The sequence below is a fragment of the Sciurus carolinensis genome, chromosome 15 (assembly GCF_902686445.1).
Source record: "Sciurus carolinensis chromosome 15, mSciCar1.2, whole genome shotgun sequence".
NCBI classification, from domain to species: domain Eukaryota; kingdom Metazoa; phylum Chordata; class Mammalia; order Rodentia; family Sciuridae; genus Sciurus; species Sciurus carolinensis.
In genome coordinates, this window is record NC_062227.1 from 28,912,780 (window position 1) to 29,201,137 (window position 288,358).

The 288,358-nt window shown below is 37.8% G+C and overlaps 1 non-coding gene and 2 pseudogenes across 1 annotated transcript; 2 read left to right on the top strand and 1 right to left on the bottom strand.

Annotated features, from left to right (window-relative positions):
* Positions 1–35,491: 35,491 nt before the first annotated feature.
* On the top strand, positions 35,492–137,909 carry LOC124965350 (peptidyl-prolyl cis-trans isomerase D-like; annotated as a pseudogene).
* Positions 52,654–52,762, top strand: LOC124965898 (U6 spliceosomal RNA). Its single transcript, XR_007105281.1, has one exon. It is a non-coding gene; the product is annotated as a U6 spliceosomal RNA (small nuclear RNA).
* Positions 137,910–157,205: 19,296 nt separating the features above from the next.
* On the bottom strand, positions 157,206–158,761 carry LOC124965351 (alpha-1,3-mannosyl-glycoprotein 2-beta-N-acetylglucosaminyltransferase-like; annotated as a pseudogene).
* Between the last annotated feature and the right edge of the window lie 129,597 nt (positions 158,762–288,358).

The following is a 288,358-nucleotide window of genomic DNA, read 5'->3' on the forward strand; positions in this document are numbered from 1 at the left end:
ACTCAATAGAATATCACAGGAAGAGAACTTCCACTTAAAACTTCCTTGTCTGCAAATCTTCTGTTAGCTCTTCTTTCTTTTTCTTTCTTTATGGCAAAACACTTGAAAAATCACTCATACCCATTTCCATCCTCATCTTTCATTTTCTCTTCCACTTATTGTAGTCTTGTTACTAGTCTCATTACGCTTACATTCATATTTGCTGGGCACTGTGCTAACAAGTTATGTGTATTATCATTTCAAGCCTCATAGTATCTATGAATAGATGTTGGGAATTTCATTTTTCTTATACTGAAGTTGCTCCAGAAGTCACTTCATTAATCTGAAATGTTTAGTGATAATAGGGAAACAAACTGCCTTAAATAAAGCTAGCGTTTTGGGTCATGAATCTGAAAACTGCAGGATTTATGTTTGTTTGAGGCAGGTCTGTGATGTGTTGACATTGACTCCATGGAAGTGTTATAGGCCAGGCTGTTTGGGCAATGACTAAACCGACTCCATTTTACCCTGAAACTCCACATCATATAGGAAATGCTTGCTTGTCCTGTGGGAACACCCTGCCTCTGTACCCATCAGCAGTTGCTTAGCGTAGCATGTTTGGCAATGCAAAATGGTAATTCTTATATAGTGTAAAATTGTTCTCTTTTTGGTTCCTAATTTTCTTGGACAATGTACCACGTCAGCAATGATTGTCTAGATGTTAGTAACCATTCTTGTACCCAACTAAGGTTGTTTTGGCCCATGTCCCCCTTCTGCTTATGAATTTAGACCTCATGATGTTAGTTTGTAGTTTTGAATCATAGCAATGCACACTTATGATTGATGTACCGACTTATGGTATAAAAATTCCTGCAACCCGACGGTCAGGGCTCTTCTCCCAATAGCCATTTTGGGTGTTGTGTGAGATAGTCAGCTGGCTGGTTAATAAAGACTCAAATTTGGACTTCTCAGTGGTGATCGGTCTGTTCTAAAGTTGTGCCCTACAACAGTGTAGATTTCCTCCTTTCCCTCTCTTGCCTGCTCTTAATGTGTGTCTTCTTCACAGACAGGAACTCTCCAAGCAGGAACAGAGATGGCCAGTATTAAATCTGGACTTGCATTTTGCTAATTTCAATGAAAAGAGAGTGTCTAGATCCCAGAGAAGCATCCAGATCTAACTTTTTTGGCCAGGCTTGCATTATGTACTTAACTATGGCCATATAGGTAAAATGCTTTGTGGCATTGGGCTAATCCAAATTCCTTTAATAATATATCCAAAACATTACCCACAAGGGCAAAAATGTACTAATTGGAGATTTTGCTCTTTATTATTCCTGCATTCATTCAGCATTTGACATTGATGACAATTCCTACTTTTTGTGACTTTTTCCTTTTATCTTATCATTTCAATTAAGAACAATCTTAAGCACTGTATCAGATGCTGAGTAGACAGTAAGTGTTATGACCCATTCCCATCTACACTCTGATAGTCAATTAAAATGTTTTAATCATTTTGAATAAAAAATGCTATAGAGGATATAGAGAAAAGGAATACTTTTAAACTGTTGATGGAATTATAAATTAGTACAACCACTGTGGAAGTCAGTACAGAGTTTCCTCAAAAGACTAGGAATGGACACAATAGCCTCAAAAAAATTCGAGAATTGATCTAACAAAAGAGGTGAAAAACCTCTGTAATGAAAACTACAGAACATTAAAGAAAGTAATTGAAGAAAACCTTCGAAGATGGAAAGATCTCTCATGTTCTTGGATGGGCAGAATTAACATTGTCAAAATGGCCATTCTACCAAAGGCACTATACAGATTCAATGCAATTCCAATTAAAATCCCAATGACATTCTTCATAGAAATAGAGAAAGCAATCATGAACTTCATCTGGAAGAACAAGAGATCTCAAATAGCCAAAACAATCCTGAGTAGAAAAAGTGAAACAGGAGGTATCACAATACCAGACATTAAATTATACTACAGAGCAATAGTAACAAAAACAGCATGGTATTGGCACCAAAATAGATAGGCAGACCAATGGTATGGAATAGAAGACACAGAGACAAAACCACATAAATATAGTTACTTCATACTAGACAAAGGAGCAAAAAACATACAATGGAGAAAAGAGAGCCTGTTCAACAAACGGTGCTGGCGAAACTGGAAATTCATATGCGGTAAAATGAAATTAAACCTCTATCTCTCACCCTGCACAAAACTCAACTCAAAATGGATCAAGGATACAGGAATTAGACCAGAGATCCTGCACCTAATAGAAGACAAAGTAGGCCCTAATCTTTATCATGTTGGCTTAGGATCAGACTTCCTCAACAAGACCCCCAAAGCACAAGAAATCAAAGCAAGAATCAATAAATGGGATGGACTCAAACTAAAAAGCTTTTTATCAGCAAAGGATACAATCAAGAATGTGAAGAGAGAGCCTACAGAGTGGGAGAAAATCTTTTCCACATGCACTTCAGATAGTGCACTTATCTCCAAAATTTATAAAGAACTTACAAAACTTTACACCAAAAATACAAAGAACCCAATCAATAAATGGGCCAAGGAACTGGACAGACACTTTACAGAAGAAGACACACAGGCAATTAATAAATACATGAAAAAGTGTTCAACATCTCTAGTAATTAGAGAAATGCAAATTAAAACAACTCTAAGATTTCATCTTACTCCAATAAGAATGGCTATTATCAAGAACACAAACAATAATAGATGTTGGCGTGGATGTGGGGAAAAAGGCACACTTTTAGATTGCTGGTGGAATTGCAAATTTGGTGCAGCCACTTTGGAAAGCAGTGTGGAGAATCCTCAGAAATCTTGGAATGGACCCACTTTTGACCTAGTTATCCCACTCCTCGGTCTATACCCAAAGGACTTAAAATCAGCATACTACAGTAACGCAGCCACATCAATGTTTATAGCAGCTCAGTTCACAATAGGTAGATTGTGGAACCAACCTAGATGCCCTTCAACAAATGAATGGATAAAGAAACTGTGGTATGTATACACAATGGAATATTATTCAGCCATAAAGAAGAAAAATATTATGGAATTTGCAAATAAATGGATGGAATTGGAAAATATCATGCTAAGTGCAATAAGTCAGTCCCCAAAAACCAAAGGCTGAATGTTTTCCCTGATAAGTGGAGAATGATATATAATGGGGGTGGGGATGTGAGGAGTGAGAAAGAATGGGGAAACTTTAGATTACATAGAAGGAAATGAGAGGGAGGGGATTATGAAAAATGGTGGAATGAGACAGACATCATTACCCTAGGTACATGTGTGATTCCATGAATGGTGTGAATCTGCATCGCGTACAACCCTAGAAATGAAATGATGTACCCCATTTGTGTACCATGAATCAAAATGCAGTCTGTAAAAAATTAAAAGATAAATAAATAATTAAAACAAATGACTAGGAATGGAACCACCATATACCATTCCTTGGTATTTATCCTAAAGAATTAGCAATACATGCATACCCATGTTTATAGCAGCACAATTCACAATAGCTATGGAACCATGCTGGGGTCCATCAATGGATGAATGGATCAAGGAAATGGAATTTTATTCAGTCATAAAGAAAAATGAAACTATGTCATTTGCAGGAAAGCAGATGGAACTTGAGAACATTATGTTAAAGGAAGTAAGCCAAACTCAGAAAGTCAAGGATTGTATGTTTTTTCTCTTATATGGAAGCTAGAGAAGAAAAGAAAAGAAAGGGGGGAGGGGATCATGAATATCACAGGGAGATCAGAAGAGTAGAGGAAATAGACCAGGGGAGGGGGGAAGGGAAGAGAAAAGGGAAATACTGGAGAACGATACTGGCCAGATGATATTGCTATGTTCTGTGCCTGTACAAATATGTAACAACAAATCCCACTGCTATGTACAACTATAATGCACTAATTAAAAAATATGAAAGTAAATGAGCCATTCTGATAGTTATACAGTCATTTCCCATTGTGTTCTTAATTTACTTTTCCCTAGTGACTGATGACATGGAGCATCTTTTCATATGTTTCTATGACATTCACATATCTTCTTTGGTGAAATATCTATTTGAATCTTTTCCCCATTTAAAAATATGTTTATTTGTTTCTTATTGAGTTTTGAGAGTTCTTTATGTATATTCTAGATATAACTTGTTTATCATATATGTGATTTGCAGATGTATTATTCCAGTCTGTTACTTATCTTTTTTTCCCTTAAAAATTTTTTTTTAAAAAACATTTTATTTTAATTGACAAATAAGCATTATGTGTTTTTATGGTATACAACTTATCTTTTTATTAGCAGTGCTGTTGCAAGTTCTATACTTTTAGCTCTTATTTTTAGGTCTGTAATTCATTTTGGGTTATTTTTTGCACATGGTGCAATGTATGGATTGAAGTTCTCTTTTTCTGCTCTTTGACCATGGATAACCAATAGGTCCAGCATTATTTGTTGAAAAAGACTATTCTTTCTTCATGGACTTCCTTCGCAACTTTGGAAAAAATGATCATGATATGAATTGAATCGTATCTGCTCAGTATTCATTTGAACTGGTTTTGGAGATAAGTTTTTTAAAGGAGGAAATTAAAGTTAAATAAGATCATAAGGGTGGGGCACTAATCTGATAGGACCAGTGTCCTTAGAAGAAGAGGACACTGATTAAAGTCAGAAAAAATGGAAAATTTGATAGAAGGCTTTTGGGTTACATACTGAATGTGAGGAAGAGTTGACTTGGGAAAAGAAGGTATTTGGTAAGTTCCAAAGACTTGGCAGCAATAGTTTGTAGACCTTCCCTCTGAAGTGCCTGTCACTGGGGAGACTCAGTTCCAGCAATTCCCAGGTTCTTCATCTCTGGGTTCCTAAGTTAAAATACCGGGCCACAGAACATGATTGACTACTGTGGTCAGAACTCTATCCTGAAACAATCACCTGCATCTCAGGAAACAGAATCACACAGAACAGCTGTGCATCTCGATGACCTACTTCTGGAAATTTATTCCTCAAGAGGGAACTCACTGTAAGCCAGACAGTCATGCCCCAAGTTGTCAGAGCAAGAGACTTGAAGAAGATAATAACTGGTCCAAGGTTACACTGCTCCTTCTGCCCTGAAAGGGTGAGCTTGGCCACATGCTTAGCCTCCTCTGTGATGATCACCTCCTAGGGTAGGTCTTGAGCTGTCCACTTGTCATCTCAGAACATTTTATCACAGTTTTAGAACCTTCATGTTGTGTATTAACTTATAACTGGCAAAGTTCTATTTTATTCTTTTTCTTATTCAATCTTCATATAATTCTGAGGTACATATTTTACTCCTTAGTTCTTTTTTAATCATGAGAAAACTAAGACTCTGAGAAAATCACAGAGCTAGTGAATGGCACAGTCCGATCAATCTGATGCCTAGTTCTGAGCTTGGAAATGAAAGTCAGGCTTGTAAAGGGAAGAAAAAGGGCCATAAGATAAATTTTTTAGTGAATTTCAGTGGACATATAATAAGGAGAAGTGCATATTTTTATTATTTAGTAATGATAAATGCCATTTTTTTTTTGTCCCTTAAAGTGTTGTAGAAGTGAATACTGAAATGACCATTTTTGATAATGGATACTTGCTTTTCTGAAGGCAAAAAGTATAGATCCATAAAATATCTTGAGCTATCTTCTGGCTTGATTTCTATGTTTTGAATGTAGCAAAGAGTGTTGAAAGTCTGTATAAATAAAACAAGAGATGGATGCTTAAGGGCTGGTTGTAGGGAAGAGGGGGATAAAAAGGAAATTGAAGCTTCATAGAACTGTCTATACTTTTAAGTCTGTATTTCAGAATTTATTTTGTAATATTTCAAATTTCCAGTGGGGTTTGATGTAAGTTCAGCCCAAGGTTCCTACATGCCTGTTTTATCTCCACAGTAAGGAGACAAAAAATAACAATGAAGACAAGTGAACAAGGCCCACTAAGAAAGTCCGGGATGTTTAGGTGAAGAGGGAATGACACAGGAATAAGAAAAACTCTTCTTTCAATGAAGCACCTTTATTTTGCTGTAACCCCCAAAACTCAGTGTTTGGAATAGGGGAGATGATCTGTGCACCTGAAAAATTCTCTGATTTTTTAAACTCTTTTCTACAGGTCTGACCTTGAAAGCTAACATTAAGGAATAACTTCTGGCAGAATAAATACCAAATCTTTCAGTTATAATATCTCCCACACAAAGGCTCTTATCCTCCTTTATCCTGTTGTATTTTTATCTTTCATTTCTCATTACAGTGGGTATTTGGAATCTCTCTTTTTAATTTATACTACTGACTAATTAATTTAGAATTCCCATTGGGTGCATAGTGGTGAACATAAGGATCTTTGGGTAAAATTCAAGGGAGTCTCTGAAAATTTGTTTCTATGAAGAGGTGGTGGAGGGAGTAATAATGCACCTGCTACTACCACTCAGTTGCCATCTATAATTTTCTATAGCCTTATTGACCATGAGGATGTTTTTCTTTTTCTTTCGTTACTGCATTATAGTTATACATAATAGTTGGGTTTATTTAGACAAAATCATACATGCATGGACTCCCCTCCTGCCTCCCCCTCTTCTCCTTTCTATATTAGTCTTCCTTCCATTCATTTACTTATCTTTGATTGATGCTTTATAGATATTCAGAAAGGCAGAATTCATTGTTTGCAGTTAGTGTGATTTTGTTAAATTCATTCTTCACCTCCTCCCCTTTCCATTTCCTCTTTCTTCTCTCTCCATCTCCTCCTACTCCACTGATCTCCACTGTATGTTTGTGATATTTGACCACCTCCACCCTTTCCCCTTATTTTTCTCTAGCTTCTCCCATGAGGAGGTTTTTAAGACAGGAAACTGCCACCTTCCTCCACCACCCTCCTCCATTTCTATCAAGTCAGTGACAGGCAAGATAACATTAACATTTTTTTTTTTTTATTTTTGGTACTGGGGATTGAACCCAGGGATGCTTAACCATGAAATATGGCTCAGTAGTTTCCATCCCCTTTTTATATTTTATTTAGAGATAAGGTCTCGCTGAATTGCTTAGGGCCTCACCAAGGTGCTGAGGCTGGCTTTGAACTCGAGATCCTCCTGCTTTAGTTTCCCAAATTGCTGGAATTACAGTGCGCATTATCATGCCCAGCAAGATTATGTCTCTCTCTCTTTGTCCCTCTCTCCCTCTCTCTCCATTATACTCTTTGTAAGGATTCTTAAAACAAGCAAAAGTTTAGGACTACATATTTCACAATTGCATCTGTATGCTACATTATATTAAATATTTTTGACTTTTGAATAAATTGTGACTTAAGTTGATCATTTAAGTTATTACCGTAGATGTGAATTTCATTCTTTAAGATACTTCTAAGGTGTAGACATTACATAGCTTCTAATTTGGGGTAGAACTTTATCTTTTTAAGAATGAGATTGGTCTTCCAGTTTTAAAAATGTTCTCATCAGAAATGTCATCTTTGGATGAATGCTATATGTACAAGGAAGTAGAACTCAAAAACTCAGTGACAGGAGAAAATACGGGTAAGCTGGAAGGCTCCTCCTGAAGTCATTCTGTTCAGTGGCAGCAATTGAAGTAGCTCCTCTGGTGGTCAGTTTTATACTAAGGGTCATTAGTTCTCGGTAGAAAATGTAGATCAGAGCTGCTCAATGTCCATGAACTCTTGTCACAGAAAAAACAAAAGCAAAAACAAACAAGCAAACATCGAAAACCAAAAAGCAACAAAACAAATAACAAAAACAAACTCAAAAGCTCCCCCCAAAACCAAAAGATGACATTTGGAAAATTCTGTAGAAATTTGACATGGCCACGACGTTTGACTTGGGATCAGTTGCCTTGTCGCATTGATTGGGTATAGATCAGTTGGTGTGTTATCGTCGCTGTATCAGACACGTATAGTGGAACCACATCTAGATCTGGGATAGACCTGAAACACTAATAATAATATAAACACTGATCCGTCCCCACTAGGAGTTGGAGAGCAGTGATGTATATGATACTGTCTCTGCTTTGCAGGATAAACCAAAGCCTCACAAACTTTCAGGAACCTACACAGCAAGTTAGTCGTTTGTACAATGTCTCCGAAGGAACATGTCCACAAATTTTGTCGATAAACTAGTATGCAGAGAGAGTACTCTGGTGCTCAGGGAATTTCCAGAAAAGAGGAAATGAGGAGATCTGACTCTGCCATCTGTCATCTGAAAGAGACAATAACCTGAAGGAGAAGAATTACAAAGTTCTCTCCCTAACTATGAAATTTATTTTTTATTTTATTTTTTGGTACTAAAGATTGAACCCAGGGTACTAAAACCCTGAGCCACATCCTCAGCTTTTCTTATTATTTATTTTGACACAGGGTCTCACCAAGTTGCTTAGAGTCTTGCTTAGTTACAAAGGCTGGCCTCAAATTTGTGATCCTCCTACCTCAGCCTCCTGCCATCACTCCCAGCTAACTATGGCATTTTGTGAATGTTATTTAGTTACCATTTCATATTACAAAGTACATTGAAATTAACACAGAAAGCACCATACAAAATGAAATCCAAGGCCTTGAAGCTGGAGAGGCAGCAGCAGAGTATTTGTGTGACTCTCTCCAGAGTTGGCTAGCAGAAGAGAGCAATCTAGGGTAATAGATTGATACTTTGTGGTAGAGTTAAATGTTTTTTTTTTTCTTGTTTTCTGAACTGTTCGACATTCCCTTACTAACAAATCCTACTCTGTGGAGATCTTATGAGTTGTCTGCAGAAATTGTTTCTGGTTGCAGCTTTGTTTGGAGACCCTGAAAACAAGCATCTTTTTCTGAAAAAATGGCATCGGAGAAAACATCCCACTGAAAAATGATTGAAACAGTTTTGACACTCTTATTAACCAAACTGGAACAATGCAGTACAATCATTTCTGCGTATGCGAGGGGTTGGTTCAGGACTCCCTGGCAGATACCAAAATGCTAAATAATCGTTACACTGTATTGATCAGGAGGTATTTTTTTTCTGAATATATATATTTTGAAGGAGGATAAGTTTATTTGGGCCTCACGGTTTCAGAGGTCTCAATTCATAGATGGCTGGCTCCATTGCTGTGGACCTGAGATGACAGAATGTCATGGCAGAAGAGTGTGGTGGAGGAAAGCAGATCAGGACATGAACTGGGAAGCTGAGAAGGAATCCCGTCTCCCTTACCACAGACAAAGGCCTGCACCAGTGACCCACCTCCGTTAGCCTCACCCTACCTGCCAGTAGGTACCCCCCAGTTCATCCCTATCAAGGGATGAATTCACTGATTAGGTCAAGGTTCTCACAACCCAATTATGTTGCCTCTGAATGTTCTTGTATCATCTCACAGGTGAGATTTTAGGAGACACCTTATATATAAACCATAGTCTACTTGGTAGTATTTCCCTGTATCTCTTGATCCACAGTTGGCTGAATCCATGGTTGTGGAACTTGTAACTATGGAGGGTCAACTATAATTGCCTCTCTAGTAAACCAGGAGAAAACTTGTACTTCTCCAGGTCCTGCTTAATTGCTTCATCCCTGATGAACCTATACTGGTTATGAATCTTGAAGCTGTTGTCTGTATTTTCTTTCTAATATTTCTGTTACTCAGCACTAGAGTGTGCTCCTCATGACAGAGGTTGTATATTTGACCTTTTTTCATAATTATTAATGCACACTGATTATAAAAGTTTTCACTGTGACATTTCCAAACGTACGTATTGTGCTCCGAACATGTCTACCCCTTCATTCTACTCTCTTGTCCTTCTGCCTCTTTTCCTTCTACTTCCCTGAGAGTCCCTCCTCTATTTTTAGAGGCTTTTCTTCTCCTTTAGTTTTCATACTTGAGAGAAAACATGCAGTACTTGTCTTTCTGTTTGGGTTTATTTACCTAACTCGAGTTCTGTCCATCTGTTTTCCTGCAAATGACATGATGTCATTCTTCCATATATCTGAATAATACTCCATTGTGTACATACACCACATTTTCTTTATCTACTCATCTGTAGATGGGTACCTGGGCTGATTCCATATCCTGGCTATTATGAAAAGTACTGCAATAAGCATGGGTGTACAGATCTGTCTGTCTGTCTGTCTCTCCTCTTCATTTCCTTGGGATAAATACCCAGGAGTTGTAGAGTTGGGTCATATGATCATATAGTAGTTCTATTTTTAATTTTTTGAGGAACCTCCATACTGTTTTCCATAATGGCTGTACTAATTTACATTCCCTCCAACACTATGTAAAGGTTCCCTTCTCTTTACAACCTTGCCAGCATTTGTTGTTTATTTCATTTAACTTTTTGGCATTTGCTGGTAAATGGGTGGAATTAGAGAATATCATGCTAAGTGAAATAAGCCAAACCCCCCAAATCGAAGTTTTCTCTGATATGCAGAAGCTAATTCGCAATAAGGGGGAGGCTAGGGAAGAACAGAGTTACTTTATATTAGGTATAGGGGAGTGAAGGGAGGGGAAGGGGTATGGGGGTAGGAATGATAGTAGAGTGAAACAGGCATTACTACCTCATGTACATGCATGACTGCATGACCCATGTGATCTTGCAATATGTATAATCAGAAAAATGAGAGATTATACTCTATGTATGATCTATCAAATTGTATAAATGCATTCTACTCTCAGGTACAACTAATTAGAACAAATAAAATAAAATTAAAAAAAAAAAAAAGCCTTCCTGGCTGGGGTGAGATGGAATCTCAGTGAAGTTTCGTTTTGCATATCCTTGATGGCTACATATATCAAGCATTTTTTTTCGTATACTTATTGGCCATTTTTGTTTCTTCTTTTGAGAAGTATGTGTTCAGATCATTTGCCTAATTTTGATTGGATTATTATTCTTTTGCTAAGTTTTTTAAGCTCTTTATGTATTCTGGATATTAATCCTCTGTCAGATGAATAGCTAGCCACGTTTTTCTCCCATTCTGCAGACTTTCTCTTCACTCTGTTGAATGCTGTGAAGAACTTTTTAATTTGATGTGATCTCACTTGTCAATTCTTACTTTTGTTTCCTGAGTTATGGGAGTCCTACTCAGGAAATCATTGCTAGTGCCAATATCTCAAAGTGTTTCCCTATGTTTTCTTATAGTAGTGTCCAGATTCAGGCCTTACATTAAACTCTTTGGCTATTTTGAGCTAATTTTTGTACAGGGTGAGAGAAACGGGTCGAGTTGTAATCATATGCATGCAGATATCCAGTTTGCAAGCACCATTTGTTGAAGTGGCTTTTTTTCCAGCATACGTGTGAGGCAGTCTGTTGGTTGTAGATGTGTTGGTATATTTCTGGGTCCTCTAGTCCGTTGGTCAATGTATCTGTTTTTACGTCAATAATGTGTATTTCGTTACTATGACTGTACTGTGTTTTGAAGTCAAGTATTGTGATGCTTCCAGCATTGCTCTTTTTATTCAGAACTATTTTGGATATTTGGGGGTTTTGTGGTTCCATATGAATTTTAGGATTGAATTTTTCAGTTTTGTGAAGAATGTCATTGATATTTTGATGGGAATTGCATTGCCTCTGTAGATCAAGTTTGGTAATATGGCCATTTCAACCATATTGATTCTCCCAACATGGGAGGTCTTTCCATCTTCTTATGTCTCCTTCAGTGTTTCAATTTATTTTTTTAACTTTTAAAAGTTTGTTTAATTTTAATTCTGAAAAGTACACGATGTAGTATACTCACAAAGTTGTACAACCAACACCACTATCCAATTCCAGAATATTTCAGTATCCCAAGAGGAAATTCCTCACCTATCACAGTCTTCCCAAGACTTTCCTTACTTCAGTCCATAGCTACTATTAATCTACTTTCTATTTATGGATTGCCAAGGTCTTTTACCCACTTGGTTATTTGTAAATGGGATTGTTTTCCTGATTTCTTTCTCTGCAAGTTCATTATTGGTGTATAGAAAATCTATAGTTTTTATATGTTAAATTTGTAATCTGCTACTTTACTGAATTTATCAGTTCCCAGAGTCTTTTGGTGGAGTCTTTAGGGTTTTCTAAGTGTAGGATCATATTATCAGCAAATAGAGGCAATTTGATTTATTCCTTCTGTGTTCCTATCCCTTTTATTGTTTTTTCTTGCTGATTGCTCTGGTTCAAGTTTCCAGTACTTTATTGAATAAGAGTGGTAAGAGATGACACCCTTGTCTTATTCCTGGTTTTAGAGGAAATACTTTTACTTTTCTCCCATTCAGTATGTTGTTGGCTAATGAGCAAGTCAGACTTGATTATGTTGAAATGCTATCTTTCTATACCTAATTTATTCAGGGCTTTTATCATGAAAAATGGTAAATTTTCTCAAAGGCTTTTTCTGCATCCATTAATATGACTGTGATTTTACCTTTATTCTATTTATGTGCTGTATTGTATTTGTTGATTTGCATAAATCAAACCATCCTTGCATCCCTGGAGTTAAGCCAACTGGATTGTGTTGTATAATCCTTTTAACGTGCTGCTAAATTCAATTTGCAAGCATTCCATTAGAGGAATTTTGCACCTCTTTTCCTCCAGGATATTGGTCTATTGTTTTCTTGTTCTTCGTATGTCCCTATCAGGTTTTGGTAGCAGGGTAATACTGGCTTCTTGGAATGAGTTTGGAAGGGTCCCTTCCTTTTCTATTTTATGGAATAGTCTGAGGAACATTGATATTAGTTCTTGTTTGAAAGTCTTGTAAAATTTAGCAGTGAATCTGTCCAGTCCTGGGTTATTCTTCATTGGTGTACTTTAAATTATTGCTTCAATTTTATTGTTTGTCATTGATATATTTGCTTTTTGGAAATATCCTATTTGTTCAATTTTGGAAGATCATATGTATCCAGAAATTTGTCCATTTCTTCCAGATTTCTCAGTGTTTTGGCAAAAAGTTTTTCAAAATGATTGTTAATGATCCTTTGAGCTTACATGGTATTTGTTATAAGTTTCCCTTTTTTATTTCTAATTTCATTTTGGTCTTCTTTCTCTTTCCTTTTTTTTTAATTGATTCTTTTTAGTTATAGATAACATTAGGATACATTTTGACATAATTACAAAAGCATGGAATATAATTTGCTCTAATTCTGTCCCCAGCATTTCCCCCTCCTCTCTTCCCCGTCCCCGTGCTTCCCTCTCTGTACTCTACAGATTTTTCTGCAATTTATTTAGAGTACTTTTTAAAAAAATTAGTGTCTTATGGATATACTTGATGTTGGGATTCACTGTGCTATATTCATATATGCACATACGTAAGTTTGGTCACAGAGACCTGTGCCTACTAGAAGAAAAAGTAGGCCCAAATATCCATCATGTCTGCTTTAGGAACCGAATTCCTCAGCAAGCCTCCTAAAGTGCAAGAAGTAAAATCAAGAATCAATCAATGGGATTTTATCAAACTAAAAAGCTTCTTTACAGCAAAGGAAACAAGAGTGTGAAGAGAGAGCCTACAGAATGGGAGAAAGTCTTCGCCACCTGCACCTCAGATAAAGCATTAACCTCCAGGATATATAATAAACTCAAAAAACTCAACACTAAAAAAGCAAATAACCCAATCAATAAATGGGCAAAGGAACTGAACAGATGCTTCACACAAGAAGAAATATGAATGGTCAACAAATATATGAAAAAATGTTCAGCATCACTAGCAATTAGAGAAATGCAAATCAAAACTATGCTGAGGTTTCATCTCGCTCCAGTCACAATGGCAATTATCAAGAACACAAGTAATAATAAAAGTAGGCAAGGATGTGGGGGAAAAAGGCACACTCACACATTGCTGGTGGGACTGCAAATTGGTGCAACTACACTGGAAAGCAGTATGGAAATTCTTAGAAAACTTGGAACGGAACCACCATTTGACCCAGTTATCCCACTTCTCAGCATATACCCAAGGACTTAAAATCAGCATACTATCGTGACACGACCACATCAATATTCATAGCAGTTTAATTCACAATAACTAAGCTATGGAACTAATGTATGTGCCCTTCAACAGAAGAATGAATAAAGAAAATGTGTTACATATACACAATGGAATACAAAGACTAGAGGAAGACAACTCCCTTTGTCTACTCCACTGATCTTTCTTCTATTTTGGTAAAATTCCTTTCCCTTTTTTTCCCTTTCTCTCTCTCTTTCTCCCTATTCCTTTTATTTTGGATTAATTTCTGCATATCAGAGAAAACCTTTCAACCTTTGACTTTTGTGACTGGCTTATTTCACTTAACATTATAGTCTTCAGTTCTATCCATTTACTGGCAAATGCAGTAATTTCATTCTTCTTTATGGCTGATTAATACTCCATTGCATATACATACCACATTTTCTTTGTCTATTTGTCTGTTGAAGGGCACCTAGTTTAGAACCAAAGCTTGGCTACTGTGAATTGTGCTGCTACAAACATTGATGTGTCTTCCAACATTTATTATTAGTATTATTAATTATTATGTTAGTTTAGTAAAAGGTTTATTAATTTTTTTTTCTAAGAATCAACTCTTTGCTTCCTCTCTTCTTTGTATTATTCTTTTAGTCTCTATTTCCCTTATTTCTGCTCTGATCTTTATTATTATTTTTCTTCTGTTGATTTTGGGTTTAATTTGTTCTTGTTTTTTAAAACCATGAGATACAACATTAGGTCATTCATTTAAGATCTGTTTTTCTAATGTAGGCACTTAAAGTTATAAACTTTCCTCTTATAATTGCCTTTGTTCTGTCCCTTAGGTTCTGGTAAATTGTGCTTTAATTTTCATTTGATTCTAGGAATTTTTAAATTTCTTTTTTGATTTTGTCAATTACCCATTTAAAAGCATATTTCAATTAGCATATATTTTTTCAATTATCATATATTTGTATAATTTATGTAGTTTCTCTTGCTGTTGATTCTGTTGCGATCTCATAAGATACAAGAAACTATTTTAATTTTTTAAAACTATGGTCTAACATAGGATCTATTTCTGGAAAAAGTTTTATATGCTATGAAAAGAATGTGCATTCTGCAGCTGTTTGATAGAATATTCTATAGATGTCTGTTAAGTCCATTTGATGTGCAGGATAATTAAACTAATACTTCTTTATTGAATTTTGACTTGATGATCAACCTGTGGGAGAACATGAGGTACTGAATTCATTACTATTTTGTGGGGGACTATGACTGCTGGTGAGGTGAATTTATTGCAGGTTGCAAATTGTTGGATCTTGTTTTTTAATCCAATCAGTCATTTTGCTTTTTTTTTTTTTTTTTTTTGTAGAATTAAGATCATTTCCATTCAGGGTCATAATGGAAAGGTGTGGATTTGTTCCTGTTATTTCATTGCTTTTCTTCTGGTTGTTTTGAGTATTCTGTTATTGATCTTAGATGTTTGATGGTTTTGTGTATCACTAATATTTGACTCTTTCCTCATTTTCATTTGCTTATTTACTTTTCTAGTGAGACTTATTTTTCACATGCTTTTATATTTTAATTTTTTCAATTTGTTCTAATTAGGTATATATGACAGTAGACTGCATTTCAATAAATCATACATATCCCATGCTCTTATGATTGATTTTGTCCTTCTTCCTCTTCTGGGTGTAGAATTCCTTTAAGTATCTTTGGGAATGCTGGCTTAGAGGTCATAAATTCCCTTAGATTATGATTGTCATGGAAGGTTTTCACTTTTTTTTTTTTTTTTAAATTCTGAAGGATAACTTTGCTGGGCATAGAAATCTAGGTTGGTAGTTATTTTCTTTCAGGACTTGAAATACTTTATTCCATGCCCTCCTGGCCTTTAGAGTTTCCATTGAGAAATACTCTGTTATTCTGATGAGTTTGCCTTTAAATGTGACTTCATGCTTCTCTGTTGCAACATTGAATATTCCTTCTTTGTTTTGTACTTTTGGCAGTTTAACTATAATATAATATGGAAAGTTTTTGTATCTGGTAATTTCTATTTGGGTTCTAAATGTCCCTGGAATGTGGAAGTCCATGTTTTCTCCAAGATTTGGGGAAATTTCTGCTATTATTTCATTGAGTAGTTTTTCAATACCTTGAGCCTGTAACTCTGCTCCCTCATTGTTACAGGGCACAACTTGAGAACAGACCGGTCACCACTGAGAAGTCCAAATTTGGGAGTCTTTATTAAGTCAGTTGGCTGACTGTCTCACACAATGCCCCAAAAAATGGTTATTGGGAGAATAGCCCTGACCATGGGGTTGCAGGGCTTTTTATACCATAAATCAGTACATCAATCATAAGTGTCTGTTGCTCTGATTCAAAATTACAAACTAACATCATGGGATCTGAAATCATTAGCAGAGGGGGAAGTGGGTCAAAATGATCTTACTTAGGTACAAACTAAAGAATGGTTACTAACATCTAGACGATCACTGTTGATATCACTCTTAACATGGTACATTCAGTAAAGTAGTGGGATATAAGATCAATGCACATAAATCTAAGGCATTTTTATACATAAGCGATGAATCTTCAGAAAGAGAAATTAGGAAAACTACCCCATTCACAATAGCTTTGAAAAAAATAAAATACTTGGGAATCAATCTCACAAAAGAGGTGAAAGACCTCTACAATGAAAACTACAGAACACTAGAGAAAGATATTAAAGAAAACCTTAGAAGATGGAAAGATCTCCCATGTTCTTGGATAGGAAGAATTAATATTGTCAAAATGGCCATACTACCAAAAGTTCTATATAGATTCAATGCAATTCCAATTAAAATCCCAATGAAGTACCTTACAGAAATAGAGCAAGCAATTATGAAATTCATCTGGAAGAATAAAAAGCCCAGAATAGCTAAAGCAATCTGGGCAGAAAGAGTGAAGCAGGGGGTATCGCAATACCAGATCTTCAACTCTACTACAAAGCAATAGTAACAAAAACGGCATGGTATTGGTACCAAAATAGAAAGGTGGATCAATGGTACAGAATAGAGGACACGGACACAAACCCAAATAAATACAATTTTCTCATACTAGACAAAAGGGCCAAAAATATGCAATGGAGAAAAGATAGCCTCTTCAACAAATGGTGCTGGGAGAATTGGAAATCCATATGCAACAGAATGAAACTAAACCCATATCTCTCACCATGCACAAAACTCAACTCAAAATGGATTAAGGATCTCGGAATCAGACCAGAGACCTTGCATCTTATAGAAGAAAAAGTAGGTCCAGAGCTTCAACATGTCGGCTTAGGACCAGACTTCCTCAACAGGACTCCAATAGCACAAGAAATAAAAGCAAGAATTAATAACTGGGATAGATTCAAACTAAAAAGCTTTCTCTCAGCAAAGGAAACTATCAGCAATGTGAAGAAAGAGCCTACAGAGTGGGAGAAAATCTTTGCCAATCATACTTCAGATAGAGCACTAATCTCCAGAATCTATAAAGAACTCAAAAAACTCTACACCAAGAATGCAAATAATCCAATCGACAAATGGGCTAAGGAAATCAGTAGACACTTCACAGAAGAAGATCTACAAGCAATCAACAAACACATGGAAAAATGTTCAACATCTCGAGTAATAAGAGAAATGCAAATCAAAACCACCCTAAGATTCCATCTCACCCCAATTAGAATGGCGATTATCAAGAATACAAGCAACAACAGGTGTTGGCGAGGATGTGGGGAGAAAGGTACACTCATACATTGCTGGTGGGGCTGCAAATTAGTGCAGCCACTCTGGAAAGCAGTGTGGAGACTCCTTAGAAAACTTGGAATGGAACCACCATTTGACCCAGCTATCCCACTCCTTGGCCTATACCCAAAGGACTTAAAATCAGCATATTACAGAGATACAGCCACATCAATGTTCATAGCTGCTCAATTCACAATAGCCAGATTGTGGAACCAACCTAGATGTCCTTCAATTGATGTATGGATAAAGAAAATGTGGTATATATATATACAATGGAATATTACTCAGCCATAAAGAATGATAAAATTATGGCATTTGCAGGCAAATGGACGAAACTGGAGAATATCATGCTAAGTGAGATAAGCCAATCTCAAAAAACCAAAGGACGAATAATATTGCTAGTAAGTGGATGATGACACATATTGGGGGTGGGAGGGGTTAGTGTTAGGGTTAGAGTTAGGGTTAGGGAGGAGGGCAAGAATGGAGGAAGGAAGGACTGTATAGAGGGAAAAGAGGGGTGGGAGGTGTGGGGGGGAAGGGGAAAAATAACAGAATGAATCAAACAGCATTACCCTATGTAAATTTATGATTACACAAATGGTATGCCTCTACGCCATGAACAAACAGAGAAACAACATGTATCCCATTTGTTTACAATTAAAAAAAAACATGGTACATTGTTTAGAAAACTAGGAATCAAAAAGAGAACAATTTTTCATGGGAGAAGCATTTCCTACATAACATGGAGTCTCCAGGTAAAATGGAGTCTGTTTAGTCATTGCCCATATAGCCTGGCTTATAACATTTCCATGGAACCAAATCTGTCAGTGTGTCACACTTGTATATTCTAATTGTTCTTATTTTTGATCTTTTAATGGTGCTCTATAGATCTTTTATGTTCTGCTCATTCTTTCTTATTATTTTTTTTACTAATGACTGAATATGATAATTCATCAGTCTTTTCTTAAACCCTAATATTCTTTCTTCAACTTGATGTAATATACTGGTGAGACTTTCAACTGATTTTTTAAAAAAATCTTATCCCACTTTTTATTTCCAAAATATTTGTTTGATTCTCTTAAAAAAATCTCTATCTCTTTATTGAATTTTTCATTCATGTCTTGCATTATTTTCTTTAGTTCACTCAATTGTTTTTCTTTATTCTCTTGGAATTCATTCATCGTTTAAAAATATTTCTCTTGCATTTTTCATCACTTTGATATCTTTGGGATCCATTACTATAGAAGTAGGAACTTTAAGAGGTTTCATATTGCCTTTTTTTTTTCTTTATTTTTTTTTATTATTGTACACAAATGGGATACATGTCGTTTCTCTATTTGTACATGGCGTAAAGGCATACCATTTGTGTAATCATAAATTTACATATGGTAATGTTGTTTGATTCATTCTGTTATTTTTTCCCCTTCTCCCCACCCTTCCATCCCTCTTTTCCCTCTATACAGTCCTTCCTTCCCCCATTCTTGCCCCCCTCCCTAACCCTAACTCTAACCCTAACACTAACCCCTCCCACGCCCCATTATGTATCATCATCCACTTATCAGTGAGATCATTCTTCCTTTGGTTTTTTGAGATTGGCTTATCTCACTTAGCATGATATTCTCCAATTTCGTCCATTTGCCTGCAAAGCCATAATTTTATCATTCTTTATGGCTGAGTAATATTCCATTGTATATATATGCCACAGTTTCTTTATCCATTCATCAACTGAAGGGCATCTAGGTTGGTTCCACAATCTGGCTATTGTGAATTGAGCAGCTATGAACATTGATGTGGCTGTATCTCTGTAATATGCTGATTTTAAGTCCTTTGGGTATAGGCCAAGGAGTGGGATAGCTGGGTCAAATGGTGGTTCCATTCCAAGTTTTCTAAGGAGTCTCCACACTGCTTTCCAGAGTGGCTGCACTAATTTGGAGCCCCACCAGCAATGTATGAGTGTACCTTTCTCCCCACATCCTCGCCAACACCTGTTGTTGCTTGTATTCTTGATAATCGCCATTCTAATTGGGGTGAGATGGAATCTTAGGGTGGTTTTGATTTGCATTTCTCTTATTACTAGAGATGTTGAACATTTTTCCATATGTTTGTTGATTGCTTGTAGATCTTCTTCTGTGAAGTGTCTATTCATTTCTTTAGCCCATTTGTCAATTGGATTATTTACATTCTTGGTGTAGAGTTTTTTGAGTTCTTTTTAGATTCTGGAGATTAGCGCTCTATCTGAAGTATGATTGGCAAAGATTTTCTCCCACTCTGTAGGCTCTTTCTTCGCATTGCTGATAGTTTCCTTTGCTGAGAGAAAGCTTTTTAGTTTGAATCTATCCCAGTTATTAATTCTTGCTTTTATTTCTTGTGCTATTGGAGTCCTGTTGAGGAAGTCTGGTCCTAAGCCGACATGTTGAAGCTCTGGACCTACTTTTTCTTCTATAAGATGCAAGGTCTCTGGTCTGATTCCGAGATCCTTAATCCATTTTGAGTTGAGTTTTGTGCATGGTGAGAGATATGGGTTTAGTTTCATTCTGTTGCATATGGATTTCCAATTCTCCCAGCACCATTTGTTGAAGAGGCTATCTTTTCTCCATTGCATATTTTTGGCCCCTTTGTCTAGTATGAGAAAATTATATTTATTTGGGTTTGTGTCCATGTCCTCTACTCTGTACCATTGATCCACCTTTCTATTTTGGTACCAATACCATGCCGTTTTTGTTACTATTGCTTTGTAGTAGAGTTGAAGATCTGGTATTGCGATACCCCCCTGCTTCACTCTTTCTGCCCAGATTGCTTTAGCTATTCTGGGCTTTTTATTCTTCCAGATGAATTTCATAATTGCTTGCTCTATTTCTGTAAGGTACATGATTGGGATTTTAATTGGAATTGCATTGAATCTGTATAACACTTTTGGTAGTATGGCCATTTTGACAATATTAATTCTTCCTATCCAAGAACATGGGAGATCTTTCCATCTTCTGAGGTTTTCTTTAATATCTTTCTCTAGTGTTCTGTAGTCCTCATTGTAGAGGTCTTTCACCTCTTTTGTGAGATTGATTCCCAAGTATTTTATTTTTTTCGAAGCTATTGTGAATGGGGTAGTTTTCCTAATTTCTCTTTCTGAAGATTCATCGCTTATGTATAGAAATGCCTTAGATTTATGTGCATTGATCTTATATCCCGCTACTTTACTGAATTCATTTTTGAGATCTAACAGTTTTCTGGTGGAATTTCCTGGTTCCTCTAAGTATACCATCATATCATCAGCAAATAGGGATAGTTTGAGTTCTTCTTTTCCTATGCGTATCCCTTTAATTTCTTTGGTCTGTCTAATTGCTCTGGCTAGAGTTTCAAGGACGATATTGAATAGAAGTGGTGAAAGAGGGCATCCCTGCCTTGTTCCAGTTTTTAGAGGGAATGCTTTCAGTTTTTCACCATTTAGGATAATTTTACCCATGGGCTTAGCGTAGATGGCCTTTACAATGTTAAGGAATGTTCCCACTATCCCTATTTTTTCTAGTGTTTTGAGCATGAAGGGATGCTGTATTTTATCGAATGCTTTTTCTGCATCTATTGAAATAATCATGTGATTCTTGACTTTAAGTCTATTGATATGGTGAATGACATTTATTGATTTCCTGATGTTGAACCAACCTTGCATCCCTGGGATGAAACCCACTTGATCATGGTGCACTATCTTTTTAATATGTTTTTGTATGCGATTTGCTAAAATTTTTTTGAGAATTTTTGCGTCGATGTTCATTAAGGATATTGGTCTGAAATTTTCTTTCCTCGATGTGTCTCTGTCTGGTTTACGTATCAGGGTAATATTGGCTTCATAGAATGAGTTTGGGAGGGTTCCCTCCTCTTCTATTTTCTGGAATACTTTGAGGAGTATTGGAATGAGCTCTTCTTTAAAAGTTTTGTAGAACTCGGCTGAGAACCCATCTGGTCCTGGACTTTTCTTTGTTGGTAGGCTTTTGATGACTTCTTCTATTTCATTACTTGAAATTGGTCTATTTAAATTGTGTATGTCCTCCTCGTTTAGTTTAGGCAATTCATATGTCTCTAGAAACTTGTTGATGTCTTTGAAATTTTCTATTTTGTTGGAGTATAGATTTTCAAAATAGCTTCTAATTATGTTTTGTGTTTCAGTCGTGTCTGTTGTGATATTTCCTTGTTCATTCCGAATTTTAGTGATTTGGGTTTTCTCTTGTCTTCTCTTTGTTAGTGTGGCTAAAGGTTTATCAATTTTGTTTATTTTTTCGAAGAACCAACTATTTATTTTGTCAATTTTTTGTATTGTTTCTTTTCTTTCAATTTCGTTGATTTCAACTCTGAGTTTGACTATTTCCTGTCTTCTACTACTTTTGGTGTTGGTCTGTTCTTCTTTTTCTAGGGCTTTGAGCTGTAGTGTTAGGTCGTTTATTTTTTGAGTTTTACTTCTTTTATTAAATGCGCTCCATGAAATAAATCTTCCTCTAAGTACTGCTTTCATAGTGTCCCAGAGATTTTGATATGATGTTTCTTTGTTCTCGTTTACCTCTAAGAATTTTTTAATTTCCTTCCTAATAACTTTTGTTATCCATTCATCATATAGTAGCATATTGTTTAATCTCCAGGTGTTGGAGTTGTTTCTGTTTTAACTCTTTCATTTATTTCTAACTTCAATCCATTATGATCTGATAGAATACAAGGTAGTGTCTCTATCGTCTTGTATTTGCTGACATTAGCTTTGTGGCATAATACATGGTCTATTTTAGAGAAGGATCCATGTGCTGCTGAGAAGAAAATGTATTCGCTCTTGGTTGGATGGTATATTCTACAAATGTCTGTTAAGTCTAAATTATTGATTGTGTTATTGAGATCTATGGTTTCTTTGTTCAATTTTTGTTTGGAAGATCTGTCCAGTGGTGAGAGAGGCGTGTTAAAATCACCTAGTATTATTGTGTTATGGTCTATTTGGTTTCTAAAATTGAGAAGGATTTATTTAACATACATGGATGAGCCAGTGTTTGGGGCATAGATGTTTATGATTGTTATATCTTGCTGATCTATGCTTCCCTTAAACAGTATGAAATGTCCTTCCTTATCCCTTCTGACTAACATTGCCTTGAAGTCCACATTATCTGAAATGAGGATGGATACTCCAGCTTTTTTGCTGAGTCCATGTGCATGGTATGTTTTTCCCCATCCTTTCACCTTTAGTCTATGGGTATCTCTTTCTATGAGGTGAGTCTCTTGCAGGCAACATATTGTTGGATCTTTCTTTTTAATCCAATCCGCCAGTCTATGTCTTTTGATTGATGAATTCAGGCCATTAACATTCAGGGTTATTATTGGATATGATTTGTATTCCTGGTCATTTGGTTCATATTTAAAATTTTATTTATTTATTCATTTCTTTTTTGTCACATCTTGGTTCCTCCTTTATTTGACAGTTCCTTTAGGATAATTCCTCCCTTTGCTGATTTGCTTCTTTGTTTTTTATTTCTTCCTCATGGAATATTTTGCCGAGAATGTTCTGTAATGCTGGCTTTCTTTTTGTAAATTCTTTTAGCTTTTGTTTATCATGGAAAGATTTTATTTCATCGTCAATTTTGAAGGTAAGCTTTGCTGGGTATAAGATTCTTGGTTGGCATCCATTTTCTTTCAGAGCTTGAAAAATGTTGTTCCAGGCCCTTCTAGCTTTTAGGGTCTGGATTGAATATCTGCTGATATCCGTATTGGTTTCCCCCTGAATGTCATTTGGTTCTTTTCTCTCACAGCCTTTAAAATTCTGTCTTTATTTTGTATGTTCGGTATTTTCATTATAATGTGCCTTGGTGTGGGTTTGTTGTAATTTTGTGTATTTGGAGTCCTATAAGCCTCTTGAACTTGATTTTCCATTTCATTCTTCAGATTTGGGAAATTTTCTGATATTATTTCATTGAATAGATTGTTCATTCCTTTGGTTTGTTTCTCTAAGCCTTCCTCAATCCCAATAATTCTCAAATTTGGCCTTTTCATGATATCCCATAGTTCTTGCAGATTCTGTTCATGATTTCTTACCATCTTCTCTGTTTGTTCAACTTTGTTTTCGAGGTTAAATATTTTGTCTTCAATATCTGAAGTTCTGTCTTCCAGCTGTTCTATCCTATTGGTTATGCTTTCTATGGAGTTCTTAATTTGGTTTATTGTTTCCTTTATTTCAAGGATTTCTGTTTGTTTTTTTTTCAATATCTCTAACTCTTTATTGAAATGATCTTTTGCTTCCTGAATTTGCTCTGTTAACTGTCGATTGGTGCGATCATTCAATGCCTGCATTTGCTCTTTCATCTCATCGTTTGCTTCCCTAATCATTTTAATTATGTACATTCCGAACTCCCTTTCTGTCATTTTTTCTGCCATGCTGTCGTTGGATTCTATTGATGTAACATCTAGATTTTTTTGGGGCATTTTCTTCCCTTGTTTTCTCATATTGTTCAGGAATCAGTGGGTCATTAAGATATTGCAGATTTCCTCTATTGACTTATAATGTCCCTGAAGATTGCTAGTATATCCCCTCTTATCCTTCAGTAGCCTGAAGTCTTGGAGGAAGTTGATAATGCGGAGCTCCACGAAGAAGCTGCCTCTCTCTAGGGTGGTGACCCTCAGGTGGAGTATATTCCCTGCTAGTGGTCAGAGGTGTCTCCACTTGTTGACCAATGGTCATCTAACGGGGAACTAGGCTGCGGGCTGAGGCAAGTCCTGTTTGTGCCTGTGTCTCTGGTTTTACCGTCCGTGTGGAAAAACCTCTCCCGGTAGGCAAGACTCACTCGGTGGGAACGTCTTGCTGGTCAGTTCCCCTCCTAGAGGTTCCCCTCAATCTACAACTACCACCTGGGCTGGGCTGTCTTCCTCTGCAACGTTCCCAGGGGCCCGGACCTACCTCCTGGGCCTGGGAGCCTCACCCTTCGCAGGCGAGTCTCCTTAGGCTGTGTCTCCCAGATAATCTGCCCGCAGTCCTGGAAACTTTGCTTCACCCCTAGGCGTGTCTCTGTGCGGCTCTTCCAGCAAAAAGCCACCTAGCTCCTGGGACCCTGCTCTGCACCTAATCACCTGGCTATGCGGCCCCTCCTCTGAGCCGCCACCTGGAGTCCCGTACAATAGCTCTGATACCCAGAGACCCGCCACACACCTCCTCCACCGTACAGCAGCCCGGTTTCCGACGCAGTGACTAGGAGTCCAAGCAACTCACTTCGCGTCTCCTCCTCCCGCCAACCTCCCGTAGCCCTAGGCAGTCACTCCAAGCCCAAGTGACCCGCCCTGTTCCTCCTCCTCCTCCTCGGGGTAGCCCCCCGGGTGTTCAGGGGCGGTGGCTCCGAGACCAAGTGACCCACCGCTCCTCCTCCAGGCAGTCCACCGGTGTTCAGGAGCGGTCGCTTTTAGTCCAATCAACTCACCACTCGCCTCCTCCTCTGGCAACCGCCTGTGGCTCTGATGCAGTCACTCCTAGACCAAGCGACCCACCGCGCTTCTCCTCTTCCTCCGGGCAACCCCCCGGGTGTTCAGAAGCGGTTGTTCTGAGTCCAAACAGCTCGCCATGGAGCTCCTCCTCTGGAAACCGCCTGTGGCTCTGATGCAGTCACTCCTAGACCAAGTGACCCGCCGCGCTTCTCCTCTTCCTCTGGGCAGCCCTCCGGTGTTCAGAAGCGGTCGTTCTGGGTCTAAACAGCTCGCCACGCAGCTCCTCCTCAGGCAGCCGCCCGGAGCCCCAGTGGTTGCTGCGAGTCCAAGCGCTGTGCTGAGCCGCCTCCTCTACGATGATCCCAGTTGTCCCTCTTTACTGCTCCAGTGGGGGGAGGGGCGTCTCGCCGAGCCTCTCCACTTCACAAATTCCCTGCGTTCCAGGGCTACCGCCCTATCTGGGACGCCTCCCCAATGGGAGAGACTCACCCGGCGGCTTTGAGTTGGTCCCAAGTCTCTCACTATCTCCTCTTTTGAATCCTGCGTCCTGGAGCAACGTGAAATGCAGCCGCCCTCTAGGCCGCCATCTTGAAACTCCTCATATTGCCTTTTAAAAAAAATATTTCCTGTGTTTCTGTGCTGAGATTTGTGCACAAATATGTTGGGGCAAATATCTCTTTCACTTTCATGTGAGGGCCTTCTTACTGAGTGGTTTTCTCTTGTTGATGCACCTTGGGGTATCAGTTGGTTGTATAGTATTGAGTTTAATCCCAGTTTGGCTTCCTAGTATAATCTCCTCGTGGTTTCTTTAGGGGTTATTCCTGGGTTTTCACACAGTGATCAGTGTATCAGAGTTTGGGGGACTTGCTTTCTCTGTAGGTCTCACAAGAGTGAGGACCCTCTGGTCATTCATGCTGATGTGACAATCAGAGTAGATGGGGGTTCACCTTCTGTGGTTACTCCTAAATGGAAGTGAAAACCCCCATTGGGTTGTTTCCATTGTTGAAATTGGCTCTGTTACTTGAAATTGATTCTGATAATGACTGTTCCAATCATGGTCTTCAATGGTTGGGAACCTATGTCCCCACCTTTATTTAAGTAGAAGTGTCTTTGAGGGTTATTCTGGAGTTAGTTTCTGACTGGAGTTTGGGCTTTCTTCTTCTCATCTGAGTCATAATTGTAGCTCAGAGGCAGAACACCTGCCTGTGTGAGTGAAGCCCTGGATTTAATCCCCAGGACCAGAAAAAGGGAGAAGGAGAGAGAGAGAAATAATAAAAAAGAATTAAAATAAAAGGAGAACAAAGAGGGAGAAATAATATTTATAGAAGTAAAAGTGGGAAAAGGAAAACAAATCAGAAAAGAGGAAAAAACTCCTATGAAAGAATAGGAGAAAATAAGGTAGTGGTAAGACAAAAAATGACAAAAAATAGTAAAAGAACAGATGGAGGAAAAAGAGTGTCAAAAATTTATCTAGCTGAGGTCCTTGGAAACACTTCTATCTGGGTCTGATTGGAATCTGCCAGGTAAGGGGTGGGTAGTGGGTCACAGCTGCTGTTTGTTGTAATTCCTCTCGGGTGTCACCAAATGAGTTGGGGTGGAAAGTAGGTTGTGTCCCACCTTTTTTACCAAACAGGTTAAGGGAATGTTGACCATGCCAGAGGTACAGTCTTCCCTAGAGTGTTTTAGATCGTGACCAGGACTGTGCTGAATGTCAGAGCCACAGTGAGTCCTTACTACCTACTGAATCTTGTCAGAGTGTGGACTGCTCCAGAGGTTTCTGGATTGTGTACCCAGGAGTGTAGCAAACGTCCAAGACATGGCGGATTCCTAGAGTGCCTCAAAGCATGGAAAGAGCGGTTGAATCAGTGAATTCTGAGTGGGTTCCAGGAATGAAGTGATTTACTATCCTCAGTCCTGATGCCTTTGATCTGGCTTCCATGTGGAACAATATATGACTGGTGTCGCTTCTTGGCTCAGATGGAAGGTCTCTGAACTGCTGTTCACTCCACACCCTTCCCGGCTGCAGCCTGTGTTCCCTGCAGAAGTACCTCTAAGCGTGCTTGTGTTGGAGACACTCCCTGAGTCCCACTGCCTTGTGTAGCTGCTGCCTGCCCAGTCAATGCAGCAAAGTGTCCTTGAGGACCCCAAGGTGTGATTATGCTGAGTTTTCTGATGTCCAGAGCAATTTAGTCCCTAACAATAGGACCCTTTGCACGAAGGCTCCCAGCTATAGTACTCTGAGGGTCTTCTGAGAGAAGCGGTGAACCCCTTCTCTGAGCTCACCTGTTACCGAGAGTCACCTATGTGTTTAACGTCTGTGTCTGAAGGCGCAGCCGTGGGCACCACACTGTTACTCTCTCTCACCTTTACCCTCTTGGAGGAGAGAAGCCTCTTCTCTAACCCAAGTGTCAGGGCCCTGGAGCTGAAGCATCCACTCTTCTTGCTTTGTTATTCTCCCCAGTCTCTGGAATCTACCAGGTTTCATGTTCTGTGCCACTGAATTCCGGTGCACGCTCATAGCCCCTCACCTGCGTGAGCAATTGGACGCCTGTTGCTTTATTTCCATCTTCCAACTGGTGCAGAGGTCTCTCTTCTACCATCTTGAGAATGTGTATTTTACTTCTTGTATTTCTTGCTTAGAAAAAAACCACATGCTGGGCATGGTGGTGCATGTCTGTAATCTCAGCCACTTGGGAACCTGACGGGGATCTCTCTTGAGTTCAAAGCCAGCCTCAGCATCGGCAAAGCAACTCAGTGAGACCTTGTCTCTAAATAAAAGGCAAAATGGGGCTGGGGATGTGGCTCAGTGGTTGAGTGTCCCTGAGTTCAATCCCTGGTACCAAATACAACAACAACAATAACAACAAAAACCCTCCAAAGCCCACACTACTTACTATTTACTAGGCACTTAGTAATTGCAGGTGTAGAAAAATGTGACTTTGGTAGTTCTTAATCTCCTCTGGACTTTGATTTTCTCTCTTATGTTAATATGATAATCCCTGCCCTGTTTAACAAAGGATTGCTTGAAGAGTTAAGTTCCTTGATATTAAAATGGGTTTACATTATGAAATATTGTAAGTATTAAGGAATAAAAGTATGGGCAGAAAATTCATAATTTCAGAGTGCTCTATCTGAAACAAGTTAAAACATTCAATTTTAAATGAACCAGAGCTAACATTTGAGTGTAACTGATAAAAGCAAATACAAACCAAAAACCAAAACAGCAATGATTTATATAACCTTTGCTAAAGCTCCTTATTTTAGGGCTCAATTTTCTCAGGAGGTATATTTTGATTTGATGATGTATTGTAAAACTTTTCAGTATAAATGTAATGAGAAGACCCCTCACCTTGGGTCATGGTGGGATTAAATATAATCAACACTCAATAGAAAAGCACTGAAATAGAAAGGAATAAACATAAACACATATATATTTTGGACAGACTGGAATAAAATTCTTTGTAGTGTAAATAAAGCCCCTATCTCAAAAGGGAGCTAGAAGATGAAAAGATAAACCTCAGGGTTTATGAACTAGTCTGTGTTCCCCTAGGAAGAGGGTCTTTGTTTAGCAAGACTGTAATGACAGTACATAACTTTTTGTAGCGTAATTTTGGTTAAAAATTTGAACTTTGGTGTAGTTTACATAGGAATACAGAAGAAATCATCAAAGTGACTTTTTAAAAATTCCTACTTCTATCTTGTAAAACTTTACCACTTCAAGGTAAGACAGATATTTACATGGTGCTTTACATATGGTGGTGTTAATCAAATATAAAAGCAGAAGTTTACATTTCACTAAGGAACATGCAGAAATTCTTTCAGATACAACTTTTTATTTTGATGTCTAAAGATGAGGAAATGTGGTTTCTGTGGAAATAAGATGATTCATATTTAAAAAATGAAAACCCATAAAAAGCAGTATAATAAAAATTATGTGGCAGACAGTAGGATCATTATAGGAAATGGGAATTACCTTTTATTCCTATCACTTTCCATAACACTAAAATGAGCTCATTTTGAGCATGTTCTTATTTTAGTATCTGCAGTCTTGGAAAATGATGGAGTCTTTCCTACAACAAAAGTTCTAGCTATTAAAAAACTTAGTAACATCCTACTTCAAGTAGAACACAGTAGCAACATTATCCCTCGAATTTGGGAATGGGATATTCTTAGTAGTAGACATTTTTGGTTCAGTAAATTCCAAATTTTGGGCAAAGAAGGTTAGTTGCGCATTTCTGAGAGAAGAAAAGAAAGATGGAGGAAGGAAGCAAAAAATGAGGAAGACCTAACACTTTGCATGATGTTAAACTTTCAGCAGCTTCTGTTTGACTCTCTGGCTTATTTTCCAACATACCCAAGTTAGGTCATATTGAAAGCTATTGCTTCTGCATTTATTCTTCTCTTGTTGTTTTAGTGGGCCTTGATTCCCCTCTATTCTATGACTGATTTTTTTAAATAAAAAAGAATATGAATGTGTGGACCAGATGAGAAGAATGTAATATAACCTGAGACAAAATCTTGGTGCCATATAGAACTTAGAGGAATATTTATTATTGGATTTATTTATTTATTTAATAATATTTATTATTAGATTGGCCCTGTGACTCAGTGGTAGAGCACTTGCCTCACGTGCCTGAGATCCCGGGTTTGATCACCAGCACTGAAAACAAAAGCCATCAAGTTTTCATTTTCAGTTCTGTATTTTAGTATCATAGGATCACTTCCTTAAACAAAACAGCACCTGACACATACTAATTTCCTCCTACAATGATGTAATAAGATGACAAAAATATGAACTTCAGTGAGATGGAACAAGTATTAGGTCATGGAAAGTAAAAACATTTCAATGGTTCAAAGTAAATCCCTAAGGCGAACAAACAACAAAAACAAAATTTAAAAAAATTTTTTGAAAAAAATCTTTCAGCCCAATGCATTGAGAATTCGTGGGCAATGAAAACAATTATTAAAAAAATCTTTGAAGCTTAATAAAGGTAAGAGAACAGTATATAAGCAAGCGATAATGCAGTAGTGGGGAGGATTTTAGAGGTATCTTAGAATAATCTCTTGAGGTCTCATTAGTGTTTAAAGAGGCTGAAATTCTTCTTAGTATACAGAAATATGTAATGAACTGTGAAACAGCATAACTGTATTTCTACAATATTTTTGTAGAAAAGCATTGAAATGTTGTGTGCACTTACTTAGACCCAAAGGAGTCCTTGCCACCTAAGTGGTCTTTTCTGTACGAAGAATGACCCAAAGAGTTTGTCCTGATTTCAAAATCATTGCATGTCACAAATATCTTCTGCATGCTAAATATTGTTACCTTTGTTACCAAAAGGGATCACCATGGGATATGTAGGTGTTTTGAGAAAGGCAGGTAAGAATTCACCTGTGGAATGGAGGTGGGAGTCCCTCTGTTTGGAGTGGGAAATCTCAGGCTTTGAGAAAAGAGAGGCTTTATCTGGTATGTGTGTATCAGCAGAAAGGCTTGAACTGGGAGGGGTGATATTTTGAAGCTCAACAGGTATATATCTGAAACAGTACATTTTTTTGGGAGTGTGTGTGGCTAATGCTTTCCTGTTATTTCATGCCGAACCACGAAATCCTTGTTGGGAGAATTCTTTTCTCAAATGTATGGGTTTTGGTAGAAGCCAAGAATATTTCCAGACTTTCTGGCAGTCAGGATGCAAAGAAGAAAACTGAGTTCTCCTGACAAGCCTGGAGAGGAGAGTTAAACTATTAAATAGCAACTCTGAGTCTTTGAAACTAATTTCTATCTGAAGGGTTGAATAGAGTCATAAACACTTTTTCTTCCTTAGTGTTTCTGTGTCATCTAATGTTACCTTCAGAATCAAGTTATATTAATTTATAATCTGGTATAGCACTAAACACTATTTTTTTTTGTAAAAAAATCCTTGTTTAAACTTTATAAAATTGTAGACTAGAAAAAATAAAAGTAGCGTTGTACATTTTTGAGCACGTCTGTTTCATTTTTAGGTTTTGTGATAGTACGTACTCTAAAATTTTTCAAGTATTATTAGTTCTGATCTCAAGGCTTCTGCTGCATGATTTTATGTTGGCTGAAAAGAGAAAATAGGGACATTGTTTCCTTATTCATTTTTTTTTCTTTTTGGAGGCAGACACATATTCAATATGTAATGTCCTTATGATGACATATGAAAAATCAGTCACACATTCATTCAATATTGTCATAAATCTGCTATTAAATGTTTGATGATTCAAATGTCTTAATATTCTGTACAGTCAAGAAAAGAATAACCACGCATGTGACTTGTGCTATCCTCCCCCACTTCTTTGCTTTCCAATTTGATGTTCGCCTTCCTCCACTTCTGATTCAATTTCCTTTAGGGTTTTGTAGCCTTTGGTAGGAAATTGCTTTAAGTGTTTCTATGTGGGAATAAAATACTTTTAAAATAACACTTAGGTTCCAATTTAAAGGTGATCTATTCCTATAACTTTGAAAAAAAAAAAACCGAAAACTTTAAAGAAGAAAGTTATAAACTTGCCAACCATGTCTCTTCTACTACCTAGAGATAATCCTTACTAGTATTTTGCTTCTAGCCTTTTTAATCTGTGTGTACAGACTTTTCTTCTTATCATTATGTCCTAAACAGTGCAGTGTAACAACTATTTACAGAGCACTTGTGTTTCACTAGGTATTATAAGCAATGTAGAGATGATTTGAATTATATGAGAGAATTGCATAGGTTATATACAAAATCTTGGCAATTTTACATGTGTGTTTGTGTGTTGTGTGTGTGTGTGTGTGTGTGTGTGTGTGTGTATTATTTCTTTTAGTACTGGAGATTGAACCAAGGGGTGCTTTACCACTGAGCTATATCCCAACCCTTTTAATCTTTAAATTTTTATTTATTTATTTATTTTTTTATTGTAAACAAATGGGATACATGTTGTTTCTCTGTTTGTACATGGAGTCAAGGCATACCATTTGTGTAATCATAAATTTACATAGGGTAATGTTGTTTGATTCATTCTGTTATTTTTTCCCTTCTCCCCCCACCCCTCCCACCCCTCTTTTCCCTCTATACAGTCCTTCCTTCCTCCATTCTTGTCACCCTCCTTAACCCTAACCCTAAACCTAACCCTAACCCTAATGCTAACCCCTCCCACCCCCCATTGTATGTCCTCATCCGCTTATCAGCGAGATCATTCGTCCTTTGCTTTTTTGAGATTTGCTTATCTCACTTAGCATGATATTCTCCAATTTCATCCATTTGCCTGCAAATGCCATAATTTTATCATTCTTTATGGCAGAGTAATATTCCATTGTATATATATACCACAGTTTCTTTATCCATTCATCAATTGAAGGACATCTAGGTTGGTTCCACAACTGGCTATTGTGAACTGAACAGCTATGAACATTGATGTGGCTGTATCTCTGTAGTATGCTGATTTTAAGTCCCTTGGGTATAGACCGAGGAGTGGGATAGCTGGGTCAAATGGTGGTTCCATTCCAGGTTTTCTGAGGAATCTCCATACTGCTTTCCAGAGTGGCTGCACTAATTTGCAGCCCCACCAGCAATGTAAGAGTGTACCTTTCTCCCCACATCCTCGCCAACACCTATTGTTACTTGTGTTCTTGATAATCGCCATTCTAATTGGGGTGAGATGGAATCTTAGGGTAGTTTTGATTTGCATTTCTCTTATTACTGGAGATATTGAACATTTTTTCATATATCTGTTGATTGCTTATAGATCTTCTTCTGTGAAGTGTCTGTTCATTTCCTTAGCCCATTTGTTGATTGAATTATTTGCATTCTTGGTGTAGAGTTTTTTGAGTTCTTTATATATTCTGGAAATTAGTGCTCTATCTGAAGTATCAGTGGCAAAGATCTTTAAATTTTGAGAGAGGGAATTGCTGAGTTGCTTAGGGCCTTGCTAAGTTTCTGAGGCCAGTCTCAAACTTGGGATGTTCTTGTCTCAACCTCCCAAGTAACTGGGATGGTTGTGTGCCACCACGCCTGACTTGACAATTTTATAAGTGACTTGAGCATCTTCAGATTTTGGGATCTGTAGAGTTACTGGAACCAATTCCCCATGGATACTGAGGGACAACTGTATGCCTGTTTTTTTACTCATAGAGAGTATAAGATGCATATGATCATGTATATATTCCTTTTACGTTTGCTTAATTTTTTCTTGCTGGAATGGATTGAAATGGTCACAGACTCTTTGCCAGTCCTCCCACTGAGAGGTCCAGGCTGCCCATAGGATTTGTTCTTCCCAATAAAACAGGAGCAGAAGTAATGCTATAACTTCTGAGGCTAGACTTGAAGAGGTCCATAGCTTGAGCTTTTGCCGCTTGGAGCCTTTCTTCTTGGATTCCTATCCCAATTCCCTGAGGAAGTCTAAGGAACCCTACAGACAGGCTCCTGTGGAGAACACAGGACCGGGCAAATGAGGGAGTCCATTTGGACCTGTCATTTCTTCCTGAAACCTCACCAAATATTTGTGAATCTGGAGAACTGCAAAGTCAACCCACAGAACTAACCTTTGGGTTATATTATATTCGGAAATATCCTTTGATTGCCTAAGGACATCACATTTAGGACTAATTTGTTCTATAGCAACTGGATTGGAACAACTGTAAAAAATTTTATGCCATTAAAATCTTTATAGATGTAATTTCAATGGCTTCATAATATTGCATTAGGTAGGCACACTACAATTTACTATTTCCCTATTGTTTGACATTAGAGGAGTTCTTTTATGAATAATATTATGAAAGAATGTTTTATGCATAAATATGAGGATGAAATTATGACTATTTCCTTGGTCTGGTATTTCCTCTGCTCAACCTTTCTAAGACCATTGTACAAGGCTTCTAAATTGCTTTCCAGAACAGTTGGGCAAATTAACAACATCTTAACAGACTGCTAGAGTATGTCTTTCACTGGAATCTTATTAGCACCGAAAACAAGCATCAAAGAAACAAGAGAATAAACACAAAGTACAGTATTTTGTTTTAGATATTGCTTCTATCTTAGTGATACTAAACCATTTAAATATTTATTTACCCCCTTTAATTTCATCATTATTGAGCTGTATGTTATTATCATTTGTCATTAAAATAGTTATTAGTATTTTTCTTATAGGTTTGTGAGAGATCTTTGTTTTTGAGGATGTTAATATTTTAACATTTCTAGGATGCATTTTTTAAGAGGTTATTGTTTACCATTTAATTTTGTCTGTTGAGTTTTTGATTTATGTAAGTTTAATTAAACCCATCAACTTGCTTTTATGATGATTTTCCTTGCCTGTAAATGGTCTTTTTGCCACAGCATTTTAAATCGCTTAAGAAAATATAATTTACATTCCAAATATAAATTAAATGTTTTGAAACTTCTCTTAGTTCACTCTCTTTAATTTTCCCTTCTTTTTTTTTTTTTTTTTTTTTTTTTTTTTTTTTTTGTATTTCCTTCAGGAATCTGTCCTGTGATTTTGCGGTTTGAGCAGTAAATTGTTTTCTTTGTGGCCTAGTCAGGATCCATTTTTGTAAACGTTTGATTTATAGAAGCATTTTCTATTTCTGGGGTTACAAAGTTCAGTATATATTAATGTAACCTTGTTATGTAGTTCAATTCTTCTATGCCCTTCTTTATATTTTATTGCATTGATATGTCAAAGATGGATAGTGGTGTGTTAAAATATCTCATGATTTCATAACTGCCATTTCTGCTTTTATTTGTAATGGTTTTTACTTTATATAGTTTGATGTCATCTTATTTAGTACAAAAAGATTTATGTCTTCCTCTCGTTTCTTTGTTCATTCATTTAACATAGATAGAAAGACATGGTCATTACTTTCAAAGGACTCACAGAGTTGCAGGTAAATCCACCAGTAGAGATGATAACACCATTAGAAAGGGTTGCAAGAGGGGTGAGAGACTTGGGGAGAAATAATCCAAACTGAAAGGAGCAGGATCCCAGGGCCTCTCATTGGAACCATCATCCCTGTGGAAATAGGCCTTTTTATGAATTGCATCATTTAGCCAAAGTGATTCTCTGACTTATTTAATAATTTCATCCTGAATTCATAGTTCACCATCACTACCTTTCCATTCTTTTCTAAGCTGCATATATTGGAATTTTAAAGCTCAATGTGAAGGTCTAACTTTTAGTTAAGTAGATACTGAGTTCATTTAACAAACACGTGCTGAGTTCCTTCTCTGTGTCAGGCACTGGGCTAAGCCTGGGGATAAAATGGCAGACAGTCAACCCTGAAGGACATTGTGGTTCACTGCAGGAATGTCAAATAAATAAACCGACAAAGTGCAAAAGGACCCCCAGGGAGGAGTTACCAGTGTAGTTTTGAGCCCTTAAGGTTGGGTAGGAGTTACCTATTGGCAGACGAAGGCAAAGGTGGGAGTTTAAGGAAAGACACAGCATGTCCAATGACCAGGAGCTGAGAGACATGGTCATCCTGGGAAGTGTGATGTGGCAGACTGTGGGCTGTGGGGAAATGGGCATGAGAGTTGTGAGACAGAAGAAGAGATGAGGCAGATCATGATGGATCCCACAGAAGGTTCAGCTTCATTCAGAAGATTCTCAAGAGCCATTTTAAGTGAGTGATATGACTGGATTTAATTTTAAGAGGTTCTTTTCATAATGGGTCCTACTTTCCACTCTGATTACAGCTATTGGCAATGATTACCATTACTAGATACTGATTCATGAGACTGGTAGTTGTTGCTTACTTTTAATTTTGACTTGGCTTCAGCATAACCTCTCCATTTTTTTTTTTTTTAAGTCATGGGTCCTAGCTACTTGAATATTCTTGTAATTTAAAAATGCAGTACTGGAGGTCAATTCAGATTGTGTTCACTAGAACACAGTTCTTTTTTATTCACTAGGATATCTCATAGGGCACTGGACATTCTCACACATTCATGGCTTATTTATGTCCTGGCTCTCAGTTTCCAATCCCTTGTAAAAGCTGCTACTGGCTGTTTACTTCTGTGTTTATAACCTCTGTAGGGAATACAGTGGAAAGAACATTAGGGTATATGGGATCTCAGGGGATATTACTGAAAAATGTGTGAAGGTGGATGATAATATATAAATAGGTTATACTCAAATGTAAGCCTAAGGAAACTTTTAAAAAATTATGTTCCCATATCTATCTATCATGAGATAATCTTATCTCATGCTGTAATAGCCACTTTGTCATCTCTGTAAATCAAATTCCACAGAAAAACTGCTAACCACTGACAAAAGAGATAAGAGGTGAAGACTCTGAGGTTTGCTTTTTCAGAAATCACACACACACGCGCACGCGCACATACACACACACTCTGCCATCATTACATAAGCATTATTTCACCAACTTGAGCCATGAAATCCATGACATCACCAACTATTCTAAACTACTGAATTATCCAGGACCAACCATAACATATTACTCCTTATATGCCATATTGAAGAGCTCCAAAAATAGACATTTTATTTATCAGATAAGATCAAACTAAGTCATAATCGAGAGAACCTCAAAACACTACAGAGGAAAAATGCAAAATCAAATATAGATATTATAGCACACAAAGCTAGAAAAATATCATTAGAGAAATTAAAGAAGATTTCAATTAGTGGAATGGCATTCTATATTCTTGAATTAGCAGATTTAGTATTAGATGTAAATACTACCCAAGCACCTGTAGATTAAATGAAATTTCCAAAAAGTTTCCTTATATTTCTTATTTTTTCCAAAATAGAAAAAACTCCATCCTAAAGTTCATATGGAATCTCCAGGGACCTCAGGGAATAAAATCTTGGAGAAGAACAAAGTTGGGATTCTCATACTTTTATGATTTCAAAACTCACTACAAACAAATGTAATCAAATCAGTGTTTTACTAACATAAAAATAGACCTATAGACCCTTGGAATAGAATAAAAAGCCCAGAAATAAACCTTCACATGTGTGGTAAATCATTTTCAACAGGATTGCCAAAATCATTTACAAGAGTAAAGGGAATCTTTGTAAAAAATGGTATCTGATTCAGAAAATCCACTTCTGGAGATATATAATTGATGGAGATACATATATTCATCAATGTATATCCATCAATTATATATATATATATAATTGAAAATCCACTTCTGGATTTACATATATATATATATATGTATATATAATTGAAAGGAGACATCGAAAAGATATTTGTCCATCCACATTAATAGCAGGTATTTGTAATAGTAAAAGGATATAAACAATCAGGTAACCATTGACAATGTTTTTTTTTTTTTTTTTTTTGTACCAGGGATTGAGTCCAGCTATGCTTTACCATCAAGCCATATCCCCAGCCCTTTTTATTTTTTATTTTGAAACAGGGTCTCACTAATTTGCTTAGGACCTGGCTGAGTTGCACACACATGATCTGCTGGGAGCAAATCACATGTTCTGCCAAGGTCTATTCCTCGGCTGAAAGTATCACCTTATAAAGGGGGTCATATGTATCAGGAATCAAGATAGGTATGCAATGGAGGATAAGGTCTTTACTTGGAGGGAAGGAGTAGGAGTTTAAAAGATGTATTTTGAATCAAAACATACTCAGTCTAGACACATTAAAATATAGATAAGTGAGCACAGTAATAAGAAAAATTCACTCTAACTCTCAGTGCACGGAAAAGCCTTGGTTGTATACATCTGTTAAGGAATTTTCCCCTATTTTCATCCTAAAAATATCTTAGTGTACACTTTTAACTTTTAAAATACATAATAATAGGCAGTGGAGTTTGAGCTGCTGGTGGGGTGCCAGGTTTGTGGTCCCCACTTCTACACGTACTTGCAAATCCAGGTGTGTAGCCATCCTCACAAGCTAAGACTTCTAGTCCCAATAACCCATGAGTCTTCTTTGATGTGAATCTTGGAGAGGAGCAAGTTGGTTATATTGTATTAGAATCGTTTGCAGATATTGTACCAAAAACTGCAGAAAATTTTCATGCATTGTGTCCAAGAGAAAAAGCCATTGGACCCAGGACTGAGAAACCTCTATTTCAAAGGGTGTCCTTTTCATTGAATTATTAAGAAATTTATAATTTGGCGTGGAGACTTCTCAGATCAGAATGGGACAGGTGGAGAAAGCATTTATGGTGAAAAATTTGAAGATAAAATTTCTACTCTAAGCATGATGGGGAAGGTTTATTGAACATGGCAAATGCAGACATCAATGTGATTGGTTCTCAGTTCTTTATCACCACTGGTCTGACCCCTCATTTGGATGGGAAATGTGGTGTTTGGTCAAGTACTTAAAGGAAGAGATGTGGCAAGGATACTGGAAAATATAGAAGTGAAAGGTGAAAAACCCTTCAAAATATGTGTTATTGCAGAATGTGGAGAACTGAAATAAGGGGATGATTGGGGAATATTCCTAAAAGATGGCTCTGGCAAGAGTCATCCAGATTTCCCATGCAGATATAGACTGAAAAGATGTAGATAAAATTTTATTAATAATAAAACACTTAAAAATTTTGGAAATACTTTTTTTTTTCCAAATCCCAGAACGGAGAAATGGCTATTAAAAAATAAGCAAAGGTTTTAAGATACGTGGTTAGTTCAAAGGCTGTTACTGAGAAAGCAGGTAGGTCCGGGCTGCAATCTATAACCATAAGCTGTGTACTGAATATTGGTGCTTGTAAACTGAAAATGTCAAATTGCCAGGGAGCAATTGACAGTTGTTTAGAGGCTTTTGAAATGGGCCCATCAAAATCCAAAGCACTGTATCACTGTGCTCAAGGATGGCAAGGATTAAAAGAATATGATCAAGGCATCAGCTGATCTCAAGAAAGCTCTGGAGATAGCACCAGAAGATAAAGCCATCCAGGCAGAATTGCTGAAAGTCAAACAGAAGATAAAGGCAGAGAAAGTTAAAGAGAAGGCGGTATATATATATAAATAGTTTGCTTAGTAAGGATTCAATTTTTCTTAAATACTGTGCATTTATTGTATGAAGGCAAAAAGACAATGTAAAGAGTTTTTGTCTGTATATGATCACTAATGTGATTCCTTTGACTTTTCATTTCCTCATTGTTTACAATTTAGAAATGCCAATATAGGTTCCCTCTTAATAAAAAGTGTTACAAAATACAAAAAAATTAATACAGTTTGATTATCTTTCCAGGTTAGAGAATAAAACAATTCTTTTACATCACTACAATTGGTTTGTATAATGTCTCGTGACAAGGATGTACACAATTTATTTAATCAATTTACCATTTTCAGGTCTCTAATTTATCTAATCTTTCTCTAGCAACATAATCTGCTTTGCACCACAGAAAGATTATGCCAATGACTTGTGGTTGAATTTAACTCTTGCACTTCCTAACTCAGTTACCTTGGGCAAATTACTTACCTTTGCCCAGTCTCATTTTCATTATTGTAAAACAATAATAGTGGTAACTATAAAGCTAATGCGTATTGAAAACTTTCTATGCAGTAGGTACATTGTATCATTTAAACCTCCAACACATGAAGTAGGCACTACTATTATTACCATGCTACATACAGATAGGGACCCTGATTTAAGTGTCTTGCCGGAGGGCATACATCTACCATGTAAAAGAGTTAGAGTCTCTGTGAAGGTGAAAGGGGAAAATACCTGCAAATGCACTTTCAAAAGTGGTTGCTCTGGGCTGGGGAGATAGCTTAGTCAGTAGAGTGCTTGCCTTGTGTGCACAAGACTCTGGGTTCAATCCCCAGCACCGCCAAAAAAAAAAAAAAAAGTGATTGTTCTGTGAGTCCTTGCAAGGACTCCTGCAATTCTTACTTTGGAGGTTCATTTTTTTCTTTCCTCCTTCACTTCTTCTTCTTCCTCCTCCTCCTCCTTCTTTTTTTTTTTTTTTTTTTCGTAGAATAAGAACCAAATTCTGAAGCACAGTTCACATCACTGCTTTGCTTAAGTACTAAGCAGTAGCTCCCTGGGTTTGAAAGGATGAAACACAAACACCTCCTGGGAATTCTTAGGTCACCACTGAATGGCTGTGTTCCTGCTGCCTCCTCACCCATTCTTTTTTAAAATTATTTTTCATTTATTTATTTATTTATTTTTTTGCAGTGCTGGGGATTTGAACCCAGGGTCTATGTGCTTGCGAGGCAAGCACTCAACCAGCTGAGCTATATCCCCAGTCCTAAATTATCTTTTATTTTTACAGACTGCATTTTGGTTCATTGTACACAAATGGGATACAGTTTTTCGTTTCTATGGTTGTGCACGATGTGGATTCATACCATTCATGTAATTATACATGTACATAGGGTAATGATGTCTGTCTCATTCCATCATCTTTTATACCCTCCTCCTCCTCCCTCTCATTTCCCTCTACATAATATAAAGTTCCTCCATTCTTCTTTCACCTCCACCCTCCACCCCCATTATATATCAAATAGAAGACAAAGTAGGCCTGAATCATCATGTTGGCTTAGGATCAGACTTCCTTAACAAGATTCCTAGAGCACAAGAAATCAAAGCAAGAATCAATAAATGGGATGAACTCAAACTAAAAACTTTTCCTCATCCATTCTTTATGCCTTAGCCGAAGTCAATTCCATACACTTTTCTGAGTATACCAATCTTTCCTTCTTACTGTCTTTGCATATGTTTTTCCTTGTGTCTGGAATAACCTGCTCTATTGATAGCTCTCTCCCCTCAGGTGCCACATTTGTCAGGAAAAGCAATTCTGATATTTTCAAATGAATGCAAATGTTCACTAAATGGACACTCTCCTTGCTGTGCCTTTTATCATGAATATTTGTGTGCTTGTGCGTAGGCTTCTGAAGCCAGGTTTAATGTACCACCCATGTTTTGCATCTCTTTCAAACACTGAGATGTAAAGGATTAGAAGAAAGTCAATATGTAGAAGTGTGTTTGTGTGTATAGGTGGGAGTCCTGTGGGAGGGAATTCGTCACTTTGTTAATTTCTCGAGAAAAGGTGTAAGATGTGAGGACTCTAATGATGGATGTTTTAGAAGTCTCATATCTATTTTTTTTCTCTTAGTATTAATCTCACCAATTTGGGCTCTTACTATGATGTCACCAACTATTCCAGACTACCTAGGACTCACCACATTATCAAACAGGGTCAAACTAATTAATAGTCAAGAGGACCTCGAAACTATGGAGGAAAAAAGCAAAATCTGGTAAAAGATATTGGAGGACACTGAGCTAGAAAAATAAAAGCAAATCATTAGAGAAATTAAAGAAGATTCCAAGATTTCAACCAGTATCCAAGTGAATTATTGGACATTCTATCTTGTGAATTTTGGCTTGAGAATATTCTTTTTCTCTACTAGAGAAACAGAAACCTAAGTCAAATTGGGATGAGAAAGGTTACTGTCACTTAAATGTAATTAAATTCTAGCCCAGTCCAGCACGTACAACCAACACAGCCTAGTCAGGCAATCTGACTTTGTTTTTCACTGATTATCTTATCATTTTGTAACAGAAAGGGCCTTGTAACGAGAGGAAGATTTTTCAGGTTTATGTGTGTATCTGATTTGAATGGAAGGGTATAGGATCGACTCATTGTTAGTGCCACAGACAGTAACAAATTTCCTCCTCACCAACAGAGGGTGTATAAGGCTGCTTCCTCTTTAAGTCTCTAATATTGCTGAGTTAACTCCCCTTACCCTCATTCCCACTCGTCTGACCGTCTGACCTTTCTTCCTTATACCTGCTTACCTCAGACTCCTCTTCTGCAGGGAAAATTTCTTTGTGAATTATGATAATGTGACATCTTTTTTTTTTAAGCCTGAGATCATAAAATAGTTTTATAGCTCTGAAGTATGGAAAAAAATGAAGATAGATAAAGAAAAAAAAGAACGTCAAAAATTTCTGAACATGCACAGAAGTAATGCAAGAAAGAGTAGTATTAAGTGAAATTGGTTAGCCTTGGCCACATCTTCTTCCCTATGTGACTTTAATATATATATATTAAAATATAAATATATATATATACATATATATATACATATATATAAATATGTATATATATGTATATATATATGTATATATATATATATTAGTCTTACCTGCAGTTTCACTTTGTGTGATTTTAGTTACTGTGTCAACTGTGGTCCAAATATATATATTAGTCTTACCTGCAGTTTCACTTTGTGTGATTTTAGTTACTGTGTCAACTGTGGTCCAAAAACTATTAAATGGAAAATTCCAGAAATAAGCAATTCATAAATCTTGACTTGTTCACCACATGAGTAGCATGATGCAATCTGGATTGTCCTGCTCTGCCTCACCTGGGATGTGGGTTTTCCTCTTCCCAGTGAATCCTCACTGTATATGGTAGCAGCTTGTTAGTCATCTAGTAGTCATCTCACCAGATTGTAGGCTGGTGTTCAAGTAACCCTATTTTACTTAATAATGGCCCCAAGTCACGAAAGCAGCTTTTCTGGAAAATTGGAGATGCCAAAGACAAGCTGTAAATGTTTCCTTTAAATAAAGAGGAAAAGTTCTCAATAAGGAAAGAAAAAAAATCTTATGCTGAGGTTACTAAAATTTGTGGTAATATAAAATTTTCTAGCCATCAAATTACAAAGTAGGAAAAAAATTCTGCTAGTTTTGCTATCACTCCTCAAATTGCAAGTTACCACTGAAGTTTATGATAAGTGCTTAGTTAACATGGAAGGGGCATTACATTTATGTGTGTTTGTATAGGAAAAAGCATGATATTTATGGGGTTTGGTACTATCCACAGTCCCAGACAACTATGGAAAGTTTTGAAGTATTACATTTGGTATATATTTATATTAAAAATTATATGTAGGGGCTGTAGCTCAGTGGCAGAGCACTTGCCTAGTATGTGTGAGGCACTGGGTTCGATTCTCAGCACTGCATAAAATATGAATAAATAAAAAGTATTTTAAATATTATATGTAGTTTATTTAAAATTTAAGTTTAACTGGGTGTTCCATATTTTGTCTGTCATCCCTATGCTAGATGCCTGAGTCCTTGCTACAGGGCAGTTAGCTCCCCCAGAGTGAGTGATCCAAGGGAGGGAGAGAGAGCACCCAGGACAGGAGCCACAGTCTTTTTTATGACCCAATACCAGAAGTGATATAACATCATTCTGCCATATTCATTAGAAGTGAGTCACTAAATCCAGCACCACCCAAAGAGAAGAAGAGATTAAGTTCTTCCTTTTGGGAAGAGGCATATCAAAGAATTTGTAGATGTGACTTAAGACAGGGCAGTGGGAGAGCACACAGGAGGGAATGTTACTGTAGTGACTGGTTGCAAGGAGACATAGTGACTGGCCAGTGGTGAGCACATGACCTACTTGTGCTCACCAAGTACTTGTCAGGGATTAACATATAAACATAAAAAAAGGAGAATTTCTCTTTCTGTTTGATTTGGTTAAAGCTATGGTTTGATTCTGGAATGTTCCCCCAAAGCCCACGTGTTAAAGGTTTGGTTCCCAGGGCAGTACCACAGGAGGCAGTGGAAGGTTCTTAGGGCACACTGAGGATGTGTCCTTGAAGGTAACTGTGGGCCCAGCCTCTCCTCTCACTTTTCTTCCGGGTCATGTAGTGGGCAGTTTTGTTCTGCCATGTGCTTCCCACCTTTGCCATCTGAAACCCCATGAGAGGCCTAAAAACAATAGGTCTGCCTGATCAAGGACGGGTGTGGGGGGTTCTCCTGTCATGTCCAGCATGTACAAGGGAAAGGGTTTCTGATGGAGGATGGTGCTGGCTATTGATTAATCACTAAGAAACTTATCTAATGAAATAAACACAGAAGCCAATAATCTTTTTAAATGGGAGGGGATGTGACAGATTGGCCATGCCAAGATCTGGCCTCAAAAACAAGATGGAGGAGCCCACTTTCCCTTTGTTTATAGTTGCACAGATAAAGGCAGACTGGTAGGGGCTTCATCTGTGAGGAACAGGATGGGGTGGAGTTAGAGAAGCCATTTGCTTAGAGGATTAACATTTCCTCAGATGATGAGCCACCTCTGTACATAGTCACCTACCCCAGGCTATCTGAAATGGTCTCTCAGGACCGCCAGTTCCTGGGAGTAGACCTCTGCATCCCATGGCTCAGTCAAGGCTGATTCTGCTAAATATGGGTGGCTCCCCACAGACCAGAACTTCTAGGACCATGAACCAAAAGAAAACTTTTCTCTTTATAAGTAAATTATCTTTTTAATTTTGTTACAGTGATGAAAAGCTGACTAACATAGTACACTTGGATGATAGCAGCCTAAACTATTATGGGCCATCTTTTGCTACTGTAAGGAAGAAGCACATATTCAAAAGAGAACATGAAAAACCCACAGAGGCAAATACAGCATTGGGATGGAGAAAAATGAGCAAGATCTTGGTCACTATTATTTGAACACTGGAATATAATTGTCCCTGGACTCTGGAGTTACAAGTGCTGAAAAAGTCTCTATTGGCCAAAATCAGTTTGAATAGGTTTTTGTCAAGAAAGTTGACAAGTATAGATCTCACCTCTGTTCCCCCAGATTTGTAAATCCAATGAAATAATAGACATACAGCTGTGTTTTGGCAATCTCTCTATAGTAAGTACAATAAAAAATATAGTCATACAGAATGTGGTGCTGATAAAAACTACTGGAGACACAGAGGATCTGTGGAGCAGTAGACTGTGATTTGGCCCTTGAAATGTAGGTGGAATTTCAAAAGAGGAACGTGACTAAGATAAATCCACATGAAGAAATAGAAATGCCATGTGGACATAAATTATTACTCCATGTTTGAGTAATGGCAAGTAGTTTCATGGTGACAGTAGCATAGTATGAACAGTGTGGTAAGAGGCAAGAGGTCGAAGGAACTAAACATGATGGGACAGGTCAGGACCTAGTACATTATGCTCTCAGATATTTTCTCTTAAGTGATGATGTCTTTCAAAAAAAATTTTTTTTTTTTGTACAGGGGATTGAACCCAGGGGGCTCTTAACCAATGAGCCACATCACCAGCCCTTTTTATACTTCATTTAGAGGCAGGTCTTATTGAGTTGCTTAGGGCCTCGCTAAGTTGCTGAGGCTGGCTTTGAACTCACAATCCTCCTGCCTCACCCTCCTGAGCCACTGGGATTACAGGCATGAGCCACCAAGCCTGGTCATCTTTCAAAGTTTTAGGGAGGGCAGAGGAGGTCCTAGGGAAATGAAATTGACTAAATTTTGTTATGTGCATGTACAATATGTCATAATGAATTCGATTATTATGTATAATCACAATGTACCATTAAAACTAAAAATGAGTAAATAAAATGCATGGGACAAAGAAAAAAGACAGGAAATAGGTTTGAGAAAGTTAAATTTTGTGAATGACGAAGAGGATGGTTTGAAAGGGTAAGAAGTAGAATCTGCGAGACCTAATAGGAAGCTGCTGTAGTAGTCTAAGTCAGGGATGCACAAGCTTAGGCTATGTAGCACTGTGGAGAAAAGTAGACAGTTATAAAGGGTTTCCTATTCTCCATCTCTATTTTCATGCCACTGTCTTAGTTTGGGCCCCGTATTAGTATGTTTTCTGTTACTGTAACCGACTACTTGAGGTTGGGGACTTTATATAGAAAATTGGTTTATTTTAATCATAGTTCTGGAAGTTCAACAGGTCCTCACCTGTTGGCACTGGCATTGGTATAGCCCTGGTGAAGACCTCCTGGCAGATGGCAGGAGCAGCTGTGAGAAGGAAGATCACATGATGAGACAGGAAGGCACAGAGAGCCCCACAAGAACTATGTTAATCCTTTCTGAGAGCAGCATGTCCCTCCGTCCCTCCCCAGTAACTTAACAACATCTACTAGATTATCCCTCTTAAAGATCTGACCACCTCAAAACATGCTGAAGACCAGGCTTCCAAAACATAAATCTTGAGAGCACACACTTAAACCATATTCAAACTACCGCAGTCCCTGATTTTCTTTTCATCTACGGTGTTGCCATCACTTTCTAATTATAGTTCTATTTCTCTCCTCTGATGCTTCCTTTTCCCATAATTCTATTGCTACCAGAGAATTATTTCTAAACTACAAGACTGAACATGACATTCCACCTGTATAATGGTCCAAAGATGTTTTACCATCTTCAAGATAGAGTTGGTGGTCATTGTAGCATGCAAGCTCCTTTATTACATGACCTCCAGTTCCCGCTCTTGCCTCATTGATAGATATACTGAACCACTAGTAGTGCTGAACAGGGTCTTGCTTTGTGTCAAACTCTCCTGACTTCCTCCGGGCTCTTCCCTCTGCATGGAATGATGAGCCACCACCTGCTTTCCAATTAATGTGGACTTTGCCATCAAATCCCAACTCAATGTCTTCAGCTTTGAAAATAATCCTGAGATTCTCAATTTGATTTACATATCATTTACTACCCCAGCAAGGACTGAAATAATCACTTGACCCATCTGTGTATCCCTATAGGGTGTGAGATTCTTGAACTTAGAAACTCTAACTTGTTCCAAGTTCGTCCTGAATGCCTTGTTAAGGTGCAGTCACCAGTGGCTATGTACTTGATACTTATCAATTAAGGTATCACAAATACATTTTTAAAATTTCACGTCAAGAAAAATTGGGCAAGTGTGTTAGAATAAGTATGTTTTAGTTTTCAAATGCAGTGTTTTATTGTAGCTAATTTGCAGTTATTTTTAAAATGCTAATCCCTGACTGACTTGTTGATTCCCTGATTCCTTTGTTGTTCAATCCACGATGCAGATATTGTCTTTGCTGAGTGAGCCATCTTCTAACTGTCTGCTGGCACAAATGTTGGACATCTTGGAAACAGGAACCAATGCTATAAAAACACAGGATAAACGACCACACTGAGAAATCACCTTAATTACTTCTTATGATGTTGCAAAAGTAGTACAAAATGGCACTAAAGTGTTGCAAAGTGAATCTTTGGTTCCTTAACAAAAGATGATTTAGTAAATCCTGTTTTCTTTTCTACTTTGACATGGAAAGTTTCCATTTCTATTTAGTTATAGTTATTATATATATTTTAATATGCATTTTAAATATATTTATTTTTGGTACCAGGGATTGAACCTGGAGTGCTTAACCACTAAGCCACACCTCCAGCCCTTTATTCATTTTTTATTTGAGGCGAAGTCTTGCTAAGTTACTGAGACTGGCCTTGAACTTGTGACTTTCCTGCCTCAACCTCCAGGGCAGTTGGGGTTACAGGTGTGTGCCACCACACTTGGCTTATTCATGGTATATTTTAAATTAAGTAATTTGCACCAATTTGGAAAAGACTATGTGGAACAGCCCTGTTTGATTCTTGTACTTATCAGAAGAACTGAGAGAAGTCTATTCCTGAGTTATGACTTCTGTTTATTGGTGCGGTGAGCAAAATGAGACTTTGAGTCATGGTCATTTGAACCAGTGTTGCAGTGAATGGCATGTAAATAATATGTTTATAAATCATTGATTGAAGAGCCAATGAAGTGAAAATGGAAAGACAACAAGGACGGTATACCCTGAAAATGGAGAATTTTTGATTATTAGACTCCTGGTTTTGCCAGATAAATATATCTACTGAGTTTTCATGTAAAACGAATAAATACTTTAAATTAACTTCTCCTGTTTGAGTCACTAAATAATTCATATATCACTGGCAACAATGTATACATATATCCTTTCTCATTAAAAAATGAAAAATACATTGTTATCATTGTAATAGACAAAGAAAAATACTATAATGTTAATACTGTTTAGAATTTTAGATTTCTGGAGGAAGAATGGGATAAGGTAATTTTAAAATGAATAATATGCTCTGACTTGGGAACATAAGAAATGACTAATGTTTTACTCCACCATTGTAACTTGGACAATCTTTCAGACCTCAATCTTAGGTGGGTCATGTTTGGCCAAGTATTGATGTCTGCAATATTAAAATAGACTAAATAATTTTTCAACTCGATTTGATTGATGAAAAACTATTTGGTTAGTATTCAAATTAAAGAATATATATCACATTAAAAAAAGCATAAAATAGAGTTGATATTAATAGAAATATTGTTGTCTATAAACATGAATTCAAAGTACTATCCTAGAAACACAGGAAAAAAAATGGAGAAATTTGATAATTTTAAGATGAGATATAAAATGATAACTTGAATTCAGAAAATGAGCATTTATATCTCCTGGGATCATTATTCAACACTTATGACCTTTGCCTTAATTTTTTTTTCCCTTGAATAATTAAAGTCAATAGATACTTCAAATTAAATCTTGAATACATTATTAAAATAATATTCTACATGTTCTTGATCATTGACAAAAGTATTGTGCCCTAAAAAAACAAGAATTAAAGGCAAATTAAATAAAAGAAAGCAAATACTCATAATTTTATTAGCATAACGGGTGTGGATAGAATGGAGAGCAAGATAAATCAGATTTGATCTTTTTTTATTAAAAAAGATTGAGTAGTCCTTACATCTAAATAGGTTAGAGATGGCCAATAGCTTACATATTCTTTTGAAAGCTTCTTTAACTTATAATCATGACGTGTATCACAAATTGAACACAGGACTCTTATCACTGGACCTGATCTGGGCCTCAACCTTCTTCCTAGAACTCAAGGCATCACTATCAGTCAACTGGATTTGGCACTTGAGGAGAAGCTTCATTGTCGTCCCTGAAATGGACAATCCTTCCCTTTGAGAAAAGGGAACTGAAAGCTAGAGTACATGACTTGGCCCAAGTAGCATCACAACTCCATGACTACATCCCAGAGTGATACCTGTCAGACTGAGTCCTTACTTCCCAGTTTTTATACCCCATCACTATATTGGATTCTTCAGAGAGTTTAATATGGAATTCTACCCTTAGTATTCATTTAACAAATATTTTTGAATGTTAACCTCAATACTAGGGATAAAGTCATTTTATTAGAAACTAAATGAAGCATGATAACTATTGTAGAAATCATTAGCTCTTCTTTCTCTTACATTCTTTTAACCAAGGGCAGATTCTGAGATGCTGATTGCTCTGAGAAAAAAGAGTACTTTAGAGAGATGGAAAGGAGTACTTTAGCTTACTGAATTTTTTAAAGAAAAATTTTATTTGTTCTTTTTAGATATACATAACAGTAGAGTGTATTTGACATATTGTATATACTCAAAGTATAAATTCCCATTCTTCTGGTTGTACGTGATGTGGACTTAACACTGGTTGTGTATTCATATATCATAGGTTGCTGAATTTTGAGTGCTTACCTTTTACTTTTAGAGAGAGTGAAGCTGTGCAAATCTGGAAATTTTTTTTCTGTGAAGGGAAAGTCAAATGGGAAGTCAAGATAATGAAATTATATTCATTTATTCAACTGTGGGTCTATGAAAAAAGTAGGCAATCACTCTCATTGAATAGAAATATAATGGAAGGAAGAAAACAACTTGCTGAAATAAGCTGTTTTGTTACAGGGCAGATCAATATTTGTTGTGTGGACAATGTATTGATGAAGGGATGCAAAGTAGGTTAGTGATCAAGATGTGTTGGGTTTAGGGATATTTGTGCTTTGGAATAGAATTTTAGCTCTATAGTGATTATCTTGTTAGTTTTCAGATATTAAACCAGCCTTGAACCTTTGTGATAAGTCCCACTTGGTCATGGTGTACGATTCTTTCTATCTGTTGCTGTATTTTGTCTGTTAGCATTTTGTTGAGGGTTTTTGCATACACATTTATGGCTTTCTCCCTTTCTTTTGATGTCTGGTCTGGTTTTGGTATTAGAGAAATAATTCCTTCAGAAAACGAGTTGAGAAGTGTTTCCTCTTCTATTTTTGAAAAGTTCATGAAAAATTGATATTCAGTCTTTAAATGTTTAATATAATACCACAGTGAAGCCATCTGGGACTTGGTTTTTCTTTATGGGTAATCTTTTTGTTACTAATTCAATCTTTCACTCATTTTAACTTGATTCAGATTGCCTATTTCTTCTTGAGTTCATCTTGTTAGTTTGGGTCTTTCAGGGGATTTGTTCATTCCTTCTGAGTTATCTAATTTGTTTCCAGCCATCATTACTTTGTGTAGGGAACATTCCTTAAGCTTATCTGACAGCAGTCACTGACACCATGGTCTAAGTAAGCCAAACAGTCTGAACAGAGAAACTGAGGTAATGGTAAAGACTTGCCATGGAATGAAGGTCTTTGCAGTTGCTAAGACTGAGTTTGAGCTGAGGGGAGGCCTCGTTCTGTCATGCATCAAAGAAAGCTGTGATGTGAGTTCGCCCGTGCTGTCTTGTCTCATGCGGTGTGCAGGAGTTTGCCATTCCCCCAGTCCTTTGTCTCAGACCTGTTGCTGGGCAGAATTGCTTAGGCATGCTTGGTTTGTTTATACTACCTGGACCCTCGACATATAGTTCATCTATAGACTGACTCTGTTATACTTTAAACAAGTGAGTTAACCTGATTGGATAATGTGCCTATATATGTCCTGTGCAACCCTAAGTAAAATTAGATCCGTGCCTTCAGAGCTTGATCTCCAATGCCTGAGTAAGCTCGCTGGGTAAGTCTAGGTAGGGTAGGCATCATTCATCCTCACCCTCAGCAAACCCGTCTCTGAACATCTACAACTTTGAGTAAAATTTTCTGCTCATTTTTCTCTCTCTCCTCTCCTCCTGGAAATTGTATTATGTATATATTGTTGCATTCAATGGGTCCTACATCCCAGAGGCTCTGTTAATCAAAAAAATTTCCCCCTGATCTTTGACTTGTGAGGTCTCATTAATCTGTCTTCAAGTTTGTTAATTCTTTCTTCTTCTAGTTCCAATCTGGCGATGAGCCCTCTATTATTGTTTAAATTTCAGTTATGTCCCTCTGGATATTCAGAATTGTTTGCTCTTTTCTTATATTTTCTATGTTTATTAGTATTCTCTATTCAATGCAACATTGTCATTGTACTTTCCTTTACCTCTTTACTCCTGGTTTCTTTTTCTTTTGTGAATCTGTTTATAATAATTATTTTGAATTCATTTTCTAATCAACCTAATATCTTGTTCTTTTATGGGTAATTTCTATTAACTGCTATTTTTTTTTTCTGGTGTGTGAAGAATACTTTCAAGTCTCTTTGCACATAATTTAATTTTGCTAGAAATTGGAAATTTTTCATAACATACTACGGCAATTTGGTACTGGTCTCCCTGCCTCCATGGCATCCTTATTTATTGGTTTAATGATTGGCCAGATTATTGGAGTGAAGTCTGTCTCACCAAGCATTAAGTTCCTGATGTTGTTTCTTACATAGGTAAAACTGAGTAGTCCCTTAGTTACCATGGTATGATAGTGGTTTGGGTTGGGTGTGCTTCTTCTTTTTCTCTGACCACGACCAAATGTTAAAAGTCACTATTTGTAAGTAGATGGCTCTAATGTTTTCGTCAATGTCCTTGCATATAAGGTGCTCTAAAAACAATCAAATCACGTTCTATCTCCTTTGAAAGAGTAGTTTGTGAAGCCACTGCTTCCTATTTATTCTGAGTGGGGAGTTGTCTTATTCCTGATTCTCTGTTGGTCAACACTCCTAGCTGCATCTTCGTTAGATTCATAAATCTAGCCCTTTGCCTTTTACCGGGACCGCCATTGCTCTTACAAGTCCTCTTAGGCTTGACTTTATCCATGTTCTATCTGTTTTAGAGCTTAATTCTTCCCCTAGACAAAGCCTGAACTATAACTCTGGAGTTGTGAGTGTAACTGTGGCAAGCTTCTCTTTCATGACTTCTCTGCTAAAGGGGCTGAAGGGGTTGGGGGAGCGGGTGGGAATTGGCCTGATGTTCTCTCAGTTTGTCTCCCTTGGAGTGCAACACATGAGCCAGGTGGCAGTTATCACAGTGCTGTGCCCAAGAAAAAGCCTCTGTTCTATGAGCTGGTTATTTTTTTTTTTTCAGTAAATTTGGGAAGTTTCCAGTCATTATTTGTTTGGTTAATTTTTCTGCTCGTTTATTTCTCTGTTGTCCTCTTGATAATCCTGTTGTAGGTGTTGATGGTTAACAGTGCTCTACATCAGAAAGAAGGGAGCTGCCATCTTTGAGTTATGTTTTCCTGGGCTTTGTCACAACAATAGGTATCTGGTGGCAGAATGAGGAACACTGATGTTCTGTTCCTGCTGGGAGAACAGGCCTCTAACTGGGACCTGGAAGGAGGTGGAGAGCTCATAAAAATTTCAAATATGCAGAAAACACAGGGGGATTTAACATGTATTAACATTTTGCCATATTGTCTTCTGAATTATTTTTCATAAGGAAATAAAATGTCACACAAAAAGTTAAAGTTAAGGATTTCTTTGCATTTATAGAGGATACATTTAAAATATGTGAGAAACCAAGGAGGGGATACAATATCAGAGATTTTTCTAACATCTGAACTCGTTGTAGCTCAAACCATAAATTAATCCAGCTTTTAAAATCAATCAACAATTCCAACAATTAGAACCACTTCCAGCTGCTCTAGCTAAATTTACTGAATCCAGGATCTTTATTAAGTTCACCTCTATCAGTAAGTTGAGCTCTATCTAAAATTACTTTCCATCCTTCTTGTTCATCCATACTCTCACTCTGTTCACTGAGAAACCAACAGTCTGTCAACTGGCTTTGAGTGCACAGATGGTAAAATTGGAACAATATAGAGAAGATTAGCAAGGCCCCTGTGCAAAGAAGATATGCAAATTCACATAGCATTCTGTGTTTTTTGATACATATGTACCTATGTTTATAAGAGCACAATTTACTATAACCAATTATGGAACCAAACTATGAATCCTGTGATTATGTAAAACTACAATGTACCAATATAAATCAAAACAAGGTTTGGGAAGAGATGTTCCTACATCTTCAAAAATCTCTGGACTACTTCTCCATAGGGCAAGAATACTTGGAAGAAGTGCTACAGTTGAAATGAGTTCCATGGTTTCAAGGAGATATGGAATATTAGGGTGGCAGAGGTTGAGCATGTAAAAGGACTTTAGTAGCTGGCATAGTTATCTGTGTTATCCAGCTTTCTGTTACTAAAACAATAACCTGTGATAACTAAATTACAAAAGGAAGAGGCTTATTTTGACCCCATTGCTTTGAGACCTGTGGCAAAGTAGCAAATCGTAGCAGGAGCACCTGGCAGAGAAAAATTGCTCACTTTGTGGCTGGGAAGAGAGAAAGAGAAAAAGGTGGGGCCATTCCCCCTGAGGGCACACCCCCAATGACTTAAAGACCTCCCACGAGGCCCCACCTCTTGAAGCTTCCACCACCTCCCCATAGCACCAACCTTAGGATCATGTCTTTACACATGGACCTTTAGGGGACATATTTAAGGTTGAAAATACAGCATTATCAAAATAGGCATCAGAGGTAAACAGAATGTTCTGACCTGCATCAATCTTTATGGTTAACTGACCAAAGGATAAAAAGAGTAGGCTTCCCATTCAGGTTCTATGAAATATTTATGAAAAAAAATCTATCCATCTAGAGTGTAAGAACCTTACTTGGTAAACAGTGATAGAAACTTAGCTTCTCAGCCAATTTTCAGAGATGGGTCAATTGACACCCACGGACCTCCTGAATAAAGAATGGGTCCTGCACCTGGAATAAGTATCTTACTTTATTATCAGAAGTTTCTTCTTAGCCCTTCCCAAAAAAAGTCCATGGCCATTTCTATGAAAATGAAAATTTCCAGGCATTTCAGTCTATAGAATTGAACATATCCCCCAGGAAAGCAGAATGTTATGGACCACCGGTCAGATTGTGTCTGTGGGATCAGGTAACAAATGGAATCTCAATGGGAGTCTAGAGTAAACTCAAATTCACCTTGTTGTTATGTTCTTGGCTTGTGAGTATGACTGGAATATACGCCAGAAAAATCTCCAGACTTGTCCTCAGGACTCACTCACTGTGGGCTGACTGTTTATATAGAAAGTTAAATGGAAGTCTCTGGAGCTTCTGTGTCTCCCCAGATAGTAAACACTAGCCATGCTATAATGTTGAGGGAAATTTCAGTCGGAGATACTGTTATCAATGAATTGAAAAGAGACTCATGACATCTCATTTTTTTGGCTTATTTAAAAGATAGATGGGGTTTTGGAGGAAAAAAATGGATTATCATAACCTTATTCAAATACGTTAATGGCAGTTGTTGTTCTAGAGGTTTTTATTTTTTTTAATTTCCTTGAAGGAATCAGCATTGGATTCTTGGACCCTGATACAAATCTAAAGATCTCACAAATGGAATTCTGTATCACCAGCTAGAACAACACAAATTGTTTCTTCTTTCTTTGGGAAGAGAAGGCAGGATACCTCTACCAATTGCTCTCAGGGATTACATTAATGCTATGATTCTGTGTCACATTTTAGTTCTTGAGAACCTTAATAATCTTACTTTTCTAATAAGGCTTCATACAGGCTCACTGCATTGATGCCATCCTGTTTATAGTACCTGTTTTAGTCAGGTTTCATGTTGCTGTCACCAAAATATCTGACAAGAACAACTTAGAGAAGGGAAAGTTTATCTTGGGTTCATGGTTTCAGAGGTCTCAGTCCATAGATGGCTGACTCCATGGCTCTGGGCCTGAGGGGAGGTGGCACCTCATGGGGGAAGAGGCTGGTGGAGGAATAATGCTTCGCTCGTGGTGGGGTCAGGAATCAGAGAGAGAGGGAGTGGGAAGGGGCCGCAGGGAAGATGCACCCATCCGGGCATCCCCTAGTGACCCCCCTCCTCTAGTCACATTCCACCTGCCGACAGTCACCACCCAGTCAATCCATTCAAACTAGGATGGACTTATTAGGTTTTAGGTCTCATAATCTAGTCATTTTATCTCTAAATATTCCTGGATTGACAGGGGCTTTTGTGGAACATCTCATACCCCCACTATTTTTTTCCTTTTTTAAAAATTATTGTAAACAAAAGGGTACAACTTGTTTCTCTGTTTGTACATGAAATAGAGGTGTACCATTTGTGTAATCATACATTTACATAGGGTAATGCTGTTTGATTTATTCTGTTATTTTTTCCTACCCCTGCCCTTCCCACCCTTCCCACTCCTCTTTTCCCTCTATACAGTCCCTCCTTCCTCCATTCTTGCCTCCCTTTATATATCATCATTATATATCACCCCCCATTATATATCATTATCCACTTATTGGCGAGATCATTTGCCTTTTGGTTTTTTGAGAATGGCTTATCTCACTTAGCGTGATATTCTCCAATTTCATCCATTTGCCTGCAAATGCCATAATTTTATTATTCTTTATGACTGAGTAATATTCAATTGTGTATATATATATATATATATATATATATATATATATATATATCACAGTTTGTTTATCCATTCATCAACTGAAGGGCATCTAGGTTGGTTCCACAGTCTGGCTATTGTGAATTGAGCAACTATGAACATTGATGTGGCTGTATCTCTGTAGTATGCTGATTTTAAGTCCTTTGGGTATAGGCCAAGGAGTGGGATAGCTGGGTAAAATGGTAGGACCATTCCAAGCTTTCTGAGGAATCTCCACACTGCTTTCCAGAGTGGCTGCACTAATTTGCAACCCCACCAACAATGTCATACCTCCACTATTACAGCACCTGAAAAACAGGAAATGAAGTTATCTAACTTTCAAGGCATATTTCTGTCATAAAATAAAAGATAATTCCCACTCACGTGGTTGGGCTGCCCCACCAATGAAATTTCCGGAATTGCATTCTTCTTTTGGATTTTCTTCCAATGGCCCCTGTAGATTTAAGATTTAAGAGATGGACGTCTGTAGATCTATCTATCTATCTATCTATCTATCTATCTATCTATCCATCCATCCATTCATCCATGCATCCATCATCTATCATCTGTCTCACATTTAGCTTTACTACTTTAACACATTTAATTCTAACACATTTAATTCATGACCCAAAAAGTTGCCAACTTTGAGTTGTCAGAGGCCAGAGCTGGAGAGGTACTCCAGTGTATCCAGGCTACATTCCAAACATCTTTGCTGCTTTGCTTTTATGAGTGAGCTGATTTAATGCTGCTGAAAATATCCATGTAAGATGTGGATACCGAATGGAGCCAGTTTCCAGATCCAATACGTAGATCACAGTGGAGGTCACTAGGATGTTTATGTAAAGTTATGTCTCGTTTGGTAAGTAGCTATTCTTCATTTGAAAAGATGCTTTTTCTTGCTTTTAGACTATTGGATAAAAACACTTTATATTTAGTACATGTTTTAGTAGACTTTTTTTTTTTTTTTTTTTTGCTGCTGTGACTAAAAAGACCTAACAAGAACAATTTTAGAGAAGGAAAAGCTTATTTGGGGGCTCATGGTTTCAAGGGCTCAGTCCACAGATGGCCAGCTCCATTCCCTGGGGCTCGAGATGAGGCAGGCCTTTGTGACAGAAGAGTATGGAAGAGGAAAGTGACCCAGGATATTATATCAGGAAGCATAGAGAGACTAAGCTCAGCTCACCAAATATATACCCTAAAGCCTGCCTCCAATGACCCACCTCCTCCAGTCACTTCCTACCAGCCATCAGTTACCACTCAGTTAATCGCTGTCAGGGGATTAATTCATGGATTGAGTTAAGGCTCTCGTTACCCAGTCATCTTGCCTCTGAGATTTCTTGCATTGTCCCACACACGAGTTTTTGGGAGACAACTAATATCTAAACTGTAAGAGTACATCAATTGATTGTATGGCTTACCTCACCTACCATGAACTATTACTTGATTCACAAGCACACCTAAGAGGCATGTATTGTATTCAGTACCAGAGTAGAGAAAGTTTTGAATGCAAAAATTCCAGGGGCAGGCAGCCTACATTGCCAGCACTATCAACTCTTCTTTAACCCAAATAGGAAGTTTTTGGAGTAATTGAATATGGAAGAAATAAATAAAGCCTTGTTTAAAGGTGATCCTGCCCAATCAATAAATGGGCTAAGGAACTGGACAGACACTTCACAGAAGATATACTAGCGATCAACAAATATATAAAAAAATGTTCAACATCTCTAGTAATTAGAGAAATGCAAATCAAAATCACCCTAAAATTTCATCTCACTCCAATTAGGATGGCTATTACCAAGAATACAAGCAACAGTATGTGTTGTTGTAGATGTGGGGAAAAGGTACACTCATACATTGCTGGTGGAGTTGCAAATTGGTGCAGCCACTCTGGAAAGCAGTATGGAGATTCCTCAGAAAACTTGGAATAGAAGCACTGTTTGACCCAGTTATCCCACTCCTTGGTTTATACCCAAAGGACTTAAAATCAGCATACTACAGTGATGCAGCCACATCAATGTATATAGTAGCTCAATTCACAAAAGCTAGATGTGGAACCAACCTAGATGCCCTTCAACAGATGAATGGATAAAGAAACTGTGGTATATATACACAATTGAATATTACTCAGCCATAAAGAAGAATAAAATTATGGCATTTGCAGGTAAATGAATGGAGTTGGAGAATATCATGCTAAGTGAAATAAGCCAAGCCCAAAAAACCAAAGGCTGAATGTTTTCCCTGATAAGTGAATGATGATATACAATGGGGGGTGGGCAAGTAAGAGGAGAATGGAGGAATTTTGGATTGTGTGGAGGGAAATGAGGGGAATGGAGGGGGCAGGGGAAGGAAATAGTGGAATTTATTACCCTATGTACATGTATGATTACACAAATGGTGGGAATCTACATCCTATACAACCATAGAAATGAAAAGTTGTACCCCATTTGTGTACAATGAATCAAAATGCAGTCTGTAAAAATAAAAATAAATAAAATTTAAAAAGGTGGCCCTGTGTGATATGATGGTATTATGTAGAAGTAAACTTCTGGAACCTTACTGTGTCACCCATGGGTCATTTTAAAATGAAGTAGAGAAATAAAATATCACCAGTGGGTAAAATTTTGGCTGAAACATTTGATTGTTCACTTTTTTTGAATGATATGCGGAATGAGAATATGCATTGATTCATGGTGATTTGTCAAAATGGTCATATAATAAGAGGAAAGATTAGAGAATTGTTTGGGGAAGGAAATTTGAGGAAGAGGTGTGTATTTAGAGTTCTTAGAAAGGTATATAATGTCAGAATATCTGTGACCATTTCTTCTCCTCTGCACCACCCACAGAGTAGGATCAAAATAACTGGTCCTCTGAGTGTGGGTTGTCTTTTTTCCATTTAGACCCTTGATCAATATGCTATTGAACAAAGAGCTATAATGGCAGGGTTGGTGTTTACAAATGAAAATAATAATATGGACTACACCTCACCAAGGTTTCTCAGGTTACTATCATGCTGATTATTCAATTTGTTAAAATCAGTCAACTCTGAGGACCCAATGTTATTGTGCCCAGGGAATGTTCATTATCCTGGGTTTTTTTACATACCTGAAAGGAAGTTTTTTTTTCCCCTCATGGTTGTAGTCACATATTTTGAAACCAAGTTTAACTCTAACCTGCCATCCTCTGACACATCAGCATGGGTGGACATACTAAATCAAGGCTGTGGTCTGGATGCCCCCTCAGTTATATGAGTTGGAAGCTGAGTGCTTCAATGTGGCAAGTGGTACAGATCTTGAAGCGGGGGCTCTTATGGGAGGTCCTTAGGTCATTGAGGGCACTGTCCTAAATTTCATTCTGACTTCCTGTCTCGGGATATGATTTCTTCCTTCACCACCTGCTTCCTGCCATCTGCCACAGGGCCCTTGCCAGAGCTTGCAAACTGAGCTAAATAAACCTCTTTCCTTCATAGTCTCCCTCAGGCACTTTATTATAACTATGCAAAATGGACTAATACAATGAAGATAACCCACAAAGCACTGTTTTTGATCAATAGGCTCATTTTAAAGAAAAGAAACAGTGCCATAGGCTAATGCTCCTGGCATTCTCTAATTCTACCATATATGCCATCAGATATTCAGCCAATTAGGAGAAACCGCGTGTTCTGAAATAGCAGTGGATATGCTGTCTCTTTATAAGTTAGAATATATAGATTTAGGAATTAAGGGTTAAAAATGAAGTGATCTGTCATGGCATGACGTGTCAGGATTCGCTCACATAGTTTTCTAAGTTCCCTAGAACTCTGGGCTCTGCTGGTCTAAGGTTTGAAAACCCAAGAGAATGCTTCCAACCTTTCATATGTGAGCAATTTCATTGAACTGGAATCTGATCCTGTTCCCCAAACCCTTTGGAGGAATAGGTGAAACATAATTTTATACTGTGAGCTGGATCATTGACTACATTTGTTAGGGGGGAAAAGAGTTTCTAACATACAGTGAGGAAAAGGGTGGTAAATGACAATCTAGGTTGTCTGGAATACTTTCTGATACTACCATGCTCAGTTGTAATAGGATCCATAAGGAAGGGCAGTGAAAGACTCAGAAGTCTCAAAATGAAGGTTTGATTCATCCCATCACACCTAGTTGAGGTGCTGCTAAGGGTAAAAGGAAAATGTAATAGGTATTGGAAGAAAAAAATCACAAATACCAACTCTAGTCTTATGACTAGTTGCAGAAACAAGGACTTCAGAATGCACACTCCTTTTTTGTGAGCATATGCATATATACATATTTACACATGTGCATAAATATTTACATATTTAATTTGCTTCCTCTCCCACAACATGACTGGTTGCTATCATTGTCATTTAATCACAGGTTTAAGAATATTGAAATTTATAGACCTAGTGGAGAAAAGATACCCAGAGATCCTGGATGAAACTGGATATAAATCCAATGAGACTCTGAGAAGAGGTCATTAACCTTTCTGTTGTATGACTAATGACTTCAGTGTGTTAGGTAAAAGCATTCTTATTGTGTGAAGTTCACTATCAAAGAAAGGTGTGTTTTTTGGCAGCCTGAAAGCATGAAATATAGTGGATGTTTATAAAATTTCCCTTAGCTTCCTAGTAGTTTTGAACTCTGGGAAAGTAACCTTTTGCTGTGTAACATACCACCCGCTAGTCTTAATAGCATAAAACAGTTGTTTATTTGTTCACAATTTTGTGGGTAAGAACTCTGTATTGGGCTCAGTGTGGATGGCCCATCTCTGTTATGAATCATATCAGTTTGGTTCATTCATGCATTTGTGATTTGCTGGACTGCCTTACTCACATGTCTGGAAGTTGACTGACTGTCAGCAAGAACAATGTTGGTAACTCACTTTATTTAACTTACTATCCAGCAGGCTGCTTTGGATTATTCACCTGGCAGTGACTGGAAAGATTCCAAAAACTGCAAGAGAAGGCAAGCTGTAATGCATAAACTCCTTTCAAGCATCTGCTCACACCATATTTGCTAATGTCTCTTTATTGACCAAAGCAAATCACATGACTGATTCCAAACTTGAGGGATAGAGAAGCGGCCTCCACCATTTAAATGTAGGAACTTTATTTTAGCCCAAGTCTCTCAATGCCTCCCCTTCTTGAATCCTGGGTTCTGGAGCGACTGGAGATGCAGTCACCCTCTAGTCCGCCATCTTGGATCGCCCCGTGGAAAGAACCTGCGGCCGGAAGGGGCAGGGCCACCTGGAGAAGTCTCTGGCTGCCCTGCCCTGGTCCCAGAGGCTGCCTGCTGGTCGGAGCTCTCCGCTGGCTCTGGGACTTGTGGCTGGCTCTGTGTAGAAAGGCTCTCACTGGGCGGTCTGCTCCGAGAAGCTAGCCTCGAAAGGTGCCTCCCACTGGAGGGAACAGGGCTGCTTGGGGAAGTCCCTGGCTACCCTGTCCTGGTCCCTGAAGCTGCCTGCAGGCTGGAGCTCGCCGCTGGCTCCGAGACTTGGAGCTGGTTCTCTGCAGAAAGGCTCTCACTGGGGGGTCTGCTCTGAGAAGTTGGCCATGTGGGAGGAGCCCACCGCCGGAGGGAGCAGGGCTACCTGGGGAAGACTCTAGCTGCCCTACCCTGCTCTGATAAGCCGCCTCTATCTGGGCCTGCTGCCCAGGCTGAGCTTCACTGGGTGGGGGAGACTCACCCGTGGCTCTATTTTAGTCCGAGTCTCTCAATGCCTCCCCTTCTTGAATCCTGGGTTCTGGAGTGACAGGAGATGCAGTCACCCTCTAGTCCACCATCTTGGATCGCCCTAAATGTAGGAATTTTAAATCATAGTATAATACAATAGGAAGTATTCGTAGCCATTTTTGCTATCACAACACCCTGTTGAGCATGGAGGAATTTATCTATTCTTAGTCCAGTAGTCAGACACTTTCTAGCCTCTCCTGTGTCAATCAGGTGCACCCTCAACTGGCTTTTGGTTAGACTTTGAAGATAGTGGCTCAAAGCCTCAAGTGCCACATTAAATCTGTTATGCAATGTACAGGTACCTTCCTGGTTTCCAGAGCAGAGGAGGCTGAGGTTCTAGCAGTGGCATTAAATGTCCACCTTTCCTGGTTTTGATGGTTTGAGCTAGGCTGTCTCCTTTGCAGATAACTGCAGGAATGTTGTTTTAGGTTGTAGTAGTTCAGGGTTGCTTTTTTTTTTTTTTTTTTGCCTGCAGTATTGAAGCCTGGTTCTTGAGTCTTTGCAGAGACTTTTGTAAACTCTCTAATATAATTAATCATTTTCCTAAACATACAAATTTAGATAGAATTGATATTTATTTTTTTTCCCAATTAAAAAAATCTTAACTCATACAGTACCCCTGCCCAATCCCATTTCCCATTTTCCTTTCTAGGCATAATGACTATTCTGAAGTGGGGGTTATATATGTACAGATTTATTATACAAATATGCCTACATAAAATATATAAACATACTTAGTGTATTTAGAAAATCTTACCTTATTTGTAAGACATTATGTATACATTCATTAACATTTTCATTTATTCGACATTATGGTTTAAAGAATGTTTTTGATACAAATGGTGGGTGTGGTATGTCCTTAAAGTTTTAATTGATCATTAGGGAGGTTAAGTACCTTTGCTTATGTTTATCAACCACTTACTTTTACTTTTTGAATTAAGTGGATATGAAAAACTAGTCCTTGTCCAATTATGTTTAATTGAGTTGAGTGTTGGGCTACCATCCAGATTTTCTCTTCTCCTAGGTTTTGGTTCTTATTTCCTTATTTTTCTTAAGAAAGTCTTTAAGAAGATAACTTTTTTTTAATTGCAATCAACTTTATGGTTTTTCTCAGAAAATATTCAATTCATTTGAAATAATGGGTTGTTTGGTCCTTACTAGAAATGGATGTTAGTTAGTTATATAATTAATTAACTATTTGTTTTTGATCTTCATTTCCCTGATTTCTATTACTGCCAAGAATCCTTTTTTACCCCCTTGGCTTTATTATTTATTGATGTTTCTTCTGTGAATTTTCCTATTTGCATTATTTACCTATTTTTTTTCTTGGGCTGATTGTCCATTTTTAATTGATTTATGTGTGCGCCTTGTGAACCACGCATATATCTTATCTCTTACATTTTGTGTGTTTACGGCATATTGGGCCTTTTAAAATCTTTTGTAATATTGTTATATTTCTGCATATTCTTTTAACGGTTTATATTTTTCTTGGTTCTGTTAAAGAAATCCCTCTTTTATCCCAGTATCATAAAGATGTTATTGCATATTTTCTTCTCAAAATGTTAGGGGCTTCCATTTTTATATTTGAGTCTTCATATGGAATTCACGTTTGTGCATGGCATCTTATTTTTTTCTACCCGTATGTCTAGTTTACTCAGAAACATCACATAAGCAGCTTATTTTTTGGATAGACTTTAGTTTTCAGAACTGTGTCAGGATCACAGAAAAATTAAGAGGAAGGTGTATTTCCCATCTACTCCCTTCCTGAGTACGTGGGCAGCCTCCCCATTTGTCAATATCCCCCTCCAGGGTGGTACACTTGTTACTGTTGGCAGGCCCGGCTGACTCATCGCTATCACTGAAGTCCACAGTTGGTGTTCACTCTTGTTGTGGTGCATTCTGAGTTTGGACTAATGTGTAATGGCATATCCATCATTATAGTATCATACAGGAAAGTTTTATTGTCTCCAAACTCCTCTTTGCACCACTTATCTGTCCATTCCTTGTCCTCAAATCCTTGCGGTGATTATTGTCTCTAGAGTTTTGCCAGTTCTAGAACACCAGAGAGCTGGACTCATACAGTATGTAGTCCTTTTAGATTCACTTCTTTCACTCAGTAATATGCATTTAAGTTTCCTCCATGTCTTTTTGTGGCTTGATGGTCCATTTCTTTTCAATGCAAAATGATATTACATCACGTGGACGTGCCACGGTTAATGGATCCATTTACCTACTATGAGAGGAGGGTATCTTGATTGTTTCCAAGCATGAGTAAAGCTGCTGTGCCAAGTGCAGTGGTGCATGCCTTTAACTGCAGTGACTTCAGAGTCCGAGGCAGGAGGACTGCAAGTGGGAGACCAGCCTGGGCAACTTAGTAAGATACTGTCTAAAAATAAAAAGAATTAGAAGGGTAGGGGATGGAACTCAGTGGTGAATTGTCCCTGAATTCAATCCTCAAATCCCCAGTACAAACAGAAAACAAAAACATAAAAAAAACAAAAACAAAAAAACAAGCTACTGTGAACATCTACACATGCACATGCAGGTTTGTGTGTGTGTGAGTAAACAAAGTTTGCAAGTCATTTGGGTAAATTCCAAGGAGTATGATTGCTGGATCTTGTGGTAAGAGTAGATTTAGGCTTTGTAGGAAACTGACAAATGATCTTCCAAAATGTACCATTTTGCATCCACATCATCAATGAAAGAGATGTTCATATTGCTCTACATCTTCACCAGCATTTGGTGTTGTCATTGTTTTGGATTTGGGCTATTTTTATGGGTGTGTGGTTGTAGCACATTTTAATCTGCATTTCCTTGATGACATATAATGTGGAGCATTTTTTTCATAGACATTTTTGCTATCTATGTATGCTCCTTAGTGAAGCTTCTCCACAGAAATTTTGTCTATTTTAAACTTGAGTTGTATTTTTTCTTATTACTGAGTTTTAAGAGTTCTTTGTATATTTTGGATAACAGCTTTTATCAGTTGTGTCTTATTCAAATATCTTTTAGTCTGTGCCTTGTCTTATTTTTTCTTTTAATTTTTTTTATTTGTTCTAATGAGTTGTACTTGACAGTAGAATGTATTTATACATTTTGATAGATCCTATATAAATGGAGTGTAATTTCTCGTTTTTCTGATGGTACACATTGTACGATCACATTGGTCATGCAGTCATATATGTACATGAGGTAATAATGTCTGTTTCCCTCTACTATCCTTCCTACTCCCATACCTCTTCTCCCTTCACTCCCCTCTATGCAATAAAAAGTAACTCTGTTCTTCCCTAACCACCCACTGTCATTGTGAATTAGCATCCACATATCAGAGAAAATATTTGGCCTTTGGTTTTTGTGCCTTGTCTTTCAATTCTCTTGACAGCATCTTTAGAGCATGACTAATCTGTGTTTAAAATGGTCCTGGGGATTGAACCACTGAGCTGCATCTCCAGTCCTTTTAATTTTTTATCTCAAAACAGGGACTTGCTAAGTTGCAGAGGTTGGCCTTGAACTTGCCATCCTCTTACTTCAGTCTCCTGAATTGCTGGGATTATAGGTATGTACTACCCTGCCTGGTTTAGCCTGTGTTTTAAGGACTTTTTTTTTTTTTTTTTTTTCTTGCGGGGCTGGGGATTGAACCCAGGGCTTTGTGCTTGCAAGGCAGGCACTCTACCAACTGAGCTATATCCCCGGTCCTAGCCTGTGCTTTAATAATCAAAAGTTCTACTTTAAGGCAGCTGCAAAATAGAGTGAGTTCTCTGCACAGTTAGCACCCCAACTATTGGTATTCGATGTAAGAGAATAAGAATTTATTTAGAGGTTTCCTCTAAGGAAAAGTTAAGGGAAAAGAGCAAAGTAAGCAATGTGGACATTTACCTTTATCTCATGCCAGTGACTTGCACGTCAAGCCTAGGGTGGAAACTGAGGTCCTGAAGGACGAGAGCAGAGATGGGAACAGTCAACAGGACAAGGCACCCAGCCTGTTAGTGTAGTTTGTCCCAGTCCATTGTTCACTAGTGTGGCAAGTCGGTATTCCTTTTGGAGCCACGATTTTTTTTTTTTTAAATCTCTAATGCAAGTGCTGCATTGCCCACCTTTTAGGTTCCTGTGAGGATTAGGTGACATGGTGCATGTAAGGTACCGAGCACTCTGCCTGGTCTGTGATGTGTGCTCCTCCCTATCCTTCTTCCCTCAGTTCTCACCTTTTTGGAGGAATTTGAGTCGTAAGTAAAATATAGACATATAAAAAGCTTTGTGAGTGATCCAATACCGATTTTAAACATACACAGTGACTGTTGGTGACCACACATATTACACACTTGTGTGTCTTTATAAAAGAAAAATTCTACCATATGTCATTTCTGTTAAATAGAGTGTAGGCCAAAAGGGCCATTTGGAAAGAACCAAGGGAGGATGCAGAAATTAGTTTTCATAAAACAGGATTGTGGGTGACTAGAAGGTGAAAACCAAACTAATAGTTCCAAAGGTCATGATAAATGAATTAGGAAAGCAATCAAAATGGCTTAGGGAGGCAATGCTGTCATTCTTCAACTTAATGAATCTCTTAAAGAGTAAATAAAAGGAGAAAGATGAAAGTAATTATTGACTGTGTACCTAGTTATTGGAGTTGCTGGTAACTCTGAGGAATACAGTTCATAAAGCTGAGGCTGTAGTTGAATGTACACGTATATCACGTAGCGGTCTGAGAGCGGGTGTTTGCATAGCGGGTATATAAATAGTTTAGTGAATGTGGTAAGTAGAATTCTAGCCCCTGTCACACCTTGCTGAATTTAGAGGGTGCTTCTTGCCTGTTAGAAGGGCAACAGAGAATAGCAATAGGTATCAGAGGCTCCAGGAGGCTACCATTTCCACTGTTCCTTGCTGAATACAGAAGATATTAAAGTTCCTTGCTTGCCATCAAACAGTAAAAGACATGGAGGAGACAAATGAGGGAAAAGACATTTTTGGGGAGAAAAAGAAGAGGAATGATCCACAATGTTATTATTTCTATGAGAAATATAATAAATGTTCTTTCCATGACTACTGTATTAGAGGGTGTTTGCTGGTGTAGATTTTATTAGAGTCAACCCAATCAACACTATTAGAGCTGGGAATTCATGTTCACTTTAATGATGAATAAAGAATATGTGGATGAGCCTTGTCATTTTGGCTGGCACAGCAATGAAGTCATCTTGATCAGGAAGTTGTGACATTGATTATATTATCATCATGTTACTTTACATGATGGGGGGAGATCAGAGCAGCAGACCATATGAACACTCAGGGGCAGGCTAGCACAGTTCTGGTTAAAAGGCAATGAGGAAAGACATCAGGTAGTAATGGAAAACTCCAGAACAGGGAGAAGGATGGGTCAAGGGCAAGTTTCTGGGGCCCCAGATAAACAATTCTACTCCCATCAGTTTTATAGCTATGGATGTTGAGGGTATTTGGGAGCTGGGGTTGTAGTTTCTCTGGGAGCTCACGCTACAAGCACTTGACTAATTTCTCACTCCACCTCCTGGAGAAGAAGAGGTGCTAAAGATTCTTATAGATTTGGTTAGTATTGACCCGAAGACTGAACGTAACTACTTTTTTCCCTTTGAAGTTCTTCAGGGCTTGATACTGTGCAGGGACGAGGGAGACTGAGATTGACCTACTCTTCATGCAAGTGTGATAGAAATGACAGATGTGTGGCTCAAGGCTGCCTTTGAATTTGCAGATACAACTGGTATTTACAGAACTCCTTGCTGTCTGCCATTTAGGTTATGTCTAGACAGAAAAATATGCCTGAAGAGCAGTCAACTCAAAACAGAAGACATTCAACTTGCAGAATTGAATCAACTGCAATCAAGTGGGGATATTATGTCTAAATCAATCCTAAAATGACCCTTCCCTAAAAATAAATAATTCTGAAAAAGGTCAGTTCTGTTGTACCGTGTGGTCAAGATGTGAAATATTCTTCTCTTAAAAATCTTTTCTCCAAACAATTAGTTTTATGGGGACGGTCACTAGACAAATCTACCTCTTACTGTTGCTTCCACAGGAGTCAGAACGATTATTCTATGGTAACATGTAGCTCAGGACAGCAAAAGGTTGCCCCGTGATTTCTAGGAAACTTTAAAAATAATGTCCTCTTTAGCCCTCTAGGCCCTGGTGAAAGTTGCTTCTAGTTTGTTAGTCACTGGGAAAACCAGATCATTTTTAAAGATTCACTTAAGGTATGGCAAGAGAAAAATCATGAACTTTGCTTAATTTTGGTTGCTGCTTATATTTAGTGGAAGGATTAATCAATATTTGTAATCTTTTAATAGCTTCTGTTGAGTGTTCAGATAATTTGAACAGTTACTATTACCTCGCTGGGTGAGATATATGAAAAACTTTGACTTCTCTTCTCAAAATGATAGCTAAGGGAGCATATTAAAGAGAAATATGCTACTTTCTGGGGATGCTTTTCCCCAGGAGGTGTGACTCAGGCCAAGAGTGTTGAGTTTATATGCCTAAATATTTTCCTATCCTGTTTTACTTGTAAAATTGGTAAGATGAGGGACAGAAGGGAGAAAGGAAATACGATTATAGTCCATGTACTGTAATAATATTGCATTCTTGTTGAAGCAATTAAATCCAGTTATTTAAAATAATTAGAATTGGGTGAAGTTACAACATTTGGAGGTAGGGTTTTAGTTTTTAGATCTCAAGTCAATATTGTTAAATTAATATTTTGCTATTTGAAATTGTTTATATTTTAGATAAACAGTGAAATCATGATCATTTTCAACGAACCCTGTAAAATTTCATGTTCCCTCATTAGATATTGCACTCTACGGTAAAAGCAAAGTTTGCTTTAGAAGAAAGTATGCTCGTTTTGAAGTTGAAATATCTAGGTTCAAATCCAGATCGCTGTAAGTTAACAGTGTAAACTTGCATGGGCTATTTAATCTTTTTAGGTTTTACTTTTCTCATTCATGGAATGGAAAAGAGTGGGGATGAAATCCGAAAAGCAACTTAGATAAATACTAATGCGGGGTTGGGACTGTGTCCATGTTTCTCTCTTTTCTAGTTTTCTAGAAATCTGTAAGCATAGAGAGGGTGAGTGCAGAGCCAGAGTGGATGCTTGGCTGTATCGGCTGTATGCGTGACCTGGAAAGTCTCATCTCACCTTAGTATCTTTGACCAGTGGGTCACTTGTGCCCCTCCATCACCACCCTGTTTTCCATCCAAATCTTAATTCATCTGGCATTTACTCTTTGGCAGGCACTGTGTCCCATCCGTGGCGGGTACACGATGGGATGTGAGCATGGTGCATGTGGGGTGCAGGATGTGTCTACCTTTTCTCTGCCTGGCTTCCCTGCCCTCAGTGTACTGCAAACTTGGGTCTCATCCGGAGCACATCCTATGTCCAGTGATTGTGTTCGCCCTCATTTATTGTGTCCTCCAAAGACCTGTTCTTTTTCCTCATTAGGGTGCCTTTCCTGTCTTCTGAAGGAACAGCTCAGAGCACTGCTGTGAGGTGAATAATGAATACATCCAATCTCTTCAGAACAGCGTCCTGCTATTAAATAGTTGGAACTTTAGTTATCGTTTTATCTGCCCATTCACCCTGGGCTCACGGTTATTCCGCTAGGTCAATCACCTTCTGTTCAGGTCCTTTCTGGGCAAGAAGTTCCCTGTCTGTGAATAATACAAGGATAGTTTTGGTATTTAGGTTAAAAACAACTTTGAAAATGTCCTTTGCTAGATGAGAAGTTACCAAGTTATCTACAGGGCAAGTATGTTGTATACAATAAAACGTTGATACATATTATTTTCAGTGTATCCCAGGTTGTATTTATTTTGTCACAGTGAAGCTGGAATTAAAGACGGGCAGTTAGTGTAGAATGGGTAATTGGGTTGAATCAAGAAAATGGAAGCCAGTTTGGATCTGGGAAGTTGGAGACTGCCCCTGGGAGATTGGAATGTCACTGTCTCCAGAGCCCTTTGACTACCAAGATTACCTGCCTATACTACCCCTCCTGACAGGTTGCAGACAGGGAATTATTAATTAGTGGCACCTGGGCTGCTACCTGCCTGGATCACTCCATTTGGCCCTTCCCCCTGCCCGTCTGCTTCCCACCTTTTGGCCATCCCTCCAGCATCCTGGGCCTAGTCATGTAGGCAGGAAGGAGAGAGAGAGAGAGAGAGAGAGAGAGAGAGAGAGAGAGAGAGAGAGAGAGAGAGAGAGCAGGTGAACAAAGGAAACTTTAGTCTATAAAAGGGAAAGGGCGCTATCACTTCTTGGGATACCAGAATACCAGCCATGGCCCCCTTCTTCCTCCCAGGAGAAGTCTGCATTACTTCCTTTAAATAAAACCTGCTCTATGGGCTGGGGAGATAGCTCAGTTGGTAGAGTGCTTGCCTTGCAAGCACAATGCCCTGGGTTTGATCCCCAGCACCACAAACAAAACAAAACAAAACGAAACAAAAAAAACTCTGCTCTATATGCCTGCCTCGGCGTGCTTCTCTAATGTTCAAACTTTGACATTTGAGGAAGCAGAACTCATCACTGATAACAGGCATTATCAATAGTTTTCATATTTTAAAAATTTTGCAATCACCTTATATGTATATGAATATGTACTATATATGTCAAAAACTGAAAAAAAACTACAGAGAAAAAGCATCCGTGCACAATTGCATTATCTTCCTCCTCCTCCCAACAACTCAGTTTACTTCTAACAAGAACATCAGAACATTTCTTACCAAGGAAGAGTGACCTTTAAAAGGAAAGACCTGACAACCAGATAAACTACACACCATTTACAGAAGGATTCAGTGGAATTTACTCCATCTATTTCCTAAACCTCCAGAGGAAATTATTCATTCTAGAAGGGCACAGTTGATTGAGGAAGGAAGACACTTGGATTAAAAGAGACAATGCTTTGAACTGTTTTGGGAAAAAGTCTAGACCTTTGCATTCTTATCTATAAGGGGCGGTGGTTTGGACTAGATTATTTTAAAGGAGACTTCAGGTAGAACAGGGTGAGCTCTATTACACTAAGCTACTGGATCTGTGCCCTTTAGGAAGAAAGCATGAGCTTCCTACCTGTGGGCCAGCACCTAATAGCATGATGTGTGACCAGGCACTTGAGCTCACTAGTTCTTGGATCCTCAATACATGGTCCTATACCTGACCAATTTTTCTCTGCTCAGCCTTCTGTACCACAGAGAGACTGGTTTCATGTTTTACTTGTAGGGTTATTATGAGGGATAAGTAAGAGTATATATTTAAGTATATTTAGAAGTACTTAGAGATCTGCAAAGGCAAACTAAACTATCTTCATTAAACTGTAGAAAAATGAGTCTCAATGTGGAGTTGTTTTACTTTTGTCTGTTAGATGGTAGTTTTTGCTTCATCATAGGAAACTTTGAACAGAAATTGCATTTATTTGCCCTCTCTGATTTAGTTTGTATCTTTGTAGAATATAATATGGAAGTAATGGACCAGGTCTTGATTTGACATTTGAGGAAGCAGAACTCATCACTGATAACAGGCATTATCAATAGTAGGTAGTAATAAACCAGGTCCTCAATCTGCCTCATTTTTAGTGACTGTATCTAACTATTCACATATGAATATACTAAGGCATGTTTTCAACCCAAGTGCAGAAGTTTGAAAGTATTTACTTTTTAGAGAGGCAGTCTTTAAGTAAAATGCTTGAGGATGTCTTAATTTATAGGATCCAGAAGAGATTCTACAAGTTTAGGAAGACACGAAAGAGCTGCTCATGTTGATGTGATATGTCTTTAGGATGGCCTGAGTTTTTCAAGTTTATGCACAACCATTAGTGTCAGTGTCCATTATATCCAAGGAGTCTTTGCAGTAGGGATGGCGTGAGTGACGAGGGACAGCAGAGCAATGATCAGGTGGGTGCTCAGAGAGAACAGATAGGAGATGAGAAAAATAAGAAGGGTCAAGCAAGTTCTTCACATATATCTTTTAAAATTCTTACATATGCTCATTTTACAATATTTACATACTGAAACCACAAAGATGAAAGGAAAAACAATCCCATAATCCTACAATTCAGAGATAGCAATCATTATGTTTAGTGTGCCCTGAACTGTCTTCAATATAATTAAGTGATATGTACACACAAAAATGAAACCTTAGTGTTTTATAATAGTATTTTCTTTTCTTCTTCTCCTTTTTTTTTTTTTTTTTTGGTATCAGGGATTGAACTCAGGGACACTTAACCACTGAGCCACATTCTCAGCTCCTTTTTAAACAATATTTATTTATTTTTAAATTTTTTACAGACTGCATTCATTTTGATTCATTGTACACAAATGGGGTACATCATTTCATTTCTATGGTTGTACACGATATAGATTCATACCATTTGTGTAATCATACATGTAAAGAGGGTAATGATGTCTGTCTCATTTCAGCCCTTTTTATGTTTTATTTTGAGGCAGGGTTCTTAGGGCCTTGCTAAATTGCTGAGGCTGGCTTTGAACTTGCGATCCTCTTGCCTCAGCCCACCTAGCTGCTGGAATAACAGGTGTGTGCCACCATGCCCAGCTAATAGTCTTTTATATCTACAGTACCATAAATACATTTTCATGAATTTAAATACAGCATATTCTTTTTTTTATTGTAAACAAATGGGATACATATTGTTTCTCTGTTTGTACATGGAGTAAAGGCATACCATTTGTGTAATCATAAATTTACATAGGGTAATGTTGTTTGATTCATTCTGTTATTTTTTCTCTTCCCCCCACCCCTCCCACCCCTCTTTTCCCTCTATACAGTCCTTCCTTCCTCCATTCTTGCCCCTCTCCCTAACCCTAACCCTAACCCTAACCCTAACACTAACCTTCCCACCCCCATTATGTGTCATCATCCGCTTATCAGCGAGATCATTGGTCCTTTGGTTTTTTTGAGATTGGCTTATCTCACTTAGCATGATATTCTCCAATTTCATCCATTTGCCTGCAAGTGCCATAATTTTATCATTTTTTGTGGTTGAGTAATATTCCATTATATATATATCTATATATATCTATATCTCTCTCTCTCTATATATATATATAATCACAGTTTCTTTATCCATTCATCAATTGAAGGACATCTAGATGGTTCCACAATCTGACTATTGTGAATTGAGCAGCTATGAACATTGATGTGGCTGTATCTCCGTAGTATGCTGATTTTAAGTCCTTTGGGTATAGGCCAAGGAGTGGGATAGCTGGGTCAAATGGTGGTTCCATTCCAGGTTTTCTGAGGAATCTCCATACTGCTTTCCAGAGTGGCTGCACTAATTTGCAACCCCACCAGCAATGTATGAGTGTACCTTTCTCCCCACATCCTTGCCAACACCTATTGTTACTTATGTTCTTGATAATCGCCATTCTAATTGGGGTGAGATGGAATCTTAGGGTAGTTTTGATTTGCATTTCTCTTATTACTAGAAATGTTTTGAACATTTTTTCATATATCTGTTGATTGCTTGTACCTCTTCTTCTGTGAAGTGTCTGTTCATTTCCTTAGCCCATTTGTTGATTGAATTATTTGTATTCTTGGTGTAGAGTTTTTTGAGTTCTTTATATATTCTGGAAATTAGTGCTCTATCTGAAGTATGAGTGGGAAAGATTTTCTCCCACTCTGTAGGCTCTCTCTTCACATTGCGATAGTTTCCTTTGTGAGAGAAACCTTTTTGGTTTGAATCTATCCCAGTTGTTGATTCTTGCTTTTATTTCTTGTGCTATGGGAGTCCTGTTAAGGAAGTCTGATCCTAAGCCAACAAGTTGAAGATTTGGACCTACTTTTTCTTCTATAAGATGCAGGGTCTCTGGTCTGATTCCGAGGTCCTTGATCCATTTTGAGTTGAATTTTGTGCAGGGTGAGAGATAGGGGTTTAGTTTCATTCTGCTGCATATGGATTTCCAGTTTTCCCAGCACCATTTGTTGAAGAGGCTATCTTTTCTCCATTGCATATTTTTGGCCCCTTTGTCTAGTGTGAAAAAATTGTATTTATTTGGGTTTGTGTCCGTGTCCTCTATTCTGTACCATTGATCTACATATTCTTTAAATCACATACTGAAAAGAGGTCTTAGGATCACTAGAACAAAATACCACACATGAAAACTTGATGTAAAAAGTAAATCCTTTAATTCTCATTAAGTTCTTACCTTGTACTGTGTTATGTACATGAGACTTTACAATGACTATTTCATTGTAATATAGTACTGTGAGATGATTTTTGAGGATAATAATTTGGAAATTTGCTTGGCAGTTGTGATTTTAAACTTATATGCTGGTTCTCAGGCATATTCATACTTACAGTCAAGGAGTGGCAAATCTTCCCAGAAGTATCCCCTTTACCTTCTCACCTTCATCAAATCAAGGAGGAGTAAAGATTTTAGGACTTTAAGACAAAGTATTATATAAGGCAGTTTAACAAAGTTAGCTGGATTAGTGTGTGTGTGTGTGTGTGTGTGTGTGTGTGTGTATCTCATACTGATTAGGGTGCCTAACCTAGAAACTTATTTAAAATATCTCTTTATGGCTTCAAGGAGTTATGAATGAGTTGAACTTGCATGATAAATACCCCCCAAATTTTCTATATTCAGCATGCTGTAATTTTTTAAAAATATTTTTTAATTGTAGATGGACACAATGCCTTAATTTTATTTATTGATTTTTATGTGGTGCTGAGGATAGACTCCAGGGCTTCACACGTGCCAGGCAAGCGCTCTACCACTGAACTACAACCCCAATCCTGCTATAATTGTTTTTAAACATTACATTTCATTGGAAGACTAAATCTCAAAGAGGACAAACAGTATAGCTTTAATTATAACGCATGCCACAGAACTAATTACGTTTTCCTTTGAGTTGAGAAAAATGATAAAATAGTGATAGGAAACAATTATGTAAGGGATCAAAGAAACTTTTAACATAGTGGGCTCATTCATACATGTGTCCATTTATTTATTTAAACATATTCAGTACCTGGTATACATCAGGCTCAGCTCAATCCTTGAGTACACAAGGATGAGTAACAAACACACTTTGTGGGGAAATGGGCTTCCAGTTTGTAAGTCTGCAACTCTTGTTAGACTCCTGTGGTCATTGTATGGTACTACAGAGTGGTTGTAGAAAGAAGCAGCTGATCTTATCAGAGAGCTGAATGAAATCTTTCATGGTAACAGGTACCTGGGAAAGAGGTTGGTCTGAGCTGACCAGAGGAGAGTCTTTAATCTTGAAGAAAGTAGCAAGGTTTGTAGGGGGCTAGTGGGTTGTGTTTGGGATGTGGTACACTGCCTTTGGCAAGTCTGAACTGTTGGTGATTCTGAAGACTCAAAAGAAGGTCTTTAGCCTTCCCTAGGTTTGTTAACTGATTGTACTGGCAGTAATAAAATGAATTACCACTAAATATCACAATCACAATTCCCCTCAAGATAAGGGTTATTTTATGTATTTTTACATGAGGAAAAGGAATTTGAGAGAGAAAATCACTTATGAGTGTTCAGTTGCAGAGGATGGAAATCAATCTAGTTATGTTAAATGAAAAGGATTTAATTCAAGAAATTGGGCACTTATAAAATTATTGAAAGAACTGAAGCAGCAGTCAGTCCCTGTCCTGGTTCTCAAGGAATAATTTCTAAGCACTATCACAGAACTATTCAGCCAGGGAATCCCCCAATATCTGTGACGTTTGGGCAACCATAAAGCTTCATGAAGCCAATTTCTACTCCAGAACTGCACAGTCTTAGCTGTGATATGAGCTTTAGACGCTGCCATCAGAACTATCGGCTCCAGAACTAAGTTGAGCTTGCTTTACCTATACCAGAGAGATGGATAACCTGCTTCCTGCCTCTTAATACCACTAGGTGACTGTACATTGTGACTTCTGCTAATGCTGTTTCAGGAAAACTAAATCCCTGTGACTGTATATATCCAGCAGAAATAGTAGAAACTTCCTAAGGGCTTCTGGAGCCTGCTGTTTTCTGAATCTCCCTTGAGTACTTCCTAAAGCACATACTGAATTTAGTGGCAAGGGAATCTGGGAGAAGTGGCTTTTAAGGCAAGACATTGTATATGAGGAAGGTAGGATAGGTGTTGTGCATAATGACTATACTTATCCCAACTGGGGAGCTGGTGTTTGGACTCAGACTTGTCTGGGTTTAAAGCCCCGATTCTTTCTGTTATATCATGAATATTGGAATCAACATAAAATCCACTGCAGTGGCCCTAGAAATTATTTCTATTAATTTTTAGCACCTAAGGGGAAGCTTTTGATCAAGAAAGACTTGAGCCAGACCACAACAGAGTTATATAACCTTCCCTAGAGTTGGAAGCCTGTGGAATCCATGACTGAGTTGGAATATTTTGAGAAGCTATGATCTGGCAGAATGGGAGAAAGCATAACAAGAAAAGATAGCATGGGGATCGTGGCTCAGTGGTAGAGCACTTGCCTAGCACAGGTGAGGCACTGGGTTTGATCCTCAGCACCACATTTAAAAAAACAAATAAAAATAAAAGTTAAATTCTTAAAATAAAAAGATGGCATGGTGTCTGCTTAGTCTTAGGGCAAACACTTTCTGAGCATAGAGAATTTATAAATAGCTAAAGCCATAGGCAAACTATTTATTATCTCTATAGAAAAAGAGAATTCTATTCATAGCAAAGACTCTCAAGGGATTTATGAACAATTAGGGTTGGACCATAAAAGCTAGAAAGTACTGGGATCCTAGAGAATTAGGATATTTCATTTACTTTTGAGGTTCAATTTTGGTATAGGCATAACTGGAAGTGTCCTAAGTAGAAAGCATGGGCACAGATTTATGTGGCAAAAGACAGAGATCACTTTAGTCTCCTAATCCAAAAAGAAAGTCAAAGTTGGGGAGAAGCTGTTTCTTGCTTCCCCAGTAAACCTTGTGATCAGTTTCCAGGAACACAATGAACTCTATAAGTTAAAGGAGACCTTAATTTTGGCTCACAGCCTTCTTGTTTTAGTCAGCTATTTCACTGCTGTGATTAAAGGACCTAACCAGAATAATTTTAGGGAAGAAAAGTTTATTTGAGGGCTCATGGATTCAGAGGTCTTAGTCCATAGAAGACCGACTCTATTCCTGGGGCTCGAGGTGAGGCAGAGCATTATGGCGGAAGAGTGTGGTGGAGGAAAGCAGCTCACATCACGATCAGAAATCACAGAGAGACTCCACTGAACAGATACAAATATGTACCCAAAGCCAGGCCCCAATTCCCACCACCTCCAGCCACAGCCTACCACTTTAGTTACCACTCAGTTAATTCCTATCAGGGGATTAATTCATCGATTGGTTAAGACTCTTACAACCCAATCGTTTCTCCTCTGAACCTTCTGGCACTGTGTCACACGTGAGCTTTTGGGGGACACCTCACATCCAAAGCATAACACTTCTTCATGGAATACATACCCCTTTACTGGTTCAAATTTCAGGTCTTTCAGATTGTAGCTCAAACTCACTGGATCATAAACTCTATGTAGGACCATAGAGTTGATAAACTATGTATTCAGTGCCCAGCATAGTGTGGAATATTTAGTACTTATTTAGGACATCTCTTTTCTTCAAAAATTATGACAAAGTGGAGAAATAAAGTAAAGAGTAAATAAAAGATGAAAATTCATTACATCTAGTGGCTAAATTATAGGTCATATCTAAGTAGGTGAAGCATATGGGTCTGCTAATCTTATTCCCCAAAGAAAAATGGGCATAGCTGAGCCAAGTTTGGTCATTTGTTCTTTCCAAATTAATTAATCAGATAATATGTCACTCCATGTGCTAGGAATAAAGTGACTAAAGGGAACCAAAGGGATTCTAGGAACAGAGAGTTTTAAAGTGGATGAATAAATGCATGCATGTATGAATGAATTTTCAATGTATGAACAATGTCTCTTTCTGGATTCAAATTTGCCTGGGAAATAGTTAGCCAACGAACCTTCTGGTGGCTGGTGGTTCCTGGGGTAACCGTGGACTTGGAATATACTTCAGAACCTAACTCACTCCAAGTATGGCTGGGTGTGTTCAAGTGACCATTTCTTTTCTTTGAAACAACTCTGCCTTGCAGCCTGGAACTTGACGCTTCATCTCAATCTTTAGAGTGAGGAGCTTGACTTTTCACCTGTATCATTCTGGCCTCTTCCTAGGAACTGTTGTCCTGGGACCTGGTGCTAACTAACTAAAATGCCAGTATTGTTTCTTTCTTTATTTTTACACTACCAGCATGGATTTCCGTTAGGTTTCTTTTGTGGGGGGTGTGATATTTATGATATTGAACTTGAATATTGGACTCAGATCCTTCTCTCACCATTCCATCCTCAATGAGGGTCAATAAACTTTTGCTGTTGCTTTTGTTCACTTACTTTAGCTCTCCTAACCATGATGCCCACCACAAACATTTTGGGGTTCAAATACCTGTGAGAGTTGTTTTTAAATTCTATTGCAAGTTCCTAGAGAAGTAGGGGTCATGTTTTGGATCTCTGTAAACTCAGGCAATTAACTAATGCCTTTTTTATATGTAAAAAGCAACGTCTAAGGAATTCTGCTAGGAGTTGCCCAGTAACAGTAAACCCTTGAACCGTCTCCAAGTAACACAGGGCTGAAAAGTCTTTGAGTGCAAAGCATGCTGCGCACAGCCAAGAACAGCCAAAGCTGAGACGGCCGCGGTGCTGATCAATCACTGACAGAGAGGTGCGCTCTCATTAATACGCAGAGGTTACTAATGTCATGTCTCACTGGTGCCAAAGTCAGGCAAGAAGAGGGGTAAGATGGGAAATGGTAATCTGGAAGAAGCGAAGGCATTCTATAATGTTGAAGAATCTTTAGAGTGCCATATATTATTCTATATTAATTAATTTAATCCTTGTAATAACTTGAAGTAGACATGTTATTTTTTTCTGTTTAATGACAAAGAAATTGAGGATTAGTGAGATTTCTTAATTTGCCCAAGGTCATCCTTACATGGTTATAAGAATAGAGGTTCCTAACTTCATCTACTTGGCTCTGTAGGGGTAGAACTTCCTATCACATTGCTAATTGACCCCCTATATGAGGATGTTCATTGGCATTTTGTTCCTGGCCTATCTGTACTCTCACCCCTCTAGAAGTTATCAGTTAATATAGGAACTAAGAGTTCAGCCGCCTCCTCCTTCTTTCTTTTCTTCTTCTTCCTCCTCCTCCTCCTCCTCCCCTTCTACTTCTCCTTCTCCTCCTTCTTCTTCTCCTTATTCTTCTTCTTCCTCTTCCTCTCCCTTTTTTTCTGTAAACTAGCTATCTATACAAAGCAGACATCTGGGCTGCCCCTTTAGGACATACCTTTTATAACACCAGGACCTGGCACACAGCCTTGTGGTGGAGGGTAAGTCTGCTGGAGTCTTGATTCAGTTTCAAGAGTCCTGTGGTTACCAGAACCTAAGTCACATTCAAGAATATCAACGATGTTAGCATTAAAAGTGGTATTTGATTATTCATTTATCTATGCTGTTTTTAAACATCAGTTTGACTCAGAAGTAAGTTGGAGAAAAGAAGGATATATGTTTTGATTTCGATCTGTGTGCCTTTCCCTATATAAAATCTACAAAGATTATGGGAAGGACTGCAGAGAAACAGAAGACAGGAAATAGCAGGCATGAAGTTTCAAAGAGAAAGAAAATAAATAAATAAAACTTCTCAACTGTTGGGAAAAATCCAGAGGAAGAATAATCAAGTCCATAGATCACTATCCCGCAGTGAGCAGCGTGACACAATAATTAACGTTCCCAATGACAATCCTTGATCCATCAAGAAACATTAAATTATGTTCAGCAGACTTTCTTTTCTTTACCTAAAATGTGTAGTACACTTTAGAAAGACTTTATTCTTTTGATAACAGAAACATCATTTTACTTATGTTTGCTGGATTCCCAAAGGAATACCACGGTGAAAGCACTAAAGTGTAGAACAGCAGAAGGGATGGTTGAGGATGACTTCTCCAGCAAATACAGCATTTTAAAGAGGCTACCACTCCATCTGCCTTTCCTTACTTTATTTCAATTTGCTTAATTAATCAGGATTACCTTTTTTAAAAAAACCTTACATTAATTGATCAAATCAGTTCCTGAAGTATCTGTTTTTAAGATAATGAACCGGTTACACCTTCTTTGATGCAAAAGATGTAAATCATCTATTTGTATTTAAATTAAGCTGAATCTTAAGAAGCAAAACCATCAGACTTAAATTATAATTAATTAAACTCAGGATAACAGTGTTTATTCATTCCAGTGCATGGATAGTCTAGTTGGCATCGTGGATAGGAAAAGGGAAATTTGTCAGTCTGGGCGCCTTCAGGAGAAGGTGCGAAGGTGTAAAATTCTCACTAGGAGACATTATGTTGATGAATTTTGTAGACTCCAAGACCTGACTTTGTCAGAATCCTGAAGAGAAGCAGATTGAGAGAGGCTGGGCTTATATGAATCACTTCCATAAAAGACTAAAGTCTGTGAAGCAGACTGCCAGTTTATCAATTCACAATGGAGTCAGGGATGATGCGGAGGAATATTCATAACATCTTTCAAGGTACCTTTTTTGTAGCATCAGGACACCTATGAGACCAAATTAATAATTGAAAGGTTGTTTGGTAAACCTGGAACTACAGCAAAGGGAGGCAGGCAACCTTAGAGACTTCAAATCATCCTTGATCATGGTAGAGTTATAATAATATATGACAATGTTACTAATCATTACAGCAGGCACCTTATAAATGTTTTTCTTCTTCTTCCTCTTCCTCTTTCTCCTTTTTTTGGAACTGGGGATTAAACCCAGGGGTGCTCTACCCTTGAACCACATCTCCAGCCCTTTTTTATTTTTATTTTGAGATAGGGTCTTGATAAATTGCCCAGGCTGACCTCCCACTTGAATCCTCCTGCCCCAGCCTCCCAAGTAACTGGGATTACAGGTGTGCACCTTTTTAACTGGCAATGCTTGACTTTTATTAATTCATAAATCCTGCTAGTAATCCCATGAGGCAGCCTCCTACAAACTATCTTCTCCACTAGGTTGATGAGAAAGTGGAAGAGAGTGTAAGTGACTCTCCTGAGGTTACAGGGCTGGCGAGTTTCAGGGATTGGATTCAAACCCAGGCAGAGTCCAACACTACCACTCTCAGGATCTATGGTCTTGGTCTCTCTAGGAGAGTTTGTTTCCCTGGCCTAGTGTTCCTCTCTCAGGGGAGTGCGGCATAAGCACTTGGAATTCTCATATCTTCCATTTCTAGGTTGCAAGCTCTCCCTTGTGACTTTACTAGAATCTTCCTGAAGATCAATGACAACCGTATGAGCTGTTTCTGTTTACGAACATACAATGACTTTCAAGTCCTTTTACTGTGACATTTCATCCAGTCTGTTTGGATTGTGTGTTAGGTGTTTGTGAATTCTCTGTTGTACAGTTATACAATGTTTGCCTTACTCTCAGCAGGGATTGTCTTGAAGGTTTTTCCTATCTAATTGTGCGTGTATTTTACAAATGTTACCGCAACCTAATTTCTGTTATTTTTGAGAACCTGGGGTATGCTTCTAATTATGTCCTTCATGTGCCACCAACAATTAATAGATAAAATATTGATGGAAAATAGTCTCAGAATGGAGTATAAAACTATTTAACTTCTGAAAAATGGATATATCCTTAAGAATTCCAAATTACTAACTGAATCTCAATCTTTTGCAATTGTCTTTCTTGCTTTGTTGGTAATTTTTAAAGAGGGGGACTGGCAAAAATGTCTTGCCTGTTGTCACAGTTTATTTATTTATTTTAAATCTCCACTTAGGATTGGTCTAAGGATAGCATTAAAGGGAATTTTCTACTTATAGTTTCTGGTATGATCAATTTTCCATCATTAATAAAGTGAATCATGGCTATGAAATGAACTTAAAATTTCCATCAATGTATTTTATGTCTTCCTGCAAGTGAAGAGGTAACATTTGACTTGAATACTAATGTCAGGATATATTTCAGACTGTGCTGAGCAGTTCCTTGAATCTTTTTGGAAGAAAAGTGCTTTATATAGCATTCTACAAAGTATTTGAGACAGCCACTTATGAGTTACTATGTGGCAACAACTTTATCTGACTGTACCAAAAGACATGGGGTGGATTATGAATCAGATTGTGAAGACAGCTCAACTTTATGGACTGTCAATCACCTTCAAGACAGGTGAGGTCATTTAACAAATACCCTTCCTCTTCCAAAAATCCGAGGTGGATGATTAGACTTTCTGAAAGCTTTGATGGGATTTTCCTGCCGTGGCAGTAAACTATCAAATGATCAGCAAAGTCAGTGTGTCTCTTGGCAGAGTGCTAGGGCTGGCTGCTCTACTTGTAACCAACCAAGGAGGCAGAAGGGGATTGGGTTTCCTAACCGCCCCCCTTACAGATGTGAAACCTGGATTACACTTCCTGTTCCATTCAGTGTTTGGAGATATTTCAACTGATAAGTTATAAATGTGTATTGCTGTGCAGATCATGAGAGAAGAGCAGAGGATGATTCCAAGATTGTTATTTGAGGAAAGCAATCTTTTTTGGAGCAGTGGAGGTCGGATAAGGGACCAAGAGGGGAATTAGAAATGCATTTAGTCCAGAGGAGCTCAAGTGATGCTATGACGACAATTACAGTTTGGAAATGTCAGCAGATGGGATCTGCCATCACTTGCCAACTGTAGAGTGCTTTGTGTCCCCATAACAAACGCATGGGTCCCTTGGAGAAAGAGCGATTTCACAAAACAATAGCATAAATTGCTAAGGAGTGTGAAGCTACAGAACAGCTACTTAACCATAAACCTACCCTGTTGGGAGAGATGTGTGAGTGAACAAGATGCAGCAAGGAGAATGCATGGGGGTATCAGCTGGAGGTGGAGAACTGCGTGAGTTTTGATTAAAACTTCATTTAGCCATGATCATAAAAAATTGTTCTTTTAATACTTTCTTGGGCTGCCTATTTTTGAATGAAACAAACCGTCTTTTGTATTTGTAAGGTCTGTTTTAAAGTAATAGCTTATAAATTGATCTCAAAATGAAACATCAAAAAGTAAAATCATAAAAATAATGTTTTTCTAAATTCAAAAATATGTATTTCATCTCTCATGATGCACATCTTATTTTAGTGTATTTAATGATAATACAACCATTTTCTGCTTATGGCTTTCATTTTATTTTGCTTTTAAAATTTTTTTTCACTGCAAAATCCTGACCTCTATAGGCCATATTTTTTTATTATTTTTTTATTTTTACAGATTGCATTTTGATTCATCATACACAAATGGGGTACAACTTTTCATTTCTATGATTGTGCAGGATGTAGATTCATACCATTCGTGTGATCATACATGTACATAGGGTAATGATATCTATCCCATTCCACCATTTTTCATACCCCACCTGCTCAATTCACAATAGCTAGATTGTGGAGCCAACCTAGATGCCCTTCAACAGATGAATGGATAAAGAAACTGTGGTATATGTACACAATGGAATATTATTCAGCCATTTGAAGGTAAATGGATGAAATTGGAGAATATCATGCTAAGTGAAATAAGCCAATCCCAAAAAAACAAAGGTCTAATGTTTTCCCTGCTAAGCGGATGATGATACATAATGGGTGGGGTGGGGGGTAAGAGAAGTAGGGAGGAACTTTAGATTACGTAGAGGGAAATGAAAAGGGGGAGAGGGGAGGGGTATGAAATATGGTGGAATGAGACAGAGTATTACCCTATGTACATGTATGATTACATGAATGGTGTGAACCTACATCATGTACAACCATAGAAATGAAAAGTTGTACCCCATTTGTGTACAGAGAATCAAAATGCAATCTGTAAAAATAAAAAAATAAAATAAAAAAACAAAAAAGTTCCTCCATTCTTCTCTCACTCCCCCACCCCCATTATATAGGGGAGGCAGATAGTTGGTAAAAGAGATCTTTCTTTGCAGAATCAGTTATTGGCCTCTTAGCTGAGGTTTGGGGTCAGAATTGCACAATCTGGAAGGAATGCCAGTAATTATCAAGGTCCCAGATCAGACAGAGGTAAGGTCTTGAGGGCTAGACAGATTCAGGGGGATGTAACTCTGAAGAGCCCCAAGTTTCATTCGGAGAAGTCCCATCCTCAGCCTATGTGGTTTGGATGATCTGATTCCACATGTAGTTCCATGCAGGGACCCTTATTGACTAAATCAATCTTCCCTCCACATCCCTTTCATTTAGGAATAAATATAGGACTTGAGAGCATGTGACAAGCTGTGGTTAACTTGCTACTTCATAGCTCCTGAACATGATATCAGTATTGAGGACTTTGGACCCAAGAGGTAGAGCGGGAAATCAGATTCTGGTCATATTGTTGGGGCTCCAACATCAAGCTTACTGAAAGAGTTTCCTAGGATGCAGATGCTGTGACAGAGTTAGGAGTTAAAAGATGTGTTGAGGAGTCACACTAGTGAAATAAAGGGAAGAAGAAGCTGGGTTGGGCTAGGAGAGCTACTGGACCACAATACAGACTTGGCAAGTCTCTGCCAGCTCCTGCAAGCTCTAGAGATAAAACTTCCCTCTAGGGGAATCTGCTATTGCATGGGAATTAGAAGGTCCTTGTTCCAATACCCTGATGGGTCACTGACTCTGGACTGACCTGGGAAAAGTACCTGTGCTCTTCCTTGATCATATCAACTGGAGGCATCACGGGGAAGAGCATGAATGAGGCTCATAATCTGACACTGGCTGTTGACCAGGCAGAAATTAACTGCCGGGGGTTGTTAACTACATGCTCCTTGCAGCTGGGCAGCCACTCCCTTCTCACAGAGTGATCTGAGAGGGGCACCCTTGTATTTGCCACAAAAGCTACTCAAAAAGACAGACATATCACTGTTTGATCCAAAGTATCCTCGTTAGCCTTGAGGTACTGAAATTCAACTGAAAAAGTTCTGACTGGAGGAAACCACAAGGCTTCCTATGCTGGGGTAGCAGTGAAAGCACACCCGTGGGCCTGATTCAGGAACTCACAGAGCCCATTGGTCAGTACTGGGCAGTGATGTCAGATCATCAAAGAAGGAGGGAATTTAACAATCCATGCTCATTGGATGAGAAGATGGAGAAAAAAGTTCACGTATTTCCTGTTTGCTCAGGTTCATTTGGTCATCTGTTCAGAGGATTTTTCTTGGTATTATTCTGTTTCAGGTGATTTCAATATTTGTGCAGCAAGAACATTCTGTACACTAACTGACATCTGTGGTCTCATCTACCTTAGTGGTTTCTACCTCAATTCCATTTCAGCAACTTACATGTCAGTTCACTCTCTAAACTTTGTCATGGGTTAGACTGCTTTGCCTCCCAAATCCTAGACTCCAGGAATTACCTTGATTACAACCTCTAATCCTTCCACCTCTCTCACTCATTCTATAATCAATGTGACCCTTACACACACAGAAATTTCTATTTTTTAAAGAACTGAAAGAAGATCAAAGCAGGGAATTAAGAGAGCAATTATATGAAAGACCACTGTAATAAAGAAATAGAAATAGTGAAAAGAAACCAAGCAAAACTCCTAGAAATGCTAGACACAATCAATTAAATTAAAAACTCACTTGAAGTCATCATTAACAGATTAAATTGTGTAGACAATAGAACCTCAGCCCTTGAAGACAGAACTTCAGACATTGAAGACAGGACATATGATCTTGATTACATAGAAGGCAGTAAAGGGAAAAATTATAGAACATGACCAGAATATACAGGAACTCTGGAACAACTTTAAAAGACCAAACCTGAGAATCACTGGGACAGAGGAGGACTTGGAAATACAAACTAAAACTGTAAAGAACATTTTCATGAGATAGTTACAGAAAACTTCTCCCATATCAGAAATGAGAGAGACATCCATATATAGGGTACATATAGGACTTCAAATAGACCCGGTCAAATAAGAAGCTCACCAAGACATATCATAATCAAAATGCCTAACAGAAAATAAGGAATGGATATTAAAAGCTGCAAGAGAGAAACATCAGGTCACATTTAGAAGCAAAACCAAAGGCTCACTTTTGATTTCTCAACTCAGAACCTAAAATCAAAGAGGGCCTGGAATGAGATATTGTAAGCCCTAAAAGAAAACTACTGTCAGCCAAGGTTACTATTCCCAGCAAACCCAGTTTCAAATGTGAGGACAAAATAGAAACATTCCACAACAAGAATAAGTTTAAAGAATTCATGAGCACGAAGCTAGCACTACAAAAAGTACTCAAAGATAAACTGTGCACAGAGGAACTAAAACATAATTCTTGTAGCCCACAAGCAGAGGAAGTTCAATAGAAGAATAATCCACTAAATGAGAACCAGGACAAGATAAAATATAGCAAAAAACCAAAATGGCAGGAAACCACAAACACATATCTATACTAATGCTGAATATTAATGGTCTCAAGTTCCCAATTAAAAGACATGGATTAGCAGAAAGTATCATAAAAAAAATCCAACTATAGGCTGCTTACAAGAGACTCATCTTATTGACTAAGACACCCATGGGCTAAAAAATATTCCAGGAATATAGTCCAAGAAAACAAGCAGGAGTGGCTATTCTCATATCTGACAAAGCAGATTTTAAGAAAAAATTAATCAGAGGAGACAAAGAAGGCCGTGGCATCCTAGTAAAGGGAACAATCCAGCAAGACATAATGATAAAAAACATTTATGTCCCAAATTTCCATGTACCTAATTACATGGAAAAATTCTCCATGGCATGAAATTCCACATAGACCCCCAACACAATAATGCTGGGGAACTTTAATATGCCCATATCACTAATAAACAAGTCATCAAAACATAAAATCAATCAAGATCTTCAACCTAAACAACACTATGAAGTAAATGGACCTAATGAACATCTACAGAATATTTCACCCCAGAACAGCTGAATTTACCTTCTTCTCATCTGCACACGGATCTTTTCCCAAAATATATCATATTCTAAGCCACAAAGTAAATCTTGACGAATACCAATAAATTGATATAAACCCATGTATCCTATCAGATCATAATAGAACAAAGCTAGAATCAATGGCAAGAAAGGTATAGAAACTACATAAGCACATGGAGGTTGAACAATATTCTTTTAAATGAATACTGCATGAAAGAAGAAATGAGAATAGAAATCAAGAAATTCTTAGAAATGAATGAGAACAAAGACAACATATCAAAAACTCTGGGACAGTATGAAAGCAGTTCTAAGAGGAAATTTTATAGTTCTGAGTGCCTACATTAAAAAATTAGAGAGATTCCAAATAAATAAGCTATTCTCCACCTCCAGGCCCTAGAAAAAGAATAACAAATTAACTCGAAAACCACTAGAAGACAGGAAATGATTAAGATCAAAATTGAAGTCAATGAAATTGAGAATAAGAAAACAACACACAGGATCAATGAAACAAAAAGTTGACTCTTTGAAAAGATAAATAAAATCGACAAGCCTTTAGCAAAACACACCAAAAGAAAGAATGAGAAGAAACAACCAATAAGATTAGAGATAAAAAAGAGATATCACCACAGATCCTTCTGAAATCCAAAGGATTATCAGAATCTATTTTCAAAATTTATACTCCAATAAACTGGAAAATCTGGAAGACACTGAAAAAATTTTTAGACACATATGACCCGCCCAATTTGAATTAGGAAGATATAGAAAACCTAAAGAGAGCAGTATAAAGTCATGAAATTAAAACAGTAATTAAAAGCCTTCCAAAAAAGAAAAACCCAGGACGTGATGGATTCTCAACTGAGTTCTACCAGACCTTTACAGAAGAACAAACACCAGACTTTCTCAAAATTACTCCACAAAATTCAAATGAGGGAACTCTCCCAAATACTTCTTAGGAAGCTAGTATAACCCTGATACCAAAACCAGACAAAGACACATCAAGGAAAGAAAACTACAGATCAATATCCCTGATGAACACAAATGTAAAAATCCTTAATAAAATATTAGCAAACTGCATTCACTTTCTCTTTTATTTATTTATTTATTTTTAATTTTTATTTAAAATTTTTTTTTATTTTTATAGACTGCATTTTGATTCATTGTACACAAATGGGATAGGTACATAATTTCATTTCTATGGTTGTGCTTGACGTAGATTCATACCATTCGTGTAATCATACATGTACACAGGGCAATGATGTCTGTCTCATTCTACCATTTTTTATATCCCCATTCCTCTCATTTCCCTCTACATAAAGTTCCTCCATTCTTCTCTCACACACCCACCACCATTATATATCATCATCCACTTATCAGGGAAAACATTCAGCCTTTGGTTTTTTGGGATTGGCTTATTTCACTTAGCATGATATTCTCCAACTCCATCCATTTATCTGGACAGACACCTTACAGAAGAAGATATACAGGCAATTAATAATGATATGAAAAAGTGTTCAACATCTCTAGTAATTAGAGAAATGCAAATTAAAACAACTCTAAGATTTCATCTTACTCCAATTAGAATGGCTATTATCAAGAACACAACCAATAATAGATGTTGGCATGGTTGTGGGGGGAAAGGCACACTTTTACATTGCTGGTGGAGTTGCAAATTGGTGCAGCCACTCTGGAAAGCAGTGTGGTGAATCCTCTGAAAAACTTGGAATGGACCCACCATTTGAACCAGTTATCCCACTCCTTGGTTTATACCCAAAGGACTTAAAATTAGAATACTACAGTAATGCAGTCACATCAATGTTTATAGAAGCTTAATTCACAATAGCTAAATTGTGGGACCAACCTAGATGCCCTTCAACAGATGAATAGATAAAGAAACTGTGGTATATGTACACAATGGAATATTATTCAGCCATAAAGAAGAATAATATTATGGCATTTGCAGATAAAAATGGATGGAATTGGAGAAAATCATGTTCACTTTCATGTACTGGATTTTATCTCTGATTTTACTCCTTACATCATCCTTTATGTCACAAATCAGCTTAACTGTGTACATTCTGAACTCTTTCTCTGACACTTCTACAGTTGTGTCAATGGATCCTATTATTGTAGCATCTTCATTAGCTTTATGTGATTTTTTCCCTTTGTTTCTTCATGTTGTTTGTGTGTCTACCCATCTAGCTGTGTGGTTCTGAGGCAGTAGAGTTTCTACCTTGTAGATTTATAGTGTCCCTGAAAGTTTCCAGTATTTCACCTTTAAGATGCAGACAAATATTAACACAACCCAGTTCAATCAATATACAACCTTAAACCAAATAGTTCCTATTAAGATGTCTACAGTTTTGTCACAATAAACAGAAATTATGTGTTCAATTATTTTCTACAATATAAACATAAGTTTGCAAAAGAGTTTACAGCTTCAAATGGTGGACAAAGTGAGGACAGAGTGGTATAGGATGTGATGTTTATGAGGAAGTTGGAGAGATGGTAGAAGTAAAATGTATAGAAAGAGTGAAACAGGAATTGAAAGGGTTTAGCTGTTAACAGGAAGAAAGAGAGAAAGAGAATCCAAGGAAATAGATAAGAAAGAGAAAAAATGCAGCGTAAAAGTAAAAAATAAATAAATAAAAAGAAAGAAAAAAGTAAAAATAAAATACACAACAAATGTAGTATACTATTCAGAGATCCCAATCCTCAATAAACTGATGTATGAAAAATACTTGCTTTCAAAAATGGTAGAAATGTGAGAGAGAAAAGAAAGAAAAAGAAAAATTGAACAATTGTTTCCATTGAAGTTCAAAAGTTTCTCAGCTTCCCTTCTCGGCCCTTAGGTGGGGTTGTCTGGAGTTTGATACTAGCTCCGCATTCAGGGTGGTTGCTAGTGTGAGAGGGTTTGTCCTGGAGGTAATTCTCCTGGAGGTGGGATGTAGGCTAAAGTATGCTTCATTCTGTTTGCTGGGTGCCAATTGGTCTGGAGATTTTAAATCAGTGCACCTCCAAGGCCCAGCAATTGCTGGTCCATGTTGGAAGACTGTACCCCAGGAACCTCTCTGGGTTCCACTCATGTGTTTTAAGAGCCTGTTCTTAGTTCACCACTTCACCTGTGGATCCCTCGATTCCTGATCTCTGATTCAGTTTCCAAGCTTGATCTCTCCCACCCCAACTCTTTTGAATTCCCAGTCAGGTATTTCGCTCCCAGATGGTCCTACAAGCAGTCAGATGGTTTCTGTAACCAGCGTTTCCCTGTGTAAACCTCTCTCCATGCTTGATTTTCTCCTGGGTCATTAAGGAACACTCTGCCATGCAGCATGGGTTTGCCTAGCTTGTTTTTTGGGCCAGACTCACTCTGCCAGTAATCGGCTCCCCCAGCTGCTGGCCTTGCTCCATGGCTGTAAAATGGTTCCTTCTGCTGTCCTCCAGAGAGAGATAGCAGCTCCCCTCCTGTACAAAGATACTGTGTAGTACTGCTCAGTGTCTCTGATCTCTAAGCTCTCCATACCCCAATGTACCTCAGTTCCCAAGAATGAGGGTTACTTTAATTCCCTTATTGCTTTATTGTCTTCACGTAGGGACTGTTCTGGTTTGTACCTCCAGCCACTGTTGTGGCTGTGGGGCTGGGGATCTTTCCTCCTTATTTTATTATACAAGATCTCCTGAGTCCCCAATTTGTTTTGAGTGTCCAGTATTAAATTCCAGTAAAGTTCCCCCTAATTCCTCATCAATCAACCACCTTGCTGACAAGTTGCCTGTTTGCTCTTCTTGGTTCAAATCATGGAACCACAATGGAAGTGACCCTCTATTCTGCCATTCTTATGTTTCTCCTAGAAAAAAACAATTCTTAAATTCGTTTGGAAGCAGAAGAGATCCAGAATAGCCACCATAATACTAAGCAAGAAAAGCAAAGCAGGAGGCATCACAGTACTGATCTGAAATCATACTACACAGTTGTACTAACAAAACCAGCCTGGTATTGGCATTAAAATAGACATGAAGACCAATTCAACAGAATGGAAGACTCAGAGACAGATCCATATACCTAGAGCTGTCTGACACTTGACAAAGGTGCCAAAAATATATCTTGGAGAAATGACAGCCTTTTAGACAAATGGTGATGGGAACTCATTCTTGCATGCCAGAACACTGAAATGGATCAAAGACTTCAGAATTAGGCCAGCAACTTTATGACTACTAGAAGAAAACACAGGGTCAACTCTCCCATCATGTAAGTGCTGGCGCCACCTTTCTTAACAAGACTCCTAAAATGTAAGAAATAAAACAAAGAATTGATCAATAACTGGGACACCAATAAACCAATAAAAACTATCAAGATTGTGCTCTCTCTGGAAGTTTAAAGTTTTTTGGAAGCACTTACATTCAAGAATAATCAGGAAGACTCTGAAAGGAAAGAACAAAGAGGAAAGAACTGGATTAACCAAAAATAGAACATACTACGATTTCTATAAAATAAGAGTAGGGTAATGATGTATGTACAGACAAACATAAACAGAATGAACAGAAAATTCAGATGTTGCATATGGAAATGTAGGATGCGATGAGGCATATATGTATATATGATCAAAGCAAAACAGTGAAGACAAATGAACATTTTACTAATGCATTGAGATTATAGAATCTGATTCCTCAAATCATTTATCATATTTAATACCAAAAGGATAATAAATATACTTGTGAGAACAAAATCATAAAATTCATGGAAGAAAACATGAATGAATTCCTTTACGACTGGGAACTGGGTACACTTTTTTATGACTCAATTCTGCATCAATGATGAAAGATTTTGATAAAATGTACTGCAAAAAAAATTCTAAGCATCTTTTTTATTATTAGTGCTTTATAGTTATACATAGTAGTTGGGTTCATCCCAACAAACTCATACATGCATGGAAATTAATTTTAGTTCATGATTCCCCCCCTTTCCCTCCCACTTTTTCCTCCCATCTTCCCTTCCTTCTCCCATTCTCCTTCCTCTACTAGATTTCCTTTTGCTTGTCTATTAATTTGTATTTGATTGATTCTTTATGTTATCTTATCCTTCTCTCCCCCTTTCCTTTATTTTACTAAAGCTTCCACTGATAAGAGAAGATATTCAAATTCTGAGTTTCTGAATTTGGCTAATTTTACATAATATGATATTCTCCAGTTCCACCCATTTACTGGTAAATGCCATAATTTTGTTCTTTTTTGTGGCTAAGTAGAACTCTGTTGTACACATATATACCACAGTTTCAATCCATTCATCTATTGACAAGTATCTGGGCTGATTCCATAATTTATTTATTGTGAATTGTGCTGCTATTAACATTGAGGTGACTGTAACACAATTTTAGATCTTGTGAGAAAATACCCAGGAGTGAGATGGCTGGATCGAATGGTGGGTTCATCCCTAGTTTTCTGAGGAATCTCCACACTGCTTTCCAGGGTGGTTGTACTAATATGAATCCCACCAACAATGTACAAGTGTACTTCTTTTTCACACAGCAGAAATTTATAAGAGTAATAGAATTATAATTACATTGATGTTTTTATATTAACCATGTTTAACTTTTAAATAAAATTTAGTAAAATTAATGTAGTACAATACTCTAAAATAACAGTTGATGTTTAACTGGAATTGTACAAACCCTTAATTTTTAAGACTAATTGCTCTACAGAATAAAACTTAACAGATACAATGTTAAGAGTAAATTAATGTTTTAAGAATTATTGGTCATTTTAGCAAATAGACTGAAATTTGGTTTATATCAGTACATTAATATTTGACCTTAGGAAGAAACCTTGAATAGTTTTAACTGTTGTGTTACTTATATATACACATAAACCTTTTAAAATTTACCCTTAATTAACACTTTTTAATCACTTAGTTAGACACTCTTGTTGTTTACTTAGATGTATTACAGCCTTATTTTATCATATACTTGTTTTATTTAGAAACATTTTTATTAAATATATTTTTATATCTAAATTGTAATGTTTTAATCTGTTGATCCCCTTTTTAAAATTTATATTTTGAAACAACCCTTATAAATTTCTGAATTCAGATAAATTACTCCATTTTAATCCAATGAAATACTTTGTTACTTATAGAACTCTGTTTAAATACAGTTGAAACTTTTGGACCCTTTATATAGAATTATACCTGTTAAGACTTTTAGTAATCATGTTTTTAGTGATAACATAAAGTAAATTTAAACTCTTTTTTATTTACCAATTTATGAAAACACCAAAAATATTTTGTATGTTACCCTGTGGAATTTAAGGAGTTAAGAGTACTTGATGTTATATTTAACACTTAGCATTTTAACTTTTTAAACCAATCAGATGTCTCTAACAAACACATCCATGATCAATCCCATATATGTTAAATCTAATTAAGTTATTTTTTAAAAGTCAAGATATCAGAGAATTGTATTGAGCTGTATCAGTCATTTCTTTCTTGTTGAAGAAAAACCTAGAAACAATAGATATTAGACATTGTATAAAACTAACATTTTATTTATTTTTTGACCAACTGGAAACAAAACTGTGTTAGGAACTTGAAAACCATAGTTTTGTTTACCCAATTTAAAAACCTTTTATATTATGTAAATCAAAAGCATTTGGATCCATTTAAAAAATTTTTAATTTATGAGCTCATATGTCAATTTTGGTACCAAATATATGTAGACATGACAATACACCGGTGTACATATACATAAAATAAACAGAAGGACAAAGGCCTTATAGCTTACTTTTTAAAACCCATTAGATTGAGAGTTAACCCTTGTAAACTGGCCTCTGAATGAAACAGAACTATAAGAAACTATGAGAAACTATAAGAACTGTAAGAAACTATAAGAAAACCTTATAGCTGTATAAAATAGGTCTGATAAAAAATTAACTTAGGCGCACTAGATTGAAATTATGAGCTCAAAAAATAGAATTTTTAAAAGTCTTTAACTTCCATCCTGATATAGTCCCTCTCATCAGAGATGAAAAGGAATTAAGAGAATATAGACAAAGGTTATGCCTTATCCCTCCCTGAAGGAGTTTCCCAAAGAGACAACAAAGGAGCTGCTTCCAATTGATCTCCTTGGGAGAGCCCCCTCAGGTTGGGGTCTTGTTCTAAACCAGTTTTCCTGGTCTCTTGGATAGCAGCCATCAAAATTTTAACCTGGCATTTTGGGTGGACCAACTCCAATAGTGGGAAGTTCCAATTGGCAGCAATTTACATTTTAATGTAAGCATTAGTGAACATGGTTAAAAACCTTTTTAACCATTTTTTTCCAAATTTGACTACAAAACATTTGATCAGATTGTTCAGGCTGCCCAAAGACAATTTGGTGGTCCCCTGAGGGGGCCATCAGACCTCGAAAGTTGGTCATTCTCTCTCACAGAATTTAGAGAGAGAAAAGACATTGCAGCGGGTTCCGTAGTCACTGGCTCTCTTCTGGAATTCCTGGAAATTAGTTAACATGCTCTGGAGGGGAGTACATGACTGACGTGAGGGAGACTGACCCATGCTTACACTTAAGGGCAACAACAACAACAACAACAACAAAAAAAAAACAGAAAAGGACAAACAAACACAGAACAGATAAAACACCAAAGACACAGACAAATGGCCACTCCAGATTCCAGACCACAGGGACTGAGCAACGTCTTGCCAGTCCTGGACTCGGGAAGTAATGCTGCGTCCAGCCTTCCTCAGAGTCCCCAGATGTGGATCCGCCAGAAACAGACTTACCGGTCCCCCAGGGTGCAGAAACAGGTGACTCTCTTGGAGAATTTAGTTCAGTCCTGGGGTGGGGCTCCACAGACCGTGCAACCTGAGGCTGAGAATCGTCTCTCAGAGGCCTTCCCCTAGGAGCAACGCTGTGGCCTCTCCCCTCCGCAGGAGTTCCCAGGTCAGTGGTGAGCAGTGGTTGCCCACCAGGCAGCGAGGATCTCGCTGAGGCCTCCAAATGTTATGTGGCGCAACTTAAGAACAGACCAATCACCACTGAGAAGTCCAAATTTGAGAGTCTTTATTAAGTTGGCCAGCTGACTGTCTCACACAATGCCCCAAAAAATGACTATTGGGAGAACAGCCCCGACCACAGGGTTGTCAGGGTTTTTTATACTAAAAATCACATCAATCATAAGTGTCTGTTGCTATGATTCTAAATTACAAACTAACATCATGAGATCATCAACAGAGGGGGAAGTGGGTCAAAATGGCCCTTACCCAGGTACAAACTAAAGAATGGTTACTAACATCCACACAATCACCGTTCACATGGTACATTGTTTAGGAACAATAGGGATCAAAAGAGAGCAATTTTTCTTTACATAGGAATTATCATTCTGTATTGTTAAACTTGTCACACCAAGTAACTGATGATGGGTACAGAGGCGGGGTGTTCCCATGGGAGAAGCTTATTTCCTACATAACATGGAGTCTCAGAGCAAAATGGAGTCTGTTTAGTCATTTCCCTTAGAGTCTGGCCTATAACATTCTCATGGAGTCAGCTCTGTCAGCCCATCACAGTGTCATGTTAAATGTATACATTAATGAAATAAAATGTTGAGTCTTTACAATGTTGAGTCTTTCTATGCCAGGATACGACATGTCTTATTTTTTCATGTCTATTCTTCTGTCTTGGAGGAAGTTTACTATTTTCTTAACATAGTTTTTATATTAAATTTTTGTCCATAAATTTTATTTGCTTTTATTTTATGTGCTACTCAATAGAGTCTTACATTTATGGTTGATCTGAAGTAAGGATGTTTTTGGTTGTCTATTTTTAAAAGCTATCTTGTAAGATGTGTTCACAGTCTACTTTGGACATAATATTTTGAACTATATTTTGAGCTTTCTATTATGTGCGGTCCTGATGCTAATTCTCACTGATTGCTCCTCATTCTCCCTCCACCTGTTGTTTCTTTCACCTCATTTTTTCAATGGCATGTTTCTAATTTCTAAAGCCTCACTTTCTTACACACCATTTCTGGTCCTACAGCAAAATCTTTCAGGCTCTATTTTCAAAATGTGTCTGGAGTCAAACATGCCTCAACTTCTCCTCCTCTGGTCTGAGCATCACCATCTCTTGCCTCCTAGTTTTTAGCTTCTATGCTGGTGGCACCATTCTTGCTTATTCTCACTGCAGCACCCAGAGTGACCCTGTTAAAATCTAAGGCCTAGCATGGCTATCCCCTGCTCACACCCCTTTTCTGGCCTTCCATCTCATTCAGACTGAAAACCAGTAGTGCTAAACCCAACAAGCCCTCATTGACTCTCCGTTCTTGTCTCCTCACACTTGCTCTTCTTATTCCAGATATAGTAGTGATTCTTTTAATTTTAACTTTTTGATCTGTGAGTAATGATTATACCTATTTATGAGCTACAAGGGGATATTTTGAGTGACATGTAATATGTAATTGGTAATAGATAGGGAAACTGAAAAAATCCCCAAGATAATGTGGCCTGGGAAGAGGAAGTGACAAAGGTGGCCTTGCACTGACAGCCTTTGTCTCCCAGGACAAAGGTTTCCCAGGTTCCCGCTGCAGACAGGGAGGAGGTGTTTTATCACCCCTAAGGTAACATTCTCCAGATGTTGTATTAGTCAGGGTTCTCTAGAGGAACAGAATCAACAGGAAGTATGATTATAAAAGGGGATTTATTAGGTTGACTTACACAACCAGAAGCTGGATAGTCCACAATGGCTGTCTGTAGGCTGGAGAGCTGGAAGAACCAGCAGCTGCACAGTCCAAGAGGAGGAAGCCCCAGAACAAGAAGGATCAACAGTGCTACCCTAGTCCAAGACCAAGGCTTCTGGGAACTACCTGGAGAATCACTGGCAGAGTCCACTTTGGAAGAGTGAAGTGAGAGTCTTATATCCTCAGACAATCAAAGCAGCAATCAAGAATCCTTTCAAGAAGAGTCGAGCTTTTAATCATCGGCATCTCTTAATCCAATCAAGTTGACTATTCAAATTAACCATTACAGAGGCATTAATCTCCTTCAAAGTAAACACTCTCCAGATGCTGCCCACAGACCCCAGACCCCCAAAAGTTCAAATTCCTGAGTGCTACTAGACCACCACCTCAAAATACCCTACATAAACCCACTCCCTTTCTTTGTTTAGTGGCTCATTTTCCACCAGGAAAGTGGGTCCATCAGAACCATGACTCCATTTCTGAATAAAGGATTTTGGCTGATTCATGAAGTTTGTGTCCGTCCTGGTCTTTTTACTCCAACAATTGGGCAGTGACAAATGAGTGTATTTAGAATATCCATTATTATCTTAAACTTTCATGATTTATTTGACTATATTCAAGTTTTCTAGTTATTTTGGAAATATAATACATTATCATTAACTATATGCACCCTACTGTGCCATTAACAAGCCAAGCATCCTGCCTTCTGAGGGTCTCTCCTTCTGTTCTTGCTTCATTCTAAAGAATTCGCCTCCTATTACTTTGTGGCCTGCTCCCCTACTTCCTTAGTGTTTCTACTCAAATTTCACCTTTTAAGGGCTACTACTCTTTTATTCTCTGCCCCCTTATTCCACTTTATCTTTCTTCATAACTCATATCCTTACCTGGCATGCTATCTATTTAATAGTTTGCTTGTTGTTGCTCTCCCTCACACAAAATCTAGGTCCCTTGGGTGTATTAGTCAATTTTTGCTTCTGTAATAAAATACCTGAAGCAGGCTACTTTAGAAAGAAAAGAGATTTATTTTGGATTATGGTTTTGGAGGTGCAAGGCTGAGAGGTTGCGTCTGATGATGGCCTTCTTGCTGACAATGTTCTGAGGCAGCATCGGGCATCACATGGCAAGAGACAAGGAGCACGTGTGTGTCTAAGTTTGTCCAGTCTCTCTCTTTCTTATAAACCCAACAGTTTTCATTCATTAGAGCCCCACACTAATGGCTTTATCTAAAGGCCCCACCTCTAGATGCCACAATTGGATGAAGTGCCACTCTCTTACTACATCACAAAGAGGCTTAAATTTCAGCACATGAAGTCTTGGGGATCATTCAAACCATATTCATACCACGGTCATGGGGGTCAGGACTTTGTTTTTTCTTTTTCTATTTTTTTAAAATGTTTAGTTGTAGATGGACACAATACCTTTATTTAATTTGTTTATTTTTATGTGGTGCTGAGGGCCAAACCCAGTGCCTCACTCATGCTAGGCAAGTGCTCTACCACTGAGCCACAATCCCGGCCACCTTTTTTCATAACAGTATCCCAACACAGAGAAAAGTGGTGCGAGTCCCATAAATACATGTTAGATGAGTTTCACTGAAAGAGTTTAATGTATTGGAGACTTAAAAAAGGATAAATTACTGTTTAAAATAAAGACAAAATTATTTTAAATCATGTGGTACTAACTGTGTCCTATAGAAGTCATGGGAAATTCTGTGTGGGCTTGAGTCCTTAGTAAACACCTTCTGGGGGAGAGAGGGCTTGAATGGTGAGTTACATTTGGAGAAATGGAAGGGAGGAAAAAAGAGAATACATTTCAGGCTTTGAAAACAAAGACAAAGGCATAAAGTATATGGACATAGTTGTAAATACCAACAAAGAATTGGACAAGGGTCCAAGTTTGTAAACTACAGATACAAAAATCAAAAGAACAGCTTAATTTATTTCTTGCATTCTTTGGAATGTTCTAGAATGAGTTGGTACAGCCTATTGATAAATATATAAGTAGTTACATTCCTAGAAAAGCTCCTGGCTTCTTTTCTTTTTTAAATATCACTGTGATGTAAATAAGTCATACTATTTTCTTTGGCTCCATAAAACTTCATGTTAGTGTGTTAGGCTATCATTTCAAAGAGAGGAAGGTATTGAAAATGTGGAATAGATGTGTGTAAACAAAAGCCTATGTCAGTGTGCTTTATTGTTTCTGTTTTTGATACTGAGGATTGAACTCAGAAATGCTTTACCATTGAGCTACATCCCCAGCCCTTCTTATATTTTGTTTTGAGACAGAGTCTTACTAAGTTGCTGAGGCTGGCCTTGAACTTGAGGCCCTCCTTCCTCAGCCTACTGAGGGACTGGAATTATGTGCATGTGCCCTGTGCCTGACTTGTCAATGTGCTTTATGCACATGACAGAGACATGCTCTTCTCTTTGACATTTATAGACCTTAGAGGAGGAACCCAGTCATATGGACAGTGACTTCACAGGTCCTTCGGGAAAGAGTAGGCCAAATGGTCTCTAACCATAGGCAATATATAAACAATGAATGTGAATGCTTTGTAATGCATTAATTTACAAGAGCAGGTGGCGGCTGAATTTTCCTGTGGCCATTGGTTTGCCATACCCTACTTTAGGCCAGATTTTAAATTGGACAAGGTTAGTCTTTGTGTCTCCTCTTTTCCCCTTCTTAGCCTCTTGGCTTGTGTGGTCATTCTCACCTTTCAACGCCAGTTAGAAGCCTGTTTCTTGTGGAGGATACTCCCAGGTAGCTGGCCTGGTTGGCAAGTTGATGGACAAATTGTTCCAGGAATCTCAGGAGTTTTATCCTAATAAAAACATGCCTGCATTTAATAGAGAATTCTGAAAAGATTGACCCGTGACTATTTCCGCTAATTTTATATTAACTGGTCATAAAAATAAATGCATAATGATTATAGAAAACTTGGAAAAGAAAGAAATCACAAGTTCTCTTATAGTCGCCATTTTGGAGCACTAATGAATTAATTTCTTGTTATATTTTAGGTTCTCAAGGATTCAGCTGGTATCACCACCTTGTATAGTGGACTCACCTTGAGCCTTTGGTAAAGGTGGTTGCTGCCCATTTTTATAATTGGTGACGGCAGCTCTATATTCATATCCTCTTTTTATTCTATCCTTACTTTCATACCTCTCCAGTGAATCTAATTCTTTGATGGAAGTATTGATTTATAATACCAGCTGAAGACAGCAGAACTGAGAAAAGCAATGTGCATCTTGAGGCAAGTTGCTTGTTTTCTGTGAGTATCAGTTTCCTGTTATGGCAAATAAGGAAGGAGACCCTACACAATGGCTGAAGTCTACTTAGTCCTCACATGCTAACATTTTTTTGAAAGCCATTTTAACTTAATGATTTCAATTTCAAGGACACTAGAAGGTCACAATAAAAATAAGACAAGAGATGAAATGAAACTAGTATGGAATTTAAAACAGAACCAATTAACATTGGATTCTGGGGTCTAAGAGTATTGTGGAATATGCTTTTAAAAATAAACTGGAGTCAGAAGCATTGTGAGAAAAATGGGAAGTTATAATACATTTGGAGAGAAACAAGTATTGCAGTAGAAAAAAAAATAGTGGAACAATAATTAATTCATTTATTTCAACAGATATGTGCAGGGAATCCTGCATGTAGTGGGTCAGTAGGTTGAGAAATACGGAGATATAAAAGATACCCCTCTTTGAGGAGCCAATAATCTAATTGTGGAAATACATTAGCAAATACCACATAGGGTAGCAAGTACTTTATTGAAATAGAAAGATCACAAATGCTGGGTCATGCAATTTTATATATTAAAGCAGGACATTTGTTGAGTTTATATTGAACACAGCATTCTATTCTAGCTCTATAAACCAAACTTACTCCTTAGTTTCTTTGAGAAATTATTCATACCACAAATTTACAAAACATATGGAAATAGAATTTCTATGGTTAAATTTATTTGTGTACAATGAATCAAAATGTGTCTGTAAAAATAAAAAAATATTAAAAAATTTATTTGCTAATTTAACAAAATGTATGCAATGCCAAATTTTCATTTTAGAACTAAATGTTATTTTGTTTTTCAGAGAGAGAAGAAATGAGAAAGAATAAAGCCCTGAAAAATTATATCTGGTCATTGTTGGAACATTCTTCACCAAGCCAGAAATGTTTTGTTATCCTCTAAATATAACTTGTCATCTTGTCACAAAAAACCAATTTTGAGAATAAGTGAAAATTCATTTCAATTTTCAATTGTTTAGTGTATTTGAAAATGAAAAAATTATAATAGGATATTTTTTGTATTTATTTCATGTCAGGTAATAGGGAGTTGTATCCCCCATGTCCCTAGAAGATAGCAAGATTGATGAGTTGTTTACTCAGGCAATCAGAATTCCATTCAGACACTATTATGCAATGAAACATCGTGACTTACTTTGGCTTAACATGATTTCACACCTTAGTCATTTCTGAATGACACCCACAAAGAAATTTAAGCAATTCTACATGGTGGTCAGTTAATATATTTCATGACTGGTTATTTTTCTTTCTCATTTAGAGAAATTCTCAAAAAATTATGTTACACTAAATTGCAATATTTAATTTTCAATATAAAGAAATGAGTAGCATTTAAAGCCTGAGGCAGAGCACAAAATCATTATGAAGAGAAAAATTAAAAGATCATAAAGAGGCCCTAACAATATGATAACTTTATTCCAAAACATTCTCTAACTAATGCTTAGCTATCGACAGTCCAGCAAGACAAAATTACTGTATTATAATCAAATTAGCGTCAAATTTTTAATTACAAAAATGTAGGTGAGTTTAGTTTGCCCTTAACCATTGTGAGTTCTTACTAGTTATCCTTCTTTATTAGATCATAGAAAAAATGTTTTTAAAAACTCATCTTTGTTAATAAATAATTTTGTTTGTTTTTGTTTATTTTTACTATGTACAGTCAGTAGAATTTGACAGTGAGAAGCAGGAACATCTACTTTCATAGAAGAGAAAACATTTTTTGTATAGATGCTCATCTGTCTTACATAGTTAAGGAAAATCATATCGGAAAAGCAGAAAGAGATATAATGAATAATCAGTCCTCCAAGTAATGTCTATCCTCTTATTTTTGCATTTTAATTTACATATAGCACAAGGCTTAAATCTTAACTAACCAGACCAACATGAGATATAAAGCATTTTTATTAACCCTAAAGTTCCTTCTTGGTCCTTTCTAATCAGTAAGACTCTCTCCCCAAAGGTAACTCTTTTTCTTGACATCGATCATGATAAATTAGCTTGGTTCTTGAACTCTGTATCAGTGGATAGTTCAGTTCTGTGTTTAGTTACTTTTTAAATCATCAGGACAAATTCATTTACATGTCACGGTATACGAGGCTTAATGCTTCAAGCTGGTGTTCTCTCTCCCTTACTAGATTTCCTGTCCATATCGTAATTAAAACTGGATCACTTTTGCTTCAGTTAAGTGATTCTGAATAAAATGAGATGGGTGGAAAACTATTTTCTTTTTATAGAACAGAACACCTTGGAAGATGCTGGGGTTTCAAACTTAAGTTAGCAAATGGGCAGAGGTGTTTACTGCACTTCAGGGTGTGGAGTCAGGCACATATCAGAGTATGAGTCACTGTAACAGAGAACACATTAAGGATCTGTTTCTGGAAGTGGAGTACTTAGTGAGGCTACATTATGCGAATAGGATCAGAACCAAAATTAAGATCAGAAAGGAGCAAAAATAAAGTAACACATGCCTTAGAGTTAGGGCCTCTAGAACTGCCTGCATCCATTCCTTCTCTGAAACACCAAGATTAGTCCTCTGCTTGTGATGGTGGGTCCCAGTCTGTACATGAAAGACATATGGCTCCAATTCTGGGAGGGGATGTATTATTATTAGAAAAACATCGGGCTCACAGACCCATAGAACCTGTAAAATCAAAGCCTGCCAGAAAGATTTGTCCCTCATTACCAGGTTGTTTCTTAAACTTGCATTGCTCGATCCAATGATCTCTCAATTATTTTTTCCCCCTCTGAGGTGCTGGGGATTCGAACCGCTGCCCTTGTATACACTAGGTGAGCGCTCTCCAAAATGAGCTATTTCTTCAGCTTGATCTCTCAATTTTAAAGATCAAAACCCTAGTAATAAGACTAGAAACTTTGCAACTGGTAGAAGAAAATACAGGGACAACACTCCAACATAGAGGCACAAGCAAGTTATGGAACCAGACTAGGTGTTTGTCAACATATGAACGGACAGAGAAAATCTGGCATATACACACAATGGAATTTTATTCAGCAATAAAGAAGAACAAAATTAGTGGCATTTGCAGGAAAATTGGGTGGATCTGGAGAGCACCATGTTAAGTGAAATAAGTCAGCTCAGAAAGACAACTATCATATGTCGTCTCAAAAATGTGGAGGCTGGAAAAATAAAGAGGGATTCTATGAAAATAGAAAGAAGATGAATAGAAGAGAGGAAGGGAGCCAGGGGAAGGGAGGATGGGAGCACAGAGGGAGATATCTGGGAGAGAAAGTGCTCAAATTATGGTATGCGCATGTGGGAACGCATCAGCGCGACACCCACTAGTCTGTGTCATTAATGTGTACCAATAAAAAAGATTGGATGGAAATGACAACTGGGAACTATTTAAAATATCTTTAGTTCTTAAAGAAGATACAGGGAATTTAGAAGAGATTTAAAAATCGTCATCTCTGTACCATGATAATCGATTTTCTAGCAAAAGATTCAGGAAGTGAGAAGAGCTTATGGAATAAAATCCCTTTTCATCTGTGCTGTTATAAACCATTAAGACTGGTCCATTTTACGACAGTTAATGGGTGTTCATGGTTGTGGCCAGTTTCTATATTCAAGAATTTTTTTTAGTCTATCTGCTAATTGCATTTGTCTTTGAGATAACAGGAGGTTTGATCTATTAAAGTTTACTATAGATACAGTTTTTAAAGTTTGTTCCTTTTCTATCTGTAGTCTTTGCAGTGAAGTGCAGCTGGCACCTATGATACCTGAAGCATCAATACCAGATATGATATGTTTGTTATTTCCACAACCCCAGAGTGCTGGGGACTTGAACCCGGGCCTCCAGCATGAGAGGCAGGCACTCTACGAGATGTGCTATATGGCCTGCACTTATGATATGTTAAGTAAACTTGGAAATTGACATACTTTCTGCTATTTTTATTTATTTAATTTTTCCTCCACATTTTTATTGGTGCATTATAGTGGTACATAATGACAGGATTCGTTGTCACACGTTGGTACATGCACATGATAGAGCAATATAATTTGGCCAAGACCCCTCTTGAGCACTTCTCTCCTCCCTTCGCTCCTCCCATCCCCTGGCCCCTTTTCTCTATTCTACTGATCTCCCTTTGCTTTTCATGGGATCACTTCCCACCTTTCTTTTCATTTTTTCTCTGTTGCTTTCCACATATGAGAGCAAACATACCACCCATGACTTTCTGACTGGCTTATTTTGCTTAACATAATGGCCTCAAATTCCGTCCAATTTTCCTGTAAATGGTGTGATTTCATTTTTCTCTATGGCTGAATGGAAATTCATTGTTTTTTTTTAAACTATTTTTAGAGAGTCTTATAAGCAGGACCTTTTATCCTTACTTTCCAGATACAGAGATAGACATTGTACATTGAAAAACTTGTCCCAGGTTAATAATAAGTTAAAACTGGTCTCTGGCTTTCCTGCCCCCAGACCTGGCCTTTCCTAGTCTACCGTTTCCTGCTGTGGTGTGTTCTATTTGGAAATAACATGTATTATTGAATTCCTCTGCCATGGAGATACTTCTGAAATCCTGTTGAACACATTATCAATCTAAGTTGCTGCCTCCATAATGCTTTAGGTGTGAAGGCATTGTTCAACTCTACCTTTGTACCTTCTCATTACCATCTTTAATTTTGTCGTTGAATATTTGGGTTCCCTTAGATTTCCTAGCAATCACAACATTGCTATAGGGTATTAACTTCAGTCAACAAATTGCTAGTCTGATGTAGGCCTCTCAGGAAAACCACCCCCCCTTTTTTTTTTGTAAAAATGATTCAGTGTTCTGAAGGCAAGAAATTGACACATGTCTAAATAGGTACAGATTCTTAAATAAAGTGATTACCATTTATCTCTTTAGTTATACATAAAGGCAACGGAAGGTGTTATTATAGATTCACATACATGCACAAATAATGGTGGAGAAAAATAATATAACATTTTAAAACTTGAGTTTATGTAATTTCTTTCTCAAGAGATCAAATGTCTTACAAGAATCCTGTAATTGATCTTCATATCTCTGGATTTTTCTAGTTTTTTTTTTTGATTAATTGGAATTAGCAGTGCATGTTAATTTTATAGACAAATCAAGAAAACTGTAAATACAATGGTTAAGAATCATTATCAGTTTCTAGCTTGGCTCTACTACTGATCACTGTGTGACCTTAGGCAGGATTGTTAGCCTTATGTCTCGCTTTTCTCCATCTGCAAAATGGGGCTGGAAAATAATAGCATATATTTCAAAGACGAGTAGCAAAGTCTACATTAAGTCAAAAAGTCATAGGAACATGGAGGGAAATCAATGACAATTAGCAATTATATTAATTTAATATTTTCGTGTGTGTGGTGCTGGATATCAAACCCAGGACCTTGTATTGGCTAGTAAGCACTCTGTCACTGAGCTGTATCCCTAGCCCTTAGTGATCAAATTTTAAGGGAATCTTCTACAAGTAAAAATGTTTCCACCACTTTATTTAGAGAGCTAATTATATAGTTGAAGTCTTCCGAGGCACAGAATAAGCAAGACAGTATGATATGGTATGAAATAAAATCAAATATCTCTGAAACATGAAGACAAATAAATTTCTGCCCAGAACATACTCAACATCTACATGTATATATTTTTATTTTATTTTATTGTTGTATATCAATTATACAGAACAGTAGGCTGCATGGTAGCATATTCATACACATATACCATAATCTGAGCTTCCCAATACCTCCCCTTGTCCTCTCCTCCTCCCTCCTCTTGATCCTAGTCATCTTCTTATTCCTTTTTCCTATTTATCTCCATTATATTTTTATGGGATTCTCTTTCTCCCCTTTTCTTTCTAGTTTCCATATTTGAGAGAAAACTTACATTTATCTTTCTGAGTCTGACTTATTTCACTTAACATGATATTCTCCCTATCTACCTATTTTCCTGCAAATGACACAATTTCATTCTTCTTTAAGGTTGAATAAAATTCCACTGTGTATATATGCCCCATTTTCTTTATTCATTCTTCTGTTGACAGACACAGGCTGGTTTTATAACTGGGCTGTTTTAAACTGTGCTGTTGAAGACATGGGGATACATGTATCTCTAAAGTATGCTGGCTTTAATTCTTTTGAATAAATACCAAGGAGTGGTTTATCTTGATTATATGGTAGTTCCTTTCCTTGTCTTTTGGGGAACTTCCACACTGATTTCCATAGTGGATGTACTAATTTACATTCCTGCCAACACTGTATATAGTTCTTTTACACCCATATCCTCACCAGCACTTGCTGTTATTTTTACTCTTGAGCATTTCCATTTTAACTGGAGTGAGATGACATCTCAGTGTAGTCTTTTTAATAAATTAATTTATTTATTTTGATTCCTTGTATACAAATGTGATACAACTTGTTCTGGTTGTACACGAAGTAGAGTCGCATCATTTGTGTAATCCTACATGTACGTAGGGTAAAGATGTTTGTCTCATTCTGTTATTTTTCCTTCCCCCATCCCTCCCACCCCTCTTTTTCCTCTATATAATCCATCCTTCCTCCGTTCTTGCCTCCCTCCCACCCCCAGTTATGTATCATCATCCGCTTATCAGAGAAATCATTTGACCTTTGGTTTTTTGGGATTGGCTTATCTCACTTAGCATGATATTCTCCAACTGCATCCATTTACCTGCAAATGCCATAATTTTATTCTTTTTATGACTGAATAATATTCCATTGTGTATATATACCACAGTTTCTTTATCCATTCATCTATTGAAGGACATCTAGGTTGGTTCCACAATCTAGCTATTGTGAATTGAGCAGCTATGAATATTGATGTGGTTGCATCTCTGTAGTATGCTGATTTTGGGTATGCTCCTTGGGTATAGGCCAAGGAGTGGGATAGGTGGGCCAAATGGTGCTTCCATTCCAAGTTTTTTAAGGAATCTCCACACTGATTTCCAGAGTGGCTGCACTAATTTGCAACCCCACCAGCAATGTATGAGTGTACCTTTTCCCCCACATTCTTGTGGTCAACACCTATTGTTGCTTGTATTCTTGATAATAGCCATTCTAATTGGGATGAGATGGAATCTTAGGGTAATTTTGATTTGTATTTCTCTTATTACTAGAGATGCTGAACATTTTTCATATATCTGCCAATTTCTTGTAGATCTTCTTCTGTGAAGTGTCTGCTCATTTCCTTAGCCCATTTATTAATTGGGTTATTTGTATTCTTGGTGTAAAATTTTTTGAGCTCTTTATAGATTCTGGAGATTAGTGCTTTGTCTGAAATATGTGTGGCAAAGATTTTCTCCCACTCTCTAGGCTCTCTCCTCACATTGTTGATAATTTCCTTTGCTGAGAAAAAGGTTTTAGTTTGAATCTATCCTAATTATTGATTCCTGCTTTTATTTCTTGTGCTTTGGGAGTCATGTTAAGGAAGTCTGGTCCTAAGCTGACATGATGAAGGTTGAGACCTACTTTTTCTTCTATGAGGTGCAAGTTCTTTGGTCTGATTCTGAGGTCCTTGATCCTTTTTGAGTTGAGTTTTGTGCAGGGTGAGAGATTTGGGTTTAGTTTCATTCTGCTGCATATGGATTTCCAGTTTTCCCAGTACCCTTTGTTGAAGAGGCTGTCTTTTGTGCATTGTATGTTTTTGGCACCTTTGACTAGTATGAGAAAACTGTATTTATGTGGGTTTATCTGTGTCCCCTATTCTGTACCATTGATCTACCTATTTTGGTGCCAATACCATGCCGTTTTGTTACTATTGCTCTGTCGTATAGTTGAAGTTCTGGTATTGCGATACCCACTGCTTCACTCTTCCTGCTAAGGATTGCTTTAGCTCTTATTTTTTCAAATGAATTTCATGATTGCTTGCTCTATTTCTATGAGTACATCATTGGGATCTTAATTGGAATTGCATTGAGTCTGTATAGCACTTTTGGTAATATGGCCATTTTGACAATATTAATTCTGCCTATCCAAGAACATGGGAGATCTTTCCATCTTCTAAGGTTTACTTTAATTTCTTTCTTTAGTGTACCAACAGACACTGTTGAAATACAAAACATAATTAGATGCTATTTTGAAAATCTATACTCCAACAAAATAGAAAATCTTAAAGACATCAACAGATTTTTAGAGACATTTGATCCACCCAAACTTAATCAGGAGGACATACACAATTTAAATTGATCAATTTCTAGCAATGAAATAGAAGAAGTCATCAAAAGCCTACCAACCAAGAAAAGTCCAGGACCAGATGGATTCTCAGCTGAGTTCTATAAGACCTTCAAAGAAGAGCTCATTCCAATATTCCTCAAAGTATTCCATGAAATAGAAGAGGAGAGCATCCTTCCAAACTCATTCTATAAAACTAATATCACCCTGATACCAAAACCAGACAAAGACACATGAAGGAAAGAAAATTTCAGACCAATATCCTTAATGAACATAGATGGAAAAATTCTTAAAATATTTTAGCAAATTACATACAAAAACATATTAAAAAGATAGTGCACCATGATCAAGTGGGTTTTATCCCAGTGATGCAAGGTTGGTTCAACATCTGGAAATCAATAAGTGTAATTCACCACATCAACAGACTTAAAGTTAAGAATCACATGATTATTTCAATAGATGCAGAAAAAGCATTTGATAAAATTCAGCACCCCTTCATGCTCAAAACACTAGAAAAAACAGGAATAGTAGGAACATTCCTCAATATTGTAAAGGCTATCTATGCTAAGCCCATGGCCAACATTCTAAATGGAGAAAAACTGAAAGCATTCCCCCTAAAAACTGGAACAAGACAGGGATGCCCTCTTTCACCATTTCTATTCAACATCATCCTTGAAACTCTAGCCAGAGCAATTAGGTAGACCAAAGAAGTTAAAGGGATACAAATAGGAAAAGAAGAACTCAAACTATCCCTATTTGCTGATGGCATGAGTCTATATTTAAAGGAGCCGAAAAATTCCACCAGAAAATTTCTAAAACTCATAAAAGAATTCAGTAAAGTAGCAGGATATAAAATCAATGCTCATAAATTGAATACATTTTTATTCATAAGTGTTGAATTCTCTGAAAGAGAAATTAGAAAAACTACCCCTTTCCACAATAGCCTAAAAAAAAAAAAATTCTGGGGAATCAATCTAACAAAAGAGGTGAAAGACCTCTACAATGAGAACTTCAGTGTAGTCCTGATTTACATTTTTCTGATGGCTACAGATGTTGAACATATTTTCATATAATTCTTGGTCATATGTATTTCTTTTGACAAGTGTCTATTCAGTTCATTTGCCCATTTATTGAATTTTCTTTTTTGGGTATTAATATTTTTGAGCCCTTTGTATATTCTTGATATGAATCCTCTGTTGAAAGAAAAACTGGCAAACATTCTGTGCCTTTCTGTAGGCTCTCTCTTCATGCTGCTAATTGTTTTCTTCATTGTGCAGAACTTTCTCATTTGATGTCATCAAATTTCTTGATTCTTGGTATTATTTCCTGAGCTTTAGGAATACCATTGTAGCAGTACTTGCTTGTGCCTGTATGTTGGAACATTGGCCCTATGTTTTCTTCTGGCAATTGCTAAGTGTCTGGTTTTATTCCTAGGGTTTTGATCCATTCTCAGTTGCTTTTGTGCAGTGTGAGAGACAGGAATCCAGTTTCAATCTTCTACATAGGATTTTTCTTAGCACCATTTGTTAAAGAAACTGTCTTTTCTCCAAAGTGTGATTTTAGTGCCTTTGTTAAGAATAGTATGAATATATTTGTCTATGTTTTTCTGTGTCTTCTATTCCATTGGTCTACATGTCTGTTTTTGTGTCAGTATCATGCTGTCTTTATTACTATAGTAATATGGTAGCATAACTTGAAATTGGGTATTGGATTTTTTGCTCAAAATTGCTTTAGCTAGTCTGGGTCTTTTTGTTCTTCCATATGAATTTTAGGAATGTTTATTCTAGTTCTGTAGAGACTGTCATTGGTATTTTGATGAGGACTGCATTGAATTTGTAGATTGTGTTTGATAATATGGGCATTTTAATCATATTAATTCTGCCTGTTCATGAACACGGGAGGTTGCTCCATCTTCTAGTGTCTTCTTCAATTTATTTTTTCAATGTTCTCTAGTTTTCTTTGTAGAGGTCTTTTTCCTCTTGGGTTACATTTATTCCGAAGTATTCTTTTCTTGAAGTTATTGTTAATGGAATTCTTTTCCTGATTTCTTCTTTTTTCTTTTTGATTGGTGCATTATAGTTGTACATGATGGTGAGATTTGGTGTACATTAGTACATGAATACAATATAACAACATAATTTGGTCACTATCCCTCTCCAGTCCTTACCCCTTCCTCCATGCCTCCTCCCCTCTGGTCTCCCACCCCTGGTTTCCTTCCTTTATTCTACTGATCTCCCTTTGCTTTTCACGTGATCACTGCCCCTCAACCCCCTCTTTCTTTTTATTTTTACTCTCTAGCTTCCACACATGAGAGAAAACATATGACCCTTGACCTTCTGGCTTTAGTTTATTTCACTTAACAAAATGATCTCAAGTTCTATCCGTTTTCCTGCAAATTACATAATTTCGCTTTTCTTTGTGACTGAATAAAACTTCATTGTGTAAATATATACCACATTTTCTTTACCCATTCTTGATTTCTTTTTCAGTTATTCATTATTGGTACATAGAGAAACTGTTGATTTTTGTATGTTGACTCTGTATCCTGCTATTTTGTTGAATTTGTTTATCGACTCTAGAAGTCTATGGCCATGTTTTTGGGTCTTCCCAAATATAGGATCATATCGTTGCAAGAAGGGATAATTTGATATCTTTCTTTCTTGTATGTATGCTTTTAATTTCCTCTTATACAATTGCTGTGGCTAAAATTCCAAGTACGATATTCATCAGGAATGGTAAGAGTGGAGATTCTCATCTTGTTCTGATTTTAGACGAAATGATTTCAGTTTTTCCCTATTCAATATAATGTTGGCTTTGGATTTTTCATACTTAGTCTTTATTAGGTTGAAGTAAGTTTTTTCTATCCTAATTTCCTCAAAAATTTTATTATGAAGCTGTATTGAATTCTGTTGAAGACTCTCTCTGCATCTGTTGAGATGATCCTGTGATTTTTTTTTGTCTTTGGTTCTACATTATTTTGTATATGCTTAAAAAAATATTTTGAACCAGGCATGGTGGCACATGCCTATAATCCCAGCAACTTGGGAAACTGAGGCAGGAGAATTGCAAGTTCAAGACCAGCCTCTGGAACTTAGTGAAACCCTAAGCAACTTAGCAAGACCCTGCCTTAAAATAAAATAACAAATAAAATGAGTGGAGGATGTAGCTCAGTGGTTAGTGCCTCTGGTTTCAATTATATATATAAAATTTCCCCCTGATATCAAGAAATCCATTGTAATCATGCTTTCTGATGGATAGAATCCAGTTTGTCTGGAGATCAGAAAAGAACCTGAAAAGATGTTAGGGTCAAGTAAGGTTTTCCCATTCAGGAGTAGCCAGGACTGAGGAGAAAGAACTCATGGGGTGACTGAACAGAAATATTTGTTGAATGAATGAACTGAATGCAAAAGCAGAAGAAGACAGTAGAGCAAGGGAGGTGCTGGGAGAGCTGGGGTTGGCCTTTGGAGGCAACAGGTTTATCTTTAGGTGAAAAAAATTTATTTGAAGCTGAAGAATTATGTATACGAAGAAGGGAAAGCTGGGATGGTATCAATATTTGCAATAAATTAATGGTAAAGTTATCGAATAGGAGAAAAGAAAGTTATTTTAAAAAGATAATCAGATTTTGGCATTTTTTTCCAAGTGCATAGGTCTAGAGACTGGAAAAGGTATGAGGCTATCATAAATGAATGCATATTGTATACTGTCACATGAACTTGGAGCAGCTGGAAATACAGAAAACTGTATAGTTAATGCTGATAACTAGGGGCTGTAGATATTATTCACATAAATTATTTGAATTTACTTGGTCCTGTTTTCATGCTTCGAGTTCTTAAAATATGCCAAATGAAATGGTTTCACTCTACGTAAAGAAGAAAATCATTGACTGATAAGGCTAGGAGGAAAGATATTAATGTATTATATTTCTTTATTATTTATTTCTTATTTAGTATTGGAAATTGAATCCAGGGGTGCTCAACCAATGAGCTACACCCCCAGTCTGTTTTCTCTTTCTTTCTTTCCTTCTTTCTTTCTTTCTTTCTTTCATTTTTTTTTTTTATTAAGACACTGTCTTGCTAACTTGCTGAGGTTAACCTTGAACTTTTGATCCCCCAGTCTCCCAAGTTGCTAGGATTATTGATGTACACCATCTTGCCAGGTCTCTTGTATTATTTTTTTATTTTTACTTTTCCCATAGATCTGTAACACCCTGGCTTAATTTCTAGGTGGAGTAACTGAGCTCAGACTTTTTAGGCAAATTCTTTTATGTTATTGAATTTAGAAGTCCTCACTTCTTATTCAGAGATATATAGCCACAGACCTAAACATTGACTGCTTGGTTTGTTTTCTTTTTGGCTTAGTTGGTGTATAGGAATTATTAATGAATATTTCTGTACTTATAGAATAAAAATGTTGACTGACAAGAAATGAATGACAAATATTTTCTATTCTTTTCTGTGCTTTAAATTTTTATTTGTTATTTCTGTTATATAGTCTGATTGGTGCTACAGTCATGATAAGAAGACTGCTTCTGGAGCAATTAATTCTATTAGTGTCAGTCAAAACTATTAACAGTGGCCTGTCTAGCAGTGACCTTGAACACAGGAGATTCTGGTTCTATTCTGGGCTCAGCAACCAGAGAACCCTGTGGTTTGGGGAAAGTTATTTATCTTCTCTTGCTGCTTTGCTAAATGAAATGGTTTCACTTGATTGTTTTTATGGTCCCTGCTATGGTCTGGATGTAGTTTTTTTCCTTGCCAAAACTCATATTGAAATTTAATTGCCAACGTAATGGTATTGAGAGATGGTGGGACTTATAAGAGGTATTTGGGTCATGGGTGCTCCACCTTTAAGAAAGAATTACTGAAAAAAACAAAACAAAACAAGAATTACTGTAATTCCTGTGAGAGTGTGTAATGATCAGAAGAGGGGATTTTTATTGACTCTCCAGCTCTTGTGTACCTCCTTTCTTCTTCACATGCCTGCTTACCCTTGACTTTGTACAATGAGTTAAGGCAGCACAAGACCCTCACCAGAGGCAGAACAGATACCAGTGTACAATCTTGGACTTCTCAGGCCCCTGAACATGAACCCAGATAACCTCCTTTACTTTACAAATTACTCAGTCTCAGGTATTCTACCACAGCAACAGAAAATGGACCAATACAATTCCATTCAAGGTCCTGAATTCCATATCTTTTTTTAAATTGCATAATTTACATAATTTACATCAGAATAGTTGACAGTTGTGATTGGGGACTGCTTACCATGATGCTAACTACTTAGAGTATACCAAGGGCTCAATGTCAAATGACCACGGAATGAACCCTGAAGTGACTTCACAAAGAACATTGCTACTGGGGGCCTTAGAAAGTCAACCAGCAGTTTTGAAGACTACCTATGCAAAGTTATCCATATTATGAGTATGATTCTTTCTGTACCAGATAATCCTCTTAAGGTGCTGCTGAATATAACTGAAAAAGATCACACAGTGCTAAATAATCCTAAGAAATGGTCATGGTGTACTAAAGGAAATTAAAGTAACAAGAGCAATTATTAGAGTCAGAGCAGCGAGGTGGAAGAGAAGGTTGAAATGACATTTCCAATTTAGAAATTCTATTTATAGTCACTGGAACTTTCCAAGACTGTTCAATTCTGGACTAACATGTTTTGGACATATTCTCAGCTTCAAAGTAAATTTAACTGAAGAAACTTTGTAATTCCGTTTATAATAAGTTTCTTTGAGCTTATGTAGTACATCAGAGCAAGTAAGTTGATATCTTTGGGGGAAAAACCCAAAGATATACAACCTACATATAATGACTTACTGACAACACAATTCCTTTCAAACAAAAATCTTAATGAGGTAGCTTTAATGAAGAAGTTCTAGCATACAACCTATATTTGAATATTTGTCTAGAGTTTCTCCAGGACAAATGCTTTTTCTACTATTAGTATATAGAGAGGCATCCATTTTATTTGAAGAAGATAGTTTTTCAGAGAAAAGGCATCAAGTGATTTGTTATAGTGCTCTTTTCTAATATACCACTATAACAAGAAAATTCATGTAATCAATCAGCAAAACATACTGGCAACTCTTCCATCTATTAAGAAGCAGGGGCCCAGCTGCATGTTCTCCCAGATTACTTCATAAATACTTAATCACACATTTTATCATCTGCCTTTTTGGTTTAACAACTAGTTGGTCTGAATCTGATTTGCAATTTTTGTGCCAGAATATTTAAATCATGTCTGTCAGAACAAAATGCCATTGTCTTGTACAACAAAAATGTAAAGAAAAGCAAGGAGTTCTCCAGAAATGGGTGTTTTACAATGTTAGGAAGTAGGATAACTGGGAATGCACCTCTGTGGAATTTCTTTAGATGAGATTAAAATAAGATGTAGAGAACGATTTGTTTATTATGTTATTATTGTACATATTTGTTGGAAACTCCCGTGGCAAAATGAGTAAATAAATTAAAGCACTAATTCTAATCATTTTGTCAGCATGGCTGCTCTAGAGGGATTGCTCTCCAACTAGTCAGCTCACCATGAAGTGGAAATGGAGTACAGAGAGAAGGACTTGGAGGTTTTCTATCTGTTCCTCCCTCAGGAAAGTGGGTTTTCTTCTTATTACTACTCTGTGATATCTGCAAACTGTGGGAATGGTTGGCCTCTTAATACCTTGCCGAAGCACCAGAAAAACTCACAAAGTCAGTATGGTTTGCCTTAAAAATTCTCATTTGGTTCTTTAGGTTAAAAAAGTCCTGTGGAAGCAAAAAAATTTCTGACCCTTCTATGCTTTCTGGGATTTAATTATTTAATAATCTACAAATTAAACCATTAGGCAGTAGTATAGGGTTCCCAGAATAAATGAAGTTTCTTTTTCACTCATTTAAATGTAACCAGTCCAAAAACAAACAAACAAACAAACAGACTGAAACAGTAAGAAATTACCACAAGTCAACCAGCTGGACTGAAGATGCACATCATTAAAAAAAAAAAAAAAGTTTTTCACATATTTTTCCTTTGTGGGTGTAAAGTACTTTTCTAATTGCTTGGTGTGCCCTTTCTGACTTTATGAGGAATGAGAATTAGATTCTCTCTTCCTATTCCTTGTAAAGCTGATGGGAGATCTGCTCACTGAAGTACCTAGAGGGATATTTTTCCAGGAGCAAACATGTTCTGCTGTTCTTGGGCCAAGTTTGATAAACAGGCAGGAGTGCCAAATGAAATGAAGATATCCATGTTCTCTGGAAATAGTCACAGGCTGGGGAGCATATTACCAGAGGACACTTGGGACTTGCCTAGGGTGGAAGCCCAGTCAACCAGGAGTGTAAGTTTATGAAGTTTGGTGCTTTTCAGAGTTTTCACTTTTGAAAGCTTTCCCCTTTTCACTCCATTGACCGTACTTGGAAATTAAATTCAACGCTAAAACATTTACTGAGTGCCTCTTTTGCGAAGTACATCATGGTGGATCCAAAGTAGCAGGAGCTTACTTTCTGATTTCAAGGAGCATGCAAATCTTATTTGCTTCTTTTGGCAAATAAAAAGGACAGTGACTTAATAATCAACCTGAAGGACACAGTTAAAATTCCTTGCAATATTCTTCCCAAATACCTGAACTTCCCCTTGCCCGTGTGGCCCCCGTCCCCTTCCACAGTACCTGTCACACGCATGCACACACACACACACACATAGTTTCCCACTCAAAACAACTTGTCTTCTCTTCTAGGGAAAAGACAGTCTGTGGTGTTCTCCATTGTACCTTCAGTACTTAGAATAGTTGGACAAAGAAACTCTCAATAAACATTTGCTAATTTGAATTGAGTCCTACATAAGCCATGACATTTGATATTTTAATGACTGTAATTGTATTGGTTCCTGAGGAGGAAGTCACTAGGAGAGTCAGGAGAAGCTTTGATGGCCTCCATGTTGGTTCTGAGGGAGAGCTGTGGGTAAGGTAGAGATCTGCTCCACTGTAGAGACATCTGTCGAGTTTGCCTGTACTGTATGCCTTCCCCCTTCCAACATACTCTTTGCTTTTGCTTGGAGGGATTACTTTTTCATTGTACAGTGGGTCCTCCATATTTGTAGGCTCTGTGCCTACAGATTTATTCAACTGCAGATTAAAAATATTTGAAAAACTAATTGTGCCGAACATCTATGAACACTTTCTTGTCATTGCCCACAAAATAATACGGTATAACATCTATCTCCTTAGCGTTTATGTTGTAATAGGTATTGTAAGTGATCTAAAGATGACTTAAGGTACACAGTAGGATGTGCATAGGTTATATGCAAATCCTATGCCATTTTATATCAGGGACCTGAGCATCCACAGATTGTGGTTGAAAGCACCCAAAACCACTCCGGAAGCAGGAACTCACACAAAAAACTTTATTAGCAGACAGAGTGTCTGCTCTTAAGGGCGAAAGAGAGAGAAAGAGCGAGACAGTGAGTGAGTGCGACTGAGAGTAAAAGTGAGAGAGAGAAAGAGAGCAAACAGCAGGGGAATTGCCCTTAAATAGTGAAAGCCTATGAGTTAATTGGACCAATGACTGACAAGAAAGTTAAGAATCTAGATGACGAAATGGTGTGTGGGGAGGGGCCAGAATCAAGGGAGAAATAGTTGGAGCCTTGCTCCTGACAGTGGTGTCTGTGGGGTACAGGAAGCAATCTTTTGTGATTGGTTCTCAAGGGATAACTATATAGTCCTGATGGCACAGTCAATTAAGACAATCCACCCATCGGATAATACATGGTCACATGACTCAGCATAAGCCAATCAGATATATTCCTTGGAATTTAGACTTTGCTGAGCAACCCAAAGGATTTGATAGGAGTCAATTCATTCTTATTGTATTTTTTTCCTCTTGCTATTATAACAATTTATCACAAACTTAGTGACTTAAAACAACACAGCACAACTTATTGCATTTTTCTTCTACCTGAAGAACTTTCTGTACTGTATTTTGTGGTGTGAGTTTATGGGTGATGGATTATTTCAGTAACTTACCCTTTTATTCTAAAGATATATTCCACAGTTTTCCCTGATAAGTGGAGAATGATATATAATGGGGGTGGGGGAGGTGGGGAGTGAGAGAAGAATGGAGGAACTTTAGATTATGTAGAAGGAAATGAGAGGGAGGTGGGGTATGAAAAATCGTGGAATGAGACAGACATCATTACCCTTTATACGTGTATGATTACACGAATGGTATGAAGCCACATCTTGCACAACCATAGAAACAAAATGATGTATCCCATTCGTGTACAGTGAATCAAAATGCAGTCTGTAAAAAATTTTAAAAAATAATTAAAAAAAGATATATTCCACAAATATAGAATAATAGAGTGTGTTTATCATTGCTGTGACAAAATACCTGAGAAAAATGACTTAGGGAATAAAGATTTATTTTGTCTCATGGTTTCAGAGGTTTGAGTCTGTGGTCAACTGGCTCCATGACTGAGGCTTGCAGTGAGGGAGTTATCATGGAGGAGGGGGCATGGGGTAGCAGAGTGGTCAAGTCATAGCAGCCAGGAAGGAGGGGGGATGGGGCAAGATATACCCTTCCAGGGCATGCCCCCAGCGAACTCTTCCTTCAACTAGACTCCATCACCTAAAGTTTCCACTATCTCTCAATAATGCCATCTTCTGTGAACCTATCAATGGGTCAATCCTTTGAGGAGTTCAGAGCCCTCATGATTCAGTTACTTCCAAGAGTCACACTGTTGCATTAGGGATCAAATTTTCAACACAAGAAACTTTGGGGGACAGTACAGATCCAAACTATATCATAGAGTGGAAAAAATAAAAAAATAAAGTACTGAAAAGTCATCTAAGTTATTATTTTTTTGAATTGACAGATAACATTGTATGATTTTATTATGTACAATGTGATGTTTTGAAGAACATATACATTGTGGGATGGTTAAATCTAGCTAATAGACAAATGCATTATCTTACATAGTTTTTGTAGAGAGGGCCCATAACATCCTCTTTACATTTTTCAGTAATACTAAATATGATTAAATATAGTCACTTTACTTCACAATTTGAGCTCTTGAAATGTGTTTCTCCTAACTGTAATTATGTATCCTTAGACTAATATCTCCTCCTCTGATTCCCTCCTAGCCATGTATATGCTCTGTTTCTGTAAGATCAACTTTTTTAGATTCCATGTGTGAGTGAGATCATGCAATTATTTGTCTTTTTGTGATTCCTTTCTGTTTTTAAGGATGTTGTTTAACTGCCTTCTTTCTTGTGTTGTTTCTGATGGAAAATATTTTGTTTTCATTATCTTCGCTCCTCTTTACATGATGTGTTGCTTTTCACTCTAAGATTTGAAGAGTTTCTTTTTATCAGTGATTTTGACTAATTTCCTTCTCTTTATAAATGGTTTTAACTAGGTGTGGTTTTCTTCATGTTTCTTGTGCTTGAGTCATTGATATCCTTGGATCTGTTGGCTTACATTTTCTTTTTACCAAACTTGGAAATTTTATTTATTTGCTTAATTTTTAAACTCTTTTTTTAGGGCAATCTTAGGTTGACAAAATTGAGAGGAGAGAAAAGAGATCTTTTGTCTAAGTCCTGCTTTTGTGCTGCTACAACAGATTTCCACAGGCTCAGTAGAATAAAAACAAGATCATGATTCTGAAGACTGGGAACTCTAAGGTTAGAGGATCCTCATCTAGTGAAGGACTTCTTGTTGCGTTATTTCGTGGGAGAAGGTGGAAGGGCAAGAGAGCATAGATGGGGGAGAGAGAACAAGAGACAAGAGAGGGCCGCGTCTTCTTGTTAAATAAGCTCACCTCACTATTATGATAACTAACCTACTTCCAGATAATGACCCATGAAGGGGAACCCTCAAAAACCAATTGCCTCTTATTAGGCCCCACCTCCAAATATTGCTATATTGGGATTAAGTTTCCAATATATGAGATTTGGGGGACACAAAGCATATCCCATATACCCGCATGCATGTGTAGCCTCCCCCATTATCAATGTCACATCAGTGTGGCACGTTTGTTACCATTGATGAACCTACCTTGACATGTTGTCACTACCCAAAGTCCATGTATTACCTTAGGGCTTACTTTTGCACATTCTTTTGGGATGAATAAATGGCAACATTGATTCTTGACTGCCATACCATACAGAGTATTTCATTACCTTAAGACTTCTCTGTGCTCTTTTTATCCATTCCTCTCACCCTCAGCCCCTGGTAACAACTGATCTTTTTATTGTCTCAATTCTTCTGCCTTTTCCAGAATATCATGTAGTGTGAATCATACAGGAAATTTCATTCATTGCTGCTGGGAATGCAAAATGGTACAGCCAGCTTGGAAGACAGTTTAGCATTTTCTTACAAAACTAAACATACTCTTACCACACAACTCAAAAATTACACTCCTTGGTATTTACCCAAAGGAGCAGAACACATGTCCATACAAAGATTTGCACACGAATGTTTATAGCAGCTTTGTTCAAATTGCCAACACTTGAAAGCAAGCAAGATGTCCTCCAGTACGTGAATGGAAAAGCAAACTGTGGTACATCAGACCATGGAATATTATTTAACACTAAGATAATGAGGTATGAATATATGAAATGATGTGGAGGACCCTGAGATACCCTTACTAAGTGGAAGAAGTCATTCTGGAAACATTGCATGCTGTATGCAGGGGTGCTGGTAAAAAACCAGAAAGTTCACCTTGGTTAACTAGTTTTCCCATGGATAAACCTTGCTAAGAAGAGTGGGGAGCTCTAGCATATTTCAAAATGATCACTTTACCTTGCTCCCTGCTGAAAACATGAGAGTTTCTTTCTATTCTTTTTCTTTTTTCTCCCCCTCCTCTTCTATGTACTGCAAGAACCTGATCAAGCTCTTGGAGATAAAACTTACAAAGCAAGAGGGCCTCCGTGTGACTGACTGGCTCACCTTGGAATTTTTCACTCTTAAATCACACACACCACACCTCCATCGACTGTCACTTACAGTTCAGTTTTTGCAAAGCTCCCAGAACTTGGTCCTGAAGAGGTAACCAGGGAGCCACATCCCCAGCCCTTTTAAAAATATTTTATTTATAGATAAGCTCTCACTAAGTTGCTTTGGGACTCGCTAATTTGCTGAGGCTGACTTTGAACTCACGATCCTCCTGCCTCGGATTCCGGAGCCTCTGGGATTACAGGCGTGCACCACCATGCCTGGTTAGCCTGTTAGTTTTTCAATATTTCTCTGTTTCCTTCCTCCTGTGCTTCAGAGCTCACATTACAGGTATTAGCAGCTGCTTGATGTTTTCTCAGAGTTCATGATGCTTCTTTCTTTCTTTCTTTCTTTCTTTCTTTCTTTCTTTCTTTCTTTCTTTCTTTTTCTGTTCTGTTTGGATAGTTTCTAGTATTTTTTCCAAGTTCAGTAACTTTTCTTGTTGTAATAGCTAATATGCTGTTAATCTCATGTTTGTATTATTTTTTGGGGGAAAGACAACTTTTTAATTTCCTTTTATTTTTTAATTTTTTATTATTTTTATTTAGCTTTTAATTTTTTACAGACTGCATTTTGATTCATTGTACACAAATGGGGTACATAATTTCATTTCTATGGTTGTACACAATGCAGATTCATACCATTCACGTAATCATACATGTACATAGGGCAATGATGTCTGTCTCATTCCACCATTTTTCATACCCCCTTCCCTCTCATTTTCTTCTACATACTCTAAAGTTCCCCCATTATTCTCTCATTCCCCACCCTCACCCCCATTATATATCATCCTCCACTTATCAGGGAAAACATTCGGCCTTTGGTTTTTTGGGCTTGGCTTATTTCACTTAGCATGATATTCTCCAATTCCCAGACAATATAGTGTTCATCTCTAGAAGTTAGTTTTGGATCTTTTAAAAATATCTTCCATTTCTCTACTCAGGTTTTGAACACATAGAATGCAGTTATAATAACTATCCCAATGTCCTTCTTTACTAATTCGAATATATGACAGCTTTGGGTCAGTTTCTGTTTACTGACTTTCTCCATAGAAGAGGTTGTATTTCCCTTCTTCCTTGGACGCTTGATAATTTTTGATTGTTTGCCAGACATTGTGATTTTTTTTTCCTTGATGAAGGCAGAGTATTTTTAAAAAATTATTAGAAATGTTATTGAACTTAATTATGGGATGTGATTAATTTATTTGGTAACCGTTTGATTCTTTTGGATCTTTCTTTAAAGACTTTCCTCAGTATTCACATTCGCGCTGTATCCAATTCATGATACAGGAGTAATGACACTTTCTGGTAGGATTTGTGGTAACAGGCACTATTTCTGGCCCTGTGTGCGTCTTGGACTCTGTTCATTCCGTTGCTTTTGGGGGGTTTTTCTCCTTGGCTTTGGTTGTTTCTGTACACAAACACACTGAACAGTACTTATCCAACCGCTCGAGAGGCAGCTGTCTAGTCTCTGATACTCTCTGTCCTGCACACCTTAGCAACCTAGCTCTTTCTGTCGCACAGCTTTATCATTTCCACTTAACGTCTGCTGAGCTCCTTTTGGATTCCCATTTGTGGTTTTGTGTGGTCTGGAAACTATCTCAGGACAGCTGCGAATATTGTAAGGTAAACCTCCTTTCTTGTCTCTTACAACCCTACTGTGTCTAAATTTTTTGTTTTGTTTTAGTGTTTGCTTGTTTCAGATTACCAAATAGCCCCTTAGAATTGTTTAAGAAAATATCGATGAGAGAAAATTTGAGATAAAACAAAAATTAATTCCTTTTATTCTGTCTTATAATTTACTTTAAAAATGTAGTAGAGGAATGTTTGGAAGGATAGGGAAATCTGGGGCATCTATACATGTGCTGTGGCTTTTATGGGAGGAAAACATTTATTTTTATTTAGTACAGAGATGTAAAACATTGCTGTGTGTGCTTGCACGTGTGTGTGCATGTGTGTGTGTGTGTGTGTGTGTGTGTGTGTGTATGGTGCTGGGGATTGAACCTGGACCTTGTGCATGCTAGGCAAGTACTCTACCACTGAACTACATACTAACCTCAAACTGCTCTTGAAGGTCCTTTCCTGTTACTTTTCTGGTCACATTTTTTTTTTCATGAATGGGGAGGAGTTTGTGTGACCCAATTAGCTTTCATTCTCTTCTCCCTGACTCTAGACCATATCTTAGGTACCAAGGACTTCAGAATCTTCTGTTCATTTGGCCCTGAGATTGCTTCCAGGGCTGGCATGGGCTCATCTACCTCCACGGAATTCCCAATGATAGGCCACAGCTCTGAAGTGCACACGCCGTGCCTGCGGGGAAGCAAAGAGTCTGCACAGAACTTGAGTTTGAAGCCCAGAGCGACTACATACCTGCAGGGAGAGATTAAAGTGCTTGGCAGAATTACAGGTGGAGCATGGAGGGAGCAGGGACTGTCTTCCCATTCCACCATGTCCTATCGCGGGGATCTAAGAAGTCTAAATTAAAACTTGGACTTCTGTGAACTGAAATTCTCCAAAGAAGCTGCGTCTACATTGAAGATCCTGCAGACGATTTGGTCTCAGTTGACTACAATCTTGTGATAATGGAAAGATGGAATTTCACAGGCAAACAGCCGATATGACCTTGAGCTATCTTTAGTCACTTCAATAGTTATTTACTTTCAAACTCCATAACTGACCCAACATCCTTGTGCCTACTAAGTAAAACTTTTGGAACACATCACTAAGTTAGCAGACTTCTAGTTTCTACCAACCCTAAAGCCCAGAATGCTCTACAGTAACGTTGGAAATCCATAGAAGAGATTTGCCCTCTTTTCTGTAATCTACCTATCTGACACCCCCAACCATATTAGTTGATAAATGCACCGGTTTATGACTTTCTTTTGTTCTGTGACTATACAAGTTCATGTAACCTCTTCCACAGCTGAGCACATTTTTTTCAGGCTAATCTGAATCCAGGTGCCTGGGGCTTGGCCATTCATATTTGGCTCAAAATAAACTATCTCCTATTTCCTTTGGAGCAAGAGTTGTGTTTTGTTTTTTTTTTTTGTGGGGCTGGGGATTGAACCCAGGGCCTTGTGCTTGCAAGGCAAACACTATACCAACTGAGCTATCTCCCCAGCCCCAAGAGTTGTGTTTAATGTTGATTATGTTGCTATGCTTGCAAAGGTAGATGCTGGAGCTGTTTTGTGAAAAGTTTTGTTCATGATAATTATAACTTCAAGTTATTTAAATAGAGAAAAGCAGGCCTCCATTTGTAACCTGGTCTTGGGCTTTACACACAGTAAGTGTGGGCCTGCTGTGAATAACAGTTTTCCAGAGCTCCATGTAAATAAAGAATTACAGAAAGGCAGATGGATGGACCCTATAGTTCTTTCTCCTTCTAGCCATTAGGGAAGGTTGGTAAATGCCTGGACTTTTAGCCCTGAAGCCTAATCAGCAACATTTAGTGATAAGATAGCCTTTCCTTAGTAATAATAGAGTTTTCCCTGAGAAGATTGTGTAAAACAAGATTTTAAAGTGCTTTGAAAATTTGTTTAATTGATAGGTGTCTACTGTATTTTCACTGGAAATGGGAAAGAAGGAAGAATTAAGGGTGCTACAATCTATGAATAGTGCTGTTGGTCACTTCCAGAAGTTTAAAGTGACTTTTTAATGTGTTTTGTCCATTTTGCAAAAGACATCTTTTGTTTCAGCAACATGATTATGTCAGTTTTTGGTTGTTCTGCATTAAAGTAGTTTAAAAATTCAGAGCGCTTAATAATCCATGCATGAAACCATCTGTTAAAATCTACATAAATATATATGCATAGTCTTTTTTCCCATTACAATGGCTTATTGCTTATTATTCTTAGCAACACATGCCTCCTTACCAAAGGATCTCATTAAGTTTTACCCACAACCAGAAACTTAAAATAATCTTCCCAAAAGTTTTTAAATTGAAACTAACAAGTACTACAATACACAAGCCTAAAAAAACTGGTGATATGAAATGTCAGATGTAAAAAAGAAAAAAAAAAAAACTATCAATAGTAAAGTTTTTGATGACATTTAAATACTTAAATAAAATAATGTCAAAAAAATTAGTGTAGAAATATCAGGGCTGAGCTGGGGTCGTGGCTCAGTGGTAGAGCGCTTGCCTAGCATGTGTGAGGCACTGGGTTCGATTCTGAGCACCACATATAAATAAATGAATAAAATAAAGGCATGCTGCCCATCTACAACTACAAAAAAAAAAAAAAGAAAAAAAAAAAAAAGAAATATCAGGGTCTTTCAAATTAAGGGAATGGGTTTAAGATGGCAGCATGGAATTTCACAACAGAGAATTTAACCAGAGTACAGATTTTGCCATTACTTTCTCTCTGACCTTCAGTTTTCTTTCTAAGGATAATAAATGCAATCTATTTTGTAAAGTTGACTGGAAGATGAAATAAGAAGATCATTTAAAATGTACTTGTAAATTCTAAAATTTACATTACATTATACAAGTGGTAATCCTTAATAATGCTGCTCCTTTGGGTGAGGCGAGAAGGAAAAAATTATAATAAGCACCATCTGTGTAACTGAATTTTGCTTGGCCTATGTCATGAAAGTCTCAAGATACCAAGATTGTTTTTCATATTTTACAGTTGAAGAGATTGAGAGATGCAACAATTTGCTCAGGATCATGGATTTTGTAAATGTGTCTGATTGACTTCATAGTCTATATTCTCATTCACCATGTGGTAATTTATATTTTCATGGAATGAATTCAAGAGATATGTCTCCCTTTTCAATTCCCTTTCTTCCTTCTGTTATATGTAGGGTCACAAAAACCTTCCCAGTGTAGACTGAGTTTTGAAAGATGGATAAATTATCAAGCAGACAGAGAATGAAAGAGCATTTCAGGAGACAGAAAATTATTTGCAAATTCAGAGGCTCTTGAGAAGGTGTGTTCTACTCAAGGAATCACCAGCAACTTAGTATGACTGGTGCTTCTGTTCTGCAAATGTGTGAGAGGTCAGGAAGTAGGAGAGTTATACGATGTGAATCTCCAGAAGCAGGCAGGAACTAGAGAAGACCAAGAGGGGACTCGTGAGGCATACTCAGGACTTGGGGATGGATCCTGCTGGGGATAGGGAGCCATCATGTGTCCCCTCAATTCTTAGGGAAAATATAATAGCCCAATTATACACTTAAAAAAAAGTATTATTAGGGGGAGGTGTTGATTGCATTTCTGCTATCAGTTCTTACAAAGCACATTTACTAAGCTTATTTATAATTGACATGGAGAAAGAAAATGAAATTTACTATAAAAGGTCTTTATGCCCAAAGGTCTTTTATGTTTTTTAGTCTAGTACCCATTTTTTAGAGTGGACCTCAAATTTTCTGATACCATAATTCTCTTGAAATCAACTCATTTACTTAAGCATTTCTTCATTTTTTTTCATTGCAATGCATTCACATTGGCAAAGATGGAACAAATAAAAAGAAGTCATTATTACCTCAGTGGGAATATGCTCTGATCATTGGAAATACATGTGAGTAACTGATGAGTTCAGTTGAACAGAGAATCTGTAGCATACCCAAAGGCTTTAGAGACTGAATATACAAATGCAGAGTGACCAGACTATGTACAGTAATTCTCCCTTCTCTGTGGGGGTACATTACAAGATGTCCCATGGATGCCTGAAACTGCAGATGGTATTAAATCCTCTATGTGCTAAGTATTGTAATATTGCAATAGTAAATCTGATAACCAGGATGATTATTAAGAGACTAGTAGGTGGGTAGCATATATAGTGTGGATACACTGGACAAAGGATGATTCAGTTCTTAGATGGGACAGAGCATGATGTTTTACCATATTACACAGGACAGAGAATTATTTAAAACTTATCAGTTATTTATTTCTGGAATTTTCCTTTTAATGTTTTTGGACCTTAGTTGACTGTGAGTTTCTGAAACTATAGAGAGTAAAACCGGGCAGGGTGGGTCAGTTGTATTAAAATAGAACTATGGCCTACAACTTGTAGCATAGGAGGCCAAAGTACAACCCACAGCAACCAGTCCTGGAAGCCAAATCACAACCTCTATAGGAATTCTCCCCAAATGGCAAGGATTTAGTCGATAACTGATGGCATCCCTAATCCTTCTCTCTTCTTCCAGGGTAAGACCGTCCACAGAAAGCCAAATAGCAAATCACATAAGATACCCTGTTTCTGGTTCCTCCACCCTCACCCTCCCATGCCAACAGTTTGCATCAGAGATACCCAAACAAAGCCTTCCTGTTTTTCAACTCTAAAGCTTTCCTACTCCTTTGACTGTTTTTGAGTATCTGCCAAGTGCAAGTGATAGTAGCTGACTGCCTTGCTACAGCAAGCTCTGAAAAATAATAAATAACTTTGCTTGTCTTTTTTTGGGTGGGGCGGGGGGCAGGTAACTACCATTGATTTCCACAGGCCCCTTCAGTCAATGGATATTGCTGACTAGGTGGGTGGTTCTGGGCATAGGAATGGTGGCTGCAGTCTCCTTAATTCAGAGTATTTTGCCCCAATCTGAAAAGATTCTTAAAATTGAGGTTTTATGAAGGCAACCAATGATTAAATGCCAATAAACTCCTACTTAGATGTAAATGATATATGTCAACAGGCAACAAAAAATACATGTATAGGTACACAAAGCTAACTACGACACAGACAGGATGAGTAGAGGTAGCATCTCCAGTCCTCCTCCACTATGGCGTTAGTGGAATTGCTAAATCTCTGCTCTGTTCTGTCTCAATTCTCTTCTTTCTTTAATCCGTTCTGTGTTTCTGTCTGTTTTGCGTTGGATCTTCTTAGTTGTGCTCTGGCAAAATGCTGTTTTTCTGTCTTTACTTAGGAATGACTTTTGCTATGGTTTGGCTGTGGTTTGTCCCCTAGGGGTTCACGTGTTGGAAGCTTGGTCCCCGTGAGGCAATGTGAGAGGCAGGGGAAACTTTAGGACATTTGAAGCCTAGCGAGGGGTGGTTAGGTCACTGAGGGTGCTGTGCTCAGGAGGAATCACTGTAGTTCTCCTGGGACCCCTGCAAGAGGGTTGTTGCGGAAGAGTGGGCCTGACTGATGAATCTCTCTGGGGCCTCTTGTCTTGCCATGTGATCTCTTCCTCTTTTGTGTGTTCTCACCTTGATATGATCTGCCATGAGGTACTCTCCAAGCTTGTACTACACTGTTTGGACTTTCAACTTTCAAAACGATGAGCTAAATAAACATTTTTTCTTCTTCATAAGTTATTCAGTCTCAAGTATTTCATTATAGCAATGGAAAATGGACAATCACAGTGTCTTTACTTATGAATAGTAATGGTAATAGGGTTATTGAACTGGACAAATGCACAATAAGAAACTTGTTGCTTGCCTTTCCAAAAAAAAAAAAAAAAAAAAGACCTTATTATGCTCAGAATATTTCTTCTTTGGTTCTGTTATTAATAGACTTTGAATTTTGATATTTTTATGTGATGTGGGCTTCTCCATCATCACATCTCCATCCCCATCATCTACTATTTTGCCTTTCCCTCCTCTCCCTTTTTCTTCTGTTCCCTCTGGTCCCTCTTTCCCTAAATCTTTTTCCTATTCTCTCTCTTAAATGCATCATAAGCAGACATTTGTATTCTCACCCACAGTGAAAAAGGGTTCGTGTCTGCAATAGACTATTCTACTTGACCTAAGGCTGAAAATTACAGGACAATTTAGAACTGAAGAAGGCGTTTGGCTGAAGCTTAAAAATGCTTTGTTATCCTGTGTGCTTGTGAATGAAAATGTAGTTGGAACTTTGGTTATTGTGGAGTTACTTGGTCTTCTGACAACTTTTTAAAGTTATTTTGTCTCCTTCTACAGATCCTCTGTGAGAGCTAATATTGGATCCTATAGGGTTAGATATTAGCAGAGTTGCTAAGAATATAGTGGACATATGCTTTGTCTTTTCAACACATCTGCCTTGTTGAATCACCTCTTATCCATTTTATTCCCTCTTTCCGAGAACATAGAGCCAGTAACTTAGTAGTTTTGCCTTTATTCCTAACAACCTTATGCTCCTCCTCCCACCCCATCCTATTTACAGAGAAAGACACCTGACCAGCCTTGATCAGTCAGAGAATCCCTGTCTCTTGAAGTTGTGACTGGTCCCACACCACCCTGAAGGATGGGCAGAATTGGCTGTCTGTCTAGCAGCTGCCAAGGGTAGGACCTGACATTCATTCATTTGTGTATCCAAGGTATCTAACTCAGTATTTGTCGCAGAATCAGCACCCCACTAATCTTGGGGATAGACAATGCTGTGAGGCAGCTGGAAGTCTCCAGGGGTCAACTACTTCTTTCCTCCCCTCATTTTCCAACAATATCACAGACATTGTCTCCTCGAATTGGCATTTTTGCTGGAAAGTTGCAGTTTAGAAATAAACATATTGCTTAGGACAAGATCCCCTTTTACTTTCTTCCCTCTGTTGCTGAGTGACTGAAATGTCCACCACTGATGGACTTGGAGCTCTGGATGTCCATCTGGGCTTCTGCTTTGTGCCAAGTTGCTGGGGTTTGGTTAGTGCCTGCTTTGTTCTGGCTGAGGAGAGGTCTTCCACACCCCACTTGCCCTGTCTACTCTTAGGTATCAGCCCTGTTGCCACTGAAGCCAGAGTTTGCTAGTGTCCATCGATTTCTTCCCACATCATTAATCAAATCAAATATAAACCCATCTGTGACTACTTTTATTCACATCACAGTTAAAGTTCCTTTGAAACTTTGAGAAAAAGAACAATTGAAAAGAGAATATTCTTTTAACATACAAATGTACTTTTGATCATTTCTTAATAAGTTCCTACTGAGACCAATTTAAAAAGGAACTATTTGAATTTTAACCTGACTCTCATGCATTCTGATAAGGATTACAAGATAGAGAAATGATCTGTTAGTCTGGAGGCGTGTGTGTGTGTGGGTGCGCTCATGCATGCATGAACTATTGGAGAGGAGAATTTATGTCCAAGGTCAGGGACTATTGTAATCCCTCAATTTCACACTGATTCTCAGTGTCTTCCACAGCGCATAGCATAGAGTTGGTGCTCCATAATTAGGCTGAATAAATGAAAAAAGCCTAATTTTGATCAGCATCTGTGCTAGAACCTTAAAAAAATAAACAGCTTCATAGAGGTATAATTAGTCTGTGAATACTTGCATATATTTAATGTATAAAATTTGATGAGTTTGGACATTCACATGCACTTTTGATACCACCAACCATAATCAAGGTAAAAAATATATGCATCACCTCCAAAAGTTTCCTTGTGACCCTTAGTTCTTTTTCTTTTTTGTGTGCTAAGAATGTTTAACTTAGGGTCTACCTTCTTAACAAGTTTTATAAGCATTAAATACAGTAGTGCTAACTACGAGAGAGATGTGATACAGCAAATCTCTGCACTTATTCATTTTGCATAACTCTAACTTTTTACCCAATGAATGGGTGAATTGGAATATATCCCAATATTCTCACTGTAAGTTGAAAATATTGTAAGTAAAAAATGCATTTAGTGCACTCACCTACTGAACTCTGAGTTTAGCAGCACAAAACACTATATAGCATTGATTGTTTGCCTTGTGATCATGTGACTGACTAGGAGATGTGACTTCTTGTTGCTGTCCAGTATGATGACAGAGGATTGTACCAAATATCACTAACCTGGGAAAAAGATCAAAATTCAAAATTTGAAATGTGGTTTCTACTGAATTTGTATCACTTCTGCATGATCATGAAGTAAAAAATTAAGTCGAACCTTTGTAAGTTGGGAACTGTATGTACATTAATCGGCCTTCATAAAGAAGGGAGTCCTGCCATTTGCATATAGATGGACCTGGAAGACTTTCTGTTAAGTGAAATAAGTCACAGAATGACAAAGATGGCATGATGCCATTTACATAAGATATCAAAAGTGGTCAAACTTATAGGAACAGAAAGTAGAATGATGGTTGCCAGGGGGAGGAAGGAGGAGGAAATGGGCATAAAGTCACAGATGTACGAGATGTTCTAGAGATCTGCAGACACTTTTTTTGTGATATTTCTTTTAATCCTCATATTGTCACTTCAAAATTTACATCAGGGCATGGAGAGGTTGAAACAGGTGGTAAGGCTTGTGTTAGGATCTCAGCTCTGCCCTTTTCTGTAACTGTGATCTTGAGCAAGTCACCTAACAATTGTTTCCCTTTTCCTATTTGTAAAATGGGAAAATGAATAGACACTTTGCAGAATTCTCATGAGGATTCAGAATAATACATGCAATGGTCCAGCATATGCTAGACATAACTGGGACTTTTAAGGCTACTCAATCACTAAGCAAAAACTCTGAAATTCAAAACAGGCTGATTTGGCTCCAAAGTTCAAAGAAGGACTGGGTCCTCAGGAATGCCACAATATGATTAATAGAGCATTTAAAATTGTTTTATAGGGCTCTAGTGGATGAAAATTCTTTGCAGAAATCATGATAGTTGTGTTTGTGTGCTGTTTATCTTACAGGATGCTCAAGATAGTAGTAACTCCTTGTGTTTTAGTTCCTTTATAAGTCATATTTCTTTTTTTCTTTCTTTCTTTTTTTTTTTTTTTTGCGGTGCTGGGGATTGAACTCAGGGCCTTGTGCTTGCAAGGCAAGCACTCTACCAACTGAGCTATATCCCCAACCCTAAGTCATATTTCTTAAGCACTATTTAAAACACTTGTGTATTTTCTGTACCTAGTGTGCACTTAACTTAAAAATATTTTTTTCTAATGATAAATATTGAAGAAGTTAACCTCTTGTTGGATGTCTATAGCCCTGTGTTGGAGGTCAGAATTTCCTTGGTCTTTCCATAGAGAACTTAGTAACAATCGGACAGAAAACCAGCTACCCATTGTTATTTGAGATAGGGTACTAAAGTTTCAATAGCTTACATATATGTATTTGGAAAGAAAGGGTTTTTGCCTTGATAAATATGAAATGATATTGATTGGAATACAAATATGACTTTCCAGTTGTACTAGCTACTAATGTAATTTTTTTCTCAAAGCAAATTTAGTAAATATCTAAAATTGAATCCTTGCTGACTCTCAAAATCTTACCTGGTGATTTGTGAGGCAGGTCTTTAAAATTGCATGAAATAATAAAAACCGTGGTGTTCAGACATGAAACTTGTCAGATAAATACATCATCATACATAGCAATCATGATGAAGAAAATAAACACAAAGCAGTTCTTTATTTTAAATTCATAAATCAGAAAATGGGTTCTATATGTATAAATCAAAGATTCATTTTGTGCAAATTTAATCTTTTGTAAGATCCTTTATGTTAGGAAATACATTTATCCTTTTAAGTTTTTGCTAACTTTGTTTCAGGAAATGAGCTTACCAATGTAATGTGACTATTGCAGTTTAAAATGTATTATTTTCTCTTTTCTCTTGATTTCTTATATCCTTTAACTCACAAAATGTGACTTTGTGACTAGAAAACACTATCAAGTAAAATAGGAAAGATTACCTAAAGGGATAAAAGGAATTACATGTATTGGAGCATAGCACTAATTTAATTTAACTTAATGAAATTTTTAGGTAGTAACCAGATTATTAGTACAAATTAAGGGCCTACTATATGCTGTCCACTGTGCTAAGTATGTTAGCAATAAGAGATAGACATGTTTACTCTCCTCATGGATTAAGAACTTTTTTTCTCTCCTGTCTTTGGTTTTATTATTATTATGCATTTATTTTGTTTTATTTTATAAAATAGATTGTTATTTTAATTATACAAATTATGGGGCACAGTATGATAATTCAATGCATACATTCAGTATGTAATGGTGAAATTGGATTGGTTAACATTTCTATCTCCTTAAACATTTAAAATATTTTTGATTAACACATAATAGTTGCACGTATTTATGATGGTACAGTGTGACATTTTAGTACGTGTATATAAAGTATAATGATTAGATCAGGGTAATTGGCATATCCATCACCTTAAACGCTGATCTCTGTGTGTATGTGTGTGTGTGTGTGTGTGTGTATGTGTGTGTGTTTGTGTGTGTTGGGAACATTCAAAATCCTATTTGCTATTTTGAAATGTACCATTGAATTCTTGTCAACCATAGCTGCTCTGTGCTGTAGAACATTGGTCTGGATCTAGCTTCTGATCCAGCTGGAAGCTACCAGACACTTTCTGCTGATACTTGGGAGAGCTCAAGTGTGGACAGACCTTTCCTCAGGATATAATTTGAACATTATGAGATGGTCATTGAAAATAGAAAAGCCGTTTCTTAAACTCCATGCCATGACAGATGACCCTGCAAGAGCACTCAGAGGACCCAGCAGGAGAACTCTGACAAGGAGGAATGGTCCAAACCTGGGACTGAGTCCTGCACCTGTCAGGCACCAGCAGTGTGAGCTGGAGATGAACTGCCCTGAGTCTCAGTCATCCAGTTTACAAAACTGGGATAGTAGCATGTTACATGCACATAATATTTTTGAAGATAATATAGACTAAAATGTTTAATACTAGTGCTACGAATAGTAGCTAAGAATGCCTGAACTCTAGAGTTTTGTAAGCAGAGGCTTAATTTATTTGGTATAAATTTTCATTCAAGCTCTATCTAATTGCTACTCAATCAGGTTAAACGAAGGGGAAAAATGAACAATTAGGGAAGGTTGCCAAGTGTCAGAAAAAAAATCCAAAGGCTGGGTGTCAAAGACTAGAGTTCAAATTCTGTCTCTTGCTTACTACATTAAGATGTGTGGCCTTAAACAAGTTCCTTAATCACTGACATTCAACTTTCTTCATTTAAAAATAAGGATGATTGTAAATTCATTGCATTCTTTGAAGAATTGTTGGGGGGTTTTTCTAAGAATGGATTTGCCAAGGAGCTATTGTGATAGATGCTACCCACCATCCCTAGTGGAATGATATTATATCTGCCTTCTCATAAGCACAGGTGAGTGATCAATTACCAGAGTGGTTTAACTAATTGACAAGAGCATAGGGCATTAGCAGCAGCAAATATAATAATTACATGTTTGGGCACAAATGGAAGGTTATCAACTTAATTCCTTCTTACCTGAGGGAATGCTCTACTCTGCTGTCCTCTGGGATACTATTTGCTGCAGAAAAACCCACAAATCCTAAACTGATATGTGCTTTTGGATAAACTCTTAATTTTTACTTTAATAAAAATCTAAGCCCTATAGATTGAGACATGCTTCTTAACTTCTCACAGAGTGGAATTTCTGAAGGCTATATATTTTCTAGGGTCAGCCCAGGATCTGTGCTGCCCTTGATTGAGTGAAATGAGAAGTCAGAACCAAAGTCAGAACACACAGGGGGAGGATTTTGCTTCTGTAGTGTTTAGAGTATCCAGTTCCCTCTGCTTGTTCATTCATTATTAACTTCCCCTGCTTATTATCTGGTCTCCTGGTGAGATTCATAGGGTCGTCCCAGCTCATTCCCTCAAGGTGTACATTCTCTCTTTTGGTTGAGTGCATTTTTATTTCTTTAGTAGCATCGTTTTTGTTTTACATAGCCCCGAATGATATTTCCCGTTCTCTTCTGATCTATTGCATTTTTAAAGGAAAGAAATATCATGCTAAAACTAAAGAGACTTTGAAGCAGCAGAGCATTTATAATTCATGCTGAGGAGGGGCTGCGGAGACCTTCTCTGGGACCAATAGATTTTAATGTGTTTGAAAAAGCTCAGGTTTTCAGGACAAAATCACATAAATGTTCTTTCAGATTTGTAAGCTGGATCAATTTGTTTAGGTATTTTTAGATTGGAGAATTTAATAAGCATCTTTGGTTTTGAAAGCATCCAAGCAAAATGGAAAGTGAAACATGTTGCTTGACTTTTCTCCTCCATTCCGGGGAGGAGAAAGGCAGCTGCAGCGGAGACAGAATCGGCTGTACCTACCTTGGGGTCTGTGCCAAACTCTGCATCTTCCCGTCCTGACTGGTGACTCAACAGAGCAAGGTCATACAGAAATAGTCAAGGGTCAGTGCATGGCTGGACCTGTGGCCTCAGTAGAAAGGGCTGAGAGCTGCTCTGGAGAGCATTGGTCAGGAGCTGTGCTTGGACAGAAACTGAGGTGGGGCGAATGTCACCATGAGTGTGTCTGTGAAGAAGGTGGTGAGCTAGGTCATTTGCATTGAAAAAGGAAGAGGTGAAATGAGGAAGGAACATACGCTAAGTTGTGTTTTGTAGGCACCATTTCATTTAATCCTTAATTCAGGAGTTTCCCACAAGGAATACCTTCCAGGACCCATGGATGCCTGAAATCATGGAATGTACTGAACTTTATGAATACTATGTTTTTATTTTAACACACATACCTATGATACAGTTTAACTTGTAAGTTAGGCATAGTAAGAGATGAATAAAAGGAGAACAGTTATAACAATATACTATGATAAAAGTTCTGTGACTCAGCGGCTCAGGAGGCTGAGTCAGAAGGATCACGAGTTTAAAGCTGGCCTTAGCAATGGCGAAGCACTAAGCAACTCAGTGAGTCCCTGTCTCTAAATAAAATACAAAAGAGGGCTGGGGATGTGGTTCAGTGGTTGAGTGCCCCTGAGTTCAATCCCTGGTACCAACAAAACAAAACAACAAAAACAAACAAAAACAACTGTATCATACTGTGCTCATGCTTCTTATTGTGATGATGTGAGTGTCTAGTTGATGAGATGAAAGGCAAATTGTGTGGGCTTTGTGATAGAGTGTTCGGTACTGTGCAAGGGTTACTCGAACACAAGCACTGCGATTGTGCAACAGTCTTATAAGTGAGATGTCAAACAGGCAGGTAGCATATACAATGGGGATACACTGGTCACAGGGATGCTTCATGTTCTGGGCAGGAAGGACTAGGACAGCAAGAGATTTCACCATTCTGCTCAGAACAGAACATCCTGAAATTTAAAGCTTATGAATTTTTCCTGGGATCTTTGTATTTAATATTTTTGGACTATGATTGATCATAGGTAAAGTAGCTGAGGAAAGTGAGACCACGCATAGAGGGTGTAAGGTATAAAGCCACCTTTCTCTCCTGCTACAGGAACCACCTGTCAATCTGCCTTATGCCCGCCTCTCCCATTACAGGAACCCAGCCTCCCAACCCACCTGTCAATCTGCGATACGCCCGCCTCTCCCGTTATAGGAATTTCCGGCTTACATTGCCATAATCTTCCCGCCTCCCACATTACGTTCTAATATGTCATTGGTCCATCAGTCAGTCTGTAATAATTCTCCTCTGCGATTGGTTCCTCCCAGCCCGAAATTCCGATATCTGAGGAGAAACCCTGCGCCATTTCCTTCTTTTCCTTTTCTCTTTTCCCCGAGCGGGCGCGAATTGTCCACATAAAATAAAGTTCCTCGTGTGGGACCTGTGTCTGGGGAGTGTTTTTCTGGGAGTTATCGAACCAAAACTGCCCCTAACATCTGGCTAACAGAGGGGACTCCCCTAATTCCCTGGGAGATGACATTTTGATGTTGAAGTGCTGAAGCTCCACCTGGTTCAATAACTTGCTCATGGCCCCACAGCCAGTAAATGACAGTGTGGGATCATGATTTACATGTCCTCAATCTTTCTGGGACGATCCACCAGGGGAGCTTGAGAACCACTCTTCTTTAACCCTATGATTCTTTGTCAGGTTCAAAGACAGGAAGAAGAACTCTAAGGCAGAAGTATGGGTCTTCCTCTTCTAGGTATTGTCACGGTATTGGCAGCAAACATAAAGCTTCTTTGGTGACAGAGCAGGCACATCAAGTGTGGATCCAAACTACCACGATTTGATTGCTATAAACTCGCCATGTCTTCTTCCTGCCCTTACCCTGGGCTTTGTCCCCTCAGTACCTCCTCTGTTGGTCTACTTTGTCCCGGCCCATCCTCCATTCCTTTATAATAATTTTCCTGTTTCCCCACATCTGTTGCTAGCTCATTGGAGGAGGCAGACTATCCTGGATCACAGCTGTGGTCCAGGTGGTGCATGGCCTTCAGCAGATCTTCAGAATATCTGAACGTAGGCACAGTGATGTATGTTCAGAATCGGTGGAGGGCAGACGCGACTGGGGAGGGTGGGCTAAAACCCCACTGCGATCTCAGCCACCCCAAATAACCACAAGACCTAGGGGGAAATAGTGCCTCACTATGTAAAGACACCTTCAAGACAAGTCCCTCCCTCTGCCTCCCCAGGTGGCTGCCCCAGTCCAGCTGTGTTGAACAGCACGGCAGAGTTACTTGAATGCCACTCAGACACAGAGGGTCAGAAGCTTGGACTTTATAATTGAAAATGCCTGTATTTCTGCCCTTCGCTTTCCTTTTCTTCTCTCACTCTTGCCTTTTAAATAGAAAGGAAGAAGAGAGAGAGAGAGACACACACACACACATACACACACACATAGAGTGAGAGCGAGAGCGAGAGAGAGAGAGAGAGAGAGAGAGAGAGAGCCAGAGGAAAAAAATGATTGCCCCAGGTTTATTATTTATGAATTCTAATTTAGACATTATTTAAAAAGATTTGAAGACAATGGTAAAAGCCAATATTAATTCTGCTATCCTAAAATGAATAAAAATATTTTTGTTTAATGCAAATGACAACTTCATTTGAGCAGGAGTAATTATGATCAATGAATGTCTCCTCCCACGGGACATTGAGCACCACTAACTAACAAAAGAGTGATTCTGATTTAATTTTTTGTGTATTAGAGCAAGAAGAACCTGGGCTTTCTGAAGTGATTTCAGGTTTATGGTTTAAGGTTCTGGGCAAGTTAAGACCCTGGGACTTGTTGGAGACAATGGCCCTCTCCTGTGTACAAACCAGGGTATATACAAAAAACATTTGGCAGCAAGGAAATTGATGGACACTGGGGCCTGTTTACCCCAGCTACACTTACTTGTCTAGGTATTGGTTTTCCTTCCTTGTAATTGTGATGCTATCTTTCTGTCTTCAGCTTTAAACTTCTGAAGGGATACTTGTCATTTCCTGGCTCAGAGAAGGGTAGTTTACTTTTGGACAGTAAGTAGAAGTTAGTGCAAAGAAGTAATAAAAGGAAATAGGAGGACATAGAAACACATGCTCTTTAGGTGTTAAGATGCTGCCTTCTTTGAATAATGGCTGAATTGCCAGAATAGTCAAAGCCTGAACAGAATGGAAACTGCAGGTGGATTTTATTTTACCACTAAAACCTTCAGTCACTGTTTTAGGGCAGTGTTTTAAAAGCACTGTATTCTGAAATCTATAAAAGTGCATCTATGATGTATACATCGGCAAATAATGTAATTCATAAAATTAAAATAACATGACTTAAATAAAGAGAATCCCATAACTAGAGTAGCCCCAAAGACTTTCTTGCCCTGTGTGCTCACTCTGAAGAAAGAATGCCAAGGTGGGGCATAGAGATCTCCAGTATTGACCGAGGATCTGGACATCTCTGAACCACAGAACTCACTTGATAGGACTTCTCCCAACCCACACCAGTGTCTTCTCAGAACTGCCTGCAGAGACACTGATATCTAATGGGTTATTGTGCAGCAGGATATGGGGAGCAGATACCATCAGTGGGTCTGGGTGTCCTAGTCAATTTGGATTGCTGTAACAAATTACCATAGCCCATGTGGTTTATAAACACAAGAAACTGATTCCTCAGCGTTCTGAAGGCTGGAAGTCTGGGACTAGTGTGCCAGCATGGTGGGGTTCTGGGGAGCCATCTTCTGGGCTGCAGATTTTTCTCTTTCCATCGTATCTTTACATGGTGGAGAGCAGAGAGAAGCAAGCTCACATGGTTTTTCCCCTAGAGGGAGTAATTCCATTCATGAGAATTCCACTCTCATGACTTAATCACCTCCCAAAAGCTTGACACCGCGCCCCCTGCCAATCTATAGCGTTGGGGGTTAGGATTTCAGCATGTGAGTTTTGTTTCTATGAAAATGTTCACATGACCATTTGGACATAGGAACAACATATGAACAGTCCATTGTCTTAGGTATTGAAATCTCAAAGATTCTCTCACTAAACTGTTGAATTGAGAGTTTGGGGAACATCCTTGCTCTTCTGATGGTACCCCCAACAGGGAGGGGAATAAACAGCAGACAGAGGTGATTTTGACGAGTGGCACTATGACACTGATGCACAAGAGCAGTGGCTGCTGTCTGGGGTCCAGGGAGAGATCAGCATGAACCATAAAAACATGGATTATGATTCCTACTTGATATTTGGAACAGAAAAATGACAATGTCAGTTAGGGAACAAACACATTTGCAGAGATGTGGAGAAATGACATGAAACTTTGCATGCCATTCAGAAATTCTCAGATCTGGGTATCCCAAGACTTCCTATTTGTACATGACACGTTTTTCAAAGCATAGTTTTCATTCACTGGTTTGGTCAGCCTATTGGTTTGAATTTTATCCAGTAAAAGCTTTGGAACTGCACAAGAGAGCCTTTTTTCCTTTAGAATGCCTGTCATTTTCTGTTATAATGCTCTCTCTCAATGATGTGCCTTGAGATTTAGTAAGAATTTCCCAGCCAATGGATGGCATCTCAACAGTCTGATTCGGGTGCAACACAGCTGGGCACCATAAAAACACCAAGGAGTTTTTATGTTTTTGGAAATTTTCGCTCAGAATGAGCCATCAGTTCCACGGTCCACAGCTTCCTCAGAAGCTGTGGTGTTGGCATCAGGAACTGATGCTTGGGGACGCCATTGATGCCAGCTTACAACATCCTTGCTCCGTGTTTCTTGTGCCATCTGCCATGATGGGCTTGAGACCAGTCAGTTTAGACCACATTTTTCTGTGGTGATTAATTTCAGTGGCTTATGACATCTAAGATTTATTTTCAGAGGGTTGATTATAGCTTTGCAGCATAAGTCCCCATTCTGGGACCCCAGCTGATGGATTACCCCTAAATGGGAGCTGCCAGGCTCATGGCAGAAAGAGGCTGGGTGAACCCCATGATGGCTTTTGAAGCATCTGCTGAGAAGTGGCTCATGTCAAGTCCACTCACATTTCATAGGCCCAAATGGACTTGGTCAGTTTGGGAAGAAGTATAGTCTTCCTGGAAAGAAAGGCTGACGGGACAGCACATACATGCACAATAAAAGAGACCACAGCAAGCTTTGCCTAACTTGTCTCTCACTGTGCTCTCATCTGGCAGGGGTGTGAATGCTGGGCAGCCACCTGCACTTACGAGTACACCAGATTCTCACAGACTTCCATTTGCCATCCCTTGCCCATTATGCCTCCTCCTCCTCTATTCACCTGGCAACCTTCTTCTCCTGGAAACATTACATCTTCAAGGAAGTCTCTTCTAATCCTCACAAGGAGTGTGAGATATTCTTTCTTCTTTCTACCATGGTTCCTGGTACATGATTCTAATCTATCCTATTATAACCACAATGGATCTGTTCCCCTCAAGAGATGGTGACAGTGGGGGTAGGGTGTATATCATGTTCTTCTCTGATCCTTTAGTCCAGGGCCTGCCAAACCTTATGCACTCAGAATTTTATTGAATATTAAATAAAGGCAATAATGCAAAAACTGGTGGAGAAAGCTACTCTTTATCCCAGTCCTTGTTTAGATTAGTGCTTCTCAAATTGTCTATGACAGAGGACCATGTTTAAGCTTTTTGATTTGTTGCGAACCAACTTTTTTTTTAGATACCATAAAATAAAATTCTGGAGAAATGATCAAGCACATTTCATATTGTTATCAAAGTTTCTAAGTGTTTACTCTTAATTTCTATATGTAATTCATTGCAGACCAATGATAAACACTTTAAGGTCTACAGATCATGCATTGGATGGTGCTGAGTTAGGCTCATTTATTCTTTCCAAGATATTTAGAGTCCCCTTGTGTGCTAGGCAATGTTTGAGGCAGGGGATTTAGCAGTGAACAAGACAGACAAATTTCCTCTTCTCAAAGGCCTTACTTGTTAGTGGGACAAGTGAACAATAAGCAAACACACAAATCAATAAATAATGTGACTTTGAATAATGACTAGTGCTTTGAAGGAAGTAAAATAAGATAATGAGGCAGAGTGATTGAGCAGGGAGGTTATTTATGAGAGTGGCCTGTGAAGCTCTAAGAAGGTGACATTTTAGTGGAAAATTGAGTGTTCTAGACAGAGAGAACAGAAAATGCCGAAGTTCCAAAGAAAGCATGGAGCAGTCAAGAAAACCGAGAGAAGGCCAGTGTGACCCGTGTTCACTAAACACAGAGAATCACCTCAGAGGTGGAATCTGAGAGTCAGACCAAGGCCCAAGTAGCCAGGGCTTTTAGGCAATAGTCAAATGTTTTGATTTTATTAAAAATAACATGGACACTAACTGAAAGATTTTGAGTGGAGATGCCTCAAGATCTGACTTATATTTAGAGAAAATTACCCTGGCATCTATGTGATAAATGGATTATATGGAGAAATGGTAGGTGTGATCATTGGTAGAAATCAATATATTCAGGATGTATTTTGGAGACAGTGCTGATGAGGACTATAGGTAGATTAAATATTAGATGAGAGGGAAAAGAGAAATCAAGGAGGACTGGTAGAGTTTTAGCTTGAGTAACTGGGTAAATATGGTTGTTAACTGAGATGAGGAAGACGGGAAAGGTATTTGTAACTGATAGCAGACACTCTGGCCTGAAAATAAAAATAATCCATATAACATTTCTTCATTAAACATGTTTGCAGTAGATTTGTATAAGATAATCTTTATCATATTGTAGAAGTTTCATTTTCCTAAGTGATATTTTAGAATTCAAAAAGAGATGCTGAATTGTATTAAATTGTTTCTTAGGAACTTCCTAAGAAAATTATCTGATTTCTTTTCTTTAATCCAGAAAAATTTTATATTACCTTGACCAGTTTCCTAATGTTCCAAAATAGCATTCTATAATAGAAGCTATTGGTCATGGTATATAATAGCATACTGTAAAAATAATTGGAGAGTACTGACTTGTTATGGTTTGGTTCTGGAGTGTCCCTAGAAAGCTCATGTACTAAGGCCTAGTCCCTAGCTGATGGTACTATTGGGAGGTGGTGGAGACTTTAGGGAGTGGGGTCTATTTGGAGGAAGTAGAACATTGGGGTGTGTCCTTGGAAGTCATCTCTGGTTCCTGGCTCGCTCTCTCTCTCTCTCTCTCTCTCTCTCTCTCTCTCTCCCTCTCTCTCTCTCTCTCTTTCTCTCTCACTGCTTCCTGTCCACCATGGGTGAGAAGCTTTCTTATGCAGTGCTCTTCACTGTAATGTACTGCCTCACCACAGGCCTAAAAACAATAGGACAAACTGACTATGGATAGGAGCCTCTGAAACCATGAACTGAAATAAATTTTTCCTCCTTTAAGTTGATTTCTCTCAGGTATTTGTTGACAGCAATGGAAAGCTGACACACACATGTAAGTCATTTGTGAAAATTGACCTTGCTTTACATCATAATTTTAAAGAATTGCTTTTACACATTTTATGATGACAATGAAATTGAATTTGAAATAAATTACATGATAAAAAACTCCACTTCAGAAATTTAAAAAAATGCTTACAATAATTTAAATGGAAATTAGAAAGTGCATAGTATCCTATAGAAATGTAAATACTATGAGCCAACATTTGTATGCTGTGGTTAAGTGGACACTTTGAGGAAGATTTTTAGCCTCAAATACTTTTATTATAATTATTGACTTGCAAATTTTAGGCTGATTCAAAGATTCAGGCTTAAAGCACATGGAACTATCATTTCCCATAGTTTCAAAGGAATGACTTTACCATATTTATTTATTTAACACTCCAGAGAATGCTAGAGCTACATAGATAATTTTCTTGCTAACTTCCTCTGGATTTTTATCCTATTATTTTCCTAACTTATCTTTTTTTTTTTTGCAGTGCTGGGGATCAAACCCAGGGACTTGTACTTGCGAGGCGAGCACTCTACCAACTGAGCTATCTCCCCAGCCCCCTAACTTATCTTTTCTTTTCAGTGTGTCATGCATTCAAATCCCAACCTTTTCTGGTGCAGTTCCTAACCAGGCTTTGGGCCTGCCTAGATCAAGGAGTCTAGTTAGAGACCACATCAGATAAAGTTGGGTTTAGATGAATGATTCCCCTTGCACACTGAAACCCTGGGTCACTGAGGGCACTGTGCATGTATATTCCTAAGGTAGTTGATGGTTTCAGTGTTTACTTGCTTGCTTGGATGGATGCTCTGGCTGTATATCCTGACTTCTATTTTTTTTTTCTTTCCTTTTTTGCAGGTTCATCCATTTATTTAACAGGTTAATCTATCTCAACATTTTCTTCCCAGCATTTAAAAGTGTTACATTGCATTAAGGTTTCAATATTTCTCATCTTCTGCACTGCCAGACACTTCAATCTATCCAACTATTTCTGTTATATATACTGTCTTTCAGTTATAAATATTTCATTATTTCCATTATGATTCCTTCTTTATATTTCATAGTGTGACTACATTTTCGGCATGTGGGGATGTTTCTGCCTTTTTTTTTTTATTACTTACCATTTTTAATTCATGGTGGCAATACAATTTGGTTTGTATCAAATAGTTCCTTTGTATTCATGGAAACTTTGTTTACGATGAGTATGCTATGAATTTTTATAAACATTTAGTTATTCACTTAAAATGTGCGTTTTTAAATCTTTGGGTAGGATTATACACATGCAAATCTTGTTAGCCATGTGCTCAAAGTTTTGTGTCTGTACTAGTATTTCTGCTTGCCCTATCAACTGCAGAGAGAAGTGTACCAAAATCTCCCTTCATGATTGTGGAAGGGTCAATTTCTTCTCAATATTTTGCCTTGTTTTCATTCGTGAATTTGAAACTCTCTTTTTTAGGTCTTCTACCAGAAGTTTTGATAATTTTACTCCAAAGCAGCTGTATCATTGACTCATTTGCTTACCTCTGGTATCCCATTTCCTCGGTTCATACATTTAAAATGATTTTTGCATAGTCTATCCAGTATTTCTAAAGGTTTGAAATGTGTATAGGGGGTGGTGGAGGTCTGAAATTGACAGATTTCATTTAACTTGCAGAACTGCACGAGATCGCCAAGGGAGAGCGTGTAAAATAAAGGGAAGAGCTGGAAGGCTGATCTGCAGGGAATTCCAATATTTATGGGATAAATGAAAATGAGATAAACCAGAGTAGGGCCTTTCTCTATCCTGTAATTTTTGCAAACCCTCTTCTTCAGAGTGCTCATAAATTCTCAAGTATGTAAAAAAAAAAAACGAATAAAATGTAGGTAATAAAACAAAGGTCAACCTTCCACACATACTCATTAATATCTTAACCGAATATGAAATGTGATAATAAGAACATGGGAACACATTGTGTCTTCAGTGCTTGTTTTCCCTTGCATATTGAGATGTGTCAAAATCATTTTTCCTCTTATTGAATGCTAAGTGTAAGGAAAACTTCTATTGTGGCATTTTATAAAAGTAATGTGATGTCTGCTTTCATTTGTTTTATATTGAGCCCTCTGGCAAAAGACAGTATCGTCATGGTTTCTTGTCAAACTTGAGAGAAGGAGGGAGAGAGAGCAGAAGGATTTTAAACTTGTATTCTCTGAAAGAAAAAGTAATAAAAGAAATGACAGAGACAGATAAAAGATGAGCAGATTTACAATCTCAACTCTACTTTAGGGATGAGAGAACATGAAAAGACCCATAGTACAGTGAGATTATGGTAAATCCTGAAAGTTCTGAAAGGTTTTAGAGATTTACCAAATTTCCTGGGAAAAAAATAAAGTCAGAAAAGCTATAAAAAATTTTCACTCATATCTTGAATGCTTTGTAATTCTCAAGATGAATAATCACATTGTGTGGAGACAGGATAAAATCAAATAATTACTTAAGTATATAGTCAATGAACAATGAACAAGTATTTGAACTTTGGAAAGGGATCAGGAAGTTAGAAAGTCATGGTTGACACTTTTTTTGTAATGGGAAATTAGGTATAAGCTGCTAAAAATGAAGAGAAATGTTTTGCAATGTCTTGAGTTTTCAGATGGAAAAATCAGTTCTTCAACATTTGTAAACATATGAATCTCAATTTGTATATGACTGCTTTCAATAAAGTTACCAATGCTTAATTTGTTTAATTCTAGCAATCAAGGCTAGAAATTAAATAAAAATGTATTATTGTACTTGGTTGTTAAAACTGATTACAGACAATCTGTAACAGAAAAGAAGTATTCTGAACTTTCATTTTTCTTAGTTTGACATCTGAGCTGACAATATTTTACCATTAAGAGTTTTGCAGAAAGTGTATAAAATTCTGCATCACCTGGTTAGAGGGGTGATGATTTTCCCAATTTGTAACTTTGATAGTTCAGTGGACTTAAATGAGGTTACTAAACTTTCAATGATGGAGGCAGAATTGACTATAAAGGGTAGATTCAAGTAATGGCAGGTTGGATACGAAAACCTTTGTTGAGGATCACTTGCCATTATTTCCCTTCCAATGTTCGCATTTATTTTGATGGTTTATGGTGTGCATGCCTCTTGAATAATTTAATCTGTTTCTTTATCAACTGTTCAGTAATTAATCCATGATCTCTATCCCAGACTTTTTTGGTTAGTTCCAGAGTTGCATATCTGTTTTCCTATTTTGTCTAAACTTGAACCCATTAGAGATCATCCCCAAACCACTCCTTACCTTATATTTTGTTAGTAAACTATGGCCCTTTGCTGCCAAAGGCGAGTGGGAGGGGGGCAGAGAAAAACTAGGTGTCATTATCAACTCTTACTTCTTTCTCGCTTCTGCCCCTTCTGTTCAATCAAGTGCTCAGTACTACTGAATCTAATTGTCATTAGCTCTGCAATGCATTGTTTCTCTCCGTTCTGACTGTCTGCAGTGTAGGAGGTGACATCACACTTTTGTGGCTGGGCACACTTCCTAGTTGATCTTCCTTAATCCTGCCTCGTCTCTCTTTAATCTTTCCCACGCAGTGATGCTGTGCTATGCATATCTGATCATGTCGCTACCTAGGCTAAAACTCCTTACACAACTTTTCAAGATTGTAATGCAAGTGGTGAAGCTATTAAAGTATTTAAAAACTATTAAGGTGTTTTTAAATGCTTTTTAAAACACCTTATAGTGTTAGAAGATTTTAAAAGCAACTCAGGGACTCCAGAAACCATAAAGATAAAACCGACTGGTTTATTTGTTCTAGAAATCTTGCGGTCTTCGGTTCATCTTTTTCTCTTGTCCATTAACAGCACTGCAGTGCTTTAGTTGAGCTCTACTCATTGATGGAGGGTGTAGTCATTTGTGGGAAGATTATAATGGGAGTCAGGATACCTATAGTTGGTTTTGGCACGTTTTGTTATTTGAGAAATGAGGTGGTGGATAAGGGAAGGCTACTTGCCCACACCTTAGCCTTCCTGTTCCCAGAACTGACAGAATCATTTTGTTGTTGTTGTTGTTTAAGCCCTCCAGTCCCAGTCTGTGGTATTTTGTTGTGGCCGCCCTAGCAAATTAATGCAGTGAGATCTGATGATGATTCCTGAGACAAGTGTTATCATGCTTCATTTTTACAAGGAGGATGTGACATCCTGCCCAGCTCTGCCCAGCTCTGTTCCTCCCATGCCTGTGGTCAATCAGCACCTGCACTCCCAGTATTAATTTTATTTCCGGAGTTAATTCTGACCCTAGATGGGCCTGAAGTTCATAGAGTTAAGCAGATTCACAGGAGAGTTTGTATTGTCCTTCTTGTGGCCTGGGAGTGGGTGTTCTATTCAAAACTGATGATGGTGTTCTGTTCTTCTCTGAATGCTCTAACTCATCTCCTTCCCTTCTTTTGTCATCTGCCACCCATTGCTGGATGTCTCCCTGGGTCAGCTGCCACTCTACATCCTGACTTGACTGAAATATTTCAAAGGCTTTCAAAGGATGACCAATCTTTTTCTCTCGCCAGCATCTACTTAGGTTTTTACATTCACTTAACTCTCTTCTGGCTTTGCAGTACTTTCGCCCTGTAGAGGGGATTCATGAGATTTGGTTTTACAGGGGAAAACAGGACAGCCTGGTTTGCAAGGAAGCCAGTAGACTCCAGCTGATTAAAAACCTCTTTTACAAAGTGCAGTAGCAAAGAATGGAAAATGTAATAAAGCTGAGATCAGAAACATAACTCTCCTTTCTCTTTAGTATTACTCTAATTTCTCTCCTGGAAGCTGCTTCATTGAAGTATAGCTTAATCTACTTCGTACAATGTCTGATTGAGGCCAAGATGGCTGGCGTGCTCACAGTAACTCAGCAGAGCAGGAGCAAGGTGCTGGCGCATGTTAGAGAAGAGGGCTGAGCACCAATGCACCAAATGCCGCTGCTCAGGTTAGTAGCTCCTACAAGATGACCATAAGCCTCTGACATTTTCATCTTTTTCTATATGCATGTAGAAGGAGACCTTAGTTATGCAAAAAGCATTGGGCTGCTGTGAGAATAATGGTCCCTCACAGCTGGCAGTATCCTAATCTCTGCAACCTGAGACTGCTACCTTACATGGCCAATGGTCTTTGCAGGTGTGATTAAGGGTCTGGAGAAGGGGAGATGATCCTGAAGTGAACCTAACATGATTACAGAAGTCCTAATGTATGGAACAGGGAGAACATGGAGGCACAACGTTGTGATGTGAGACTTAACTGGCCTTTGTTGGCTTTGAAGGTGGACAAAGGGGTCACAAGTCAAGGAATTCTAGTACCTGCAGAAGCTAGAAAAGGCAAGATTCTAACCAAGGGCCCCCACAAAGGAGCACCATCTTGCCAACACCTTGATGTTAGCCCAGTGAGACCCATTTTGGACTTCTAACTTTCAGAACTGTAACATGTTATATTTATGTTCTGTTAAGCCCCTAAAATTGTGGTAATCTGTAACAGTAGCAATGGAAAATCAATATAGCACCAACTTTCATAATCAAAGACCATTTAAACAATCAGTTCTGTAAAGACCATTTAAACATAATCAAAGACCATTTAAAAACAATCTGTTTTAAAGTCTTTCTGTTTGTCCTGCATTAAAAGAAAATGCTGCCTCCCCTTCCCTGCCAAAGCTCAATCTTGCAGGATCCATCCAAGACTTCAAACTTTACTTCCTAAAATCTGAAACTACGGATATAATAATTAAAGACATTTGAAGAGCAAGATAACTAAAATCCTTGGAGCTCTTTAAGATCATATCTGCTGTGACATACTGTTCTAACCAAGGTTACTGATTAAGGTTTGCTTGAACTCAGTCAGTCTGGACTGCTGGAAAATTTATATTATGTTGAGAGTGGAATAAATTCTTATAATTCTTTCCTCACTGGTTTGCTATAGGGTAAATTTATTCTATTCTAACACATTTCAAAATTTATCTTTTCATGAAGTTTTATTAATGTACCTACAAGAGTTCACAGGAAAATGTGACTCTTACAAAGCATTTTAAACCAAGAGACTTATTCATGCCTTTCTGCTTTATAGGAGGTAAAGAAGGTAAGAATTTCTGGACTTATACATGTGGCGTGTATATACTGGCAGCTTGGAAATGTTATCCTAGTGTCCTCAAACCTCAGATTCACAAAGTAGTGATTTATTAAAAGGGAATATTTATTGAATGGCAATGGCCTAAGAAAGTTACAGAGGTTCACCTGTGCTTAGATTGCTAGCATATAGCCTCTGGGATCATCTCATTTCAGTACCAAACAAAACTTGTTCGAACTAATTTATAATCCTTCACAAATAAGAGTGAGTCTTCTGCTTTAGTTATTACTATAGAGTATAAACCCCTTGTATTATTTTAAGGGGATTTGTGTTTTGGTATATTCCTTGAGTTATTCTACCAGAGCCAGCCCTCAAGGCAAAGTAATTTTAATTTTCTCATGCATGTGTCAGTGGCCCTTCCTGACACTGTTAAACTAACCTGGGCGGGCATGGGGGCAATCATTCTGTTTGTACTTGATTAGTTGTTTCTTGTTGCTGCAGGTTGAGGAATGTTAATTTTTTCATGATTGACTTAGGCCAGATTCTCTTCTTTTGACTCAGCTTCTTTCGTCCTCTTTCCAGACTGGAATACCAGACTCCAAACACCATTTTAAAGGTGTTGGTTTCTCTCCTACATGCCACTGGTATGGTAAGAAGCATTTTTTTTTCCTTTTTCTTTTTTTTTATTATTATTTTTATTTAGCTTTTAATTTTTTACAGATTGCATTTTGATTCATTGTACACAAATGGGGTACATCATTTTGTTTCTATGGTTGTACACAATGTAGATTTGTACCATTCGTATTGTTTTTCTTTCTTACTGACAGCTCAAAGATTTGTAGCTAGAATTTCCATGATCTCAAGGGATTCAGTGCCAGACAGCAGTTCTCTGATTACATGTACTTGTTCTTGTCAACTATGCCTTAGGTAGTGAGAGAGGAGTAGAGAATTAGATTGGGGACATGGAGGCATAGAGGAATCCTTGATGTGGGACTGTGGAGATATAGGGCACGTTGGTTGGAAAGCCGGGTCCAAGATGTTCATCTTTTCGTGCGCATGAGTATGTGTGTGGATGAAGTTCTCTTCCAGACAGTTTTGCTTGATGCCCAGACTGGCTTGAATACCTTCTTTTGTGTGCTCTGAACATGTTTCAACCATCAGTTGACATTTCAATGTCCTGTTGCTGGACCCTGAGGTCCTCGAAGATAGAGGCTCTATTCTCTGCATCTCTATGCTTGGCTAGCACCTGGCCCACTTCTGGCTTTCCTGAATGTTAGAGAAACTGATTGTTTAAATGGTTGGTTACCTGGCATCCGGGAAGCCTCTGGTAATGTCAATGAAACTTGATGACTAAGAAAGAAGCGAGGTGCTATGAGCAATTAGCTCAGTGATATTGTCTCATTTGTGCTTAATTTATAGTCTAACGATTTAGAATAGCAAAATATTAGAATAAAGCTAAGTATTACATGTGCTATCCTGCATCCGCTCAATGGAATTTGATGCAGTGATTTTACCATGTCTACCCGGCCTAGGATAGAAAGGTAACAAAAAAGAAAAACATAATACTAATTTGTTTGAACACCATGATTTCATATTATGGTTTGGATCTGCAATGTTTCCCAGAGTCTAGTGTTGAACATAGGGTCCCCAGTGCAGCAAGATGGGGTGGGGCTTTTAGGCATTGATTAGGGCTCTGACCTCATCAGTGGATGAATTCATTGATAGTGAATGGACCACTGGGAGGCAGGATCTACTTGGAGGAAGTAGGTCACTAGGGGCATGCCCTGGAAGGTTCGCGTTCTCCCTGGCTGCCCTATCCTCTCTGCTTCTCTGCTGCCTTGAGCTGAGTAGCTTTCCCCTGCCCTGCCCTTCCACCATGATGTTCTGCTTTACGCAGGCTCAGAGCAATGGAGCAGGTTGCTTATGGACTGAAGCCTCTGAAACGGTGAACCAAAATAAACTTTCCTCCTTTAAGTTGTTTATGTCAGGTATTTTGGTCACAGTGACGCAAAGCTGACTAACACAACATAAAAAAACATAATAATGTTGAGACCTTGAGAAATCTTAAAACGATTTTTTCCAAATGGTCTAATGCCTCACGACTGTTTTATAAATAAGAAAAGACAGATTCTGAAAATTGTTTTTGTGCAGCAGAATCGGGAGCATTGATTGCAGATGTTAATTTCATTGTGAGTTTCATTTCATCAAGACACTCAACTATGTATTTGTTCTGTCTTAGTTGTTGTGCTCATTCCCTTGTTATCTGATCACAATTAAGAAGCATCATAGTTACCGGTCAGTATGACAATTGATATTCATTTACTTTGGATGTGCTATAGGAGATGGGTGACTGCTATCAAGCTCTCCTGGCTTGCGCATCACTGTGACTTGTGTAGATACCTCTCTATGTGGAGTCTCACAGCATAGTAAGAGCTCAGACTCTGGATTTGCATAGAAGTATGCTTATGTCCTATATTGTCACTTACAAGCTATGTGACCTTGGGAAACTTACTTCACTTCTCTAAGCCTATTTTAAAAAAACATTATAAAATGGGATTCGTAATGGTATTAGCAGTTTGGTATTATTTGGAGGATTCAACAAAACTGTGCATTTAAAGAACTTAGCACAGAGAGAAAAGAACATGTCACGTGTGACGATGGGTGAAGATGGCTGCATAGATAATGGTCAGTTATCCAAGACAGTTGCAGAAGCATGTGGCGGGGAGTGCTGCATTCCTTGCAACATCCATGGCTCCCTTTTAGGCAAACAAGACTGGTTTATAGCTGGCATGTTGCTATTAAATGTTTTCTAGTCTCCTTTTTCATCAGTAATATAGCCTCCAAAAAGGGAAGTGGTAGAAGAATGCCCTTAATTTTCTTCCTGGTGCTTATTTGAAACATGTGTGTGATGGCTGGAGCATCACCTTCTATCTGAGACCATTTGGTCAAGGGCCACATTTGAATATAGCAGCATGGAGATGTGCACGTAAGGGGATTCTTGACTGCCTCATTGAACTGCTATGTTAACCCAGAATCATTTACTCTAGACTTAGAAAATGAACTTAACTTCTAGATTATTTAAATCACTATTAGTGTTTTTTTTTTAATGGGTAGATCAATTGAATTACAGAATATTAGTACTCTTTGTTATGGTTCGGATCTGAAATATCCCTCAAAACTCAAGTTGGTTACATATGTAGCCTTTGGGAGGTGATGGGATTAAACATTTTTAAAATTTGTTCTTTTTACTTATATAGATGATGGGATTTTGAGAGCTCTGACCTCATCAGTGGATTAATCCATTGATGGATTCATAATTTAATGGACTATTGGGAGGTGGTGGAAACCTCAGGAGGTGGGACCTCATCAGAGGAAGTTGGTCACAAGGGGCTGTGCCTTTGAAGAGTATATCTTGGTGTATCTTTTCCCCTCCCCCATTTTCTCTCTCTCTCTCTCCATTCTGGTCACTGTAAGGCAAGCAGCTTTGCTTTACCACATCTTCCCTGCCACGACATGCTGCCTCACCACAGGCCCAGAAACAGGGGTGCAAAACTACCTTGGACCAAAACCTCTGAAACCTGAGCCAAAATAAATCTTTCCTCCATTAAGTTGATTTCTCTCAGGTATTTTATCACAATGACAGGAAGCTAACTCAGTCTTTAAATAAAAGAGCAGATTTTATTTCTCCAAGACTTTTATCAAAGTTCCAGAAATATCTTGGCTTGAGAGACAGAAATCAACTCTAGGGGAAGATCTAAAATCAGGATATTGGTGATTTTGAATTAGGTGGGAACAATGAGTTTTCCATGAAGGTAAGTTCAATCTAGGGTTGTGATGGTGGAGTCTCTCTGCCACTAACCCCGGGGAAAGAGAGGAAGGGAGGGGGAAAGCTCGCAGGCAGCCTGGAGAGCGAGGAGGTAGCTCTAGATCAGATGAGTTTCGGCAGGAACTCTGTAGAGCACATGTCTAGTTAAGGGTGTAAGCGTGCCTGCATGCATTTCTTTTCTTTCTACCATAGTGTGTTTGCTTTTATTTCTGGGGCTTAAGCAAAGACCTGGTGTGTATGTATTATTAGACTCTGATAAAATAGGATGGCTCCTATTTTTCTTGCTGTTTACAGACTCGTTGCAGCAGTAGCTTATGTTATTGACAAAAGGCATATTTCTGTTTTGTCAAGTATCTTTAAAAGATCAGAGTGGATAAGCTGTAGGCAGCATAATGCAGGCAAGGCCACTAAGCATGAACTGACCGCCAAATGGAGGCTGGTTATTATGGAAATCAGTTCCATGGAAAGATCAGAAAAGCTTTAAAACGGAGAGACATTTGGAGGATTACTGTTATGAAACACTGGGTTTGATTCGGATGGAAATGGGATGTAAGTTCTGAAGGATGTGAAAAGCAGACCAGCCCTCTTGTTTCTACTCTTTTGTGTTTAGTTGTTTGGTTTCCCCAGAAAAAGAATTAGGCCCAGAATTTAAATAAACCAAGAGGGGAAAAGGAGTTGCAGTCCTGGGTTTCTCTGTCCTTTCTTCACCGAAGGCAAATCTGTCTACCTCAGCGGCAATGGCTGAGTCATAGTTTGGGCTTCCTTTGGAGTTCTATTGTAGATGAGTAAGCAGAGTAATTTCCAGCTTCCAGGAAATAATATATACAGTAAAAACAGGCCATTGTGTTTTTTCTCTTCAGTAACCCTCCTCCCTTAGCCCCCAACCCTTGAAAAAAATAACACATGTAGAAATCATGTCTTTTCCTGTGATAATAATGTAGACATTAGATCACTGTGCTTTCTTCCAGAAGTGACTCTTTTTTTTAAAAAATATTTTTTAAGATATTGATAGACCTTTATTTTATTCATGTATTTTATATGTGGTGCTGAAAATCAAACCCAGTGCCTCACACATGCTGGGCAAGTGCTCTACCACTGAGCCACAACCCAGAAGTGACTCTTTAGGGGTGCTAAAATCCACATACAGATGTGCTTCAACTTAGAATGAATTTGTGGCCTAAGAAACCACTATAAGTTGAAAATATAAGCGGAAAGTTCACTGAGTACACCTGACCTGCCGGCCATCCTAGCTCAGTGACACAGCACGCTGTAGGTAGAGTGCTGGCTGTTTCCCCTTGTGATTGCTTGGATGTCTGGAGGCTGCAGCTCGAATTGCCCAGCATCACCAGAGAGGATCAGACTACAGATTGGCAGCCTGGGGAATAGAAAGAATATCAAAACCCAAAGTATTATTTCTACTGAATGCACATCACTTTTGTTGTACAGTAGAGAAATTTTGAGTCAAACCACTGCAAATCATGAGGGTTAGTCTGTATTTCTGAATTTGCACATATACTTGAACATTAGTGATGGAGAAATTTAAGCAAGGATACAAGGCTATGTGGTCTTACAAGTTTTCAGTAACTGTGTCTCATTCAAAAAATATTTCTGAACATAAGAGTTTTCATTTCAATATCTTTATGGTTTGAGTTTCCCCAAGATAATGCTTTTGTGGTCCCAAGTTTCTCGTTTTCTGTTCACTTTACTAAGTTTTTGCATGGAGACTCTCAAGTTACAGGACGATCTGTCAGTATGAATGTTTCTTACTCTGATTTTCTCTCCTTCTTACAAATAGAACTTAAATTTGAGGATATTTTTTTATGCAGATGTAGCACATCTGGTTCTTTTGGTGCTGTGAAGAGCTCTTCCTTGGGAAGTGGACTCAGGATGCATCATTTCTTTTGGAGAGGAAGTCCTATTTGGTTCCTATTTGGAACCAAGAGTTAAATGAACAAGACCAACCATCTTTGAAGAAAGTCATTCCTGTTATTTTGTGTGCATATGTGTTTCTGTGTGTTCATGTGTTTGTGTGTGTATTATTAGTGCTTTTGTCATCTGTTCTATTTAAGATTTAGAACTATCAATGTCTTAAGTCATCTTTATGGAAAACGAAACTATAGAACTTCTCATACTGTGTCTGAGAGCTGATATGGCATTTTATAACTAGGTATATGATGTCTAAATCACTTGTAATACAAGCTGAGAGCATCCTCAGCTTTTATGATGGTTGTATATGTTCCAGTAACGTAACTATGAATAATGCATTGGTTTTGTTGTCCTCTATAACTGCCTACATTTTAATGCAGGGAGGGATTTCCACTCTGGTGGCCCAGATTTGAATTACATAGTTTCTCTTTGTAGCAGCTGCTCCAGAATTATGTGAGCTCATTGAGAATATCCTCAGAAATCCTTGCTGTCTGTGCTTCATGGAGATACAATCTCAGAGCTTTCTCTAAAGATTTGCTCATCAAGTATAATTTAACATTTACTGTGATCAAGATCTCCTGGTTCAGATGGATAGAGCTGGTGAAACTAGAAAACCTTGTATCCTTGATACGTTTGAACAAAGAACAAAGTAGTTTACTCTTTATCTTGAGATGAATGATATAGAAATTTCATAACAATGAGGTAAAGTGTACAAAAGGGCTGAGTGATCTTTATTCTTCACTTGAACATGAGGTGGACAGTGATGTTTTTAGCTTTCCATGTCTTACAAGAAGTCTATCTACATCTCAGTTACATTCAGGGCAAGGGTTTATTTCAAGGACCATGTAAGAAGAGACTGCACTTTGGAGCCATGATGCTAGGTCAGGTGATGGATATTAAGTGAGACTGACTGGGACATTCTGCTTTCTATGTCCCATTCATTGTGACTGAACAGGCTCAGGCATCTGGACCAGGGCTAGCCTATAATGCAAAACTACACAGCTCTTGCCATAGAAGAGGAGGAAGAAGCAAGCCGGGGCGGCACTTGTTGGGATTTGGGGTGGTGGTGGTGGTAGATGAATGACTTCCTCTGCCTCCTAGTCAAGTTTGGACTAACTGGGAGATAGATGCAGGAATCAGGCATAAACCAATACATCAACTTTATGTTAAAAATGGCTGGGTTACTGAAAGTGGCTTAGAGATGCAGAGAATTGAGACCGTTAATCTTCCCCTGCATTAAATTTGAGATGGATTGGATATAGAAAGGTGAAGCAAGGATAACTCCAGGATCCTTGGCTTGAGCTATTGGATAGATACTGTTGATGTATTGAAAAGACAAAGGAGTATATTTTGGAGAGCTTTGGAGGAATCAAGAATTGTTTTGGTTATGTTAATTTTGAGGTGTCCATACAGACCTCCATGGAAATGTCAAACATAAAGTTAGCCCTTGATCTGACTGCTTGTGCTAGTTTTTATGATTTAGGGAAATCAAAACGTTCAGAGAATAATGGAATTTTAGAAATCGAAAGAGTGTTAAGAGGCATACAGTTCATTTTATCTGGATTCAGATTAGTGCGATCCTCATTGAGCACAGCTGATATTGTTCAGATTAAAGGTTGGGTTGTCTGACATCTAGAACCTGTGTAGGATTTAATATTTTTTCAATTATGAAGTTTTACTTGACACATTTTCCTCATCTATCAAATTACCATCTAATCAGTCATTTGAGCCAGTACTGGAAAGCATAGCAAGCCAGTAGTGATATGGATACTTGAAGAGAGTAATAAGAAAGTGGGAAGGAGTATTCATCTAAATTCTTATTTCTAAGGTAGTTCATGGGATCATTCCTGGAATTGGAAATTAGATTATATGATATTGGAACATATGACCTTGGAATTGGGTTTATGACATTGCTCTAAATTTCCACTCCATGTCCATAGTCAACACGTGTTGAATCTGCCTCCTGAAGTCTTTGTATTTGAATTTTTCCTTTCTGAACAATTAATTCGTCAAATTTTCTTTGGTACTAGTTGCAAGATATCAGACTGAACATATTATTATAGAGAACATTCATAAAGTGGTCAGTTGCCTAAGTAAAATTTGAGGCCTATCAAGAGAGAGAAAGATGATGAATTGGCTGTGAATGAAGTGTTCTTCATGTACCCAGCTAAACTGGGAAGTGGTTTGCCCCAGATGGGGTCCCTTTGTTCCCCAAAACCTGTGTCCATCTTTTGCTCCCTGACTTAGATACAAAAGTCAGCACAGCAAAAAAGGAGACAACATTTATTTTATTTTAGTAAAGGAAAACTCTGAGACATTATAGTGTCAGAATGATGACTGAATTAGAGGGAGATGAGCAATTCAAATGCTCTCCCTCATAAATCTCACTCAGAAGGGAAATACAAGACAGATAGTTTCACTTAGAGACAAGACTACACCAATCCTCAGAGACAGGACACATTGATACCAAAGTGACAAATGCAATTTCAGCTATAAGAACGCTCTGTCATCTGCCAACTGAGCCAATGAGTTGGCTAAAATGTAGGAAAGTGTAAAGAATTGAAATAAAAGCTCTAGCAGAAAAAAAGATTTGCAGAACAAAATCTGAAGTTAGCTCAAGCAATAAAGTCTTGGACCAGTGGTTTCTCCCTTAATTGCTTCTAACTTTGGGATAGCATCTTGCATTTCATACTGTTTTATCGTCAAATAGCTATTTGCAGGATAGAATAAGAAATTTGAAAAGAAGATGGAAAATATAGAAATGTGTTATGCAGTTATATTGCTTGCTTCTCTACAGAATTAATAATTGACATTTAATTTCTAAATGAGTTCAATGTCACTGTGGGTCATTTATATCTATCTTAATAATACCTGTCTTAGGTTGAAAACTAAGAGATTTTGTCAGAGATTTTGCCTACTACAAATTGTGAAGCAGGTGGTTTTCCCCCTCTCCATTTCTTCTTAATCCTCTTTTGGGTGTCAAGTGTCTCACTTGTTCATTTTTTATTACTCATAATTTTTTTATGTGCTATGTGTAAGGCAGGGTGCTGATGGTTAAGGGAGATGCAAAATGAATGAGGTAAATGGTATGAGTATTAGTTCTTCAGATCTTTCCTACATATAAATATAAGGTTTACCACTCTACTTTTCAATTAACTTTAGCAGAATTTCTCAAATTTTGATAGTATTTGCCATATCCTTGTTTCCAAAATATTTTTCTGTTCCTATTGCAATTTCTTCTTTGATGCATGTGCTTTCAGAAGTGCATGGCTTCAAAATATTCAGGAATGTTCTGGTTAATTTTTGTTGATTTTAACTTTAAATGTACTGTGATCTGAGAAAATATTTTCTATTTTAATTTCTTTGAAATGTGTCAAGGTTACTTTAAGAATAGCCTGAGGATATAGAAGAACAACAAACTCAAGTTTCTCCTTCTGGATGCTCACAACACAGACATCGTTTCTGTTGTCCAGATATATGTGTGAGAATTTCTCTCCACCAGCAAGTAAGCAATCAGTACCGCCATGGACACCAAAGGGGCATCCTCTCACTCAGTTCCATTCTGTTGCTATCCATCTGCAGATAGTGTTGGATCCCACAGGTTAAGGGCTCGGCTCCACAAGACTGCCCCACCTCAGATACCACTGGCAAGTCCAGGCCTCTGGAACTTAAGACTGACCAGCTACAAATTGAGGTTCCCAAGACCCCCTCCTTAAGCCTGATTATTATTATTATTTTTTTTTTCAGACAGTTCAGCCTTTATTTTTGAAAATAATTCTGTAGATTCCACTTTCTTCCATGAAACGGAGGTCAGGCAAGAAATAAAACACACAAATTCCTTTCCAACCTGCCATCTGCATCCTGATCTATAAGGACATGACAATATTTGGGGGAGGCTCAGCAGAATCTGATCCATGGATAGGGCTGTCCTGGTCTCAGCTACTCTAACTCACACGGAGAGAGACACCAGAAGCCAAAGCCTTCAAGGGGGAGGTGTGCACCAAACCCCAGGGAGAAAAGGACACAAAGAGCTCATTTGTCTCCCACCAAAGCCAGCATGGAACCCTCCTAAAGCAACAGGGAAGGGAGTGATTTTTAAAAGAAGGGGGAAGGATAGAGTCTCTTTGAAGCAAAAAGAAGGTAGTCTCACAGAGGCTTCCTCCTACACCTTTGCCCTGACATGAGCTAAGGAAGGGTTTTGCTCTTCCTTCTTCCACTTCTCATCTTAGAAATCATAAATTGTTAGGCTGCAGGGAATGAAGAGCTGAGAGGAAGTCAGGGTAAGGAGAGAGAGCTGGAAGCTGGAGGCAGTAAACCCTGGCAAATAACTCTCTACCCTACCCCTCATAATGAAATTCTTTTTGTTAGTCTCCTTTTGGCCACAAATATGTTCCCTTCTCACATAACCCAGTCCCACATTGGGAGTAGGTGGAGGAGGAGAATAGTACAGGAGGGCTCACGCCCTAGCTGAGAGAAGAGGCTTGATCAAGAGAGTTAGTTACCAACCTCTCTATAGATGACTTGGAGAAAACTCAGGACATAGACATTCCTAGTTCCAACAAGTCCAAGTCTCCCACTACCCCACAGTGGTTTCTTGCTTAATGCCCCCCTACATGCCCCAGAATGGTTCCCCATCTGACTCCCTTGAGAACGGGAGAATAAACCCTCACCTTATCATTTGTGCACTTGAATGCCACTCAAAAAAAAAAAAAAAAAAAAAAAAAAAAAAGGATAAAATGGACCCAAGAGGAAAACACAGACAGGATGATGCAGCCCAGGGACTGCTATCCTATCTCAGCTCATGATATGGCAAGGAAGGAACCAAAGAGGGAGAGCTAGGATCATAGCCATCCCAAGTCTGTGGGGGTGCCAGGTGGACAGGCGGCCCCGGAACTGGAAGGTGACAATGCCCCTGTAGCCAGCCCTGGGAACACCTGACTTGAGATCATCCATGACACCTAGAGCCTTGGCGAAGGCCTTGAAACTGTCCCTGCCTGTGTACTGCACTCTCACCTCACCCAGCTCCTTCCGATCTTTGGTCCTCACTTTCTCCACCTGTAGCTGAGGAGCGCCATAGACACGGGCAAGGAAATCCCGGTCATAGGCCTCCTGCTGCAGGTATGACAGGTCCAGCTGGGTGAAGGGCACAAACTGCTGGTTCAACTTGATGAACTTAAGATGCTGGTCAAAAAACTGCCCGTGGCTCACACCCTTACGGCCAAAGGTCATTGTTCTTGAGATCTCAGGGCGCACACAGGCCCGGCCCTTCCGTTGCTCAGGCCGGCGCATCCAGTCGTCCCAGAAGGCCTTAGGCCACTTGGGCTCTAGCTCATCCCACAATTCAGCCAACAGTAGCCAGCCCAGGCCAGGAAAAAAGTCTGTGCGGTACAGCAGCTCAGGCTTGCTTGAGTCCACCATCTGTTCCTTACCGTTGTCATTCCAAGCAGATACACACCAGAGAGAGGGGTCGTCCCTCAGCAGTGGATAAGTGGCCTGGAAGTACTCAAAGAAGTCTGGTGCCACCTCTAGATCATCCTCCACCACCACAGCTGCTGGGAACTTGAACTCATGGAATATCTGTCCCAGCGCCCAGCGGTAGTGCCTGGCGATCTTATAGTAGCCCTGGAACTTGCGGTGGTCCGGTTGCACAGCAATGTTGCTTAGGTCAGGCTGTTGGATGTGCGTGACTGCACTGCCATAAGAAGCAATGACCTGGGCTGTCTCCTCATGCCCACAGTCCTGGCTGACAATGATAGGGAAGTGCTCAGCTGAGGGTCGATAATGCAGCAGCTTGTCCAAACAGCGTCGGACAGTGCTGCGGTCACAGGCAATGACCAGGATGGGGATCACATCTGGCGGTGGGGTCACAGGCACACAAGGCCGGGCAGGAGGTGCCACAGTGGGCACCCTCCACCGCTGGCTCCATAAAGCATGGTGCTCCCTGATCTGCTGCAATAGCCACCGCTGACGTTCCAACTCCACCTCAGCATCCTGAGCCAGGCGGGTCACCTCCCGGGTAAGGCTGGCTGGGTCATCATCAAAAGCACTGTCCGAGGGCGGCCTGCCAGGCGCTGGGCGTGTCCAGAAGAAGAGGAGCAGCAGGGCGTTCCAGGCTACAAAGAGGATAGCGCCCCACAGCACAAGCCCTGCAGACTGCTTCTTCAGCATCCTGGCCCCCACAGGGGAGGGCGGGCAAACAGAGGACTCAAGGCTGCCCCGTTTCCTGGCTCTCTCGCCCAGTTCTAGGGTTGCTTCCTCCAGAATATGGGACTAGGAAGCAGCCATGTACCACCAAGCTCTGCAGTCCTTTGTTTAAATTCCAAGGCTATCCCCAAGAAGATAGGGCCTTTCTTCTCTGTTGCTTCTCTGGAGATCATGAAATCCCCATCCAACACTCCATTTTCAAAACTGGGAATCCAAATCAGATCCACCAAAGTGCAGCTTTTTCCTCTTATCCAGTTCCAAAGTCCATGGCTGAATGAACTCTGAGGAGGAGGAGTCTGGGGGGAAGGGGTGTGTCCAAGCCCCTCCCCCCCACACTGCAGACTTCAATGTCTTTCCCAGGGGTCTATTACATCCCTTCATTCAGCTGGTTTACTAAGCTCAGAGGGTAGTGATGGGCAGAATCCAGGTACTATCCCATCTTCTGTTCAGGCAGGGGAAGTCATCCACCCTGCGGACTGGTCCGTCTGTCTTCTGCTGGGATTCGTGAGAAGAAACAGGCCTTAGAATCCGCATGGCCCAGAAGGCTGATTTCTGTATTAACCTGGATCCCGCCCACCCTGTGCCAACCGGGTGCCACAGCCCGCCCGGGGTCGAAGTCCCAAGCCTGATTATTTTTAAAAAGTGGCTCACAGAACTGAAGAAGCAATTACATTTACCGGTTTACTATGGAGGACATTTTCAAGGGTGCAAATAAACTGCTGACTAAGGACAGACGTTGGGCAAGGTCTGGAAGGGTCCTGAGTGGAGGAGGTTTTGTCCATATGGAGTCAGGGTCCCTGGATGAGTTTGTATTCACTTTCCCCTGAGCTACCATGTGTTCCACGGTCCAGAGACTCTCAAGTTCTGTCCTCTGGGGTTTTATGGAGACTTCACTGCACCTGCATGATTGAAGCTGGACACCGGTGGAACTGTGATTGGACAAAAGGTTCTAATGCTAAGGGGCTGGGGCCATCCATCATGGCCTCTCCAGAGTCCTCCTGGCCTCTCTGTGAAAAAGGCCAGGGCCTTTTCTGAAATGGAGGTCTTATGATCTACTATCAGACAAAACAGGTCAGAGAATTTCTTTATGGCTAGTTCCAAGACAGGAAGGTGAGAGAAGATTATATTTTTATTTTCTATTACTCCCATTGGGGAAGAGAAACAGTATTTTCTGTGGTCTGCCTTGGGGGAAAAAGAAGCAGTAAAAAGGAGCACAGCAGAGGGACAGAGAAGAGGAGAGAGAGGTTTTACTCTCTGAAGGCTGCTTTCAGGGCCCAAACACCTTGACATTATCTTCACCTTTATAATCTGAAGCTACTCCAAGACAGACGACCAAATACTTTTTAAAAAGGTCTGATTATTGTTCTAGGCATTTAGGAATTAACAAGAGATAGGGGTTTTCTGAGCCAGGAACTGTGGACAAATATCTCAAAAGATCACAAATGGAAGATAGTTAATTTAGGTAAATAGTCTTTATGCCCTTGAAAAGACTATATTCCACAGTTGTTGGAAACCATACAAAGTGTCAATCAGGATAATTTTAATAAAAACATGATATTAAATACTGAATACTCCATGTCCTTCCTAATTCAGTCTGCTTTTCTTTTGAATACTGATGGTGGTATGTGAGAAAGTCCTCAATGATGGTGAATTTTTCCATTTGCCCTTTGAAATTCTTTCAGTTTTGCTTCATTAATATTGAAAATATATATTTTGTATACAATCCATAATTTTACCAATGAATTGCAACACGTGTCTTTGAGGAAAAAAATGCACTTGAAAATTTCTCTATAAGAAAACACAAGCAGTTCAGTTAGGCGGTGGCACAGATTTATCATGACTGGAACGTAGAGGAGAAGCTTGAGAAATTAAAAAGCAATTGATGTTTTGGGTGAGAAGAGTGATGTGAGCAGAGAGCTTTTAGATCTGAGTGTGGCTGGTTGTGTCATGCAGAGTGGACTTCACGGGAGAGGAAGAGATGAAGTGCCCTTGTGCTGGTGGTAGTACAGGACAGTGTTTCCCAGAAGTGTTTTATACATCACTTAGGGGGCCTGGGTAGGTGGGGTTATTGGAATGACTTACATGATTCAGTAAATAAACTGATATATGAATGTTTTCTCTTTTGTGGGTCAGTTTGAAAGCCTCCTATTTTCTATCTACTGCACATATGGGGAAGTTAGTGGAGATCAAATGAATATACTAATGGCTCAGTTGCTTAGAAGATTGTTCATTCATTTTTATTCTTAATCATATGCTGTTTAATTCATACCTATACCCATAATTGGCTGTTGGTTGGGTCAAGAAACATGTGGGCTGTTGACATTGACATATAGCAGTTTAATGGAAGGCATACAATTATAACATGCAAATTCACTACAAGATGATTTTTCATAAATCTGTAATTTGGCAGGCATCTGATTCAAATTCTTACCTAGAATATAAAAATCTTTCCCACACTTCAGGAAGCAATGTTAAAAGGGACAATATTGTGATGATTTTATTTTATTTGTCTTGCCTGATTGAGAGAAGGATATTTCATTGCTTTAACATCTTGATTGTGGAGAAACCCTTACAAACAGTGTGCTGAAACTTTCTCATCTTGCTATACAGGAACAAAACATAAACATTGTAAAAATGAACTATTTGATTATTTTAAATACACAATTTACAGAAAGTGCTTAAAAAACATGTTATTGATATTGTAACACACAGTAAATTTGAATACACGTTTTAAAAATAATTCATTCTGAACCAAAATATATGTGGGATTGACTTTAAAATGAACCAAAGGCCCTTTTGGTAATTATATTTGTGAACTCAGTTCAATGGAACAAGCACAAAGGTCTGGGCCAACATTTGTTGGTCTGGGGAGGACCATATTTGTGTTGGAGTGTACTTTATACTCTAGAGCTTAGAAATTATGTGCTGATGAGACATCCATGAAACCCAGATCAATGGTCCCTGACACACATCCTATTAGCTTACAGGCATAATTGTTCTTTAAAAAGCTTTATTTCCCCAAGAGGGATTTGTTAACCTTTCAAGAGGTCTACAGTGACCTTCATTCACGCAAATGTTACCGTCTACAGCTGCAGACTCTGGGAAGCCTTCTGTTGGAGGGTGTAGCTCAGACCCCACTGGTGCATCAGGAAACAATGGTATTGTGCCTTTATTTTGGGGGATATATAAGTTGATAGTCATATTCTTTCAGTACTTCAAAGACATTCTTTCATTAGTTACTCATTTCCCTCCTTTCCCTTTAGTAATCAGACACCAGCCTTGTTTTTCTTTCTTTGGAAGTAGTGTGTATTTTTCTTTTGATTTCTGAATATATGATCTCATCTTTAGATATTAACAGTTTTACTCTAATGTATCTAGGAGAATTTATGTTGTTTTAAATTCTGATTGTGGATTATTACACTTGGTGAATATTTGGCTTGATATATTATCTTAGGAAAATCTGAGTTCATTTTTCTTTACATGCTGCCTAAATCACATTATTCAACACAATTATTTCCCCTTTCTTTATGTATATGATAGTGTCCTGTTAGTCTCTCTTTTATATTTGTACTCTTCTCCTGTGCCTGAATGAACACCTTTTATACTGACTTATCTTCCAATTTATTAGTGCTGTATTAGTCCACTGAGTCCAATCTGTTCTTTAGTATAAATTTTATTTTTTTATTTCTAGAATTTCAATTTGATATTTAAAAATTTTTTTTTAGTTGTTGATGGACCTTTATTTATTTTTATGTGGTGCTAAGAATAGAACCCAGTGCCTCACACATGCTAGGCAAGTGCTCTACCACTAAGTCACAACCCCAGTCCTCATTTTGATATTTTAATAATTCTTCATTATAAATTTCTGTTTATATTGAGGCAATATATATTATATAATAATAATATTGAAAATCATTTTATATTATTGATTCCAGAATTCACTTCTTTTAAAAGTTAGATATCCATGAAGACATTTTTGTGGTTATAGTTATTCTTAATTTTTGTTTTTTTTTCTTAAGAAACACAGATTTATTTGGGAAAGCTGATACACATTTAGGAGAGAATGCGAGCTGTCTCTAAGGAGAGACAACTTTTAGGACAAAGTAAGAAATATACATTCAAGGGAGAATGCAGGCCACCTCCAGAGGGAGGGGCATCCTGGTCTTTTACCTTTTATACCAGGGTTAAAAGTGGTTTGTGTACTACCTTACCGATTATAAGATTATTTTTCTATAATTTACCTTTACCAATGAGATTTATGCTTTCATATGTTTTTTGTTGCTATCCAGCATTTTTGATTTCAATTTGAATAACTCCCTTTTGCACTTCTTGTAAGGCTGATCTAGTGGTGATCAACGCCTTCAGCTTTTATTTGCATGGGAAAATGTTTCATTTTTGAAAAACAGTTTTGCCTGGTATAGCATTCTTAATTGCTATTTTTTATAGTTTCAGCCTTTTGAATATTCATCCACTCTCCTGCTGACCTTCAAGGTGTCTGCTGAGAATCTGTGGATAGGATTATAGAGGTACCCTTGTATAAAAGAAGCTGCTGTTGGCTTGCTGCTTTCAGAATGCTCTTTGTCTTTATCTTCTAACAATTTAATTGTAATGCAGCCCTCTTTAGATTCCACCTGCTTGGTATCCTTTGAGCTTCATGAATCTGGATGTCCATTTCCCATCCCAGATTTCAAAAGTTTTCAACCATTTTGGGTTCTAATGAACATTCTATTCCTTTTTCCTCCTTCTTCTGAAGATTCCATAGTACATAGATTGGTTGATTTGATGCTGTTCTATGGTCCTGTAGGCTTTCTTTACTCCTTTTCATTCCTTTTTCTTTTTGCCTCTCTGACCGGATGATTTCGAACCCCCTGTTTTTGAGTTCAGTGGTTCTTCTGCCTGGTCAAGTCCGTTGTTGAAATTCTCTATTTCATTTCATGGTTTAGTCATTGTGCTCTTCAGCTCTCAAGGTTCTGTTGATTCTTTTTTATGGGTTCTACTCCTTGGTTGAACTTCTCATTTTGTTCATGTAATTTCCCTAATTTTGTTTAGTTGTTTCTGTTCTCTTGCAGTCTATTGAGCAGACTTTTTTGAATTCCTTTTTTTTTTTTAACATCATGTAACATCTTTTTAATTTTTTTTCAGTGCTGGGGATGGAAATCATGACCTAGTACATGTTAGGCAAATGCTCTACAGCTGAGCTGCATCCCCAGCCTGAATTCTTTGTTAGGTATCTCCAGGTCTCTCTTTCTTTAGGACTCATAACTAGAGTTTTGTTTGTTTGTTTGTTTTGTACCAGGGTTGAACTCAAAGGCACTTAACCATTGAGCCACATGCCTTGTCCTTTATTTTTTACTTTGAGATAGTCTTGCTAAGTTGCTTAGAACCTTACTAAGTTGCTGAGGCTGGCTTTGAACTTGCTATCCTCCTGCCTCGGCCTCCCATGCTGCGGGATTACAGGGGTGCACCACTGTGCCCAGCTCTGGAGCTTAATTTTGTTCCACTGGAGGTGCCATGTTTTCCTTATTCTTCATAATCTTTGGATGCTTGTGTTGATGTCTGCACATTTGAGGAAGCACTCATCTCTTCAGTCTGTACAGACTGGCTTTGATAGGGAAAGTCCTTCCCAAGTCAGCCTGGCCAGAAACTCTAGGTGGCCATGAAGTCTGTGGGTGGTAATGGTGCTGAAATCTATACGTGGGCAGGCAGGCTTTGTGCCAGGGACCATGGACTGAGAGCTGAGATCTGTGTAGTATATGTTGACAACTCCCACCTCTACTTTGTTTTTTAATTGCTCTCAGGTAATCTGGCCATGTCAATTCCCTCAGTGTTCTGGGTGAGGTACAATAGAAGCAAGCCTTTCAGGTACCATCCCCCAAAGACAAAGTCCACTAAAACCCGAAATTAAATGCTCATTTCCCGTATGAGTCCATTTTCTATTGTTATAACAAAATACCTGAGCTGGGTACTTTATAAAGAAAAGAGGTCACAGTTTTAGAGGATAAAAGTTGAAGATCACAAGGCCTCAGCTGTTTAACCTCTGGTGAGGGTCCCGTGGCCGTACCAACATGGCCGATGACATAATAGGACCATGTGTTAGAAGCAGAGATCAAAGACTGGGCAGGAAACCAGAGATTCAGGGATCAGACTTTTGTAACAATCCACTCTGTTAAGAAATAACTCACTCCATGAAGCTAGCTTTAATTGCTTTCAAGAGGGATCCCACCTTCTACTATGACCCACCTCTTAAAGATACTAGTACCCCAACACTACCACAATGAGGATCAAGATTCCAACACATAAACCCATGGGGGACACACCATCTCCAAAACATAGCACTTTACCCTGTATTTTCTGTCAGTAAAACTTGCAGGCTGAGGGGGTTGTCCTCAGTGCTGTGTTATGTCAGCTTGGGGGAGGGGCGACAGCAAAGTAATATTGCTTTTATACTTTTCAATGTGTCTCTTCTCATTTTCTATGCTCTACGAGGGTGCCGTAACCTTTCACTTAGATTGTGACATCATAAAGATGTTTTCATCCTTGGATGGTTGTTAGGTTGGCATTTTTATAGGGCGTTGAGGGCTGAGAACTCCTATTTTGCAATTGTTATGGTTTGGCTCTGAGGTCTCCCCTCCTAGAGCTCCTGTGTTAAAGCAGGAGTTGAAATGAGTAGGTCATATGAACTGTAACCTAGTTTAATGGCTCTACCCCCCACTGATGAGGTCTTGAGAACCATAATGTAATCAGTGGATTGATCCATTATTGATTGATTTAATGGATTAAAATCAAATGGATTAACTGGGTGGTGGTGGGGAATAGATGGAGGAAGTTAAGTCACTTGTGCTGTGCTTTTGGGGTTTACATTTTATCCCTGGCTCCTTGCATGCTCTGTTTCCTGGCTACTGTGAGGTGAACAGCTTTCCTCTGCCATGCCCTTCTGACATGATGTTCTGCCTCATCTTTGTCCCAGAGCAATGAAGTTGGCTGACCATGAATTGAATTTGTGAAACCCAAATAAGTTTTTCATCCTCTAATTTGTTCTCATTGGATATTTTGGTCACATCAGTGAAAACCTAACTAGGATAGCCATCTTGCAAGCAATTTTTTTGTTTCTTCTTTTTAGATATAAATTACAGTGAGATGTATTTTGACATATTATACATACATGGAGTATGACTTATTCTAATTAGGATCCCACTCCTGTTGAACATGATGTGGAGTCACACTGGTAGTGTATTCATATATGAATTTAGAAAGTTATGTCTGACTCATTCTACTGTCTTTCCTATTCCCATCCCTCTCCCTTTCCTTCATTCCCTTTTGTCTAATCCAATGAACTTTTATTCTTCCCCCCACCTCATTACCCCTATGGTGTGTTGGTATCTGCATATCAGAGAGAATATTCAGCCTTTATTTTTTGGGGGGGATTGGCTTATCTCAATTAGCATGATATTCTCCAGCTCCACCCATTTACTGGAAAATGAAATAATTTCATTTCTCTTTATGGCTGAGTAATATTCCATTGTGTATATATACCGCATTTTCTTTATTTATTCATCTGTCGAAGGGCACCTAGTTTGGATCCATAACTTAGGTATTGTGAATTGAGCTGCTATAAACATTGATGTGACTGCATCTAATATGCTGATTTTAAGTCCTTTAGGTATATCCTGAGGAGTGGGATAGCTGGGTCAAATGGTGGTTTCATTCCGAGTTTTCTGAGGAATCTCCATACTGCTTTCCAGAGTGGCTGCACCAATTTGCAACTCCACCAGCAATGTATGAGTGTACCTTTTTCCCCACATCCTTGCCAACATTTATTGTTACTTGTATTTTTGATAATTGCCATTGTGACTGGAGTGAGATGGAATCTCAGTGTGGTTTTGAATGGCAGTTCTCTAATTGCTAGAGATGTTGACATTTTTTCATATATTTGTTGACCATTCATATTTCTTCTGTGAAGTGCCTGTTCAGTTCCTTTATGGCAAGCAATTTAGAGAAAGAACAACTTGTTCTAAGCAAGGAAAAGTTGGTTGTAGACTGTGTCTTGATCTTTTAAGGTCTAGTCCACTCCAGTTTGCTTTTAGTACTATGGTGTAGTCTTTTAGGGATCCAGTCTGAGAGCCTGGGATGATAACCAGAGCCATCCACTTTGATGGGATCCAGGTTCCAGTTTTTACCTCCCCATCTCCATGAGACTGCCAAATGTTTTCCTAGCTTTTAAACTTCCTATCCTGTCTTTCTAATTTTTCTTCTTCTTCTTCTTCTTCTTTTTTTTGGAAGGACAACAACAGCTCACAGCTCATGTACCTTATAAATAAATGAATATTTTAAGAAGAAAAGCAGCAATAAAATGCCAGAGGTTTGCCTCAGTGTTTTTCTTTATTTCTGGTAACTTGGCGCTTGTATATTCTGGTAACTTTCTAAGGCTTTGTCAGAGCTTTCTTTAGGGTGTGTGTGTATTTGTGTGTGCGTGTGTTTGGGGGGTGTTCTTGAAAGGAGGTTTGTATGATAAAGGGACTTTCACTGTATTTATCTATTTAAGTTTTTTGTGTGTGTTTTATGTGTCCTTAATAAGGTTTTTCTGTAACACAGATTATGGAAAGGCAAAGGACCAGGAACAACAAAAACCATCTTGAAGAAGAACAAAGAATTTAAACTACCAGATATCAAAATGTTTTATGATAAAGTACGTAAGTCAGTAGGTTATTGGTAGAAGGATAAGCCAATGGCAGAGTGGAACAAAATAGGGTCCAGAAACAGAACTACACAGAGATAGCTACTCGATTTCCTGATTTTTCATGGAAGTAGATTTGGAGAAAGGATGACCTTCTCCATAAAAGGTGGCGTATTGATTGGGTGAAATGAAAAAACAAAACAAAGTTGGCCATCACCACACAGCATGAACACACCTCATGTCAGATAGCGTTGGTGTAAGTTTCACAGACCTAACTTGGAAAGTTCTTGAATAAATTGTGTAAATTTTCTCTATGTCCCTGGAATAGGCAACACTTTCTTAAGCAGAGCATTATAAGCATCAATGGTGAAGGAAACACATGATAAAGTACATTTAAAAATAAGGTATCTATTACATACACCCCAAAACACCAAAAAGGACATGGTATTTGTAGTGGATACAAATAAATATTTGTAATGACAAAACTTGTACCTTGAATATAAAGAAATTTTATAAGACAAAGAAGACATTTGGTGAATAAAGGGATTTGAATGGCATGTCACCTAAAAGGACTTTAAAATTGCCATTATACATATGAGAAGTGCCTTGCCTCACTAATCATCCCCAAAATCCAAATTAAAATTATGATGACATGTCACTCTGTACATAAGAGGATCAATCAAAAGAAAATGGAGACTATCAAGCATCAGCAAAAAGAAGCAACTGCAATTCTTGATCTCTGCTGGTTGGAATAATTTGGTATCATCACCTGGAAAGACTGGAAGCCACGTGTGGATTTTCAAGTACCCCTGTCCAGCAGCTTTACTCTTACATATGTGATGAACAGTAATATGAACATATGTTTACCAGGAGATTTGCATTGGACTGTCCATAGCAGCACTATTGCTAATAACTTCAAATTGGAAACCATTCAGATGTCCGTCAAAAATAGAAGGGACCAGTAAAACGAGGGTGTAGTCATTCAGTAGCGCACTGCCCAGCAGTGAGAGGTCACGGACTCTTGCCATGTGTAGTAATACGGATCTATCTTTTAAATAGAGTGTTGAGTGAAAAAAAGAAAAGCCAGTCACATGAACACAACCTACCATATGATTCCATTTAGATAAAATTCAAAAAACAGGCAAAACTAACCTCTTGTGTTAGATGTCAGAGTGGTGGTTCCCTTTGGAGTGGTAGTGTTTTTAAGGGGGGCTAAGGTAGATGGTAGGTTTAAGTCTTGATTGGGTGCTGGCTGTACTTCCACTTTGTGAAAATGCACTGGGTGATTAAAATTTTGTACTTTTCTTACGCAAGTCTTGCTTAGAAGAGTCTCTAAAAGCAGATTATAGGTAAGAGCCATTTTAGCAGAAAGAAAGTGTACAAAGATTTGACATTTGGATTACCGTTTGAGAAGTGGCTTTGGAGTTCTCCAGGTAGATCTTCCATGCAAGAGGAAGTGTCACCGTGGAGTTGCCAAATGATACTGCTCTCCTTCCTCTTTGTCCCATTACAATGTACCTATTTTTCATACTTTTTCTTCAGAGACTATCTACCTCTATACATTTAAGTAAATTTAAAACGATACCACTCCCAGTTAGATTAGGTTATAGACTTAATATCTTATTATGAAAATCAGTCGATGTGGAGATTTCTGTTATCTGTTCAGAGAGATGGGGGATTCTTTTTTTTTTTTTTTTTTAACAAGAACTCTTTAAATCCATAACATAAAGGTCATAGGCAGTTTAGCTCACATTGAGCATGGAGTCATATAGGAGTTGGCATGTTGCTGTCCAAAGATAGGCTCTTCTGAAGATTAAAATAATATTTACTGTCATTAGATTTCTCTCTCAAAAAATATATTCCTAATAAGCAAATTTCACTATCAGTATCATCAAAAGGTTTGCCTCACTTGCCATGACTTATTCAGAGAATCCAGATTTTTCAAAGACAATTTAGAGAAAGTAATAAAGTATTTCACTCTTTAAAAAGTACAGAGGGGCACTGGCACTGTGTAATGGGGAGATTTTATTTTGGAACCTGTAAATGGTTCCAAATTAACTGAATTTTGTTAAGAATTAAGGAACTGAGCTGAGGCAGGAGGATCACAAGTTCAAGACCAGCCTTGGCAACTTAGTGCGTGACCCTAAGCAATTTAATGGAAACTTGACTCACAAGGAGAAATTTTAAAAAGTGGGGCAGGGTGAGTAGATTGGGGGTGTGGTCCAGTAGTTAAGTGATTGTGGGTTGACTCCCCAGTACTCTTGCCTCCACCTCCCCACCCCCCAAAAAAAAAACTGAATGGGGAGAGAGCCTAAAGGGTGGTTTTTCTCTCAGGTTGCTTTCCTAAATTGGGAGTGGAGGTATAAGACAATCAGGTGCATGGTATCAGGATTAGAGTCAGTGCTGTGAACTGAATATCTAAATAGCAATCTATTTAAAGAATGATTCATTTAAAATGAGCTTCTTTAGGTCCAGGTGGGATTCAGAGGTTTGCAATGCATCTGCTTTTCTGTGCATATTGGCTACATTCAGTTCATTTTTCTTCTTCTAAATAATCTAATTTTGCAGAATAATTTGACCTGATGGGGGCAGTGTGTGCCTATCAGACCCTGATGGAGTCTAAATCCTTGTCACAGAGAAAAGTTTAAGTGAAAATGTCCCCACCGTACTTGGGAGAAAGATTGCGGTGGCTGCTGAGGACTTCACTAGTTCCAAAACGGCAGCTGTGTACAAACCAAAACAAAAAGGAGGCAAAGGAAAAATCAAAGTTTTGTCAGGTTTTCCAAAGTCCAGAAGAGCAGCTTGTCTAATGATGGTTCTGTAAGGCTCTCTAATATGCTTTCTAAAATCTCTTTCTTCTGACGGCAGTCAAAATGGAAATAGTAAGTCTCCCCAAAGATCTGTGTGGAGATCAGCTAACGGTCTGCAGGCAGGCATTCCCCCCAAGTCATGATTTGCACGTTGGACATGCACAGTTCTTTACACAGGTGTGTGTCTTTAATCTTGATTCTGTGATTGGTATATGAACAGAAAACTGTCCCTGGCTTTAACTTGGAAACGTTTGCTTTTCTGAGGAATATATACCCCTGTCCAGCCAGGGCTATTCTGGATGTGTGCGAAGCTCTAATGATGAGTCTGGAAAGGTTTTTTTTTTTTTGCCTATGTCTAATGACATAGGCAAAATTTCTTTTTCGGCTTTCTTTTTCGAATTTTCTTTTTCGGCTTCTTATGCATGAGGCATAAAGAAAAATGGATCTCGCCTCGGCAGCTCCTTCAGAGTCCTGTGTCCTCATGTGACCTTCCCCACAGTACCTCCTGAAGGCAGCCCACCTGGGCCAGATCAGCCCGTTTGGAGTCCAATAACTTTATTTTCTAAAACAAGACATGAGAAGCTAACAACAGGAATGAAGTGCTGTCTCCTGTTCTAATTTTGGTATGTTTTTCAAAGTTATTTCTAATCTCCAATGATTAATGTATCAGGACTCATTCATTTAGATTTTAAGGGCATTTTAAAAAACAGCCTTTTTTGTGTATACTATAACAAATGAGCAGATAAATAAGCAATGAAAACACATATAGAATAACGGTTTCAGGTTGATCACAAAGCAAACAAGTTTTAAAAAGTTGAATGTTATCTGTATCCTGAAAGTCTCCTTCATGCTTCTTCCAGATCACTGACTTGTCTTCCAACCTTCTGATTAGTACAGCTGTCACTTCCAGGGTAACTCTCCTTGTTCTCAATTTCTCTATTTTTTGTGGGTACCTGGGTCCTATTTTTGGTGATTTCAAAGAGCTGAAGTTTGTGCAATCTCCATGGCAATTTCTTATTTCCTTACTAATAGGATTCTCCCTTGAGATGACACTCAACTCTTTTCTTTCACCCACAATGTCAAGATTTCTTAATGGATGTAGCATTAGGTGAAACTCTCAAAATCACGAGTGAACTATAATTTCTATTTGAATATACTAATTTTCTGAAAAGAGTGCATATTTTAAAGAACACTTTTTTATTATGGGAATTTTTGAACAAACACCAAAGTTGAGGCAATAAAACAAATTCCACGCAGCTGTTTGCAACTTTTATTTCACCGTCCCTTCACTATTTGTCCTTTGTCCCTTTTTTTTCTTTTCTTTCTTTGTGTTTTTGAGGATGGGGAAGTATTTTGAAGCAAATGCCTGATATCCTGTCACTTCTTTTGTAAAATCTTAAGCATATACCAACTGCAAGTTTTTTCCTTACATGACCCCTGCCTTACTACAAGTAGCAAATTGAACAGCAATTCCTTTGCCTCATGTAATTCTCAGGCCATATATCAAATTTCCCCAATTGTCTTATGTAGGTCACATTATAGTTGGATTATAATAATTTCAATTATCCTAATTAAGATTTAAGCAAACTTCATTCTTCAGGAAGTATCTAAAGTCTCTTATTTATAATGATCACCCTTCCTCTTTTCATATTATTAAGTTATTAGAGAAACTGGTTTATTTGTTTTATAGAATATCCTGTTGTATGAATTTAGATGATTCTCTTTGGTATGAGAATTTAATTTCTCATTCTTCTATTCCTGTATTACCTGTAAACTAATTATAAACTGGTGGATGGACTCTATATTTGATTAGATTAATGTTTTATATAGTTCTTATTTTATAAAAATCAAATTCTCAAATTGTAAAAAATCAAATTTGAGAGTTCAAATCTTTTTTTTCTTTTTGTACCTGGGATTGAACTCAGGGGCACTTGACCACTGAACCACATCCCCAGCCCTTTTTTGTCTCACTGAGTTGCTTAGCGCCTTGCTTTTGCTGAGGCTGACTTTGAACTCTTGATGCTCCTGCCTCAGCCTCCCCAGCTGCTGGGATTTTAGGTGTGCACCACCGTGTCAGGCTCGGGTCCAAAATCTTGAACCCCCCCAAATTTAAAACGCACTGTTTTAGATGCAACTACTCAAAGACAAGTAGATTCGATACTCAATATTATATTCCTTCTGTTGTATGCCTGGCGTTAATCACACTGTCACTTTTGAGTTAACGAGATTTTTTTTGAATAAGCTAATGAAAGAACAATTGGAGTTACAATTCTTTCCCTTTGCCACACTGAGTTTATCAATAAAAGTTAAGTGAGTTTAGTCTAAGCATATTTAGAAATGACAATATAAAGATAACTACGGTCAATGTGGGCTTGCCCAGGTGACCAAATCGAATACTAATTAATTTCAGTGCAGTTTGAGAAGTAGTGTATTTTATCGTAGTCAGTGGTTTTGTGGTGCTGGGAAGAGCATAAGGGTTGGAATTCAGAGAATGACAGAATTCACAGGAAAGTGTGTCGATCAATCTTCTCCACATTATTGTTTGACCTGTGATCATCAAACTTCTAATAGATCATGTAAGCTGGAGGAGACTCACTACCTTTGTGAGACATTCATTGTTTCAGGATGTCAAGAATTGAATAAGCAGTTCTGATTTTACTCCCTGGAGAGACGGCACTCTCAGGTTTATTGAGTTTCTATTACTGACTAGGCCCTCGTGACAACTTGAAGGTAATTTTTCAAAATCATTAATTTACTTATTTAAAGTCGGTCTCCACTCTGTGACTAAAATGATGAGGGGGCCTGTGTTATGTGTGAATATTCAATGTGCATTCTTGGTGCTCAGCTCATGAGTTTGCTCAATGAAAAGTCAGGTAGAGAAAGATTCAATGATTTGCTGTGGTCTCTGGTTTCCAACGCCAGATCTTTCCTGACTGTAAAAATACCCCTTCCTAGACGTAGTCTACTTCCACTTTCACGTGGGAGCTTTTTTCTTTCTCCTTTTTAAAGTGTGGTATCATGACTCTGGAGTCTGGAGTCTTTTCCTTAGTTTGATCACCTGTTGCTCACTTGGTTTGGTGACTAGAAATCTTACTGTAACCTACAGTCATATTATAGCCTTAAGATTTTGTTGTCTAAAATGAACACTTGTGTGACATTTCTACTTCACTATTACTCTTAGTTTGATGTTATGATTTTATTAATGCAGTCTAAGACTGCATCTGTTTTCTGCTGTTCCTATCTATGTCTCACTATTTTTTAAATTTTTAATTTGTTTTAATTATTTATACATGGCAGTAGAATGCAATTTGATACATCATATATAATAGAGTATGATTTCTCATTTGCCTGGCTATACATGACGCAGACTCCCACCACTTGTATAATTATATACATACATAGGGTAATAATGTCTGATTCATTCTACTATCCTTCCCATTCCCATATCCCCTCCCCTCCCTTCACCACCTCTGCCTAATCTAAAGTAACTCTATTCTTCCCTAGCTGCCACCCCCATTGTGAATTAGCATCCACATATCAGAGAAAACATTTGGCTTCTGTTTTTTTGAGGTTGGCTTATTTCTCTTAGCATGATATTCTCCAGCTCCATCCATTTACTGGCAAATGCCATAATTTCTTTCTTCAAGACTGAAGTAATATTCCATCATATATGTATATATAGTATATATATATATACACATACATACATAAACATATATGTATATGTTTGTGTGTGCATATATATATATACACACGTATATATATTCGTGTATATATATATATATATATATCTCACATTTTTTTAACCCATTCTCTGCTGAAGGGGGCATCTAGGTTGGTTCCATAGTTTAGTTATGTGAATTGAGCTGCTATAAACATTGATGGGGCTGCATCACTGTAATATGCTGATTTTAAGTCCTTTGGGTATAAACAGAGAAGTGGGATGTTTGGGTCATATGGTGGTTCCATTTCAAGTTTTCTGAGGAATCTCCATACAGCTTTCCATAATAGTTGCACCAATCTGCAGTCCCACCAACAATGTATGAGGGTGTCTTTTTCCCCATATCCTTGCCAACATGTATTGTTGTCTATTTTCTTGATAATTGCCATTCTGACTGGGGTAAGATGAAATCTTAGATTAGTTTTGATTTGAATTTTTTTAATTGCTAAAGATGTTGAACTTTTTTCATATATTTGTTGGTCAGTTGTATTTCTCCTTCTGTGAAGTGTCCGTTCAGTTCCTTAGCCCATTTATTGATTGGGTTATTTGGTTTTTCCGTGTTTTTTGAGTTCTTTATATATCCTGGAGATTAGTGCTCTATCTGAGGTGCATGTGGTAAAGATTTTCTTCCATTCTGTAGGCTGTCTTTTTACATTATTGGTTGTTTCCTTTGCTGAGAAGAAGCTTTTTAGTTTGAATCTGTCCCATTTATTGATTCTTGATTTTACTTCTTAGGAGTCACTTTAGGAGTCTTGTTAAGGAACTCAGATCCTACCTAAGTCTACATGGTTAAGATTTGGGCCTACTTTTTTTTTTTTTTTTCTATTAGGCACAGGGTCTCTGTTCTAGTGCCTAAGTCTTTGATCCACTTTGAGTTGATTTTGTGCAAGGTGAGAGATAGGGGTTTAAATTCATTTTGTTACATAGGGATTTCCAATTTTCTCAGCACCATTCATTGAATAGTCTATCTTTTCTCCAGTAAATGTTTTTGGTGCCTTTGTCTAGTATGAGATAACTGTATTTATTTGGGTTTGTCCCTGTGTCTTCTATGCTATACCATTGGTCCACATATCTGTTGTGGTGCCAATACTATACTATTTTTATTACTATGGCTTTGTAATATAGTTTAAGGTCTGGTGTTGTGATGCCTCTTGCTTCACTTTTCTTGCTAAGGATTGCTTCAGCTATTCTGGGTTTTTTAGTTTTCCAAGAATTTCATGATTGCTTTTCCCAGTTCGATGAAGAATGTCATTGGGGTTTTAACTGGAATTGCATTAAATCTGTATAATGCTTTTGGTAGTATGGCCATTTTGACAATATTAATTCTGCCTATACAAGAGCATGGGAGATCTTTCCATCTTCTAAGGTTTTGTTAATTTCTTTCTTTAGTGTTGTTTAGTGTTCATTGTAGAGGTCTGTCACCTCTTTTGTTAGATTGATTCCCAAGCATTTTATCTTTTGAGGCTATTGTGAATGGGGTAGTTTTCCTCATTTCTCTTTCAGAGAATTCATCACTTATGAATAAAAATGCATTAGATTTATAAGTCTTGATTTTATAGCCTACTACTTTACTGAATTCATTTATGAGTTCTAGAAGTTTTCCAGTGAAATTTTTCGGCTCCTCTAAATATAGAATCATGTCATTGGCAAATAGAGATAGTTTGAATTCTTTTCCTATTCGTATCCCTTTAATTTCTTTGGTCTGTCTAATTGCTCTGGCAAGTGTTTCAAGGATGATGTTGAATAGAAGTGGTGCAAGTGTGTTGGTGATGTTTTCCATTGGATTTATAATTTGGTTTATTGATTTCTTCATTTCAAGGATTTCTGCTTGTTTTTTGTCATAATCTCTAACTCTTTATTGAAGTGATCTTTCACTTCTTTTGTTTTTCTTTGATTTCACTCCTTATTCTACCCTTTACTGTGCAGATCAGTTTATTTATGTGCATTCTAAACTCCTTTCACTGTGCTGTCAGTGGATTCTGTCATTGGAGCATCTTGGTTTGTTTGGGGCACTCCATTCCCCAGGTTTTTTCATGTTGCCCATATGTTTTCCCATCTAGCAGTATGGATTTAAGGCAGTACAAATTCTACCCTGCAGACCTATAGTGTCACTGAAGGTTTTCAGCACCTTGCCCTCAATGGAGGGAGAGCAACATCAACAGCACCCAAGGTAAACACCATGCAGCCTAAAATCCATTAGATCCTATCAAGACTTCCACAGGTTTTCTTTGCAACAAACAGAAACAATGAGTTCAAATTCTGTTCACAGTATACATAGCAAATTTGCTAAAAGAATTCACAATTTTAAATGTTGGATAAAGAAAGAACAGAAGTGGTGTAGGACATGAAGTTCATGAGAGAAGAGGAGAGAAGCCAGAAGTAAAAATCCATAGTAAGAGTGGAAGAGGAATTGACAGAGACTGACCGTTAACAGGAGAAAAGAAAAGAATCCAGGAAAACCGACGATGGAGAGGAAAAATGTATAATAAAAAGTTAAAAATATAAGAATATACAATGAAATTGCAAAATACCATCCATACACCACAGTCCTCAACAAACTGATGCATGAAAAGTACCCAGTCCCCCAAATAGTAGATATGCTAGAGAAGAGAAAAAAATTATTTAAAAATGCCCCCCACCTCGCCAAACAAATAAACAAAAAAATTTCAATGGAAAACTGAACAACTGTTTGCTTTGGAGTTCAAAGTGTTTTCAGTCCTGTGTCTGATTCTTCTTGGGATTGCCAAGCCCAGACCCGCCTACCTAGACCCAGTCACTATCCCACTGGTCTGAGTTTCAGATACCCCAGGCTTGGTCACAGTGCAGTCACATCTCAGTGCTATTCCAATTTGCAAAGAGATCACCAGGGATGCGCTCACATAGAGGAGCAACCCTGAAAAGAAGCTGCAAGATGGCAGTCACCAGCACTCCCCACAGAAGACTCCAGGCCTGGCCAACCCTGCAGGCACCCGGACACTGGACCTCCAGGTTCGGGAGGTCCCCAAACAGAGGTGACTGGGCCTAGAGATGGTGGTGGAGGAAACCTGCTAGCACCCTGGTCCCCAGGTGCTGACAGGTGTCCAGAGTTGGCGGTGTATAACCAAACCTGCAGGCACTCTGGCAGTGGGCTTCCGGGCAGAGGTAGCAGCGGGTCAACAGCAGCAGGCAGAGGGTCCCTGGCAGCAGCACCTGTGGCAGCTACACCCGGAGAGAAGACCGAGGGGTGATGGTTGCAGTGGCGACAGTGCCGGCGGTGTAGGCAGCAGCGACCTGGAAAGAAGAGCTTCCTCGATCAGGGGCAGCGGCATAGGCGGTAGCGGTGCCGGGACAAAAGACCTCCAGGCGACGGTAGGAGCGGTGAATGGGGCAGTGGTGGTGACTGCGAGGCGGCGACGGCAGCGGCATCTGCAGCCTGTGTTTCATATTGACTCACACTTTGCTTGACCTAAGCCCCAGTCCCCAGTTGTCCCTATGTGTACAGCTGAAGGTATCAATGACACTTAGCTACTCACTCCCTCTCCCATATTATGCTAATAGATTATATTGGTTTTAATGTAACATTGGGATAAATCATGGGTTTCACATTTTAATTGAATATGGTTGAATCTGAACTTATATACTGTGCATCTAATTGCAGAAATGAAACCAAAACCAGAAAAAGGATGGAAGTGATGCGTGGGCAATGACTTCAGGACTGTAATAGGCTTCCACAGAGCCAGTAAACCAAACCCATGTCAAAAACTCACGGCATCTGAGGGATGGCAATTTCATTGCCTCATTAGTGCCAACTGTGCCCAGGTTGGTCTAGAACCTTGTACCTAAATGATCTGAAAATGACTGTGATCTCAGTACCGGGAGTGACCAGTGATACCTGATGTCAAGAGTGAGAGAGGAAAGTGTTGCCTGAATGGTAATTTTAGGTAAATATTATTGAGTTCTAGAATAATCCCATTGTGGTCTGAGAACATACTATTATTTCAATTTTTAAAATGCCCTCAGGTTTGCTTTATGATCCAGGACATTGTCTATCTTGGTGAAAGCTCTAAGTATACCTGAAAACAGTGTTGTTTGTTGATAGAATATTCTGTTAATGTCTATTGCAACCAGCTGGTTGATGTTGGTATTACTTAATTTTTCTACATTCTTGCTGAGTTTCTGTTGACTAGTTCTAGTATTAACGGAAAGAAGAGAGTCAAATTCTTTATAATAGTAGATTCGTGTGTATCTCTTTTAGGTCCTGTCAGTTTTGGCTTCCTGTACTTTGAAACTGTGGTGTAAAATGGATACATACTTAAGATTACAATGCTTTCCTGTGAACTGGTCCTTTTATCAATAGGTAATATACCTTCTTACCCATGGTAAATTTCTTTTATCTTAAGTCTATTTTTAATATTATTATAACCACCCATTTTTCTGTTGTTTAGTCTTAGCAACCTACTAATGTGATGATACTTGAAGTGAGTTTATTATTTCCATATTAGACTGGGTCTTTAAAAATATGCATTCAGATAATCTGTGTCTTTTAACTAGTGTGCTTATACCATTTACATGTACTTCATTTATTGATATGTTCGCATCTAAGTCTATCTTTTTGTTGTATGTTTTCTGTTTCCCCTTTGCCTCTTTCTGGCCTCCTTTGGATTAAAGATTTTAAAAATATTCTATTTTAATTTCTCTGAGTTTTTACACTATAATCTTGTGTAATTTTTTTAGAGTTAGCTCTAGGGATCACAAAATTAATAAATAACTTTTCACAGATTAAATTCAATCGATATTTTGCTACTCAGTTGGAATGTAAAAATCTTATTCCTTTTAGGACATTTTACCCACCACCTTTATGCTATAGGTGTCTTATATCTCCGCTTTAAACCCCATTAGTCAAGATTACAGATTTGTTTTCAATAGTCAAATATATTTTAAAAAATTTAAGAGGGGAATGGTCTGTTATTATCACTGTGATATATTCCATTTTTGTTGCTATTATTTTTTATTCTGGTATCGTTTCCCTCCATTCAGAAGAGCTTGCTTTAGCAATTCTTTTAGAGAAGATCTGCTGTCTAAGAGTTGTCTTAGCATTAATTTCTATGAGAATGTCTTTATTTCACTGTCAGGTCTAAAGAATATTTAGATGGCAAATTCTGGGTTCTCAGTCATTCAGTAGTGTAAAAATATGTTGCCACTTCCTGTAACCTCCGTGATTTCTGATAAGAAATGTGTAGCGATTTGAATCATTTTTCTTGTTTTGCTTTCTTCTAGCTGCCTTGAAAAACTTTTCTTGTTTTTATCCACTTGATTATTGTGTATGGGCATGGATTTATCTTGTCTGGGGTTTGCTCTTAATTTTAGGTTTATGTCTCTAGCCCAATTTGGATATGGATTTTTTTGCCATATTCCCTTAAACATTTTTAGATTCCTTACTCACTCCTTTCCTTCTCTGGCACTCTGATGACATGACATAAAACATTCTGTAATCATCCCACTGAGGCCTGAAGCTCTATTCTCTTTTTCTCTTATGTTATGCTGTCTCTATTACTCAGATTGGATGATTTCTGCTACTTTGTCTTCAAATTCACTGACTCTTTCCTCTATCATCTCTATTTTGCCATACCCCAAACACATACCTGAGGCATCTAACATATGAAGAGAAAGTATTTATTTAGCTCCACAGTGTTGGAAGTTCAAGTTTGGGTGATCCCTGTTTGTTTGACCTCTGGTGAGAGCAGTGGATGGGAACACATCATGGTGGAATCGTATATAGATGCAAATGTCACATCTTGAATAGGAGCAGAAAGAAACAGGATGGGTGAGGCTGGCTTGCTTCCTTTAAAGCAGTCAAGATCTCAAGGCATCACTGGAGAGCTACCAAAGGGTCCATAAGCAAATGCTCTCGTGCCACTAGTGACCTAAGAGACCACCCACTAGGCTTCTCTTCCCAAAGGTTCCATCACTTCCAGTGATACCACTGTGGGAACCAAGCCTTTAATCATGGGACCCTTGAGGAATACCGAGACTACACCAAACCACAGCAATGTCTGTAGCACTGTCCAATGCATTTTTTATATCAGTTATTTTATTTTTGTCATTATGTCTTGTGCCTTCTTACGGAGATTTTTTTTTTTTATTTTAACATTTTTTTGGGATAAAGTGTTCATAGTTGCATTACAGTCTTTGTTAGATAATCTTATAATTGTGTTATGTTGGCATTGTCATCGATTGATTTTTATTTTCTTATGTGAGCTGACATTTTCTTGGCTTATCAGATGTTGGGCATTTTTGATTATACAATGGAAATTCTGAATACATTACATTATGAGGTTCTAGATCTTAATTAAATTCTATGGGAAATGTTGTTATTTTTGTCTGAGCTACCATTTAATTTATTTAGCTTCAAGCTACAAATTCCTATTTATCTTCTAATGTCAACTCAGTTTTCAAAGCCATTATAGGTTCTGGGTGTCCAACACCCAGTGATCAGTGCCCACTGCCTTGGGCAGTGGTCTGTAGGTTACTTCAACTGCTGGAGTGTTTGGTATCCTAGATAGGATCAGAATCACACACACCGATCAGGGCTGAGACTAGGAGTTCATAAACAACTTTATGAGGTCACTTTCCCAATCTCCTCCCTTTTGTAATTAAAAGATAATTTTGGTTTCCTGGCTATTCCTCTTTTGGATTTTTATCCAAAAACTTGGAACTTTAATGATTATTTTACTATTTGCACTTTTGTGACTGGGTTTACATTTTGTGTCCCCTAAAGAGGGAGAAAAGAGAGAGGAAAAGAACAAACTGGATTAGACTTACTCTCTTTTAATTGTAGCTTCAATGGACAGGAAAGAAAGAAGTTTCCCTTTCTTCTTTCTCTTTTTTTTTTTTTTTCTTTCTTTTTTTTTTTTTTTTTTTTGCTCTGGCAGGGTCTCAGAAATGGTTTGGCCATCACTGCCAATACTGCTATGGAATTACCTGGGAGCCAGGGCATGGTAGGAGGGAAAGAGAGAATAGACTTTCCCCCACTCTGAACAGTGAGTCCCTTTCCTAGTCCTCAGTCGGTCTTCCTAGTCTTCTCCTGGGATTTAGTACACCTGTGCTACAGAGCACATTTTTGTGCTTTAGGCTGCACTGAATTCAAGTCATGGGCTGAAGGACAAGAAAAATGGTAAACTCAACACTGATTCCTGGATTCCTTGGTACTTCAAAGTCTGTTGTTCTTCCTCAGTGTGTCTGCTGCTATGTATTTTTCAGAGTCTTCAAATATTGGCCCCATGCATTATTTCTGAGTTTTATAGTCGTTTTCTGTGGAAAAGAGTCAAACATGCTTGCACCTTTTTATCTGGAGTCACACCAGGAATTGAACTTTTAATTTAAATTTTACTTACTTTTAATTAATTTAAATTTAAGTGACTACTCTTTTGGACAGCACAATATTAGAATGACTGATACTATAAAAGCAGTTGTGTACTCCCTAAATTCATTAGACTCTACAGTGTCAGGTCTCTAGGAGAATGTACCATTCCTCGCCAAGTTATTAATCAGATGCTGCCAGGAGACCAGAGCAATCCTTCACACACAAACAATCCTTTATAAAATAGACACCTTTGTGAAGCAGGCAGAGAAGATCTAAAAGCACCAAGTCAATGGCTTTCAGAATATTATGTTTATAACCAGGGACATTAAAATATAGGGAAAAGGAAAATCTGAATTATTCACTTGTATTAACAGAGAATAATGTTCATCAATTTGCTAATGAGGCAGTTACCTAAATGATTGGATTTTGATGTAACTCTAACCATAAGAAATTATTCAATATTTTGAGGAGTATCATTTATGATTTTCTGGATGTCTCATCTACAGTGCAGATTCACAAATTACAGTATATTAGGCAATAAATTTTATGTGACTTAGTTTTGAATTTCAGTTTTGACTCAGGTAGAAACTTACAAAGAGAACTGGTAATCAAATTTAGGTACTGTCATAATTCTGGCTCCCAAACCCATATTTCCTATAACTTTTTTTTGTCTTCTTTGAAAATTGTAAACTGACCAGAAAATATGATAGATGATGGAATTCATCTTTATTTTTAGGATGTCACTAAAATGTTTTTTTTCCCAATATTATGCATTAGAACCTTGGTATAATGTTATGTTGAAGGTTAATACTGAAGGATAACTCTTGTGTAGTGATTGCCATATGCTTTTAATAGCTAAATCATTTTAGTAATTGATGGTAAACTCAATTATGTTGAAGTCAACATTTTAATTCCAGGCATTATAAGAGAGCTTTAGCATTATATTTTTGATTGGATGATTGCCTTTAACTATAGACATTTCCGAGTTTCATATTTATTTTTATTGCACATAAATGAAATCTAAGCTGTATTTATAACCAGCAATTTTAAAAAGTTTAAATTCTTCCTTCCTTCCTTCCTTTCTTTCTTTTCTATGGTATAGGGGATTGAACCCAGGAACACTCCACCACTGAACCACATCACCAGCCCTTTTTATTTTGAGACAGGATGTGTCTAAGTTACCTAGGCTGGCCTAAAAGTTGCACTCTGCCTATCTCAGCCTCCCAAATTGCTGGGATTACAGGTGTGCACCACTGGGCATGGCTAAACTATTAATGTGCATTGTTGATGCCTTAGTCGAATCAAAGGCAGAAGTTGTCTCTGGGTATTTTTCATTGTTTTTATTTTGATATTATAAACATGTTCCTATTTTTCTTTTCCTTTGTCTAATTTTGTATAAAGAGTTTAGTAGAAGCAATAAGAAAACAGAAAAAGTCAAACAAAAATTATGTCTCTAGAAGTTTTTTCCCCAATAATTCTACATTAGTCAAAATTTGTTCTGTAATTATGTAAGTTGTTTGACAATTACAGAAATCCAAGAAATGAACACAAAAGAATGATTATTTTAAACAATGTTGTTTCTGGGCAACACAAGGCACACTTAGAGATTTTCCTTGGAGATGGTTGAAGAAATTTCCACTGTTTAGAAATCAGAAATCACCTGTAACTGAACTATGACTATCAACTGAAAGCAGTATTCTTCTGTCCCATGAGTATTTAGTGAATGACTGTTCTAGACATTGGGAAATTGCTGTGAATGAAATTTGAAAAATCCTGTTTCCATGAAACTCACCCTCTAGTTTCTGTGCAGTTTGTGCTGATGGGCATTTGAAGTGGATTGCTGAACTTGATCAGACTGGGTTCCAGAAGTACTAATGATCTGGGAAAATTTGTCACCCACCTTAGTATATCATAATTTATGGAGATTACACACTGGTTACTTATTAAAAGTTTATCTCAAGATAAAGACTTTTTTTTTCTAGAGATTTAAAAAGTATTTTCTGACATCTCATGTTTCAGAATCTCCCAGTATGATCTTATTAGTGTCTTAGTCAAAGACCTTTCTGATTGGAAGGACCTCATAAAAACCCATCCATGAGATAGTTTTACAAAAAAAAAAAAAAAAAAAAAATCAATGCTTGTCTCTATTATGGGTTTGTAGGATATTAATACTCCCTAAAAAAGTAAGTGCTCTGTCAGAATGTGTATATTTTAATGCCATTTTATTTTTCTAGTATGAAAGTTGCAAATTGTGTGAGGTTCTAGAAATTTTCCTAGTTTACTAAATCCTAGCATGAATGGTTAACCTATTAACAAGTATATGCAGATAAGAGTCCTTGGAGGCTGGGAGCTGTTTTTACACCATGTGAAAGTGTTGCCCTTTTGATCTCAAGAAGACAAGGAGGCTGTGCACCCATCTATTATGACTGGCTTGGGTCAAGGAGAAAGATGAGCAGATGAATCTGGACTTCAGTGTTAGAGGAAGGTTCAAGTAGACAGGTTTAGATGGAGAAGCTTTGGTGACAGGGACCAGCAAGCTGGCTGTGCGTTTTTCAGGTCTGGTGTGGGATGCATTTTCCTAGAAAGGCTTTGGCTAGTGGAGGAAGGTAAGACCCCAGCACTGGATTTGCATAGATATTGGTTAAGAAATCAAGGCACAGAACTACCATAGAATAACAAGATAATAACCCCTCCTTTAGTAATTCAGCTACTAGAAGAAAGGTGTAACATTACAAAACACAAGAAAGTGTTTTGGAGTGTCTTTTCTATACCAGGTACTGTACTATACCAGTACTTTTCTATACCAGTATACTGCCTTAGTTACTGAACAAAACAAAATAGGCAAAATGACTGCCTGTGGTGTTCACATTACAGTGAAGAGAGAAAGGGAACAAAACACATCTGTGAAATATTGGATATTTTAAATGGTGGTAGGAGCTACAATAACTAGTGAGGCTAGGGGAGTACTCCCTGAGGAAGCGCTATTTGAGAAAGTAGGAGTTCAGAAAGTGATTGCCTTCAGTCAGATTATGCTGAACTTTGGGGTTTTTAAAGACAATTACCTAACTATACATGGGATGATTTTCAGGGTTCAGAGTAGTGATAAATCTTGGGATTCTTTAGTTTGAGCTTTGAAGACTAGGGACTTTGGTCAGTAGAGTTGAGAAGTTCTGTTTATGTCTAGACAACAGCCCTGAGGAAGTGAAAGGACTTTGGAGTTTCCTTGAGCCTCTGCTCTTGCCAGAATGGAGATAATGGACCTGGAAAAAGGCAACCCTAAGCAGATCAGCAGAGTTTAAAGTCAGTAACTGGAAGGAGGTGATGGCTACATCAGACAGGTGGGAAATGACGGGTAACAGGCTGTCTTTAGTGAAAGTTTCTTGTGCTGCCATCTGAAGCACCATTCAGGTTGATTTACTGGCCTATTCCCCAGACAGAACTTCCTGGATAGTAAAAATACTGATGTATTTAAGGGGAACTTGGATCTTCATGGTTCTGTTACCATCATCCAAGGGCAAGATCTACATACTCAGGTCTGACTTGAGTGGGGTTGACAAATAAAGTATAAGATGCCCACATGAATTTGGATTTCAGATAAACAATGAATACTTTTTCAGTACAGGTATTTCCCAAGTATCACATTGGGTATACTCAGGTAGAAATTTTATTTTTTTCTGAAACTGAAATTTAACTTAGAATTCTCATTTTTATTGACTAAATCTAGCAACCTGATACTCGGTGTTCATTTGGAAGTTCACCTCCTGCGGGAGGCTGGGTTTTCAGGTGTGTGGTAGAGAAAGACCTTCCTCTTCAGCAGTTTTTGGTTCTTAGGGAACCTAAGTAGCAGCTTGTACTTCAGGGATCCTGTCCTACAATGAATACTTTGGGACTTTTCGCAGTCCTACCATCATAGAAGTGGTGTAAGTAATTCTTAGTAAAGAATTTTATTTCCTCAACGATGTTTAATTTTTTTGACATCACAGGACTGATGTTGAAAATTTAAACTCAAGGTGGTGCTAGTGGAGACACATAATGGGTCTGCTTTTTATTTTCTGTGACGCTTCCTGAAATATATCTGTGGAAACTGACAACGTCTGTCATACACACATGAAAGCCAAAATGCTTTAGCAGCAAGAATTGACTGAAAAGATCATGAGTCATAAAAAACAAAACAAAACAAAAACAAACAAACAAACAAACAACTCTTCACTGTGTTTGTTGGCAAATTAATCCCTGTGTGACAGTGTTGAAAGGTGGGACCTAAAGGGAGTGCCGATTAATGCCATTGTTTAAAGGGCTCATGGGAGTGAGTTTGCTCTCACTCTCTTTTCCCTTTCACTTTCTGCTATCTGAGGATGTAGCATAGACCAGATGCCAAAACACTGATCACACACAGACTTCCCAGCCTCCAGAACCGTGAGCCAAAACAGGGGTAGTGGGGAGGAGGTAAGGGAAGAATGGAAGAAGGATGGATTGTATAGAGGGAAATGAGGTGGAAGGAAAGATAATAGAATGAGACAAACATTATTACCTTATGTACATGTTTGGTTACGCAAATGATATGACTCTTTTTCGTGTACAACCAGAGAAACAATAGTTGTACCCCATTTGTGTACAATGAATCAAAATTTAAAAAAAGAAATGTTTGTTGAATTAGTAAATAAAGGATCACATCGATTATATGTACCTGAGGTAATAATGTCAAACATGTACAATCAGAAAAATGAGAACTTATACTCCATTTATATATGATTTATCAAAATGTATAAATGCATTCTACTGTCTTGTATAAATTAATTAGAACAAATAAAAAATTAATAAATAAAAAAAAATCTGAAAAAAAATTACCCAGTCTCAGGTGTTTTGTTATAGGAGGGCAAAATAGACTTGCAGATGATTTTTTTCTAAAGAGAAACATTTGAATGGGATATATTTCTAATGGTGAAGTATTATTTCTGGGAAAAGTATATTATCTTCCCCCAGTACTCATACACCCTTTTTTGCTAATAATAATTATCATCTTAATGTCCATGTCATTTTTTTCAGAGGGTATTAGATTCCATTTTATTCCTTGCACAAAAGATGTAGTATGCCTTTTTATTCACCTTTGATTAAATTCTTACAAGTTTTGAAGGTCTGTAGATAATTACTCAAGGAGTCACAGATCAGTTAAGGATACTGAACAAGCACATCCAGACAATACATATGGTATTTCAATTAATTTTTATATGAATTTCTATCAGCATTTTTCTATTTGTACTATTGTAATTCTCAGATAGTTTAATAACCCATGAGTAACTAATTATAGCTGCTTTGGAGTGGGAAAGGTCACATGGAAAGTGCCATCTTGAGGAGTCAGATTATACTGTGTTCTCAGAAATCACTTCAAAATTCATTTGTTAATCAAGTTTATTACCAAACGAAGAACACCGTTTTATTTATGACTTATTTTCAAGTTTAAATGCCACATAGATTTGAGATGGAGTGAGTTTTTTTTTTTTTTGCATTTTTAAAATTAGTTCCTCTTAGTTATACAGAATATCAGGGTTCATTTTGACATGATTATACAATTTGAAATATAATTTGCTATAGTTCCATTCCCAGTACTTCCTCTTTATCTCCTCTTTTCTCTTTCTTCTATTTATTTATAGTTTTTTTTTTTTAAATTAGTGTCTTCTGGATATATATAAAGGTGAGATTCATTTTGGCATTCATTTTGGTCTTGAATATCCTTCCCCTATTCTCCCCTCCCCTCTCCTCCCTCCCCTCCCCTTCCCTCCCTTCCAATCCCCTCCCTTCCCCTCTTCTCTCTCTTCTCTTCTCTTCTCATTTCCTCCCATCCTGTCCTGTTCCTATCTTGGTTTCTTCCCAAGTGATCTTATCTGTTCCTGCAAGCACTTTTCCTTCATCTAAGACACATATTCCTTATACTTGATTTTGTACTCTCTGCTGGCGGTTAGAATATGTGCAGGAGGGCTTAGCAAATAAGGCACTGGTGCCAGGATTTGAATTGGAGGTTAGCGAGTCAAAGGAGCAGGGAATATAGAGAGTTCATGTGGCTGTGAGTAAACAGAATTCAAGTCCTATCTTCCTGGAGGCAATCAGACCTGTGGTGCTGGTGGCCATGTTCTGTGGCAAGGACCATCAGTGGGGACTACCACGACCTGGCCAGAGAGCTCTGATGGCCTGATTTCCACTGTGTTCTTGGAAGACTGGTGTTGTGTGGTCTACTTACTTTTGGAAATTCTTTGAGCTGTCCAACATCTTTCCCATAAATTTCTTTCGGCTTAAGTTAGCCAGACGTAGTTTCTATTGTTTGTTGGTTGCCATCATGCTCAGATTCATAACTTAAGCCTAAACTTCTTTCCTGAGTTCTAAATCTAACTTAAAATTTTCACTTGGTTTTCTCATAGTCCCCTTATGTTAATTTGTCAAAGACAACTTATTTTCTTCTCCCAGGCCTGACACTTCCCTCAGTTCTACCCATTTAAATTCTCGACTCAACTCAGTTGTTTAGTGTCATGTTATAAGATGGATTGTTGAATTTATTTGGCTGAGCCAGGCCAGCAGACCAGTAAATGACCTGAGCCACTCAGTGGGAGAATAGATGCCCTATGAGAAATACGGACCCTGTAAAGACTCAAAGTTAACTTCTTCAAAGAGTGACTTCACCTGTGTCTGAGGGTGTGTTTGTGGCCGCCAGCATTACCTCATGCTGGTCACACTCCTCCACCTGCCTGCACGCCATTCCTGTCTTGGCTGAGTGTGCTCTGGACCCACTGATCATCTTCAGTTCATTGAATGTGTCACGCTGTTTCCATTCACAGGCTATCTGCACAGGTTGTTCACTGTTGGGAAGCCTCCTCCCTTCTCTTCACTTCACTAATTCCATCCCATTTCTTCATCTTCCCTGATATCCAACAAATAAAGATACCTCCCGGATGCTGTCTTTTATTTTTTTATAGTTTGACAGTATTTATGTGGGTCTGGATTTATTGGTTTATTGTTTGCTTCCATCACCAGCCTATATCCTTCCTGAAGGCAAGCAAGGACATTGTCTAGTCTTTTTAGTGTGTCCCCAGTGCCTGTATAGAGTGAAGCATGTGGAAGACCATCAATAATCATTCTGGATCAGTGAATAAATAAAAGAAAATCCTAAATATGCAACTGGAGGTGAGGACAAGAAGATGAATGATAGTTGAACTAAGTTGAACTGAGTTCCTCTCTGAGGAGATAATTCTTCTTGAATGGTAGGCATTGAGAGTTCAAGGCGAACATGATCTGGTAGGTAGGGTCATTGAGGCATCTGGTTCTATTGCCTGTTTTAGCCTCACACGTTTGTATGCTGTCCAGAGGTGGTGCTGGCACCCAGGTAAGCCCTCAGCAGCATTTGTGACCTCCTTTCCTTATCCAGGGTGGAACCGAGTTGCTCACTTTTCTCACCATACCTGCTGCTTTCCTGATGGATTATCTGACACATGCTCTTGAAGGCAGGGCCTTAGTGAGCTGTGTGTTCCCTCTGCAGCCACCACCTGTCCACCCTTTTGGGTTACGCCACTTTCCATTTTGAGGGGGTTCATTTTTCACCATAGTAAATGTTTTCTGGTATGGATTTTTCCAGAGATGGTAAAAGCCTTTATTACTTATTAAAAGGGGGGAAATGTTTGTCTAGGTGTATGCACATCTTGTTCCTACTGGCTGTCTCCTTTTCTCAGCTCCATCATCGACTTAGAAGACATCCATGTCCTATTTTCCCATTTTTCCATATGGGTTTTTACCTTTTACCTAATTACTCTGCAAGAAACAGCTGGGAGGGGCCACCTATTTTCTTGATGTACAGAGTATCATGTTCCCTTGGTGCTTGGTTCCCAAACCTTCAGTAAGGGCAAAGGCAGCATTCTAAAGCATCTTGGGGCAGCCACTCTTCAAGGAAGTCATGGTAGATGCCTGTTTTCTCTTTTACTCAACAGTCCGGCTATTCAGAAAGAGGAAAACTCTCTTTTCTCATATATTTAACCCTACTGATGCTCTCAGACTCCCAGGAAAAATTCGCTGGTTACCTTGAGGTTTAGCAAGGAGGCAACTTATTACCCAGCCCTCTAAATCTGTCCTGCCTCCTTTGTCAGCATTAAAATTAGCGGTTCAGAAATATAATAAAACTTCTTTCTCTACCTTTGTCTCAGCTTCTACCGTATTTCAGGCCTAATTGCCTTGGGTAGGAACTATCCCAGTAAACTAATGAATTTCATCCCTGTGATTCTGGGCCATTCTTTACTTCTGCAGTCAGCTGTGTAAAACCTAGCTATAATTTATGTAAATTTTGCAATAAAAATCCTCAGCGTCCCCTCTTCCCTCTTTCCATCAACACATTCTCTTTAAAAACCAGTCTCATGGCCTTCGTGGTTCTCCAACTTGATTTAGAGTACAATTTATAGGTTCCTCCCTCACCTCTGTACTAACCTGGGTCCTGCCATCACCTGCTAAATACGAGACATTCACACCTCTGTGCCACCACTTATTCCATCATCCCTGATGCCTCCTGTGGGCTTCCAGGCAAAGCACAACATTCAAAGGTGTGACAGTTAAATGTATTTTAAATTTAAATAATTCCTTAATTTTCTCCTTGCTTTGCTATTGCAGAGAAAATCATGTCCTATCAGGATTGGAGTTTCCGACCGATTTTTCTGTTAGTGAAAGGAAGGTGCTACTGGGCCAAAGGCCTAATATAAATGGTTCATTTCTCTCATTTATTCTGTCTTTATTTTACACCTTTATCCCACAACTCTTTATTGAACACCTACTATATGTGTTGGACGCTGTTATAGACACTGGAGGGTAAAATAACAAACAAAACTAACAAGGTAGCTGCCCTTCTGGAGCTTCTTCGTTAGTGAGGAAGCTGCATGAATCAGATAGAAGTAAAAGCAGATGGCACATCTGTATCGAATGCTAAGAAGAGGTGCTCGGTTTTATTAAAGTGTCTCACGGGGTGCCAATTTAGTCTGAGGATTCAAAAAATTCTTCTCTGAGGAAATAATGACTAGCATAGGTCAACAGGGCATTCTCAATAGCCCTTATTAATGTATCACGTGGAGATTAAATTCAGGGGAAAATCCCATTTCAGATACATATGTAGCTACTAATTGGGAATGTGCAGGTTGTCCATATAGGAAATATATTCTCTAAATATGTCTCTGAAGATATAAAATATGTTAGGATCAAAAGTGGCACTGAGAGACTTCATAGGAATGGTAATGGATGTACTGAGGTGTAAATATCTCTATATTAACACATGGGATCCCAAAAATAGCTTTGTGAGAAAGGGGATTTGGCTTTTCCAAAGTGTTTCCCAGTTGCTCCACAGGAATGACCGTTCCTTCCTCCGGGGCACCTGGCTTGCTCACTGTGTACTCAACAGCTGCAAAGCAACTTGTTCTCTTAATTTCGTTTTTCTTTCCCTTTAACCTCAGAATTCAGTGATCTACATGTTAATTATTCTACTCATTTATCCTGTTGTCACAGGTCTTCCCACAATGTCCGTTTCGTTTGCTTTTGTATCCCCCTCTCTCTTCTTTCATCCCTTCTATCCCACATCTTCTTGTGTGCACATGTGTATTCTACTTAGTACATCCAGAGATGACTTTGTTCTTCCACCTCAACCTGCTTTTCCTTTCTAGTCTCACCCGTCAAAACTGTTCTGACACAGACGGGCGTGGAGGACACTGTGTTAAGTGAAATAAGCTTGGCAGAGAAAGACACGTACTTCATGTTCTCACTTATATTGGGAAACTAAAAATGTTGATCTCATAGATGAAGAGAAGAAAAGTGGTTTTCATAATCTGGGAAGGTTGGGGAGGAAGGAAGAATGAAGAGAGAGTGATCAGTGGGTATAGCTGGATAGGAGAAATAAGTTTTATGGCACAGTAGGATTATTAGGGTTAAAAACAACTCATCGACTATTTCAAAATACCTAGTAGATAGAATTTTAAAGATTCCTGACACAAAGAAATAGTAAGTATTTGAGGTGATATCTGTAGCATTTGCCCTCGTCTTATCATTATATATAATATGCATGTATTACATTATCACTCAGCACTCCCCAAATATGTATAATTATTATGTGTCAAGAGAAACCCTCTGCTATTGTGTGTCAATAATTCTATCTCCCCGCTATCTCTAAACACCTTTCTCTCCATCCATACTGCTAATCCTTGGTCCAGAATTTGCTATCATTTCCCAGTTTATTATAATTGATGTCCCTAAATGGGAGTAGTGTTTACCAATCAAGGTCAAAATGACTTTCTTAAAATACATAACAGACCATACCATTCCCCATTCAGGCTCTCCATTTTTTTTTTTTTTAAATCAAAGTCCTTAAATTGATGTTATAAGTCTTCCATTCTGACTCTTGTTTGCAATCCCAACAGGGTATCCTCTTCATGAGCATCTGCTTTCACCATATACAGGCTTGCTGTCCTCCAAACGTACCTCTTGTTTCTTGCCATTGTGCCTTAGCACATGGTATGCAGAAGGCAAAGGTGATGAGAAAAAGGTTCTCCAAATAGAGAATCCAGCAAGAGAAAAGGCATGGAGGAGAGTCACATCAACAATGTTGAGGGCAGTATTTAAAGGGAGTAATTAAGAAGAAAAGATTGTGCGTGTGCAATTATTTATATTTAAAACAAAATCCAGAGGAGGCCAGCTAGAGTGGGAAAAGTCTCTACCTGACACGATCAGGGAAATGGGAGGGTGGGAATGTTTAAGAGGAACTCTTGAAGGTTTATGGAAAGGGGAGTGATGTGGGTGTTGCTTGTTGCATGTGTCATTGTCATGGAGAAGAGCTTGCAAGTAGAGCAGACAGGTTAGGAGCCTGCTGGGACCATTCCAGGGACTATTTACCATCACTGATTAGAGAATAGCCAGCAGCTCATCCAAAAGATGGCAATGAGTGTCTTTAATACCCCAATGAATAAACAAATTATTTGAATTTCCTCTTTTAAAGTGAATCAGAGTGAAGCCTCATAGCCCTTGTCTAGTATGTGTGTATCTATAAACTACAAATAGGTTCGGGATTTCTTGCTTGGTTTTAAATCCATTTCTATTTAATAATCATGTGTTGTGTAATCCATATACATAATGGACCCGTGGGGTACAGTCAAGAAGCATTAAGAGAGTTTATGTTGATATTCAAGAATAAAATAGAAAGCATGAAATTCTAATAAAGCTGCAAATTTAAAGTATTTTGTATTTATCAAATTAAATCTGTAATTTGACTAGAATATAGTAAAAATTTTTATATAATACAGCAAGATTTTATCATGCTTCAAAAATCAGTGATGAAGAGAAAAAAGTATAAATCATATTCCTTTTATGATTTCATTTCTTGGGCCTGATGTCTGTTCCCTGTTCAAGGGTGTTACTTGTCCTCTGTTTCTTGCATTACCTTATTATTTACAATCATAATTCAAAAAAATTTAATAATAATATCAGTTATATAAAGGCAAGGATTTTAAATAATGAAAATGTTTACAGTATATTTTAATATTGAAACACATGGTTAAATTTTAATGCACAATTTAATATGTGCCCCCAGTTTAAAGGAGGACTCTTAGAGATGAATGAAAAATTTGTTCTTGATTTATTTCCAGTTAGTCTACCTGCAACAATGTTAAGTCTTTAGCTTTTATCCTGGAGCGTAATCATGTTCTTTTAGTAGGTGTGATATGACTCTCAATCAAATATTATTCATAGACTTGGGCTCCCAGATGAGGTCCTTACTCTATATACTACATGTATCTTGACTTCCTTGGATCTCATAAGATTCTTCCCCATAGAAACCCTGTTTAACATATACACCTGTAGTTGGAGTATCATCTCTCAGTCTTAGTCTACTATTGATAGGGTCAATGTGGTGATCAATCATAATAATGTCCTTTAAAAAAAAAAACCTGAAATGACTCATGCTGTCTCTGAAATAATTAAGTTAAAATGATTTAATATATGTCATTTGTTAAATGGTAAGAAGTCAAGATTTATCTCCATATTTTGAAATTACTAAGTACAATAAAATTAATGATATATTTATTTAATACAAAAATGTACATTTTTAAGCTTAAAATTATACCCCAACAAAAATTATTATTTAAAGTTCTTGTGGTGAATGGAAATTACTAAGGATCATTGAAGTGCTCATAATTCAAAAATTTGAAACATGCTGGTTCAAGAGAAAGGCAGTAATGCCTTGGGAAATGAAAGTAGAATGTGGAAGTAAGAGACTTTTTCAACAATATTAAATTTGAGAAACATCTAATGAACTTCTAAGGGAAGATTCCACATAGGTGATTGGTGAGAGTACTCTCCAAAATTCTCCTAGGTAGTAGTCCCTCCTTATCCCTGGGGGATATGTTTCAAGAGATCTAGTAGATACCTGAAACCATGTATAATATCAAATTCTGTATATACTATGTTTTTTTCTATACATACCTATGGTAAAGTTCAATTTATAAATTAGATTAAAAAATTAGCAAAAATAATGACAAAAACAGTTATAACAATATACTGTAATAAAAGTTATATGAATGTGGTATCTCTCAACATGTCTTATTGTACTCTACTCATTCTTTCTATGATGATGATGTGAGATGGTACAGTTTCTATGCCATAGATTAAGTGAGATGGATGACATAGGCATTGTGACATAGCATTGCACTACTACATAAGGGTTAATTACATATAAGTTCTGCAACGCCATGTCTATTAAGTGACTCATGGTATGCTAGACAAAGAGATGATTGTTATCCTGGGTAGTATGAAGCAGGATGGTGTGAGATTTTATCATATTACTCTGAGTGGTGTGTAATTTGAAACATATTCACTTTTTTCTAGCATTGTCCATTTGATCTTTTCAGATTATAATTGATCCCAGGTAACTAGAACCTTGGAAAGCAAAACCATGTGTAGAGAAGGACGTTGTGTTGCTCAGTTTTTTTTGGTGTAGCCAAAATACCTGACAAGAACAACTTAGGAAAAATTCAGTTTGTGCTCACAGCTTCAGAAGTTCAATTCATGGTCAACTGGCTCCTTTATTCTGGGTGAGGAAGAACATTGTGGAGGTAGGGCATGGTGGAGGAAAGCTTCTTACTTCATGGCAGGTGAGAGGTAGAGAGTGAGGGAGATAAAAGAGCCTGGGATAAGATATAGTTCCCAAGGACACCCCAGTGACCCACTTCTTCTAGCCATACCTCACCTGTCTACAGTCACCAATTAGTACAGTGGTCCTTTAAGTACATTAATCCAGCAAATGAATTAATCCACTGATTAGGTTACAGCTCTCACAATCCAATTATTTCACCTCTGAACATTCAGTCATTTCCAAGAATCCCCATGGTCTTAACAGTTCCAGAATTGCCCAAAAGTCCAAGTACAAAGTTTCCTCTGAGACTCAAGGAAACTCTTGACTGTGAACCCTTTTAACAACCAAAAGAAGTTATATACACCCAATATATAATGACACAGAGTAAATATTCCCATTTCAAAAGGGATGGATATAGGGTATTGTAAAAAGGAATGGGAATGAAGTAAGACTGAAACCCAGCCAGGCAAGTATTAAGTTCTGAAGTTTCACATCTGGCATCTGGTGCGCACTGGCAAGATGTGATTGCCAAATGGCTTGCGCAGCACCACCACTATGACCTTGCTGGTTGCAGCTCACATAGCCTAACTGTTAGGCTGACTCTGCAGCCAGCAGCTTTCCTTGGCAGATATTTCACATTACTGGCATCTCTGAATCTTTAGGGACAGGGTCTCTATTCCAGTTTTGGCTTCATCCTCACAGCTTCACACATTTCCCTCTCTGGGGCTATCTGCACGGATTCTGACTTGGTCACACTTTCCCTGGTTTTCCAGGCCTTCCTTCAGTGGAAGCCTCTATGACCATGCCCTGCAACTACTGCATTCTTCATTTCTCCAGAACCATGACTGTGTGGATGATGCCAGAGTCTGCCACCAGCTTTAGCAGTAGTTTGGCTCCCTTGAAGGTTGCAGTGTACTCTGAATGCCAGGTGACTGAGCACAATTCCTAGAGAAACAACTTCCTACACACATCTGTGTGACCAGGATGTTCCCACACTCACTTCTCAAAGGAGTTTTCCAGTTTGCACTGTTGAGCCTCTAATGGGAGTGATCTTGTATGTTTCTGAGATGTCCTCAAGCCATCTTTCCTGTTGTATATATGTAAAGTACCTAGCTTCTTTAGTGGTGGTAATCTCTTCAACAATCACACCTTCTTTGGTCCCAGTTTTACACACTTTTCTGGCCAAACTTCAAGTTCCTGAAATTCCAGCACAAAAGTCTCAGGATATGGGCAAAATGTAGATAAGTTCTTTGACAGACCGAAACACAAATGACTTCTAGTTCAATTTCCAATAAAGTCCCTGTTTCCCTCTGAAACTTCATGAACAGTCTACTGTCCACATTCCTATTAGCATTCTGGTCTTCTGATTTCCCACCAGAATCACCCATAAACCTCTGTTTACAACATTCTATGGCTTTTCAAACATGAATCTCCAAACTTTTCTAAACTTATCCCAAAAGCGATTTCCAAAGGCTTCTGAAACACATGGTCATGTTGGGCAAAGTAACAACCCCACTCCTGGTACCAATTTGTGTTAGTCATCTTTTTGTCACTGTGACCAAAATACCTGACAAGAACAACTTAGAGGAGAAAAAGTTCATTTTTGATCATAGTTTCAGAGGTTCAACTATGTTTCGCCATCTCCATTGCTCTGGGTTTGAGGTAAAGCAGAACATTATGGTAGAAGGGCACAACAAAGGATTCTTACCTCATGGTAGAGAGGAAATAGATAAAGTGAGGATGAGGGAGGACTAGGGGGACAATATAATTTGCAAGGGCATGCACTCAGTAACCTACTTCGTGTTGCCCCACCCCATCATGTCTCTAGTTACCACCTAACGTGGTTGTCCTCAGATCATTAATATATCAAATGAATTAATCCACTGATTAGGTTACAGCACTCCTAATTATTTCACCTTTAAACATTCCTGCATTAACGCAGCAGATTTGGGGGACACCTTATATGCAAATTATAACAAACCACCGCACTTTTTTTTATAATGCAACAGTGCTAATTGCAAAATCATCACAACATACATAGCCTGATGTAAGCACAGCAAAATATTGTTCTTACAAATTCAATGTGTTGCTATCCTAAATGTGATTTCAGTTTCAGGGAATTAGACAGAAATAATAAGCATTTTTATAATATTCTTCACATCCATTATAATAAAATATCTGCACTGTATATCCAACTTTTATGCTTTTATCTACTTTAAAAGAGCTGATAAAAATTTAAATTATCATTTAAAAATAATAACAAAGGAAGATACTAGTTAGCAAAAGGATATTTTCCAAAGTTAAACCTTATTGCGTAGGGTCCCAGTAACTGACCATGCAGAATAGAAAGATTAGAAACATATAGTTCCACCTCTGTGAGGGCTTGACAAGAGTCTAATCAAGAAATGTGACATTTTTGCACCTTCACTTTACCTAGAACTAGAGACTGAATTTAAAATGCTTTTAGAAAAATTCAACAGTTCTTCCAAGAAATAAGAGCTAGCTTGTAGAAAACACTGCAGCTAATGTTCAGATTCTGAAAGCAAACACCTTCCACTAAGGACAGTGATGTGAGATACATCATAGCTCTTGTTGAACAAAAAGCAGATTTTTTATATTTAAGGCTGGGAAATGAGCAATGGGTACTGGCAATAGTGGAAAGAGTCAGCAGCTAATGACTAAGTATTTTAATCACAAAATGTACCCATCAGAGCTGGGCTGAGAAGTGACAAGCCCTATAAAATCCATTAGCAACTCAAAATTAACAATTCTTCTAATCTGCAGAAAGAAATAAAAGAGGGAAAAAAGTCAATTGCCTTTTCCCGAGTAGGATATCACCTCTTGTAGAGGATTCATAGTCCAGAAACAATCTGGGAACCAACAATGGATTGAAGTTTCAAGGAAGGAGGAGAAAAGAAAAAAAGAAAGAATGCAGTGTCTGCAGTCTCTCCAGAAATTAAATATCAAATGAAATATATCGGAGCTGGAGAAATGCTGCATCACCTCAGTCATTGTTTCATGTTTGTTGACTCTCTTTCTCGTCTATTCTCGAAGAATAGACCCATTGGCAATGTCATACCTAGTTTCATGGTCTGTTACCACTTTAGAATCACTGGGAACATTTTGTACATTAGATCACCATAGCAGAAACTGGACTTTTGATTAATACAGCAAGCAGATTTATTACACTTGGTTACTATTGTCTATCCTAAACACATGAAAATACAGGGTAAAACATTAAAAAATTCATTAAACGATGAAGAGCCATTTAAAAGACAGTGAAGTTTAAAAGCAAGAAGGGGAGATGCCCAGGTGCCTGAAATGAAGTAGGAATCTCCGGTGTTGAAATGTGGTTGAATTTTTTAAATTGTTTGTTCTCTTTAGTTACACATGACAGCAGAATGCATTTTGATTCATTGTACACAAATGGAGTACAACTTTTCATTTCTCTGGTTGTTCACCATATAGAGTCACACCATTTGTGTAATCATACATGTATGTAGGGTAATGATGTTTGTCTGATCCATCATCTTTCCCAACCCCCTGCTCCCTCCCCTCTCTTCATTTCCCTCTACACAATCCAAAGTTCTTCCATTCTTCCCTTACCCCTGCCCCCTGTTATATATTGAATCATATGGTCATTTCAATAGATGCAGAGAATGTATTTGATAAAATACAGCACCCCTTCATGTTCAGAGTGCTAGAAAAACTAGGAATAGTAAGAACATACCTCAACATTGTAAAGGCTATCTATGCTAAGGCCAAGGCCAACATCATTCTAAATGGACAAAAACTGAAAGCATTCCCTGTAAGAACTGGAACAAGACAGAGATGCCCTCATTCACCACTTCTGTTCAACATCATCCTTGAAATACTAGCCAGAGCAATTAGACAGACCAAAGAAATTAAAGGGATATGAATAGGAGAAGAAGAACTCAAACTATCACTATTTGCCAATAACGTGAATCTCTATTTAGAGGATCCAAAAATTTCCACCAAAAAACTTGTAGAACTAATGAATGAATACAGCAAAGTATCAGGATATAAATTCAACACTCATAAATCTAATGCTTTCCTATTCATAAGTGGTGAATCTTCTGAAAGATAAATTAGAAAAACTACCCCGTTCACAATAGCCTCAAACAAACAAACAAACAAACAAACAAAAAAAAAAAAAAACAAAAAAACCTGGGAATCTATCTAACAAAAGAGGTGAAAGACATCTACAATGAAAACTACAGAACACTAAAGAAATTAAAGAAAATCTTAGAAGATGGAAAGATCTCCCATGCTCTTGTATAGGCAGAATTAATATTGTCAAAATGGCCATACTACCAAAAGTGCTGTACAGATTCAATGCAATTCAAATTAAAATCCCAATGATGTGCTTCATAGAAATAGAGAAAGCAATCATGAAATTCGTTTGGAAGAATAAGAGACCCAGAACTGCCAAAGCAATCATTAGCAGGGACAGCGAAGCAAGTGGTATCACAATACCAGACTTCAACTATACTACTTAGAAACAGTAGCAACAATGGCATGGTATTGGCACCAAAAGAGACAGGTAGACCAATGGTACAGAACAGAAGACACAGAGAGAAACCCGAACAAATACAGTCACCTCATACTAGATAAAGGTGTAGTTGCATTTTTACTGCACATATCTCAGATGCTGGAGTAGAATTTTTATGGGGGACTGGAAATTTTTGCTCACTAGCTTGACATCATGACTGAAAATGAGTTGTCCAAGGTAGACCAATAGAAGGGAAAAAGGACACTGAAACCCCAAGACTTCCATACATGCATGCACGGAACACTTTGTGAATATTTGTTCATGGCTCTACTTTGGGGATTTTAGATTGCTTTGCTCTTGCAATCCAAGAACAGTTCCAAGAGAGTTTCCAGAAAAATTTTTTTTCTTCTATTCCCTGAGATGGGCCATTTAACTTGTAAGCTCCTGAACATAAACTTAAAAAAAAAAAAAAATCTTTTGTCTCTAACCCTATAAAAACCTTTTTCGGGGGATAACCTATTGTCATTTTAACTTCAAATACTCTTTCTGCTCTGTTTTCTTCCCTTTCCTGGGTCTTCAATTGTTTGTATGTTGGCTCTTTCATCATGTCCTACATGCCATTTACATGGTTTTTCTTTATTTTCTCTTTTTATCTGTTCTTTTTTTCTGCTTATATAGTTTTTGTGAGAATAAGAACTACTATTTTATTTTACTTACTTTTATTTTTTTAATTTTTTTACAGACTGCATTTTGATTCATTGTACACAAATGGGGTACATCCTTTCATTTCCATGGTTGCACATGATGTAGATTCACACCATTTGTGTACTCATACATGTACAGAGGGTAATGATGTCTGTCTCATTCCACCATTTTTCATACTCCCTCCCTCTCATTTCCCTCTACATAATTTAAAGTTCCTCTATTCTTCTCTCACTCCCCACGTCCCCCAACCAGATTATATATCATCATCGACTTATCAGGAAAAACATTTGGCCTTTGGTTATTTGCAAATACCATAATATTATTATTCTTTATGGCTGAATAATAGTCCATCATGTATATATACCACAGTTTCTTTATCCATTCATCTGTTGAAGGACATCTAGGTTGGTTCCACAATCTATCTATTGTTAATTGAGCTGCTATAATCATTGATGTGGCTGTGCTACTGTAGTATGCTAATTTTAAGTCCTTTGGGTATAGACCGAGGAGTAGGATAACTGGGTCAAAAGGTTGGTCCATTCCAAGTTTTCTGAGGATTCTCCATACTGCTTTCCAGAGTGGTTGCACCAACTTGCAACTCCACCAGCAATGTAAAAGTGTGCCTCTTTCCCCACAACCACATAAACATCTATTATTGGTTGTTTTCTTGATAATAGCCATTCTAATTGGAGTAAGATGAAATCTTAGAGTTGTTTTAATTTGCATTTCTTTAATTACTAGAGATGTTGAACACTTTTTCATATATTTGTTGAATGCCTGTATGTCTTCATCTGCAAAGTGTCTATTTAGTTCCTTGGCCCAATTATTGATTGGGTTCTTTGTATTTTTGGTGTAAACTTTTGTAAGTTCTTTATAAATTTTGGAAGTGCATGTGGAAAAGATTTTCTATCTGAAAAAGAAAAGATTTTCTATCTGAAGTGCATGTGGAAAAGATTTTCTCCCACTCTGTAGGCCCTCTCTTCACATTGCTGATATATAGTTTGAATATATCCCAGTTATTGAATCTTGCTTTTATTTCTTGTGCTATGGGGGTCCTATTAAGGAAGTCTGATCCTAAGCCGACATGATGAAGATTTGAACCTACTTTTTCTTCTATAAGGTGCAGGGTCTCTGGTCTGATTCTGAGGTCCTTGATCCATTTTGAGTTGAGCAGTGAGAGATAGGGGTTCAGTTTCATTCTGCTGCGTGTGGATTTCCAGTTTTCCCAGCACCATTTGTTGAACAGGTTGTCTTTTCTCCATTGCGTGTTTTTGGCACCTTTGTCTAGTATGAGAAAACTGTATTATTTGGATTTGGGTCTGTGTCCTCTATTCTGTACCATTGATCTACCTGTCTATTTTGGTGCCAATACCATGCTGTTTTTGTTACTATTGCTTTGTAGTATAGTTGAAGTTCTGGTATTGCGATACCCCCTGCTTCACTCTTCCTGCTAAGGATTGCTTTAGCTATTCTGGGTTTTTTATTCTTCCAGATGAATTTCATAATTGCTTGCTCTATTTCTGCAAGATACATCATTGGGATTTTAATTGGAATTGCATTGAATCTGTATAGCACTTTTGGTAGTATGACCATTTTGACAATATTAATTCTGCCTATCCAAGAACATGGGAGATCTTTCCATCTTCTAAGGTTTTCTTTAATTTCTTTCTTTAGTGTTTTGTAGTTCTCATTGTAGAGGTCTTTCACCTCTTTTGTTATATTGATTCCCAAGCAATTTATTTTATTTTTTGAGGCTATTGTGAATGGGGTAGTTTTCCTAACTTCTCTTTCTGAGGATTTATCACTTATGAATAAAAACGCATTAGAATTATGAGCATTGATTTTATATCCTGCTACTTTACTGAATTCATTTATGAGTTCTAAAAGTTTTCTCTTAGAGGTAAATGAGAACAAAGAAACAACATATCAAAATCGCTGGGACACTATGAAAGCAGTACTTAGAGGAAAATTTATTTCATGGAGCGCATTCAATAAAATAAGAAAAAAAATCAATAAATAAACCACCTAACACTACAGCTGAAAGCCCGAGAAAAATAAGAACAAATCAACACCAAAAGTCGTAGAAGACAGGAAATAGTTAAAATCAGAGCTGAAATCAATAAAATTGAAACAAAAGAAACAATAAAAAAATTGACAAAATAAAAAGTTGGTTCTTTGAACAAATAAACAAAATTGATAAACCCTTAGCCATACTAACAAAGAGAAGGAGAGAGAAAACTCAAATTACTAAAATTTGGGATGAAAAAGTAAATATCATGACAGACATTATTGAAATACAAAACAATTAGAATCTATTTCAAAAATCTATACTCAACAAAATAGAAAATCTCGAAGACATCAACAGGTTTCTAGAAACATGATTCACCCAAACTTAATCAGGAGGACATACACAATTTAAATAGATCAGTTTCAAGTGATGAAATAGAAGAAGTCATCAAAAGCCTACCAACAAAGAAAATTCCGGGACCAGATGAGTTCTCAGCTGAGTTCTACAAAACCTTTAAAGAAGAGCTTATTCCAATACTCCTCAAAGTATTCCATGAAATAGAAGAGGAGGGAACCCTCCCAAACTCATTCTGTGAAGCCAATATCACCCTGATACCTAAACCAGACAGAGACACATCAAAGAAAGAAAATTTCAGAGCAATATCCCTAATGAATATTGATGCAAAAATTCCCAACAAAAAATTTTAGCAAATTGCATACAAAAACATATTAAAAAGATAGTGCACCACAATCAAGTGGGTTTTATCCCCGGGATGCAAGGTTGGTTCATCATCTGGAAATCAATGTAATTCACCATATCAACAGACTTAAAGTCAAGAATCACATGATTATTTTGATAGAAGCAGAAAAAGCATTTGATAAAATACAGCATCCCTTCATGCTCAAAACACTAGAAAAAATAGGGGCAGTAAGAATATTCCTCAACACAGGCTATCTATGCTAAGCCCATGGCCAATATCATTTTAAATGGTGAAAAACTGAAAGCATTCCCCCTAAAAATTGGAAAAATGCAGGGATGCCCTCTTTCACCACTTCTATTCAACACTGTCCTTGAAACTCTAGCCAGAGCAATTAGACAGACCAAAGAAATTAAAGGGATACGAATAGGAAAAGAACTCAAACTATCCCTATTTGCTGATGACATGATTATATATTTAGAGGAGCCGGGAAATTCCACCAGAAACTTGAAAAATTCTTCATTTTTTCCCCTTACTATCTGGAATCATTAATCACAGATTTGTAAAATTCCATCTCTGATAGTTCCCATCTGTGAATTTGTTTTTATTGTTTATTTTTCCTTACGTCCTGTTTCTCAATGTACCTGGTATATTTTATTGAATATTGGGCCTTGTGTATAGTTCATTGTAGAGGCTCCCGATAATGTTATTGTTCTCCAGTGCAGATTCACTTTATCACCTAGTGGGTGGAAAAGATGGTGGCTGATCACCTTAATCCAATCAAAGACTAAGCTGACTAAGGACTGGAGGAGGGTTTTTCTCAAAGCTCTCTCTGATTTGCCTTCCTTCTAGGGGTTCCACTAAACTCAGGCCTATTTGCTACAGACCTTTCAAATGATACTAGATTCTATAAAAAGACCAAAGATCAAACAAAACTTAATTTGTAGCAGAGATTAGTTTGTGAAAAACCACTTCTCCTTTTTCTCTACACACCTGCCACCTTTTTCAGGTGTCCCAGTGACTTGTTCTAAGATTTGACTGGCACATTAGAATCATATATTCAGCTTTTTAAAATTACCCAGGCTCAGATTACTCCCAAAGACCTACTATATTAGAACCTTTCAGGACCGGGACACAAAAAAGCAGTCTTTCATACTATTCTCCAGGTAATCCCAAAGTACAGTCAAGACATTCAGCGAAACCATGGTGGGTCTGGTTTCTGCTGAGTCACATGAAACAAAACCAAACAGTTGGGTAGTAACAGTCACACAGTCTGAAGTTTAGGGGGTGAATTCAATCAAACTGGTCAAGCTGGCGCACAGGCACTTGCCATTTACTCTTATAATGGAGATATTTTATCTACCTGATTCTTTTTTTTTTTTTCTTTTTTTTTTTTTCCTGGTGTTGGGGATTTGAACCCAGGGCCTTGTGCTTGTGAGGCAAACACTCTACCAACCCAGCTATATCCCTAGCCCTTACCTGATCCCTTTATCTACTTTCAATTGGTAACTTTGGGGGTGAAGAATGAAGTGTAATTTATCGTACTTTCCTTAAAAACTCAAATTTTGATGAATCGGTCTCGAGAAATAGAGAAGGGCTGGACTTTAGGAAGCAAAATAAACACACACTAACGAGTCTTCTGGAGTGTCTGGAGAGGGGTGGCTTTAGGAAGATGGTATGTAGGATTGTTAACCTTGGTGGGCCCAGCTGCTTTTGGGGTTTGTTTAATGGTGTGGACTACAGTAAATTCTTGTTATAGGCCCCCCAGCAAATGCTAGCTGTTAACATTTTAATAAGCTTGCAAAGCTGAAGCAAAGTGTCAACTATGGGACCCAAGGATCTTTCTAGTAAGGAGGCCTTTTGGGTATTAGGATGCAGAACCAACTTTGTTGCTTTTACACATTTTTTGGCGAGGTCTACAGACCTTGATGTTAAACTAAAAGGCATGACTTGAAAGTTATGCTAAGTCAGTTTCCTGACTTGCTGCTGTGACCTTCCTCACAGGACCGCCCTTGGCTGCTTGGGTCGCCTTGGAGGAAGCCTGGCATCCTGGCTAGGCTGACATGGGAAAATGTTCTCACTCTACCTTCCTGCCTCTAAGCATCACGGGTGTCTGCTGCGGTTTTTCCAATATTAAAAATTGGATCCTAGAAACATAATTCTGTCTAGATTAACTTCTCTAAGAGGCTAAAGAAACTAAATTTGGGGTGTAAACAAATAATCCTATATGTCTATCAATTTTCTGGAGTTTTTAAAAAGTGGGTCACATGAAACTAATTCCTGAAACAAACAAACACATTCTCATTGAAGTTAAGCCAGGTATTAGATGCTGAAGAAATACAAATATACCCACATTCAGAATAAGACACCTATATCTGAGACCAAGAAGAACAAAAAGTTTTAAAAAAGAAGGATTATAAGATTTTAACCTGAGTACTTTAAATTTTAGTTTCTTTGAACTTTGCTTATAAGGACAAGACATTTTTATTTTGTACTTTAATGACTTCAGACATTTAATTTAGAGAATGAAGGGAATTTGATTTGGCATGGAATTATTTTTGACTCTAAATCTTGTGGACTTTTAAGGGAATTTAATTTGAGGACATTAATGTCTCCTTAGGAAATTTACAATGGAAGGTAATTCGCATTCCAAATTATGACTCCTTTATGTGTTGACATTTTTTGATGGCATTTATTGATGTTGTCTTTCAATCTCTTTGCAGAACCTCTGGTGAGCTATGTTAGATGCAGTTAGATATTTAGAATGAGGATGTTAGACAAAATTAGAATCTTTTGGGAGCAACATTTAACAGGACTTCTCAACTTCTCATTGTTATCAGGAGGATCAACAAAATAACCATAGTATTAGGGGAGAAGGCTCTGAAAGTGGCATAGTTACCCCGCAGATTTCTGATCTGTCGGAAAAGAATAGGAACCCTCCTGGTCAGCTACAGGCTTGACAGTTAAACCAGAGGGGTTAACAGAATACAAACTGAGGAAGATTTGGAGGCAATACATCTTCATGACTTCTCAGGTTTCCATGTTGAGGGACTCAATTCTTTAGAGCAATTTTCCTGACCTTTTGTCCCAGAGTGGAGGAGGGAAGTTCTTGGTAATTGATCTGTGATCATTGATCCATATTTCCTGGTTGGACAAAGCTAATATGTTACCAGGGGTTCTATGTTCTGTTCTCTTTCAGGCTAGTGGAAAGCAGACTTCCTGGTCCACACACCCAAACTTTCCTTTCCCTCTAGTAACTTTCTTGCATTTTCCACTCAGGCGTAAACAGTGTTTGAAGGCCCTAAGACACATTCTTCAAATATTTTTGTTGGTCATAAAAGCGGTATCCTGATTTCCATGCTGTTTACCACGCAGTGGTTTCAGAACCTGTGAGGGAAAGAGATTTATCCATTTCCAGTCCCTCCAGTCCTGGACTTTTCTGGGCTCTGGTCCTCCAGTGTGATTTCCTAAGTTGATTGACTGTCTTCAAATTGATCACTTTTTCTACAGTGTATCATAGGATCATATCCTTTGCCAGATGCCTTTTTAAAAATACTATTGTATTTTTATACCTTTATTCATTTATTTGTATGTGGTGCTGAGGATCACACATACCTCACCCATGCAGGGCAAGCGTTCTACCTCTGAGCCACAACCACAGCCCTGCCAGTTGTCTTTGTTACCACGCTCATCTCAATAATGTACACCCGACCACACTCTTTGTCTGAAACAAAACGTACTAAAAATGACTTGGGAAATATTAACATTAAGGTAAAGTGATAAATTTTCTTATGTAAACACATAACACACTTTGATAGGATGGATTTGGAACTACTCAGGTATTCAACATCATGTAGATACAACATCCATCTGTTCTGTTGATTTTTTTCATGTTTTATCCAAAAGTTTGGTATTACACATATGCAATCAAAGGACATTAAGTCTAACAACTATGTGGTTGTGAATTCTGATAACTCTGATCTAAACCAGTCATAGCAATCCCACATGCCAAAGCCATTCCTTTTTAGATTGTTCTCCATCAACTTTTATTTTTTTTAAAAAATGTTCGCGTCCAAACTTCCTAGATAGAAAACTCTACATACGATATATATGGATATAGTTTTAGTGCTCTTCTGTAACTTCTTGTCTCCTTTACACCTAGAAACAAGTCAGTTTTTCATATTAAAGAAAAAAAAATCACACCATTAGGTCTCCATGTTTGAGAGATTTTTAAAGGTTGCTAAAAGGCACTACTCCCTCTCTCTCACTGCGTACCAGCTGGGGGATACTGTAGCTTCAGATTTTTATCTTTCCTTTAGTATATTTGTTAAGCATCATAATTAAAGATGTTTTTACAATTATGTGGCTTCATGTCCTCTTATTTGTAATTCATGGAAATTAAGTGAAAGATGCAGGAATGATCTTATATGAATGAATAAGATAAAAAGCCCATGAATCTATTTGATACAGGTTACAATAATAAAAATATAAATTTAAGTAAAATCTGTTGTGCCCTAACTACAAGAGAATTTCTTTTTCTCTTCCTTTTATGGATGTCAGGTACCCCAGTACAGAAATATTTAACTTTTGAATTTTCTTCTTCACAGTTTAGCAGTGTTTCTTAACACAGGGTGCAAGTGTTTTTAAAATAATGATGTTTCATTAGTCAGCTAACTGCAAGTCTTTTTCTCTCTTCTTGAAAGAGTGGCAAATCAACTTTACATCTTTTGAGAAATCTATGAAGAGTTTACCTTTAAAGATGGGAAAAAATTTTCAAAGGCAAATGTAACACAAGAATTAAGAGATCTAGTTTCCTACCCAAGAGAAACTAAAGGCTTGACAAATCCTTTGTCAGCTACTAGTTATTTTTTCGACTAAAATAAGAAAATACAGATGAAAGCAGTATGATTTCATGCAAGTCATGAACAAAGCAAGTGTTTATTTGGGAAACATACTGTCTTTTGTTCAGGGGATGAGCTTTATTGCCATGTGTTTGTCTTTTTAAACATAGTGTCAGTATATCCAAGAGAAAGAAATGAATTTGCAACCATAGTCTCAGATGAACATCACCCTCTTGATTTTTTTTTTTTTCCATTTTAATGGCTTTTGAAATAATCATTGAAAAGTGGATCACAGCTGTAACTGCCAAGATGCAATTTGGTCAAAGAAGTTGTTTGGCTTTTATCCTGTAATCAGAGCTGACAGTCTAAGAAACATAAAGGTCTCATGTTTGCTGATGAGTACTAATAGAAACCACCAACAGAGTTCAAACATCCTTTTAATGCATGAGTCCATCTGGAAAACTATTCAAGACCAGCCTCTCCCGGGGTAGGTTAATGTTGAACATTATGTATAAATTCCCACTCCTTTTCACACTTTTAAGGGTCTTGGCCACATTTTCTTTCCTTGAAATAGTGACAATATTGCATCGCTCTTTTCCATCGTTGTTGGAAGTAGTCTGAGAATGGAGACACCATAGAATGGCTACGGAATTCCCAGTCACAAGGTGAACCATGCTCTTCTAGGCTCTGCCTGGGTGTTGGGAGTGATGGGTGCTTCTGTTTTTAGTAAGGTTTTCATTTAAATTAGCACAGTAACAGAAATGGGTAGAAATAATAGATGACACTTTGTTAGCTTCAGAAACTAGAATGAAGAAACTTCTGCAAACATATGCATAGGTTATGGTGATGAGTATAACATCGAGTATAGGTGAGACTATAATACTCTGGGGTCAAGCATATCTGAGTTAAAACCCAGACTCGAATGATCACTAGCGGTGTGACCCCTGAATAAGTTACTTAACTTTCTTGACCACTCGTTCTTCTTCTATGAAAACAGAAATAGATTAAAGTTATTTTTCTATGGTGAAGAAAGAATTCAGACAATGCATACAAGTTCTTTATACTGTTCTTGGAACATAGCAAGAGTTCAGTATTTTCTAAAAATTATATTAATAGCTATAATTAAAATATTGGTAATAGTAAGGAATATAAAAATGTTGGGAGAAGGGCTATGGTTTTAGGGGTCAGCAAACTTTATGGTATTCTAAAGTCCCAAGATAAAATGCACAGCGGTGATTCAGGAAAATAAAGTCTGGTGTGGGGAATTTGGAGTTGAGTACCTTGGAACCTGGGTTTTGACCATTCATTACCATCCCTGATGATGGTCTATTCTGAGGCAGAAAGCATGGCAAACCATTTCTGAGAAATTGAAATGCTAGTAGGGATGGGATGTGGGGAAGGGTCACAAGGACTGAAGTCCTTAACTGACAGGGGAAAACTATTTGTTTGCTTATGTTACTATCATAACCTTTACCTTTAGCTTCTTCAAGTGGCAATTCAAAGAAAAAAGAATCTAAAAAAGGAAAGAGTCAACAGAGTCAAAAAAGAAATAAAAATAGATTTAAATTTTAGGTTAGGTGTCTGAGATGCTTCTACTGTAATTTAAAATGGAATACATGTCATTTAATGGAAATTTGCAATAGAGGCATCGATTCCCTCAGAATTTCTACACGCTTGTGGTGCTGTACAGGGATGTGTATTTTTTAAAATTCATTTTTATTGTAAACAAATGGGATACATTTGTTTCTCTGTTCGTACATGAAGTAGAGGCATACTGTTTTTGTAATCATACATTTACATAGGGTAATAGTTTTTGATTCATTCTGTTATTTTTTCTTCCTCCCCATCCCTCCCACCCCTCTTTTCCCTCTATACAGTCCCTCCTTCATCCATTCTTGCCCCCCTCCCACCCCCCATTATGTGTCATCATCCACTTATCAGCAAGATCATTCGTCCTTTAGTTTTTTGAGATTGGCTTATCTCACTTAGCATGATATTCTCCAATTTCATCCATTTGTCTACAAATGCCATAATTTTATTATTCTTTATGGCCAAGTAATATTCCATTGTATATATATATACCACAGTTTCTTTATCCATTCATCAATCAAAGGGCATCTAGGTTGGTTCCACAATCTGGCTATTGTGTATTGAGCAGCTATGAACATTGATGTGGCTGTATCTCTGTAGTATGCTGATTTTAAGTCCTTTGGGTATAGGCCAAGGAGTGGGATAGCTGGGTCAAATGGTGGTGGAATGTGTGTTTTTAATAGACACTGTAGTAATTCTAACCTGAGGGTCCTCAGACCACACTCTGAGGAACCCTGTCCTAGGCTTTTTTTCTACTCAAAGTATGGTCCATGACCCACAGCCTCAGTCTCCCTTGGGAACTTGATAGAAATGCAGAATCACAGCCCTCTTCCAGAACTACTGAACCATAATCTGCATCTTAACAAGATCCCAGTGGTTCCTGCACACAATAAAGTGTGGAAAGCTCTGATCTAGAAGCTTCTCAGTGATGGTCTGATCTTGTGGGGCCACAGTTCCCAGCTGCAGAGGGGCTGATAGTACCTTTGTGGGAACAGTGAAAAGTTCATTTCCTTTCTGTAAGACAAAGGGTTTGATTAATATCCCACCAGCTCTATAATTCTCAGACTTTTAGAATTATTCTAACATCAATTCAAGATTGGTTCCTTTCTTTTTCTCTTACCTACCCATTTCCCCAAGCCCTTTGCACTTCTTTGGTCTCATTTCAGCTTATACTTAGCTTCTTTTCAGAACACAGTCATTAATAACTCACTTGATACCTTTCTATGTACACTGTGAAAACTCATTCCTTCAAATATACTCCACTCCTCCTGCAGTTCAGACCTCAATTCTCCTTTGCTTTCTCCCTTCTTCAAATGTTCACTTTCTGTTTTATTATGTTATTCCTACTTTCTAAAACATTTAAAACTTTTTTTCTTTGCTATATTGGTAATTGAACCCAGGGCCTCATGCATGCTAGGCATGTGCTCTACCATCGAGTTACATCCCCAGCCCAGCAAAATTGTGATTTAATAGTTGAAAAACACAAAAACAAAACAAAACAAAAAACCTCCCAATCATGAACAAACATTTAACAGATTTTTCATAAATAAGAAATAAGAGGAAAGTTAGCAGTAAATTTATGCATTTATTAATGAATCATGAGTCATGGACCCTATATGCACAATGAACCCTATATAACAATGGACCCTATAGGCACAATGCTGAGACCGGAAACATAAAGGTAAGAAGGTAGCCTCGCTATCTGGTGGGGATTCCAGATATTTAAATTGTGAAGTTCTTTTATTATGTAAAGCAGAAATGCAAATCTGAGAAGTTGAAGTTCTAAGAAAACCCACCAGTGTTCCACTTTGATTAGAAAAATTGTTTCTAATTTTCCTTTTTTGTTTTTCCCCTTTTGCCTCTCTTTTCTTTTTCCCTCCTTTCCACTTCCTTAATCTTCCTCTGCCTCTTTTTCATGTCATCACACAGAACATTTTTTTTCTAACCAGGCAGGTTACAGCAAATAAAAGCATTAGCATAGGTGCAATGTAAGGTCATTTAGGAATACACATCTTAGATTTTTAGGTCCTTAATAAAACTGCTTTTGTATCAATCAGCATATATAAAAATCTGAATTGGGTGAAATTAATGTTCTGGACCTTCTCAATAGAATGGATTTTGTATTTTACACTTTTAAGTTCTACATACAGTAATTCCAAGATTTAAAGAAAAGTTCTAAGGAGCAATGATATTCTTAAGTTGCAGCTGGTTATCATGAAAAGATTAACATAGTATCTATACTCTTACTATTTTATAGTATTTTATATTAATCTATATTCTTACCATTTGAAAAACCACTTTAAAATTTTCCTCAATGACATTTAAAGAAGACAAAATATTTATGACACCTGTATATTTGCTTTAGTAGTTTTATGGAACATTCTTTTTTGTTTTTTGTCCAAAGAATGCAATGTAATGCTTGTAAAAAAAAAAAAAAAAAAAAATTGAGAATAATTGGGAACATGGAGAACAAAGAAAAAAAAAAGTCAAAAGTTTCTTCAGGGAAAAAGTGATACTCAAAACAAGCAATAGTGGTTTCATAGGAACAGATACAGCTAAATTCTTGTTTTATGTCTCTGAAAAAGCAAATAGAATTCCCAGCTCTGAAGAGTGGAGGCAGGGGACAGACTCCAACCTGGTAAGTAGGGAAACTTGACACATTGCACTTATTCTAATGCACACACTCCCTCATACCATCGTCTCTAAATTAGGATACTTGTTACCATAGCTGAGCTGGTGGTGTGTAGTTGGCAGCACCCCCACCCATTTTCTAGTAGTACATAAAAGAATGATATGATATTCTCCAATTTCATCCATTTGCCTGCAAATGGCATAATTTTATTCTTCTTTATGACTGAATAAAGGCCGAATGATCTCTCTGATAAGCGGTGATGATACATAATGGGGGGAGGGAGAGGGGCAAGAATGGAGGAAGGATGAATTGTACAGAGGAAAAAGAGGGGTGGGAGGGGTGGGGGGAAGGGAAAATAACAGAATGAGGTGAACATCATTACCCTATGTACATATATGATTACACAAATGGTATGTCTCTACTTTAAGTACAACCACAGAAGCAAGTTGTATCCCATTTGTTTACAATGAATCAAAATAAATAAATTATAAAAAAATAATGATATGGTCTACAAACAATAGTTACAGAGATGTAGTGAGCTCAGGTGTTGAGGTGATTTGTGTGATACCCAGATATATTCTAACCTTGTCCAAAGGTTGCTGTTGCTTATGCTGCTGATGCCTAAAATTCCATTAATAGGACTTACTTATTTTGTAGCTTTTAGTATCATTTACCTATTTCATTGTTTGAATGGTCTGAGTGGAACTTGTTATTGTAGTGCTCTTTGTAATCAGGTTTGCTCACAGCAGTTATTGATGTGTGCTGGTTAGCACATGATAATGCCTTATATTCACCACTGTTTCTTATAATTAACCCCTTCATCTTCAGGTAACAGAACTGCAATTGCTTGAAGAGGAAAGGCTCAGTCTTTTTAAACCAAAGCCAACTGCAGAAGAATACAATGCCAGAGCCAATTAATCCTTGCACTAATCATCAGAACAAAGGATTCCACTGCTTCTTCTTTGACTGTAAATTGACAATTTGTTCTCAACAATTCAGGAATGCTGATCTCTGGTTAAGTCTGTATCCAAGATACGGCCATCACCCTTGAGACAATAAGAGTTTCGATTGTCTTTACATTTTGAAGAACATGTTGAACGTTGGTGAATCAAGTCATTACTTTTGTAGATCTTTACCATTTGTGCCCCCTACAGTGTTAATTTTATGTTGGAAGAAACCTCTTCTTTATCTAGAACCTTTGGTGCAGTTTAAATTGGAATGTGGAGGGAATTTATCTAGAGAGAGAAATTGTACATTTCACTTTAGTAATTTTTTTCCACTGTGGTTTTACTAGCAGTATGAGAAATTCATTTCCTCCATATCACCCAACATTTAGAATTTTCTATCCTTCATATTTAAGCAATTTTAGAGGTTATGGCATCTTATTGTAGTTTCATTTTGCATATTTGGTTACTTTTTCTTATTATTTTATGAGAACTATGGAAGTTTTCTTCCTGTTTTTTTATGTTGTCACAAATATTTCTTCCCTCCCTGTGGCTCCCCCTTTACTCTCCTACTGGTACCTTTTGATATAGTCCATTCTGTCACTTTTTCTTTATATGTTTAGTACTTTTGAGGTCTTACTTAAGAAACCTTCTCCTACATTGGAGTCATGAAAATATTGTCTCACATCACCTCCTGGGAAAGGTATAAACTTATATCTTACACTTAGATTGACATTCCACCCTGTGTATTAATTCACCCAAATCTCATCTATGCCTCACTTAAGTTCTTAGGAGCCTTGGTGACTGACAGCTCTCATGCAAGTCCTTTTTTTTTAGTCCCCCACCCCCTGCCCAGCACCCTCCCAAGAGAATCGCCTTGTTGGAAACTGGACAGTCTACATTCAATGACTATTCAGTGGATGGTATCAAGACTTGGTCTCATTGCCTAAAATATTTTGGGCAATTTTGAAGGTTTGACCCAACTCCAGAGTCAATCACCACGGGGCTGAGGCCTTTGTGTGGCTACATTGCAGTTCATTCCTCCCTGTGACTAATCCTTGTCCCAGGGGACAAGGCCCCCCACCTCTCACACACAAATCTCCTTTTCATAAGGAATCCAAGACACATCCAGAGTTGCTTGGGAAGGTGTTTGTGAAAGGTGTCAAGTAGGATTGTTTAGTTCCTCCCAATGGGTATTCAGTTGTCCTACTACTAGTCAGGGAAGTCATCTCTTCCTTAACTACTCTGCAAAGCAATCATAAATGGAAGCCTTATGTGTCTGGGTTTATATCCTGTTCCATTGATCTATCTGTCTACTCTTGGGTCAACGTTATACTCTTAATTGCTCTGAAATTATGATAGATTTGCTCTGTCAAGTAGAGCTCATTCTTTCTAAATCTCTCCAGACCTTGGAAAGATTTAGAAAGCTTTTTCAATTTTATAGATTTTAGAATCAGACTGTCATGTGCTAAGACAAAATCAATTGTGATTTTATTTGGATTAATCTACACATTACAATTTGGGAAGAAGAACACCTTTCAATATTTGATCCATGTATATGTCATACATTTCCATTTATTTTAGTCTTCTTACATTTCCATCAAGATTTTATGATTACTCACACAGAGTTATTGCACATTTTTAGTAGACTTATTTCTAAAAATTTCATATTTTTTATAAATGTTATATATTTTTTAAAAATTGTTTTTCATTTCTGCAGGTACATAAAAATGCAGTGTTGGCCTGACATTAACAGTCATGCTTATCTCATTTATTCTAGTAATTCATCTGTAGATTCTTTTTTGTTTTTGATGTATGCAATCATTAATAAGCCAATCCCCAAAAAACAAAGACTGAATGTTTTCCCTGATAAGTGGGTGATGATATATAATGGGAGTGGGGGGGGGAGTGAGAGAAGAATGGAGGAACTTTAGATTATGTAGAGGGAAATGAGAAGCGGGGGTATGAAAAGTGGTGGCATGAGACAGACATCATTACCCTATGTACATGCATGATTACATGAATGGTATGAATCTACATCATGTACAACCATAGAAACAAAATGATGTACCCCATTTGTGTACAATGAATCAAAATGCAGTCTGTAAAAAAATTTAAAAAAATTATTATGGTTTTATTTATTATTTTCCAGGTGTTTTTGTGTGTGTCCTGGTTAAGACTTCAATATTTAGTAGAAGTCATATTAATAGTCATTCTTGGTTTGTTCTTTATCTCTAAAGGAACGTTTTCAACTTTTCATTATTAAGAATGATGTCTTCTTAAATTTAATTTTTATAGATACTTGTGGCAGATTTTTTTTTTTGTTTATAAATCTATATTTACTCTTTACCCATCTCCATTTGCCCCTGTGCCTTGAAGGCTGTGGAACATCAACTGGGCTCCCTTGTCCCCTGGATGCTAACTGGGTTCAGCCAATAGCAGGTTGACATATTTATTTTGGGGCGGGGGCTGTTTCTGTTGGGGAAGAAAATCTCCTCTTTGCTTTGCCAGAGTGCAGATCAAGTGTGCGAAGTGTGCCGGGTCCCGCTGATGTGAGTGAAGAAGTCCACGGAAGACGGCGTCATCAGAATGCAACCCTCTGAAGTTTACATTCAAACTCCTAAACATTAAAGCGTATATTTTCTCCTCTTATCTTTTGTTACATATTCTGCATGTCATAAAGAGAGATACTGGTTCTCTTATTGCTGCAGAAGCAAATGAGAACCCTCCTAGAATATACACACTAATCGTATAACTAAAAATTGTACTTTCTTGCTGATTAGCAGGAAGGCACACTTCCTCTGCTGTTTTTTTTTTTTTTTTGATTCTGCTATAACACTTTGCTTTTATTTCTTTGTGCTATGTTATCTTATGTGTTATAGTTTTTACATACTGAATTTTTCAGTATTGAGAAACAAACCCAGGGCCTTGCCCAGGTACATGCCAGGCAAGTACTCTATCATTGAGCTATACCCCTAACCTACATGCTGTTTTTCAAATTGTCCATCAGCTTCCTGAGGGCAGGTCATGCGTCTTATTCTTCTTTACACAGTAGGTATACAATAAATGCATTATGTTATTTCCTTTTAACTACTTTGGAATTGAACAAGTAAAAACATAACAATAATAGAAATGATATTCTCTTTATAATATCATTACATTGAAGAATTGGGTATTTCAACATGTTTATAGGATATTATTGTATTATATATGTTATTATATTGATATAGTATATTATGGTTAAAGTTATAATAATAGCATGAACAATTCTGAATTCTACTTTTCGCTAATCATTATAGTCAATATTTCACATCACATTCAGTGCATATACCAATTTTTACTTAGTCATTTTTTTAATGTTGAATATTTAGATATTTTCTTTATTTCCATAGTCATTCTGGAATGAGTGATCATTTTTAGGGAGACAAAGTTTTCTTTATTGAAGGATTACTTCATGAAATGGGATTTACACGTAATGTGTTTTGGTATTATTAGGGTTCTTGAAATGTTTCTTTAATATCAGTAAAATGATTCTCTTATAATGCATACTCAGAAATATTTTGTTGTGAGAATGATTAAACCAAGTTGATCTTAATTACTGAAGATTTACTAATAGTTTCTAAGGTTATTTGATTTGTCTATTCGTCTGTTTCCCATGTGTGAAAAAGGCACAAGAGAGTTAAGTCTTCTTCATAAGCTAACACAGAAACATCATGTAAGAGATAACATAGAACCCCAGAAAAGACAATGTAAACAATGGTTCAAGAAATAGATAAACCAAAGTTTGTTTGAATTATATTTCCTGAAGCAGATTCTTGAGTTTTTTTCTTTCTTTTTGATTTCTGCAAACTCTGTCCCCCCAGTGGAGAAGAACTCTCCTGGTCCTAAGGCTGCTTAAGAAACAATTGTGCCTTCATAAGAATCAGTTGTGTTACAGTATCTCTCCAAAGACAGCGAAGCTGTGCGGTGCACAGATTCATCATGGAAAGAGGCTGAGTTGGAACCCAGGAGCTTGGGGAGGACGTTTCTCACCCAAGAAGGAGTAGCTGTGTTTCTCTCCTCCTGGCGTATTGGAGACTCGCCTGTGTCTCTTTTCTATGACCTCAGTTACTTGCTGAAAAGGAGTTAAGAAAAGAAAGAACATTTGTGGTCACCATTTTGATGGTGAAATTCCGGAGACTTGGCTTATTTGCTTTAGCATTTTTTGTTTCTTCGGATTATAAGAGTAACATCAAAACATTTTGGCAATCGTCACCCCTCCCCCTGTATATCACTGTGTGTGTGTGTGTGTGTGTGTGTGTGTGTGTGTGTGTGACACAGAGAAAGAGAGAGAGGATTCCATGTGTGCTATTGTCAATTTACACTTGAGCTCAGGAAAATATTCTGGTTGCTTCTCCAGGAGGAGCTAATGCCTCTGACGGAGACTTCAAGGAGCAGAAAATCTAACAATCTTGGGCTGCACATGAATTGATCATCCATTTGCATTCAGGAGTTTAAATCAATACTATTCAAAAAAAAAAAAAAAAAAAAAGACTGTGAAGTGGGGACCTCTTTCATCCCGAGCGGGGAATTTTTTAGTCAAAGCAATTTAGTCTGGTTAAACCTGCACTTGAACCAAGGGACAAAGGAAGCTGGTGTTGGACACTAAAACAGAATGAAAGGTTTACCTAGGTGGCTCCCAGATGATTTCTGTTGCTGGAGATTGGAATGGAGATCGGAAACGGAAGAGGAAACCAAGTTGCCTGAATGCTGTGCCCTGATCTGCTGAAGGGCATTTGTGTCAGAGGTGAGGAATCTGGGCTCCTGTTGTGGAGATCCTTAGGTTCTCACATCCGTACTCTGTGAACTTGTCTCCTCTATGCCGTCTGTGTTTTCCTTGCCTGGTTCCCCTTTGGTTTCTCTTCACTTTCATCAGGCAGCCATTAGGAAATACCAACCTGTTACAACTGACATGGGGAGAAAGGAAAGGAGGGGCTCTGTCCACCCCGGAGATAGAAAAAGATACAAGCAGCTTACTTGGTGTGGAGGAGGTCTGGACCCAGGGTAAGAAGAGGAATCAAAGTGGAAGAAAACTAACTTGGGAGACTGTCTTAGTAACAGAGAGTGCCTCTTAGAAAGTATCCCTCTATGATGAGACTGAGCTAAAAGTATTTGGGTCTCAGGAGAGAAGCTGGGAGCAGGGTAGGGGATTCTGCAAGAGATTGTGTTATAAGCCTTTCTCTGTTATTGAGTGTTTAAACCCTTGTGCATGTATCATTTGAAAGAAAACAGTTTAAGTTTAAGGCTGCCCTGAATTTAAACTGAATAAAACCAGAGATATTAAATCTTGAATTATGAGTAGTTATACTGGTGAGAAAGACTCGGTGGGTGGACTCACTCACAGTATTATCTTTCAGTTATCCCAAATCCAGACAGTCCTTAAAAATCCTTAGGAACTGTGTTTTATCCAGCCTATCTCCTCCTTACCCTTCCTAATCCCTAGCAAATACTATTCTACTCTGAGATAAACTTTTTAGCTTCTACATATGAAAGAGAACATGTGATAATTGTCTTTCTGAGTCTGGCTTATTTCACTTAACATAATGACCTCCAGTTCCATTCATTTTGCCACAAATGACCAGATTTTACTCATTTTTAAATAACTTTTTATTCTTTTTCATAATAGTCCATTGTGTATGTGTACCATAACTTCTTTATCCATTTATCCATTGATAGACATGGAGGTGGATTCCAGACCTTGGCTATTATAAGTAGTGCTACACTAAATATGTGAGTACAGGTATCTCTCTGATATGCTGATTTTTTAATTATATGTATACCCAGAAGTGGGATAGCTGGATCAGTCATAAGGAAGATCCAATTTTAGTTTTTGATTAATGTCCATACTGCTTTCCGTAATAGCTTTGGCCAAATAATTAATTGAATGTACTTGTTTTTGTTTTTGTGTTTTGGCAGGGATAGAACCCAGGGGCACTTAACCACTGAGCCTCATCCTTTTTATATTTTTTACTTTGAAACAGGGTCTCGCTAAGTTGCTGAGGCTGGCTTTGAACTTGCAATCCTCCTGCATTAGCCTCCTAGTTTCTGGGATTGCAGGTGTGTGCCACCAAATCTGGCTTGAATGTGCTTTTGATAGTTGAGATGACACTCACTTCAGTCATGATGGTGAATGGTTGTCACATGTCCTCTGCTTTGGGCTCTATTTTCTCAGATAAAGTCTCAAAACCATCTCAAGACCAGAAGCTTTACATTTTCAAGTAGGTTTTTGTGGCCTGGAAAATAGTGTTGACTTGACTATCAGTCTAAGGAATTAGTGGTATGGGGAGGTGGAGTATGTCTAAGAGAAACCGACAGCTTGAATTCCTTGGGAATGTCTACACCAGAGGGTGCTTAGGGTGACAGTCAAGGAAGCAGAAAGATGATATTGTCAGAAGATATTCTTGTTTCTCTCTAGTCTAATCATGGTAGTAGCTGAAGATTTGTATTATGTGAATCTTTCTTGTTCCTGTTGATTTGGTGATTTTTATTAGAGAATTTTCTAAGTTTCCTAGAGTTATTTTCATTTCTATTTTAACTATGGTTTTCTTAGTCCATTAATACATCTGTTATTATTTGTATTTTCCTGTCCCAGAGACCATAAGTGGGTGCTAGCTTCATCCTCTTAGTATTAGTCAGCTAGGCTACAGCAGGCCAAGTGCCCAGAGACAACTGCAGTGACAACTGGGGATGGCAGAAGGGACACTGGCCTGCAATCAAAGTGTGCCACTGGGTTAATTTTTCTACTTTTCCTGGTGTCAATTTTTAATTCAAAAATGGAAATAATGCTGCCCTCTTTACCTCCCTAGATTTTTTGTAAAGGTCAGATGAAATGGTCTCATTTGCTGAATTTCCAGTGCTAAAGACGTGTCAGAAGTTATTATATTCAATCATGAGAATGAGGAGAAAGAGTAAGCTTTGGGTCTGTTTTGAGTGCTTTGATTGTGTTGAATATCGACAACTGAAAGGCCCTTTCCTGGGACTCTAGGAGGCATGGACATCTGTGAGAGGTGATTTGAAACAGGCTCTGGGAAATTACCTTTATCACAGGGATTTATTTTGATGGCACCTCTGAACCATTATTGTTTATGCTACCTCTATACAGGCACTTAATGTACCACATGGATAGAGTGTGATAAGAATTGTGTTTCTGGGAATTATTCTACACAGATGATCTCATGTGAAATTGCCTCTAGGAACCACTTGAAGTCAATAATAACAAAGGCATATTTGGGGATGTCAGCAATTAGAGGCTTCTAGAAAGAAATTTTTGTCGGGGTCTTAAGCCCCCTTGCTCTTCTCGACCAGCGGTAAGGGAAGGGGACACTCCCCAACAAGGTCAGACCTGGATAGGTAGGGCCAACTGACCGCCCGCACACAGCCCTCCGGGCGGAAGACAATCAGATGTGTCAGGGAGACCAGTCACAGTAGGAACTCGTTTATTGAGGAAGTCACACAGCTTTTATGTAGGGTGGGGGCTAGGCGGGAACCAATTAGCTTAAAGGTCAGCAAGGCACGGGGTTCACGCAGGGGAGAGTCCCATAGGACTATGTGGCAAGCACAGCTGATCACGTTTGCAGAACTGTTGTTAACCAATCCCTGATGGTGGTCCGTTTATCGTCATTAACCTTTGAAACCACCTTTGAGGCCTTGATCTTGCTCACCCACCAGGGAGTAAGGAGTCAGCCTGAGTTAGTTAATGTGTCATTAGTCCCAACAAATTTTTACACTGTGTTTTATCCCTGCCCATTCCATAAGCTCTGAGGACTCAACTTGTGATTGCCTCTGATAGTGTGAAAATAAAATCAAAGGTTCTACTCATGTTTTTCATGAACTTTGCCATTTGGGAGCCATTTTTAAAACTAAGCAAATATCAGTTGACCCTATATTGTATATCAGGAGCCTTGCTTTGCTCTGGCAGAGAGAGTGAGGGTCCAAGATGCAATCTCTTCACTTAAGGAATTCACAGTCTAGTTAAATCCCAAGACAACTATAATTAAAAATAAATAAGTAAATAAAAGACTAGGAGTCTACAAGGAGCACTTGCTGAAGTAGGAGTATCCTGACAGGTAGAGCGCTAGGTTTCACAAGATCTGCCATTTTCAGGGACCCTAGAGAGGGTCTTGTGCTCATGATGGCATCTTTGCTGGGTGCTGCTAAGCCTTACACTAATTAAAAAATGTTTCATCTTATAGTGCAGATATGCTTAAGCAGATTATGTTTACTTCCTGCATACTCAGGATGTAAATCTCTGTCAAATCATGGGTTAAATTTCCTTCACCTTTTTGTATCCTGAACTACCAGTTTCTGAATTAGAATACATAAATATTTCTGATTCTTTTTAGGAGTTGCTTTAAGAGTAGTATCTACCTTCAGGAAAACATTGGGTGTTTCCAAATATCCCCAGTTACGATACAGGGCAAGTCTTGAGCATGGCTGGGAAGGGATCGTTGGGGCCCTCTGTCTATATTTCAGGGCATTAGTCTGTCAATGGATTGTGCCTTTGTTCCTTCCTTTACACTCTTCTCTGTACAATTCTTTCAGAGCTACTTCTGTGGCAGCTATATTAGCTGTGGTTCTCCTGGCACAGGCTTGTGCCTTTGAACTTTTGAGATGGAACTTGTGATGCTTGACCCATAGCTCAGGAATTCTCTTCTGTACTTGGTACTTGTCCAGAAAAAAAAAAAAAAAATGAAACCTTTTTTTTTTTAATAGCCAACCTTCTCAAATGTCAGGCAACATGACTGCTTTTCTTGATGCTTTGTACTTCATAATGTATTTTTTGAAAAAAAATACCTTAAGATGTGAGTTCTTAGATACTTGATGTATTATTCAGAACAGATTCGTTTGAAGGTGCATCAAGACCTTACTATCAGAGTCACTTTTTCATGTTTCTTTTGTTTTAGTTCACTCAACATCTTGGTTTCAGAGTCTAGAATTCATGATGTGCTTAATCTATTGGGGAAAAACATCTTTTGAAGCATTATTTTAAAAAAGCGGGAAACTTGCTCTCCTTCCTTTGTGTCCTTCACTTAAAGAATTTAACTAATTGAGCCAGCATGGAACTCTGTCGCGTGGCCTCAGAACTCCACCTACATCTGTTTACCACTCCCCATACACCTGGATCATCTAACCATTGCCACAAAATAGGAAGACAGCGAACTCCTCAGGATCCTGCAACTACCTCCCTTCACTGAGAAATGGCATCCACATCCACATCCCAAAGGGATAAATGTATTTCATGATACTCCATGGAAGTTACTTTCTAAACTGGAAAAATTATACTCAGTAATGATCAGGCCTTTGGAATCCTCTTCCCTTCTCTCTTTTGCAAATTTCACTAGTAACTAATACAAAATGAAAAGAAATGGTGTCATCATTTGTAAAAGTCCCTGAAAAAGTTGAATTAGACAAATAGAAAAATGGAGACGATGATTCATAGATATCAGCATCGAAGTATTGTGAAAATCAGACTCAAGCAAGCTTCAAAATGTGTTTTGGTGCGGCCCAGCATGGAGGCCATACTTTTGACCTTTGCTCTTAGTTTGTAAAATGATGTGTGCAGAGCAGTATGGGAAACAAGGAAAAGCAAGTCTCTGTATTGGCCCCTACCCTTAAAGCACAACCTTGGAGTTATGTTGACAAATCGTAGTAGTCAGCATGATGTCAGAAACCATGCTTCAGTGTGCAAGAGTGACTGTGGATGGGAACGGTCACCAGGGTGGTTACATTAGGTGAAGCCCCTACAAGCTGGTTTCCTGTGTGATGAAGAAAAAAAAAAGTTGGTTCTTTTCCCTTCAACAATGTGCCTGCCACCCACTCAGATCCCTACTTCTTTACAATAACATGTATTCCAGATGATAAATATAGATTGACACTTTTCACCTCATTAAGCTCATCCTCTTGTCTTCCAGGCAGGAGTTTATAAAAACCGTGAAGTTATGTTACAGACCACTGAATAAACCAATGTAGTTTAAAAAAAAAAAAATCTCCATAGCAATATTATAAGAGAATAGCCAAGTTTTGACTTTATTTGTAAGGTACAACCTGAAAGTAGCAGAAGTCATTCTTTCCACCTTTACAGAGAGAGGAGAGCAAGAGCGAGGGCGAGAGTGAGAAAGAGAGAGAGAGAGAGAGAGAGGTCCTGATGTATCTGGGAGTCATGGAAACATCATTATTTAGCTTGTTAATTTATCTTTTCAGACTGGAATTTTACTGAAAATAAAATTACTGAAGGATATAGGAGGATATTGTGTGAAGGAGTCTAACCTTGGTTTTGTCTTTTACTATTTTGTGAATGTGGATAAGTCACATGGTGTTCCAATCTGGAATTAATTTTAACCATCTATAAAAAGCAGTGTTGAATTAAATGAAGTCTCGGCTTCCTTTGAACCTCAAACTAGCATGCTGTGACTCTCCTGTTAAAGTGGAGAGACAGTCTTGTGGAACAAACATGCTTATAAATCAGAGCAACCTGGTTTTGAATCCTTGTGTTTTTCCTTATTTGCTGTGTCACACTGGGAATCTGTTTTCTTACAGCCTATTTCCTTTTCCTTAAAATTGGAGTTCTGTCATTCCTTCAGAATGATTGGAAGGATCTTAAAAGAATATGTTAGGGAACTAGTATGGTGGTAGTCATTGTTGGTATTGTGATAAAGGTTACTGTTGTTTCATTTCGACGGGGAGGATCAGGAGGAACTGAGCTTGGAGCATGAGGTGGAAGAAGGAGTTATTGTTTAGGTCAAATGATCTGAAAAACTTTGGTTAGTGATGAGGACAATATCTGCAGAGCATTTGGGATGGAAGACCCTGTGTGTCTCATTTGTATTGTTATTCTTGATTCCTTAAGGTGTTTCAAGGAAAGCCCTCTGTCTGTCTGCCCTGTTGTTCCCAGCTCCCACAAAGATAAACTGAAGAATCAGTCCCAAAGCCACACAAATCCAATTTACTTCTGCCAGTAGCTCTATTTCTTATAACACCTAAGCCTCACATTTTGGATTGCTTATTGTTGTTCTGTGATTTGACTCCACAATAGGAAATACATTTTCCTTTGTTGAGCTCTAACTTGAGATCTAATGCTTTCATATATCACACATACAATGTATATAGACTTGACTTCCAACCTCACAAATGCCCTCAGGTTCTTGTGTTACTTTCTCCAGTTGAGGAAATCAACATCAAAGTTGAATAACTCCTCCAATAGTGTGCAGAAGTTGGAGGAAACCCATGACTATTTCTAAAATTTTAATTATCCCCCCTGCAATTTACTATATCACATAAAATCAACCATCCACACTTTTTTGTTTTGTGTTTAAATTATAAATTAAATTGAACCAAAGATAAGTTTTTTCTTTCAATATTTTGGGAATTTTTCAACTCAATTACCACCAAGTTATCTAAAGAGACACTCTGAATAGGTCATTTCCAAAATAGCTTTGGCATTGCTAATGGGAATGTTTTATCAAATCAACTCATTTTAGAGATGAAAGAGCCATATTTTAAGTATCAGACAGTAAATCTGAGGCTGAATAAGGATCCAATTCTGAACTCTTGAGTTTCCCATCTGGTCTTCAATCCCCAAGTTACCTGAGTCCTAAATTTATTTGGGATTGGAACCTATCTATATTTGGTCTTGGAATAAAAATAACAAAGAAAAAAAAGGAGCAGTTTAATATCAGGGACTAGGACCTTAATTTTTTTTTTTAACATCAAAATGCATTTAGTCAACTTTATAGCTTCTTTGCCTCAAAATCTAGGTATCTTTCAGTGTTAATTCATCATTATCCAACATGTATTTTTAATGTTAATCAAATTCTTTAGGACTTTTCACAAATCCTAAAGCCGTCCTTGAACACTGAATATATAATGCAGCTATAGCTTATGGGTGTCATTTGAGCTGAGCATTCACATAAGAAAGACTGTTATCATGATTGGGTGTATTTAGAAAGAGAAAGATGGCAGGTAAGACTTTTGACATATTAATTTATAGAAGGGTATTACCAGTGGTGACCTGTGGGAAGCTGTCCTTATCTAGCAGAATCAGGCAGTTCCCTGCCTAGTTTCCCTGAGTGAATGGCTCCCCTAACTCCACCCTATCCTGTCTATCTCAGAAGCTCCTCCCAGTCTTGGCCCCCTTTACCTGTGTGTCTATAAATAAAAGAGAGTTGGGCTGCTCCAGATTGTTGTTGTTAGAGGCCAGAGCTGGTATGGCCAGACATATCACGTCCCCTCTCATTTAAAAAGAGTATTGGTTCCTGTGTGTTTATTGAATAGATAAATTTTTGGGTAATAGATTAAAAAACAGCCAACATCCTCCTCTGGCAGGAACCCTTTTCTTGTCCACATGGGACATGGCAGAGAGGCCCCCCACAGTGACCCTGGTAGAAAGCAGTGATACTAACCAAACCAAATCATCATAAAATCCCAGTGACTTATAAAATATGAACTCCTGCTTTTTGAAATATATCTTAAGACTTCTACCATATTACATACGTGTTTTACAAACAGGATTCTGCCTTTTCTTATACTGTATGACATTGGGCAAAGCCTGGTGGTTCATGAGTCAGAGATTTTGAGAATATACAGTAAGTGTAGTGTATCAATTAAATCCCATTGCAGTAAAGTAACACCATAAACAACCCCCTAATCTCACTGGCTTATAATAACAATGATTTATTTCTTGCTCACTGTTCTTCGGGTCAGCTAATGTCACGGTTACGTCTCAGAATGTAGGTTTGGTTCAAGTCTGCTGCAAAGGTCTCTTGTTCTGAGGTCAGTGACTACCTGTGGCTTGTTCTTCCCATGGAGGACAGCATAACCAAGAGGCAAACAGAAAAATGCAATGTTTTTAGCTAAGAATGGACTTACTTTCACTTCAGCCCACAAGCTATTGGTGAAAATTATGGATATAGCCAAATTCAGCACCCCTGGGGCATTGAAATATTTGCTCTAGTTTGCCCCATAGTGAACCCTGATAAAGATATGGCAGTATAAATATCTAAGCAAATAATACTATCTAGCATATGTGTGACTTTAAGCTTTATGAACACACAAGAATACATAAAGAAAGAGGAAGTATAAAGTTTATTACTGTGCTCTGAAGTATGCTTGTAATGGTGCTGCTTTTAGCCCTAATGGGTATTGGATGCTATTTGCTTGGTTGTCTGGAAATTCCAAAGAAAGAGAGGATAGGCAAGGAAGAGAGGAAAGGAGACATTTAATGAGAAAATTCTAATGGGTAAAGAGACTTACATTCATGGCAGCAGATGTGCTTTATTGAGGTGTGCTGCAGATCCTGGTTAACCCCAGAAATCTGGGGACTCTTCCCGGGCTTGATGCTGCTCTTTTCATTAGCATCAGTTTTTTCTTGAGTACCTCTCATGTTCGTGCAGTTAGGTATTTTGGAGAAGAAGGGAAGTAGTGGGGAAAATTAAGTGAGGATTGAGTATATCTGGGTGAGAAAAGATATGATACTTCATAAAGGGGAAATAATGACAGAATGGATGACGTGAAGAGGAGTGATATTCAGGTGCTAAAGTTCCCGAGGAAAAAGTGAAGTTAGAGAATGTCTGTGATGAGAACGGGAAGAGAATGGCATAGGATCGGTGATTCATTCATTTAGCAAGTATTCATGAGCATCTGCAGTGTTCCAAATCAAGAACTATGTTATCTATCAAGAATATAAGGGAAAAGACAGCTTTTATCCTCAAGCCACTAAGAGAGATGTAGGGGAGTCAGACAAGGGAATAGACGAGTATTAAGGCACTTCTAAGTGCAAAGGTAAGGGTGAACATTATGTCCCTCAAAACTCCAAGGAAGCTAGGCGTGGTGGCACACATCTGTAATTCCAGTGGCTCAGGAGCCTGAAATAAGGGGATCTCAAATACAAAGCCAGCTTCAACACTTTAGTGAGGCCCTAAGCAACTCAGTGAGACCCCGTCCTTAAATCAAATATTTTAAAATGGCTGGCAATGTGGCTCAGTGGCTAAGTGTTCCCCCAGGTTCAATCCCTGGTATCAGAAAATGAAACAAACAAAACAAAAAAAGAGTCCAAGGGAAGGTATATAATTCAGACCTGGGAAATTATAAAGGCTTCTTGGATCTGCTGGCATTAACCCATTAAGTCCCAAGTTTTCAATTCTGCAAATATTTCAATGAAATTGACACAGTTGCATTAAAGTAGGTTGGAAATAATAAAAAGGAATTTATTATATAATGTAATTGATAATGTATCATTAATAATATTAATAAATATTATCACTAACCATTCACCTATTACTTTTCTCAAAAGAATAGAACTCTAAAAACATAAATATTTATTTCAAAAGGCAAAGAAAAGTTTATTTTGGCTCATGATTCCAGAGGTTTAGTCACAATGGGGTGAATTCCATCCTGGTGGAAGTGTGTGGTGGAGGAGGGCTGTTCCATTCATGACAGGCAAGAAACAAAGCCAGCAGAAAAGGAGCCACAGGGCAAATAAACCCTCCCAGGACATGCCCAATGACCCGCCTCTTTCAGCCATGCCCCACCTGCCTACAGTTACCACAAAGGCAGTCATTCAAACTAGGATGGACTGATAAGGTTACAACGCTCACAGTCTAATGCTTTCCTCTCGGAACATTCCTGCATTAACACAGGAGCTTTAGAGGGATACTTCAGATCCAAACCATAACAGAGAGCTTTCAATGGAAATGGAAGTAGTGCTGTTCAAAGACGTTTCAATTTAGTCTCGAAGATGACTAAGTGCTCAGTCAGGAATGTTTCCAATATATCAGTAAATCCAAGGGATAGTGGAATGATTTAATAGCATTTTGGAAGAGAGAGAAAGTGAGGCTGGGTCAAATAGTGTAAGACTATGTGTTGGTTGTCCTGATGTTAAATCCATTCTTAAACCACTGTGGTGGAAGACAAGGAGTAAAGACCTTGCATATGCTAACAAGCCTCCACCTGGAAATTGTCTTCTATTCTGGGAGTGTGTTAGTCAGGGTCTAGAGAAACAGAACTGCTTGGAGATTGTATTTACATTTACATTTATATACTAATGAAGGTTTAGAATGAAGTATTGGCTCATGCAATTATGAAGGCTGAAAAGTTCCATGAGCTGCTGTCTACAAACTGGAGATTCAAAAAGCCAGTGGCATAATTCAGTCTGAGCTTTAAAGCCTGAGAACCAATGGAGCTGGTGGTGCAAATTCCAGTGGGCCAAAGAGATGAGATGAGATGTTCCAGCTCTAGAAGGAAGGTAGGAAGCAAAGGAGGTGAATTCCTCCTTCCTCCACCTTTTGTTCCATTCTGGTCTCCAAAGGATTGGTTGTTGGTGTGGATAATGTACTTTATTAGGTCTATCAATTGAAATACTAACAACCACAAATAATTTGTAATTTGGGAAGCCCTTAACCATCAAGTTGACACACAAAAGTAACCATCACAGGTGTTATGGTTTGGATGTGTGGTGTCCTCAGAAAGCTCATATGCAAGACAAAGCCAGAATTTTCAGGGGTGAAAAGGTTGGGTTATGAGGGCCTTAATGTAATCAGTGCATTCTATGGATTAACTGTGTGGTAACTCTAGGCAGGTAGGGTGTGGCTGGAGGAGGTAGGTCACTGTGGGCATGCCTTTGAGGTTTCTATGTTGTCCCCTCTCTTTTTCCTTGTTGTTATGTCCTGAGCTGCTTCCTTCCACCATATCTTCTGCCTCATCTCAGGCCCAGAGCAATGTAGCCAGCCATCTATGGATGGAAACCCCAGAAACCTTGAGACAAATAAACTTCTCTTCTAATTGTTTTGTTAGGCCTTTTGATCACGGTAATGAAAAAACTGACTAAAACGACAGGGAATATTCTTTTAACATTTTTATGGATGAACTAGTTGAGATACTCAGAGGTGAGAATAATTTTCACTGAGTCTGGCCAGGGGGAGGGGTTTTATTAAGTCTTCAAGAATGAATAGTTCAACTGGGAAAAAGTCGGGACGCTATTTTTCTCATCTCCCAACTTTGCTTCTACTATGCTATTCTCCACTGGAAATAACTTCTTCTTTCTTGCTGCTTTATCCAAATCCTACTCATCCTACAAGGTCAATTGAATGTCATTTTGGTGGAATGTTCCTTACATCCAGATCACATTCATGGTCATTTTCTCAGACATGCCACTTATATTCTGTCACATTCCTTTTTGATTTTGTCCTTTACTCTTTTTGTAATTAGTGACCATCTCACTGAGGTACATCCTACCTCTTCAAGTACTTTGTGTATTCTTGAACCACAAGGAAGTGTGGTGTGTGTTGCTCTTACCAGTGATCTTTACACCTGGGAATTTAAAGGATTTTGATGAATAAATAGGAAAAGGAGGTGACTAAACATATTTGGTACAGACATAATGCATAGAATTAGGGACTGGGGGGAGGTAATTTGTCAAATTACCTTAAATATGATAAACCTTAAATATGACTTTCCTACAATGTGAGAAAAAACATTTTTTTGGTAAATTTTCAGGCCATTAATTTAAGACCTGTTCATTTGGTTTGTGTTTACTTTTCTTTGAAGTGTGGACTGTCATGACATCAAGTATGAAATATGATGAACATTGTGGTTTTAGTGCTTTTTGGTTCCTAGCTACAGGTGTGTTCAGAGTGCTTTTTCATTATGGGCTAAGTTAGTTGGCAGTCTTCTAAATGCTTACTCATAGCTCAGAAATTCAGCTTGGAGTTTGAAAAAGAAAGAAAAACAAGTATAGATAAATCTAGATTAAGAGGAGGCATGGAATTAAAAGTTTCAGGCAACAAAACTTGATGAAAGGGGACATTTAATCTCAGGTGATTTTTGACAGATTCTAGAATCTTCCATACTTTAGCAACAAGTAGTAATGTATATAGCGTCATGAACTGGCATAGCTTGACAACATGGTCCCAGAACATTCTTGGGTTACTGCCTAATTGTACAAAATAAGAAAAACATAAAAGCCCTATCAAAGTCACAGAACATAGTGAAGTGAAATCCAATTCATCTTTATTTTCATATACAAATAATATTATTTAACATTCAAATTTGGGTGAAAATCGGAAAAATTAACAAAATAAATAGTTGGTTCTTTGAAAAAATAAACAAAATTGATAAACCCTTAGCCACACTAACAAAGAGAAAGAGGGCGAAAACTCAAATTACTAAAATTCAGAATGAACAAGGAAATATCACAACAGACACGACTGAAATACAAAACATAATTAGAAGCTATTTTGAAAATCTATATTCCAACAAAACAGAAAACCTCGAAGACATCAACAAGTTTCTAGAGACATATGAATTACCTAAACTGAATGAGGAGACAATACACAACTTAAATAAATCAATTTCAAGCAATGAAATAGAAGAGGTCATCAAAAACCTACCAACAGAGAAAAGTCCAGGACCAGATGGGTTCTCAGCCGAGTTCTACAAAACCTTTAAAGAAGAGCTCATTCCAATACTTCTCAAAGTATTCCATGAAGTAGAAGAGGAGGGAACCCTCCCAAATTCGTTCTATGAAGCCAATATCACCCTTATACCTAAACCAGACAGAGATTCATTTAACTTCAGCTTCATCAGATATTTTGTGGTGACTTTTGAAAAGTTACTTTTCTCTGACTCAGGATCCTACTCTGTAAAAATCAGCATATTTGCCTTTTGATAAATCTCTAAAAAGCATTAGAGAGATTAATGAGGAAATGCTACCAACAAATACTGAATTCCTTATCAGTAAAATTAGGAGATTGGTAGAATAAGATAATATCTGACATCATGTCCAGCTCTAAAAGAGAACCACAAGCAATACGTTCAATGAAAAACCTTTGTCTCCCCTTTTCCTTGCTGACTAGGGGAGTTGGCTTCTTTGATCACTCCAGGGTGGGCACATCTGCTTGGTACTTGCCTCATCCCCTGTGTTCTGCCTGTATTTTCCTTTCTATGTGTGTCAGTCTTCTTCCGTTCCATTTTTTAAATGTTGCATACTATGTTTAATTTTTCTTTGTAACACAGATGCTAATATAGCATCTGGAATGGAATAAGATCAAATTAATATTTATTAAATTGAAGAAAACCCCAAATTTCTCTAAGCTTCTTAAGGATGTTGGTGGTGATGTGTTATCATTTAGACATATGTGGTCAGTGTGCTCAAGATTCTAGATTATTAAGGGGTATTTTAAGTGCTGGACAACCTTTCTAATCCTAGAATTATTACTGTTTCACCTGGCAAAAAAATGTTCAAAATCCCTCACCTTATTAATCAACTATATCTGAAGATAAAAGGATACCATAAAGTGATGGAATACTGGTCAAAGGTAATGGGGAGAGGAGAGTGAGCTCAAGGAAATGTCATTTGTGTGAACTGAATCTGTGGTCAGTATTGCAATGAATTTTGTGGTAATTATTTGCCATTGGAATGCCATTCGCATTTTATAAAAATGTTTTTGAAATATTTTTGTAGGCATGGTGAAAACATATCTTTAAAAATATATTAATGAATGACCTGAATAGTACATATTTCAAACAGTTTGTTAATAAACAGGAAAATAAGACACAGGCCTATTTGAATTAATTGCATTGCAAGATATTCTGTTAAGGACTTTTTTTTTTCAATCCATGAGTTAATGAGAAAGGATTCAGGGGAACTAAAACTGGAAATTATGAAGTTTTCAAGGGTTCAAATAAAAGAAAGGTGATACTAGTCAGTGCATATTTGAAGATAAAATGTAAGTTGTGAGGATTTCACCCCTCTCTAACTATAATAATAACTTATTAGAATATAGACAAGTACCATTAGGAAGAAATTTTCAAGGTACCTGTTGGTACTTGGACAGGATGACCTTTATTGCTCCTTTCAACCCAAAGATTCTGTAAATGAATGAAAACTCTTTAATGAGGAAGAATGTGCTAAAGACACATTACAGTGCCCTCTATTTTTAAAAAATGCATACTTTAAATGTCAATATGTTATTTGTTTTCAATTCCTTCAACTTTCATCATAAAAAATGTCCATGTTACCATTTCTCATTCAAGTTTCTAATGACAGATTGTGACCTTTTTCTGGGGGACTCAAAACGGGGAGGATGAGTCCGCTTGAATTTTTCTTATAAAGAAACAATGCAAATAGAAAGATGTGCCAATCCCCCAAAGGCTGCTAAATAGTAGCAACTAACTGGCTGGTCTCCAGAGGGTAATTAAATTATAGATGGGAAATAGAGCTATGATTTATTTTTAGTAGGCCAGGTTGGAGAAAATAAAATATATCTAATCTTTAAGTTTTTTCTATTTGTAGGAAAATTATTAGTAAAGTTGGTTGTGACTATATTTTCAGTGTGTGGTAAGAAATTTCAATCACTAGTGGGCCTGTTTGCTCAAATGGAGTCTTAAGGGCAAATTATGGACATGTACTAAGAGAATACATGGCTGAAATTGCAGCAAAAATTTGGTACAATAAGGACAGATGTTATGGTCCATTTATGAGGAAGTGTTCTTAAAATTTTGTAATTGTATGTGTATATTGGCAAATAGCATGAGGAAACTGATTAGGATAGAGGAAGTCCTTCCAAATTTGGCAAATGGGCAAAGGAGAGAACAGTCTTCATATGAACTAGTTTCTACTATTTAAAAAATACTTTTACTAGTGTTAATTTAGAGTTATTTCTTACTTTGGTTCATCTTGCAAAAGAGTTTTAATTGTTTAATATATGTATTTAACATTTTGGCATTTTCTTCTCCTTTCTAGAATGTAGATGGGTAACTGTTCAGTCAAGTTGCCAGCTTTATTTCACCCTGTATGAAATCTATGTTACTTTTTTCCTTAAGTATGTGAGAAGATAAAATGTAAATCTGGAAGCAAGTTTTTATTTTTACTAAATCCATTCAACTTTTTCTTTATAGGTTGCCTAGGGGACATGAAAAGGGGATTTAGAAAACAGGTGTTTACAACTTAAGGCAATGTCTTATAGATGGCAGCTTACAGAATGTTTAAGTGTGAGTGATCACTTTGCAAGCTACAGGCTCCAAACTCAAATATTGGCTTTGGGAAAGGAAATTGTGATTTTCTTTCCAGAAAATCCCAAACTAGGTACACTTAGTATGGGAAAGATTTTTTAGAAACTTAGTATTATTCATTTTGAATTCAAGAACAATAGAACTCTACACATGATTCCTTTTGTGGAGAACCTGAGTCACTAAGGTAATTATTACAAAATGTGAAAGACAGAAAAAGGTTAGTAAAAATACCAGCTTTTTAAAAAAAATAAGTAGATAATGGGAATGAGTGAGAACTAAAATTAATATTTATGGTTGGTTTTAACTCCAATTTGGTTTAACAGACTTGCACATTACTGACCTGAGGTTAACGCCTAGAGGGAAGGAAGGGTTTATTAGTGAAGGTGATAGAATGTGGCTCTCCTAATTTAATGTCCAAGTGTTCCTAATAGGGGAAAAATTGAAATCGTAGGAAATATGATAGGAATTTCAAAATTGTAGCAAATAATCTGTACAAATTATTAAACAAAAGTCACAGCTCAAATTTATTTGGTGGTAGGCTAAAAATTACAAATTTTCCATTTAGCTATTGGAGAAATCTTACTCTATCCCATTAAATTATCTGAACTATTTCCCTTGCAACTTTTTCTTTAATCACGCTACATCTGTGTTCTCCAAAGTGTAATATTTTGTAATAATTATCTAAGTATTCACATTAAGCTATTGCTACTATAGGTCCCTCTGTTGCATCTTTAGCACCGAATAGTGTACTTCCTGTCTTTATGTGAACTAAGTTCTTTAACTCTCACAAAAATCCTATGAAGTCAGTAGTTTCATTAACCTCCTTTCACAAATGAGGACCGAAGTTTAGAAGGATGTGAGCCAGGAAGTTCAGTGTATTACCCACAGCTTAACCTCCGTTCCATAATGTTTTTTTTTTTTTCTTTTTTATTTATTTATTTATTTATTTATTATTTATTTATTTTTTTATTATTGTACACAAATGGGATACATGTTGTTTCTCTGCCTGTACATGGCGTAAAGGCATACCATTTGTGTAATCATAAATTTACATAGGGTAATATTTGATTCATTCTGTTATTTTTTCCCTTCCCCCCACTCCTCCCACCCCTCTTTTCCCTCTATACAGTCCTTCCTTCCTCTATTCTTGCCCCCATCCCTAAACCTAACTCTAAACCTAACACTAACTCTTCCCACCCCCCATTATGTGTCCTCATCCACTTATTAGCGATATCATTCTTCCTTTGGTTTTTTGAGATTGGCTTATCTCACTTAGCATGATATTCTCCAGTTTCATCCATTTGCCTGCAAATGCCATAATTTTATCATTCTTTATGGCAGAGTAATATTCCATTGTATATATATACCACAGTTTCTTTACCCATTCATCAATTGAAGGACATCTAGGTTGGTTCCACAATCTGGCTATTGTGAACTGAGCAGCTATGAACATTGATGTGGCTGTATCTCTGTAGTATGCTGATTTGAAGTCCTTTGAGTATAGGCCAAGGAGTGGGATAGCTGGGTCAAATGGTGGTTCCATTCCACGTTTTCTAAGGAGTCTCCATACTGCTTTCCAGAGTGGCTGCACTAGTTTGCAGCCCCACCAGCAATGTATGAATGTACCTTTCTCCCCACATCCTTGCCAACACCTGTTGTTGCTTGTATTCTTGATAATCGCCATTCTAATTGGGGTGAGATGGAATCTTTGGGTGGTTTTGATTTGCATTTCTCTTATTACTAGAGATGTTGAACATTTTTCCATATGTTTGTTGATTGCTTGTAGATCTTCTTCTGTGAAGTGTCTATTCATTTCCTAAGCCCATTTGTAGATTGGATTATTTGCATTCTTGGTGTAGAATTTTTTGAGTTCTTTATAGATTCTGGAGATTAGTGCTCTATCTGAAGTATGATTGGCAAAGATTTTCTCCCACTCTGTAGGCTCTTTCTTCACATTGCTGATAGTTTCCTTTGCTGAGAGAAAGCTTTTTAGTTTGAATCTATCCCAGTTATTAATTCTTGCTTTTATTTCTTGTGCTATGGGAGTCCTGTTGAGGAAGTCTGGTCCTAAGCTGACATGTTGAAGCTCTGGACCTACTTTTTCTTCTATAAGATGCAAGGTCTCTGGTCTGATTCCGAGATCCTTAATCCATTTTGAGTTTAGTTTCGTGCAGGGTGAGAGATATGGGTTCAGTTTCATTCTGCTGCATATGGATTTCCAATTCTCCCAGCACCATTTGTTGAAGAGGCTATCTTTTCTCCATTGCATATTTTTGGCTCCTTTGTCTAGTACGAGAAAATTGTATTTATTTGGGTTTGTATCTGTGTCCTCTATTCTGTACCATTGATCCACCTTTCTATTTTGGTACCAATACCATGCCGTTTTTGTTACTATTGCTTTGTAGTAGAGTTGAAGATCTGGTATTGCGATACCCTCTGCTTCACTCTTTCTGCCAAGGATTGCTTTAGCTATTCTGGGTTTTTTATTCTTCCAGATGAATTTCATAATTGCTTGCTCTATTTCTGTAAGGTACATCATTGGGATTTTAATTGTAATTGCATTGAATCTATATAGCACTTTTGGTAGTATGACCATTTTGACAATATTAATTCTTCCTATCCAAGAACATGGGAGATCTTTCCATCTTCTAAGGTTTTCTTTAATTTCTTTCTTTAGTGTTCTGTGGTTCTCATTGTAGAGGTCTTTCACCTCTTTTGTGAGATTGATTCCCAAATACTTTATTTTTTTCGAAGCTATTGTGAATGGGGTAGTTTTCCTAATTTCTCTTTCTGAAGATTCATCGCTTATGTATAGAAATGCCTTAGATTTATGTGCATTGATCTTTTATCCCGCTACTTTACTGAATTCACTTATGAGATCTAAAAGTTTTCTGGTGGAATTTCCTGGTTCCTCTAAGTATATAATCATATCATCAGCAAATAGGGATAGTTTGAGTTCTTCTTTTCCTATTCGTATCCCTTTAATTTCTTTTGTCTGTCTAATTGCTCTGGCTAGAGTTTCAAGGACGATATTGAATAGAAGTGGTGAAAGAGGGCATCCCTGCCTTGTTCCAGTTTTTAGAGGGAATGCTTTCAGTTTTTCACCATTTAGAATGATATTAGCCATGGGCTTAGCGTAGATGGCCTTTACAATGTTAAGGAATGTTCCCACTATCCCTATTTTTTCCAGTGTTTTGAGCATGAAGGGATGCTGTATTTTATCAAATGCTTTTTCTGCATCTATCGAAATAATCATGTGATTCTTGACTTTAAGTCTATTGATATGGTGAATTACATTTATTGATTTCCTGATGTTGAACCAACCTTGCATCCCTGGGATGAAACCCACTTGATCATGGTGCACTATCTTTTTAATATGTTTTTGTATGCGATTTGCTAAAATTTTGTTGAGAATTTTTGCGTCGATGTTCATTAAGGATATTGGTCTGAAATTTTCTTTCCTCGATGTGTCTCTGTCTGGTTTAGGTATCAGGGTAATATTGGCTTCATAGAATGAGTTTGGGAGGGTTCCCTCCTCTTCTATTTTATGGAATACTTTGAGAAGTATTGGAATGAGCTCTTCTTTAAAAGTTTTGTAGAACTCGGCTGAGAACCCATCTGGTCCTGGACTTTTCTTTGTTGGTAGGCTTTTGATGACTTCTTCTATTTCATTACTTGAAATTGGTCTATTTAAATTGTGTATGTCCTCCTCGTTCAGTTTAGGCAATTCATATGTCTCTGGAAACCTGTTGATGTCTTCGAAATTTTCTATTTTGTTGGAGTATAGATTTTCAAAATAGCTTCTAATTATGTTTTGTATTTCACTCGTGTCTGTTGTGATATTTCCTTGTTCATTCCGAATTTTAGTAATTTGAGTTTTCTCCCTCTTTCTCTTTGTTAGTGTGGCTAAAGGTTTATCAATTTTGTTTATTTTTTCGAAGAACCAACTATTTATTTTGTCAATTTTTTGTATTGTTTCTTTTGTTTCAATTTCGTTGATTTCAGCTCTGAGTTTGACTATTTCCTGTCTTCTACTACTTTTGGTGTTGGTCTGTTCTTCTTTTTCTAGGGCTTTGAGCTGTAGTGTTAGGTCGTTTATTTTTTGAGTTTTACTTCTTTTATTAAATGTGCTCCATGAAATAAATTTTCCTCTAAGTACTGCTTTCATAGTGTCCCAGAGATTTTGATATGATGTTTCTTTGTTCTCGTTTACCTCTAAGAATTTTTTAATTTCCTTCCTAATATCTTTTGTTATCCATTCATCATATAATAGCATATTGTTTAATCTCCAGGTGTTGGAGTAGTTTCTGTTTTTTACTCTTTCATTTATTTCTAACTTCAATCCATTGTGATCTGGTAGAATACAAGGTAGTGTCTCTATCTTCTTGTATTTGCTGACATTAACTTTGTGGCATAATATATGGTCTATTTTAGAGAAGGATCCATGTGCTGCTGAGAAGAAAGTGTATTCGCTCTTGGTTGGATGGTATATTCTATAAATGTCTGTTAAGTCTAAATTATTGATTGTGTTATTGAGATCTATGGTTTCTTTGTTCAATTTTTGTTTGGAAGATCTGTCCAGTGGTGAAAGAGGCGTGTTAAAATCACCTAGTATTATTGTGTTATGGTCTATTTGGTTTCTAAAATTGAGAAGGATTTGTTTAACATACATGGATGAGCCACTGTTTGGGGCATAGATGTTTATGATTGTTATGTCTTGCTGATTTATGGTTCCCTTAAGCAGTATGAAATGTCCTTCTTTATCCCTTCTGACTAACATTGGCTTGAAGTCCACATTATCTGAAATGAGGATGGATACTCTAGCTTTTTTGCTGAGTCCATGTGCATGGTATGTTTTTCCCCATCCTTTCACCTTTAGTCTATGGGTATCTCTTTCTATGAGGTGAGTCTCTTGCAGGCAAAATATTGTTGGATCTTTCTTTTTAATCCAATCTGCCAGTCTATGTCTTTTGATTGATGAATTCAGGCCATTAACATTCAGGGTTATTATTGAGATATGATTTGTATTCCCGGTCATTTGGTTCATATTGAAAATTTTATTTATTTATTTATTTCTTTTTTGACACATCTTGGTTCCTCCTTTATTTGACAGTTACTTTAGGATAATTCCTCCCTTTGCTGATTTGCTTCTTTGCTTTTTATTTCTTCCTCATGGAATATTTTCCCGAGAATGTTCTGTAATGCTGGCCTTCTTTTTGTAAATTCTTTTAGCTTTTTTTATCATGGAAAGATTTTATTTCATCATCAAATTTGAAGGTAAGCTTTGCTGGGTATAAGATTCTTGGTTGGCATCCATTTTCTTTCAGAGCTTGAAAAATGTTGTTCCAGGCCCTTCTAGCTTTTAGGGTCTGGATTGAAAAATCTGCTGATATCCGTATTGGCTTCCCCCTGAATGTAATTTGGTTCTTTTCTCTCACAGCCTTTAAAATTCTGTCTTTATTTTGTATGTTAGGTATTTTCATTATAATGTGCCTTGGTGTGGGTCTGTTGTAATTTTGTGTATTTGGAGTCCTATAAAGCCTCTTGAACTTGATTTTCCATTTCATTCTTCAGATTTGGGAAATTTTCTGATATTATTTCATTGAATAGATTGTTCACTCCTTTGGTTTGTTTCTCTAAGCCTTCCTCAATCCCAATAATTCTCAAATTTGGCCTTTTCATGATATCCCATAGTTCTTGCAGATTCTGTTCATGATTTCTTACCATCTTCTCTGTTTGTTCAACTTTGTTTTCGAGGTTAAATATTTTGTCTTCAATATCTGAAGTTCTGTCTTCCAGGTGTTCTATCCTATTGGTTATGCTTTCTATGGAGTTCTTAATTTGGTTTATTGTTTCCTTCATTTCAAGGATTTCTGTTTGGTTTTTTTTAAATATCTCTAACTCTTCATTGAAATGATCTTTTGCTTCCTGAATTTGCTCTGTTAACTGTTGATTGGTGCGATCATTCAATGCCTGCATTTGCTCTTTCATCTCATCATTCAATGCCTGCATTTGCTCTTTCATCTCATCGTTTGCTTCCCTAATCATTTTAATTATGTACATTCTGAACTTCCTTTCTGTCATTTCTTCTGCCATGCTGTCGTTGGATTCTATTGATGTAACATCTAGATTTGTTTGGGGCATTTTCTTCCCTTGTTTTCTCATATTGTTCAGGAATCAGTGGGTCATTAAGATATTGCAGATTTCCTCTATCGACTTATAATGTCCCTGAAGATTGCTAGTATATCCCCTCTTATCCTTCAGTAGCCTGAAGTCTTGGAGGAAGTTGATAATGCGGAGCTCCATGAGGAAGCTGCCTCTCTAGGGTGTTGACCCTCAGGTGGCGTATATTCTCTGCTAGTGGTCAGAGGTGTCTCCACTTGTTGACCAATGGTCATCCAATGGGGAACTAGGCTGTGGGCTGAGGCAAGGCCTATTTGTGCCTGTGTCTCTGGTTTAACCGTCCCTGTGGGAAAACCTCTCCCGGTAGGGAAGACTCACTCGGTGGGAACGTCTCGCTGGTCAGTTGCCCTCCTAGAGGTTCCCCTCAATCTACAACTACCGCCTGGGCTGGGCTGTCTTCCTCTGCAACGTTCCCAGGGGCCCGGACCTACCTCCAGGGCCTGGGAGCCTCACCCTCCACAGGCGAGTCTCCTTAGGCTGCCTCTCCCAGATAATCTGCCTGCAGTCCTGGAAAGTTTGCTCCACCCCTCGGCGTGTCTCTGTGCGGCTCTTTCAGCAAAAGGCCACCTAGCTCCTGGGACCCTACTCTGCACCTAATCGCCTGGCTATGCGGCCCCTCCTCTGAGCTGCCACCTGGAGTCCCGTACAGTAGCTCTGATACCCAGAGACCCGCCACACAGCTCCTCCACTGGACAGCTGCCCGGTTTCCGACGCAGTCACTAGGAGTCCAAGCAACTCACTTCGCGTCTCCTCCTCCTGCCAACCTCCCATAGCCCTAGGCAGTCACTCCAAGCCCAAGTGACCCGCCCTGTTCTTCCTCCTCCTCCTTGGGGTATCCCCCCCAGGTGTTCAGGGGCGGTGGCTCCGAGACCAAGTGACCCACCGTGCTCCTCCTCCAGGCAGGCCACCGGTGTTCAGGAGCAGTCGCTTTGAGTGCAGTCAACTCACCACTCGCCTCCTCCTCTGGTAATCGCCTGTGGCTCTGATGCAGTCACTCCTAGACCAAGCGACCCACCGTGCTTCTCCTCTCTTCCGGACAAACCCCCGGTGTTTGGAAGCGGTCGTTCTGAGTCCGAACAGCTCGCCACGCAGCTCCTCTTCAGGCGGCCGCCCGGAGCCCCAGTGGTTGCTCCAAGTCCAAGCGCTGTGCTGAGCCGCCTCCTCTACGGTGATCCCAGTGGTCCATGTTTACTGCTCCAGCGGGGGAGGGGCGTCTCACTGGGCAACTTTACTTCACAAAGTTCCCTGCGTTCCGGGGCTACCGCCCCATCCGCGACGCCTCCCCAATGGGAGAGACTCACCCGGCGGCTTTGAGTTGGTCCCAAGTCTCTCACTATCTCCTCTTTTGAATCCTGCATCCTGGAGCAACGTGAAATGCAGCTGCCCTCTAGGCCGCCATCTTGAAACTCCTAATGTCTTAAATAGAAACGTCCCATTTACATTTCAGGTCTTAGAAGTTTAAAGACCTTCTCTCACCACTGTGGTCAAGGCTTAGTCAGGGTCGGAATTCACAGATTGCACCTTCCTGGCTTGTTTGGTATTGTGTGCATCATCATATACTCGATCTCTAAGTCTGAATATGACTTGGAGAAAGTTAAATGAAAACCCTTTAACATTTACCTATACTCTCCTCCCAGGAAGAACTGATAAATGTGCACAGACTATTAATTATTAATTAAACCACTATGTGTACTATTGGGTGCCAATATGGAAGACACACAAATTAGCATGTTCCTGTGCTGTAAAAAGGGGTAGGAGAGGGACAGGAATAAAAGTTCATATCAAGGGTTATTGTTACTGTCCTATATCTTCTCTTAAACAAGGACTTTGTTGCTTTGTTGGTATTACATTCAGGTCTTCTTATTTTTTTAAGAGTTCAGCTTTGAGCTGCTTAAATTTTTTCTGACCTGACATTTTTTTAAAAAAATAATTCCAGCATTGAATTGAGACCCATTTATTTATTCAATATCTAGTCACACTATGGGAGTTTTAAACAATACTCTTCCCCCCATTTCTGTTTGTAACCAACTGATATGGACACAGGGGTCTGGTAGCTAGAGATGAAATGATGTTTCTTAATAACTAAGGGTATTTGGAGATTGTGGCCGAGGTCAGCCAGATGAGTTTGCTAATGCCTGCTTTTCTCCAGTGCTACTTATAGCCCTAGGAGACCAAAGACTATGGAGCCAGGTTCCTGCTACTGCACAGTAAAGGGAAGACTATGTGTCTTCTCCCAACTTAGATCTATGTGTGTCTTCTGGGGACTGAACCCAGAACCTTGTGCATATTTGGCAGACAACTACCACTGAGCTATGTCTCCAGTCCTCGTATGCAGACCTTGAAGAAAAGAGAATGAGAAGAGCTGAGCATAGTTAGTTTGTTCCTAACTCACCTGATCATCTGGAGGAGTGGCGTGAGAGGTGGTAAAGAGAGGTCTGGGGGCCACTCTTGTGGAGGTTCCCTGCATGGACTCACAATGAACAAGGATCAAAGGTCCCTCCAACACATTCAGCTAGATTAAAGGACATAGTTAAAGGAGCTTAGCTGAATGAAAAGCCTCTTATGGAAGTAGACAGTTTTAACACAGGCAGCCTAGTTTTATAATACAGGCCTGAGTGTCAAGATACGTCAGAGATGGATTCCTGGGGGAAGTGACACGAACTGACTCCTGAAGGAGAGGGAGTTTACCAGGTAAAATAGGGGCTCTATGAGCATGTTGTGGCAGAGAATAGCACACGCCCAAGTTCTGAGGCTAGATGTGTTTGGAGAACTACAGCTGTTTTGATGTTATCAGCGGGAATTTTCAAAGGTGAGACCACGTGACAGAATATGAGGCTGGAAGATTCTTCTGATCCTTTTCCCTGCTTCTGATTGTGGCTGCATTTGGGGACTTTAAATTTGGATAGAGGAGCAGGGGTGCAGTTTATAGGAGGAAATAACTTCTAATGCTTTATAACCCAATAGGATAACCATGAGTGACAACAATTAATTGTATATGTCAACATGGCTATTATAGAGGATTTTGAATGTTTCCACACAAATGATAAATATCTGAGGTGATCAGTAAACTAATTGCTCTGACCTGATCATTACACATTGTATACATGTGTTGAAAGAGCACACCCCGTAAATATGCACAATACTTCTGTGTCAATTAAAAATTTTAAAAATTATTTTTAAAAAGGTGCTCCCTTGAGGCTTTGCCCATTGGTCTAACCTTATGCAACTGGTGGAGAGATATTAAAGGTAGCTTTGCTTTAAGCACAGGCTACTTTATTCTTTCTTCATTCACCTCAGCCTTACAGTGTTTGATGCTTCTTGCATCCCCATGTTGTACTTCTAGGAAAGTTAGAGGCAATTTTAAAATGATAAATAATTCTGAGCATAGGAGTATTATTAGCCTTTTTCTAATTCAGGTTCACTTTTCCTATTTATATGGTAGTTAGAAAATTGCCATTGTTTGGACAATGAACAGTGATCACAAACCCTGGGTTCAGATAACATGGCTGCCTGTTTACTGCCAATGCCACCCTGATAAGTTCACCTGTTAGGAGGATGCTAATATCACATCTTTCAAATTCCCAGCCAGGCTGACCTCTGAGAGTAGAGTGATAGCTTACTTCATCCCTTAAGCGTGTTCACAGAATAATATCCTACTCTTGGGGGTTTCATCCATCAAGGAGCCTGTCAGATGGCTTGGCCTGTTTAGCATTTCAAATTCATACACAGTGAATGCATTGAAAGACTGGGAGAGCAAACCCACAATTAGTTTTGTTTGGCAAGTTAAAATCCTGTGAAAAGTTGTGCTCCATTTGTGTACATTGAGTCGAAATGCATCCTGCTGTCATGTATTACTAATTAGAACAAATAAAAAATAAAATAAAAACAAAGTTGGAAAAAATAATCCTGTGCCTAAACTGGGCATGTAGCTCAGTGGTAGAGCACTTGCCTGACATGAGTGAGGCCCTGGGTTTGATTCCCAAAACTGCAGAAAAATAAAAATAAAAAATTAAATCTATGCCAAAATAACTGGAAGTGATGCTTTCTAAGTGATTCATTATGTGGTCTTTTTTCATAAGCAATTATTTCTGATAGTTATTTGCATTTATATACTACATAATAGTTTACAAAATATGTTAATGTTTGTACATGACAAAGATATTTACCAAATTTATAAAATGCATTAGGTTATTTATCTTGAGAACAGATCATTAAGACAAGGCAACAATTATATTCCCCATTTTGCCAAAGTGAAATACATATGTAATTTAAAATTTTCTAGTTGTCACATTAACTGACATTTAAGAAAGGTGAAATTATTAATATTAATCATGTTATGTAACCTAACAGGTCAAATGTTATAATTTTTGCTTGCAATTAACTTAAAAATTAAGGCTTATATATTCAGTTTTATTACTAAGTCTTCAAAATCTGCCTGATGTCTTAAGAATTAAGGGGCATAGCTAATAATCTCTATTTAGTGTGAAATGCTTATATAAATGCTTTTGTATAAGGCAAAACATTGTAAATAAAATTAAGATTCTATGTCTAAACCTTTTCTAGTATCTTTCTTTGCTTTAGCCCTTCTATTTTCAGTCTGTGTAGGCCCAAATTTCATTCCTATTGATTGTTTAGTGTGGGTGGAATTGGTGGGTGGACGTTTTTATTGACTAAATGAAAGATATGCCTTCATGAGATTCATCTCCTGCTTTCCTGAAATAGCAACTCTACATTTTCCAGGTAGCTAAAAGGAAAAAATATCTACCTCTCCAGACAGCTGCTATAGAATTTTATTTCTGTGATGGTTCAAAAGTTTGAAAATCTTTTCTTCCATAGGAGTGGAGCACACCTATGCTGCATGCTTGATTCTAGAGCTTTCTACTCTTTTCCATCAAAAATACAAAATTCAATCAAACAAACAAAACTCAAATATTTGGGTAGGAAACAACCTCCAGGGAGCAAGTATTTGGAACTTCCATATTAGATAAAAGCCATCCTATGTTCCCATCCTTCCAGACTGAGCTCTGAGCTCTGCTCTCACTAAGCATTTATATAAGCTCTTCCTCTTTGCAATGGTTGGCTATTTCTAGTGATCACCTGAAACTGACCATCAAGTGCAACTTTGTGGTCTTTCATGAAACCTTCTCTCATTCTTCTCCTGGGTTCTATAATAGTTGTTTGCAATTCTATTATTAAAAATGATCATATTATTTTTGATATTAAATTAATTCGAACCCAAAGTAATTGCCAGTAAATGAAAAGGTTCACTTTCATATACTTCGGACTACTATAATTAACTAGTAGAATTCTGAATGCGCACATACTCCCATACATCCATAAGGTCATATCTATGTCTGGCTAACTTTTGAATCTCCCACAGCATCTTGGGTGGAGTAGCCCCTGAATATGGTTTGTTGAATCAAACTGAATGAAATAAAAATGCAACGCACATTGGGGAAATAGAATCATATGAATCAACACTCTTCCCCAAATAACTTTCAGATTGCATGTGATTTTTATTTCAATTGAACAGAAATAAGGGATTCTGAACAGAAGCTTTTGAATTTCAGAGAAATTGAGAGACATAAACCTGGTACTTTGATATATTAATCTGAAGAGTGAGTATCAAGGAAATTTGAAATAATCAAATTTCAGGTGTTAGTTATGCGAGTTATAGACAAGGAAGCCATTGTATTATCTATAGACAGTATGCCTGTGTGTATAATATTTTTGCTATTTTTTAATGGACCAAATTCAGGGTAAAATCCTTTATTTATTTATTTATTTATTTGGTATCAGGGCTTGAACCTGGGGTCCCTTTTTATTTGAGACATGGTCTCATTAAGTTTCTTAGGGTCTTGCTAAGCTGCCTAGACTGGCTTTGAACTCCTGATCCTCCTGCTTCAGCCCCCTGAGCCACAGGGATTACAAGCATGTGCCTCTGTGCCTGGCCTGGGGTAAAATCTTTGATAAATGACAAGTCAGTGAAGGTGTCCTCAGTGCAATTGGTCTGATTGATTTGGAAGACTGAACTACAATGGACAATATTCCATTTATTCATTTGTTTTGTGGGATAAATAAACAATAGTGAAATCATGTTATTTTCATATTGTTATATTTTTATATTGAGACTTCCTCAAATTATATTGAACAAGTCAGGCAGCTTTATAATCAATAAACTATTCTTTGAATTTGCAAATCTTTCTCTGTGGTTGTTCAGCAGAAGCAATTGGATTATGTCAGTGGTATTTTTGTTATTTATTTGCCCCAAACCATTGCCCTAGGGATTTAGATAGAAGGAATATCTTGTGTATTTCACATCAGATATGAATTTTGGATATGAAATTGCCCTATCCAAGGTCTCTGAATTCTCAATTGTGGCTAAACAGACTATGAGTCAAATTATGTAAGATAGGGTTCATATTTTGTCTCGAGGCAGTTGTACATCACCTCATCAAGGCTATGGAAGAACACTGCATTAAAATGGAGATGAGCTCTGAGATGTTCTGCCAGATTTTCCTTTAGGAATGAAGGGCTTACTCCTCAGCAGCTGATAGTGGCATAGACAGATGCCTCTCAGCTTGTAGTCTTCTCTGCAAAGTGCCTTGGCTGAAAATATCTGCCTTGCTCAAGATCATGCTCGTTCCTGGAGAACCCTATTCTATACATGACAGTGCAGGAGAACAAAGGCCTGCCCTCTGTAGTCCAACTCTGGACAAGAAAAGTCATCCTGGCTTCAGAGTGTCTCTGGGGGATTAGCTGAGGTCTTTGCTAGAGTCAAATTCTGCCTCTGACAATTCTGCTCTGAACTCTACTTTTTCCTTACACAAGTATTGATCCCAAGGTTTTTCCCAATAAATTTCTTATAGGATCACATCTGTCTCAGAGCTTGCTTTGAGGACCAAGAATAAAGGCTGACCAAGAATAGAAGCTGAAGAAAATTTGGAAATTCCCAGGTCTATCTGTACTATTAATGAGGAGGTCCAGATTCTGTCAGTTGGGCCATAGTTGCCCAACACCCTAGCAGGGACTTGAATTCCCAGGCCTTGTTGTTTTGGCAGTGTGGATTAGAGGTTTGTATTCCTGTTTCGTCAGTTCCAGTGTGAAGTCATCTATATATCTGATCTGTAATTGTTCCAGGTATTCAGTTCAGTTGAGTGATTTCCCAGATTCAGAAAAATTTCCATGGATAATATACAAATTTGGGCTTGAAGTTATCCTGAAAATATTCTGGCTTATGGGCAGGGGCGGTTTTAGTTTTCTCTGGTGTTTGGAATTTATTGCCAAAGATTTGAAATCCCAAAGTCCTTCTATAGTGTTCTCAAGCAAATGTTTGAATAGGATCAGAGTCATTCTTGGATCAGTTCAGGTAGGCTGAGTCCTCTTGGTCCATCCCTGGAGGGATTCAATTCCCTGGATTTTGTGGTTTGTTTCAAAAGAGTGTGAAACTAACTGGACCATTGAATGGTGTATGTTCTGTGCCTCTGAAGGACCTTCATAAGATGGAGAGCAGGTCTTTCTAGACTCTTCCTTATTCTATGTGAAAATGCATCTGTCAGAATCATGCTCACATCTTGAGCAACCTCTCTTTTTATTTTTTTCCTTTATGTTTTGAGTCTTTTATAATTGCCTCAGAAGACTGTTATTAATTGTTGTTTGACAAATTAGCCCAACCATCCTGAATGGTCAGCATTTCAATTGGGAGAAATTAACCGAATAGCCAAGCTTATCCCGAACAGAACTGAGGTATTTGTTGACGTGACTAGTTTGATCAGTTAGTAAGAAGGAACTGGGGATGCTGAGCCCAGAAAACAGAAGATATAGGCCTCTTTGTATTGTTTAAGGTCTTATGTTCGAAAAGAGATAGGAACATAGTCTTTTCTGTATTTTTCAAAAGAACAGAAATAGGATTAATGAGTGGAAATTAAAAGGAAGCACTATCTGTTAAATGTCCTGAATTTGAATGGACAATTTTGCTAGATAATGAGTTCCATCTGATTCTAGTGTTCTAAGATAACTGAGTTGTCTACATATTAACAGTATTTTGCCTTTGATAAAGAAGTACATGGGTAATTTGCTGTGTTGGTGGTCCTCAGTAAGAATACTTTCTGGTTTCTATGCCTGTGTAATCCTCTTCCTTACTGAGGCTGAGTTCAGCCATGTGACTTGCTCTGGCCAAGACTTCACTAGCAAGCATGACACAAGTGGAGGCTTGCTGAGAGCTTGCATATCGTCATCTGGGAACACTCCCTTTGGAAGCCAGAGCTCTGTTATAAAGAAGCTTGGGCTAGACTAGTCAAAGATGAGAGGCTACTGGAGGGAAGCTAAACTGTCAGGTGAATGAGGCCACATGAATAATTTCAGCCACACCCCAGAGAGTAGAAACTATCCCGTTGGGCTCAGAGTCATGAGAACTCATAAGGCATTATTGTCAACTACTAGGTTTTGGGGTGCATTATCAAGGATCACAGTAGATAATGGAAATACTGAATTACATCATTTCTGGAATTCTCCCCAATTCTTTTGCTCTCCAACTAATTGTAAATAGTGGAGGAAAGAACTTGAATAGATATGTTTATGGGCCATCCTCCAAGATACTGTGGTCTATTCCTTTGCCATCCCAAAATGCACATTTAAACTCTCCCTACTTTGGGACAATCCAGCGAGTACATAAATATCTCCCACAAAAGGAAACCTTGTCCATTCTTGTCCTTCTTCTCTTGCTGGCTAATCCTGATTGTCTGGCAAATACTATGGATAGAGGGATGGTACCCTGGGTCCAAATTGAGATGAGAATCAAGATTCCCAAATCGCTCACAAATTTTCACATTTCTGAATGTTCAAGCAGATGTTAAATGCAATTTGATCAACATTGATTGATTTAATACCCTCAATGAAATTTTCACAGCCTTTTAGTGGGAGAGGAAAGGAAAAATTAGAGTATAAATCAGTGTGTACATTTTCAAATAAATTTGGTCAGATTTTGTATTTGCCTTACAATTTATAAATAGCTATTGTCTGTCCTTCCTTTTGAAGAAATTCCTGTTAATATGGTTTTATTTATTTGTTTTCCTGTCCTTTCACCAGAGTTTCAGATCAGCAGTATAAGGGAGAAAGTAGAGATCTTCCTTCTTTGTTTGACTTATTTTGGATGTTAGCAAACTCATAAAGTAGAAGCTGGATTTCAACTCACAGAGGAAGTGTGGGGGAAATCGATGACATGATGAGAGGAAGTGGCTCCTCTCCAACATGGCAGTCAAGGACAGTGGTGGTGCTGTGCTCGGCAACTGACTCTGAGGGGTCACTGAGAGTCAGGAGGGCTTCGCCACCTGGGGGCTAGCAGCTGAAGATGTTCAGGACTGATCCAACACTGAAGCAGGTGGGAAGGAAAGCCATCTTGGCGAGGTCCCAATCCACTCTGGAGAGAAGGCTCCTGTGCTGACCTCCTGCTCCCTGGAGCTTGAGCTCCATTGGCATTGTCTGGTGTTCCTACAGAGTTGTTCAGACCCATGAACAATGACATTTCCTACGGTGCTTCTATTCTTTTAAAAGTTCCCCTCCTATAATCAAAACAAGAATATCATCACCAACACCAAAGTACCAGGGCCCTCGTTTTCTTTTTTATTGGTGAATTATAATCATACATCAAAGTTGGATTCATTGTACATATTTGTACATCCACACAATATAACAATATAAATTTATGACCCTTATTTTCTTTCTTCCGGTCCCTTTCCAATGGAGCAAGATCTTCACCTGTGTGCCGAGTCATTCCTTGGGTAGAGAATGTACATGTGTGAGTCTTCATGTAGTATGTTCAGGGGTGGGAGACTTGAAGGGACAGGAGCCACTGTCATTCATTATAAAAGTGATCAAAATCTGTATACTCCCCAAAGAGATATGAGATGTCAGACTCTGGGATATCACATATTATTAAACTCCAGTTGATCTACGTCTGAGTGGAAGTGTGCTATTTTAAATGCAGTGTTTGGTGGAGGGTACACTAAAGGAAGATTAAAAATAACTCAAGAAGAACCAAATAGCTAATATAAATTGAGTGCTTACTATCTTTCAGATACTTCATTTGTGTTAATTTATCATTCTAACAAAACTTTAAAGTAGATTCTGGTAGTATCCATATTAATATCTGAAGCCATGCAGATGTAAGGAAATCATGAAGGTTGTCCAAGGACACTGTGGCAGATTAAAAATGTCTACAAATTCTCTGACACTCTCCCATTGAGAGGTGTTCTCTCACCTGGCACTTGATAGGCTCTGTATCTGTTTGGACTAGTAGAATATGATGGAAGGGAAACTGCCTGTGTGGGGATCCAGACCTTAATAGGTTGACAGGTTCCCTCCCTGTCTCTTGGGACATTTGCTCTTGGAGCCCAGAGACCCTGTGTGAAAGCCTGATGCCCTTGTCATTGTCATGTTGGAAGGCGGTACCAAGAGGCAAGTGGAGAGACTGTGTGTAGAAAGATTGATGCCCGGTGAGCCCTAACCAGGAGCTGTTGTCATAGCAACAACTCCTGGCTGTTGGAGTCTCCCAGTTGAAGCCTCAGACATCTTAGAGCACAGATGATATTTTTCTGCCTTGTCCTGAAAGAATTCCTGACTCAGAGATTCATGAATAGAATTGTGTTAAACCACAGAGTGTTGGGATGCTTTGTTATGCAGCAGTAGATAAGCAGGAGAGTCATGCAGCTTTTAATGAACATGGAAGTCCAACCTAAATATTCAGGCTCCAGAGTGCAAGTGCATAGCAGTGTTGTACCATCTCAGTTCCAACCGCAACTCTCCCGCCTGCACTCCTGCCTCCTTGGCACACTCCGCAGGAACTTTTCCCTTTGCCTGCTTGGTTTTCTTCTGAAACCTGGCATGCTGTACACTGTGTCTGAGCTGGTTTACTGTCCTTCTCCTGCCCTCCTACTCAAATGGGCACTACACAAGGGCAGAGGTTTGCATAAGTTGGTCACTACCACAACCCAGTATCTAAATAAGGTCTGGCAGAAAGGGGACACTAAAGGTTTTTGAGTGAGTGAGTAGATGCCAGAAGTGTTTCATTTTAAAGTGAATAAAATTGAAAATGCCTTTGGCTTCTGTCACTTGAGACATTCTGTGTAGCTGTGCTGGTTTATGTTTCAGGGAGGAAAAAGAAATATCGGGGGAGGGGTGGGCACTGTGAATAAAACGGATGATATATTAAACTCATAAGATGATACCGTAAGCTTAACTCAGACTAGGAAAAGTCAGAATGGCAAATGATATATATATATATATATATATATATAAACCAATTGTAACTGTAACTCACTACATGTTATTGAAGACAATATTTTTTTCTGGCTGAAAATCTGATAGTGAAATCTGCAGTGAAGACGTGCAGAGGAACATGAACCCACAGAAGTGGACTGCTCCCCAGGGAGGCAGCTCAAATGTGACCCGGTACAATTGAGAATTTGAGTAATGACCAGGTGGCCTCCAAGAGTCATTGGCTGTAATAATGAAATAGGTCAAAATAAATCAAGCAAGGAAAATTATTTTGTTGCTTATCGGAGGACAAATAAGTTAACTAGACCTTTCTAGGAACCCTAGAGCAAAGATTGACCTCTTTCTGGATTCTGGTGCGGTATTAAGGAAATAAATCTACACAATAATGAGACACTACATGTAGTTGAAAATGCCACATAAAATGAAGTTATATCATACCACTTGAAGAGGTTTTAAAGGTGACTGAGAAGAAATGAACTGTTCAATATGGAGATGGGGACAAGTTGGGAAATGCCCCCCCAACCGGTAGAGGTTTTTTGAGCCAGGTGACAGTTGACTGCTTTGTGTGCTGTTAGACCACCTGGCTTCCAGGAGGGAGGTCAAGTCTCCATGGTGTACTGAATTTTAATGCTTCAATGAATGATAAAAAGAGCACAAGGTGACGTCATTGAGATATTATCAACTTCTAAATCAATTGAAGAAGCTGAAGTTAGACCAAGACTAAATATATAAATACAGTAAGAGCAGGGAAACCATCTTCCATATGGTGTGGTGGAGTATTAAGCTTCCTCAGGAAATTTCATCAATTCTCTGTGGGCACATAGATCACGTTTCATGATGTGAATTTTAGAATCATTTCCAAAAATTGGCACATAAAACTGCAACTGTAGCCTTGGTTTAAAATGAAGGGAAGAATCACTTCCTCTAAACTCAAAAAAGAAAAGAGGAGTTGAAAACTATTCATTTGGAGAACTGGAAGTCAAGGGGTTATGGTTACTTTTACTTAATGAATTAAGTTAACTTTTTTCTCATTTATATATGTTGTGTCAGATAATTTATGTCAATCATAAAAAGAGCCATATGTTTCCCTTATTCTGTGGTCTGAGTAAGGTTTGGTAAAATGCATGCATGTCATTTGGTTGGGCAAAGAATTGGTAATTAATTTATCAGAAGGCCACTTGAGTTATATTTGCTTATTTACAGTCAGCACAATATCTTAACAACCCTGATATAATCTCTTATATTCATTTAATTTTTTCTTAATCTTCAAAAGACAAAGGCCAAAGCAAATATTTTAAATGAACATGTGAAATCCTACCATAATTGTCATGCATATATTTCTTTTTTTAAATTTATTTTTATTGTAAACAAATGGGATACATGTTGTTTCTCTGTTGTACATGGAGTAAAGGCATACCATTTTTGTAATCGTACATTTACATAGGGTAATGGTGTTTGATTCATTCTGTTATTTTTTCCCTTCCCCGCTTATGCATATATTTCTATGAATCTTTTAAGGTATTGGTGACATGCAGTTTTCTACTTTACTTGGAGGAAATCAGCATGTGATAGACATTGCTTTTTCATAATCTTATATTCCATATTCTTTATTGATTTGTCATCGCTACTGTCCAAAAAAGAAAATGAAAAGTTTATTCATAAAGAAATTTCTAGGTTGAAAGATCATTGATCATTGTGGATATTACTTTTTTTTTTTTTAATGTGGTTTGTGGGATTGAACCCAGGGCCTTGTGAATGTGAGGCAAGTGTTCCACCAACTGAGCTACATCCCTAGCTCTGGATATTACTTTTTAGTCCATTAAATTCTATGGATTTGTGGCTGAGTAATGATCACAGCAGGTAGCACTAACCAAGCTTGTAGGTTCTACATAGTTTTACTTGAATTAACTCATTCGATCCTTATTACCATACTCCCATTTCAACGATAAGAAAACAGAGGCACAGAGATGTTGTGAAACTTGGTAGATAGCAGCAGCTAGTAAGTGACAGAGCTGGAATGAGCATATAGACAGTCTGACTTCCAGTCTCTGCTTATAACCAGCAGGTTATCCTACCTCTCAAACACTGTCTGGCTTGGGTTATTTGTACTTTGCAAAGGACCTAGTCCTTTCTCTTTTTTTCCTCTCTTGTTCTTCTGTTTTTTGGGGTTTTTTTTTTTTTTTTTTTTTTTTTGCACTAAGGATTGAACTCAGAGGTGTTTAACCACTCAATCACATTCTCAGACTGTTTTATTTATTAATTTAATTTTATTTTGAGACAGAACCTCACTAATTTGCTTAGGGCCTCTCTAAATTGCTGAGGCTGGCTTTGAACATGCGATCCTCCTGCTTTAGCCTCCCAAGCTGCTGGGATTACGGGTGTATGCCTCGGCACCTGCTGCCTCCTATTCCTTTCAACTGAATTAGTATATTAAAGTTGAAACAGTAATAGTTCATTTACAAAAAGGTAAAGATGCTTACCTTCTGTTAGGAATTAACAATTTATGACTGGTTTGGAAGGGGATTTGTAAGAAATGGATTTCTAGGTGAGTATGAGGGCAAATTGGGCAGTGAGGCGTAGGAGGGGAGAGAAGAGGTCTATGGGCAGTTTGTCATAAAGGAAATGATCAAAGTGCTATTTTAGTGTATGGAAGTATAGTTCTTGTATGCCCCTGCTACCTGTAATGAATGTTAAGGGAAGGAAAACAAGCTGGCCAATTCTAGAATGTATATGGTTTTATGAAGCTCTAAGAAGCATGGAAAAATAAAATATTTTAATAATAAAAATAAAATATTTTACAAATAAAATATATAGTACTCTCACAGATGGGGACATTGAGAAATAGAATTAGCTTCTAGGGGTCAGAGAAATCAGGGGCTAAACCAGATTGAGAAACAGAAATGCAGAATTCTATAAAATTAGAAGTGGAGAGATTATGGTGCCTGTTCATCCGGCCCATTCTATAGATGAGAAAACGAGACACAGGGATTTTATAGGTTTCTTTCTTTCTTTTGTATGTATGTATCTCTCTGTGTGTGTTTATTTCACAAATGCAAAAATGAGTACAGTACATCCCAATTTTTGTAAGCAAGGGAATTATGGTGGAGAGACAATGGAGACCCGAATGGTAAGCTAATTGCAGGTTTGAAGTTCGAACACAAAATGCACTTTATGACTTCCCAAATGCTGTGAGGGGATCATCAAATTTCTGGCAGCAAACACTGAGAAATAAACACGAGCCACAGTGTCTGTGAGATAAAGGAACCAATTTTTCAGAATATGCAGAATCACTCCTGGTTCTGAGTCCTGAGAAAATGTATGCTAAAAACCTCCCGGAGAAAGCCTGTTAATGAAATGAACAATATCTTCAACAAATAAATACCGCAGGCTCCACAGGACTATTTCTTTGCCCTCACTCCATGCTGGTTGTTGGCAGATTCAATCCGAGAGGCTTAGAAGAAGCCTATGAGGAGCCACATGTAGTCCAGATGTGAGGGTATCACATGGTCCTCTTAAGGATGAGTTTTGGAATTTTAAAGGGGTGACCTGATAACATATAATTTAGGTATTTCTAGAAGAGGAATTTTTTCTCTCCATTACAATTTTAGGTAGGGTTAAGTAGCAGCATTTGACATCCTCTCCATGAGTATTTGGGGATGCAGACAATCTGCATTTCATGGTACATGCACACTCACATGCCTGTGAGTACTGATAATTATCTGAGCTGGAGAAAGGTTTGCCATGCTCTTTGTAGGAACTTCTGTATTCTTTGCATGCGTTTTCCCTGGTCTAACACTTACACTTTGTTTTTCTTTTTTCTCTTTTTTAATAATGTATTTTTCCATCTAGGATTATGAATTTGCATGTGTTAGAGTAGGAGGCTATTTCGACTCTACAGAATGACGGTCTGAGCAAGTACTGAGAAGTAAAGCCAACATTTTCCCTAAAAATAACTTTGAGTTTTTTCCAGCACATGAACAGATGGGTGATGGAGCCCCCCAAAGCATGGCCACGGAGAATTATAGTTTGGAATAATTTCAAAGTGGGTGTGAACAAATGCCCACTATGGCCATAAAAATAAATTTCATGAAGAGATCCATATAACATCTAAACTTTGAGCACTGTAACTTCCTACAGAACTCTACAAGGCAGAATGATTATGAAATATACCCCTCATGCCAGAAAGAGTTGTAACTGTATACAAACAACATGCATAAATCCATGCTGGAGGTACCACTGGTGACCATATATCCTGGTTGTCTGGACAGTTCTAGGTAATGCCTTGTGTGCTGGCATGATTGCTAGCACTACCTCTTTTACCATGAAAAAGTATTCTGACTCCTCTAATGCCTTTTGGTAATATTGTAGTTATAGGAGAAGTTTACGAGAAATGTAACGTGAAGTGTTTTTCCAGAAATTTTGCTTTCATATTTATTGGTTTTGCCTTCCACATTTTTGGAGAGAAAAAGAAGGATTATGAAGAATAATCTTAAGAATGACCCCAATTTTAATTTTAACCTGCAGCTGAGTACCTTTAATTTTTGCATGTGTATGCATGTGTGTGTGTGTGTGTGTGTGTGCGTGTGTGTGTACATGCATGTGTTTGTGTGTCTTCCTAATTTAAAACTTTAGAGGCATTTCAATATTATAGAGATCCATAGCCTCTTAAAGGTTCTGAAATTGCCTCTTTCTCTCTGAAGAGGGAATTAAACCAAATAAAGTACTTCAGTTGGAAAGTTTTTATTGACCTGATGACTATTTTCCTGTAAATGTTAAATGAAAGTATAACTTCTGGTGTACACACAAGAACGTGTCCTGGTGTGAATGATAAATGATTACACTATTATCTGATTCTTGTTTTTGGAGACAGTGCCAAGCAGGAGTCCTTACATACTCTAAGGACTCCTTTAAACAGCCGTTGGTAAAACTGATCTGCCATATGTTGTGTAGGATACTAACTCAAGAATCCAATTTTTCAGGGCTAGGGTTGTGGCTCAGTGGTAGAGCACTAGGCACTAGAGGATCATGTAAATGTATGAGAAGAAGTTGATAGCATGGTTTGGAAAGTTCCTTGAATGATTCTGCAACAACAGTAAACATCCTGGTATCTCTCTGAGTCTGTATGAAAAAAAGATTCCCAAGAGTTTTTTATAGATTGAACTTTTAAGAAATAATGAGCCATAAAATATGAGGAAGTGGTATCCGGATTCAATCACAGAGCTGACTGGGATTCACAAAAGTTCAGAACTATTGACCTCTGTTTGTCCAACTGGGACAAGTATGTGGCTTAAGAATCAACTGGCATCTGACTTTTCATGACCTTTTCTACCAAACTTACACCCCCAGAGACTCGTTTCACATTAAGCCCTATTGCTAAATGTAGGGTCCAGGGTCAAGCTCTTTCAAAAAGATTTATTTACCCAAGTTCTTTCAAGGCACAGAGATTTAAAATCATGAAGACTGATTCTGACTCCAAATATTGTGGCTCAGTTTTCTTGTCCAGATGCTAAGATAACTATTATTGTGGATGTGCTGAAATGTGAAGCAATGCTTAGGAGTTAAACTGCTCCCATTGGTGGAGAAACCACTTGGAATCACTTTTCTAAAGACCCATAGGCCTCCTCCAACCTTAAGTAAAATTGATCAACCTTTCTTTGTGTGTTCACTCTAGCTTCGATGTACCTTTACCACCACACGTGAAAGCATCTCCATCTCTCATTCAAAATTCTACAGTGGGACAGTCTACCTCTTATTTGCCTTTGCTTTTCAGTGCCCAATACAGACTCTGTGTGGAATAAATGTTTTATCCATTTATCTGACAATGTTTAAATAGGAAAAGTTTTCAGAGAAAATAAAGCTTAAAAATTATGACAGACATCTGTCACTCATATTTACTTATTTACTATTTGTTTTTCATGTTTACTTCAGATAGTTTTATTTTTTAAAGAAATAAGCTTCATGATTATGGCTAAGGCTTTCCTTTCTATCTCATTACCCTTACTCACTCATCAGAGGTAAACAGCTTGGAGTTTGTTAAGCCACTCTTGACCTGTGTTTACTAACATCACTCATATATCCACGTGCATATACACAAATAATATTGTTTAAGGTGTTTTCAAATTTGCATGCTTAATATCATGTAAATTCTTTAACAGTTTCCTTTATTAATATTTTGTTTTCAAGATCTATTTTGATTGCACACAGATCTAGTTCATTCACACTAACTGCTGTATTCTATCATGAGACTTCACCGTGGCTTATTGATCCATTCCATTACTGACAGGCACGTGAAGCCTGTTTTCAAATTTTCCCAATTTTGAACAATGAAGCAATAAACACCCTGGTATCTCTTTGAGCACATATGTAAGTTTTTCTAGGATATATGATGTAAAATGTCATTTTTGGATTTTAGGCTAACCACGTTTAGGCCAACCGCCAGTGTGCTGTACTGATTTACACCACCACCAATAGTGTGTAAGTATTTCTATTCTCCAGTCTCACTTAGAGTTGCCAGACTACAATTTGGTTAATATGACAGGTGCAAACTGTCTCATCATTGTTGTAGTAGTTTGCATTTCACTGAGAAGTGAAAGCAAAAATCTTTTTATTTGTTTATTGTACACTCATGTTTCCTCTTCTGGGAATTTGCTCATTTTATTTTGGGTTATTTCTCTTTCATTATTGGGTTTTAGACATTTACTTATTCTTGTATTCTTGATTTGAATCCCCCATAAGTTTCATAATTGGAAGTATCATCCCAAGGTTATAGTTTATGTTTTAACTATAATGTGTCTTTTGTTAGAGAGAGATTTTAATGTACCTAAGTTCCTGTCTTTTCCTTTATTTTATGGGGTTTTTATGTCTTGATTACGATATCCTGTGCCACTTTAAAATATAGATTCATTGGATTTTCATCTTCCAGAATTTTTAAAGTTTTGCTTTTTCATATTTGTGCCTTTAATAAACCTGGACTAATTTTTAGTTTGGTATAAAGTAAACATCTAGTTTTATTTTTTCCACAGAGAATTTTTTTTTCAGTGCCATTCTTCCTCCATTGATTTGAAAACCACATTTCATTTATCAGGTTTCCATGTAAATGTAGATCTATCTAGTTTTTAGGTCTCAATTCAGTTCCACTGATTTATTTATATCCCCCCTCCCTTGAAATCTCTATTTTTAAATAATTTAAATTTTTAATATATCATGCTATCTAATAAGAAAAATTTCCTTCCCTTTTATTCATTAAAGTGATCCTTATTGTTCTTGACCTTTTATTCTTTAATATGAACTTCAGGATTATCTTTTCAAAGTCAATAACACTTAGCATGACTTGGATAGAGATTAAAATCATTTTATGAACTAATTTTTCAGGAATTATATAAAATCTCCATACCTGCGATCATGATTTATTTAGTTTTTTTCCTTCAATCTGTTTAAAATTTTTTCTTTTTGTTCCATAAAATTCTTGAATAGGCTTCACGGTAAAATGAAATTTGAGCAAAAGTGTTAAGGAAATGAAGAGCTGAACCAAGCAGCTTCTAGAGGAAATGTGTTTCAGACAGATGAAACAGCACAGTAAAGCCCTGTCTGTGTAAGACTGCTGCATGCCTTCTAGGCACAGACCTGGGAAGCTAGAGTTGATTAGTTGCTAGGGTGAGCCCTAGAAGAAGAAGGCGTAGAGGACAGATTATGCAGAGCTCAGAAGCCATTGTAAAACTTTGGTTTTTAGTCTGTGCTTTGAAGAGAACAGTGACTGATCTGACTTACGTTTCAAATGACCACTTTGGCTATAGCCTGTTACCAGAGGGATGGAAGTGGGGATTCGTTGAAAGGGTTCTGCAGTAATACTGGAGCGAGAAGGAGGTGCCTAACAGGCAAGGTAACTGTAGAAGGGTCAGGAAGGTACAGGTGACCCCACCCGTCCACCATGGGCTGGCTATGGGCTGTGACAGAAGAGTAAAGGGCAACTCCTCTCCTTCTTTCTAGATAGCTGTGTGTGTAATATTCATTTTTATTATTTAAAAAAAATCTTTAACATTTCTGTGTCATCTTAGGGGGAGGACAGGTTCATGTTACTTCAGCTAAGTGTATTCTGAAACAGGAAGCCAAGTGGAATGAGTTTTAAAATGTCATCTTCTGTTTAAATATGTCTTTAAAAGTTTTGTCATAGTACATGCTTAGAAGTTGTGACAAGTTTGAACTCTTTCGAGAAAGCTGAATTTCTGCCGTTGAGCCTGCTGGGGTTGTGCTCATTGCAAATGGCTCAGGAACAACAGCATGTAGCTATATCGTGACAGGGGGATCTTAGAATCCCTTCGACACCTTCTGGCAAAGAAATGTCTACCTGGCAAAATATACATGCAACGTTTTAATCTTAGTAATGCCATAATGTAGATATAGGACTTTTCTTTTTCTTTTGTTTTCTTCCAACAGATGGAAAAAAAAAAATTCAGAGCACTCACCAAAGGCTTTTTCATTAGGTGGCAAAGTTCTTTCACTGGAGAAAATCAGAAAAATATTCCATGGTGATAAGGGTGTTTTATATTTTTTTGTGGTGTCATCGCTTGGTAAACAGAGTCTGAGGAAACCAAGTGGTTAGGATCAGGAGGACAAAACTAAGGCTTCACCCAATATGAAGGAAAAAAAATCAAAATCTTTTCCCATCATGGTAAATTTCTCTTTTGTAAGAAAGTTCATCCTGGCATTCTGAGGTGGGGGTAACAAGGTGATAGTCACTCCCATGGTATCCACTTTCTTTCTGTTTGAGAAAGCATTTAAAAAAAAAAAAGTTAGCTGAGTAAGATTGTAAGCATGGTAGTAGATAGACACCTTCTATTCAGGAGACGTATGTGGTGACCACATTCCCGGTGGACCATCAGCAGACATGGATTCTGTTACCCAGGGTTTTCCAGGCTTGTCCTCCAGGACCCAACTTCTGCTTCCTTATCGCACTTAACGTGGTAAGGGATCCAGGCAAGGAGATTCCTTTTTTCAAGGTGTCACTTATTGCAAAGAGATGGTAAATAATATACCAAAAATAAACTGTACTCAGATTCCCCACCCTGGGTTCTGCATGGGGCCCCCAACTGCATTTCTAACAACTTCCTACTATGTGCTGGTCCAGGAACCACCTTTTCACTATCTGGAGGTGACACTTTTCAGCTTCTTTCCACTCTCACTCACATGCAGAGTTTTCAGAAATCCCAAATAACTCACTGCATCCCAGACCAATTAAGTGAGAATCTGAGGGTGGAACCTGGTACTTAAAGTTTTAAGTACCAGAGTACTTTAAACTTTTAAACTTTTAAACTCTTAAACTTTTAAGAGTAATTCCAAAAGGTGGCCAAGCTTGAGAACCTCTGTACTTTGGTCTTCTGACTGGCAGCTAGATGCACTTCGACAGAATTACTGTTGTTAAGCCGTATGAGCTCTTGGGCTAGTTTCCACCAAATCTTCATGAACTCTTAGGAAGCAAAGTCTTGCTTGTGAAATGAGAAATAAAGTACTATGCAAATATAGAACCCTTATCATCAGACTTCTCTGCAGACATTTTGACACATATGGGTTTTACAAAGAGTAGAAATTTCTCCATGTGTCACTTAGAGCAAAACTAAACATTAATTATTTGAGTTGAATTTTGCACACTGGCATAATGAAGTTTAAAACATATTCTTATTTTCAAAATGTATTTTTGAGTTATGAAACTTTACAATATGATCCAGTATCTAAAAATGAAAATTTGCTAATATAAAACTATTTTAGAGAGCTTCAAGTTAGCACAGACCAATTGATTATGATTTTACTTAAGCATCAGTGTCATAATATTTCCATTTCTTTGTCATCTTTGAAGAAACCAGAAATGTTGTTACTGAAAATGCATATTTGACATTGACAAATAATTATTTATAAAAATTATTTATAATTTATTTTGTAATATAACTTTGTTATAATTTATATTATAATATGCAAACAGAACACAATAGAAGGCTTAAAGACCATTCTGTGCTTGTATTTGACATAGGCTTATAAATTTTCAATGACATGGAACTGGGGTTTTAGAGAAACCCCTGAGTTTACATAGTGCTGTATGACCTTGGATAACTTGAACATTTTAATGCTGAGATTTTTTTGATCTCCAAATCAGGGTTAATGACACCTACTTACAGGGATTACTCTAAGGATGAAGTGAGATAATTGCATGAAAATGTTTGCTAATTTGCAAAGTACTAAAAAAAAAAGTGTGTCATATTCAAGATAAATGGCATTAGTAGGATGCTTGTTTTTTCCCCAGTAATGCTAATAATTTTAACTGACTGCAAGACTCTTGAGGGTAAGGGTTATGTTTTACTTATTTATATTTATATCATTACCATAAACATGAAGCTTGAGATACAGAAGCAGCTCAGTCAATGATTGCTAAGTTATCAGGGAGATATTTGAGGGTTATCCCCTTCTTGACTAGTAGTACAGTTTTATGTGAAAACAAGGCAGTAAGCTGGAGAACAGAGCTTTTTGTATCTGACTACAACTAGTCTCTGGGGTTGAAGTTCTGTGTTTCCCTCATTCGCACCAGAATCTAACTTCCTTAGTTAACTGACTCAGACTTATATTTATACATATATATATAGTAACATCTTTTCCTTTTATGTTGTGAACACTCCTAACGTAAGAGCCAAATAGCCAGTTGAGAAAAATAGTTGTTTAATATTATCAGCGGGATTGGCAGTTGATATGTTTCATTCTTGCTGTGACCTGAATTGCTCTTCTGTCATAAATTAGGTCTTTGTGTAAGTGCATTACTAATCTCTTTAGGCTATGTGACTGAGAAAATGCACAAAATGAACAGTAATAGTTCAAAGAGCGATTGATTCTTTGTAAAGCTTTCATTTTTCTCTAGCACCTGGGAGATATTCAGAAACTAAAAATACCCTGGGTCATTATCAGCTGGGGTGTTTATCTTTGCTTTGGCACTAAAAGCAAAAGTGTTGAGGATGGGTAGGAGATCAAGCTGATTCAGACATGTCAGGACACATACGTGGATGGGTGGCCCAGGTTACCAAGGACAGTTTATCATATTGAAAATAGAAGTTTTGTTCTTATAATTTATCAAGTCTATCTGTCAAATGAGAAACAGGAAATCTTAAGAGGAAATAAGTCATTCCAAAGGTAAAGAATTGAGGGAGTATAAGTTTAGTCTAAGAGTAATCTATTGGTGCCAGGCATGGTGGTGCGTGCCTATAGCACCAGCAACTTGGGAGGCTGAGGCAGGAGGATAGCAAGTTCAAAGCCAGCCTCAGCAACTTAGAGAGATCCTGTCTCAAAATTTAAAAATAAGAAGGACTGGGAGCGTGGCTCAGTGGTAAAACTATCCTGGGTTTGATCCCTGGAACCAAAAAGAATAAAAAAGAAAAAATAAATAAAGAAAAGAAAAAAGAGCAATCTATTGGTCCTTTGAGGGGATGGGAAATTTCATGAATGACCCATTATTTGGTTTTCCTAGACTAGGCCTGTTATGAACAGGCTCCTGATTCACATGTTGTAACCCTAACTTGGATTGTGACTGTGTTTTGGAGATAGGATCTTTACGTATAAAATTGAGGTTTATGTAAATAAGGTTAAATGAGGTGAGAAGGGTGGACTATAATCTAAAATGATCAATGTCTTCATAAAAAGAGGAAGAGTTCAGAATTCTCTGCATGCACAGAAGAAAAGCTGTGGTAGGGATAAAGCAAGGAGTGCTATCTGTAAGGTAAGGGGAGATACTTCACCAGAAACCAGTCTACTGTCACCTTCCATCTCAGACTTCCTGTCTCTAGTACTCAGAGAAAGTAAATTCCTCTTATTTATGCTACCTAGTCTGTGATATTTTGTTATGACAGCCCTAGAAACCATGTAGTTTTGTGGCTGAACCCTGGGGAAAAAAGACATTGCTATAAAAGAAGAGTTGATAGTGGTCAGTTTTCCATACTGTGACAAAAATACCTGAGACAGTCAACTTGCAAGGAGGAAAAGTTGACTTTGGTTCATGGCTTGGGTCACAGTCCCTGTTGCTTTGAACCTGTAATGGCAGAGTCCATCACAGTGGGAGTATATGGCAGAAAGGCCTATCTACCTCATGGCAGCCAGGAAGTGAACAATAGAAGGGGTTGGGGTCCTAATATCCCCTTTAAAGGCACACCTTCAGTGGCCTCACTTCTACTAAGTCTCACCTCCTAGAGAGTCCATCATCTCCCCATAGCACCACAGGCCTTTAACACATGGGTATTTGGAGGACACTTTCAGACCATAGAAAAGCTATATTGACAAAGATCTCTAAGAGATGCTAACAAAGAAGAAGAGAAAGAGAGAAAGAGAGAGAGAGAAAGAGAGAGAGAGAGAGAGAGAGAGAAAGAGAGAGAGAGAGAAAGTAAGTATGAAAAATTACCCACATTTTAGTCAGAATAGCTTCAGAACTGAAAAATGACCAAGTGGCATTGATAAGAGAGAACACAGGGACACAGGGGCAGCACCAGGAAGCAGCATGGCCTCCTGGAAGCAGCACATGAGGGTCCCCTTGGAGTGGTGGAACTGAGCATGGCACATTGCTGTGGGTGGCAGTCGGAGAGAGCCAGTACCAGCCACACGGCTGCAGCAGGGGAAATCGTGGTGGTCACTATCAGGGGCAGAAACCCCAATCCAAGAGGGAGAGGAACACCAGCAATTGAAAATTAATTACTCTTGCCAAGTACATAGCAGACACCTCCTGGAAACTCCCTAAAATGACTAGAAGATGAAGAAACTCTGAAATGATTTAGCAGCCTTGTGAGAGTATGAGCTTATTTCATTAGTGTAATAAGACAATCCCATGGCACATATAAAATGTTAATATTAGCATTAATGATGTAAAAATAGGGATCAGACAGAAACTAACCTTAGTAGGGTGTTTCTTAAATGCTAGGCGGTGGGATTTCATCTGAATTATATCTCATTTTCTGCATAACAACTCTGCAACCTAATGCTATTGCTCCTATTTTTCAAATGAAGAAAATGGGCCTCAGAGAGGTTATGGAATTTACCCAGGGTCACATAGGTAGTGCTCCTGGAAACTGAAATGCAAAGGAGATATATTGACTCCAAAAACCACATTTAACATGCTGCATTTCATAACCTGTTAACAATTCTATTTCACTCTTGAGCTATTTTACTCTTGTTTATAGAGGAGAAAATACCAATAATTGTTTAAAGGCTACATTGTGGTATTGCAATTTCCATTTTCCATGTCTCCTAAACTGTAGAAACCATTTGAATCCTTGTAGTGTCACTGACCAGGTATATGAACATCACTATTATTCCTTCCTTTTGGCATAACTGAGTGTCTATTGTGTTGCAGGCACTGGAGATACAGTGAAAAATAAAACATACATAGTCTTCCTCTCACAGATTTTAGAAATATTAAGCAAAGTGTCACATCAATAAAATATGTAATTATACATGGTAATAATTGCTCTAAAAATGTCAAGGAAGCATGAAAGAATAATAGAAATGAGATTTAGGTGAATAGTAAGGAAAGTCTTCCATACAATATTGATCAGAACAAAGACCTGATGTATAGATAGGGTCCATTAGGTAGAGCTTGGGAGAAATGCTCCAGGTGGGCAAAAGGAAGAATAGATGAGAAAGGCCAGACTTAGTCCAGGCCAGCATGATGAAGGTCAGTGTCTTAGTCCATTTCTGTTGCTATAACAAAATACTTGAAATTGGGTGATGTATACAGATGTTTATTTAACTTTTTGTAAACCAAAGTCCAAGATTGAGTGGCCCTATCAGTTTGGACTCTGCTGAAGGTCTAATGATGGGTGATATCATGGGGTATGTGCAAGAAAGAGAGATCACATGGCAAGACAGGAAGTCACAGAGTGATTCAGGGGTCAGACTTGCTATTTTATGAATCTACTCTCATTGGAATGAAATGGGATCTCATGAGAACTATGGTAATCCCTTATGATGGCAGTGTCCTCAGTGACCTTACTGCCTCCTATTGAGCGCCATCTCTTAAGGATTCCACCACCATTCAATACTGTCACACTGGGGACCAAGCTTTCTACACATGAGCCAATTACAACCAACCATAGCAGCTAATGTACATGGGGTATTGTAAGCATGGAGGAAAGCTGTCCAGATGGATGGTCCAGATGGAGGCAGGGACTATAGAAGCCCGTGTTAAGGATTTAATATTTTACTCTACATGAAATGGAAAACATTGAAGTTTTGGAGCCAGGGAGGTAGAAATAGTATTTGATCACTCTGGCTCTTACATGGAGAATAAATTGGAGGAAGGCAAGAGAGCAATTGGGTAAAAAAATAAGATGGCAAGGAAAATTGAGAAGAGGGGTACCGGAAAGGGAAGAAAACATATGCTAAGGAAGTTGGCTTCAGAAAAAGGCAGGACTGTTCTTTTACTGAAAGGAAGGAAGACAGGGAAAGAAGGTGAAAGAGAACAAAGCCATCCATGTCACCTCAACTGGACAGGAGGGACTGACAAGAGAAAGTGAAGCTCATGTGGCTAGGGGCTGCTGAAGAGATGCACTTGAGGAAGAGACAGGAGCAAAGGTGGTCCTGAGAAGACAGCTAATTTTGTAAGCATTTGGGTTCTGGTGTGTTCCTGTTGTGGTTTCAGAAGTGGGTTGCTCAGGTGAAGCAGAAGAAAATAAAATTGGAAATAAAGAGGTTGAAGAATTGAGGTAAGGGCTTTCCAAATGTCATCTCTGTGGGCGTTAAGTTGCCTGGGATGATGGAAGGAGATATAGTCTTTGATAAATGAGGAAGCAATGCCAGAAGCTCAATGTACTATTTTGAAAATAAATAAGTGAATTGCCAAATAGTGAGCTCAAAGGAGCAGGGATTTTGCAACAAGAGAATGTAATGTTTTGAAGAGTCATAGGAAGGAAAGGAAGTGACTCTCTTCTTGGCCATGAATATGGGGGTGGGGCATGAGATAGAGAAGAGGCTGGATTTCAGAGGGTCTAGGGGAAGCACTCTACTCAGGGGTCAGGAAGATCAATTAAGCCAAGAAGGTGGTGAAGAAGACGTTGAAGACATAGAAGGTTTTTAAAAAAATTCTTAAATATTAGAAAGAGAGTCTTGGAGTCTTGGATACAGTAGAGGGATGTATAGAAATATAAAGAATGTAGAATTGGCTAAGAGCAAGAACCAAGCAAGAGGGACCATTTGGGGTGTGTGTGTGTGTGTGTGTGTGTGTGTGTGTGTGACAGAGAGAGAGAGAGAGAGAGAGAGAGAGAGTTCTCCAGTGCTCTGCATGGATGGTTGGATGAGTGCAGCTGCTGGCTCTAGTCATAACCCCAGTTGTCTCTGGCAGCTCATTTGCTTGGGAGCTGGCAAAGTTAGTGAAAGCTACTTTTAATAGGATTCTATGTTTTGAAAAACAACCCAAATCTCTCCTCTTACACCCAAAGGAAAAGTTACATTCTGTTAAATTTTCATCATAAAAGAAGCACAAGATAAATTCAAAAAGAGCACTATTCTGTTCAGAGTGCTTAGAGCAAAAGGGAAATCAACTTTTTAATTGGTGAATGAAAGTGCTAGATAGCTGAGCATAAGGAGACCTGGTGAGCCCTCAGTTACAGTTTTCAAGCTCATTCTCCTTGTTCTTGTGTAATGGTCATTGCAGAATGTTTTGTTTCAGTGCTTGGAGAAATGTCAATATACTAAAGAAAATCACTATAGGCAAGTATAGGTGGAACACTTGAAGGGGATGCTAAGGATAAATTTTACTTCATTTTTTTTTAACTTAGTAAATTTTATTTTATTTATTGGTTGAGAAATGCAAATTAAAATTACTTTGAGATAAATTTCACTTCTATTTCAGATACATGACATTTCTCTTATTCTGTGAGAGTTTTGAGAAAAGCAATGTAGACAAGGCTGGATTGGCAATGCTCATTTTTCTGTTTACAATATAATTAGCATATTAAGATAATTATAAGGTAATATGCTTAATCTACCATCAATTAAAGCTCCATTTCAGGAACTCATCCTATAAGGACAATGCCCAGCTTTGTTATGTAGAAAGAATGAGCTAGGTAAGGCATCTCACCTTTTATGCCCCTTATATTTACTCTTTACCAGTCATCGTCTGGTTACTATGGCAATGGAAAATATAATTTCATCCTGATAAATAGATGCAAAGAAATTATTTTAATATACATAATTTTTCCTTTGAGGTCTATTTTTTGTTCACACTGATGATCAAACTAATTTTGCCCAGAAAAGTAGGCATATTTATTACTCATGGTGTCTATTATAACTATAAATTGCATGTCCCCCCAAAATAATACAAAAATGAATTAGTCACAGTAGATATCAAACAAAATAGAAATAAATGAACTGTTTATTCATTTCCTACCATGTTGCTTCCATAGATCTTAGTTGGGATACTCTAAGTTCTTGAGAAGAACCCTCTTTAAAGAAGGATTTCTTTGTGTTCTTGGTTAAAATCAGGGTTCATGTAAATAATGTTTTCTCTTTTTTTGGCAGGGAGTGAGAGAGGAGAGTGAATTTCCACCAGGTGCCATTCAGAACTCATTATACACCTACTATTTAATAATAAAAGAACTTAATGTCATTAATAAATATGACCCATAAAATTTGTTCCAGGCCATGGCATTTACTGAAATTGAATCGTTAGCTCCAAATGTGTAAAAACATCTTCACTAGAGCTTTTACATAACTGTATTCTTGCTCTGCTTGCTTACTGGTATTTATGTCTGCTCACTGCTCTTAATTGGCTAATGTTTGTAAAGTGCTTCTGAGATGCAATCCTAATGATCCCGGTGCCGTAGGAGGGTGCAGGTGGCTGCCGTAACACTTGCTAAGGGTGTCTGCCGTGTTTGCTTGTGGGCTCAGCGATAATGAGGAATTCCTTAAGGATGCTTTATCCTTGTTTCTCAAGGCCTTTTCCGCTTGGTTTTTAGTTATGTTAAGTCACTTTTTGGACAAAATAAAATCATTCTTCCTGCAAAGTTGTAAGAGGGAGACTCTTCAAAGATTTTTACCACCTACCACTAGGGTTTGCTCTAACACAGTTGGACAATATCCATGTGCCATTGTAAAATAAATAATAATAATAAAATACATAAGCAAGTCCTCAAATAATGTTTGTCTTAAAATTAGGGGTATATGTTTTATTAACTTTATATAATTTTCCTGTACACTAAGTTTAAAAAGAGCCACATTTTAATATCTTAATTTTTATGTTTCGAAAGGTAGGATGTGTGTTGAAAGGGTGGCTAGAAAAGATGTAATTGCAAATTAATAAAATTTTCTATCAATTTCTATGACAGGAATATATTAAAAGGAAAAAGAGTTTTTAAAATCTTATGGTTTTATCCTGAGGTTATTGAATTTTCTCTCACTATATTGGAATGATAGCATTTCCATGCATTATGTTTTTTTCTCATGCTAGAAAGCTTTTTAAATATTTCACATGTATATGTAGATATAATATTAAATGATAATACTTTCTGTTGTTGGTCTATAGACCTGCTTTTCATAAGATCTTATTTCTTCATTAGAATTTCAGTCACTAGCTCACCTGCCTTCTCCTCTGGCTCCCTCCTGGGGTATGTACAGTCAGTCCTGTGGGGAAATATGTGTCCACGGGGATGATACTATTGCCTAGCTTATTCCTTGGAGGCAGGAGATTTTCTAGCTATTTACTTTTAATTAGCTGGTTATCACTGGACTACTTACAGCAAGTTTCAGCAACATAATCAGAGATACAGAAAAGCTCAATAGAAAGACATTCTTTACATCAATTATCATAGTCAAAAACAATTAGAAAAAGACAAATACATTAAAACAAAGACTGGCTAGATTATGGCATAACCATTTAATGGGATATTGTACTATCATTACAGTAACAACATGATGTGAATACCTGTTTCTTTGCATAATACTCTGTTAAGGTCGTTTTCCCTTTTTTTATTAGTTTTTAAGTATTCATTATATAGCTTATATACTAATTATATGTCAGTTATTTTCATTGCAGATCTCTCCTTCAAAGCTGTAGAAAGTCATTTAACAGTTTGTTTTGATGAACAGAAATTTTAACTTTTAACATAATAAATTTATTAACATTTTCTTTATAAATTCATGCCTTTTGTGTCTTGTTTAAGAAATATTTCTTATCCTAAGTCACAGTTGTCTGCAAAGAAAACTATTTTTGTGTGCCATGACAGACATCTAAGTTTATTTATTCTTTAGTAGCTAACCCTTATCCTGTCACTATTTATTAAATGGTCCATTACTTCCACATCAATTTGTGACACTATCTCTATCTCATGTCAACTTTTCAAATAGGAGTGGAGGCTTGTTTCTGGACCCTTTATTTTAATTTGTCTATTGGGGTATTCTACTGAAATTCTGTCACCATTGCTACAACTTGATGTCATGTTGATACTTGCTACAGCAGACGTGTCTACCTTATTTTACTTCTTAATAATTGTCTTGCCTATACTGGGCATTTTGTTCTTTCATATAATTTTTTTTTATTGTAAACAAATGGGATACATGTTGTTTCTCTGTTTGTACATGGAGTAAAGGCATACCATTTGTGTAATCATAAATTTACATAGGGTAATGTTGGTTGATTCATTCTGTTCATATAAATTTTATTATCATCTTATAAAGTTAATTAAAACAGTGCTTTTGAAATGTTGATGGCATTTATCAATACCAAGGACAGTTTATTTCATCCATTAACTAACTTTTCCATGTCTTTAACACTTTATAATTCTTTTTTTCTTTATACATGTTTTATTAGGTATTTTCCTATTTTTATGTGTATGTATTTAATATTTCTAGGAAACCACATTTCAATACATTGAAAATATTTGACCTATAGAAAGTCTATTTTTTTCTGTATTAATTTTGTTTTCATCAATCTTATTAACCTCTTTCATTAGTTATAAGTTTATAGATTCTCTTGGGTTTTCTATGTTGAAAACTATGTCTTGGCAATAACAAATGTGGTTCTTCCTTTTTGGTTATCTTTTTTATTCCTTTTTTCTTGCTTATTGGGCTAAAAGTATACTGTAAAGATAAAGGCAAGTCTAATAATGTACAAGGAGATCAAGAGGCAGAGTGGGGTGATGGGTAAGGGGAGGCAATGCAGAATGAATTCTTAAAAAATCGAGTTACATGCATACACAATAAACCATGGGGAATTTCAGCTTTATGCATAAGTGAAAGAACCAGTAAAATATAAATAAAAAGACTGGTGTAAGGAAGTCTAATGGAGTAGAGGAAGAAGAATGGGGGAGGGGTGGGAGGACTGGAGAGGAGAAGAAAGAGGGAGGGAAAAGGGGGAATCATGAACTGAAATTGAATTCCATGCATATAAGATTTTGTCAGGATGAACCCAACTACTATGTATAACTATAAAGATTTGATTTTAAAAAAGAGAGAATAACTCATAACTCATTAATCTCTTCTTTCTTAAAAATGGAGATAGAATGTGATAAGTTAAAAAAAAAAAACTACATTCTGTAGTTTTCTTCACATATAGGGATGGCCATTGAGATGTATTTATGTTATGGGGCACAACTTAAGAACAGACTGATCACCACTGAGAAGTCCAAATTTGAGAGTCTTTATTAAGCTGGCCGACTGACTGTCTCACACAATGCCCCAAAAAATGGCTTTTGGAAGAGCCCAAACCACAGGGTTGTAGGGGTTCTTATACCACAAATCACATCAAGCATAAGTGTCTGTTGCTATGATTCGAAATTACAAACTAACATCTTGAGATCATCAACAGAGGGGTAGGTGGGTCAAAATGACCCTTACCTAGGTACAAACTAAAGAAAGGTTACTAACATCCACACAATCACCATTCACATGGTATGTTGTTTAGGAGAAATAGGAATCAAAGGAGAGCAATTTTTCATTACATAAGAATTGTCATTTTGTATTGCTAAACATGTCACGCTAAGTAACTGATGATGGGCACAGAGGCGGGGTGTTTCCATGAGAGAAGCTTATTTCCTACATGACATGGAGTCTCAGAGCAAAATGGAGTCTGTCCAGTCATTTCCCTGATAGTCTGGCCTATAACATTCTCATGGAGCCAGATCTGTCAGCCCATCACATTTAGAAGTAGGGGGATTGGACTTCCAAGAAGGTTCTTCAAAGGGAGAGATGATTCCAACCATAAGTTCTGTCTTCCTTTCTGATACTTAGAACATAGATACAATGTTTGGACTTCCAATCTCCATTTTGGGTCATGTAGTACCTTTGAGAATGTGAACAAATGTTGAGAAGAGTGGAATAGAAATGAAAGAAGGAACTGGGCCCCGATGAATGTATGGAGTTCAATTTTTGGTCAGCACTAATTGCATTGGGATTTTTATTAGTCAAGAACATGACTTGCTAAATCTTACTTTGTTTAAGGCATTATTATTATTAATGTAATATACAACCAAATTTAATCATAGTTAAGGATAGTGCTTCTGAACAGAAGTGATGCAGGTATTGTGTTTCTTTTGAATTTTGGGGAAAATGTTTCCAGTTTTCCCTAAATTTGATTGCTATAAGTTTTTGTAGACACCTTCTTTCAATATGTTTCTTTTCCTGGCTAAGAGTTTTATCATGAATGGTTGTTAAATTTTATCAAATTCTTTTTCTATACTGTTTCAAATACTAAAATAGTTTTCCTTTTTAATTTACTAATGTGATAAATTAATATTTATTGATTTATATATCAATAAATTTATATCAATATATAATGAATTTATATAAATAAATAAATATTAATTGTTGGTATTTATTAAATATTAAACAAATTTATTAAATAACAAATTAAATGACATTAATTTATTAATGTACTTATTTCTAATATTAATCTGTTTTTTCATTTCTGGAATAAACTCAGGATGGGTACTATAAGCTGTCAATGAAATGTTTCTGCTAAAATATACATTGCTTGATTTGATTGGCAAATATTTTACTTAAGATTCTTGCATTTATAGTTAACAGTGGATTTGGCTTATATTTGTGTTTTTCATCATGGGCTCATCTGATTCTTTTGCTGATCTCAGTATTACTTCATGAAATGAGTTGAGAGTCATTTCTCACCTTCTTTTTCCCATGTATAATATTACATTTTCTTATGTATAATATTAGTTGTCTGTTCCTTGATTATTCACATAATCTCAGTTGTAAAACTGCTTTGGCTAGTAATTTTCTGATAGGTAAAATTCAAATTCTTTTTGAATTGCAGGCAAAACTCAAATTCTTTAGAGGTCACAAGTTTTCTCATGTCCTATTTCTGCATGAATAATTTTGTCATTTTTATATGCTGTGGAAATTTTTTTTTTATTTCTAACTTTAATATTTATCAGCATAAAGATTTTTACTTTTATTTTCATCTGTACCCATTTTCACTGACAATATAGTTCATTTGTGCCTCTTCTCTTTTATGTTGTCAGGTATTCCAGAGATTTATCTATTTTTTTTGTCTTTCTTTTCTCATTGGTTCTTTTATGTTATACTTGACTGTAGAATCTGATATAATTATATAAGCATGGAATATGTCTTATTCTAATTAGGACCCTAGTCTTGTGGATGAACACAATGGTAAGATTCATTGTGGTTTTAGTCTCTCTATAAAGATCTTTTTTTAAATATGCATATTTTTGTTTTTTATTTCATTCATTTCTATTAATTTTCTTTTACCTTTTTAGGTTTTTGTTTGTTATTATTTGTCTTCTTGAGCTGAATGCATAATTCACATTTTCATCTATTATATCATGTAAGCAACACATTTTACACTAAGTACTGTTCTGGCTGAATGGCACCATTTTGATACAAAGTGTTTTCATTCTCGTTTAATTCTAAGTATATTCCAATTTACATTATAAACATTTAATTTCATCCTATTTCATTTTTAAACATATGGGATTTTTGGCTACCTTTTATTATGAAAGTGTTTTGTTTGCTTATCATACTAGGGATTGAACTTCAAGGCATTCCACCACTGAGCTACGTCCCCACTCCTTTTTATTTATTTTTTAAAATTTTGAGACAGGATCTCACTAAATTGCCCAGGCTGGTGTTGAACTTGTGATTCTCCTGCCTCAGTCTCTGGGATTATAAGTGATTACCTCCATGCCATACTGAATCTGTTTTTGATGTTATTGTTTACTGCATTTTTATAGTGTTAACTTTGTGAACTTTTAAATATTTTTTTCAGATGGTTCTACTGTATAAAATTGTTGAGGATACTAATTCTTTTTAAATTTTGTTGTCTATTAATGTACAATTAATTATTTTTCTGTTTCATACCTTTTTTTTAAATTGCAAACACCTCTGTAGTGTTATTGTCTGCTTAACTGTGGGGATTTAAAGCATCCTTGCCTTTGGACTGCAGGGTAGTATTAGTTGTTCTGCTAAAATTTCAAGAGATTCTCATTAAACTGCAAGCAGTATGCGTGTTAATATCTGAACTTGGAAATCTCATACCCGGCAGAGAGCTAAATGTTTCCCAAAATTCACATTAAGTTGCGCATTTGGAGTGCAATGGAATACATTTTTCTACAGAGTTATGGGCAGAAAGCATTTTTCATGTTTTCTTGGAAGAAGTTTGGTAAGAGAAATTTTTAGGCTCACGTTTATAGAGGGTTCATACATTCCAGGACCCTGGCTATCTGTGTATCTGTGGGTGTTTCATTGCCAACTTCCTGCCTCTTACGGCAGCAAGACCATGGATTTCCCCCTAGGAGTCAGGGACTGTTTTAAGACTAATATTTCCATGGACTCCTGGGGGACCATGGCACAAATTTTTGCTACATCTGAGTTTCTGTTTTATTTCTGGCACCTGGACATTTCCTTTTTTCTTCCGATTTTGTATATATACACTGATCTTTGATTACATTTTAGCCAGAATTTTTATGTGGTTTAGCTGACAATATAAATTTGAAGCCTATGCTAGCACTGGGTACAGGCTAACTAATATTATTGAAGGAAGGAAATTCTCCAGGAATATAGAGAAGCTAGACAAGGACCAGTGGCAGATTGCTCGAGAGAGTAAGCATCTTCTGGGGACCTTGACCTGTTTGCTCTTTGGTTATACTAAGAATAAGAACCTGGCCCTGGGTGCTGACAAAATGAGCATTTCCTGAGTTAGCTAGCTTATGTAGATTCCCAGGTCCTATTGTCATACAAAGTGCCATGATCACCTGGTACAGGATAGTAATACAAAAGGAAGTCATAGTATTGTTATTTTGCATGGACTTAACACCTAATAGGGGTGACATTTTATATCTTTGATCACCAAAAAGTGATCAAAATCACAGTTAGCCCTCTCTAATGGAAACTCATTTCGAGCACCTTGTGATCAATCAGGGCCTTCTGTGTTCCATTAAGAAAAAAGAGGGGTAGTTAGATCTCTGCAGTGGTCAGCTTAGCGGAGGAAGCAGGTGTACACAGTCAAGCCTAAAACAATTGGAAGCCTATTGTAAACATGGTATGAACAGGTGCTAAGGCAAGCAGACGTTACCAGGGCAAAGGTCAAGGAGTAATAAATCGGTTGATTCAAATGAAGGGCAGTGAAGAAGTGGGGAAGCCTTCCTGGAGGCAAGGTCTGAGTTTTGCCATGAAGGACAGGATGTTACCTGTGGAGAAAGAGAAGATCACTGAGTGGAAGAACCTAAATCTTCAGTGTTCCTGGAACTTACAGGACATTAAGAGTAGATAAGGCTGGGTCCAGTTAATAAAAGACCTTCATTTGTTTTAGAGATGTTTTCCCCCTTAAATAGGAGAAAACGAAATTCTACATCAACAACTCAGGTACCTATGTTTGGATTATATTTTGTTTCCCTTAAATTCTTTTCCATATATACCTAATTTTCCTTTAGTAGTTGACTTTGCTAGCAAAATAAGAATTGACTTAATTGATTTACACTAATGTAATAATGTAGAGAGAAATAAGTGGTTTCAAAATTCCATTGTAGAAAAATCCCTCAGGTATATTTTTAGTGATTAGCATATAAATATAATACTAAGAACTTTATTCCTGAATGAGATAGATATAACTCAGCAAGGCTATGCAGTTTTTACTATGCCAGTTTCATATCATATGCTATATATGCTACTTGTGATTTTCTGAAAGAGATATCAATAAGACTTGCAAATTAACTTGCTTAGCATTTTACTCAAAAATAATTATTTTGTTCCTCGCCTTTATTTATAAATTACTGCAATGTTATAAAAAGGAACATAGTGGGGAGCGTTCACTAAATTTATGAAGCTTACTGGAATACTTTCTAGATTAGTAGAGGAAAAATACTGGGAAACACAGGCCGGAAGTCTTTTAATGTTCACTTATAATTATGTGTATGCTAGACTCCCAAATTCACAGGGCAACATTTGTTATTCAAGTCTTAGTTTTAATTGAAAATCAGAAAAAATATGACCTCCTATTGCCATGCTAGTCAGTTTTGCTTCAAGCTTTGCCCCTTTATTCAGTGGATCTTCCTATCTATTTGTCTGGGTGTTTTTGCGTTAGTATTAGTCTTCCTGGTCATTGAATTGAAATATACTGGTTATTTTGAACAATGCCTTAGTGTTTTCTTCCTTAATTTGCCTGGATTTAGGTAACTCTCTCCTCTTTAAGATGGATTATCCCTGGTTTGAATTTGTGAACTGCAAATATATTTAGCACTCTCATCAGGTGTAGTATTTCTGCAAACGTGAATAAAATGGGGAATAACTTTATGTCACTCACCGTAGTGCTATCTTTTGTAGATTTAAAGATAAATTTCAGAAGTGGGTAGGTGATCTATGATTATAGTGTGATGCTTTTCTCATCTCAGTTTTGTTTCCAATACTTAGAAATTTTAGTGTTTGAGAAAAGTGCAAATTATAAAAAAAATTTTTTCTAAGATTAGTTTTGGAAAACTTGGAGTTTTAAACTCATTTAGTACAATAAGAAAGAGGGAATTAAACTTGTTTAGCTGAATTGGTTAAATGGTTATGAGAGATCACATACTAGATGGGATTTCAAGAATTGAAATGTAATTGTTAAATTAAAATTGAAAATCTGAAGAGAATGTTGTGTGGTGATGCCAGACTCTGAAAAGTGAGTGGAAAGATTCCTTGTCTTGGTGAAGTTATTTCATTAAATAGGCCTTGAGATTTTAACCAGATTTCAGAAGCAGAACCAGAAGGAGAAATAAATACTTTTTGACTCAGAGGAAGAACAACAATAGCAAAGAATTTGGGAGAGGAGACATTAGACATAACAAACTTAGCTTTCATTTGTTATGGTAGTTCCAATGATGGAAAAAAAGAAAACTTATTTAGTTATTGGTCTCAAAACAGAGGAACCACCAGATTTAGAAGTGGAACTTCTTAAAATGTTTCCATTCACTTCACTAACGGTAAATGTTACTACATATCAGTAGCAATTCCCATTCCAGGGAACCCTTAGAATTGCTGGGAGGAGTTAGAAGGAACAGAACAGTTGATTTCTTCTGGGTAAAAAGTGTAGAGGGTGGACGGAGGGGGCATTCAACTTACCTGTCAAAGTTAGCGAGCGGGTGAGAACTGGATTCTCTTGGCTGGCTTCGCGGTAGCAAATGTTCACACACTAGCTCAGCTTTTCCAGATGACTTGCATTCATTGTCGCCTGGCCTCGCATGCCATCAGATTTGGAATGAAGCTTCTGTTGGGGCCCGGTCCAGAGCATCTGCAAAGCCACCACCTTCGCAAGTGCTGGAGAGGAGACAGAACTCGCAGGTGCAGTGGGATCAATGCCCACCTTTGTGGATCTCAGGACTCCCATTCGCGACACTGGAGAAGCCCTTTTGGCCGAGGTTCCTAGGGTACCGCTATTTACTCCTCCCCAAGGCTGGCCAGATGCAAATTAGCTAAGTCTAAGGTGTCGGTGATTGGCCAGGAGAAAGAGATTTGGCTCTGCTTTTCCTCCCTATTGGACCACAGCTGTTAGAGAGATGAAGATTAGGAAGCCCTCACTGAGGATAAAATATCAATACTGGTGCCATCTGGTCTCGTGGAGTTTTTCCTCTGTAGGATCCCACAAAACAAACAGCTGGTTATCTGAGCCTTGAAGGTTGAGGAAGGTGTGGTTTGGCAGATCTAAGCCAGGGCAGGAGAGGAAGATATATTCCAGCAAGCATCAAGGAGCAGGGGCCATAGTAGAGTATCTGGTAATGAGTTAAAAGAAGCTCAGAATGGACACTCAGTGAGGGGGAAAGTGGTGTAAAACGCCGATGAAGAGTGCAGAGTTCAAGATCACTCAGGACCTTGCATGGCAAGTTTGGGTTTGGGATATATATTTTGAAAGCAGTGGAGAGGCATGGAAGGGTTTTAAAGAAGGGAGTCACAAAATTTGCTTGGTGTTTTAGAAACAGACCTGGAAGGTATGTGCAGATGAGGGAAAAGTGGTCAGACTGTTTTCACTGGCCTGCAAATGAGAAATATGAGGCAAGAGTGTGGGATAGAAGAAAGGGCTAGATGAAGCCAGTGTTTGGGTGGAGAGATGACAGGACTTGACAGGCAAGTAAAGGAGGACCTGAAGGAAAAGGAGGGCACAGATCTCTACAGTGCTTATGGCAGAGTGGTTGGGAGAAGTGCCCAGTGCCATTATTGCAGGAAGGAGATTAGCAATAGATTTGAGTCCAGATAAGATAATGAGGTTATTTTCGGATACGTCAATCATGTACAAATGGAAATATTCACTCTGCAGCCCTTTGCTGTTCAGGAGAGCTGTCCCCCTGGAGTCTTGGATTAAAGCAAGTGTGGATGAGGTCAGCTAAGGATAATTTAGGGTACACATCTTGGGGAGCTGGAGGGACAGATATGGGATATCAATACCTACTGGATGATTTTCTTATAAATGAATTCTTTTTCTTTTTTAATTTGCAGCACAGCCAGAGTCATTGGAGAATTCAGTTTCTCTTGCCTTCAGTGTCTCATTTTGGAAGGGAAGGGATTAGACTTCTTGGTCTCCTTGTAAAATTTTTTTAAATTATAGGACTTCTCATGAGGCTGTTAGAGGCAATGAAACAAGGGAAACTAGCACTTTCTTCTTTTTCCACGGATGTTTCCTACCTCTGTTCCCTCAGAGGTCTAAGGATTACTGAGAGTAGTCATAGAAGAGACAGTCTCCTAAGCAGCTGTGAGAAAACTTTGCTCACATCAGAAATAATCTGGAGTGTGGAAGAGCACAGAGGCCGAGAAACTCAGTGAGAAGCATCCACCTCTACAGATTGCTCAGCTCTAATAATTTCCTTCTTTTAAAATTTGAACTCAGTTTACTTAATATGTGATGTAGGGAAATTGTTAGAAGCACACTTTCTCTGTGCTCTTATTTATTTATTTATTTTACACTTCTTTTCTTGGCCTGTTTCCCTCCCTTTTAAATAGATTTTATATTTCAGAGCAGCTTTAGGTTCACAGTAAAAATGAGCATGAACTGAACAGCTCCATTTACCCCTTCCTCTCCTTCTCAGCTCCATCCTTCAGGATGGATATTGTTATGGGGTTGCAACTTAAGAACAGACTGGTCACCACTGAGAAGTCCAAATTTGAGAGTCTTTATTAAGCCGACTGGATGACTGTCTTACACAATGCCCCAAGAATGCCTCTTGGGAAAACAGCCCCGACCACAGGGTTGTAGGAGTTCTTATACCAAAAATCACATCAATCATAAGTGCCTTTTGCTATGATTCAAAATTACAAACTAACATCATGAGATCATCGACAGAGGGGGAAATGGGTCACCTAGGTACAAACTAAAGTATGGTTACTAATAACCACACAATTATGGTTTAGGAGCAATAGGACTCAAAAGAGAGCAATTTTTCATTACGTAAGAATTATCATTTTATATTGTTAAACATGTTGCACTAAGTAACTGATGATAGGCACAGAGGCAGGGTGTTCCCATGGGAGAAACGTATTTCCTACATAATGATTTCAGAGCAAAATGGAGTCTGTTTAGTCATTTCCCTTATAGTCTGGCCTATAACATTCTCATGGAGCCAGATCTGTCAGCCCATCACAGATATCACCCACCAGAGTGGTACATTTGGTGCAAACGGTGAACCTGCATTGACATCTCATTATCACTCTCACCCATTGGGTTTCACTCTAGGTGTTGTACATTCTATGTATTTGGACAAATGTGTAATGACGTATTATAGTTTAGTTGTTAGGTATTCCCCCGAAGCGCATGTGTGAGACAATGCAAGAGGGTTTAGAGAGAAATGATTGGGTTATGGGACCCTTAACCCAATCAGTGAATTGATCCCCTGATGGGATTCATTGAGTGGTTAACTGAAGGGGTAGGATGTAGCTGGAGGAGATGGGGCATCAGAGGCATGAATTTGGGGTATATGTTTAGTGAGCTGAGCTTAGTCTCTTTCTGCTTCCAGTGATGTCTTGAGCCACTTCCCCCCACCACACCCTTTTGATGTTCTGCCTCACTTTGAGCCCTGAGGAATGATGCTGGGTGTCTCGGAACTGAGACCTCTGAAACTGTGAGTCCCAGAATAAATGTTTCTTCCTTAAAATTGTTCTTGTTAGGTCTTTTGGTGACAGCAACGATGAAGCTGACTAAAACAACACGTATCCACCATCGTAGTCTCACACAGGGTAGTTTTACTGCCCTAAAGGTTCTCTCTGTTCCACCTTTTCATCCCTTCCTCTCCACTATGCTCTTACATTTTAATTGAAGTCACATTATGTCTATGCTGTTAAAATTTCATTCATCTTTTAGATATGAGTGTGCATTAAAATATGCAGAGAATGCATTAAAAAGCTAACACAGTAGCAGTTATTTATCTAGGTCAAAAGCTTCTTGATGTGCTAGGTGCAGTGGCACATGCCTGTAATCCCAGTGGCATGGGAGGCTGAGGCAGGAGGATTGCAAGTTCAAAGCCAGCCTCAGCAACGGTGAGGTGCTAAACAACTCAGTGAGACCCTTTCTCTAAATAAAATACAAAAATAGGGCTGATGATGTTGCTCAGTGGTTAAGCAACCCTGGGTTCAATCCCCAGTATCCCAACACCTCCCAAAAAGTTTCATGATGTGGATTATCATTATTGTTTATAGTATGGTGCTATTTTTTAGTAATGAAGTATAGTAATTGGAGCTTTACTGCCATTGAACATTTGTTAGTTTGGTTAGGTTAGCCCTTCAAGTTTTTTTCAGAAGTCATCAGAAGTAGAGAATTTAAATAAATAGTGCTTAATCAGGTAAACAGATAAACTTGTATTAATTTGTAAGACAGTTTATCTTTGTTTTAGCATATTAATCTCCTTTAATATTTGTACAATGAATATTTGCCTGGTACCTAGGACCAAAAGTCTCCAACTTGAAAGCTACCACCTGCATTTTATTGAAACCTTTTATAAGCTGTGTGCGTGCACAAGAGTGCACACCTACACCAGTGTGTGCTTTTGTTTATGTGTGTGCACATGCACATGTATGTGAGTGTACATGTGTGCACGTGTGTTTGTGCGTGCCTGTGTGCATGTTCAGTACATTCCAGCATTAGAGATGGAAATGAGGAAAAAGGAAAGCAGCTGTGGAGTGGGCAGGAGAGGCTTGCAATGAATTTATTTTTTTAATGGTAGGAAAATAAAAAAGAACAGTGGTAAAGAGATGATAGCCAAATGGCGGGGTTGGAGTAGGGAGAAGGCAGCTCTGCAACAGCAGGTGCCAGAGGAATTGGGTCATTTTGGAAGAATGTAATGAAGAGTGGCTAATGGCATCAGGGTCTTTGTGGCAAAACAACTTCTGTTTTCTCTTTCCTTCTCTAATGAGGACCTGAAGAAAGCGGAGCAGCAATGGATGTCTGTGTTGCTGTAAGTCACCGACTTTTCCCCCTAGCTGAGAAGTAGAGGGGGCCAAACAAAGCACATAAGTTATAAGAAACCAATAGAACTAAAGCATTAACCTTGAAGTAAGGTCCTGTTATATCTTCATATCTCTTGTCTTAAAGAATACTCATGTATCTCATAATGATTAAATTAGATTTAAGGGTGACCCTCCTTCTTTACCTGATTTTGAGGGGGAAAAATGTGTTCTAGCAAAGAAGATAATGGTGTAATTAGGGTCTATTGCTGTGGTGCAGGCAGCACTATGGTTTTTGAGGGACAGGAGAGGTGCAAAACATTGCTTAACAATGTCCGTGAGTGTCTGCTTACTGATACTATTTTTCAGAGGACTGTTAGCAACAGGGATGCCTTCTTTTCCTCTCTTTGATACCTTGTATAGTGTTGACTCACAGTAGACACAAATAAGGTTTCCCGGATGAATGGATGACAAGCAGAAAAACTTTGCATCTAACTGGAGAAGGAAATAATAGCAATAATAATGCTAGTGATAAGGGTGAGAGCTAACATTTACTGAGATTTTACCACGGGCCTGGCACTCTTTGAAGTATTTTATATATCTTGATTCATTTAACCCCAGTGATGGTAATTCATCATCATATTATAGATGGGAAACCAAGATGTAGAACTGTTAAGCAATTTACACAGTCTCACAGCTTAAAAGTGCTGGGGCTAGGTTTCTAATCCTCAGTGTCTAGCTACAGAGATCATGCTTCTTCACCACCAAGCCCGGCGGCCCCAAGCTCAGCCCTTCTACCCCATTGGCTTTAGGTAGTCATAATATAAGCAGATGCCCTTCTTGTGGTGAGCAGTGGTCAGGTCTGTGGTGGTCCTGATGTTATAAGGAGGACATGAACATTGGCATATGAAATATGTCACTGAGTGAGTCTGTGATGGAGGAAGATCTTCAATGTTAAATAGGAAGCTCCTGGGCCCGTGTACCTCTCAGGACTGATTTCTGTAGTCTGGCTTCAGTGACCTGGGGCATTCCTGTGAGCTTTGGTGAAGACTAGGGAGCCAACAGGGATCATATCCATTCTCTAATACTCTCACCCCCATATAATCTTCATATCAGTTCTTTGTTGATTTTGTAATCAACAAGCTGGAAGTGAAAGCTCTTTTTACCTGAATTCAAATAATTTACTCTCTCTCGTCTTCCAACTCAGATCATACTTTATGCTGAGTCCTTCTGGGGTATTTATGAGATGCCTGTCCCTCCTTTCCCTCATTTGTAAAATAGGGATAGTGATAATCCCTCCTTGGAATGATTGTTGTTGAGGTTTAAATGAATTTCTGCTTGTCAACTTTTTGAAAACCTTCTGGCCCACAGCAATTGCTCAAAAAGTTCTCAGCTCTTATTCTTATAAACCTTTGTATTCATGAAGCTTCGATTTAACCTAGTTCCTAGCACTTGGATAATTTTTGTTCAAGTAAAGTAAAGGAGAGAATCATTGATCTGAAAATTCATATTATCAGTTTGCCAACATCAATTAAAGCAACTGAATGAGAATTCTTTTACCTGGTTCAATCAGTATCATACACTGATTATGAGCTTAGATAAAAGTGAGTAGAGTCCTTTATTTTAGAGATGGAGAAACTGAAGCAAAGTAAGAGCAATGGAATTGTTCAGCATAATGCACATAATCAGTGTATGATACTGATTGAACCAGGTAAAAGAATTCTCATTCAGTTGCTTTAATTGATGTCGGTGTGTGTTTATAGTGTTAGAACTAATGGTAATGAGCCTCCTGGAGCAGGCCATGATCTATTTTGGGGTTCTTTATGGTTAGTAACCCAAATTCTTGAGTGTTGCCTACATGCAATGTCTAGTAAAATCAGGTCTGTGATTTTACTTTTTTCTTTGTGGGTTTTTTCTTTGTGGAAATCACTGGCTAATGAATGCTTTCCCACATTTAATAATTGTATGTATTTATGGGGTACACTGTAATATTTTAACACGGGTATACAATATGTATGGATCAAATCAGACTAATGTTTCTGCTTCCTTAACATTTCTTTGTGTTTAAGTTCCTCTCCTAGTTATTTGTTATTAGTTGTTATTAGTTGTAGTCTCCCTGCTATAGAACACCAAAACTTGTTACTTCTATCGTACTTTGTTTTGGTTCCGGTTATTTAACCTCCTTCTGTCCCTTCCCCGCCCCGACTATGCTTCCCAGCCTCTGGTAATCACTGCTACACATTCCAAAAACATGCTTAAGGAAATGGAAATATCCCGATTTTATCATTACATACTGTGTACTTGTATTGAATTATCACACTATACCCCATAAATTTGTATCATTAAAATAATAATTAGTAAAAATGCTTTTTCATATGATGTAGAGAGAGAAGTGATTTCATGATTTGACCCATTTCTGTCTCTGGTGGTATTTTTATGGACCAAACTTCTTTTAGAGAAGATTGAAATGCTTTTCTTTTCCCCAGGGAATTTCCCAGGAAAGGTTACATTTTCAGTTTTCAGGGGGAATATGCATGAGTTGGTTTCTTGCAGTAAAAGAGTAGGAACTCTCTAGAGTCCCAAGAGATCTTAGGGGCCACCTACTCCAAATCTCACATTTAACTGGTTGAAGAGTCTAAGAGAGGTTGAGGAACTTGTGTGAGGTTAGACAACTGGTAATAAAGGCAAAGCTGCAGCCTGGCCTGGTTTGATGGATTCCATGGCTTGAGTTCTTCATGCTGATGTTTGATGATGTTTCCATATAAGACTAATTAGGAAATTGTCCAAATGACCTTGGCAATGTTGTTGAGGAGCATTCTGATGGCTGTGTGGGATTCAGTACTCTTTACCCTTCCTTACCTTGGAATTTAGCATCTTTAATTGACTGAATATTTAGATTATTTTGACTTTGAGAATTAAAAAATCTGTTTTCTTAAAAAACCTTTTCCAAATGGGTAGTTTGAATAGTAGTTGCAGCTTCTTAGATAACCAATTATATCTTGGACCTTTTGAAATTTAAGGAAAAAAAAAAAAAAGAACATAAGGGGACTCTACTTCTTCTGGTGCCTTTCAGAATGTCTTCATTTTTGGCATCTGTTCCTTGCATGACACTCAAAAATATTTGGGTGGGAAGGCTAGAGTCCTGGGTGAACCTAAGTGCTTTAAGCCTCTTGGAAAGTGACAAGAATATTAGGCAGTTGATTTGGCTGTAGAGACAGTGAATAAGATGATACTTGGATGAGGAGAAGGCAATGTCACCTTTGGGAAGAACGTTTTGGATTAGTTGGTAATTTAACCCCAGAGGTAGGAGAGAGTGCAGGTAGAAATGTTGAATAAAAACATGAAGGTCTGAGAATACTTTTGATATTTCATTGGTCTGCTGTATCAGATTGGAAGTATTAGACAGACGTGTGAGGCCCCCAGAGGCTGCATAAGTAGGCGGGGTGAGACAGGAGGACGAGGGCAGACGCCACAATCGTAGGGAGAAGTGGAGGAGCATCCTCTGGTGGGCACCAAAGTGGAACCAAGGAAAGGAGCACCACCAGCCTCAGATGGAGAAAAAAAAATTAAAGACATCAAGGAAAACATTGAGCCTCCTAAAATATCCTTAGGAAGAGGGACATCTTGGTCCTAGTGTCTAATGCTTTCCATAGCTGATGTGACCGGTGCTATCCACGGGGAGCCTGGTGAGTCAGGGATGGAGGCATCTTTCCCTAATGGAAACTCTGCTTCCTTCTCACCCCATCCTGCTCTCCCTCTTAGAGGGCTATCCGCAAATCCTGCTTTTGGAGTTTGTGATCCTACCACATAGCTTCAGATTGTAAAGGAGGACTTTATGTAACAAGCCTCTACATAAAGGGAATGAACCAAGATGGTAGAATGATTGCAAAGCACAATCAACATTTCAGGTCAGGAGACTCTTCTAAAGGTGGCTCTTTCTTGCTTTTCTGTGGTGGCACCTTGACTTCATTTGGACTCTTCTTGGGCTTAGATGATTTCCCTGGTACCTCCCACTGTCTGAGGGTTCTTGCCATCCCTGTCTTGCTTCTTTCACACTTTCCAATCATTCACATTCTTAATTAGGCTTATAAGTATCTGGTAAACACGGAGCCGGAAATGAGTCAGTTTCCTTCGTGAATGCTTTAGGGAACTCCTGACATTTAATTAGGTTTTTACCAATATGTGTTTATGAGCTTTGTTTTCCTCTTGAAAATTAGAACTGATTGGCTAACATGATTTTTTAAAAATGTAATTCATATCCATGCAAATTGTGAAAATTTAGGGCCCCAAACCACATAAATACTTGTTATATTTAAACTTTATGTTATAATGTTGCTATTTATTGATTTCTTTAGTTAACTTGTAATAATAGTAAATAATTTATGATTTTTTTCATTAAAATTTAAAGACCTACAATACCAGAAACACTCTGCTGAACAGAATTCATAAAAGAAGGCTACTGAGACAAAGTCTCAAAATTGTGATGTTTTAAAATATAATTTTACTTAAAACTACCAGTTATTTGAATGCCAACGCTTTTTAGATACCTTCTTCTTTCTTTCTTTGTTTATTTTGTGGTACCAGGGATTGAACCCAGGGCCACTTAACTACTGAGCCATATTACCAGCCCTCTTTATTTTTTTATTTTGAGATAGGGTCTTGCCAAGTTGCTTAGGGTCTCTCTAAATTGCTAAGACTTGGCTTTAAACTTGCGATCCTCCTGCCTCACCCCTCCCAAGTTGCTGGGATTATAGGCGTGTATCACTGTGCCCAACTAAATCTTTTTCTTTAAAAGTAAGATAAAAAGGAAGTTTCTCTAAGGCTTCGTGTGTGTGTGTGTGTGTGTGTGTGTGTGTGTGTGTGTGTGTCCAGAGTTCCAGTTTGTTTTCTGCTGCCTCTTGTACTTTAAGTTGCTGTTTTGACTTTCAAGATCATCCTGTATGGACACACATTTAGAATGTTTTAATAAATTATTATGCTGCAAGTTCAGAATTCAGGATGAGAGAGCTGAATTTTGACCTGACCTAACTGAGTGGCTCACTATTATGCACGAGGGAAATTTTAATAAGTTTTGGTTAGTAACCTCAACCATAAGATATCATTTTTATATAATTCCTGTTGGTAAGAAAAAACCTTGACAGAATTCATAAGATTTCTTCACCTATTATAAATCCAACTCAACTCTTTTGGGAATGGTGAAGCTTGTAAAAACTTTCTTGTAAGCCTAATTCCTCATGGGTTTCATGATATGATTTCTTAAAAACTGTGGTTTTTTTAAATGACAATTTTAATCCCTTAACATTAAAGATCGCTCATAAAAATAGAACTAGAAATGAATTCATTTTCAATGAGAGAAATACAGTAAAAAGAAGAATAGAAACAAAAATGTAAGTTAGTGATAAATATTCAGCATAACATTAGTAGTTCCCTATTTATCACTATGATATAAATTATGTACTTTCCTCTCAAATTGTACCCCCCCTTTTAACATAAATTCAGCAAAATCAATGGCAGTGGAATCTGGACATTTTTCTCAGTCCTTTGAGAAATATTCTTTTATTTCTTTTTGAATTTATTGCGGTAATTAATATAGCACAAAAATACGTACATTTGTATATATTTGTGGGGTAACATGTAATGTTTTGATACATGTATACTTTACATAATACTCAAATCAGGATAAACATAACTGTCTCCTCAAACACTTATCATTTCTTTATTGTGAAAACATTCAAAATCCTTTCTTCTAGATTTTTGAAACACACAGTACATTATTGTTATTTAAAGTCACCCTACTGTGCAACCTCTTGCCCTAATTTGGTACCCAGTGATGATTTCTTCCCTGTCCTTCCTCCCTGCCTACTCTCCTCAGCCCCTGGTAATCATCCTTCAGTCTTTCCTTTTGTGAGATCAATATTTTTAGATTCCCCATATGAATGAGATCATGGGGTACTTGTCTTTCTGTGTCTGGCTTATTTCACTTAACACAATGACCTCTGGTTCGGGGACTAGGGCAAAGGAGGGGTAGCTGATTATCCAAGAAAAGGAAATGGGTTGCTAACAGCTAACCCCCAGATAGCACTTCCTTGCTCAACCCTTTGTTTATACCACCGGGGCAGGGGAAGGATCACACTTTGCAACACAGCCATTACCTTGCCAGGTGGCTCTTTTCCTGCCATTGGAGCACATATAGGAAAAAAAGAGAGGGTGCAGGGTCTATTAAAAAAAGCAAGACACCCCTCATTCCCGCAGGCACCAGCTCTGGGTCCCAGCTTCTCTCCAGAAAAATCTGTCTCTCAAATAAAACTTACTTTCTGTGCTGGCCTAGGTATTTCCCCAGTGTTTACTATTCAACACCCAGAAATCAAGCGCCCTATCCTGATTTCCAAGATGGGTATCGGTTCCATTCATGTTGTCACAGATGAAAGGTGTTTAAGCAGTATGCTCTTTTCTTTTCAGTTCTAGTATGAATTTAGTGTAGCCAACGGTTGTGGGGGAAAAATGCACAATTGATTCAGTCAAATTTGTATACATATGGTGTTATATGTGAAGAGCAGTAACGAGTAAGTACCTGCTTTACTGAATTAGAAATTTTTGTGAGGGGGAAAAAAGTGAGGGAAAAAATCAATCATGCATTTGCATTATGGTAACAAACTGCATTTTAAAATGTTATGTTTCTTGCATACTTATTAAGACTGTGTATCCTAGTTCACTTTGAGTATCTCCATGAATGTTTTCAGATCTCAGAAAAACGTGTTGGAGTCATTCATTCTGTACGTCTTGATTCACAACCAAACACTTTTCTAATGGCTAGAGCTATACAGTTAAATAAATAAAATATCCCTAGCCATAAAGAATATGCACAATAATATTGGGGTGAGACCAGCAATAAAAAGAAAAATATATATGTGTGTGTTTCTGTATATCTGTAACTATTTATAGATGAAATTTAGTTTATTATGTATTATAAGCATAAAAAAGAAGGGATGGGAGTGGGAAGTGTTATGGGTACTTATTGGGAAGAGTTCACTGGAAAGATAACATTTGAACAGACTTAAGGAGTTGAGGGAGTGAGCCCCATATGTTGGAGTGGAGTGTTCTGTGCACAGGGAACTGAAATAAAAAGACCCTGTGGAGGAAAGGTACATGGTTTTCTCCCAGAACAACAATGAACCAGAGAGAATGGAGCAGCAAGAACCAGCACAATAAAAAGATCAAGGAGGTAATAGAGGCATAGCTTGGGTAGGAAATGGAAGGTCATTTCAAGGACCTTGTCTTTTGCTCTGTCTGAGATGAATGGTCATTGGAGGGTTATGGGCAGAAATAAGTTTACTGAATTGTGTTTTAACAGGATCACTCTAGATTTGTGTGGGGAACATATTGACCAGGTTGAAATAAGAGACTAAAAGGGAGAATACTATAATAATGAGGCTTTCACAAGTAGTACTAGTAAAAGTTGGGAGATGGGATTCAATTGTGGATATTTTTCAAGGTAGAATTGGACTGTGGTATTTTCAAGGTGGAAACAACAGAACAGGCTGACAGAATGGAATGGCCTGTGAGTAATTAATTTATTCTAAATTAATTGGATTAGGCAACTATAAGGAAGGAACTTCAGTGAATCAAAATGGAAATCTCTGAAATTCTGGATTTGGGGAGAAGATCGGTAGCTTGCTTTAAGAGAGTCTATTAACAGCCCAACAGAGATATAGGCCATTGGATACAGAATTATGAATTTCAGGGGATAGATCCCAGATTGAGATAAAAATTTAAGAATCAGAAGCATGTATGTGATAGAAGATAATTTGAGATCTCTAAAGAAGTGGTTATCAATAGGGAAAATCCCCGATGGAACTTAGGTGGAAATTCAACATTATGGAGGCTGAAGATAGAATCAGCAAAGATTGAGTCAGTAAGATAGGCCAAAAGGCAGATGAATACAGGATCTATTGTTGCACTCTCTTCTCTATTGAATAAATATATATGTCTATTTTTTCTAATACTGTATTGATCTTGATCACTCCTTTTTCTTTATATTCTTTTTCAAATGGTTTAGCTCTTCCAATTCTTTTGCCTTTCATTTATGTTTTATAACCAGCTTTTAATTTTCCTTAGAAAATTCTGCTCAAATTTGGATTAGAATTGTATTTTATCTTCGTTGGAACTGACATCTTAATTATATTGATCTACCTCTCACAAATATGGTATATCTCACCATTTAGATTTGTTTGGATTTCTTTCATCAATGTTTTATAGCATTCATAATATAAATCTTATATGTGTTTTGTTAGCTTTACACATAATTATTTTATTTTTTGAAATTATTTAAAATATTTTTTCAATTTCTAATTTTATATTTCCACATATTATATTTTTTTGCTATTCTCTGGGATTTTATAAGTAGGTAATATTGTTTTCTATGAATGAATTTTTTTTTACCTTTCATAATGGTTATGTCTTTTATTTCTCATTCTTCCTATTGCACTGGTTATAACCTCCACTCCTATATTAAATGGAAATGGTTGGATCAGATAGTCTAGACTTATTCCTGGTGGTAGGGGAAAAGAGAATTCAGAGTTATATCATTGAGTATTATATTAACTGTAGTTTTCTCAAATATATCTTTATCAGATCAAATCAGTATTCATTTCTCATTTGTTGAGAGATTTTATCACAAATGGATATTGTATTTTTCCCAAAGCTCTTTCTGTATTTATTCTGAAGCTCATAAGAATTTTTCTCTTTTATACTG